Source organism: Papio anubis, chromosome 5 (assembly GCF_008728515.1).
Source record: "Papio anubis isolate 15944 chromosome 5, Panubis1.0, whole genome shotgun sequence".
NCBI classification, from domain to species: domain Eukaryota; kingdom Metazoa; phylum Chordata; class Mammalia; order Primates; family Cercopithecidae; genus Papio; species Papio anubis.
The window spans coordinates 105,527,811-105,802,153 of NC_044980.1; the positions used below are offsets into that span (position 1 = coordinate 105,527,811).

The 274,343-nt window shown below is 39.4% G+C and overlaps 3 protein-coding genes, 1 long non-coding RNA gene, 1 other non-coding gene and 2 pseudogenes across 27 annotated transcripts; 4 read left to right on the forward strand and 3 right to left on the reverse strand.

Annotated features, from left to right (window-relative positions):
- The first annotated feature begins 8,173 nt into the window (after positions 1–8,173).
- Positions 8,174–156,508, forward strand: APC (APC regulator of WNT signaling pathway). 19 transcript variants are annotated; one of them, XM_017959776.2, is made up of 18 exons: positions 38,454–38,478; positions 38,910–39,017; positions 57,262–57,414; positions 67,931–68,015; positions 68,791–68,992; positions 77,041–77,149; positions 82,308–82,421; positions 93,962–94,045; positions 103,725–103,829; positions 126,095–126,193; positions 129,525–129,903; positions 132,408–132,503; positions 133,816–133,869; positions 137,576–137,715; positions 138,397–138,474; positions 139,342–139,458; positions 145,402–145,616; positions 147,996–154,569. In XM_017959776.2, exons 3-18 carry the CDS (start codon positions 57,280–57,282, stop codon positions 154,567–154,569), a joined length of 8,586 nt encoding a protein of 2,861 aa, XP_017815265.1. In that variant the 5' UTR covers positions 38,454–38,478; positions 38,910–39,017; positions 57,262–57,279. The 19 variants fall into 19 exon arrangements, with proteins under 19 accessions (XP_017815266.1, XP_003900042.2, XP_031522252.1 ...); XM_017959774.2 differs by lacking the exons at positions 38,454–38,478; positions 38,910–39,017 and adding an exon at positions 8,183–8,557; XM_017959769.3 differs by lacking the exon at positions 57,262–57,414 and having other exon boundaries at positions 37,512–38,478; positions 147,996–155,420.
- Positions 79,081–79,910, reverse strand: LOC101014054 (annotated as a pseudogene).
- On the forward strand, positions 79,812–79,918 carry LOC116275068. The gene has a single exon (XR_004184040.1). It is a non-coding gene; the product is annotated as a U6 spliceosomal RNA (small nuclear RNA).
- A 1,215-nt stretch (positions 156,509–157,723) lies between the features above and the next one.
- On the reverse strand, positions 157,724–170,051 carry LOC110743515. Its single transcript, XR_002522688.2, has 2 exons — positions 169,085–170,051; positions 157,724–158,724 (listed from the first exon to the last, which is right to left on the reverse strand). It is a non-coding gene; the product is annotated as an uncharacterized LOC110743515 (long non-coding RNA).
- A 2,619-nt stretch (positions 170,052–172,670) lies between these two features.
- SRP19 (signal recognition particle 19) lies at positions 172,671–201,587 on the forward strand. 3 transcript variants are annotated; one of them, XM_009208897.3, is made up of 5 exons: positions 172,671–172,887; positions 173,993–174,068; positions 175,936–176,007; positions 176,100–176,211; positions 201,180–201,587. In XM_009208897.3, the coding sequence occupies exons 1-5, from the start codon at positions 172,847–172,849 to the stop codon at positions 201,182–201,184; spliced, it is 306 nt and encodes a 101-aa protein (XP_009207161.1). In that variant the 5' UTR covers positions 172,671–172,846; the 3' UTR covers positions 201,185–201,587. The 3 variants fall into 3 exon arrangements, with proteins under 3 accessions (XP_009207161.1, XP_017815269.1, XP_009207160.1); XM_017959780.3 differs by lacking the exon at positions 201,180–201,587 and adding an exon at positions 178,855–179,880; XM_009208896.3 differs by lacking the exon at positions 201,180–201,587 and adding an exon at positions 178,887–179,396.
- REEP5 (receptor accessory protein 5) lies at positions 186,503–231,771 on the reverse strand. 2 transcript variants are annotated; one of them, XM_009208895.2, is made up of 5 exons: positions 231,337–231,771; positions 230,463–230,556; positions 211,749–211,887; positions 196,550–196,718; positions 186,503–188,874 (listed from the first exon to the last, which is right to left on the reverse strand). In XM_009208895.2, the coding sequence occupies exons 1-5, from the start codon at positions 231,452–231,454 to the stop codon at positions 188,825–188,827; spliced, it is 570 nt and encodes a 189-aa protein (XP_009207159.1). In that variant the 5' UTR covers positions 231,455–231,771; the 3' UTR covers positions 186,503–188,824. The 2 variants fall into 2 exon arrangements, with proteins under 2 accessions (XP_009207159.1, XP_021795291.1); XM_021939599.2 differs by lacking the exons at positions 186,503–188,874; positions 196,550–196,718 and adding an exon at positions 201,669–202,650 and having other exon boundaries at positions 231,337–231,770.
- Positions 188,983–197,476, forward strand: LOC103885329 (annotated as a pseudogene). The gene is made up of 2 exons (XR_004183951.1): positions 188,983–189,032; positions 194,606–197,476. The product of XR_004183951.1 is annotated as an uncharacterized LOC103885329 (transcript).
- Positions 231,772–274,343: the final 42,572 nt, after the last annotated feature.

The window sequence follows — 274,343 nt, forward strand, 5'->3', positions numbered from 1 at the left end:
TTAATAATAGCTGTGTGTAACTGCCAACTCATAAAATCTCTAAACTGACTTTCTCTCGGTTCTTTAAGCTGGCTCCAGTCCACTAAAGATCTTGGTGGAAGTCTCTGGATCCCTCCCCAACCCCAAATGATGGGGGAGCAGTAGCAGCATGAAGGGAGAGCGGATGCAAGCATATGTTGTTTCTCTTGAACCCCACTGCTCTCAACGTGCTGCTGGGGCTGCTTTGGTCTTATAGGATGGTCCCCTGAGCTACTCAGACTGCTTGTTAGGGTTGCTTATCAATGTCATCAGCCAAACCATAAACTGTGTCAAGATATTGATGTGAATTTCAGTGAAATAAATGATTCGGTTTTCTTTGTTAAATTTTATTCATTAAAATATGCTTTTTTAAAAATGAGGATTTATTGTCGAGGGCAATATTGTTATTCTGAAACTCCTTTCATTTTAAAGTAAATCTGAAAAAGAACCACCAAAATGGTGACAATTTTATTGTGAATGGTGAGATTTTTTTTCTTTCTTCTTGTGATTTTCTGAAGTTTCCAAATTTTCTACGATAAATAGCTAACATTTTGGTAGTATGAAAAACAATTGAGACAAATGTTTCATAACTTGATATTCAAGTTACATTGGTGTTGTCCCTTTAAGTACTAGAAGAATACATAGCACTTTCAGTAAAATAATGCCGAGGGAACAGACATTGCTATGCTCAGTTTCATTTAAAAACCAGATGTCCGGGAATTGGATATGGCTAATTATCAATTTCTCCCCAGATGGAAGATTTTCCTTTTTTTTTTTGTCATTAGACAGAAAAGCACAGTGTCTCTGGTTGATCATTGCATTTAGCCACTTTAATTGGAAAGTTTTAAGAAATAGGTGGAGCTTAAAAGAAGGGAAGTTTAGTGTATCAGGAGTGAAATGTTGATACAGGCACAAGAGAAACAAAAAAAGAAGAAACATGTATAATTGATGTCATAATTAAAGATTTTCAAGCTTGCTCTATTACCAATTCAATTAGTGTTGGAAATGGAATTCACACCTTCTCATATCTGCCTTCCAAATTATGCCAAGATTTAGCAGCTTATAACAAGAAGTATTTTTTTTTTCAAAGTTTCTGTTGGTCAGGGATTTTAGCATGGTTTACCTAGGTGCCCCTGCTTCAAGGTCTCTCATAAAGCTTTCAGCCAAGGCTGCCTTGACTGAGAGAGTCACTTCCAAGCTCTCTCACATGATTGATGGCAGGGAGTTCCCCATGTACTGTTGGACTAAGAACCTCAGTTCCTCACTAGCTTTTGGGCAGAGGCCTCCCTCAATTCCACGTCACGTGGGCCTCTCCATAAGGCAGTTTATGTCCTGGATTGGAGCGTGTCCTCCACCTTGGTTCATCCATCATTTCCTGTCTTCCAGACACTTGCCAAATCGCTCATCAACTGATGGAACATTCTTAATTCCCAATAGTCACAAATTTATTCCCACAAATTTATTTTTGTCTAGATGCTCTTTAATTGGTGATTTTGTTTAATTATAATTCAATAGATTGAATAGAAATATAATTCAGTCTTTCTTCTAACATGGTTAATCAAAATTTTTTTATTATTGATAGTTTAGGTTTTTTTCAGCTTGACAACTTGTTATTAGTAATGGCTTGTGATTTCTTAAGATTGTCGTCTCATTTGGGAAAAATTCTATCATGTCTTTTCTTTTTCTGTGATATCTACACATTTCTTTTCCATATGTGCTATAAAGTTGGGAAGAATTTTCTATAGACTAACTTCTGGCTCTATACATACTTTGGGTTCAGGTGCCACAGAACGTGTTCATATTGCAACACAAACTCTGGTCCTCCCCACATTGTGTTAGAATGCAGACAGAGTCAGGCACTGGACTATAGGTACTCCTGGAAGCTATTCCTCCACTAGGATAGCTATCAATAAGATACTAGACACAGACATAACTATGAATCACATAAATATCCTCTGACCAAATTTTTTTAAATGTATCTTAAACTCAACTTCCCCTTAGCTGGAACCCAAAGTTATTAGAGCTACTCTAATACCACCTGACAAAACAGAACTGTGACAGACAGTAAGTCAAAGTGGAAAGAGATAATGCCCTTAACCAATTGTGATTAAGAGATACTACTTTTGCAGATTTTACAAAAACTTATGAACGTATTGCTAAGGCATTTTCCAGGACCCATGCAAGCGCCCATGCAAGTGAAGAGCCTTGAAGCTTAACATTCATTAGTTTCACCAAAAATTAAGTCCTGCTACTGACATTTTAGTGGAATATCCAGAGGAGAAGGAAGTAAACACTGGTTCTTAGCCTCCCCTCCACCATCTAGCAGCAGAAGTTTCTTAGATGTCTTTTTAAAAGTACTTTTCATTATGAAAAATTCCAAGCATACACAAAAGTAGTAAGAATAATATAATGAATACTCATGGTACTCATCAGCTTCTGTTTGTTTGGACACTTTCAATTCAAGAAATTGTAGGAGATAAATACAAATATGAATAAGATATGGCCTATGCCTTCATGTATGTATCTATTATAGTAAAGAAGACAAGACATGAGGCCAACACACAGCCATGTAATACTACCTAAAGGAGAACAATAAGCCATGGAAGGAGAGATGACCTCTGGCCAGGGATGACCAGTAAGGGCTTCAAGGAAGACATGGCCTAGGCAAAAAACAAGTACACATTTTAACTTGTCCACGCTGAGACAGAATCAAGATATCTAAAATACATATTTTCTGGGTTTTTACCCTAGAGTTCCTCTTGACTTTTAGGAAATAATCCAACCTCCTTACTATTTATCTAGACCTCTAACCAGATACTCAGATTCATTCAGATTTAAGTATCATTTATTGAGTGCTTGCCAGGTGTGATGGCTAATTTTATGTGTCAACTTGACTGGGCTAAGGGATGCCCAAATAAGAGATAAAATATTATGTATGGGTGTGTCTGTGAGGGTGTCTCAGAAGGAGATTAGCATTTGAATTCATAGACTGAATAAAGAAGATCTCCCTCACCAATGTGGGTGAGCATCTTCTCCTGTCTTGGACATTAACTCTCCTGGTTTTTTGAGCTTTCAGACTCAGACCGGCATTCATACTGTCAGCACCCTGATTATCAGGCCTTCAGACTCAGACTGAATTACACCACTGGCTTTCCTGGTTCTCCAGCTTACAGATGGCAGATTGTGGGATTTCTTGGCTTCTATAACCACAGGAGCCAATTTTTATAATAAATCTCATATATATATATTTTACATATATATTCTAGTTGTTCTGTTTCTTTGGAGAACCCTAAATAATGCACCAGGTGCTGGTCATTTTCATATGCACCATTTCATTTAATCCTCACAACACAACAAGCCTTAGACAGATATTATAAGCACCACATCTGAAGATGAGCAGAAAATTCCAGAGAGGCTACTTGTACAAAGTTGCACAGATAAAAAACATAACTAAGCCCAGAAATTCTAACTTCAAGGGCTTTTTAAATTTATCATCTACCCCTGCTTGGTACTTTTATTAAATTTTCAAAATACTTCCCCATTTCACAAACCTTCAGTGGCCCTCAGTCACTACATGATGAAATTAAATGTCCTTAGTTTACCATTTTCCATTCTCTAAAATCCAGTCTTGGTTTTCCTTCAACTTTATTTTCTATTTGTAAGACTATGTCTGAATTATCTTTCTGTTTAGGATATTGCCCTCCTCATGAAGCAGAAGTCCCCTCTCACTACGGAAATTAAAAGTTCATATGCTCATTTTCCTGGCATTCCTATCGATTAGCGCTGTGCTATCAACTATGGTAGCCTCTGGCCACATGTGGCTACTGAGCATTTGACATACGGTTAGTGCAACATGTTGAAAAATTTTGGATATATTGGGTTAAACAAAATATATTACTAAAATTGGTTTCACCTAGTTTTTGTTTGGCTTTAGAGTCAAGGTCTCCCCGTGTCACCCAGGTTGGAATGCAGTGTCACAATCATAGCTCACTGCAGCCCGGAACTCCTGGGCTCAAGTGACCCTCCTGCCTCGCCTTCCAGAGTAACTAGGACTACAGGCATGTACCACCATTCCCAACTAATATTTTTTTGTAGAGACAGTGTCTTACTGTGTTACCCAGGCCGGTCTCAAATTCCTGGTCTGAAGCAATCTTCCCATCTCCTCGGCCTTCCAAAGTGCTGGGATTAGAGGCTGTGTGTGTTTTTTTTTTTGTTTTTTTTTTTTTTTTTTTAAACCTTTCTTATGTGGCTACTAGAAAACTTAAAATTATGTATGTGGCTTGTATTATATTTCTTTTGGACAGCATGTAGCTAGAGTGTTAATGTGTGACTAGGTTATACCCATGATTTGTCCCCATTCTAGGCTTGAGGTTGAAAGCTAATGTTGTGAATATGAAGTGACTCTCCATTCTGTTGAGAGTAGTGGCAGTGATAGTAACTGTATCTATTTTCCAGAGGCAGCAGAGGTATCATCCACTCTGGGTCAAGTGGTATTGGTAGTCTCAGTTTTGGTATTTGCATCCAGCAGTGGCTACAGTGATGGCTTCTTGGGACCAGTTCCGGGCATAATGTCGCATGCTGTTCCTGAAGATCCTGTAGGTGTCAAATATCCTTCTAATAAATTCCTTTTCTGCTAAGGCCCTTCATGGCGTCTCCTTCTCCACCCCAGTCCACAGGATCCTTCCCTTTTTCAGCATCAATAGTGAATAACATCTAAACCACGCACTTGGCACTTGGCCCATACTAGTTATCTTATCACAGGAAAGTGTCTAGTTTTCTCAGCCAGACTGTAAAATTCCCTGTGGCAGGAACCCTGTCTTTACATAATTGTTTCTTAGTATCTGTCAGACCTTGGTCACAGCATCACTGGAGGAATACTTGTTAGTTACTACTGCAGATCTTTGAAGTAGGCAGGGTGGCTATCATTATTCCTGTTTGTACAGATGAGGAAACTGTTGTTCAGTGACTGGCTTGAGGTTGTGCAGCTGGCTTGCTGCCAAACTGGGGCAGTAGCTCAAGCCTTCTCACTGCCTGCCCACATCACTTTCCTCTATTTCAGGCCCTGCCAGATAAAATGGTGTATTAATTTCATAGAGCTGTTATAACAAAGTACCACAGATTGGGTGGCTTAAAACAACAGATATTTAATGACTTAGAGTTCTGAAAGTTATAAATCCAAAGTCAAGGTGTCCACAGGGCCATGTTCCCTTGAAAACCTGTAGGAAAGTCCATGCATGCCTCTTCCTAGCTTCTGATGGTTTGCTGGCAGTCTTTGGCATTCCTTGGCTTGTAGCTGCATAACTCCGATTTGTCTTTGTCCTCATCTGGCATCCTCATGTTCTGTCTCTGTCTTCACATGGTCACCTTCTTAAAGGGACAGTAGTCATGGTCGGTTATCCTACTCTATTGCAGTATGACCTCATTTTATCTTAATTATATCTGCAATAACTTTATTTCAAAATAAGGGTACATTCTTTGGTACTGAAAGTTAGAACTTCAACATACCTTTTTTTGGAGTAGCACAATTCAGTCTCTAACAGATGGTAACCATAAGAGAAGCAAATACCATAGAAACTGAAGACTTTGTCTTGTTTCTAGGATTTATTCCAAGGATTACATTGTAGTGAGGTAGAAGGTGGGGAAGTGTTTTCAAGTACATATTCCTACCTACTACTTGATTTGCACATGGACTGATAGGGTTTGGTTGATGAGCATATGTTACGAGTTCAGTGAATCTCTTCTCTCGTGTAAGGACTAAATGGCCCCCACAAATAAGATGCCAGCCCCATCCTTTCTGGCAGGTCTCCCCAGCCATCCCGAGGCAGCTATCCCATTTAGAGGGGAAATGATGGTGTGTAATTCTGATAAGTCAATGGAAGAAGAGGTTGTTGCAGTGAGCCTATAACTCTTTTCCAGAGGGGTCTTTGGGGGTCTAAGGTATCACCTGGGTCCTAGATGGGAGAGCTAGTCCCATCTAGGCACAGTGAGAAGCCTAACCAATGGATGCAGCTAGCATTTAGACTATGTATCCATTTAGATGGTATTTCTTCTTTTCCTTTAATGAAAATGTATGTACGTTATTAATAAAAATAAATACAGAATTAAAAAAAAAACATTAAAAGGAAAATGCTAAAATGAGCTCTGCTCTAGTTCAAAAGAAAAGAATGACAATAGTTTCCGGTCAGGCCCTTTGAGGTCCTATACAGGGATAGTAATATGACTGGGACTCTTAACTGGGGGTAACTGAAATCTCTAATGAAAGCCTGCTAATGACACAGAATCAAATCACCAAATAAGCCTGTCTCCAGATCCAATTTCTTTAGATGGGAAGGGCATAGACTTTATGGTCAGCACTATCCCTTAATGTGAGACCTTGGGCAAGGGAATTAATCTCTCTGAATTTGCCCATGTATAATAGTGAGGATAATTATCTAGCAGGTTGTGGTGAGGATTTCATATCTAACATAGTTCACAGCACATACAATACGGATTCCATTAACTTGAAGCCTTCCTTCTCCCTATACTACAAACATACGTAATATAAACCCTGCCCACTGCCCCACCATCACCCACCCTTCTCCATCCCATTTGCTCTCTCCAAGGTTCCTATTTATAAATTAGTTGAGGATACATATAAATAAGAAGTGACTTGCATTTAATTTTAAAAACCAAGTGAAACCAATATAGTACACCACCAACTAGTTAGACTCTGACAAACTTCCACACTTATCAAATCAAAAGACACTGAGCGACAGACCACCCATGCCAGGCATGGTGCTTGGCACTGTGTGTTCATTGGTGAACAAAATGTCTTCCCTTTCTTATGGAGTCCGCTGTTTAGTGTGGAGGCAGTGAAGAAACAATAAATAGACCATTTAAAAACATATTGAGTACCATGGAAAAGATGATAAGGTGCAATGATTGAGAATAATAAGGAAGGCAGGGGAAAATTTATTATTCTAGGAAGGATGGCCTTTCTGAGGTGACATTTAAACTAAAACTTGAAAGATAACAAGTTAGACATTTAAAGAACAAGAGGAAGGGTCTTCCAGGTAGTCAAGGGGGCATATACAAAGCAGCAAGGCAGTCAGGAGCTAGAAGTGTTTGAAGAGGAGTAGTGGGGGCTAGGGGAGGCAGCGTCAACAACATTCAAGGGCCATTTTGAATAAAATCCAACTTCTTACCAAGACCCGGAGGCCCTACCTGATTTGGCCTCTTACTCCCCCGACCACTTCCCCTTCCCACTGTCCATCCCACCTATTCTTTCTGTCCCTCTTTCATATCAGACTTGCTACCACCTCAGGCTCTGTTCTGTGGTTCCCTCTGCTGAAAGCTTTTGCCTCAGGTCTTCCGATGGCTCCTGGGCCCCTGTGGTAAGTTAGGGTTCAGATTAAACGTCACCTCTGGAGAAAGATCAGTAATCACCGCCTCTCTGTCCATCATCTTTCTGTGTGGTTTGCTCTCTTTCTATTCCTTATCACCGTCAAACATTCTTTTGTTTACTGTCTTTTATTGTCTATTCTTTCACACTAGAATGTAAGTTCCATGAGTTTATTGTATTTCTTATTGCTGTAAATCTAGAGCCTGAAACAGTATCTAGTATATATCGGAAACCGAAATGATCCTGTTTAATTAATATTGAATGAAATGAAACTGAAGAGGTAATGTAAGGTAAATAACTTACCACACTGTGTGAGACAAACAAGGACTTCCCGGAAGAGGTGTTTTAAAATTAAAACTACAGGGTGGTAGTGAGAGGTGGTAGGGAAGCAGAGGTCGCAGCTACAAAATAATAACTTGTTCATCTCCGTTTCTCCGCTATCTTATGAGCCCCTGTGGGGCTGGGACGGAGTTTTATTCATCTTTCCATCATCAGCGTCTAGTACGGGGAGTAGCAAATAGTGAGCATTCGACAGATGTTTGCAGAATAATAACGGACTAGTGTGTGCAGAAGGATCTATTAACTGGGCTGCAGCACAATTCAGAGAAGGACAGTAGGTACGGCAACTGAGACTCGGCTGCCTAGGCAGCAATGGCTCACGGGACAGAATCGCCAAGCAGTGCCCCGCAAGCGGAGCGCAGCACCCATTGCGCCTGCGCATAACAGGCTCTAGTCCCTCGGCTGTGGGAAGCCAGCACCACCTCTCACGCATGCGCAGTGCATTCTTCCCACCTCCCACAAGATGGCGGAGGGCAAGTAGCAAGGGGGCGGGGTGTGGCCGCCGGAAGCCTGGCCGCTGCTGGGGGGGACCTGCGGGCTAAGGTCCGGGAGCAGCGGACCGAGGTTGGCTCGATGCTGTTCCCGGGAAACGTTGTTGGCTATTGGTGAGGAAGGTGAAGCACGCAGTTGCCTTCTCGGGCCCCAGCGCCCCCTATGTACGCCTCCCTGGGCTCGGGTCCGGTCGCTGCTTTGCCCGTTTCTGTACCACCCTCAACTCTCCGGTCCTGGAGCACCGGCGGCAGCAGGAGCTGCGTCCGGCAGGAGACGAAAAGCCCAGGCGGCGCTCGTACTTCTGGCCACTGGGCGAGCGTCTGGCAGGTGAGTGAGGCTGCAAGCATTGACGTCTCCTCCCCCGGCAAAGCTTCCTCGGCTTTGCCCCGCCGCTGCTCGGGACCCTACGGTGCTCGGCCCGACTCCGTGGCTCTCTTCTCTCCACGTCCCACCCTCTCCCCTCCCCGCACTCCCCATTCAGGCCTCCAGTTGGCCCCTGGCTTTGCAGGTCCTCCATTCTCACGCAGTGGAAGGGGGTCGCGACGCCCGCAGTCCTCCACCTTTCCTGGCTGTTGCTGGAGCTTCGCCTCTGCAAGCGGTGCCCCGTTCGCGTTAGGTGGGTGGGTCGTCCGCCCCTCCCATTTTAGTCGCTTCCCCGTCTTCCTCGTTTCGACCCTCTTGCTTCCTCTGAAAGTTTTAAACTCTCTGCCTGGGAAAATACCCAATAGCCCGGCATGTGGAGTTACAAAGAAAGGGCTGTTATCCAAAGGCCAGTGAATTTTGTTCACTTTAATGAGAGAATCAAGTCTCCAGGAGCCTTGGATGGTTTAGGTCGGAGTCCGACTCCTTGACCCTCGGAGTAGAGGAATGGTGCCTGTGTTGGCAAATGATTGTTCATCTAAATCATTCATTTTTTTCGGCTGTAGGAAATCTTTGGCCTCTGAACCTTTGAGGTGGGGGCGTGAGCTTTCTAGATCTAGTGAAAGAATTGGGAAGTGTTATATTCGTTTTAAAAAAGAAGACCTTATGCAGTACATGTAAGACATCACTTAATGGTACAAGCAAGGATAAGTGATTTATTCTTTTATTCAGTGTTAGCTTAAATTGCCCACTGACGTTTTAGAATTCCATGTTGTACAAGCCCTTTGTTTCTGTTTAGACAGGACTAAAATGGAGAAAAGCTTTTTAAGTTCAAAACTTCTTAAATTGCTTGTATTCTCGATTGTTGTTACTGCTTAACACTCCTTAGGAGTACTTGATATTTTCCATATAATTTAGACTTGTCAGTCTCAGCTCCCTCCTTTATTTGTGGAGCAAGGGTAGTCAGAATTACTAGTGTAAAAAACTGTCCTAAATAACGTGGTACCTTGCCAGAGTTGGAAGTGCAAAATGTGGGATCAAAGCGGTAGCGGAGGAAGTTGCCATGGCTAGTTTTTCCATCTTTCCTTGGATGCAAGGGTTGGATAATGTGTCAAGAGCCCCAAAATTGTAGAAGTGAGATTAAAAATATAAATGATAGCTTGCTCTTTGAGATTGCTAATGGGTGGACCTTTTTATTAACATTAAATTGAGCAACATCGTTTTCTGGAAGTTATGCTAGTTGTTCTCCAAAGTTATAAGCACAAACTATGCCTGCTGTAATAGAATTGTATGCTAAAAGTTTTTAACGTGTGGGTTATAAATAGCCTGACAGATTTGTTTACTTTTCATTCTGTCTCATAACACATAATCTGTTTTTCCCTTTGCTGTGGACTTTTGACCTATTAATGCATTTTTAAATTTTAGAGATAGAATTGTTCAGCTTAAAAGGAGGAGGAATATTTTTATGTTTTATTCTTGTGTGAGCTAGTTGATTCGTTGCTAGCCTTCACTTTTCTAGAACCAGAACCTCTGTGTTTTTAGAGCTGGTTGTCTCTGAATTCTCTACATACAGTTTGAAGGGACCGTAGCAAAGTCGGGGTTTCTGAGCCCCAGTCAGTGGCTTACTGCTTTTGGCAAAATGATTTGAAGCTCTGTATCAAAAAACATCTGACCTCAAACTCTAAAACCTCTGACTTTGGCAGGGTGTGGTGGCTCATGCCTATAATTCCAGCACTTTGGGAGAGGCCAAAGCGGATGCATCGCATGAGTCCAGGAGTTTGAGACCAGCCTAGGCAACATGGTGAAACCTCGTCTGTACAAAAAAAAAAAAAAAATACAAAAATAAGTCATGCGTGGTGGTGCATGCCTGTGATTCCAGCTACTTGGGAGGCTGAGGCAGGAGGATTGTTCGAGCCCGAGATGTGGAGATTGCAGTGAGCCAAGATCATGCCATTGCACTCCAGTCTGGGTGACAGCGAGACCCTGTCTCCAAACAAACAAACCAGCCCTCTCACTCTTCCATTCTTAATGGAATTTGGTATTTTTTCCTTTCTCTCTCACTTTCTCTTTATGAACCTTCTTTGTCTCCTTGTTCATCCAATCCATTACCCTAGTGCTGATTTCATTTGCCTCCCTGTGTAACCAGGATCCCATGATCATCAGCTTTTACTAAGCTGCTATTGGCGGCCTAGAATGCTTCACTTTCTGTAGACGTACCTTTCCAGTGCCCAATCCTAAATAAGCCTCACTAGCTTTATCAGTTTGACCCCTGAAATTCTGAGGGACATCAGAGACAGCTACATGAGGATATTGGTAAGTTTTTATGCCAGTTGGTGCTCTCTGCTGGGTCTCTAGTGTTGTGTTCCTTTTCTTCTCATTTCCTAAGGTTTTTATAGCAAATAACTTGATCTCTTCCTTTACTGAGAAAAATCTCAACCATCTGAGGTATACTTCCACTTCACTTTTTTCATCTCAATGTCATCTCTTTATTTACATATATCTCAGAGGAAGAAATGACCTTCCTTCTTTTCAAAAGCAACCCCCTCCCTCCAAATGTGTCCATGATTACCCTTTCCCATCTTTCTTTCTCTAGAAACTGTCCATTTTCATTTCCTATCCACCTTCTTCAGCCTCTCCCTCTCTAGTCTACATAGATGCTTGTATCTTCTGCCATATAAGCGTGTATGCTGTTCAACTCTAGGAGGACATTCTAAAGCTTGAGTCTGCTATGCCACTCTATTTCTGTTCTTTTTTTTTTAAAGACTCATTCTTTCATCCCAGGAAGCTGTTATAGTAGGAAGAACATTGACTTTTGAGCAAGATAGAACTTTTGATCTTGGTTTTTGAAGTCTTTTAAAACCACTTTAGTAGCTGTGTGACTGTGGGTATGTTACTATTCAGATTTCATTCTGTATCTATTAAATATGTTATACTTATCTCACAGGGTGGTAGTTGAAGAAATTAACACATGTTAAATGTCCATCCAAGTGTTTGGTACATTGTAGAGTTCTTACTAAATGTTTCTATCCTTTGCACTCGGACTGCCTTTACCATTTCACCACTGAAACTACTGTTTTATAAGTTGTCTGTGACCTCTCAATCACCAAATCCAATGATATTTCCTCTGTTGTCCTTGGTTTCCTTAGACCCAGGAGTTCCCAACCCCCAGGCTGCGGACAGGTATGGGTCCTTGGCTTGTTTGGTGTTAGGAACTGGGCAGCATAGCAGGAGGTGAGCAGCAGGAAAGCAAGCATTACCGCCTGAGGTCCACCTCCTGGCAGATCAGTGGCGGCATTAGTTTCTTATAGGAGCGCCAGCCTTGTTGTGAACTGCACATGCAAGGGGTTTGGTTGCATGTTCTTTATGAGAATCTAATGCCTGATGATCTGAGGTGGAACAGTTTCATCCTGAAACCATCTCCCACCAACTCCTGTCCCATGGAAAAATTGTCTTACACAAAACCAGTCCCTGGTGCCAAAAAGGTTGAGGACTGCTGCCTTAGATCAGTTGTGAAATATACTGATATACTGTCTTCTATCACACCACTGCATTCCAGCCTATGTGACAGAATGAGACTCCATCTCAAAAAAAAAATATATATATATATATGTGTGTGTGTGTGTGTGTGTATATATGTGTGTGTATGTATGTGTGTGTGTGTGTATACACACACACACACTGGCTTCTGTAATCATAAAATGATCTAAATTTCTTGGCTTTTCTGCATTATACTTCCTGATTCTCTATTTCTCAGGAAGTTTCTTCACATTTTCCTTATATCAGTTAGCCTGCAAATGGGATTTAAAAATGAAAGATCTCACACCTGTAATCCCAGCAGTTCTGGGAGGTGGACATGGGAGGATTGCATGAGGGGCGGAGTTCAAGGCTGCAGTGAGCTATGATTGGGCCACTGCACTTCAGTCTGGGTGACAGAGTGAGACCCCATCTCAAAAAAAGAAAAAAACCCGAAGAGATGTTTTGGCTTGTATAATTGGCAAGTACATAGATAGAAGTGGCTTGAAGAGTGCTTTGTCATGTCATCAGGGCTAAGGTCTCATTTATCTGCTGTTCTCTCAACATTGTCCTCCTGTTTGGGCTTTAGGCTTCCCTTCCAATTAAAAAAAAAAAAAAGGCCACTAGTGATGTTCATATTATAGCCCCTTCATTTATTTCCAAAGGAAGAGAGAAGGCCACTTCTCCTAGCCTTTTCCCAACAATCCTAAGCTCTAGTTTCATTAAACAAACATAGATCATGCTGCCAAACCTGTAACAATATCTTTGTCCAGAGGGATGTAATTATCCTAAGTGGCCTAGTCAGTGGAGTGAATCTTATCTGAAAATGAAGACTGCAACACAATATGGGGAAGGAAGAATGGATCCTGGGGAAGTAACCAGTGTCCTGAAGATTCCGTATGCTTTTCACTGTGTTCTCTTGGTGATCATATCCTTTATGATATAAACCATCACTTCTGTGGGGCTGTTTCTCGGTTCTGTAACTCCCCACTTCCACTTCCTCCTATATATGTCTATCTTATGTATACTACCATGAGTGTAGCTCATACTAAACTGAGTCAGTTTGATCTCTTCACCAAACCTCACCTAGTGTGTTTATATATGCACATATATGTTTTGTTGTTTGTGAGACTGACGGGGTTTCACTCTTGTCACCCAGACTGGCATGTAGTGGCGTAATCACGGCTCACTGTAGCCTAGACCTCTCAGACTCAAGCAGTTCTCCCATCTCAGCCCTTAGCCTCCTGAGTAACTAGGACTACAGGTGTGCACCACCACACCCAGCCTTTTTTTTTTTTTTTTTTTTTTTTTCAAAGAGACCGGGGCTTGCTGTGTTCTCCAGGCTGATGTCAGACTCTTGGGCTCAAGTGATCCACCAGGGATTCTCAAAGTGCTGGGATTACAGGCATGAGCCACTGCGCCCAGCAGCATGTGTGTGTTTGTATTCCTCTTCCCCCAATTTCTCTTTTCTAACTACCTTTCTCTCAACCACCCAGTCTTGAAATCTTTGAGAAAACTTGGTTCTTCTCCCACTGTCAATCACGTGTCAGATCTTGAATACATCTTGTTTTGTTAGGCCCCCAAGTTGTATAATACCCAGTTAACATTGATTTAAACAGTATCTCGGGCCAGGCGCTGTGGCTCACGCCTGTAATCCCAGCAATTCGGGAGGCTGAGTCGGGTGGATCACTTGAGGTCAGGAGTTTGAGACCAGCGTGGTTAACATAGTGAAACCCCGTCTCTACTAAAAATACAAAAATTAGCAGAGTGTGGTGGCAGGTGCCTGTAATCCCTGCTACTCAAGAGGCTGAGGCAGGAGAATCACTTGAACTCGGGAGGTGAAGGTTGCAGTGAGCCTGGATTGCGCCACTGCACTCCAGCCTGGGTGACAGAGTGAGACTCCATCTCAAAAAAAAAAAAAAAAAAAAAATACAGTATCTCACATAAAATGTGCAGAAATGGAGTAGTCCATGATTAGTCAATTTAGCTGCACTATGATTTCATCAAGGATTCAGGTGTTTTACATCTTTATGCTGGCTATCCTTAGTGTGCTTAACTTTGGACTCGGACTTTGCCATCATGGTTGCAGATGGCTCTGCTCCAGGCATCACATTCTCACACAGTTACCAAAGACAGGTGGAAGTTTGTCCTCTCATCTCTTAATTAGGCAACTAAACCTTTCACAGAAGCCCTCTTTCCGATGTCCATCCAGGCGTGCCCCTGCCTTAGTTACGAGGAGGGTGGGAAAATAAATATGTGGCTTTTCAGTCTAGGAAGAGGGTAAGCAAATGACTGATTAGAAGGTAACAGATGGTGTCAATTACAGTATTGTATGGAGAAATTTAAATAAATAAGAATTTTCAGATAATAGTGGCAAATTTAAAACACTGTTTACACTAAGAGTTAATATAAGCTGTGCATAGGATTTTGGTGTGGGTTTGTTCTCTGAGACGGAGTCTCATTGGGTCACTCAGGCTGGAGTGCAGTGGCTCGATCTCAGCTCAATGCAACCTTTGCCTCCTGGCTTCAGCGATTCTCCTGCCTCAGCCTCCCAAGTAGCTGGGATTACAGGCGCATGCCACCACACCCAGCTAATTTTTGTATTTTTAGTAGAGACAAGGTTTCATCATGTTGGCCAGGCTGGTCTTGAACTCCTGACCTCAAGTGATCCGCCTGCCTCGGCCTCCCAGAGTGCTGGGATTATGGGCGTTAGCCACTGTGCCGAACCTATACATAGGATTTTGGCTGAACATTTAGATAGTCCTAGGTGACTGGTTAAAAATGAATTTTTATGTAAAATTAGAATATTTCAGTGGTATATCCCAGTTTATTTAAGACTGTGTTAAGTACATTTAAGCGTATCTGTTGGAGCTACTGTGAGAAAAGGTATACTGTATGTAACAACTATTGAAATAGAGTTGTGGTTCCCCTTGGGGATGGGAGATGTTTGGAAATACTATATGAGGACATTTTTGGTTGTCACAGTGACTGTGAGGTACTACTCATAATTACTGAGTAGAGGCCAGATACACTAAGTGTCCTGTGATGTTTGGAAATGGTCCTACAAAACAGAATTGTGCCTTCAAAAATACCAGTAGTGCCCCTCCACATGTATACACTGAAATTAGCAAATGCTTTGCCTTTTGAAAGAATTCAGAGATTCATCTATATTCTTACATTGCAAGTGACAGAAAACATAAAACTGGCTTAAACAAAATAAGGGACTGAGTAGATCTTCTAGTAAACTTCAGCTAAGGTTTCATCCAGTGGCTCACATGAAAACATCAAGGACTTGATTTCTCTTATTCATTCTCCATTATTCCCCATGATTTGGTTTCATTCTTGGGCTAGCTTATCTTATGGTGGTAAATTACTGCAGTACTTTCAGACTTCATATCCTCATTTCACATATAGTAAAATGAAAAATATTTTGTATTTGATTTTACAAGTATTTATTTAGTATCACCACTTCTGAAACCTTCCCTAAACATCTACCCCTAAAAAGTTTATTAGCTCCTCTGTCATGCTTCAGCTCTACAATCTATATGCCTCTATTATATATCACACTCTATGGGTCTTATTTTTCTGTCCCATGCATTACTCTACCTTATCTTAATTATTGTATTCTTAATGTCTAAATGTCTGGGATACTGCCTGGCATAGTAGTGTACAATAACTGTTTATGGAGTTAGTGAATGATTTTGTGCCTAATACAGAAAAGAAGAAACAAGTATATATAAAATAACTATTGAAATAGAGTTGTGGTTCCCCTTGGGGATGGGAGATGTTTGGAAATTTAAGAACGCCTCATTCCTTCATCAGTTATTTTTGAATCCTGAATTATGTACCTTGTACTGCTACCACTAAAGCATGTATGTGATGCTCTTGCAATTATTATAGTACAGTATGAATTCATTTGAAAGTGTTACTGAATTTTACTTGTGTTTTTGTCATTTTCTCAACAAAACCAAAACCAATTATTAGTTGAACAAATATTTTTGGGTTTTTTTGTCTGCTGTAGGCAGACAGTGTGGCAACATTGGGTGGGAACAAAACAGAGCCTGTGTTATCTGAGCTTAAATTTTAGTGGGGGACGTAGTCAGTAAATATTATATATGTACACATACACAAACACAAATAACATCAGGTAGTATATAGGCCTTGAAATAGAATAAAATAGGTTCAGGGGACAGGGGATACTACTTTAGTTTGGTAAGGGAAGGGCTTTTTGAGAAGCTCTTTGTGCTAAGAGACCTGAGTGTTCATGAATGAGGTGGCCTGTACCATTCTTGTCAAGATGTGAAATAAAATAAAATGAGGTGCCCATCATTTTTGGTTCTGGAAGAGTTTGTGTATAGTTGGAATGAATTCTTCCTTAAATATTTGTTATAACATGTCAGAGAAACCATCTGGGCTGGGAGTTTTCTTTGTGGAAAGGTTTTTTAAAATTTGATATTTATTTGTACATATTTATGGGGTACATGTGATTTTTTGATACACGCATAAAATATGTAATGATCATGTTGGGGTATTTAGAGTACCTGTCACTTTGAGCATTTATCATTTCTTTCTGTTGGGAAGAAAGGTTTTTAATTATTAATTCAGTGTATTGTTTTTAAGCCTATTCAAGTATTCTATCTTGTGATTATTTTTGTAATTCTTCCCCTAATAATTCTTGTATCTAAAATTTTAAATTTACTGGCATGAAATTGTTTGTAATAAATATTCTGTGGTCCTTTTAATGGCTGCAGGAAAAGATTCTCTTCTCATATCTGACGTAGGTTATTTGTACCTTTTCTTTTTCCTTTATTAGTTTCACCAGAGATCAGTAGTCTTTCCAAAGAACCATCAGTAGTCTTTCGAAAGAACTATTTTGAATTTTGCTAGTCTGTTGTATGTTTATTTTCTATTGCGTTAATTTCTGCTCCTTATTTCCTTCCTTCCTACTTTTTGAGATTCTTTTGTGAAGTTCTTTAATTTTCAGCATTTCTTCTTTTTAAATATATTCATAAAGTTAAACATTTCCCTCTAAGCACCATTTTAGCTAGTTCTATTACTAGTTTTGATACGTAGTATTTTTTGGTACATAGTATTTTTATAATTCACTTAAAATGTTTTCAGATTTCTATTACGATTTGTACCTTGACTTTTGGATTATTTGGAATTATTATATTTTTATTTCTAAACATATGTAGATTTTCTAGTTATTTTATTTGTTTTTAATTTGTAAAATTACTGTGTAATCCAACAACATACTCTGTTTCAAAGGCCTGTTATTTCAGACTTAAAATTTGAGATCCATATATGGCTCAGTATATTGTCTTTTTTTTTTTTCCTCTCCATTTATTGAGTGCAGTTCTCTGTATTTTTTTATTAGGTCGTATTTGTTAATCCTGCATTTCAGATCTTAAGTATCGTGAGAGATCTTTTGTTTGTTCATCAGTTACTAAAAGCGTATGTTAGGATACTCCATTATGATTGTGAATTTGAGTGTTTCCTTTGTAGTTCTCTAATCTTTTATAAATTTCAGGCTATGCTATTAGATGCATTGAAATGTGTAATAGCTATATCTTCTCAGTGACTCAACATTATCACGTTTTCCTCTTTTATTCTGGTAGTACTTTCACATTAAAGTCTAGTTTGGGATGAATGTAACAGCACTAGCTTTCTCTTTATTATTGTTTGATCTTCTTTTACTAGTTATTTTAGAAATTGCTGTCTTATAAAATCTAATGTTATTCAATACCTTTATCCTTTTCTCAGATAATGCACTTTAATTCTACTTGCAGCCCTCCTCATATAGTTATTTTTGTTTGTTTGTTTCTGTTGTTGTTTTGAGACAGTCTCACTGTGTTGCTCAGGCTGGAGTGCAGTAGTGTGATCTTGGCTCACTGCAACCTCTGCCTCCCAAGTTAAAGCAATTCTCATGCCTCAGCCTCCCGAGTAGCTGGGATTACAGGCATGTGCCACCATGCCTGGCTAGTTTTTTTGTACTTTGAGTAGATATGGGGTTTCACCATCTTGGCTAGGCTGGTCTCGAAGTCCCAGCCTCCCAGAATGCTAGGATTACAGGTGTAAGCCACCATGCCCAGCCACTACTCATATAGTTTTGTTGTGCATTTTAATTCATTCTTACTTTTTCTTCCTCATTATTGTTGTTGTTACTGTTTGATACTGCCAGTATTTTATTTAAGTTAATGCAGGTCTTTATCATCTTTTTACTTTTCCTATGGTCTTGCATTTAAGATTGCTTTCTTTGATTTTGAAGGATCTGAAACATACCCTTTAGAATTTCCTTTAGTTGGCTTGAAAATGTCTTTAATTTATCTCATTCTTAAAGGATATTTTTGCTAGGTACAGAATTCTAGGTTAGCAGTTACTCTATTTTAGCACATTTTGTAACATTGGTGGTTACTTTATTTCAGCACATTTCATTGTTGTTGAGACCTCAGCTCTTTGTGACTTACCTTTTAAGATAATATGATTTTGTTTGGCTGCTTTTAAGATTTTTATATTTGGCTTTGGCTTTCTGTTTTACTATGCTGTGATTAGGCATTCTTTGGGCTGTGTGAATATGTGGATTAGTGTCTTATCAGTCCTGGAAATTTCTTAGCCATTATTTTTTCAAATATTGTCTTTGCTTCATATTCTCTCTCCTGTAATTTTGGGACTAGTTTAGTATGTTAGACTTTCTTATCCTGTCTCTTACCTTTTTTCTTTTCCTTTTTTTTTTTTTTTGCTTCTTTTTGACCAAAGGCGTTGTTGTGGATGTTGTTCACCTGTGCCTACTCCGTTATCAACTCATCCAGTAAATACCTAATTTAGGTTATTTTTTTAGTAGTACATTTTTATTTGGTTCTTTTCAAATCTATATCACTTTTTATAGTTTTCAATTTTAAGCAAAAATATTTAAGTGTGGCCTTTATCCCCTTGAATGTAGTAAGTGTAGTTATTTATCAGTTTGTGTCCGATAATTCCAATGTTGGGAAGTCTCTATGAAGCTGATTCAGTTGTGTTGTAGAAATAAATTGATGTATATAATATAAGATGAAGTTAATATTTCTCTAAAGAAGATTTTCGTTTGCTATCACCAAGTGCCTGGGGGTGTGAGAACATCTTAATCAAATTTCAAATCTTTAATTTTCCTGGGCCACCTAGATGACTTGAAACTGACTTCAGTCCATGGTTTCCTTCTGGTTCCTTTTTTCCTTCTAGGGTGCAGCCATTTAGAGTCTCAGCCCAAAGCCAATGCTGTTTTCACTGCAGTCCTTACCCTTGGTGGGTCTCAGACTCTGACTTTGGTCTCCTGTGCCTGCAGTGCAGGCAACAGACAACAAAGCTCAGCCTCTTTGATGCTTCTTTGTTGGCAAACTCACAAAAAGCAAAAGCTGAGGTCACCTTTCTGGGTTCCGGACTTCTAGTGGATTTGAGCTCGTTTTTCATTCCTCGTTATTTTGGTGGTTATTTGGTGCTTTTAAGATCGTTTTACTATCTTATCTAGCTTTTTAAATTGTCTTTGTAAGGATACTTGGTCTGAATAACCTGGTCTGCTGTTTCTACAAGTGTAAGTCCAAATATTTCTTTGACTAACTTGTTCAGGAAGACTTGAAATTTCTAAATTAGCCATTCCTTTGTGTTAGGGCTCCTTTGATGGTGCAAATGAGATAATTGGAAAAGGTAGACTTTAAGCTATGGTTGCCTTTTAATTCTTTAAAAGTTAGTTAGGTTAGTTCCTAGTACTTTGCAAAGCCCTAAGGGAAGGAGACAGGTTATTTTGTATGACCGGAAAAGCAAAAAAAATACTTGTATGTAAGTAGTGCCTTAGGGTAGGAATTATGTAAGCAAATAGAACGTAATGTGAACATTTTTGAAGTGATGCTGTATGGAGAATGTACTAAGCTGAGGAGGGACTGCAGACAAATTTTTCTTTTAGTATTTTTGTTAGAAATGGGTTCATTTTCTTTATTTCCTTCTTTCCTTCTTCTTTCTTTTGACAGAGTCTCACTCTGTCGACCAGGCTGGAGTGCAGTGGCATGATCTTGGCTCACTATGATCTCTGCTTCCTAGGTTCAAGCAATTCTCCTGCCTCAGCCCTCCGAGTAGCTGGGATTACAGGTGTGCACCACCGCGCCCGGCTAATTTTCTTTTTTTTGAATTTTTAGTAGAGGTGGGGTTTTACCATGTTGGCCAGGCTTGTCTCGAACTCCTGACCTCAAATGATCCACCCACCTTGGCCTCCCAGAGTGCTGGGTTTACAGGTGAGAGCCACTGCACCCGGCCTCATTTTCAATAATAATAATAATAATAAATATATATATATATATATTTTTTTTGAGACAGAGTCTCACTCTGTTGCCCAGGTTGGAGTGGCGTGATCTCCACTCACTGCAAGCTCCGTCTCCCTAGGAGACGGAGGTTCAAGCGATTCTCCTGCCTTAGCCTCCTGAGTAGCTGGGACTACAGGTACGTGCCATCAAACCTGGCTAATTTTTGTATTTTTAGTAGAGATGGAGTTTCAATATGTTGGCTGGGCTGGTCTTGAACTCCTGAATTCCTGACCTCAGGTGATCCTCCCACCTCGGCCTCCCAAAGTTCTGGGATTACAGGTGTGAGCCACTGTACCTGGCCAATTTTCAATAATAATTCTGACAAATCTATGCCATGTAGGTGTCATGATTTTTATTTTTAATTTAAACTTTTTTTTACATCTCAAGGACAAAATACGAGTTTAAAAATCTTACCCACATCTATTTAAAATGTAGGTACAATTTGCATTTGAATTCTGAGATTAAATCTATTAAATATGGGAGCCAAACACATATGTTAGAAATTCTACTAGGCAAACTAAGTTATGGTAGTCTACATAAATTGGCATTCTTCTGTGATGGAGGAATGTTAAAAATTTAGTATAACATACCAATACTTGATTGGTATATTAGTCACATATTTGATATTAGTCACAGCCGTTAATATGAAATGCCATCCATTTCTTTGTGATTAAATTGATGTGTCTGTAAAGAACAAAACCAGCTCTCTTGTATGAAAACCTAGAATTCTTATTTGTTTACTGTTTACTTGATTATTTTTTCTCTTTGCTAGAAGAAAATACTAAGTTGAAGATTCCTATTATAGTTCCTTTTATTCCCTGCTATGTTAGATTTAAATAGCTTTTTGTTTTAGATTTGCTTGCTTGCCCTTAAAAACCTGAAAGATAAAAGGAGATGAACAGAGAATTTTAGAACTGGAAGAGACCCTAAATAACATTAAGTCTCTCATGTGGCCTCCTATCCTAACCATCTCCTATTTTAAACATGCAAAAACAGGCTCAAGGAAGATGGCTGACTTAACTTGCCTAAAAATGTGAGGGAATTTCTCTCCATAGCTTTTATATTCTCCATGAAGTAGGTCGTCAGCAAAGAGTGGCATAGGTAGAAAAATAGGTCTGTTACAAATTTGAGGAGACAAAAAAGACACTTAGAGTGTGGGAAGGCAAACTTTCCAGGAAACATAGTAGTCCTGCTAGGCAGTGTTGGATATCCTTTGATGTTTATAGTTGTGAATTTAAAGTGAAACCAGCTAGCCTTGTTAGCTGATTTTCCCCCTTTCCTCTATAATAAGCTGCTCTGGTACAGGCATGTGAAAGTGGAATGGATCAGTTCAGCTAGAGTTGGGATTTTACCAGGTAATAGAGGGCGAGAAGAGTAAGGGGTTTGAGAGTTTGAAAGAGAGTGGTTATTGTTGCATCTAAAGAGAATAGTAAAGATAAAAGTAATGGATGGTGAAAAATGAGAGCATTTTTTATTGGATTGGAGAACACAGTAAGGTAAGAGAATGTTGAATTTGGAGATGGTACAGTGAACTAGAAGGGCAGGATACATTTTAAAGACCGGAAATCTGGGGCTGGGTGCAGTGGCTCATGCCTGTAATCCCAGCACTTTGGGAGGCCAAGGCAGGTGGATCACTTGAGGTCAGGAGTTCAAGAGCAGCCTGACCAACATGATGAACCTCTATCTCTACTAAAAATACAAAAATTAGTCAGGCATGGTGGCGTGTGCCTGTAATCCCAGCTACTTGAGAGGCTGAGGCAAGAGAATCGCTTGAACCCGGAAGATGGAGATTACGCCACTATACTCCAGCCTTGGCGACAGTGAGACTCCACCTCAAAAAATAAAAATAAAATAAAAAAATAAAGACTGGAAGTTTGATTTTTGAGATTTTTGGTTAAGAATTTAGAGATGATGCAGTTGTTGATGTTGACAAGGTCCTCAGTGGATCATGGAAGTGGGTATTTGGAGGTGAAGAAGTTAAGGAACTAATAAGCCAAGTTAGGTGGGTAATCCACATAGACTTTGAAGTCACTGAGAGTGATGGTAGGGGTAAGAGTGGAGACGAGTGTTGGAGGCAACAGAGGGTACACAGTTGGGTATCATGTCAGAAGATCTCGGGCGTTTAAGAAAGGAGGAGAAATGGTTTGGAAGTGGTAATTGGATGCAAGGAGCATATTTTTTGCCTCCCGCTAGACCAGGCTTGTCTAATCTTTTGACTTCCCTGGGCCTCACTGGCAAAATAATAGTCTTGGGCCACACATAAAATTACACTAACAACAGCTGATGAGCTTGAAAAAAAATCGCAGAAAAAAAAAATCTCATAATGTTTTAAGAAAGTTTACGAATTTGTGTTGGGCTGCATTCAAAGCCAGCCTGGGCCATGCAGCCCGGGGGACAAATTTGCTCTAGATCCTTCAGTATCCTATTCCTATCTCCTGGCCTAAAGTACATAGGATGTGAGAGAAAAAAAGACCCACTGTTGAGAAAGCTGCACAGAAAGTGGTGTCATCTGATTTCAACTAAGATAAATAGGTGAAGATGACATTTATTGAAGAGTTTGAAGTTACAGGGGAGTTAGTTGATTAGTTTATTGTACATTCATCTACTGTATTTTAGTACAGTAGTACTAAAGTAATACATGGTTTGGTTTTGTGAGTTACATAAATTTCCATACTATTATGGTAAATATTTTAAACACTGTGTGTTTCAGAAAAACTCTAAACCCTTGTTTTTCCTCTGCTCCTGCACCAACCAGAACAATCATTAACATAGTAAAAGACATCTGTGTCTCATCTTGAGAAATTTACCAATTAAATGAATTAAAAAAAAAAAAAAAAAAGACACCCGTGACCAAAGACGTGGGGATTTTTCCCCACACACCAACAGAGGATGCCAGTTGGGTATCCTCCAATTCAGTTCCCACACTGTCTATCCAGAAATATCATCAGATCCCACAGGTTGAGGGCTCAGTCCCCAAGACCACCCCCTCCTTCCCCCCGGTCCCAAGTCCTAGCTTCTGGAGCTTCTGACTGGCTTCAAGTTGGGGTTCCCACTACCCCCTCTTTGGAGTTGATTAGTTTGCTAGAGCATCTCACAGAACTCAGGGAAACACTTGCTTATATTTACTGGTTTATTATAAAGGATATTACTGGGGATGCAGATGAAGAGATGCGCAGAGTGAGGTACAGGGGCAGGGGCGCGGAGCTTCCATGCCTTCTCTGGGTGTACCAGCCTCCAGGAACTTCCACATGTTCAGCTATATGGAAGCTGTCTGAACCCTGTCCTCTTGGCTTTTTATGGAGGCCTCATTGCGTAGGTATGATTGACAACCATGTAGAAATGTGACTGGATAAAAAATGCATGATCTACGCCCAGGAAGGCCTGTCTGTTCTGACTTTTCTTGGCCTCTCTGTGTAGCATTTTTTCTTTGATATGGGGACAGAACCCTCTTTGGAATTAGGGGTTTTTGACCCAAAACCAGATTAGAGTCATGCCTTGGGCTGGTGAAAGGAGGTCAGGAAAAGGTTAGAGAGAGAGATTCTAGAATGTTCCTGAGGACTGAAGTGCCCCAACATTATTTAAAAAAAAAAAAAAAAACACTGTAATAAGCACTATGGGAATGAAGAGCTGGGAACTGGCCAGGTGCGGTGGCTAACGCCTGTAATCCCAGCACTTTGGGAGGCTGAGGTGGACTGATCACTTGAGCTCAGAGTTTGAGACCAGCCTGGGCAGCATGGAGAGACCCTGCCTCTACAAAAAATAAAAAAATTAGTTGGGCATGTTGGCACAGCCTTGTGGTCCCAGCTACTCAGAAGGCTGAGATGGGAGAATTGCTTGAGCCTGTGATGCGGAGGTTGCAGTGAGCCAAGACTATGCCACTACACTCTAGCGTGGGGTGACAGAGTCAGACTCCAGACTCCTTCTCAAAATACATTTGAGAATACAATTACGACATACAAGAGTCTTGTCCTCAAATAGCTTTTAGTAAGAAAGACCAATATGTAGGTGATCCCAAGTATGTGGTAAATGAGATAGCTGGTAAGCACAGGGATCTATGGAAACACTGGGGTGGGGGTAGGGGCAGATCTAACTCTGGCAGGACTTAGGGAAGGCTTTTGGGAGAGGTCATCTAAATTGGGTCCTGTAAAATGAGCCCACATTAGCTAGGTGAAAAAGCAGAGGTAAGAACCTTCCAGTAAATGAAATGGTATAGTGATTTTGTGGTGAGCACACAGAATTCCAAATGGTTGCAGTGTAGCTAGAGTAGGTGAGTGGCAGTGGGTAAGGATGGAGGAGTGTGAAGGGTCAAGACTATAAAGGACCTAACATATAGTGCTAATGAGCTTAGACTTTTTATCACCATTTGGGTGCTTTGGAAGGTAGAAAATACTAATCTTGAAGGGTCTTTCTAGCCACTGGCAATTACAGATTTTTATTTTATTTTATTTGAGGTGGAGTCGTGCTCTGTCACCCCAGGCTGAAGTGCAGTGGCTCGGTCTTGGCTCACTGCAACCTCTGCCTCCCGGATTCAAGCCTTTCTCATGCCCCAGCCTCCCGAGTTACAGACATGCGCCACCACACCCAGCTAATTTGTATTTTTAGTAGAGACAGAGTTTTACCATGTTGGCCAGGGTGTTCTCACACTCCTGACCTCAGGTGATCCACCTGCCTTGGTCCCCCAAAGTGCTGGGATTATGGGCGTGAGCCACTGCACCCAGCCAGATTATTTTCGGTAAGTATAACTTACAGCAATTTTTTTTTAAAAGTAGTCCAGGCAATTGCTCAAGATTTAAGCAGTAAGAGAGTGCCACTCAGTTCTGTTCCCCAGAGGAAGTCACTGTTGTTTCTTGATTATTCAAGCAGCATATTCTTAATACCAGAATAGTGTTAGACAAAAACAGTTTCAAAAGGAGAAGGAGGGGCCAGGCATCGGTGGCTCATGCCTGTAATTCCACCATTTTGGGAGGCTGAGGTGGGTGTATCCCTTGAGTCCAGGAGTTTGAAACCAGCCTGGGCAACATGGTGAAACCCTGTCTCTACAAAAACTTAAAAAAAAAAAAAAAATAGCTGGGCTTGGTGGTGCAGGCCTGTAGTCCCAGCTACTTGGGAGGCTAAGTTGGGAGGATCACCTGAGCCCAGGAGGTTGAGTCTGCAGCAAGGCTGGGCGACGGTGAGACCCTATCTCAAAAATCCCCAAAGCACCACACATCAAAAAAATTCCTTTACTATGGAATTCCCAAGTATTTTGTTGAGAAAATCTAGGTGTTGGAATTAAATAGCAGACTGTCTTCAGAAAAAGATTAGGAAAAAGCCCTTACCATAGTATATGAGGTAGACACTGGTTCAGGATCAAGATCTACTAATAGCCTGTGTCTGTTTGAAATGGGAGAGTTCCCTGACCTGCCTCGCAGGATGTGCAACAGGGGAGTGACTCATCTGTTTGGGCCACCATCCGTGCTCAAACCCCTTATGGGAGGGGGAGCACACAGATGGGCAGGTGCAGAAGCCGGGGCAAATGCTCCTGAGATCCAGCCCCATGGCAGCATGCAGGGGTGGGAGCCTGCAGCTCCCGAAGCCCAAGTGGGAGTGTGTTACAGTGAGCCCCTTTAGCCTTGCAGATGGCTTAAGTGTTAACCAGCTCAGTACCCTCCTGGTACCCAGGTCCTTGTCTGGCATCCGGGAAGATTTAGGTTGTACACGGACTTGAAGAATGAATGCATGGGTTTTATTGAGTCGTGGACGTGGCTCTCAGTGGGATGGATGGGGAGCTGGAAGGGGGGTGGAGTGGGAAGATAATCTTCCCCTGGAGTTGGGCTGTCCAGCAGCCAATTTCCTTTCTGACCATCCCCAGCCAAACTCCTCTCAGTGTTCAAACATTCCTTCTCTTCTCTCTGCTGCACCGTTTTTGCCATTCTGCTCCTGCATTCATCTCCTTGTGGAGCAGGGGATTTGGGGTTTTTATGGGCACCGGATAAGGGGGCATGGCAGACCAAAAGGCATCTTTTGGGTGCGAAAAAAGGAATGCCTGTTCCTATTTAGGGCTGCAGGTTTCCAAGCTTGGAGTGGGGCCTTTGCTGGAGAACTGCCCTCTTCTACCCAGTATTTCCCTGTCTCCTGTCTGTATCATATTGAGAGGGCATTTGAATGTGAAATGAAATTTTTTCTAATTCTTAAACCTTTCTGATTGTATAAAAGGTGTATGACACTTAAGATAATTCACCTGACCTTGGAGTACTTGGCAGAGAAAGTTTAAAAAGACTTACAAAGTAAATATGAAGTTGTAGTTATAAAACATTGATCTATTTTGAAAAAGGGAATTATGTTTATTAGATTGTCTTGATTTTCTTTTCTCTCTTCTCTCTGAAAACATAATATTAAATATGCATTATGAATGCCTTTATTAGGTGACTCATTCTTCTAATGCTTAAAATGAGTCTATGATATATATTAGATACTATTAAGTTGGTGCGAAAATAATTGCGGTTTTTGCCATTGAAAGTAATGGTAAAAACGCAATTACTGTTGCACCAGCCTACTCTTAGGGGTAGTCAGGTGATCAAGAGGTTTCCAGTTTGATTGAGATAGTTCAGTAATGCTAGATAGATTTTTTTTTTTTCATTTTACTTAATGGTAAGTTGGGACCCTTGCAAACACTTATCTTCGGACATTCAGAGGGAAATAATTTTGTAGTCTATACTTTTAAAAAATTCAGCATGTAGCAAGAGGAACGAAAGACATTCAAAAAGGAAGAAAATGGTATAGCATTGGGCAATGCCATGTGCAGTTATTCAATATAATATTTTAAAAGTTTATATTTTCTCATTCAAGGTAAGACTTTGGGAATATTGGTATAAGAACAAAAGTCTTTTGACCCAAGGCTTTGGTTTAAAGTTCTAAATGCCGTTACTGTGCCCTGTATTTATGAAAATAAGCACCCAATTTTGTTTTTAACATCAGTATTGAGATTTTTCTTATCAATTATGATGTATTTTAAGGGCTGATTTGTGTGTTATAAACTGATTTATCAGGTAATCTGGGCATTTTAGGACATTTTAAATATTAAATGAATGATCATCTTAATCTTGTTTTCTTGGGAAAAAGGCTTTAAAAAAAACCATCCTATGTGCTACTCTTTCTTGAATCCACAGTGCATAAACATTTGGTGCTGTTTTGGTGACCTTGAGTCACTAAGCTCCTCAGTGTTAAAATGGTATCTTTATGAATACAGTTTGTATTGTAAAATTGTACTTTTGGGGGCAGTCTTGTAGCTGTTTTAGGTTTTAAGTAGAGATCAAAGTAAAAAAAAAAAAAATTGAACAAGACATACTTAAAAAAAATATGCAGGCAAGCATAAAATCTTGTTTTAAACATTTAACTTAAAAAAATAAATCAGAATTTTCCCCCCCATAGAAAAGGATAGTTTAAAATGAGCGTGTCCAACCCACAGCTTTGAATGCGGCCTAACACAAATTCATAAACTTTCTTAAAACATTATGAGGCTTCTTTGCAATTTTTTTTAAGCTCATTAGCTGTTGATAGTGTTATTGTGGTTTTTTTGCTGCTGTTGTTGTTTTGAGACAGTCTCTGTTGCTCAGGCTGGAGTGCAGTGTTGCGATCTCAGCTCACTGCAGCCTCCACCTCCTGGGTTGAAGTGATTCTCCTGCCTCAGCCTCCTGAGTAGCTGGGATTACAGGCGCCCACCACCATGCCCACCTACTGGTTTTTTGTATTTTAGTAGAGATGGGGTTTCACCACGTTGGCTAGGCTGGTCTTGAACTCCTGACCTCAGGTGATCCGCCCGCCTCAGCCTCCCAAAGTGCTGAGAATACAGGCGTGAGCCACCGCGCCCAGCCAGTGTTAGTGTATTTTATGTGTGGCCCAAGACAATTCTTCCAGTGTTGCTCAGGGAAGCCATGATATTGGACATCCCTGGAAAACACTGCATGTCCTGAAATTGGAGTTTTAGCAGATTAGGACATGTTAAGAATTTAGAAAAATAAAGGTCTTACGCACAGTTTTTCTAAATCTTTTGTTAATTGGGTAAAATGGTTGCCAGAGGTGATTGTGTTTTTTTGTTTTATCAATATCATAGAATTTATAAACTTTTTTATGGAGTATATGACTTAAAGGAGTTTTTCTTTTTTTCCTGCAATCATATTTTCCAGTTGAAAAAGCTTTTGGCCATTAAATTTAGCTATAAATTAGTAATAGTGTGCATATGATTTCTGATTATTTTTCCTCTTGAGTCAGAACTAGAAACTGGTCCTGTAATATTTGTGGATCTTTTTCTAATTATATATCCCTTTTTATTGGAAATACTTAGTATTTTCATTGCCTCTATGGTGAATTCTGAGTTTTTTAACACACAATATTGAGATCTCTGCCCTGAAAAATTCCTAAACATCCTTGAAGTCTAGTTCTGTTACTACTTTCTCTCTGAAATCTTTTTTGATTACCTAGCTGGAAACTATCTAATCTTCCATTCTTTAACAATACATTCCCTTGTATTAAAACTTATGCTGTAAATGTCTTAGTCCCCTTGTAGATTATAAATTGTCTTATTATTGTATCATCCACATTCATACATTGAACAAGAAGTACCAAGCACTGTTATAGATGTGAGGGAAACAGCAGTGTAGGAGAATCTTGGTTCTGGTCTTCATGGGATTTATATTCCACTTTGGAAAACAATGATGAAGAGAGACAGAAAATTAAATAAATCATAGATAGAGCTTTTCTGATCTCAAATGCTTAGAATATGAAACTCCATGATGTGGTAGAAAGTTTGAGGATAGCACCAGTGTGTTGATAAGGTGATCATGGAAGGTGTGATCTTTGAAAATTCAACTGTTTTTTTTTGTTTTTTTGTTTTTTTTTTGAGACAGAGTCTTGCTCTGATGCCCTGGCTGGAGTTCGGTGGCACATCTCGGCTCAGTGCAAGCTCCGCCTTCCAGGTTCACGCCATTCTCCTGCCTCAGTCTCCTGAGTAGCTGGGACCACAGGCGCCCGCCACCACGCCTTGTTAATTTTTTGTATTTTTTGTTTTTTTAGTAGAGACAGGGTTTCACCATGTTAGCCAAGATGGTCTTGATCTCCTGACCTCATGATTCGCCCACCTTTGCCTCCCAAAGTGCTGGGATTACAGGCGCGAGCCACCGCGCCAGGCCAAAAATTTGCTATTTATGCCAAAACCTGAATGACACAAAGAACTAGTCGTTTGAAGATCTGGAAGCAGAATGTTTGAGGCTGAAGGAAAGTTAATTCTAAGACATAAGAAAGAGGTGGGTGGAAAAGGATGGGAAAAGTGATAAGAATGGGATCTAGATTATGTAGAGTTGTAAACCAAGGTAAGGAATTTAAAATTTATTCTAATTTCACTGGGAAGCCAATGAACAGTTTGAAGTTTTTAAGGGCTCATGTCATTACATTGGGTCCACCCAGGATAATCTCCCGATTTTAAGGCCAGCTAACTAATAAACTTAATTTTACCTGCCGTGTTCCTTTTACCATATAATGTAGTATATTCACTAGAGTAACACCAGAGGGCAAGTCTTGAGGGCCTAAATGCTGCCAAATTTTGTATGCATAGGTTTTATTTAACCTAATAACTATTTAATATCTTACAAGGGCAGTGAAGCAGAACTAACTTAGGGTAGCTGAGTTGTTGAGTCATCACAGTTTTTCTGATTTCTTTTGCCTTTACTGATATGCCCGATATGCCCACTCCTTGGCATTACCTCTTATTTGCCAGTGCCCATACGATAACCGCAAACTGTTTCTGTTTAGTTATTTAACTAAATTAACATAAAGATATCTCCTGCATTTAAAGAAATTTTGTTCTAGATATTTTCCAGAGAGATCTGTATTTTCTCATGGATAAAAATTTATGAGTGGATTCATTGTAGATTCTAAAAGGACATTTTCAAACCTGTTTGAGTGTTCTTATTTTTACCTATTCTGATTATAATTCATTCATTCAATAAATATCAAGTACCTACTGCTGCAGAGCCAACTACTATATAGTAAGCATCAGAATGATAACAGTTGAACAAGTAACTTCTTATGAAGGATGAGGCTTGAGAAAGTACAAGGTGCTCTGAGAGGTACCTTAGTGAAGGAAACTGCTGCTGAGACATGGAGGATGAGGCAATATAGTCAGCATTGGCTTTGAAGTCAGACTCCCATTTCACTGTTGGTTGAATTTGGATACTTTTAAAAATTTCTTTGAGCCTAAATTTTCCATGCGTGTGAATAGTGATACCTTTATCTCTCTAGAAGTTTTGTTAGGATTAGATTAGATTGAATATATGAAAATGCCTAACATAATGTTTGCCACTGGTTTAGAAGCATATTTATCATGAAACTAATAAAGTTTAGTGAACCTAATTGCATGGCCCTTTCTAAGGCCCTTGCAGGAGCAGCCCTAGCAATCTTGAATTAATTTATGTTTTTCTTAAAGACCCTCCCACCCACCTGCCCCTTTATTATAGTATTATAGGCTCCTGGTCACCACAAAATCTGAATCTGCTTTTGGCCACAGGTTAAGTGAGAAACAAATGTTAATTTCTCTCTCCTCTAATGTTGTAACTTCAGTTTGTGTCCAACCTAGAAGTACTTAACTTTAAAAAAATGGAAAGAAATTATATATATTAGGTTGTAGGAATTTTATAAAATGCAGAAAAACTAAAATTCCTGTAATTCCTAGGGAGGAAATGTGATATTTTATCTCTCCCTGCTTTTCCCTGTGTACATATGCAATTTATTTTTTAAAAGCTAGTTTATATCATATTAAACACAATATTCTGCATTTTCACATAATATATGGATTACATAATTATATATCATATAATTATATTTTACAACATAATTTTGTCTTGTAAATGTGCCAAAAGTATAATTAACCAAGCTGTTGTTAGTAATCATTGAGGTTTTTTCTAACATTTCAGTAGTATAAGTAATGCCGAATTACAAATCTTTGTAGAGGTATCTGTATATAGGATAATTTCTTTTAATTGGCTTGCTTGAGTATAAGAATTGTCCTTGTCCATTTTCTGCTACTATAACAAAATACCTGAGACTTGGTAATTTATAATGAACAGAAATTTATTGGTTCACAGTTACAGGAGCTAAGACGTCCAAGAGCATGGCACCAGCATCTGTTGAGGGCCTTCTTACTGTGTCATCCCAAGGTGGAAGGAGGAAGGAGAGGAGTGGCCCAGAGCAAGCAAGGGATCAAATTTGTAGCCTCAGGCTTTTTAATAAAAGACATTAATCCATTACTGAGGGTAGAACATTAATACCTCCCATTAGGCTCCAGCTCCCAACACTGTTGCATTGGGGATTAAATTTCCAAAACAGGCTTTTGGGGTACATACTCAAATCATAGTAAACATTTTAAACATTTTAAAGACTTATGTGACCTCACTGACCCTACAATATTATTTTAAAATATCATTGCCTATTTTTATAGTACTCTTGTGTTTATTTCTATTTCTTTGATCATTTGAAATAGTAAAACATTCTTCCATGGTTTTTTGTTTTATTTTGTTTTGTTTTGTTTTTATAGACAGAGTCTTGCTCTGTTGCCTAAGCTGCAGTGCAGTGGCGCGATCTTAGTTCACTGTAGCCTCCGCCTCCCAAGCTCAGGTGATTCTTGTGCCTCGGCATCCCGAGTATCTGGGACTACAGGCATGTGCCACCTTGCCTGGCTAAGTTTTGTATTTTTAGGAGACACGGGGTTTCACCATGTTGGCCAGGCTAGTCTCAAACTCCTGGCCTCAAGTGATCTGCCCACCTTGGCCTCCCAAAGTGCTGGGATTACAGGCATAAGCCACTGCACATGACCAGAACATTCTTCTATGTATTTATTAGTCCTTCATATTTTTTCTCATGTTAATTGCCAGTGCTTATGCAAGATACCTGGAAAGCTTTTGACAGGAAGAAGTAAGTTTCTTTCTCCTCTAAGCAAGTCCTGAGGCTGTGTAACACTCCAAATTAAAAGGCTATTTCAAAATGGTTTCCCTACTGTAGTGCAGTGGGAACTTTGATAGCAGAATCTAAAGCAGCGCTTGGTGTTTCTCACCCCTGGCAGCACATACTAAAGCTTGGGCACTACCCACAGATTGTTTCTTGGTGTTTTAAAAGCTCCTCAGAGTACTGAAGGTATTCTGCAGTGTAATAACTAAGCTCAGAAACTCAGTCCCATGGCTGCATCACCACATTCGTTTTTCCACATACAGAGTTTTAACTTAAAATATTCCATTTCCTCAGTAGAAGGTTATATTTTACAATAATATTATTTAACAATTGCTATACTATTATTCCATGAGGGCATTTTAATTGAATGCCTTTTGCGGGTTAATTTAAAATCACTTCTTAAAATAATATTTAATGAACACCTATGTAGAAAACATTGTGATATACACCATGAGATATGAGAGAAAATCAGGTGTGGGCTTTTCCCTTGGGATTTTTATAGTCGGGAATGGGATAGGAGGTGTATATACACAAGAACAAAATGTATTTGTGCTATAAAAGATGGAGGAACAATGAAAGGAAGAGGAGATGAATTGATTCTAGGTGGATTGCTGGATTACTTCGTGGGAATTTATGTTTAAGCCAAACCATGATTTGGGCCAGTAGAGCAATTAATCATCCTTTACTTTAAAAAATTCAGTTTTTAAAGCTTGTTCATAATACATAATGATCCTTATTACAGCTCTGCAAGATAAGTCAGTTATTCCCATTTTATAGATGAAGGAGTAGTCAAGTCTTAGAAAAATTAAATGACTTTTCCAGTGTTATCAAGCTACAAAGTGAAAGATTCAGAACTTGACCCTAAGTCTTCAATCTCCATATGCTGGAGCCTTCTAAAGTATCTCAGTAGAGTAGCAAAGAGCTATACGAGCAAGAAGCTATAAGTTTTAGAAAGGGCTGATTAGTTAATTTTATTATTAGGATGCAAATTCTGAAATAGTTGGAGATAAAGCTATCGTATGGTCAGCAGAATAATGGCTCCCTACAAATGTCTGCTTCCTAGTCCCCAGAATCCATGAATATGTTAGGTTATGTGACAAAAGGGAATTAAGATGGCTAATGAGGTAACTTGAAAATAGGAAGATCATCCTGGATTATTGAGGTGGGCCAAATGTAAGGGTCTTTAAAGTGTAGCGTAGCTTAAGAGTGGAAGAGGGAGGCTGAAAAATGAGAGTCAGAGAAGGAAAGTTGAGAAGGAGCAAGGTCAGTCCTACAGAATGAGAAAGACTCAATTCAACATTGCTTGCTCTGAAGATGAAGGCAAAGTGCTATGAACCATAAAATGCAGTGGATCTGTAGAAGCCAGAAAGGATAAGGAAACAGATTCCCCCTTGGAGCCTCTAGAAAGAAGTGCAGCCTTGCAGACACCTTGATTTTAGCTTAGTGAGACCCATTTTAGACTTCTAACCTACAAAACTGTAAGTTATCAAATTTGTGTTTTAAGACACTAAATTTGTGGTAATTTATTTTGGCAGCCATAGGAAATTTAATACGCTTAGGATGTATTTTAGTGTAGGAAGACTAATTAACATGACCTCAGGGCACTCCATGACTAAACTCCAAACTGTCTCAGTTCCACTGTCAGCAGTGGAAAGGCATGGAATGTTCTTGATCAAAAGTGTGAAGAAGGCCGGGCGCGGTGGCTCAAGCCTGTAATCCCAGCACTTTGGGAGGCCAAGATGGGCGGATCACGAGGTCAGGAGATCGAGACCATCCTGGCTAACATGGTGAAACCCCGTCTCTACTAAAAAAATACAAAAAAAATTAGCCAGGCGAGGTGGCGGGTGCCTGTAGTCCCAGCTACTCGGGAGGCTGAGGCAGGAGAATGGCGTAAACCCGGGAGGCGGAGCTTGCAGTGAGCTGAGATCCGGCCACTGTACTCCAGCCTGGGTGACAGAGCGAGACTCCGTCTCAAAAAAAAAAAAAACAAAGTGTGAAGAACTATTTTGATGTTTGCTGATTAGAGAGGATATTGGCGAGAGGAAAATTAATTAAGATTCTGTTAGATGCTAGGAACACTTCTTTTGAGACTCACTCCTTGAGGTAACATAGAACATACAGGTAAGTCTTGCCCGTAGAAGACTATGAATATATCTCCCGGTCCTGAGTGCTACTCACGTCTGTAATCACAGCACCTTGGGAGGCCAAGGCAGGAGGATCACCTGAGGTCAGGAGTTCGAGGTTACAGGGAGCTATGTTCACGCCACTACACTCCAGCCTCTGGGTGACAGAGCAAGACCTTGTCCCTAAAAAAAAAAGGGAGATAGTTAGATGGATGGATAGATAGATATAGATAAAGATAGACACATAGGTCAAGATCTCCCACTTAGTTTATACATCACTGAAAATCTCATTGCCATTGTAACATTTCACCTCGTTCTCGTATCCCATGAAAAATACAGAACCAATTTAGCACACATCTAACTTATCTCTTCTTAGACTTTTCCATCGTACCATAACTAACTATAAATCCAAACACAAAGGTTTCTAAATCTGAGCTTTATTTGATGCCTTAGTACCTGTAGAAGTTAAATTTACACTAGTAACTTTTTTTTCAATGCATAATTATTATTTTGAAAGAAAAAAACTTGTTGATATCTGTAGGCATGACTCTATTCTATGTCTAAGGCCTTCAGTAAAGAGAAATAGTTTATCAATAAAGTACCAGAGTCAATTAAGGCGACTGAAAGGAGCACTAATTTTAACTCATTTTACACTAGTTAATATTGTCTGTATTCTACTTGTCAGTTTTTTAAACCACAAGTCTTAAATTAGGCCAAAAGTGCCTAGGTAAAAATGGAATGGAAAGGATTTTGTGTGTGTGTGTGTGTGTGTGTTTTTAGATAGAGCCTTGCTTTGTTACTGAGGCTGGAGTGCAATGGTGTGATCTCGGCTCACTGCAGCCCCCGCCTTCCAGGTCCAAGAGATTCTCGTGCCTCAGCCTCCCAAGTAGCTGGGGAATGGCATATTTAAGACATTAAGAATCCTATTAATTCTATTTAGTCATTTTTTTTGTAGCTGCAGAAGGTTCAGAAGGGTTTTTTAAGTTGAATTATATGTTCATATTTACAGCATTTACATATGAAACCATTTACTAAAAGCAGTGAAGCTGGTTATAACAAACACTGATACTGAAAATAAGAGATATGTTTGTCAGTGTGGTCTTTAAACAGTATTACACAATTTATTTCTGTTTCATTTTGATCAGAAAAAAATTGCATATATATAGAGAGAGATGTGGTCTCTGTTGCGCAGGCTGGAGTACAGTGGTGAGATCTCAGCTCACTGCAACCTCCACCTCCTGGTTCAAGTGATTCGCCCACCTCAGCCTCTTGAGTAACTGGGACCACATGTGCGTGCCACCACAGCTGGCTAATTTTTTTGTATTCTTGGTAGAAATGAGGTTTTACCATGTTGCTCATGCTGGTCTTGAACTCCTGAGCTCAAGCGATCTGGCCAAGCTCAAGAGATCTGGCCACCTCAGCCTCCCAAATTCCTGGGATTATAGGCATGAGGCACTGCACCCCGCCCAGAAAATATTTTTAATGCATATATATATATATGTAGTATAAATAACATCTTCAATTAAATAGAGATGGCAGAAGCTTTATTCTGAGGTATGTACAAACTTGGTAACACAAGGTAATGCTTCAGTAATTTTCCATGTTGAAATTTGGCGCAATATACTTTGATTATATATCTGTGTTTAATTATGGTTTTTAAAATAGCTATGCAGTTTTAAAAATTCAAATTAAACTTTTGTGGGAACTCTACTGGTTTGAAAAATATTACTGAATAATTGGCAACATTGTAAAATATAAAATTTTTGACTTGGCTTTCTTTTAGATTTGAAGCATAGTGACTAATAAATATATAATTGTCATAGTTTTCTTTACAACTCTGTCATTTAAGTCACTGATGAGTATCTGTGATACATGCAGTAAAAATTTAGACAAACATTTTGGCTACAAATTGGTTTACTAAAAGCTTGAATCATAGTCTGAGTCAAGAGTAATAGGCTTACAATTGTGTCTTAGGGTACTAAGAAGTTCTTTTGAGGAGCTTTTAAATTGTATTCTTTGTTTTGAAAAAACTTTTCCTTCTGGAAGTTCTAGGCCTTATGAGAAATTACCTATTCTGAATTTGTCACAAATAATGACGTAAATAAGTCCTGTGCAGTGAATCATGTGCTTTCAGTAAGAGGATTTTGAAAGCCTTTTGTAAAACGAAGTCATTCTCATAATAGAGTTATTTAGGATAGAATCAAATTGATTTACATGCTTTATTTATTTCAAATATGAAGGGAAATTGTTTCTAAATATATTTAAACTTTTAATAGAACAGTAGTATGCCATCAGTGTGGAAATAACTCACTTGTTAATTAAATAAATATTTAGGGTATATTTGCTATATATCAGGCATTATAACACAAGGACTAATGAAGGAGGAAAAAAAACAAAAGCACGAAAGAAGAGCAGAAATAGCTCCATAATCTCACTTTCCGGGGATAACCTCTACAGACATTTTGTTGAGTGTCTATTACTTTTCTGATATATACATTTTTTAATAAAATGGAATTGCCTCAAATATGCTGTTTAATAGCTTGCTTCTTTTCATACTATTTGAAAATTGAGAAAAGATATAATGTATCTTTATAATATGCTTCATTTAAAAACTTTAAGTTTAAGCCGGGTACAGTGGTTCACGTCTGTGTCTGTAATCCCAGCACTTTGAGAGGCCGAGGTGGGCGGATCACGAAGTCAGGAGATTGAGACCATCCTGGCCAACATGGTGAAACCCCGTCTGTACTAAAAATACAAAAATTAGCTGGGCATGGTGGCAGGTGCCTGTAATCCCAGCTACTCAGGAGGCTGAGGCAGGAGAATCGCTTGAACCCGGGAGGTGGAGGTTGCAATGAGCCGAGACTGCACCACTGCACTCCAGCCTGGCAACAGAACAAGACTCCATCAAAAAAAAAAAAAAAAAAAAAAAGTGAAATATAGTATCCTTTTAAATTTTAAATAGATAATAGAAACTGGTTTCCCCCCATTTAAACCAGAATTTAAGTTTAACTTTATAAATTCTTGACAATTTGGATTTTGTCATTCAACCTCATAAAATTAGTTATTTAAGCTTCACCTGGTTAGGTTTAAATGCAATGCAATTTGCGTTAAAATACTACATTAAAGCCTCAGATTTGTAGTTGCTAACAGCACTTCTATGTATGTGTTAGGGACTGCTCTAAATACTGCTTCATATATATTAACTCCTCTATTCTGTACTTCTATTCCCATTTTATAGAGGAGGAAATTGAAACACTGAGAGGTTAAGTAACTAAAGTTGCAGAGCTAGAGTGACAGTAGTAAAGCTTCAACCCAGGCAACCCATACTTCAGAGTTCTCATCTCAACTGCTAAGCTGCTAGCATAGCTTTTCTGGTAACTATTTTTAATTCAAATATAGTTCCAGTGAGCTATCTAACAAGTCATCACTCTAACAACTCGGTGACTTGTAATGTAAAATTATTCGTTGTAATACATTTAATATAATTGTTTCTTTGTGCTGTGCTGCAAAAATCATAGCAAATGAGATGTAATTTATTACTCTCCCTCCCACCTCTATTACTCTCCCTCCCACCTCCAGCATCTTGTGCTAATCCCTCTGCCCTGCGGACCTCCCCCCACTCTATTATGCGTGTCAACTCCCATCAACTTCCTTGCTTGCTGGGGACTGGGGCCGTGAGGGCATACCCCCCGAGGGGTGCGGGGCTAGGGCTAGGCCGGCTGTGCGGTTGGGCGGGGCCCTGTGCCCCTCTGCGGAGTGCGGGTCGGGAAGCGGAGAGAGAAGCAGCTGTGTAATCCGCTGGATGCGGACCAGGGCGCTCCCCATTCCCGTCGGGAGCCCGCCGATTGGCTGGGTGTGGGCGCACGTGACCGACATGTGGCTGTATTGGTGCAGCCCGCCAGGGTGTCACTGGAGACAGAATGGAGGTGCTGTCGGACTCGGAAATGGGGTAGGTGCTGGAGCCACCATGGCCAGGCTTGCTGCAGGGGGAGGGGGAAGGTGGTTTTCCCTCGCACTGTCTTAAACCGATGGTCTTTCCTTGGCACGGGGTCCACTGCCGCATGCCAAACGAGGAGGCAGGGGCGTAGCCCCCCCCCCCCGCCCCCCACTGCAGCACTGGAGATGGATTTCCTGTACTTCAGATCCAGGGTTTTTGACAGAAGAGGAAGAAGGGGGAGGGGTAGAAGGGTTAAGGGGAGTCTGCTAAGAAAAAGCTGTTTTTGAAACTAGAAGGGGTTTTTGTTTTTATAATGCCATTTGACAGAGTGGAATAACAGTATCTAAGGAAACGGGTAGAGGACAACAAAGAATGGGTATATTCATGACGAGGAGCAAAAGCTCTAGCCCATTGAAAGGCTTCTTTTCCTCCCTGGCGACAAGGACACATGCAGTGGTGGCCAAAAGAGAGAGGAGACAAAACCGCTGCAGATGGCTGATGTGAATCTAGTGGAAAGAGCTACTGGGAATGAGAGAAAGAGGAGGAGGCAGGTACTGCAGAGCGTGAGTGGTGGTGTTGGTTGATGAAATATTGGTCACCAGTAGTGTGCCTGCTTTTGTAAAACATCTAAGTAAACTCCCTGTGAATAGGGTGGCAAAAAGATACCAGTGTCTTTGTTAGTTACAAAATGCAGTGGTAGTGGCTTTTTGCGGATGACTGCAGTAGTGCTTTTTCTCCCTCTGTTAGGCTGAAAAGACAACTGCAGAGGAATAAGAAATCGTGCAGCAAATGCTGGGGGTAGAAGCCCATTTACAAGAAGCCATAGTTTATAAATGCAGCCTGAACAGGAGAAAAAAAATCACTGTTTTTTAAAGTAGGAAAAATGTCAGGCTATAAATGTTTTGTCAGTGGAATGTATTGGACACTTTGATTCTACATCACGAAAGAGATGCTCAAATTCTTTGATTTAACATAAATCCTATAGGAAATCTTAATAAATTATGTATGAAACAGTGGATCTTTTCCTTTGTTAGTGAAGCTTTTATGCCATTAATTAGGTCATTCAAGAGCAAACCACTTTATAATGTAAATTACTTTATGAAAAATTATGGTGAACAAATTTTTGTAGGCCTAATATTTAAGACCTATATTTAAGTAATTTTATATTTCTCTTTGGTTGCTTTTAGATAACACTGAATAAAGTCTACAGGCAAATATTTTAAAGCAACATGACTTTTCTTCTAGATGTATTTCTGTCTAGTGAATTCTCATATACTCTTGATATAAAGTGTATTTTGTTGAGCTTATTTTTTTTCCTTTACCTAAATGTAAAAGCCTATCTTTATGCATATTTATAGTAGCCAACCTGCCACTCCTCCCCACTCCCTGAACAAGGATGGCAGTGGCTTTGTAAAGCCCTCCAGGGTCAGTGACAGTGCCTCTTTAATAATGTTTATGTAATAGAAAGTCCTAAGATGACCTATTATATTGTTTTAGTAATATTTTCAAGATAATACAGAATTGGGCTGGCTTAGATAAATAAGATACATAAATTTTTCACTGATAAATTTAAACAGTTCTTTAAAAAATTATATCTGTTTTAAGAATTACTTGATCATGGATATCAGGATTGGTAGAACTTAGGAGCCGGGCGTGGTGGCCCATGCCTGTAATACCAGCTAAACAGGAGGCTGAGGGAAGCTGAGGCAGGAGGATCACTTGAGCCTCAGAGTTCAAGACCAGCCTGGGCAACCAAGCAAGACCTTATCTCAAAAAAAAGTACTTAGAGTCTCTTTTTTTAAACCTAATGGAAACTATAGCTAGAACTAAAGATGTCACATTAAAATTCCAAATGAAGTTTAACAGCTAATATTACTTGGTTCTTTGAATTTCATTAGCATAGTGTTTGAGAGTCTATAAAATTATTATTTTTACATAAATTACCTTCTTTTACCATTTTAACAGCTCAGTGTAGCATTATTTTTATTTTAAATGTTAGAGACTCCTAATCAAGTATGTTATGACTTTATCCAAGGTCAAATATTGTATAACAATGTGAAGAACCTAAGTCTTCTATTTTATTCTCATTCTATAAAACTATAATGCCTCTTATTACATACATACAAAATAATATATAACAGAGGTAATTTGAAAAGCAATGTAAGTCACTGACAAATTATTAAAAAAATGAAAAGGCAATCCTACTTGGTTGTGAATTTTTATCTACAATATAAGAATGCTTTATAAAATACCTGGTGACTAAGCAAATGGAGAAGCAGCAGTTTTCATGATGACATTCATAAACAACTTTTTAAAGATCGTGTTATTATCATATGAACACATCTAAATAGAATAGTGTTAGATTGAGAGGTTTTTCTGAATTAAATAAGAAATAAAGAACTAAAGTTTATTTCATTCCTCTTGTAGTATATCTAATCTATGACTGAACTGTTGGCTTTAGTGGTCTTTGAAATTATTCACTGATATGGCGTGAATTGTGCTATTAAGGAATTTAAAATTAAATATTTATAAATGTTTTATGAACTGAATTTAAGCTATTGAAGTTTTTGTTTTTTGTTTTTTCTTTTTTTTTTTTTTTTTTTTTTGGGGTTGGGGGGGGCAGGGTCTCACTTTGTCGACCCAGGCTGGCGTGCAGTCGCAAACATGGCTCACTGTAGCTTCAACCTCCCAGGCTCAAGTGATGCTCCCGCTTCAGCCCCCCAGGTAGCTGGGACTACAGGCGCACACCACCATGCATAGCTAATTTTTGTGTTTTTTGTAGAGATGGGGTTTCGCCAGGTTGCCCAGGCTGGTCTCAAACTTCTGAGCTCAAATGATCCTCCCACCTCAGCCTCCCAAAGTGCTGGGATTACAGGTGTAAGCCACCATGAAGTTTCTCATTTGCATTAATTGCTCTGTAGATTTTACCATTTTTGTCTGTTTTATAAACTATTACTCATTTTATGACATTTAACCAATCTTTTATACTTGTGTATGTTTAAATGTTCTCTTCAATTTTGATCTCCTTTCTCCCCCTTTTCTTGTATTAGAATCTGAAACCTACTTATGTGGCACATAAAATGGGATAGAGTATTATGGTTCAGAAAAGATGGGTAATAGTTTAGGAAATACATTCACTACATATTTATTAGGATACCTTCTAAATATCATCTATGAAAGATGCTGGAGTCAAATAAGACATGTAAACTAATCTCTAAGAAACTCATGGTAGAATTATGTGAAATTTCATTGCAAGTTAAACACTGCTTTGGCTACTCCTAGGATATTTAAAGATTTATATAATCTAAGATATCCTCTAATTTAGAAGAATATGGTGGATTGCTCTTTGAAACACCGCTTTTTCATAAGATCTGCTTAGAGTCACAGAGATTTTTTGAAAACTAAATTACTTTTGAAGTACTAAGTATCTTGAATGTACAATGAAAACTTCCGTTAAGTGAATAGATAATGTTCTCAAAAGCTGATTTTGTAAATCAAATCATACATCAGTTGGTACAAGATAAGCCTTCTCCCCTTTATTCTCACACCCTGCTCCCACTCCTCGTGTTTTTAAATATGCATACATTCTTGAGAAGTAGTTATCATCATTTTGTGAATCTATTTTTTTACAGTTAATGAGATTTTTTAAAAAAAATTTATTGCGATAAATATACATAAAATTTACCATCTTAAGCACTTTTAAGTGTACGGTTCTGTGGCATTAAGTACATTCACATTGTTGTGCAACCATCACGACACCCATCTCTAGAAATTTTTAATCTTCGCTAATTAAAACTCTGTGCACATTAAACACTAACACGCCATTTTCCCCTCCCCCAACCCTTGGTAACCACCACTCCACTTTTTGTCTCAATGAATTTGACTATTCTAGGAACCTCAAATAAGAAAAACCATTTAATATTCATTCTTTTGCAACTGGCTTATTTCACTTAGCATAATGTCTCGAAAGTTTATCCATATTGTAGCATGTGTCAGAATTTCCTTCCTTGTTAAGTCTAAATGATGTTCCATTGCATGTATATGGCACATTTTGTTCATTCTTCTGTCAGTGGACACTTCAGGTTGTTTCCACCTTTTGTCTATTGTGAATAATGCTGCTACAAACATGGGTGTGCAAGTGTCTGCTTGGGTTTTACTTTTTTGTGTGTACTTAAACCTGTGTTTTTAATTTACATAATTTTTGAACATTATTAACTCAATACTGTTTTTACGATCTATCCATTTTACTTTATGTCTATCTAGTTTGTGATGCTAACTCTGCTGTATAGTATTCTATAGTACCTATCACTGTTCCTCCAGTGAAGGCCATAAGTTTTCTCCAAATCCCATTAACCACAAACACCTTTATGGTATACATTCTTGTACATGTTGCCTTAGGGACTATGTTATTTACGTATTTCTGTATAACAAATTGTACCAAAACTTAGTGGTTTAAACAGTTCCTGTGGGGCAGGAATTCAGGAATGTCTTAGTTGGATGGTCTGACTCAGGCAGGATCTCTTATAAAGTTGTAGTCACGATGTCAGTCACAGATAAAGTCATCTGAAGGGCTTGACTAGACTGACGGATCTTCTTCCAAGATGGCTAACTCGCATAGTCTGTTTTTCATTGGCTACTGGCAAGAGACCTCAGTTCCTTGTCATGTGGGCCTCTCCATGGGGCTGCTTGAGTGTCTATAACATAGCAGCTGACTTCCCTCAATGATTCTAACAGAAAGGCCATTTATGACCTAGACTCAGAAGCCACACACCATCGCTTCTGCTGTATTTTCTTTATTAGAAGTGCATCACTAAGTCTAGCCTACCCAAGGGAGGAATTAGGATCCACCTCTTAAAGGAGTAGGGTGAAAGAATTTGTGATGTATTTTAAGATCATTACATTGACCAGTGAATCAGTTTCATTGGATTTATCTCTGGTAGAGGGATCTCTGGATTATAGGGCATTGTTTCCTATTTCAGATGTAACAAATTAACACAAATTTAGTGGTTTAAGACAACACAGATGGATTATCTTGCAGTCCTGGAGATCAGACACGGTTTTCACTGGACCGAAATCATGATATCAGTGGCTTTGCATTTCCTCCAGAGATTCTATGGAAGAATCAGTTTTCTTGCTTTTCTTCAGGTTCTTGGCATTCCTTGTCTCATGGCCTGTTTCTCCATCTTCAGTGCCAGCAGCGTTCTAAATCTCTCTCTGAATCTGACCCTCTGCTGCTCTTGTCACATATTCTTCTCTGACCCTTTTGCCTCCTTCTTAAAAGAACCTTTGTGATTACATTGGGTCCACCCAGATAATCCAGGAAATCCTGCTTCAAGATCCTTAACTTAATCACATCTGCAAAGTTCCTTTAGCCACATAAGGTAACACATTCATAAGTTTTGGGAACTAGGATTTGGTCATCTTTGTGGGGCCATACACAGGCATACTCATCTGTTCTCCATTTTTTTAAGCTGAAGGATTTTTTTAGTTATTTTTACTTTTGCGAATGAGTGTTACTTCCTTTTGGTAAATTCAGATTTTCATTTACCAAGTTTGTTTAAAGTATAGTGTAATATATAATGATCACCAAGATGGTAAGCAGATACTCATTGTTCAATTAGATGCTTGATTTTATCATCACTTAATGTATATCAGTGTATCAGCTACTTCTGACATAGTCTGTAATAGAAACGTTAAAGCAACACGGCCTTATTAAATTTCTCTTTGTACCTTGTAGACTTGTTATAACACCATTTCCGTGGGCGCTCTGTTGAAGCTTCAGCTTCCTTACACTGTGAAGTCACTAAAGCTTGATGTTGTTCCATTCCATATTTATACATCGTACCTCCTTCTGTTGTTCCCTGATTCCTTTGCACTGTATTTCAGCTAAATTAGATGACTATCTCTTTCCCCAAATATATATATCATTTTTCCAACCTCTGACCTTTTATCGTTCTTTTCCTTCTCCTGGAATACTGTCCTCATACTTATGTTTGTTATAATCATGCCATCTCTTAAGTTCCCTTCTAAAATGGCTTTTACATTTTGAACCCTTTCCTCAGTTTTCTCAGCAAGGTATGACTTTTGTAGCATTCTCTGTCAGTGCTTTTCAGCCCAAATTTGGCCTTGAATTCTAGGTGATTTCATCTTAGCCTGGGTCCCTTGTCAGAGTCCTGAGGCCAGGCCTTTTGTGAAATACTTTGGGAAGTCATCTAGGGGATATAGAAGTATAGACCTGAAAAGAGTGAGACAGAGAAAGAAGGACAGCTAGTAGAAACATGTTCTCAAGTTGGTCATCACTTTGGACAGTTGTGGTTTGACCTGCCAGGACTTTCTGAGGGACCATATAGAATGTAACTCTGAATTGTCCACCCAAGGGTAAGATTTGTATACTAGCTCTTGTTCCCCTTTGGTCAATAATTGCCCCATTAAGTGTTTAGTCTTTTATTGGTTGTACATGCATTAATGTTGGGAACACAGTGAGGTGTCAGAGATTCCCTAGGACAGAAAACAAAGGATACCTCGTGCCCCTGATGTGCCTTTAGTTTCCATCTGCAGTAAGCCGATTGCTGCAGCCAAGACAGTGTGAAGTTGGACACAAAAATCTATTTGTATACTGATCCTATTTACCCATTCTCTTGAATATTCCCCCCTTTGCTAGATAATAAGCTACCTGAGAACAAGGAACTTGTCAACTTACTTTTCTCCCTATATTATTTTCCCAGAGCCACTGTAATAAAGTACCGCTGACTGATAACTTAAAAGAATAGAAATGTATTTTCTTACACTTCTGTAAGCTGGAAGTCTGAAATAATGGGTTGGGAAGGTTAGTTCCTTCTGATGAGGGAGAATCAGTTCTGTGTCTCTTTCCTAACTTTTAATGGTTGCCTGAAATCCTTGGTATTCCTTGGCTTGAAGCTTCCTCACTCCAATCTCTGCCTCTATTATCACATGGCATTCTCCCTGTGTGTCTCTGTGTCCCTGTTTCTTCACATGGTCTTCTTACAAGGTTGCTGAATTATCTCGTAAGCAGATATTCATTGTTCAATTAGGTTCTTGGTTTTATCATCACTTAATTTATATCGATGTATCAGCTACTTCTGACATAGTCTGTAATAGAAACTGAGAAACATTAAAGCAACATGGCCTTATTAAATTTCTCTTTGTGTCTTTTAGACTTGTTGTAACACCATTTCTTTTTTTTTTTGAGACGGAGTCTCGCTCTGTCGCCCAGGCTGGAGTGCAGTGGCCAGATCTCAGCTCACTGCAAGCTCCGCCTCCCCGGTTTAAGCCATTCTCCTGCCTCAGCCTGCCGAGTAGCTGGGACTACAGGCGCCCGCCACCTCGCCCAGCTAGTTTTTTTTTTTTTTTTTTTTTTGTACTTTTTAGTAGAGACGGGGTTTCACCGGGTTAGCTAGGATGGTCTCCATCTCCTGACCTCGTGATCCGCCCGTCTCGGCCTCCCAAAGTGCTGGGATTACAGGCTTGAGCCACCGCGCCCGGCCTAGACTTGTTGTAACACCATTTCTATGGGCACTCTATTGAAACTTGATCTGTCATTGTCTTACCAGTCATTGAATTTAGGGCCCACTCTAATCCAGTATGATCTCATCTCAAACTTGATCCATTTATGAAGACTCTGTCCCCAAATAAGGTCATATTTGATGTAACATTGTTTGGTGTTTTTTTTTTTTTTTTTTTCCTCTGTTGCCAGCCTAAAGTAGCTTCTGGGCTCAAGCAGTCCTCCCAACTCAGCCTCCAAAGTAGCTAGGATTACAAACATGTGCTTCCACAGCTGGCTAATTTTTAATTTTTTTTCTTAAGGACAGGGTCTCACTATATTGCACAGGCTGGTCTCGACCTCCTGTCTACCAGTGATCCTCCCACCTCAGCTTCCCAGAGTGCCAGGATTACAGGTGTGAGCCACTGTGCTCACACCTATAACATACCTTTTTATGAAACACAGTTCAACCCGTAACACTCCCTTAATACTTGGTACCTTGTGAATAATAAGATACCTAAATATGGTACATTGTGAATAACAAGGCGTATTGTTTTACTCTTTTAATGGAAAAGTCATCTTAGACATTCTCTGAATTTGTGCCCTCTCTTTCTGTTGTCTGCCCTCTGTGGCTGATAATGCACCCTTTCTGTTCCTTCTTACATGTATATTTGTCTTTTATGTGGCTATCGCTGAGTAAAGCATTTTGGGAATTACAAAAGCTAAGTATTAGATATAGACCTTGTCTTCAAGATGTTTATGCTCCAGCTAGGAAGACAAAACACCCCAAGGTAAAATGGAATAATTAGAGAACAGTTAGGCCGAATTGTATAGTATTTACTGTTCAGTTAGCAGGAAGATTCATTATTGGCCAGAGATGTCAGGAAGGTTTTGTGTAAGCAACTGAGCTGGGCCTTAAAGGATGAGAATATCTTATAAGAGCAGAGGAAAAAAGGATGTGGTATTCAGAAAGGGGAAGAGTTATAAACAAAAATGCAAAGGTAAGAAAGAGTTTGTAGAGAAAAGTGAGGAGAGACTTACTTGAGGAAGGTTATCTTGGAACTTAATAGGCATTAAGTTTGGAAGGTAGACTATTATCAGATATAATAGATTGTGAACACTGGACCGAAGTTATACCGTCTTTAAGAGCATGAGCATTAAAAACAAATACAGATTTGAATTCTGGCATAGCCTCTTGATCTGTGTTCTTAGGAAAGTTATCTACTGTTTTGAAGTTCCATTTTTCTTAACTCAGAAATGCGTAACACTACCTCATAGGTGGTTGTGAGGATTAAATGAGTTAATATATAGAAAGCATTTATAGTACATCGGATATTGTAATTACTAAATAAATATCAGACTTTCTGAATTTCACATATCAAATACACGAAAAATTACAAAGGATTTGTAATTTTTATATATATAGGATTTAAATAATATGCTATAGTCAGTAAAGAGTTATAGAACTTCATATACTTTTCCTTTTAAAAACTTTTTAGTACAATATCTATGAAAATTAGTCATGTTCTTGACTACAAGACAAACCTTTAAAACTTTTCAAATGGTAACAATTTTATAAGCAATAGTCTTCCATTAATCTAATAAACAATATATCAATGACAATAAAAAGATGACTCAAAAAGCCTTATATACCTAGCAATCGAGATGAATCTTTGAAGTATGCCCTAGATCAAAGAGGAAATCAAGATGGAAGTTATGAGTTATCTAGAAATAAAGAGAAGAACTCTTCATACTAAAACCTGTGGAATGTAGATAAGGCTGTACTAAGAGAAAAACTGATGTCCTTAAAATTTATATTATTAAGGAAGAAACGAATAAGTGAATGTTTAAGTGAGGAAATAAACGAATTAATATTCACTTTATTATTATTATTTTTTTTTTGAGATGAAGTCTCACTCTGTCGCCCAGACTGGAGTGCAGTAGCACAATCTTGGCTCACGGCAACCTCCACCTCAAGCGATTCTCCTGTCTCAGTGACACCCCCACCACCCCATAGCTGGGACTACAGGCATATGCCACCACACCCAGCTTATTTTTGTATTGTTAGTAGAGACAGGATTTCACCATGTTGGACAAGCTGGTCTCAAACTCCTGACCTGCCTCCCAAAGTGTTGGGATTACAGGCATGAGCCACCACGCCAGCCTTTCACTTTAAATAACTAAGTAAGCCAATGGAAAATAAGAGGATATAATTAGTAAAGATAAAGAAATTGATAAAATAGAAAATAAAGTAGTGGAAAGGATATGTTGATGTTTTTGTTTGTTTTGGTAAACACCAATAAAATAAATGAAACCCTAGAAAGTTTAAAGGAATAAAAGACAAACAGAACACCAATGAGAAAAGATACCTTCAGATAAAGAATTTTTAAATGAGAGAATATATACAACTCCGACAATACATTTGTAAAACTAGAGGAAATAGTTTACTAGTGAACTATTAATGAATAAAATTAATACAAGGTGGAGAAAGCATGAAAAGACTAAACCTCAGAAGAAACTTTAAAATACTTTAAAAAAATCTTAGCTCTAAAATGGCACCTCTTTTGAGTATCCATCACTTTGATAAGAAAAAAGGCACCTTCTGATTTGAATTCTAGCTGACTTTCAAAGGATAGATACTATTCAAACTATTCCAGACCATATAAAAAGATGAGACATCTATCAGTTCATTTTGCAAACTAGTGTAAGCTTAATTCAAAACCTTATTTCAAAATACTATAAAAATGTAAAACTATATGTTTTCTCTTTAAAAATTCTAAGTGAAATATGAAGAAATCAACAGGCTCATAAAAGAATAAAACATGAACAAGTGGGGTTTATTTCAGGAATGGAGGATAGGTCAACATTAAAAAATCTTATAACTGCATCAAGAAATTAAAAGAAAAACGATTTGATTATACAAAAAAGTGCTATTTATGTTCAGCAGCTAATACTAATAAAAACTTTAAACTCAAGGGAAAATGCCTAAACATGTTAAAAAATTTACTGAAATCTAAGAGTAAGAATATCAAATAGTGAAATAATATGCCATTCTTATTAAAATTGAGAATAAAATAGTTTAGGTGAGATTTTAAAGTTTCAAGCTAACAATAAAACGTGAAAAAGAGGTGAGGTATAAATGCAGGAAAGAAGAGTCACAAGTATCACTTACAGATTATATGATTGCATACCCAGAAAATCCACTGGAAATCCTATTAGAATTCATAGAATCATCTGATAAGGTGGCCACACAAGCATTATGGGTTAAATAGAATTAGTAGCTTTTATATGTAGTAACAATATTTGTTTTTCTTTATTTCTTTTATTAAGAGATGGTGTCACACTATGTTACCCAAGCTGGTCTCACTCAAGTGATCCTCTGGCCCCAGCCTTCCAAAGTGCTGGGATTACAGGCATGAGCTACCACGCCTGACCATTAGCAGTATTTGGTGTGGGGTGGTATTCACAGCAACTCAAATAGCCAAAAGTCCAGGGATATATTTGATATGAAATGTATAGAGGCATAGGACCTTTTTCTTGAGGGGGAAAAACCCTGGGAAATTTGATTGCAGAGCCTGAATTATTCATGAGATGTAGTAAGACTTAGTATGGAAATGTGAGCCTGTCTGAAATTAATATGAATATAATACAGTTACAGTTCTAAGTATGTATGAGAATTGAGCATATAAGAGATACATTTCCATTCAGTGGAAAAGAAATGGTTTGTTTAATAGTGCTGATGTAGTTGCACTATTTATTACTACTTTCAGTTATCCATACGAAACACAATAAAGTTAGACCACTACACTCATGCCATACACAACAATAAAAATGCCTTATGGATTAAAGATCTAAATATAAAGTAAAATTTCTTATTCAAGCTAGTGAATTAATCTCCCAAATTTATCACCTCTTTCGCATAAGACCCCATTAAAGTGATAGTAAAAACGAAATAAAGATGTGAGCTTACAATGCCATAAAGAGTAAGAGACATTCAAATTGACATTGTAACAAATTTCTGGAAGATGAAGAAATTGTGGGAATTAAAATTGATTGCTGAAAAAAAAATCAGGGATTCTAAGACTTCCTTAGTTCTCTGTTCTTTCCAACATGGCAGGTTGGAAATTTAGTATTTAAAAGTAAAATACTAATTTTAGTATTAGGAATTTCTTAATGGCCTTTGAAATTATTTGGGTTACCTTGGGGTGTTTGAAAACCCAAATTGGGAAATTATGCTTTAACCACCAGTTTTTGTAAATTAAGTTTTATTAGAGCACGGGCATGCCCATCTAATTATGTGTTTGGGGCTGCTTTTGTGCTACAGCTACAAAGTCAAGTAGTTGCAACAGAAAACATATGACCCACAAAGACTTATAATATTTATTATCTGGCCCTTACAGTAAATGCTTGCCAACCCCTGCTCCTGGTAATTGGGATGGGCGTCTTGAGACCTGCCCACACTTGGTATGGGCATGGATAGGTCTAGCCAGTGTTATGTAGCTATTTACAGAATGTAAGCAAAGGAAAGAGTGGGGAAAGAATGCAACAGACAGAAGACTGAATATCACCACCTAATGGGGCCTTAGTAGGGAAGAGAAAGAGAAATAGAAAATGGTTGTTAAAGAGAAAAGAATTAAAATGGATGAGGTGAATTCTGCTTGGAATTTAAAACTTTTTTGTGTATTACTGATTTTGTATCTGGCAAGCATAAAATTTTTATATTTCTAAGATTTTTCTATTTTGTTTCTTTCCAATCATTACACTTTCTCTTTTTTAAATTTTACTGTGTGAATTAGGACTTCCAGGATTACGTTGACTGAAAGTGTGGATAGTAGACATCTTATTCCTGATTTTAAAGAGAATGTCTGTAACATTTCACTATTAAGAATGAAGTTTATGGCTGGGTGTGGAGCGCCTGTAATCCCAGCAGTTTGGGAGGTGGAGGCAGGCGGATCACTTGAGGTCAGGAGTTTGAGAACAGCCTGGCCAACAAGGTAAAACCCCATCTCTGTAATCCCAGCTACTCGAGAGGCTGAGGCGTGAGAATTGCTTGAACCTGGGAGGTTGCAGTGAGCCCAGATCGTGCCACTGCACTCCAGCCTGGGCAACAGAGCAAGACTCCATCTATTAAAACAAACATACTAAAAAAGAATGAAGTTTACAAAATTAGCTGGGCATGTTGGCTTGTGTCCATAGTCCCAGTTACTCTAGAGGCTGAAGCAGGAGGGTTACTTGAGCTAGGGAGGTCAAGGCTGCAGTAAGCCTAGGTGACAGAGCAAAACCCTGTCTCAGAAAAAAAGAATGAAGTTTACTTTAGCTTTGACAGTTTCCCTCCTATTTCCAGGTTTTTATAGAAAGTTTTTTCTTTGAGATGGTTTTTCTTTAGTATTTTCATGTAGCAAGTGACACATATAAATGATCTTATATTGCACTCTACTCGCAATTCTGGAATAAACTCAGCTTCATTCTGCTGTAGTTTCTTTACTGTGTGCTATTGTATTCTGCTTCCTGATAATTTCGTTTAGATTTTTTGAATCAATATTGGTAAATATTAGCCTATAATTATTCTTTTTCACACAATCTTTGACCTTTATGTCATGGTTAGATTGGCTTCATGGAATGCATTGGAAAATATTTCCTATTCTTCCATCCTTGGAAGCATTGTGTAAGATCGGAATGATTTGTTCCTTAAAAGTTTGGTAGAAGGTGTTTGCAAAACCAATCAGATATGGTGTTTTGAAGGATTTGGAGGAGGAGGGCAAAGATACTAATACTTACTGCTCCAATTTTTTTTTTTTTTTTTTTTTTTGAGATGGAGTCTTACTCTGTCACCCAGGCTGGAGTGCAGTGGCGCGATCTTGGCTCACTGCAACAACCTCCACCTCACGGGTTCACGGCATTCTCCTGCCTCAGCCTTCTGAGTAGCTGGGACTACAGGCTCACGCCACCACGCCTAGCTAATTTTTGTATTTTTAGTAGAGACAGGATTTCACCATGTTGGCCAGGATGGTCTCTATCTTCTGACCTTGTGATCCACCCTCCTTGGCCTCCTAAATTGCTGGGATTACAGGCGTGAGCCACCGGGCCTCGTCCAATTTTTTAATAGTTGTAGAACTATTAAGGTTTTTCTGCTGCTTCTTGAATCAATTTCCCCTCCCTAGAATCTTTGTTTTAGTATGTTTGGAGGTTGTTTTCTTTTTTCTCTCTCTAATCATATTTAGTTTTTTTGTTTTTTTTTTTTTAAATCCAAGTTTTTCTTTTCTTTTTTATTTTGGTTCATTTTGGAGGATTTTCTTGGTTTTTTTTGGTTTGTTTTTTTTTGTTTGTTTGTTTGTTTGTTTTTTTGTTTTTTTTGAGATGGAGTCTTGCTCTGTCTCCCTGACTGGAGTGCAGTGGCACAGTCTCGGCTCACTGCATCCTCCACCTCCTGGGTTCAAGCTAGTCTCCCACCTCAGCCTCCCAGGTAGCTGGGATTACAGGCATATGCCACCACACCTGGCTAATTTTTTGTATTTTTAGTAGAGACAAAATGGGGTGAAACCAACATGGGGTTTCACCATGTTGGACAGACTGGTCTTGAACTCCTGACCTCAAGTGATCCACCCACCTCAGCCTCCCAAAGTGCTGGGATTACAAGCGTGAGCCACCACCACCTGGCCAATGCTTTGCTTTTCAAACTTTTCAAAGGGTATGTAATAAAAAGGAAGACTTACCACCAGACACTATACCTTGATTCTATAAGCAGTGACTGTATTTTTGAATGTTCTTTAAGTGATATTTTTTATCCTTTTGCACTCCTTTATTTTTACTGGAGCAGTAGGGACCACATGAGACATTAGTGATCAGCATTCTTTTTTTTTTTTTTTTGGGTTGCGGGGGGAGATGGGCTTTTGCTTGTTTTTTATGTTTGTTTTGTTTTTCATCAACTTCATTTTTACATCAGCCTCATTCTTCTTAATACCGGTGTAGTATTTCACTGTAGAGATGTGCACTATTTTAACGCAGTTGTGCTTTTATAGCAAATAGAAATTTTCCCATTTGTTTGAAGGTACCCTAAGAATCTCCTTTATTACTCCTAGTCTAGTAACGGACATCATTACTTTAGAGAACTCTACTTGGCCCTCTGTGTGTCTTACACCCATTAAATTAAAATTAAAATGTTCCATACCATCCTTTGAAGAGGGTATATGCCATTTAAATATCTTTACTTAAAAAAATAAAAGTCTGCTCTCATAAGCAATGAAATGTTTTTCAAACATTTAAATCTCTGTTCCTTTTTGCAGGTTATCCTAGTGTATTTTATGAGTAATATATGCAGTTTTTACTTTTTCTTCATGGCTGTCCCATTTCCCAGCACCACTTTAAATTCCATCTTTTTACGAATATTGAGATACTGCTTTTATATACTGAATTTATATATATTTACTTCTGGATTTTAAACATTGTGTTCTCGTGGTTGGTCTATTCATGTACCGGTATTGTAGCTTTTTAAAAAACTTTTAATTTTAAATAACTTTGGACTTACAGAAAAGTTGGAAAAATAGTGCAGAGTGTTTCTATATACCTTTTACAGATTCCCCAGATGATTAACATCTTATATATCCCTACTACAATTATCAAAACAAAAAAACTGATCTATTGGTACAATATAGTTAACTACATATATATATATGGTTTTAATTATAAAGGCTTTGTACATTATTTTAATATGTAGTTTACTGCCTGATCTTTAATATTTTCTATTTTTTTTAATATCTAGCTGCAGGAAATAAAAACTTTATATAGGGTTTTTGTTGGGACTGTAAAATTTATACATTAGCTTAGGGAGAAATGGCATCTTTATGTTGCTGAATCTTGGTATACCAGAATAAGATATGCCTTTCCATTTGTTGAAATCTACTTTTCTATCTTTCTCGTATATGTTTTGGACTCTTTTTGTGCAGTTTATGCCCAGATATTTTCATTTTTTATTGTAAATGGGATCTTTTCTTTCATTTATCTTCTGTCTGGTTTCTCTCCCCTATAAAGGAATGATTTCTGTATATTTGGTACTATACTATATTACCAAATTACATTATTATTATAATATTTTATTGATGCTTTTGTATATTCCAGGTATATAATTATGTGGTCTGTGAATAATGTTCCCTTTCTAATTTTTTTCTAATTTTATTCATTAATTTGTGTTGACTATTGTGACTAATAGAATGGTACCTTGACTGTAAGAGTATATCCAGTGTTTCCACATTAAGTATACTGTTAGCCTTGGGGCTGATAGATCATGTTAAAGAAATGTTCTTTTTTATTCAGTATTTTCAACAAGAATGGGTATTGAATTTGTAAAATGTCTTTTCATCATCTTTGGCATGAACATACGATTTTTTCCCATGTAGATCTATTATGTTAAATGATATAATTGATTTTCTAATAGTGACTTTTTCATGATAAATTATAATAGATTTTTCATCTCTTTTGGGATCAGTTTTGATAGATTATATCTTCTAGTAAATTATCTATTTCGGGTGTTCAGATTTGTTTGCATAGGGTTGAGCAGAGTCGTCTTTTATGATTCTTTTGCTTTCCTGCCTTCTTACTCATATTTTCCTCTTATTTCATTTCATCTAAAATGCTGGAAAATATATCTTTGTTTTTCCATGAAAACAAAATAATAAAAGCAGCTCCATTGATGTAAAAAAGAAGTGATCTCGAACTTCTGAAAATAATAATCCTCCACATTTAATTCTGATTATCTTTCGCCAGCCCGAAATTTTTTGCTTCCTTGCTTTTATTTCTCACAATACTTGTAAATTTGTTTTCTAATGAACATTTGAATAAAAGTCTAGATAATAGTCCTTGTGCTTTCTTCTCCCCTACCTGACACTTACAAGGTGGAGCAGTGTCTTTAGTGGTCATCTTAACTGCAGAAAAACAAATTGAGAGGTTTGCATGCTCTCAATAAAGTGAAAGATTGGGAGGTTTTCCCCATTTCATGGTGTGTGGCAGCTGTAATGTGATCACACAAGTTTCAAATTTTAAAAAAAAGTTTTAAAGATGTATTTGGTATGCAATTCTTGTAATTGAAAACAAAAGACATTCCAAAGTAAATTTACAACTTCACAAATTTTGTATGACTTCACAAGTTTTGGATTAGGGAGGGATGGCTGCAGCATCCTAAAACAATATAAGTTTGGGTATTCTTCCATGAAACATCGTATTTTTTCCATAAAATTAGATTATTTCTAGAGCAGAAAAAACTTTAATGATTGGGATTCTGGAGTTGGGGGAAAAAAAAAGATGATTAAAGGTTTAGTTCTTCATCTGAAGAGTCGATTTTTTTATTTCTGTAATAAAGAGGACTTTTGGCAGTCTCTGCTCATCTTGCGCATCTGGCTCTTTTTGTGATTGTGTAAGGTTATAACTTCTGTGTCTCAATAAACTTGTGTGTGTCCATTTTTTTCTCTGTTACTACCTTTTCTCTTATTTTGTTTTATTATTTTGATGTAAAATTACCTGTTAATTTTATTTGAAATGAGAAATTTTAAGGCTCACATTATTCAAATTCTGTCAGATCCCTACCTCTGTCATATGGTTTATAATGTGCTGGGTATTTTCAGACCTGCTTATTAATAAGATGTAAAACAAAATAATGATCACTCCTGTGGATTTTTCCTTTATTTTTGAGATGTCTCCTATGGCTGCATTACTTCTTTACCCCTTGTCCATTGGTCAGAGGAGGTGTCTTAACTATAGGTGAACACTATATCTTACTGAAGAGGTTATGTTACATGTATATTTTCATAATATAACTTACATTTACATAGTACTTTTATTTTTTAGCCTACCTTTTGTTATTAATCCTAATAATATCGCTGTAAGTTATGTTAAAGCAGATTGTGAATGTTCATTTACAAATTGTGAAATGAATTAAAATGAAGGGGCAAAGATTAAATCATGACCAGGCCTGAAATTAACACACAAGACTCAATTTTTTTCAACCATAAAGACTTTGTAGGTGATCCCCGCCCGCAGGACTCCCCTTCCTCCTCACATGTCATCGGATTGTACCAGGTTTACTGTTGATTCTAGCCATTGTAGAACTAACTAGATCTAAGATAAGTCCCTTGATTTCCTTTGGTAGAGTCTTCTAATTGCTGAACTCCAATACTGTCATGACTAGCCAGTGTTACAGCCTGTCTGCCTTATTCTATGTAGTGGATTTCATATTATAGAGGCATGTTTTTAATGTCAAGATCTTTATTGCTTAAGTGCAAACTACTTAATACTTTTTAGCTATTAAATAATTAAGATAGGCAGGATTTTATTTATTCCAAAATGATTTGACCTAAACTAAAGAGAGAATGTGGATCTCCTGAATCTTACTTGGTTAATCTTAATATAACTCCTAGCATTCTATAATTCTTCCTAAGGTCCTCTTATTACCTGGCTATCTTTTGTATCTTCTTTGTCTCCCCTCTTCTTTCCTAGTCATAATGACTGCCAGACTCTGCTTCATTTCTCTTTGACAGTCTGTACTTCTCAGGTCATCCATTCTGTTTAGGTGTCTTTTGGCCTCAGTTTGAGCACAGCAGATCCCAAGACCACATATGCCATAGCATGGGCTATTATAGTCAACCTTTTGAATAAATGTGATTGAACTTTATGTTAGTAATTCTTATTTACCATCTTCCTATCAAAAAGGCTTAAAGTCTTCATTTAATGCTCTCCTTCATGTCCATTTTGTTAAATGATTGCCTTTTAATGAGATCTTAGAACTTCAGAACTGTTTCACTATGGAGGATGTGTAAGATTAGCCTTTTACCAAATGAAAAGTGTGAAATGGAATATGTAATCTCAGTCCATTCTGGCTCTAAAATTCTGTGACTATCAGATAAAATTCAGAAATAAAATAGTATTACTAATATACATAAATTTTTATCATAATTATATTTCCTAAGTTTTGCCTGTAAGAATGGGTAAAATATCTTTAAAACCTTGAAGAAAGTATTACTTGATAGAAAGTTTAATCCATCTGTGAGAAGACACATGTATTCAGGCACAACTAAAGTTCTCTCTTCTATTTTAATTTCATTTGTCTTAAACTGAGACTCCACTGTTTCATCCTCTTAGAAAGATGCTGCTACTTGAACAATATTGTTTGGAGACCAAAAACTAGCATATTAACACAATTCTTCTTAAACGTCTTAAAGAGTTTTGTTTCCTTTACCCCTTTCTTAAAAACGAGCAGCCACTAAATTTTTTAGTAGTGAATTTCAAAATCCTTTTTAACCTTATAGGTCCAAGGGTAGCCAAGGATGGCTGCAGCTTCATATGATCAGTTGTTAAAGCAAGTTGAGGCACTGAAGATGGAGAACTCAAATCTTCGACAAGAGCTAGAAGATAATTCCAATCATCTTACAAAACTGGAAACTGAGGCATCCAATATGAAGGTATCAAGACTGTGACTTTTAATTGTAGTTTATCCATTTTTATTCAGTATTCCCTCTTGTAAACTTGGGTAAGACACTTAAAAGTGTATTTTAAGCAATAATATGTAAACTCTTTCTTGCAAAAGTTAGCATTTATATTTTTAAATAAGATACATTGAATTCATTCAGTGAATCATATAAAGAAAATAAGTGTATAACTCCAATGGCTAGTTAGTTCTTAGCTCTTTTTAAGATTAAAGAGAAGAGACCAAATATAGCATCACTATACTGAGGCAGGTTTTCTGCATAGTTCATAGAAACTAGCCTCATGATTTTAGAATATATCTTGAATATTAAGTATAGACTTCCTCCCCAACTCCCTCAGATCTTGTCACCCCGTAAGTGCTGCAATGATAGGTGATCAAGAAAATCAGGATGCCCTACTGGGAAGAGCCATGAACTAAAAGTCAGTACGTGGTTCTATACCTGGCTTTGCCACAAACTGAGGTATATATGACCTCTGTATATTCTTTAGGACTTAAGTTGTCTTATTTGGTAAGTATAGGCGTCACACTAGTCTAGATGATGTCCATGGCATCTTCAAGCCCTAAAATTGGCTTGCCAAATAGTACTGAAAAGTTCTGATAACCTCCAAGAAAAGTTAGAAAATAGTGTGTAGTGGGGAAAATGTTCTGTTTTCAAAATAAATGAGGTTAAACTTTAGCCGTTTTAATTCCCAGTTGCTTAGGCAGATTCTCTTCTGACTGAATTTAATAACTTCATAGAATTGGACATCATCAACAAAAATGTTACTTCCACCGTGTGTGGTGGCTCAGGCCTGTAATCCCAGCTCTTAGTGAGGCTGAGGTAGCAGGATAGCTTGAGCCAAGAAGCTCGAGACCTGCCTGGGCGATATAACAAGACCCCATTCTCAAAAAATAAAAAAAGTTACTTCCTTTGTTAAAAAAAAAAACAAAAAAAAAAACTTCCTGCTTTTTGTTGTTTCTGCCTCTTGGCTATTTTAACATTTGAGTTCCTGGCCCAGTTCTTCCTGTCTGCTCACTACTCTTATTCCTTACTAATTTCCTATTCTATCCTAGTTTCTTTCCTGTGCATTTCAAGGTTTGCCTTATTCTCCAGACTTGTGTGTGTCACTGAGGTAACTGTTTCTGCTTCTCTTTTACCCTTTATATTCAGTATCATCCCAGCTCAACCTTTGCTCATGTGTCCTATTCTGTCTTTCCATCCCTCTATCAATCTTTTCTACTCTAATTACCCTCTTGTGTGGTAAAAACTGTCCCCAGCAATGACAGACATCCAAGATACCTACTTCCAAATCCCTTGGGAAATAAGTAGACTATAAACAAACATTTTGTTCTTTCCACAAACTATGGGTGACCTAAAAAGACTTGCATTAGTTGCCTAACAGGTTAAAAAAGAGTAGTTTGGTATTTTAACAGTGATCAACACATTACATTTCAAATCGTTATACTTGGCATGTATTTTTAAAAGTTTTGAAATACAGAATTAAAATATTCTTTCATCTACTTTAGTATGGTATATTTTGCAGAGAACTCCTCCTGGCACGCCTATTTAGATAGTACATGTCTGGTTTGTAGTATAGAACTCTGAGATCTCTTTTTTAAAGTTTCTGTTTAATTCCTTGAGCAAATTCAAAACTCATATTTGAAAGACAGTGTAACTTACCCTTAGATCCATCGCCACACTGAAGTGGAATGTTTCTCAGAGTGACAGTAGAAGTCACACCCTCAAATTTCTATAGTGGAATATCTAGTTGATCATTTATATGTGTAGTATAACACAAGTTGAGTATCTCTTACTCAAAATTGCTTCAGACCAGAAGTGTTTTGAATTTTGTATTTTTTCAGATTTTGAAATATTTGTATTACACTTTGTGAGCATCCCTGATTCAAAAATCCAAAATCTGAAATGCTCCATTGAGCATTTCCTTTGAGTGTCATGTTGGTGCTCAGAAAGCTCAAGACTTTGGAGCATTTCAGACTTCAAATTTTCGGATTTAGGATGCTCAACCTTACATACATCAGGAATAGTGGCACTTCAGATATACCTGAAACCAACCATAAATTTATTTTACTCAGCATGTACTTCAACAGACATCTTGTGAATCCATTCACGTATTTCCTTAGAATTGGACATGTGGTACCATAACAATTGCAGCCCTATAATGAAATTATATCTCTTTTTAAGGTTTTATGCTGTGAAACAGCATAAACCATGACCTGTTTATTTTGTCTTAGAATATTGTTTTGTGTAGACGCTTTTGAAACCATTGGCACTTCCTACGGTGGATTAAGATTAATCCAACACAGTGGTTATTTCCCCCAAAGTCACTTGCTAGACTTTGTAATACCTTATATAAACTCGAATCACGTTTCCTGGTCATTAATCTCTTTACCTCCAAAGTAAGCAAAAGGAGGCTGGGCATCGTGGCTCACACCTGTAATCCTAGTACTTTTGGAGGCCAAGCAGGAGGATTGTTTGAGCTCAGGAATTTGAGGCCAGCCTGGGCAACATGGCAAGACTCTGTTTCTACAAAAAAATACAAAAATTAGCCAGGTGTGGAGCACATCTGCGGTCCCAGCTACTTGGAAGGCTGAGGTGTGAGGATTGTACTCCAGCCTGGGCAAAAGAGCCAGACCCTGTCTGAGAAAAAGAAAACAACAGAACAAAACAAAACAAAAAAAACAGCAAAAAGTGTGTCTCCTCCAACCGGATTACTTAAAGTCTAAAATTTATGCAATAGTACCATCTAGTGGCAAAAGAGGACACTGCTTTGCTATTTGATTACATGTGTCTTTGTAGCAGCCAGGGAAATAACTGTTTAAGGGTTAGGGAAATGTGAACACTGTGTATTAAGGAAATATTTATTTTTAAGTATAATGATATTATTGTGTTTGTGTTTAGAAAGAATCCTTGTTTAAATATACATATTGAAATATTTACAAAGAAGTTGTATGATGTCTGAGCTTGATTTTCAAAATAAGTCTAGTGCAGAGGGGTAGAAATAGAGAAAGTGGATATGGGTGTAGATGAGACACAACTGACCATGAATTGATCATTGTTGATGTGGGGTATGAAGGTACATGGGGGTTTGTTACAATTTTCTGCACATATAGGTATATGTTTGAAATTTTTTGTAATGAAAATAAAATAGAGATTACATGGAATTTAGATGATATGAAATCGGATAAATGCAGAATTGCAGCCAATCTTAAAAAAAGTTGTGTGGTTTAGTTTTTACTCCAGGGCTAGAGCCCTCCCCCCAACTTTTTTTAGATGGAGTTTCGTTCTTGTCACCCAGGCTGGAGTGCAGTGGCACAATTTCAGCTCACTGCAGCCTCCACCTCCTGGGCTCAAGCGATTCTCCTGCCTCAGCCCCGGGAGTAGCTGGGATTACAGGTGCCTGCCACCATGCCCGGCTAATTTGTGTATTTTAGTAGAGGCAGAGTTTCACCATGTTGGCCTGGCTGGTCTCAAACTCCTGACCTCAGGTGATCCACCCGCCTCGGCCTCTCAAAGTACTGGAATTACAGGCATGAGCCACCATGCCCAGCATACCTAGAGCTGTTTAGTTGACTTTAAAATGCTGAGCATAGTAACAAGGTAAAGATAGCATTATAGAGATAAAAAGCTGAAAGGTGGCATGGTGTAGGAAGAATTATCTATAGGCAAATTATTAATCAAGCATTTACCTCTTTGTTGTAGTGTGACAAAATTTAATATTTATAAATTGGTCTATAAACTGTAAAACAATATACATGTAAAGTACATATTTTCAGAAAGTAAGAAAAAATAAAAATCGAGATCAGCATTTCAGACTGTATTTTGAAGATGTAATTATCAAGTGTACTTGTATCTGGTAATGAAAAGCATCTTTAACTATGATATACTGAAATAAATATAAGTGGGTCAAGTAGCAGCCTCTCTGAAATGACAGTGTTGCTCATAGATAAATATCACTGGTATAACCACAGCACATTTCATCTCTAATGAAAAATTTTCTTTCTTTTTTCTTTTTTTTTTTTTTTTTTGAGACCGAGTCATGCTCTGTCACCAGGCTGGAGTGCAGTGGCACGATCTTGGCGTTCTGCAACCTCTGCCTCCCGGATTCAAGCTAATCTCCTGCCTCAGCCTCCCTAGTAGCTGGGACTACAGGTGCACACCACCACGCCCAGCTAACTTTTGTATTTTTAGTAGAGATGGGGTTTCACCATGTTAGCCAGGATAGTCTCAATTTCTTGACCTCGTGATCCACCTGCCTCAGCCTCCCAAAGTGTTGGGATTACAGACGTAAGCCACTGTGCCCAGCCTAATGAATAAGTTTCTAATGTTTCTAAAATGTTAAAATTCTTTTAAGACAATATTATATGTGATTATATAATGTAATTAATCTTTTCAAACTGAGCTTCCAGAATTTTAAAATACAAATGAATATTCTCTCCTTCAAAATTACATATGTATTTAAAAGCTGCCATTTCTCAGATAACTTTTTGAAACTTTTTTTTTTTTGGAACTGCTTTGCAATTGTGTTCCATTTTCTTTTAAAAACTCTTCAAAATTAAGGGCCTCTTCTAGGTTGTATGCAGTATGCAGCCCCCAAGCAATATGTCCCACTCAAAAACTGGAAAACACTGGATAAAATACAAAAATCATAATTTTAAGGACATTGGAGGACTGTGGAATCATCAAGCCCTGTATTAACTATAATTCCTAAGAGGAAAGAACCCTTTCTAGATAAGCAGAGATTACTGGTAATTTTCTTCCCGGGGGATATTGATTCTGGGTACAGATTGAGATTCATCATTGGCACAAGCAGAAGGACTTCACTGGGAGAAAGAAACTCTTGAGGCCTTTCTGCAGGTATGAAAGAAAAAGAAAATGAAATTGTTGGCAGCCTCGACAAACATGAGGGCAGATGTAGAGATATTAGCATTTAGAAGAGCTCTAAATACATGGCTCATTTTTACCATGTGATATTGGCCAAGTCTTGTAGTACAGGAGACTTAGGATAGACTAGAAAGGCAGAATGTTAGCAGGCGAAGTCCTTCTAGAGGGAGAGACATGTTACTTTCGCACCACAGGTCTCCTCAAGTCATTTGCCAGATTTTGAATTTTGTAGAGCAGGAGATTAAAGACCTGAGTTTACAACCTCCAAGAGATAGAACATTTAAGGCTAGAGAGATAAGTGCTACCAGAGAATGAGGCTGAACTGGAAAGGCAAAGTGAAATATCCCATATTCCTGCAATGCTTAGGAAAGACCTATTAGAGGAAGACCTACCTAGTATATCTGGTTTTCCATTCAAGATAAAAGATTTTGATACTGTATAGGGTAAGAAGTTAACTGCTGAGGAGATGGAGACCTTTCATATTTCCTATCTGAATATAGAGGGACACACTCAAGGAACTGGGAAACCCAAACCAGTTGTGAACTTAAAATTGCAACTAGGTCCCAATCCATTTTTTTCCTTTTTTTTTTTTTTTTTTCCAAGATGGAGTCTCACTCTGTCGCCCAGTCTGGAGTGCAGTGGCGCAATCTTGGCTTACTGCAAACTCCGCCTTCTGGGTTCACGCCATTCTTCTGCCTCAGCCTCCCAAGTAGCTGGGACATCAGGCGCCTGCCACCACGCCTGGGTAATTTTTTGTATTTTTAGTAGAGACGGGGTTTCACTGTGTTAGCCAGGATGGTCTTGATCTCCTGACCTCGTGATCCACCCGCCTCAGCCTCCCAAAGTGCTGGGATTACAGGCGTGAGCCACTGCACCCAGAGGGTCCCAATCCATTTTTAGTTGCTAATTGGATTGAGGAGATCAGACCCCAACAATGGAAAAGGCAAACTCTCTAGGGGAAAATACTGTAAATCATCTAAAGTCTCTTTTTTTCTTGTATACACAGTTGGCATATAGTCAAACGTTATATGAAATGCAGAGAAACTGGAAGATTACTGATAATCAAGAGAACAAATAGGTAATAGGAGCAAATTCAAATGATCCAGATGTTGCAGTTAGTAGTCAAGGATTTTAACATAAGTATTATAAATGTCTTGAAAAAAAAAATGAGTGAACAGATAGAAAATTTTGACAAGAGAATTGGAGTCTATAATTAAAAGGAAGCAAATGGATAGTCTAGAACTGAAAAATGTATTTGAAATTAACATTGGATGGGCTTAACAGCAGGCTGAACAGTGAATTAGTGAACTAGTGAGAAGACAGAATTAGTGAACTTGAAAAAAATTAGTAGAAAATATTCCAACTGAAGCACAGAGAAAAAAATGGTAAAAACAAACAAAGAAAAAAGACAAAACAGTGGCTTCTAGAAGAAAACATAGGTAATAGCTTCCTATCCTGGGAGTAGGCAAAGATTTCTTAAACAGAATGCCAAAGCACCATAAATAGAAATAAATTTGATAGACTACATTAAAACTAAGAACTTTTGTTCATCAAAAGACTTCAGTGTGCTTCTAGAAGAAAACATAGGATAATCTTATATATGTGGCCTTGGGTGGGCAGAATTTCTTAGGACACACAAAAGACTAAACATAAAAATGTATAAGATAAACTTCATCAAAATTAAAAACCTATGCTTTTCAGAAGACTTCATTAAGAAAATGAAAAAGTAAGCGATAGAGGAGAAAATATTTGCAACACATATATCTGACCAAAAGCTCAGTTTAGAATATATAAATAATTCCTTCAGAATATATAAATAATTCCCACAAACCAGTAACAAAAAGACAATCCAGTTTTTAAAATGTGACCCAGGGACTTGAAAAGACAATTCAGAAAGAAAGATAAATGGCAGATAAGTCCATGAAAAGGGATTCAGCATCATTTGTCATCAGGGAAATGCAAAGACTATTTCACTCCTACTCAAATGACTGATGTTTAAATTAATAGCCTCCAGACTGGTAACAGCCCAAATGCCCCATTAAAGAGGAGAAAGGGTAGATACATTGGGCTGTATTTATACAGTGGACTACTACATACTATACAACATTTAAAAATAATGAACTGATAAGGCAACAGTATGGACAGATTTCACAGATACTATGTTGAACAAAAAACATGAGACACAGAGTCTTATATACTGTATGATTCCATTTATATGAAGGTCAAGAAGATGCCAAACTCTTCTGATAAAAAAGCCAGAATAGTGGTTACCTCTAGGAAATGAAAATTGGTAAAAGGAACTTGAGGGAACCCTCTGGGGTGCTAGAAATGTTCTGTATCTTCACCTAGATAGTGATTACATGGGTGTGAAAATCTAAGATTAGTGTATTTTACATATGTATGTTGTGCCTCAATAAAACAGGAAAAAAATTACTTGAGGTCAATTTTTATTGTGGAATAGCCATAAACTATTCATGGCAAACTAGTAAGTAATGTAGGTCATATTGGATGATATCGTCTTAAGGCAAAGTAACTGGATGTGACTGTAAATATATACAGATTTTGTTGATGAAGTTCATAACTCAAAGCACTTACAGATACAATGTAAGTAACACATCATTGGAGTAAATTAGTAGCTTTCCAAGGTGACTGCTTTGAGAATCTTTTTAAAAATTGTTTAACCTTAAATCTTATTTACCTGTATGATTATAGCTATCAATAGATTTCTAGCAATGTGTACATAAATTTTTAAAAATAGAATTTTATTACAAGTTGAGTGTATTCACTATTTTATTAAATTAGGAAATGTGGACAAAAAGAAATAATCAAAATCACCTATTTTTTAAAAAAAATTTAAATCCCATCACCAGAGGTAAAAGTAACCTTTGATAGTATATATATATTCTTTTCTCTATACATTTATGCAAACTTGCATTTGATGACATCATATTTTGCAGCATAATTTTTTTCTGTGTAATTTATTGTCATCTTACATCAGATTATGTATTTTACAGTTGCATAGTGTTCCATTGTATGTACAGCTAAAAAATGCTATGGCCTATTTAATACTTATTGTTGGACATCTGAATTTATATAGCTTTTTCATTTTTTTAATATTTTATTTTTTCTTTATTATTTCTTTTTTAAAAGACCATTAATGTAGCATTAGTTTTGAAAAAATTAGATGTATGTCCTATGATGTACCAAGGATTTTTTATTATGATTTTTAAACTTTTAAATCTTTGTAACTTTTCTAAAAACAAGTAGGATTTTTTGTTATACATATTGTTTAAAAAGTATGACACAACAAGTAAAAGAGAAATTGCTTATAATTTCAGTCTCCATAAAATAACGCTGTTAACATCTTAATGATTCTGTTTTCAGCATCAACATCCCCTGAAAACTTGTTCAAAATGCAGATTTTCAACCTCTACCCCAGGCTTACTGAATCAACAATCTATGTTTTAACAAGGTCTTCAGGTGATTCTGATCCATGGTGACGCTTGAGAACCACTACTATAGGCTTTGGAGAAGAATCTTAGAGACTTGATCAAAGCTGTGCTTTAAGAAGATTGCTCTGACAGCTCTGTGCGAGATTGAGCCACTTAGGAAATTATTTTCGTAGTTTAGGGAGGGTTAATAACAAGATAGTGACAGTAAGAATATGAAAGAGGTAGCTCTAAGAGAGATATTAGAGGTAGAATCACCGGAATTCCATAACTGGGAATGTGAAGGAGGAGGTGCTAAGGATTTACGCTGGAGGAGAAAGAGAAGGCTAATGCCATTTAACTGAGAGAATACAAGGCAAAGAACAAGCTTTATTGGGACAAAACGCCAGTTCAGTTCTGGACATTTAGATGTGTGGTGCCTATCATACAGATGTAAAGCGTCCATCAGTTGGTTGGAAAAGTGAATCTGAAGTTTGCAAGTAAGGTTAGGATTTGAGACATGTCATTGGAAATTAACTGCTCAAGGGTAGTTGTTGAATTGTGAGACTGGAAGCCTGAGAAATAGGGATAAGATTAAAAGGATTATTGAAGGACTAAAACAGTAGCAGTGGATAGAAAGAAAATTGAAATCCTGGAAAAATCACAGTAGTCTCCAGTGAGAGTTCTTAAGTGGAAGAGATGGTGCCCTGAAGTTTATAGTCGACATTTTGGTGGGCGTACTCACATTCAGTAAAGGAAGTTATCCCTGTGCAAATTTGTTTTCTAGTCCACAAATGTAAAACACTCTGGAATATTTTGAAAATAATACAGTCACCTTCATGCCCCCACATCTACTTACCCAAGCCTTTCAGACTCCAACGTGGCCTATTATTTGAAGGTCAGATACTAAGGCTATTTATTAACATAGGAAATTCTAGGGTTTGGGGGTGATTTCTTTTTGTTTTTTAGCTGGGGTCTTACTCTGTCACCCAGGATGGAGTGCAGTGGTGAGACTGTGGCTCACTACAGCCTCAAACTTCTGGGCTCAAGTGATCCTCCTGGCTCAGCTTCCCAAGTAGTTGGGACTACAGGCTTATGCCACCACTTACAGGTTTTTTTGTTTGTTTGTTTTTTGTTTTTAATTTTTTAGGGACAGTCTTGCTCTGTTGTCCAGGCTGGTCTCAAACTCCTGGACTCAAGTGACCCTCCTGCCTTAGCCTCCCAGAGCGTTGGGGTTACAGGCATGAGCCACCATGAATGCTTACAATGTCACTGTCAAGATAAATCAGTGAAACTGTCTTTGCTTCATTCACTAACTTTTTGATAGGTTTTCCTTTTAATGTGTTTACAGATTACTTTTCTTATAGGGGAACACTCCATTTAGATACAGAGTTGCAAGTGTTCAAATACTTTGTCTTGCATTTGGGAAACCTGATTGACCAAAGAACTATGCTAGGAGCTAGAATGGAATGCCTCAGTAAATGGAAAATAATATAAATTATTATTAAGTAGCATGCAATAAGAGCCAAAGTTCACAAATGTAATGGCAGAAAAACTGGTAGAAAAATGAAAGTTTCTAACATTCTTGGAGAAAAAATTATCAAGAAAGGGTTTACATGGGAAAGAAGAAAAGCATCAAAAGTCAAGAAGGAGTGAACATACAGTTATTTGAATATATGCTAATTGTAAATTAGTGTACTAGCAGAATATACTTAAACGTGGTATATTAAAAGCTTGAATGTTGAAGTTGTTAAATAGATTGTGTTAATTTGGTGTTTTTTATGGTCGTGTTGGTGCACACTTAAGAGACATGGATTCTAAACACATAAGTAGCTTTTGTAACTTGAGCAAGTCTCTGGGTCTCACTTGTTTTATCTTAAAAATGAGAATAATTCGCATCGTTGGTTTTTCTTTTAAGTTAGAAATAATGAATGTATCTTACGTGTGTTTGTAATACTGTGCATGGAGACTCCCCATACTCACCATTATCACAAAATATCACTATTATTATTTGGCCATGATTTATTTATTAATAATGAATAATAGGTTATATATATAAGGTGCATGTTTTCCGAGTGCTCTGAATTTTTTTCTCAGCGTACTTAAATGTCAAGAAATACAGAATTATGTCTTGAAGTTATTTAGAATTTCATGTTAATATATTGTGTTCTTTTTAACAGGAAGTACTTAAACAACTACAAGGAAGTATTGAAGATGAAGCTATGGCTTCTTCTGGACAGATTGATTTATTAGAGCGTCTTAAAGGTAGATTTTAAAAAGATGTTTTAAAATAATTTTTTAAGCTCAAATTGTCATCTTTAGATGTGTAGATCCAAGTATAGCTTCTCTCGATTTGGGTGTTGGTATCAGTTTTCTTGGTGTATTAGCTTTACCGTCAGGATGTAATTGTTAAAAGTACAAATAAATAAAAAATGTGTTTGTGTGTCATTTCTTCAGTTAAACATTTAACTGGCTTTGAATTAACTATTTTAAATCTCTTCCTTAAATAATTTTCAGCTCTTTTTAAAGCTTGTTGCTATTCTGCCAGTCACTAAATAGAACTTTAGTATTCTATATGCCATAGACTTGAGCCCACTGTCTCATTGGAAGAAGTATTGTCTTCTTCATTCAGTATAGAAATACTTTAACCTTTTCACATATGTAAGTTGATAAGTCGTTTTGAGCAGTTTTAAAAGGATATTTTTCTCATTTTGTTGCTTGAAAATTCTAATGTCAGAACAGAGAAAGTGCTTGATAATAATTGAAGCCAGACAGGGAAATTACTTTTGAATTCCAAAATATTATTTAGAGGAAGTCTAAGGAAGTACATTTAATCTAATTTTCCTTTAACATAGTCCTTATTTTTACTCTGACCCAAGTGGACTTTGCAGGGAAAGTCCTAAATAATTTTTTCAGTCATGTATATTTGTGGCTAAAATGTACACCTAATATTTCACTTTAAAATAATATAATAACATTAAGAATATTTTAGACCACTTAAAGCAATTGTTGTATAAAAACTTGTCTCTATTTTTTTTAGAGCTTAACTTAGATAGCAGTAATTTCCCTGGAGTAAAACTACGGTCAAAAATGTCCCTCCGTTCTTATGGAAGCCGGGAAGGATCTGTATCAAGCCGTTCTGGAGAGTGCAGTCCTGTTCCTATGGGTTCATTTCCAAGAAGAGGGTTTGTAAATGGAAGCAGAGAAAGTACTGGATATTTAGAAGAACTTGAGAAAGAGAGGTAACTTTTCTTCATATAGTAAACATTGCCTTGTACACTCCAGTTTATTGTTATTTTGTAATATAATATGTAAATTGTGAATTTATGGTAGGTGATAGCCAACACTTAGAGCGTTTTGCATTTTTAAACTCAAAGATAGAATGTTATTGATTGCACTTATATTAAATCTAAAAATGTAAACAAGGCCGTTTCCTGGGATTCCGAAGACCTATTTTGTCACTTAAATACTTTGTTTTTTTGTTCGTTTATTGGGGTTTATTTTGAGACAGGGTGTCACTGTGTCTCCCAGGCTGGAGTATAGTGGCATGATCTCAGCTCACTGCAACCTACACCTTCTGGGTTCGAGCGGTTCTTGTGCCTCAACCACCCAAGTAGCTGGAACTATAGACGCCTACCACCAGGCCTGGCTAATTTTTGTATTTTTGGTAGAGATGGAGTTTCTTCATGTTGACCAGGATGGTTGTCACTTAAATACTTTGACTACTCTGTACATTGAGTAATACACATAATTGTAATATTTATATGTAGTTAAAATAACTTGCCAGATACTTTGGCCCACACCTGTAATCCCAGCTACTCTGGAGGCTGAGGCGGTAGGATTGCTTGAGGCCAGGAGTTCAGGACCAGCCTGGGTGACATAGTAGGACGCTCTCGTTTTTTGTTTTGTTTTTTTTTTTTGAGATGCAGTTTCACTTGTTGCCCAGGCTGGAGTGCAATGACGCAATCTCGGCTCAGTGCAACCTCTGCCTCCCAGGTTCAAACGATTTTTCTGCCTCAGCCTCCCAAGTAGCTGGGATTGCAGGCATGTGCCACCACGCCTGGCTAATTTTGTATTTTGAGTAGAGACAGTGTTTCACCATCTTGGTCAGGCTAGTCTCAAAATCATGACCTCAGGTGATTCCCCCACCCCCAGCCTCGGCCTTCCAAAGTGCTTGGATTACAGACGTGAGCCGCTACGCTTGGCCAAGACTCTGTCTCTACTTTAAAAAAAAAAAAAAAGGTAGTAACTGGTTTTTATTGAATTTCTGATTATCTATTGAAGTATATTCAGTAACTACTAGATTCAGTAAAAGATGACTCTTTTCATTATGGAAGGCCCACTACAAGTGGCTACAAATGAAATATGTCTTTATTTTTTTAAATTTATAAATAATAATTGTACATTTCATGGGGTACATAGTGATGTTTCTGCACATACAATTTATTGCAATCAGATTAGCATATCTGTCATCTCAGACATTTATCATTTCTTTGTGTTGAGAACATTCACTATCTACCATCTAGCTATTTGCAGCTATGTAATATTGTTAACTATGCTCATTCTACAGTAGTATAGAACACTGGAACTTATTCCTTCTATCTAGCTGCAATTTTATATTCTTTAACAAATCTCTCTTTTTCTCTTCTTTCCCTCTGTGTTTCCTAGCCTCTGGTATTTACTTTTTACTTCTGTGGGATCAACAAAACATTTCTTTTCTCTTTTTTTTTTTTGAGACAGTCCTGCTCTGTCGCCCAAGCTAGAGTGCAGTGGCGCAATCTCGGCTCACTGCAACCTCCACCTCCTGGGTTCAAGCAATTCTCGTGCCTCAGCCTCCCGGGTAGCTGGAATTACAGGCACACCCCACCGTATCCGGCTAATTTTTGTATTTTTAGTAGAGACGGGGTTTCACCGTGTTGGCCAGGCTGGTCTCGAACTCCTGACCTCAGGTGATCTGCCTGCCTTGGCCTCCCAAAGTTTTGGGATTACAGGCATGAGCCACTGTGCCTGGCCAACAAAACATTTCTTAATGTATAAGTTTTAATACCTGAAAAAAAATTGCTTGATGTATGGAATGAGTTCTGATTTTTCACAGCTAGTGTATTAATTCTTCTCTTTCTAAAGTTAACATTATCTCGCTGCAGATACCAGACTATAGATCTTTATCAGGAACTTCGTCAAATGTTTTATGTCCCCTAAAAGATTCCTTAATGTACATATTAGGAAATATCTTTATTATCTTTGTATTTCTAAAAGTTCTATTAGACATTCAGAAAATGGTAAAATATATAAAACCTTCATATTGTCTCTGTGACCTTGGTCAAGTCATTAAATTTTTGTGCCATTTTCTTCTGTAAGATAAAGATATGGTTCTACTTTGTGGCATTGTCGTGATAATTGAATATTAGTATATAGGAAATACCCAGCATATCTCATTGAGAGGCAGAAGACCTTTTATTACTTTCTGTCTAGTTTCATATGTGCCCATTTATGAAAATAGGGATAATTATCTGGACCAGAAATGATGTTACACTGTCTTTTATTTCTTAAGTTTACGTAAGTCTCTGTTTCATACATTGATCCTAGACTATTGAAACACCATCCTGAAAAATAAGGAGTGAACTAGGGTCCATGATCTTCCATCTCTTTTTCCCCTTTGAGCTCTGTTAAGAGGCAAAGGGCATGCATACCAACCTTTCCTTACTTGCTTTCTTTTCCTTACTTTGCTTTATGTAGGCACAGTCCTGATTTTATTAGCAGAGAGAGGGAGTTTCAGAGAAAAATATTAATTTTTGAAATAGGTTTTACTGCAAATACTAGTAAACCTAACAAATGCAGCTGTAAGTGGTAAGGAATACTTGTAATAAAAATGTTCTTATTTTCTGTCTTGACATTATTTCTTGCCAGTCTTCTGGAGTTCTTTGCATCTAAATTTAGGAAAAGCTTATTTCTCTGTTCAAAGACTTGAATGCAGTGATCTCCATGTTTTATTTGTTATTTAATACCACTGTAAATAACTTTAAGCTAGTGTTCTGACTTAACTCCAAGTGGATAATACATTTCTTTTTAAAAATATTTAAAGGTGCTTTAGCCTTTTCTGTTGTTACTATAGAAAAGACGTCTTGTTTTTGTTTTCGTTTTTCTCCCAAAATATGGCCCTACTTCTAATTCAGGCTTTATTACACACTACAAAAAGTTGCTGTATCTGGAGAGAAAGAGGTATCAGCATAGTGTTGTTAGAAGGTTCTCAACTCTGACTGATCATTAGTATCACTAGCTTAGCTTTATAAAGCATCATAAGTGAAAAGTATCAGTATTCCTTTCCTATATTCAGTCTCATTTCCCATGAGATAGTTACTTCTATAACTCTAAATAATATGCTTATATACTAGTATTGGACATGACTTACTGACTCACCACTCTGAAAGATGAAGATTTGTTAAATTTACTTAATTATCCATCCAGTTTTTAATTCTGTACGAATTCTTTGGTTGAATTTGTATACATAAACACATAAGCAAATACACATACATATATGCAAGTTCTATTTCTTGTTCTTTCCTGTGACTGACTGTGTCTGTTGAAGCCCCACTGTATAAGATTTGGCAACTCTGTGTTTACTTTTATTTTGTTAAGACTGTTAACAGTTACATCCTGCTATATATATTTGAGTCTTCATTTTTTTCCTGTAAATTAAGCATAATGTTGATGTGAAATAAGTGGGTTTTTTTAGGACTCTGTAGTTGTTGGACACTGTGAGTCAATAGTATGGCAGAATTAATTTTTCCTCCCCGTTGATAGAATATCATACCCTTTGTGCTTCTTAAAGGAAGATGATGCTATTTGAACTGTGTCTTTCTTATATAGCTCTTGGTTTTTGTCTCAAGTTTCTAATTTTTCTTTCTTTTATGTTTTTGGGAGTGGAAACTTGTGTCTTTATGGTAATATGAAGATCTAGTTTCATTGTATTCATAAATAAATTTTTATTGGAGCCAATGAATTTTTCTGATCTAGTTTGGACCATTTGCTTCCTGAGCCTGCTACAATACTGTCATACCATTGTTGTCATTACGCTTCCCATTTAGGTCTAATATATTTGGGTGTTCTTGACTCTTTTTTTTTGTAGGAGAGAGATAAATTGATTTCTTGCTTGTGTGATAGTATACTTATTTTGCTCTCACACTTGATTGATAGTTCAGGTAGGTTTAGGTTCAAACTCATTTTTCTTCATTATCAAGGTACCAATGAGAAATTTGATGCCAATCTGAATGTTATTCCTTTGTAGATGGCAATTTTTCCTCTTTCGAAGCTTTTGAATGTTTTGGTATGCATATTTTCTTCATTCATCATGCTGAATATTTACTGTACCCTTTTCATCTGAAAATTTATTTATTCAGCTTTTTTCTGTTATATTACTTCTTTGATGATTTTCCCCTTTAGTTTTTTCTGTTTTTTCTTTCTAGACCTTCCTAAAGTCATAGTTTATGTCTTCTTCCTTTATCTGTACTCCTCAAGATAAATGCTAGAAGTTGGTCAAGCCAGGACTTAAACCCAGCTTGTAGCTTTATAACCTTTTTGAACCTCAGTTTTCTAGTTAGTGAAGTGATCATGAGAATAACGACCTCAAAAGATAACAAGAGGATTAAATTAGATTTTTTTAAAGTCCTTAGCACTATGCCCAGTACATACAGCATTCAATAATGTTAGGTATTGTTGCTGTCATGTTCACTATTACTTTATTTAACAAATATTTATTGACTGCTAATACAAATGTGCCATGCTCTTCTAGGTGACCCCCAGTAAGGTAGAGGACTAAGAAGACATGAGATTTATGTGAAAAAGCATTTTTAAAGAAGGCCATTGGCAATCACAAAATAGGCCTTTAGTACACTAAACCCTAGTGACCCTACCTGTTCTGAGTCTAGCCTTAGTTTCAGTTCTGAGCCTTATGAACTGCTGTTGTGTGAGTCACAAGGTCTACTACTGTAATTTAATCACTTGCTATCATTTTAGCTGAAGACACTATAACCTTGGCTTCCCCAGAGCATTTTACTACAGGTTAATCTTAAACTTTATAGTAGCAGATTGCCGCTAGTGTCCCTAACCTCGCCCTTACTTCAACACTGCCACTGCCACTGGCCTGTCAATTTAAGCACTTTTAACGCCCAGCTCTTTTTTTTTTTTTTTTTTTTTTTAAAGACAAAGTCTCACTCTGTCACCTAGGCTGGAGTGCAATGGCACGATCTTGGCTCACTGCAACCTCTGCCTCCCTGGTTCAAGAGATTCTCATGCTTCAGCCTCCCGAGTAGCTAGGACTACGAGTGTCTGCCACAATGCCGAGCTATTTTTGTATTTTTAGTAGAGACAGGGTTTCACCATGTTGGCCAGGCTCGTCTCAAACTCCTGACCTCAACTGATCCACCTGCCTCAGCCTCCCAAAGTGCTGGGCTTACAGGCATGACCCACCATGCCTGGCCCCAACTCTTATTTCATAAGTTCATTTATTAGGAAATAATGGACGAAATATTAGCATCACCATTTTTTTTACTCTTTTTCCCACCTTGGACCTGGTAGGTCCTACAGGTCCTCACTAGGGAAAACTGAAAAATAGAATTAAATCTCATCTTTATGGGAGTTGTGATACCCAGCTGTGAATGAAGTTCAGGCTTTCTGCAGTGCTTTCTCCTGTCTCTGTTGTCAGAAATCGGAGGGAGAGAGCAGCTTGTCTTTAGTCTGCTTTCCCTGAGGGATGCAACATCGTAAACAGGGGCTTCCCTCTTTCCCAATCAGTCCGTCACTATTAAAGTTGCCACATAAGAACAAAAGCTTATTTCTTATTTTTTAAGTTGCTTCTCAGTAAAGGAAAATACATTTTAGCAAGAACAGAGCCTTCTACATACTCACATTTGTACTCACTACTAAGATTCATTCCATATTTCCTAAGGAACAATAATCAAGCAGAACTTTTAAAGTAATAGTATCAGAGTGGGGAACATCTCTCTGTATGACCAAACTCCAGAATCTATAATAGAAAATATCTACAAATCGGACTGCATGGAAATCAAAATTTTCTACATGGCAAAACGTTACAGTTGACCCTTGAACAATTCAGGAGTTGGCCTACCCACCCACTCCGTGCAGTCAAAAATATATATATAACTTTTGACTCCCCAAAAACTTTACTGATTGCCTGCTATTGACTGGAAGCCTTACTGATAACATAAACAGTCAAGTAACAAATATTTTATATGTTATATGTAGTATATACTATGTTAAGTTAGAGAAAAAAATGTTATTAAGAAAATCATAATGAAGTGGAAGGAAATTCATGTATACGTGGACCCATGCAGTTCACACCCATGTTCAAGCGTCAACTGAGTAAACAATGTTAAAAAGACAAGTGTTGAGAAAATATATATGCAACCCAACAACTGACAAAGCACTGTCATTTTTAATACAGAAAAGGTCCTACAAATAAGAAAAAATCACAGAAAAGAAAATACAAATGGTTTATAAACTTAAACAAAATGTTTAGTCTCACTCATAGTAAGAGAAATCAAATTAAAACCAGTGATACACCATTTTAAAAAAAAACTAGATATGAAAAAGTAAAAAGTTGAATTAAACACTTAAATTGGTGATGATGGTAGCATACATTGGTATAACATCTCACAAGGGCAGTAAGTTAAAAATTTATATATTCTAGGAATTTCTTTTATATAAATGCGTGTACATGTATGAAATGAGGTATATCTATAAGACTATTCAATGCGGCATTGTTTATAATAATAAAAGATTAGAAACGCCCTAAGTACCTGCCAACTAAGAGTTGGTTATAGTGTATCCCTACATAGATTTATGAATACTAGGGAATTCTTGGAATATTATGCAGCTAACAAAAAAAATACCTAGTATAGATTGAGCATCCCAAATCTGGAAATAGAAAATTCTCCAAAATCCCAAAGTTTTTGAGTGACATGATGCTCAAAGGAAATACTAATTAGAGCATTTTTGGATTTGAGATGCCCAACTGTTAAGTATAATAGAAATATTCCAAAATCCAAAAACACTTCTAGTCACAATCATTTTGAATAAGGGATACTCAACCTGTGCCTTATTTGTGTTCTGCAAGATCTACTTTTTTTTTTTTTTTTTTGAAAGAAGTCTGTTGCCCAGGCTGGAATGCAGTGGTATGATCTCAGCTCACTGCAGCCTCAGCCTCCTGGGCTCAAGTGATTCTCCCAGCTCAGCCTCCTGAGTAGCTGGGACTACAGGTGTGCACCACCACACCTGGCTAGTTTTTGTATTTTTTTGTAGAGATGGGATTTTGGGGTTTGGGTTTTTATCATGTTGCCCAGGCTGGTATTGAACTCCTGAGCTAAAGTGATCCACCTGCCTCGGCTTCCCTAAGTTTTGGCATTACAGGCATGTACCCCACACCTGGCCCCCAGGATAAATTTTTAAGTGAAAAAAAGTTGCAGGACAACATGTACTATAATAATACGCTACTATTTATATTTAAAATGAACCTATAAGTATGCACATATATCCTTGCATTTTTATAGAATAGCTCTAGAAATACACATAAGAAAACTGTAACAGTGGTAGCTCTGGCAAAGAGCCACGTGAAAAGAGATAGATTATATACTTTTTTACCTCTTGAGTTTTATCCCTGTAACACTCTTACTGTGCATTTATGTTCACAATGCTTAGGTATACAGTATCTTAATACAGATTGCTATGGAGAACACCACCATTTGGTGTTAAAATTCCAAACTAAGAAGTTTCTCTCCCTCATGACTTCCTCTTATTTCAAAATGACAGTATATTTCTTATTATTGTGACTGCCGTGAAGCTGAAAGCCACATCAGTGTCCAAGGTCGTAGCTTCCTATATTCTAGGTTAGTCTTCTGGCATCATTGTTGCTTTTCTTAATTCCTTTACTATGCTCTTTATTCTTATACTAATTTTGAGTTTTGTTATATCTGTACCTTTTACCTATCATTATTTTCTTAGACTATAAATATGAAGAAAGCCTTTAGTGAAGTGTAAGTATTGTTTTAAGGATGATTACCCGTTTATTTAGAAAAGAATGTTCTTTTTAATACTCTAATTATAATGACTGTAATATTCTAAGTCCTACCTTTAAAAATTGAAATCAGTGTAAATTTTTTGAGTAATTCATTATTAGCACTTTAGGTAGAGAAGTTTGCAATGAAAACTGGTGTAAGTATTGCTCTTGTGCAGTCTGTATTAGCATTGTTTAAACATACCTTTTTTAAAAAAATAGGTCATTACTTCTTGCTGATCTTGACAAAGAAGAAAAGGAAAAAGACTGGTATTATGCTCAACTTCAGAATCTCACTAAAAGAATAGATAGTCTTCCTTTAACTGAAAATGTAAGTAACTTGGCAGTACAACTTATTTGAAACTTTAATAACTTGATATATTAAAGTACCTAGGTAATCCATTAAAATTCAGGATAACTGAATTTATAGTTATTTGTAAACTGTAATATATTTTACCCAACTTTAGGCCTGAATATATAATAGTTAATGAATTTTTGTTTGTAAAGATGATAAAACTATTGTGCTCAAACAAATGTTTTATTTAAAGCTCTTATTTAGAAAATCTATAAAGTTTGAATTCTAGAGGACCTCATGGTTCAACTAGGCAACTAGTTTTTTATTTCTGTGTATTGAATTGTCAAACATATTCTATAGAAATATTTGTTACCATCTGCCTATTTTTTGTACTGTTACAGGAATTATGCCATATAGTTTTTGCAATAAAAATATCTCTGAAAATATTCCAGATATAAATGCCAATAGCTATAGTACAGATATTAGCATTTTTGCAAACACTAAAGTTGGTTTGTTTTGCAAATATAACTATGTTTTAAAATTTTTTTAAGGAATATGGAACTATTGACCACTGTCCACCAGTATTCACAATAAACTAACAGTGTGCAGTTGAGTAACATTCTGATTTACTACAAGGGGTTGTTTTTCTTGTCCTCCACTGAACCAGTAAAACATATACTGAAAAGATCGAACCTACATGTAATGAATGTGTTGGAGTAAAGAAAATATATGCAAGTCAATAGTTTAGATTACAGAAGTTTGTTCACCCATTTATGACAGCAGGTCCTAACCATCTGATTAGGTTTCCATTAGCCAAGTCTTAGACATGAATCGTGACCTTTTAGTCAATGTAACACAGGGACTTCAACTTTTTGTTAAGAAATGACTCATCATGGCAGAGGCTCACGCCTGTAACCCCAGCATTTTGGGAGGCTGAGGAAGGTGGATCACTTAAGGCCAGGAGTTCGAGACCAGCCTGGTCAGCATGGTAAAACTCTGTCTCTACTAATGTAAATACAAAAATTAGCCAGACGTGGTGGTCCATGCCTGTAGTCTCAGCTACTTGGGAGGCTGAGGCAGGAAAATCACTTGAACCTGGGAGGCAGAGGTTGCAGTGATCCAAGATCACACCACTGCACTCCAGCCTGGGCGACAGCGCGAGACTCCATCTCAAAACAAAAAAAAAAAACAAAAAGAAATGACTCACCAGAGGAATCTTTTAAGTGTCCATTTAACTGTCTTGGTTAGCTAATTAAAATACACTAGGATTTGTCTAGTTTCCTCATCTGGATGTTGTTGGCAATGGTAAAATTTTTCGTTTTAGAAATTGTGTAAACCATTGCATTTACAGATACAAATTCTGATATGGCTGCTTTTAAATTATTCAATTTAAATTGTCCAATTACTTAAAATCATTCATTTAACTTGAAATGTATGACTTCAGGAGATTTTTCAATTTAACTTTAAGTGATTTATTTTTCTTAGATTGCTCAGACTGATGACATTTCAGAAACATTGGATTACCTGTGATTTTTGTTTTCGTAAATGTTTAAAAACAATAAAAAAGAAAACATTTACGTGTGCATTTTCTTTATACACACACACACACAAAATAAGAAACCCAGAATGGTCCTTAGGCATATGAAAACAGAAGTTCTGATTGAGTAATGGCTATGGAAATTGCCCCTAATATATTTAGAAAAGCTGTTCTCTCATGCAGTGGATATAATATACCATGGTATCTAATGTTTTTTTTTTTTTTTTTTTCTGATGAAGGAAGCAACTACAGAAAGCTTTTATTTGTTTGTTCAAAGTAACCAGTGCTATCAATGCAAAAGAAAATCCACAACAACTCTCCCAATACTACTTTCAAAACGAACATACCAAACTTGATTTTCATTAAAATGTAGTTATTTCTTCACACTAGTAAATCATAAACCAAGACCCATATAAAACAGTGTGAACAATTACTGTGCTTCATCTTCTGGACAAGAATGCCAAGTTAATTTCTCTTTATAAAAAGCAATTACAATTTGAGGACCCTTACATTTTCCTCTTCTGCCAGCAGCAACTCTGCCTAATCTGAATCCTTCCATTTCATGAGAAACAGCAATTCTCCACTGCTGTCTGTGGCACCAATTACTCTTTCAGGATCAAGACATCTGGCAAAGCTTTTTGGTTTGTCAGCAGCATCCCTTTTCTTCTTTGATTTACTGTCATCAGATTCACTGTCAGATAAAGATTATCTGTTTGTGCCATCTTTTTCTTGACTAGTTTTTTGAAAATTAAGAAATGCTTCAATTAACCCTGAACAATCTAAATTTTCTTTAGGTTCCCAAGTGTTGTCAGCATCTGTAAATCCCTTTCACTTCAGGAAGTATTCCACTTTCCCATTCACTACACGTCAGTCTAGTACATTTTCCACCACAGATTCTTCCAGCTCTACCTCTTCCTCTTTTTTACTCTTTCCATTCTGTTTGTTTCCTATTTTTTGCAATGTAGTTTTATCGGAGGCCATTTTTTGTTGCAGACTTGAGGAGCTGATATTCACCACCTCCAAGCCGCTCCGGGTTATAGGTCTGCAGTGTTCTATTAAAAAAAAAAAAAAAATTCTAATCCCGTCAGCCTCTCCCTCTCCGTGTCAACGATTTTATTCATGGGATGGCACATATAAGAATATTTCTCAAATACATTTGTAGTGGCCGTGTCAGCAGCACATATCCTAAAACTGGAATGATGCAGAGGAGATTAGCATGGCCCTTGCTCAAGGATGACATGGAAATTCATGAAGTATTCTATATTTTAAAAAAAAGAAAAGAAAAAAATACATAATCTCAAACAAGACTACCTATTTTAACTATTATCCATAAATATTTCATGTAACTTTTTGTTTTTGTTTTTGTTTTGTTTTTGTTTTTGTTTTTTTGAGATGGAGTCTCGCTCTGTTGCCCAGGCTGGAATGCAATGGCGCAATCTCGGCTCACTGCAACCTCCGACTCCCGGGTTCAAGCGATTCTCCTGCCTCAGCCTCCCAAGTATCTGGGACTATAGGCGCATGCCACCATTTCCAGCTAATTTTTTGTACTTTTAGTAGAGATGGGGTTTTACCGTGTTAGCCGGGATGGTCTGTATCTCCTGACCTCGTGAGCCACCCGCCTTGGCCTCCCAAAGTGTTGGGATTACAGGTGTGAGCCACCATGCCTGGCCACATGTCATTTTTTAAAAGAAAATAGGCTAATTAAAATAAAACTTATTCTCCTAGCTTAGATTTTTCATTTTCTACTACTACTATGAGAGACCAAAATAGACAAAAAGGTAAAAGTTGAAAGAGAGAAAACCTTTTTGAAAACATGTAACTAACCAGGTTTCCTGAGTGGACATTGGCTGACAGGAGGTGGAACTGGAAGCTTACGTGCTCACTCTCCTACAATAATCATTCAGGGTTTTGAGAGAGAGAGAATCCCTTTTTCTGACAGGGCCCTTAACATGTTAACACTTAACAGTGCTCCTGGGAATTAAGGAGCACAGGTAGTGAGAGAACATTTATTGGAGAATTGTTAGCATGTGAGGATTAGGAATTTGGGGGGATTTGTTGAGACTATAACTTTTATAAAGAAAAATACCAAAGTGTAGTTTTGCTTACCATTAACTTTGGTCATTAGAGAATACACAAAATCCAGAATCCAACTGTCTACATAAGGTCAGTTTCAGGAAAGAGCTTAAATGTACATGACGATTCACGAGTATTTGGTTACTATCTGAAACAAAGATCAGTTGTCAAGTTGATTATTCTCTGCTAATTTATTAAGTGATCACATTTATTTAATATGATATATAAGACATTATCGGGGACCATTGGCAACATTAGCAAATTTAAACTCTGCTTGTATTTTATAACTTTTTTAATTTCACAAATTTTGCATTTATGTTGGGAAGCCAAGTTAATGAACACTTTATGTGGAAATACCTACTTATCAAAATACTAAACATTACTGAAAACATCAGATCTAAACCACATTATTGCAACATAGTATGTCATGTTCAATTTTTTTTTTTTGCAGAGAGGGTTTGGGAAATGGAGGACTAATAAGTGGAGTTACAACTGGCTCAGTAGGAATAAGAAATAACATGCAGACTATTTCATCTCTGTTGCAACCCATAATTTGGGTATGCCTAAGGGAATACATTCTGCATATGAATGTCATCTGTATGTTGCAAAGGGAAAAGGGTGAGAACTAATCTAACTACAACTGACAACACAATTTGGAGTTCTTAGACCAGAATGCTATTCTGAGTCAGATATATGTCATACACAGTTTTCTTTGGGCACACAGAAAATCTATAGCATTTTCTCATTCCCTTCATGGCCCATTATAAGTCTGTTACCTATCATTTTATTTAATCAGATTTTTTAGCCTTTTGGGCATGGGTTTATAATGAAACTTGTGAATGAAACACAGGTTTCGTTACCTTGTCCTTTTAAAATCCTGTTGCATGCTTGGCAGTTATCACAGTCCTTGGAATTTTAATTAGAGGGTTAATAAATTTTTGAATGAGTTATCACCCATTCTAAAGAAGTACCTCTTTTTATTTGTTTCAACTTTGCTTTACTTTTGAATTTTTACCAAAGTCTGTGTTGACTTTGTCCACTCTATTTATGATTATTTTTATTACATGTAGGCTTTTTCTTATCCCATATTCTTCGTTTGATTAATGGAAAAGTTCTCTCTATTTAGTCTGTATGTATATAGTAATCCTTACCTTAAGTTGAAGTATAAGCTTAAGAATAATGGACTTGTTTCTTGAAATTTCTATGTTGTCCACATTAATATGCTAGTATTTAATAATTAAAAGTAGTGCCTCTTCAGTAGAGAAGAGTCATAAGGGAACTGAAGTTAGCCTCGCTCTAACTGGACCAATTATATATTTTAAGTGAAATAGGCCAATCTAATTAAAGCCACTTGTGACTTTGGCAAATAAGTGTTTGAATTCCACATCACATCAGGGATCCGGATTGAGTCTGACACCTATAATCAAATTTAAACACTCCTTGGAGTAAAAAATAATTTTCTCATTCACCATGACTGACAGATTTGCTTATTCATTTTCTTTATTGGTATTTATATGCTTTTTTGCTTTTATTGATTAGCATAAATACAAGATATTGATACTTTTGTATTGTTTGTGGTTTTAGTTTTCCTTACAAACAGATATGACCAGAAGACAATTGGAATATGAAGCGAGGCAAATCAGAGTTGCAATGGAAGAACAACTAGGTACCTGCCAGGATATGGAAAAACGAGCACAGGTAAGTTACTTGTTTCTAAGTGATAAAACCGCGAAGAGCTATTAGGAATAAAATGAATTACAGCTCTGTTAATATTGATTAAATTTTATTATTAAAGACATTTATAAGGCTGTCTTTATTTTGGCTTTATTTCACAATAAGATTTATGGCTGCTGAGCTACATAATCAACATTCACATAATTGTTTCTTTACCATATTCATTTCCCCTGATACTGTTCTGTTCTGCCTTGGAATTGTAAGGGAGAGATAGAGTTAGATGGTGGTCTTCTGGTAGCTAATAACTAGCTTCAGTTCTCCTTTGAGATTTTTACTTCTTACAATGTAAGACTGTATAAAGGCATTCAGAACATGTCACTGCTCTTCAAATTGTGCACTTAAAAAAAAAAAAGCCCTCATTCAAGGATAATAGGAAGGAAACAAAAGAGAATTTTAGGAGAGACGGAGTAAGTTATATGGAGAACATTCCTCTATTTCTACCCTCAATGTCAAGAAAGAGTATTAGCTAACTTTGCTATTAAATATTTTTATATATTATTGAATATAGCCTTTTTATATTCAAACAAGTTTATGAATGACTAATGTTTTTAAGCCCTGAAGAGGCCTTGCCAATTGCCTTATCTGTTTCAAAACTAGCGTGGGTTGTTGTTTGCTTTTTTAACTTTTGGGACAAATTGGGAGAAAAACATTTAAAGATTTTCTTTAAGTAAATATTAATAGCAAATAAAAGGAGAGACCAACATTTACATGGTAGTGATACATGTACATTTTTTATTCTATAAAACAGATAGTTTTAAAATGGCTACTGTAGGATGTTTTACATTCCTTGAAGTATAGTCTTCATTTTTTATGTAACGCTTCCTAAACATAATGAATATTCTTCTTTTTTTTTTTCTTGAGAAGGAGTCTCACCCTGTTGCCCAGGCTGAAGTGCAATGGCATGATCTCGCCTGCAACTTCCACTTCCTGAGCTCAAGCAAGCCTCCTGCCTCAGCCACCTGAGTAGTGGGGATTACAGGCTTACGCCACCATGCCCAGCTAATTTTTGTATTTTCAGTGGAGATGGGGTTTCACCATGTTTGCCAGACTGGTCTTGAACACCTGACCTCAAGTGATCCACCCGCCTCGGCCTCCCAAAGTGCTGGGATTTAGAGTCATCATGCCCAGTGTATTAGTTCATTTTCAGGTTGCTGATAAATACATACCCGAGACTGGGCAGTTTATAAAAGAAAGAGGTTTAAGGGACTTAACAGTTCCACGTGGCTGGGGAATCCTCTCAATCATGGTGGGAGGCAAAGAAGAACAAGTCGTGTCTTACATGGATGGTGGCAGGTAAAGAGAGAGAGACTGACAGGGAAACTCCCATTTTTAAAACCATCAGATCTCGTGAGAATTACACTATCACCAGAACAGCACAGGAAAGACCCACCCCCATAATTTAATTATCTCCCACTGGGTCCCTCCCACGACACATGGGCTACAAGATGAGATTTGGGTGGATACACAGAGGCAAACCGTATCACCCAGCCTAAACATAATGTATATTCTATCGGTTTTGGAGTATGGTGGTAGGCTAAGGTGCTACTAAAACACCGGTACCATGCTACATTTCATAGTCTATACATGTTAGTTTCCTAATGAGGTTGGAGGCTTAACTAGTGTGTGTGTGCATGTATGTGTACATGTTAGTTATAATACATGTATATAATATATTGCTTTTTTTACCTTCCCTCTTGCCCCATCCCAGTCAGAAAGATTCGTGACTTAAATGTCAAAAATAAAACTTTAAACCTTTCAGTAGAAAATATACATAAGTATGTTTCTGATATTAGAGTAGGAAAGTATTTCTTAAGAAAGACTTAAAACACTAATGATAAAAGACCAATAATTTTACTGTATTAAAATTAATAATTTATCTTCAAGTACCTTAAAGAAAGTGAAAAGATAAGGTACAAATTGGGAGAAGATATTTATTACCATATAACTGGCAAAGAACTAAAACCAAGAATATATAAATAATTTCTAAAAATATATTCCATTTTATATTTAGATTTAAATTTGAGATTTTCATGGAATTATTTTAAAATGTTAGGTTTGTTTGTTTCAAAAAACAGAAATGTTACTTAGGTTTATATGAATTTGCATTTTTAGAACATGAATATATGGGATACTGTAGACATAAGTTAGTTTTTCTGTATCTGTTAATGTGAGCTTTTTTTTTTTAGAGAGAGAGAAAGAGATCCTTAAAGAACAAGACGAGGTGGTTGTAAAAATTCTTGTGCTATTTAAATATAAGCAGGTGTATTCCAGACAGTTTATATCCCTGAAGAGAGGTTAACTTGAGTTCTTTCTTGGCCATTTTGTTCACATAAGGGCTAAAATAGTCATTCTTTTTTTATTCTGGAATGCAGTATTCTTCATTTTGGTAGTTAATATTCTAAAGAAATTTTATTCTGTATTTTGAGAAACATACGCATTCATTTATTCTGGAAATAGTTATATGAAGGTTAAGGTTAAAGAAATTGTAAACAAGATAAAAAGGCAAATAATGGAAATGTTGGTAGAATATATGAGATTTAATATCCCTACTCTACGAGGATCACCTACAAATCAATTAAAAATTATCAACTGTGCCAGGCATGGTGGCTCACACCTGTTATTCTAGCACTTTGAGAGGCTGAGGCAGAAGGATCACCTGAACCCAGGAGTTCGAGACCAGCGTGAGCAACATAACAAGACCCTGCCTCTCCAAAAAAAAAAAAATAATAAGCTGAGTATGATGGTGCACATCCATGGACCTAGTTACTTGGGAGGCTGAGGGAGGAGGATCCCTTGAGCCCAGGAGTTCAAGGCTGCAGTTAGCTACAGTCTCACCACTGCACTCAAAAAAAAAAAAAAAGGAAAGAAAAGAAAGAAAACAGATAACCAAATAGCAAAATAGTCAAAGGATGTGAATAGTTCTATCACAAAAATAAGTTCAAGTGTCTAATAAACGATTGTGAAAAGGTGCTTAAACATCATTAGACATCAGGGAAATGTAACATAAAATAAGGTACTATATTTTTTTTGCCTATCAGGCTGTCCGAAACGTTATAATTTGATGACATGCAGTATTAGCAAGGGTGTGAAAGTAAAAAACATCATCTACCTTGTTTTAAATCTTTGGTTTTTTGGTTTTTGTTGTTGTTGTTGTTGTTGTTTGAGACACAGTCTTGCTCTGTCATACAAGCTGGAGTGCAGTGGTGTGATTTCACCTTACTGCAACCTCCACCTCCTGGCTTCAAGCGATTCTGGTGCCTCAGCCTCCTGAGTAGCTGGGACTATAGTTGTGGTGCCACCATGCCCAGCTAGTTTTTGTATTTTTAGTATAAACAGGATTTCACCATATGGGTCAGGCTGGTCTTGAACTCTTGGCCTCAAGAGTTCTTGCCTGCCTTGACCTCCCAAAGTGCTGGGATTACAGGCTGGGATTACATTGTCTACCCTGTTGTTTTAAGAATAAATTGATACATTTTTGGAGGACAGTTTGGCATTATTTGCCAAAATTAAAATGCCTATGCTCTATGACCCTGTGTTTCTATAGGACTTCTAGAAATATGTTGTGTACAGAAATATTTACTTTAGGGCAGAATATAAATACGTATTTTAAATTATTAAATGATTAAAGTATGCAAGCTATTATAAAATAAGATACTGAGAATAGTGGGAATATGGTAGCCAAAGCATTCCTTTCCCTCCTAACTCCCTGCTTGCGTGATTCAACAAGTGAAACAAGAACGGCCCTGGAAGAGGAGATCTCAGGAGGGTCTAAAGCTATGAGAAAAAATATGGGGTCTCATTTGCAAGGGGAAGGAGTAAATAAGAATTCCAAATAAAATAATAGAATAAAAGTTTTTAAACATATAAGTATTACCAAAAACCAGAAGCAAACCTTATATTAAGAAAATAGTGGCAGGGTGAAATAGCTCAGGCCTGTAATCCCAGTACTCTGGGAGGCCAAGGCAAGGGATCGCAAGTTAGCAGTTGTGTTGGCACACAACCATAATCCCAGCTGCCTTAAGGAATGCTGAGGTGGTAGGATTGCTTGAGCTTAGGAATTAGAGGTTGCAGTAAGCTATGATCACACCACTGCACTCCAACCTGGGTGACAGAGCAAGACCCTGTCTTGAAAAATAAAACAGAGAAATAATGAGGTAATCATCGTTGCTATCATTAATATGTTTGAGGAGCTTGCTGTCGTTACTATTATTTAACTTTGTTTGACAGGCTTGACTGATGCAAGTAGAAAAAACAAAATAAGTGTTACGAATCCTACACTATTTTTGAACTAGAAAGGAAGAGATTAAATAATTATTTGTAAGTGATGTGGTGGTTTGCCTAGAAAAGCTATATAAAATGAACTAAAAAGTATTTAAACTAGTAAGAGAATTTAGTAAGGTATCTGGAGTTAAGATACATACAAAAATCAGCAATAACTACCAGTTAAAAGTGGAAATGGGGTTAGGAGGACCTGTTCATAATAACAGGAAACTTTAAAGTAACTAGAAAAAGCCTGCATAAAGAAAAACATAAAATTGTTGAAGGACACTAAATTTTTTGGAACCTAGAAAAATGAGTCTAAAGTTTATAGTGCAAGAATTTCCAAAAACGTTTATGAAAGAATGCGTAATTGAAGATTTACCTTAGCATTTGTTAAAATTTACTGTGAAGTTGGAATAATCACAGTATGGTAATAGCACAGGAATAAATTTAGGCAAATAATAGAGACTAGAAAGAGGTACAAGAATATTTAGAACCTTTATATGACAGAAGTTACATTATAAATTTTGGAGAAAATGGTAAATTACTCAATAAATTATATAGGTACAACTAGTGACCTACTCAAAAGATGAGAAATTAAACCCTTATATCTTAAGAAAAGTTACGGGTTGATTAACTATTCAAATGTGAAAAATAAATCTAAAATTAATAGAATAAAATACAGACAAGAGATCTTAAATATGAATGGAAACTCAAATGCAATAAAGAGGAAAGTTGGGATTTATCTTGTAACATTTTAAATCATTCATTGCACGAAAGATAAGAGAAAAATATTTATAACACATAAAGGGGAGAATGTTAATATCCCTAAAATATAAGAATGCCTACAAATTGGTAAGAAAAAGACAACCCGGTGTTTTTGTTTTGTTCAGAAAGGGGGTCTTGCTAGTTGCCCAGGCTGGAGTGCAGTGACCATTCACAGGAGCAATCATAATACACTACAGCCTCAAACGGCTCTAGCAACCCTCCTTCCTCAGCCTCCCACATAGTTGGGACTTTAGGTGTGTACATTGCACCTGCCTAACCTATGTTTTTTAATGGACAGAGGACGTAATAAGGTAATTAATTTAAAAGATGGCATATGACCATTAAAACACATACAAATGACTAGTAAATAATTTAGGAAAACTCAAAATCCACTTTTGCCTACCTATGTGAGATTGTTAGTCTCCAGGTACCCCTTAACTGCGTGGTTATTTATTTACTCTTACTTATTCAGTGCATATTTGGTCACCTAGTATGGTGGTACTTACTCTTCCACAGGCATGTAAGCAAAGGTTGGAAAAGTGCACATCAGTTTGTTAATAGAACTTACTACTGGGATGTGGGAATTGGTGGGGTGAAGGTGTAGTAAGTACACCTCTATGTTGTCATAATTGATGATACTGTTTAATATAGTGTATCTCCTCCCTAGTTGAGGGACACATAAGTTGATCTAATTTTTCAGTTAAAAACAGCTCTGATAAACATACTTTTTCTTGTCTTGTAAACAAACATGGAAGAGTTTCTCTAGGTGAGGAGTCAGCAATCTTTTTCTTAGAAGGCCACATAGTAAATATTTAGGTTTTGTGGACCATATGGTCTCTTTTGCAACGACTCAACCCTGCCTTTTTTTTTTTTTTTTTTTTTTTTTGAGACAGTCTCGCTCTGTCGCCTAGGCTGGAGTACAGTTGTGCAATTTTGTCTCACTGCAACCTCCGCCTCTAAGGTTCAAACGGTTCTTGTGCCTCAGGCTCCCAGTAGCTGGAATTTCAGGTGTGCGCCCCCATGCCTGGCTAATTTTTGTATTTTTAGTAGAGACGGGGTTTCACCATGTTGCCCAGTCTGGCCTCAAACTCCTGACCTCAGGTGATCCACCTGCCTCAGCCTCCCAAAATGTTGAGATTACAGGCATGAGCCACCACTCCCAGCCTCAACCCTGCCTTTTAACAAGAAAGCAGCCATAGATAATTTATGAACAAATGGGCATGGCTGTGTGCCAGTAAAAATTTACAAAAACAGATGGCTAGCAGGCCCTGGTTTGCTAACCATTGCCCTAGGATATATATCTAAAAGCATAATTGCTGGTCATAAGGTGTGAGTGTTTTGAATTAGTGTTTACCAAATTGCTCTTAAAGTGATCTTTTTAGTTTACATTTCTACTAGTAGTATGTGAGAATTCTTGTTTCTGTATGTCTTCTCCATCACTTGTGAGTCAGAATTTATAATTAACAATCAGTGGGCAATGAAACATTTTGTCATCTTAACCTTCATATTTTCCTGAGCTACTGAAGTTGAATCTCGAATATATTTATTAGATTTTGGGGTTTTCTTTCTAAGTTACTTCTTCGTATCCGTTGATCATTCCCTATTGTTAAATGTCTTGTTTTCATGTGTTTGAGAGATGTTTTAATATCCCCTTGATACCAATCCTTTGTAGATAATATATATCTCAATTCCTCCCCACCAATTCTGTTATCTATATTGGCCTCATGATAACAAAAATAAGCTTTTATAATAAAGCTCAATTAATTATATTGCCAGATTTTGCTTTCTGTGACCTATTTATACATCTTTTCCTATACTGAAGTCATAAAGGTAATCTTGTATTTGCTCCTTAATTCATCTTGAGTTTGCTATTATGTATGTTGTGGAGGCAGGAGTCTAACTTATATGTATATTATATATGTGTGTATGTGTATTATATATTAATACATATTTATTTACATACACTTGATTTATACATGTGTGTATCTATAGTTATGTATAGTCATACACACACATGTATACATATATTTATGTTGTTAGCTGAATTTCTCATTATCATGTATTGGATACCGCACTAGTTCCTCATCGATGAGTGATGTCATCTCTCATCATATATCAAGTTTATATATGCTGGATATTTCTGGACTCTCTTCTGTTAGTCCACTTTAGCTTCTCCGTGCCTGCACTGATACCACATTTTTTATTTGCTGCAGTTTTATAAATCTTGATACCCAGTTGGGTGAATCCTTCTTTGTTTTTAAAAATGTAGTATTCTGCCTTATTACTCTGCCATTTTAACTTTAATGTCAGCTTCTAATTCAAATAAAAGCTTCATGGGCTTTTGATTAGAATTACATTAAATTTATAGATTAAGGAGAAGTCAGACCTTCATACTATTTAGTCTTGGTTGAAAGGATGGACTCTGGAACCAAACATTCTATATTCAAATCCCAAACCTGTCACTTAGCAAGACTGTGATCCTAGGTAAATTCTCTGTCTGAGTTTTCTTGTCAGTACAATACACATATTGATAAACTGTAAAATGTGAGGATTAAATGAGTTGATATATGTAAAAGCACTGAGAACCTGGCACATAGTAAACAAATTATTAGGTATTGTTATTAATTTTATATCTCTTTATTCATTTAGGCTTTATTTTGTGTCCTTCAATAACGTTTTATCAAATTCTCCACAGGGTTCTTACATATCATTTAAAAAAATTATTCGTAGATATGTTACAGTTTTTGTTGGTGTTGTAAGTGGGAATTTCTTTAATTATATTACTAAATTACATTTAAGTAAAAAGTATCCAGTAGTCTTCCTGAAATATTTTATTATATCATCGCCGGTTTAAGGTTCTATACATTGCCATATTGTTCGCAAATGATGACATTGTTTATCCTTTCCAGTCCTTACAGTGTTTTTACAGTGTTTTTACTTTTGTTGTATTAAGAACTCTAATATATCTTTGAATGGAAACAATGATAGTGGTCTTCTTTTTCTTGTCTTGACTTTAAAGGGAATTCTTTTAAAATTTCACAGTTAAGTGTGTTGTTTACTCAGGGTTTTTGATACGTGCCCTTTATCAAGTTAAGGGATTTACCTTCTATTCTAATTTGTGGAGAGGCATCCTGAATCTGTGTTACTATTGAAGTTTTTAAAGAACCGCTTTTTTCTAAAGTCATATCAAGTCCATACTCCTGAACAGTTTGTTGTTAAACATAATTTCATAAATATTATTGTCATATAGAAAAAGGAAAGAAATACTTAGTGGTTAAGCATCCCTAATCCAAAAATCCAAATCGTGAAGTGCTGCAGTGAGCATTTCCTTTGAGCGCCATGTGGGTGCTCCAAAAGTTTCCTATTTTGGAGCATTTTGGGTTTTGGATTTTTGTATTAGGGATAGGGATTAGGAATACTCAAGGTGTAGTGGCTTCTTCTATTTTCATATTAGAGACAGAAGCACAAGGAATGTCATGTCAGAAACCATCCACCTCACTGGACATCAAGACATAGACATGACCTCAGTATTTAGTGAGATACTGGCAATATGGAAATGTAGTGTAAAATGGAGAGGAGTAGGAGATATAATTTCCTGTTTTCATTCTCTAAATATTAAAATTTTTTATTTAGGACTGTATTGATGGAAGGGAGCTAATTATATAGAAACTGATTATATAGAAAGGGAGGAGACAATCCAATTTAGAAATTCAGTAATTGTATGTAGCTTGGCTCTTTCTCTGAAGCTAGGAAGTATTTGCCACCTGGTTATAGAAATGATCATTCATCTTTGCAATATCTTTAGAAAACTACCAAAAGTACAGGTATTTCTTCTTCAGACGGTTTTCATACTATGAATTGGACATGGGAAGATTTGTTAATTAAAGAATATTCTTTTTTTTTTTTTTTTTTTTTTCTATTTTTTTGAGTCTGGCTCTGTCTCCCAGACTGGAGGGCAGTGGCGCGATATCAGCTCACTGCAACCTCCGCCTCCCAGGCTCAAGCCATCCTCCCTCCTCAGCTTCCCAAGTCGCTGGGACTACAGGCGCATGCCCTCATGGCTGGCGAATTTTTGTATTTTTTGTAGAGACAAGGTTTCACCATATTCCCTAGGCTGGTCTCAAACTCCTGAGCTTAAGCAATCTGCCCACCTTGGCCTCCCAGTGTGCCGGGATTACAGGCCAAAGCTATGGTGCCTGGCTTGAGAATGTTTTTTACCTTAAGTTTACTACTTTCAGAATCATGATAGAGAATCGGCATAGTTATATTGTTAAAAAGAAAGAAAAGAGGGAGAAAATTAAGATAGATTAATTTGGGACAGTGAGCACAGCTTCTTGTTTTATTTTTTATTTTGGGGGGTTTGTTTTTGTTTTGAGACAGAGTCTCACTCTCGCCCAGGCTGGAGTGCAGTGGCACGATCTTGGCTCACTGCAGCCTCCGCCTGCTGGGTTCAAGCGATTCTCCTGCCTCAGCCTCCTGAGTAGCTGGGATTACAGGCACGCACCACCATACCCGGCTAATTTTTTTTTTTTTTTAAGTAGAGACGGGGTTTCACTGTTGTTGGCCAAGGTGGTCTCGATCTTCTGACCAGTGATTCATCCGCCTCGGCCTCGGCTTCCTGAAGTGCTGGGATTGCAGGCGTGAGCCACCGCGCCCGGCCAGTGAGCACAACTTAAAATTTGAGTTTTTCTGTTCTTTGTTTTTCATAAGGCTGGATAATAGCAATAAACATTTTTACTATGGTAGTAAGAAAAGCATGAAGGCATTATATTTAAGTAAAACTAGATGTGATCAAAGAGTAAGTTTCATATGAACATTTTATAACTATATATTTAAAGCTAATTGCTATAGTACTTTTAATATTTATCTGTTGGGGGTGATGTTTGTTCCGAAATCTTTTATTGATGGAGAACATAACTGAAAAATGTTTGGAAACTATTCCATCTAGCTTCTGACACACACTCCTCCTTATTGAAACAGTTTACTTTTATAATATAATTTTTGATTTCTCAATATTAGGATGTCAATAACTATAGAATTATTACAGAAAATGGTACATTGTCATTACTTGTTTTTAAAACCTATGTGTTTGATTTGTCATAAACTAGCTTTATGAGAGATTTGCAAAGTCTTTATTCATAAGTGACTTGTTTTTTCCACTTTCACTAGTATTCATAAAAGTTAAAATGAAGTTTAGCTTTATAAAAAAACACACAACATATTCCCCACATTGTTTCCATTCCATGTGGTTCAGCCTGTAGTTACTGCTTTGTGGCCACTTGATGGTTTCCATATAGTGGAAAAGCAAAAGCTCTGTCCTCTTTTTGATCCTAGTGTTGGAGATAAAAATAATGTTTAGCCACAGTTAGGTACTTGGAAAGGCTGAAAAATACTACTAACTTATGACAGAAGTAACTTTGGGGAAGAGTTGGGCCTACTGTTTAAACCAGGGGTCCCCAACCCCCAGGCCACGAGCAAGCATTACCACCTGAGCCCTGCCTCCTGTCACCATCAGTGGCTGCATTAGGAGCATGAACTCGCTTGTGAACGGCACGTGTGAGGAATCTAGGTTGCGGGCTTCTCATGAGAATCTATGTAACGCCTGAGAACCTGAGGTGGAGCAATTTTATCCTGAGACCTCCTCCGCCCCAGTCAGTAGAAAAATTTCTTCCATGAAACCAGTCCCTGGTGCCAAAAAGGTTGGGTATCCTGATGTTTATTAAAACAAATCAGATATTGTTTCCCTTTACTGGTATACTATGTTTATATAAATTTATTATATTGTATTAATGTCTGGATTAATATAAAAGATTAAATGCAGGTGTAATTTTTTCTTTGCTGAAATATTTTTGAGAATAAATTTTCACAATGTGTATTGTGTCAATTTTCATAATTCATGCAACATACAATTTGATATATGACTTGTATTTCCACAGTTTTACTAAGCAGATCTAGAGATCTGTTGAATAAAGTCAGATGTATTTTTAAAAATTGAACTGACCCCAGGGCCAGGCACAGTGGCTCACGCCTGTAAGCACTTTGGGAGGCTGAGGCAGGCGGATCACAAGGGCAGGAGTTCGAGACCAGCCTGGCCAATATGGTGAAACCCCATCTCTACTAAAAATACAAAAATTAGCTGGGCATGGTGGCGTGTGCCTGTAGTCCCAGCTACGTGGGAGGTTGAGGCAGAAGAATTGCTGAACCCAGAAAGCAGAGGTTGCAGTGAACTGAGATCGTGCCACTGCACTCCAGCCTGGGCAACAGAGTGAGACTCTGTCTCGAGAAAAAAAGGAAAAAGAAAAGAAAAATTGAACTGAACCCAATTTGTTATTAAAGGGTGAATATATTTATATGTCTGGCTTTTTAAATAAGAATGGTTTGGCATAACCCTGAGCTGTTAAGTGGTAGCCATAGTATGATTATTTATATTAATATTAATAAAAACATAACTAATTAGGTTTCTTGTTTTATTTTAGCGAAGAATAGCCAGAATTCAGCAAATCGAAAAGGACATACTTCGTATACGACAGCTTTTACAGTCCCAAGCAACAGAAGCAGAGGTTAGTAAATTACCTTTCTTGTTTGTGGGTATAAAAATAGGTAGTTAGTCTAAGAAAAGAAAATGTGTGGCCGGGTACGGTGGCTCAAGCTTGTAATCCCAGCACTTTGGGAGGCCAAGACGGGCGGATCACGAGGTCGGGAGATCGAGACCACCCTGGCGAACACAGTGAAACCCCGTCTCTACTAAAAAATACAAAAAACTAGCCGGGTGAGGTGGCAGGCGCCTGTGGTCCCAGCTACTCGGGAGGCTGAGGCAGGAGAATGGCGTAAGCCCGGGAGGCAGAGCTTGCAGTGAGCCGAGATCGCGCCACTGCACTCCAGCCTGGGCGACACAGCGAGACTCCGTCTCAAAAAAAAAAAAAAAAAAAAAAAAAGAAAATGTGTATAATTTAATGTGGCACCACTGGAATATAGATGTTCTTTCAGAGAATTTAAATACCATAACTTTTTTTCGTGAAGTTAAATTATCAAAATTTTTGACTATTTTTATTTTATCTTTTAGGCAGTTAAAATTTATAGAACTGTAAATATAGATAGCTTACCTTAGCTTTCAATTTACATGTAATCAGATAGTTAATTTGGCTATTACCCAGTAAGTAAACTTTTTTATGGGTAATCCATAGTAAGACTTGATAATACACATTTACCTGTGCTTACTCCACAAACCCCATTAAAATAATAGTGAAAGGATACAATGTAAGAGGCATTAAGACCAGGGAAGGTGACCACAGTAAAATCTGCGGCTCTGGAAAGCAGGTAAACAAGTGACAGCATTCTAGCATATCAGAGAGGGTTGACCCATAAGGCAGCAATAGAAATGAAAAGTCATGAAGCAACTAGACACCTCTGGATGTAAAAATTAAAAAGGGTTAAAAGCAGGAAGATACTTGAAACTCTGTTAAGAAGCAGATGGAGTTCCAGAACTTCACTACAATCCTGCGTAGCTAGGTGACTGCTCCTTTCCAATCCCAGCAAAAGATGAGAGCTTTTTCCTCTGGAGAGGTGGAGAGGGTAAACAAAGGGTCTTTTTTTTTTTTTTCTTTTTTTTGAGTCTCGCTCTGTCGCCCAGGCTGGAGTGCAGTGGCCAGATCTCAGCTCACTGCAAGCTCCGCCTCCCGGGTTTACGTCATTCTCCTACCTCAGCCTCCCGAGTAGCTGGGACTACAGGCGCCTGCCAACTCGCCCGGCTAGTTTTTTTGCATTTTTTAGTAGAGACAGGTTTCCCTGTCTCAACAAAGGGTCTTTTGTTAGGGGTCAGCCTTGTTTAATTGAAGGTGAGGGTATCATACAAAAAACTGAGTTACATGAAAATTTACCTACTGAATGCTGAAACCCCCGCTAGCATCCAGGCTTATAATCTCCAGGCAAGTTTCTGGAAGGAACTTCTATAAGAAATGTGACTCGCCCTGGTTCTGCTGAGACAACATTAAAAAGGGAGAAAAAAAAATGAGAAGAAACGTGACTAACCCAAGAAAAGAAACTTAAAGAGACTTACATGGAAAAATTCACCAACAAAACAACCCACCTAGATCACCCTACAGGGTAACTATAGTTGACAAAATCCATTCTTCAGATATAGAGCTTCATTTAACTTTTTCATAGGTAGCCCGCTCTTAAATATGAGTGGACACTAACTACCAGACAGTATAGATCCTTCTAGGAAGGTTCAATATCCAAATAAAAGGAGTTCTAAAAAGAAAATGGAGAAACTGGAGACAGGAAATTAGAGAAATAAATCAAGATTTCACAGAAATTTTAACAAGGTGCTTAGCTTTCCAAAAAATTGGTCTCTCCTGTATCTAACATCATGTATGAGAATAATCCTATACTAAGGCACATCATGAGGAAATTTCAGATCACTAGGGATAAAGAGAATATTCTAAAAACCTTCTAGGGAAGGAAGAGAAAACAAATTTTACATAAAGGAACAGGAATACAAATGCCTTTACATTTGTAAATAATAACACTGGAAACTGGGAAGTAGGGTAGCAATTTCTTAAAACCTTGTTTTTTTTTTTTGAAGAGACATGGAACTAAGTCTCTTAAGTTGGGTTCAGTTTTGATCCTAACTACCCAGAGTTAGAGTCAACTCCACAAGTAAAAGACAAAGTCAATCACAAGACTGTCTACTTCAAGCACCAGCCACAAGTTTTGGGTGTCCCCAAGTCACCAGGACTGCTGCCAAGCTGTCTATAAATTCCACCCCTGTGTGAGTGAGCTGTGATACCATTCCATTCTGAGACTAACTACCCAGAGTTAGCACAACCCCAACAGGTTAAGAGCCGATTCCTTCACAAGACTGCTCCCACCTCAGATGCCAACCACAAATGTTGGGTATCTCCAAACCACTCACACTTCTGCCCAGTGGGTTACAAATTCTAGGCTTCCCACAACCCCTTCACATTCACTAATTCATTAGAATGGCTCAAAACTCACTGAAAGCTCTATACTTAGGATTAACTGTTTTATTATAAGGATACAGATCAAGAATGGCCAAATGAAGAGACACATGGGGCAAGGTCTAGGGAAGCGGGTAGGGATGAGGATGGGGGTGCAGAGATTCCATGCTTTCTCCTAGTGGAATCTAGGCATGTCACTCTTCCAGCACTTCATTGTTTTGTTTTTGTTTGAGACAGAGTCTCGCTCTATAGCCCAGGCTGGGGTGCAATGGCGTGATCTTGGCTCACTGCAACCTCCGCCTCCTGGTTCAAGCAATTCTCCTGCCTCATCCTCCCTAGTAGCTGGGATTATAGGCATCCGCCACCACGCCTGGCTAATATTTTGTATTTTTAGTAGAGATGGGGTTTCACCATATTGGCCAGGCTGGTCTCGAACTCCTGACCTTGTGATCTGCCCACCTCAGCCTCCCAAAGTGTTAGGATTACAGGCGTAAGCCAGTGTGCCCCGCCTTTTCCAGTACTTCAGTGTATTCACCAACCAGAAAGCTACACTGAGTTTTGGTATCCATAATTTTTATTGGAATTTTATTCTGTAGGCATGATTAAATAATTGGCCACAGGAGGATTAAACTCAATTTCCAGCCCCCTTCTCTCCCTGGAGGTCAGTCTGGCCCAAAGTTCTAACTCTTATCACATGGTGACAGCCACCCATCCTCTTGCTCTCTGGTGGCCTACCCTGAGTTACCTTATTAGCATAACATACACCCCTATCGCTTGAGAAATTCCAAGGGTATTTGAAGCTCTCTGCCAGGTACAAGTGAACAAAGACCAGATATATTTTTTATAATACCATTCTAGCCTTAAGTGTTAAATCTGAGAGTGGAATAAGGACACTTTTAGATAGGCAAAGTCTCAAAAATACGTTTTTCTCATGCACCCTTTTCTGGAACCTATTAAAGCATATACTCAAGTGAAATTGAAATGTAAAGCAAGAAAAATGAATTTTTGGGACTCAAGACCCAGGTGATATAATACAAGAGAAAGAGATGAGCGAAACTGCAGAGTAAAGATGAAGGGACATCCTGAGAAAGCAACCAGTCCATATTGGAACTATTGAGAGGATTCCAGGAGAGATTAATTCCAAGAAGATGAAATCAGCAGAATACTTGCTGTTTCTGAATGTATTGAAGGGAAAGGAAATTTACACAGTAGGAGAGAAACTGAGGATACGTCATATGTACCCAGAAAACCAAATGAACAAAACAGTAAAGATAACCTTTAACTCCATGGACAACAAGAAGTTGTAAAGGAAGGTGATCATAGTATACCACCTGCCAGCTATGATTAGAATTTAATAGTCAAAGTAATGTAAGTAGTGAAAAATTTGTGTAACAATAAAGTGGAACTGAAATAAAGCATTCAACTGAAAAATGCAGAACTAGCCATTAAAGCAGGTTATTTGGAGATCAGGGGGTGAGTATCCCCCCTTCCCCAAAAACTCAGCTGAAAGAGATTACAAAGAAAGAGTTCTTTCAAAAAACGTTTTCATCCATGTCTGGCTTTTTTAATATCTGAGGAACTTTGGATTTAGTACATCTGAATCTGAAATATGTAGAAACATGTATTTGCTAAGTAGACAGTTTAAGTAAAATGTGATAGTCATAATCCTAAAAGCAGTTTAACATGATTGTCTTAAGCCAGTATAAGTCAAATATTTGCGATTTAAAGAATGTGTTCATTTTTGCAACGGACTCTTTTTTTCTGGCCCTTTGAAAAAGGGCTTTCTCCTGTAGTTTTGGCTTTCTCCTTTTGGCTTTCTCCTGTAGTTTTTACTTGTGTTTTGTCCTTAAGCAAATTCTTTATGGTCTGTTTTTTAAATTATTTTTAAACAGGCAGTGTTTTGTTTTTAATTGAATAGCTTTAGTTACAGTTAGTTCTTTTCCCCCCATCTTTCTTGTATTCTGATTATTACTCTTTTGCTGCATTTGACAGGTTTTGATATTCTAAATCAATAGTCACATTTTTTCTAGTTGATTATTTTATTTGTATTATAATATACATTAGCCCTCTATTTTATTTAATGCCGTTCACCTTGAATTTCATTGTACTACCATTTATTAATAGTAATCCTCATTTTCCATTACTGTTACAAGTTTCTTTCAGGTTGGAAACTTGTTTGTGCTTCTTGTATCTGTACAAAACTTTTTATTCATATTATTGGATTTAGGGCAGACTGTCTGCTACTATGATCCAATCTCTTATTGCTTCCTTTTGTTATGATAATAGTTATATCAGTTGCATTATTCTGATAGTTTATAAATGTAAACCAAAGGAAGGTGCCATTTCACATTTAAGAAAGAACAAAACCACTTTTTACAATTTTGCTGTTTGTGATTTGTTTATTGCATTCTTGTCATTCTAATGTAAGTTAGAGGGAGAATCTAGAAGATAGAGAAAATTGGGGATTGGACACTTGCAAATTAGTTCATAGAGCAGTAGATATGAGAAAGGGAAAAGCTTCTGCCAAATAATTTCTCTATCATGAAGCATATTTCTTATAGCATTTTCTTTGGACTACCTGCATTGTAACTCTGGTTTAAGATCTACATACTGGACATGATTTAAGTCTAGTAATTATTACATATGATTCAAAACTCAGAAGTTACATAAAGGTATGTGAGGCAACCAGTGCTATGACTTTCTTGTGTGTTCTTCTAGACATAGTTTATTTATTGACAAGCAAATACATTGGGAGGAATGGGAGCTGTGAGGACAATGCAGTGTGGCTTAAAAGATAATAGCAAATAAAGAATACTTACTAAAGTCACAGTATTCTTACAACTCATTAATAAAGATAAATACAACTTAGCTTTTCAGTGGGCAAAATATTTAAATAGGCATTTCACCAGAGAAGGTATATGTAGGAATGGCAAATAAGTACATGAAAATATACTCAATCATTAAGGAAATGCAAATCAAAGCTCAAGTGAGACACTGCTTCACACCCATTATTATGATGGCTTTAATCATAAAGGCAATGATAAGCATTGATGAAGATGTGGAGAAGCAGGGTCCCTCATTGCTGGTGGGAATTTAAATAGTACAGCCACCATTTTAAAATAGTTGAGTGATTCCTCAAAATATTAAACATAGAGTTATGTGATTCAGCAGTCTTACTCCTAGGTATCTAGCCAAGAGAAATGAAAATATATGTGTACACAAAGACTTTGACTTGTATGTTTGTTCACTAGCAGCATTTTTTCATAACAGCTTCAAAGTAGAAACAGTGCAAATGTGTATCAACCAGTGAATGAATAAACCAAATGTGTTATATCTCTTCAGTGGAATATTATTCAGCAATTAAAAGTAAGTTACTGATGCAGAATTTATAACATGAATGAACCTCCAGAGCATGCTAAGTAAAATAAGCCAGAGACGTAAGTCCATTTGTATCAAATGTCCAGAAAAGGCAAAGTTTCTAAAGAGAAAAAGTACATTAGTGGTTGTCTGACTATAAGTGGGAATGAGGATTAACTGTAAATGGACAGCAGGAATTTTATTGGAATGATGAAAATGTTCTAAACCTGGATTACAGCTGTGCTTGATAAATCTAAAAGTCATTTAATCGAACACTTAAAATGGATGGATTTTGTGATATTTAAATACCTCACCAAAAATTTTTTCCAGTTCTATTACCTAGAGTAGAAAACCTTGAAGAAGTTGTAAAGCAACTATGGAAATGAGGAAACTAGTTAGAATTAATCTTTCATAATAGTGAGCAACCACACTTCTTTTGTCTTCAGTGTATCAAAGAGTACAGGCAGGCCTGTAACCTAGGATCAGTGAAAGAATAAAGAGAAGTGATTAGGAAAGAGGAAGGAGGAAAGAAAATGAAGATAGTAAATGTTAAATAGTAGTCTGGCTTGGAATTGCCTGAGTTGCAATTTCAGCTCTGACTCTGCCATTTACTAGATATGTGACTGAAAGCAAGTTACTTAACGTTCTCTGCACCTCCATCTCTTTATCTGTAAAATGGGGATAATGGCTGGGCACGGTGACTCATGCCTATAATCCCAGCAGTTTGGGAAACTGAGGTGGACAGATCACTTGAGGTCAGGAGTTCAAGACCAACCTGGCCAACATGGTGAAACCCTGTCTCTACTAAAAATACAAAAAATAGCCAGGCATGGTGGTGGGCACCTGTAATCCCAGCTACTCGGGAGGCTGAGGCACAAGAATTGCTTGAACCCGAGAGGTGGAGGTTGCAGTGGGCTGAGATTGTGCCACTGCACTCCAGCCTGGGCAACAGAGCAAGACTCCATCTCAAAAAATAAATAAATAAAATGGGGATAATAATATTTCATAGGGTTAGTTTGAAGATTAAATAAATCAATAAGTGCTAAGTGATTAGTACATAGTAAACATTAGTGTTTTTTTTTAATGTTACCATATGCGTCATCCATCACCATCATCAGTCACATTTCTGGTTTCTTCCACTTGTCTGGTTTTGTTTGTTTGTTTGTTTGTTTGTTTTGAGACAGGGTCTCAGTCTCGCCCAGGCTGGAATGCAGTGGCGCCGTCATAGCTCACTGTAACCTCAAACTCCTAGGCTCAAGGTCTTCCTGCCTCAGCCTCCCTAAGTGCTAGGATTACAGGCGTGAGCCACTGTGCCCAGCCTCTGGCCTTTATAGACTCATGTTCCTGAACATTAATTAAGGGTATTTCCTAAGGCCTATTTTTCTTTTCTCTCTATATCTTCTCTTCCTAAGCAGTATCATTTATGCTTAGGGTTTCACTGACCATCTATATGCTGATGGCTGTCAAATATATTTTTCTAGCCCTGAGCTCTATGCTAAATCTCTATGTCAGCTCTACATCCTCACTGAGTCACGTCAGAGGCACTTTAAGACCGGGTACGGTGGCTCATGCCTGTAATCCCAGCACTTTGGGAGGCCGATGGGGATGGATCAGGAGGTCAGGAGTTCGATACCAGCCTAGCCAAAACAGTGAAACCCCATCTCTACTAAAAATACAAAAATTAGCTGGGCATGGTGTCGAGCAACTGTAATCACAGCTACTTGGGAGGCTGAAGCAGGAGAATCGTTTGAACCAGGGAAGTGCAGGTTGCAGTGATCTGAGATCGCGCCATTGTACTCCAGCCTGGGTGACAGGGCAAGACTCCATCTCAAAAAAAAAAAGGCACTTGGATATTACTCAACACATTCAACACATAATTAATAATATGCTCCTCCTAAGCACTCTTTACTACCCCACCTTCCAACAAAAATCTCTCATCCTTCCTCAGTATTACCTATCTCTGTGAGTAGCACCATCATTATTGAATTGTGTGAGCTAAGGAACATAGGAGTAATACTCGACACCAGACCTCTTCCTCCACTCCCCATATCCTATCTGTCAGTGAATCCAATCAGATTTACTTCTGTGTCTCCACTTCTTTCATCTCTGTCACTGCTTTCCTAGTGCACAGTGCCACTGTCTCACAACTTACGTTAATACAGTAGCCTCCTAACTGGTCTTTCCTATGTTTCCTCCCTACTTAGACCATTTAAAATTTGACTTGAAAAATAAATTTACATGCAACTTTTTCCATGAATATATTAGTATTAATTATATGGGGGCGATCATGCAGTGGCCTCACTATAACTTATAAGTAGAAAAGGCAAGAATACCATCTAAGAATCACAGAAAAAGGCATTAAAATCAGATTTTTTTTTTTTTTTTTTTTTTTACTGTATTCTTTTTGTTCTACTTTCCTCCTTATTTTTGGTGCTTTATCCACACCATGATTCTTTGACATGCTAAAACAAGCCACGCTCCCTCCTACCCTGGGTCCTCTGCATATGATCTGTTTTACCCAGAACACTCATCCTCTACTCTTCCCCTTTGCCTAGTTAACTCCTATTTATTCTTCAAGTCTTTACTCAAACAGCACTTCCCAAGAGAGCTCTTCCAAACCTCCAGACTATTTCATTTCTCTCCGTTATATATACTTACAGCACCTTGTACCCTTCTTTCATAGCATTTGTCAATTTTACCTTTATTATTTCTGTCATTATTTGACAGTGTCCCTGACTAAACTGTAAGGTCCAAGATAGCATAGAACAAAGTCTAGTTTTGCTAGCACTGTATTCCCCAGCATCTAATGCAAGTAACTAACGTAGTAGATGGTCAGTAATTTTCTTCAAATATATTGACATCTTCACTTATGTTAATGTCAAATCTTTGTGGTCTTAGATTCATTTTGTCACTAGGTTGACTTTATATATGTATATCTATTTTTGTGGATTTCATTGAATTCTATAGCATGATTTTCAGATGGTACTAATTATTCTGGATTACTGAGTGCTACCTCACTTTTGCCAGCATATAACTAATACTAGTTTATTGATGGAAATGTTGCATATAAATCAATTTTTTAAGTCACAATTTTAAAATGTTCTAGGAAAGCTTGATGTTTAAAGAAATTCCATTAGGAATCACTGTTATTTAATTATCCACTGTTAGGTCAGATTTTTAATGCATAATTTTTATTTTAGATATTGTTTTCCTAGAACGAGCATATAGGTGCTTCTATAAAAGACAGTGAGAAATTCTTTTATTTCTTTAATTTTGTGCTGGTATTTTAATACAGTGATTGCTTTGTACTAGAGATAATCTATCTTGAAATGACTGCTTTTACTGGATATAATCTGTCATTTTAATTTCCTGTTAACAGATGGTGGTTGCATTAGAAAAGGCTTTGGGTTTTATTCATATCAGAATCTAAGAGCCTATCATTTTATTTCACCTAACTTTTATTAGAAGATATACATATATATGTGTATATATTCTGTGTATAAATATACCTAAGTAGAAGATATTTGTAAGCTTAGGTAATAGTTTAACTGTTGTTACTTACAGCTCCATTAATTGTCAGAATCATGTAACCTTACAGAAAAGATAGTTATTTGTTCTACTTGGGTTATGTTCCTGATAGTAATGTGAGCGCAGCTGGTAGAGGATGGCATTCCAGTGAGTCTCAGGAAATCCTTTGTCTTGTGCAGCTCTAATGCTCAAGGGACACACTTCACTTTCCTCTTACCGAGATAGTCGACCGCCAATCATACTAGAGGTTATGAAGTGTAACACGCAGTTCCATGCCTTTATCAGTCTGTATAATTGACGTATTCAGAGCTTTAAAACAAAAAAGAAAAAAAGCTGTGAACTAAGAAAGCCTACACCATTTTTGCTTGTAATGATGTTAACTCAATGTTAACAGAGGTCATCTCAGAACAAGCATGAAACCGGCTCACATGATGCTGAGCGGCAGAATGAAGGTCAAGGAGTGGCAGAAATCAACATGGCAACTTCTGGTAATGGTCAGGTAAATAAATTATTTATCGTATTTTTGAAATTATTTAAATATCAGAAAAGTATGAAGCAAGATGGTTCTCAGAATGATCTATAAATCTTACCTATTTTCTTAGTCCTGAATGCATATTTCCAGAAGCATTCAGTACCAGCGTGCTGTCATTTCTCTTTATTATGTCAACAATAATGCTGTAAAGATCTTCTAGATCTATTTCTGTGGCTGTAGTTTGTGTTTTAGTCTAAAATGATTGTGAGTAGTTTTTTTTTAATAACTCTAAGCTGCGTTTTCGTTATATGTATGATTTGACCTAGTTATTTTTGCTTGCCTTGAATAGATTTGCTCTTTCACTAAGACATTCAATGTAAAGACATTTTTATGGGTTTTTTTAAGTTATAAAGGCTTTGTTATTTCCTGTTGTATTTAAAGATTATTTAAATCTAGAAATCCAACTCTTACTGAAAAAGATAATTGTAATGCACACAAAAAAGTAAAGAGACATGGCCTAATTGTGCTTAACTATTACCACATCATTTTCAGCAAAATTATGAAAGTAAGCTTTTTGTTTTACACACAGAACTATTATCTTGTTATGCTACTATCAGTTGTCTATTAGAGTTTTATTGAAATACAGCCCAATATGATAGAATTTTTCTTTAGGGTGTTCTGTATCCTCCATATTTTCTTCAGTGAATACGTTTATAGTGTAAATGAATGACTTTTTAAAAACAGAATTTCACTAAATTGTTCTTAAAGGTAATTTTTCTACTGTTGATACAGAAAATTTTCTTAGTCTCTCTAGGTTACTTTTGGTAGTATTGTTTTTAAGAATATGCTTCTATTAGTTCATTAAAATGTAAAGCTTAAAATGTCTTATTCTTAAGTATTTAAATTCGTTTTACTGAGTTAAAACAAACATACTTCATTCAGTGTTACTAGTTAGCATTATACTAGAAAACAAGTGGTAAATTAGGACAAAGGCAATTACATTTAAACAGCACATTTGAGTTGTTTATCTGTCTTTTGCCTAGGGAATTAGTTGGAACATTATATATTCCTACACATATGTAGGAGGAAGAAAAATTCAATCTTATATGACAGAAAAAAATATTTCCATAGGAATAGACCAACTCTTAGTGCTTTGGGTCATCTTCCAATTATTATGTACTTTGGAAACCTTACCTATCCAGTAAGCTGGCTATGATAAATTGGATCCATATTACACTTACTACATCAAAATAAATTCTAAGTAGATTAGATTTAATGTCAAAATGAAAACCATTAAAAATATAAAAAAATTAGAAGAAAATGTGGGTAGCATTTTTATAATCATGATGTAGGTAGGAGACCCATAGAGAAAGGATTAATAGATTTCACATTACAGCACGAGACTTAGTATGCCAGGAAATCATAGCGAGACTCCAAAACAGATGACCAAGATCACATTATTTGCAAACATTTATGACATGTAAAAAGTTAAAATTCAAGATGCAAAAAACAGTATTTATATAACAACTATTTATTTAAATAGTATCTTAAAATGGTCTCACGCCATCGTAGAAGTAAAAAAATAGTAATTTTAAAAATAAAATGAGCAAAGGACATGAACAGGAAATAAAAGAAGAAATTAAAATGACTTGTAAACATGGAAAGATGATCAACTTTACTAATCATGATATATAAATACAAATTAAAACTAAAATGAGATTTTGTGGGGGGGCCATTGGGTTGGCAAAGATCAAAAACACTCAGTATTAGTAATGGTGAGCAAACAGGCATTCTCTTATATGACTTTTAATTGTGTGACATGAAACAGCCTTTTGGGAGAGCAATTTTGTCAAATGCATCTAACATCATATATGATGTGCCTGTTGTGAAGCTCATCATTGCAACATCTAAGATTTTATGCTAATGAGATAATCAGTCAAGAGTAATCAGACATGTTTGAAGAGATTCATCATAATATTAACAATAGCAAAAAGTTAGAAATAACCTAAATGGACATTGATCATAAATTGGTTAAATTATTAGTTAGTCAGCTGTAGGTTAGTTAAGTGGCTCTGGAGTCACCAAACGTAGGAAATCACACTCCCTCACTAACTAGCTTAGTAACAAAAAGTCTCTGAGCTTTAATGTTTCCTCTTTAGTAAAATAAAATGATGATAAAACCTCTACCTCATAGAACAGTTGGGAGAGTGAAATGCAAGATACACTTAACACAGTCCCTGGCATATAGTCAGTGCTTAGTAAAAGGTAACAGATGCTGTTGTTAACAATTGTTAATAATTATCTTTAAATTAACAAATATGTATTATATGCCAAATACTGTATTGGACTCTAGAATTGATAATTGAAGAGTACAGACAGTCCTTGGCCTCATGGAACCTATATGGTGCATCCATGCAAATATTAAAAATGATAAATTACATCTCTGTTTAAAGATCTAATTTTTAGCCTTCAGCATTGCCTTTTCTAGTATATCCTCTATATTATAGTCAGTTATTCTTCTAAAACACAAATCTGATTATATCGCTTATTTGTTTAAACCTTTCAGTGGCTACTTACTTCCCATATATTAGAATCCAGATTCTTCATGTTGCTTGCTCTTCCAAGAGTATCTCATAATATTTGCCCCCATTTCTCACCACTCCCTCAACTTCAACTTCTTCAGTTCCTTGAGTATGTCCAGGCCTTCCACAGGACATTCCTTTTGCCTAGAACTCTCTTCTGCTTCAGTTCATATTATATGTTTTACTCATCCTTCCCCACAATTTAAATGTCACTTCTTCCTGGACATTTTCCTTGTCTCCACCTACCTGGAATAAATAAATTACTCTTTGATACTCTGTATTCCTGCTCTCAAGAGTGCTTAGCACAATTTATCATTGGTTTAATTGTCTTCCTTCCTTTTTAAAGTCCTTTAAGCCACACCTGCTCCCCACTGTATGCCAGACAACTAATATATACCTGGCAGAGAGCATTTATGTTGAATATTAATAAATATTATCGACTTAGGTAATTATAACTTTTTTTCTGAGACGGAGTCTTGCTCCGTCGCCAGGCTAGAATGCAATGGTGCGATCTCAGCGCACTGCAACCTCTGCCTCCCAGGTTCAAGCAATTCTCCTGCCTCAGCCTCCCGAGTAGCTGGGACTACAGGTGCCCACCACCATACCCAGCTAATTTTTGTATTTTTAGTAGATACAGGGTTTCACCGTGTTGACCAGGATAGTCTCAATCTGTCCACCTCGTGATCCGCCTGCGTCGGCCTCCCAAATTGCTGGCATTGCAAGCATCAGCCCCTGCGCCCGGCCAATTACGACTTTTTTAGTTTAAAAAAAGCAAGTGTGCTGGGCATGGTGGCTCACACCTATAATCTCAACACTTAGAGAGGCCAAGCGGGAAGGATTGCTTGAGGGTAGAAGTTCGAGTTCAGCCTGGGCAACATAGGGAGACTTCGTCTCTACAAAAAAAAAATAAAATAAAAATTAGCCATGTGTGGTAGTCCCAGCTACTTGGGAGGCCGTGTGGGAGGATCACTTGAGCCTGGGAGGTCAAGGCTGCAGTGGGCTATGATCACGCCACTGCATTCCAGCCTGGGTAACAGGGCAAAAAATATTTTTTTTTTTTTATTTTTTGTCTAAAAAATAAAAATTTAAAAGCAAGTGTGTATGATCTCATTATACATATGTGTGATGTGTGTATATGCATAGAGAAATGTGCGGGAGAATGTTCTTTAAAATGTTATCAATAGTTACCTCTGAGTGCTGGGGTTTTTGTGGGTTTTACTTTCTTATTCTTTTGTGTATTTTTTATTTTTTGTAATGAACGTGTATTATTATAATTTATAACAACTAAAAACCATTTTCATTTTAGGAAAATAGAAGAAAGCACTGTCTTGATTTCCATTGTGTGGTAGTTTAGGTTGTCTTACTTCAGAGTCCTACCATGACATACATCATGTCTTTGATGTCAGTATAGGGATGGCAGAGGAGAAGATCTATTGAAAATAGTAAATCAGGGCCCGGTATTCATTCCTCCTTTAAGTGATGAACTCTGATAGTGCTATGGATTCAGAGGTAAACATAAGCATGTTTGTTTAGCAGTAGCAATCGTAGACTTGCCCACCAAATTGGTGTTTGTATGACACTAATGCTGCTAATACTATCTGGTTACTTTCAGTCACTGTTTTGTTTTTTTTTCTTTTTCTTTTTTATTATAATTTAAGTTCCAGGGTACATGTGCACACCGTGCAGGTTTGTTACATATATATACATGTGCCATGTTGGTGTGCTGCACCCATAAACTCGTCATTTCCATTAGGTATATCTCCTAATGCTATCCCTCCCCCCTCCCCCAACCCCACAACAGGCCCCGGTGTGTGATGTTCCCCTTCCTATGTCCAAGTGTTCTCATTGTTCAGTTCCCACCTATGAGTGAGAACATGTGGTGTTTGGTTTTCTGTTTTTGCGATACTTTGCTGAGAATGATGGTTTCCAGCTGCATCCATGTCCCTACAAAGGACACAAACTCATCCTTTTTATGACTACATAGTATTCCATGGTGTATATGTGCCACATTTTCTTAATCAATCTGTCACTGATGGACATTTCCAAAGGTTTGATTCAAGTCTTTACTATTGTGAATAGTGCATAAACATCTGCGATGTGCATGTGTCTTTTGTATAATTTATAATCCTTTAGGTATATACCCAGTAATGGGATGACTGGGTCATATGGTACATCTGGATTCTAGATCCTTGAGGGAATGTACATACTGTTTCATAATGGTTGAACTAGTTTACACAATCCACCAACGGTGAAGTGTTCCTATTTCTCCACATCCTCTCAGCACTTACTGTTTGTTTCCTGACTTTTGAATGATCGCCATTCTAACTGGTGTGAGATGGTGTCTCATTGTATGTTTTGATTTGCATTTTCTCTGATGGCTAGTGATGATAGGCATTTTTCATGTGTCTGTTGGCTGCCGTGTCTTCTTTTTGAGGAAATTATTACGTTAAGTAATCCTTTGCCCACTTTTGATGGGGTTGTTTGTTTTTCTTGTAAATTTGTTTAGCGGAGTTCTTTGCTTGAGTTCTGGATATTGGCCTTTGTCAGATGAGTAGTTATAAAATTTTTTCTCCCATTCTGTAGGTTGCCACCGTTCAGTGGTAGTTTCTTTTTGCTGTGGGCGGCTCTTTAGTTTTAATTAGATCCCATTTGTCAGTTTGGCTTTTGTTGCCATTGCTTTGGAGTGTTTTAGACATAGAGTCCTTGCCCATGCCTATGTCCTGAATGAGTGTGCCTAGGTTTTTCTTCTAGGGTTTTATGGTTTTGGAGTCTAACTTGGCCATGAAGTCTCTAATCCATCTTAAGATTAATTTTTTTCTGTAAGGTGTAGGGAAGGGATCCAGTTTCCAACACCTACTAATGGCTAGCATGGATTTCTAGCACCATTTTGTTAAATAGAAGTCGCTTACATTTTCTTGTTTTTGTCAGGTTTGTCAAAGATCAGATGGTTGTAGATGTGTGGTATTATTTCTGAGGGCTCTGCTCTGTTCCATTGGTCTATATCTCTGTTTTGGTAATAGTACCATGCTGTTTTGGTTACTGTAGCCTTGTAATATAGTTTGAAGTCAGGTAGTGTGATGCCTCCAGCTTTGTTCTTTTGGCTTAGAACTGTCTTGGCAATGTGGGCTCTTTTTTGGTTCCATATGAACTTTAAAGTAGTTTTTTCCAATTCTGTGAAGAAAGTCATTGGTAGCCTAATGGGGATGGCATTGCATCTATAAATTACCTTGGGCAGTATGGCCATTTTCACAATACTGATTCTTCCTAATCGTGAGCATGGAATGTTCTTACATTTGTTTGTGTCCTCTTTAATTTCATTGAGCAGTGGTTTGTAGTTCTCCTTGAAAAGGTCCTTCATATCCCTTGTAAGTTGGATTCCTAGGTATTTTATTCTCTTTGAAGCAATCGTGAATGGGAGTTCACTCATGATTTGGCTGTTTGTCTGTTATTGTTGTATATGAATGCTAGTGACTTTTGCACATTGATTTTGTATCCTGAGACTTTGCTGAAGTTGCTTATCAGCTTAAGGAGATTTTGGGCTGAGACGATGGGGTTTTCTAAATATACAATCATGTCTTCAGTCACTGTTTTAAAACAATATTGCAGCTATTCCGAGATCCTGATGTAAATGTGCGACCTGTATCTGTGGGACCGTGATTTGTTGTTCCAATAGTCCTTTCATCTAAATAGGATCTATACATATGACCGCCTCTTGGGATTGATTAGTTTGTTTTGTTTTATTATTTGCTCAAAAGACAGCCACCAACACTAATTGAAAATGAAAATCAGTCTCTTTGACTTTCTCAGGATCACAGTAGTGTGCTCTGCCAAAGTTTTGTCCTAGAGTAATTCTCTTCACCACCGCGTGGGAATGTATTCTACCCCTTCTCTCACCTGGTTTCCTACCCACAATCATTCTCTTTGAAAAATCCTTCATTGGCTTCCCTTGATTGTTAGAAAAATGATAACCATTTATTGTGACTCAGGCAACCTGGCCCCTACCTATCTTGTCAGCTTTATGTCGCATCTTGCTCTCACATCTCCATACTGGCCTTCTCTCAGTACCTCATATTTACTGGGCCTTCTCCTACCACAGCCTGTACGCATCTATAACTGTTTCATGTAGTGCTTGGTTCATCCCATTTTGCTCAGTTAGCACCAGTTCATGTGTGTCGGAGCTTAAGCACCAGTTTCTCAGAGAGGCTCGGCTAGATCAAATCTCTATCATAGGCTGTCACAGCATGTTCCTCTCCTTTGAAGATTACTACATTTGCAGTTTTACATTAATTTGTGTGATGACTTGATTAGTATTTTTGTTTCCCCCACTAGACTGTAAGCTCCAGAATGGCACGGATTCTATCTAGTTTTGTTATTTTCATACCCCCACAGTCCCTGATAAATAGTAGATAACAATAAATATTTGGTGTGTGGAAGGCCAACTAATATCCCTGCTAAATAAAGGGTTTCTTGATCTGTTTTTACTCTCTCATGGAAGTTAAATGGAAGGAAAAGCTTAGGAGTAAATTATACAGGCCAGATCCCTGTTTGCTTAGCATATAACTATGTGTATAATTTATTTATTAGTTGGTTCTCAACTTTTATTTATTTATTTATTTATTTATTTTTTGAGACAGGGTCTCACTCTGTCACTGTACTCTCACTGGAGTACAGTGGTGCAGTCTCAGCTCATTGAAATCTCTGTCTCCCAGGCTGAAGCCATTCCTCCACCTCAGCCTCTTAGATAGCTGGGACCACAGGTGCATACCACTGCGCCTGGCTGATTTTTTAATTTTTTATAGAGACAGGATCTCACTGTGTTGTCCAGGCTGGTTTTCAATTCCCAAGCTCAAGTAATCCTCCAACATTGGCCTCCCAAAGTGCTGGGATTGGCTGGGCACGATGCTCACACATGTAATCCCAGCACTTTCGGAGGCTGAGATGGGTGGATCACTTGAGGTCGGGAAGTTGAACCAACCTGGCCAGCTATATTCAAAACACCTTGTTTTCTACTAAAAATACAAAAATTAGCCGAGGGCCCCAGTGGCATGCACCTGTAATCCAACTACTTGGGAGGCGAGGCAGGAAAATACAGCTTGAACCCAGGAGGTGGAGGTTCTTGATTGAGTTGAGGTGTGCCACTGCACTCTAGCCTGAGTGGCACAGAGCAGGACTCTGTCTCAAGGAAAAAAAATAAAACAAAGTGCTGGGACTGCAGTGCACCACCATGCCCAGCCCTTGGAAGAGATTTTAACTAAATATCTTCTTTTTAATTGTTATTATTATTATGCACTGCTGTAAGGGTACATGTGCATAGCGTGCAGGTTTATTACATATGTATACTTGTGCCTTGTTGAAAGTTATTAACTGCACCCATCAGCTCGTCATTTACATCGGGTATAACTCCCAATGCAATCCCTCCCCTCCCCTCCCCATGATAGGCTGATTGTGTGATGTTCCCCTTCCTGGAGTCCAAGTGATCTCTATTTCCAGTTCCACCTATGAGTGAGGAACATGCGATTAGTGTTGGTTTTCTGTTCTTGTGATAGTTTGCTAAGAATGATGGATTCAGGTGCATCCATGTCCCTACAAAGGACACAAACTCATCCTTTTTATGGCTGCATAGTATTCCATGGTGTATATATTGCCATTTCACTAATCCAATCTGTCACTGATGGACATTTGGGTTGATTCAAGTCTTTGCTATTGTGAATAGTGCCTTAATAAACATGTCGTGTGCATGTGTCTTTATAGCAGCATAATTTATAATCCTTTGGGTATATGCAGTAATGGGATGACTGGGTCATATGGTACATCTAGTTCCTAGATCCTTGAGGAATCGCCATACTGTTTTCCATAATGGTTGAACTAGTTTACAATCCACAACAGTGTGAAAGTGTTCCTATTTCTCCCTCATCCTCTCAGCACCTGTTGTTTCCTGACTTTTGAATGATCGCCATTCTAACTGGTGTGAGATGGTGTCTCATTATTAGTTTTGATTTGCATTTCTCCTGATGGCCAGTGATGATGACATTTTTTCATGTGTTTGTTGGCTGTATAGATGTCTTCTTTTTGAAATGTCTGTTCCTTATCCTTTGCCCACTTTTTGATGGGGTTGTTTGTTTTTTTCTTGTAAATTTGTTTGAGTTCTTTGTAGGTTCTGGATAGTAGCCCTTTGTCGGATAAGTGGATTGCCAAAAAGTGCCTGCTCCCATTCTGTAGGTTGCCTGTTCACTCTGATGGTAGTTTCTTTTGCTGTGCAGAAGCTCTTTAGTTTAATGAGATCCCATTTTGTCACTTTTGGCTTTTGCTGCCGTTTAGCGCACTGAGGGTGTTTAGACATGGAGAGTCTTTGCTTAATGCCTATGTCCTGAATGGTACTACCTAGGGGTTTCCTCTAGGGTTTTATGGTATTAGGTCTAACATTTAAGTCTCTAATCCATCTTGAATTAATTTTAAACATAAGGAGTAAGGAAAAGGATCCAGTTTCAGCTTTCTACTTATGGCTATCAATTTTCCCAGCACCAATTTTATTAAATAAGGATCCTTTCCCATTTCTTGTTTTTGTCAGGTTTGTCAAAGATCAGATGGCTGTAGATGTGTGGTATTATTTCTGAGGGACTCTGTTCTGTTCCATTAGGTCTACATCTCTGTTTTGGTACCAGTACCATATTGTTTTTGGTTACTGTAGCCTTGTGAGTATAGTTTGAAGTCAGGTAGTGTGATGCCTCCAGCTTTGTTCTTTTGACTTAGGATTGTCTTGGAGATCGCGGGCTCTTTTTGGTTCCATATGAACTTTAAAGCAGTTTTAATTCTGTGAAGAAACTCATTGAAGGTAGCTTCATGGGGTAGCTGAATCTACAAATTACCTTGGGCAGTACCGGCCATTTCACAATATTGATTCTTCCTATCCATGAGCATGGTATGTTCTTCCCATTTGTTTGTGTCCTCTTTTTATTTCACTGAGCAGTGGTTTTGTAGTTCTCCTTGAAGAGGTCCTTTACATCCCTTGTAAGTTGGATTCCTAAGGTATTTTATTCTCTTTGAAGCAATGTCATTGAATGAGTTCATTCCCTGATTTGGCTCTGTTTGTCTGTTACTGGTGTATAAGAATGCTTGTGATTTTTGCACATTAATTTTGTAATCCTGAGACTTTGCTGAAAGTTGGTTATCAGCTTAAGAGATTTTTAGGCTGAGACAATGGGGTTTCTAAATATACAATCATGTCATCTGCAAACAGGGACAATTTGACTTCTTCTTTTTCTAACATGAGCCATGGTTTCTTCTGCCTGATTGCCCTAGCCAGAACTTCCAACACTATATTGGGCCGAGGTGGTGAGAAGGGGCATCACACAATCTTGTGCCAGTTTTCAAGGGAATTTTCCAGTTTTGCCCATTCAGTATGATGTGGCTGTGGGTTTGTAAGTAAATAGCTCTTATTATTTTGAGGAATGCGTTCCATCAATACCCGAATTTATTGGCGTTTTAGCATCGAAGGGCTGTTGAGATTTTGTCCAAAAGCCTTTTCTGCATCTAATGAGATATTTATGTGGTTCTTGTCTTTGGTTCTGTTTATATGCTGGATTATGTTTATTGATTTCGCGAATCATTAGAACCAATAGCATCCGAGATGGCCCATGATCATATAGGTGGATGGCTTTTGATGTGTTGCTGAATCGGTTTGCCAGTATTTTATTGGGGATTTTGCATCGATGTTCATCAGGGATATTGGTCTAAAATTCTCTTTTGTTGTATCTCTGCCAGGCTTTGGTATCCAGGATGATGTTGGCCTCGCCAAGCTGAGTTAGGAGGATTCCCTGCTTCTGTGTTTGGAATAACAGGTGGGTACCAGCTCCTCCTTGTACTTGCCTCTGGTAGAATTCAGCTGTGAATCCACCATCTGGTCCTGGACTTTTTTTTTTTTGAGGTTTGGTAGGCTATTAATTGTTGCCCTCAATTTCCAGAGCCACTGCTATTGAATCCTATTCGGGGGTTGCTGGCTGTTGGTGGAAGAGTGTAAGTGTCCAGGAAATTATCCGTTTCTTCTAGATTTTCTGAGTTTATTTGCGTAGAGGTGTTTATAGTATTGTTATTCTCTGATGGTAGTTTGTATTTCTGTGGGGTCGGTGGTGATATCCCCTTTATCATTTTTAGTGCGTGGATTTGATTCTTCTCTCTTTTCTTCTTTGTAGGTCTTGCTAGTGGTCTGTAAATTTTTGTTGATCTTTTCAAAAACCAACTCCTGGATTCATTGATTTTTTGGAGGGTTTTTTGTGTCTCTATCTCTCCTTCCAGTTCTGCTCTGATCTTAGTTATTTCTTGCCTTCTGCTTCAAGCTTTGGAATGTGTTTGCTCTTGCTTCTCTAGTTCTTTTTAATAATTCTGCGATGTTAGAGTGTCAATTTTAGATCTTTCCCTCACTTTCTCTTGGGCATTTAGTGCTATAAATTTCCCCTCTACACACTGCTTTAAATGTGTCCCAGAGATTCTGGTATGTTGTATCTTTGATTCTCATTGGTTTCAAGAACATCTTTATTTCTGCCTTCCTTACGTTATGTACCCAGTAGTCATTCCAGGAGCAGGGTTGTTCAGTTTCCATGTAGTTGGCGGTTTGATTAGCAGGTTTCTTAGTCCTGAGTTCTAGTTTGATTGCACTGTGGTCTGAGACAGTTTGTTATAATTTCTGTTCTTATTACACATTTTGCTGAGGAGTGCTTTACTTCCAATTCGTGGTCAATTTTGGAATGTAGAATGCGATGTGGTGCTGAAGAATGTATGTTCTGTTGATTTGGGGTGGAGAGTTCTATAGATTAATACTCATTGGGTCTGCTTGCTGCTGCAGAGATGAGTTCAATTCCTGGATATCCTTGTTAACTTTCTGTCGTTGATCTGTCTAATGTTGGCCAGTGGAGGTGTTTGAGAATACATTATTATTGTATGGGAGTCCCTGAGGTCTCTTTGTAAGTCTCTAAGGACTTGCTTTGTGAATCTGGGTGCTCCTATATTGGGTGCATATATATTAGGATAGTTAGCTCTTCCTGTTGAATTGATCCTAACTACCATTATGTAATGGCCTTCTTTGTCTCTTTTGATCTTTTGATGGTTTTAAAGTCTGTTTTTATCAGAGACTAGTATTGCACCCCGCTTTTTTTGTTCTCCATTTTGCTTGGTAAATCTTCCTCCATCCCTTTATTTTGAGCCTATGCTTATGTCTCTGCGTGTGAGATGGAGTCTCCTGAATACAGCAGACTGATGGAGTCTTGACTCTTTATCAGTTGCCAGTCTGTGTCTTTAATTGGAGTGTATTTAGTCCATTTTACATTTAAAGGTTAAGATTGTTAGCATGTGTGAACTTGATCCTGCCATTATGATATTAACTGGTTATTTTTGCTTTCGTTAGTTGATGCAGTTTCTTCCTAGCAGCCTCGATGGTCTTTACATTTTTGGCATGTTTTGAGATGGCTGTTACCGGTTGTTCCTTTCCATGTTTAGTGCTTCCTTCAGAAGGGTCTCTTGTAAAGGCAGGCCTAGTGGTGACCTCTAAGCGTTTGCTTTATCTGTAAAAGGATTTTATTTCTCCTTCCTTATGAAACTTAGTTTGGCTGGATGAAATTCTGGGTTGAAAATTCTTTTCTTTAAGAATGTTGAATATTATTTGCTCTCTTCTGGCCCGGAGAGTTTCTGCGAGAGATCTGCTGTGGTCCTGATGGGCTTCCCTTTGTGGGTAACCCACGACCTTTCTCTCTAACCTTATAAGACTTTTCCTTCATTTCAACTTTGGTGAATCTGGCAATTATATGTGTCTTGGAGTTGCTCTTCTCGAGGGTATCTTTGTGGCGTTCTCTGTATTTCCTGGATTTGAATGTTGGCCTGCCTACTAGGTTGGGAAGTTCTCCTGGATGATATCCTGAAGAGTGTTTTTCCAACTTGGTTCCATTTTCCCCCTCACTTTCAGGCACCCAATCAGACGGAGATTTGGTCTTTTTACATAATCCCATACTTCTTGCAGGCTTTGTTCATTTCTTTTCTTCTTTTTCTTTTGGTTTCTCTTCGCTACATTTTCATTCATTTTGATCCTCAATGGCTGATACTCTTTTCTTCCAGTTAGTGAATGTCCGGTTACTGAAGCTTGTGCATTTGTCCGCGTATTTCATTAATATTGCGGTTTTCATCTCTTTCATTTAAGTTTTATGACCTTCTTTTGCATTAATTACTCCTAGCCATCAGATTCTTCCACTTTTTTCAAGATTTTTAGTTTCTTTCGCTGGGTAAAGCCATTCCTCCTTTAGCTCTGAGAAATTTGATGGACTGAAGCCTTCTTCTCTCATCTCGTCAAAGTCATTCTCCGTCCAGCACGATCCGTTGCTGGCGATGAGCTCTGCGCTCCCTTTGCGGGGAGATGGTGGTGACACTTTGGTGCCGGCACTTGGCAGCACATGTTTGGTTTGCATCTACCTCTGGTCTTTGATGATGGTGATGTACTGATGGGGTTTGGTGTAGAGTGTCCTTCCTGTTTGAGTTTTTCCTTCCTAACAGTCAGGACCCTCAGCTGTAAGTCTGTTGGAGATTGCTTGAGGTCCACTCCAGACCCTGTTGCCTGAATTGTCAGCAGCAGGAGGCTGCAGAGATAGGAATATTTCTGAACTTGGCGAGTGTAGCTGTCTGATTCTAACTGCTTTGGGAAGCTTCCTCTCAGGGGTGTACTCCACCCCTGTGAGGTGTGCTGGTGGGGGATGTCTCCCAGTTAGGCTACTCCGGGGTCAGGGACCGCTTGAGCAGGGAGTCTGTCCCTTCTCAGATCTCAACCTCCGTGTTGGGAGTCCACTGCCTCTTTGAAAGCTGTCAGACAGAGTCGTTTCGTCTGCAAGAGGTGTCTGCTGCTTTGTTGTGTTCTGTGCCCTGCCCAGAGTGGAGTCACAGAGACCCAAGGCAGGTTTCCTTGAGCTGCTGTGGGAGAGGCTCCGCAGTTGGAGCTTCCCAGCAGCTTTGTTTACCTACTTAAGCCTCAGCGGTGGGGCCCCTCCCCAGCCTGGCTGCTGCCTTGCGGTAGATCACAGACTGCTGTGATAGCAATGAGCTCCGTGGGTGTGGGACCCTCCCGACCAGGTGTGGGATATAGTGATCTCTGGTGTGCCTGTTTGCTCCAAAGCAGTATTGGGGTCAAGTCCACCCGATTCTCAGGTGTTGTGTGTCTCAGTTCCCTGGCTAGGAAAAGGGATTCCCTTCCCCTTAGCTTCCCAGGTGAGAGGCAATGCCTGCGGCCCTGCTTCAGCTCTCGCTGGTCGGGCTGCAGCAGCTGACCAGTACCGATCGTCCGGCACTCCCCAGTGAGATGAACCCAGTACCTCAGTTGAAAATGCCGAAATCACCGGTCTTCTGTGTCGCTGGCGCTGGGAGTTGGAGACTGGAGCTGCTCCTATTCGGCCATCTTGCTCCGCCCAACTAAATATCTTCTATACGTCAGAGTGTTTCTATGACAATTATAATTTGACAGTTTACTATGGTAATTGTATGTTAGAGAGTTCTAGGTTTTTGTAATTTGTTATTTGGGGAATTTAAGAAATTAGTTTTTCCAGTACTTTTTATTCTTCTTATAAGTTACATTGTTACTTTTGAATCAACCTTATACAATTTTTTACATAAACATTATTTTTTATACTATACTACAACTTACTTCTGTCATTTAATAATACTTCTGAGATATCTTTTCCTATCTTTATATGGTTTATAGATATAGAAGTTTTTAATCCATTTTTTCTTTCACTATTTTTTCTTTTTTTCAAGCAACCCCAGCTTTTCTATTTGAAATTTAGAACCAGGTCTCTGGTAATAGCCAGTATATAATAATAAAGTTCAATTAAAAGTAAGAAAAAGATGGAATGATAGAAAAACCCACTCTGCTGCCACTGGTTTTTAAAACTTTTTCTTATGGAAAATTTTAAACATATACAAAGACAATAATATAGTGGTTCATATCCACATGTAACCCATTCACCTTAACCTCCCAATTTACTTTTTAACAAGATTCCAGTCATCATCATCACTTCTTCCCTATTTCACTGTGTATTTACAAAAGATAAAAGTACTTATTAGAAATATATAACTGGCCAGGTGCGGTGGCTCACACCTGTAATCTCAGCATTTCCGGAGGCTGGGGCGAGCGGATAACTTGAGGTCAGGAGTTCGAGACCAGCCTGGCCAACATGGTGAAACCCTGTCTCTACTGAAAATACAAAAATTAGCCGGGAGTGGTGGTGTGCACCTGTAGTCCCAGGTACTCGGGAAACTGAGGCAGGAGAGTCACTTGAATCCGGGAGGCAGAGATTGCAGTGAACCAAGATAGTGCCACTGCACTCTGGCCTGGGCAAGAAAGTGAGACTGTCTCAAAAAAATTAAAAAATTAAAAAAATAAATAACTGCAGTGCCATTATTACATCTCCAAAGACTCTGACAGTAATTGTTTTAATAGCATCATCTATCCAGTCAGTATTCAAACTTGTAGTTGTTTCATGTCTTTTTCACAGTTTATTTGCCTCAGGGTCCAGATAAGGTCCGTGAATAGGAATTAGTGTATCTCTGATGTCATTCTAATCTGTATGTTCCTTCTTTTTGTTTTATGGACACTTAGTTATTGAAGAACTAAAGTTGTTTTTCTTTTTTCTTTATGGTTTCCTGGGGTTTTATTTTTGGTTTTGTTTTTTTAGTCAGGATCTCACTCTGTCACCCAGGCTAGAGTGCGGTGGCACAATGACAGCTCACTGAAGCCTTGAACACCTGGGCTCAAGCAATCCTCTCGAGTAGCTGGCACTATAGGTGCTCACCACCATGCCCTAGGCCTCCCTCTGTTCCCCCGGCTGGTCTTGAACTCAAACTGATCTCAAGCAGCCCTTCTGCCTCAGCCTCCTTAGTTGCTGGGATTACAGGTGTGAGCCATCATGCCTGGCTTCCAAAGGTTTTTTTTATAGTGTCTCATACTCTCGGTTTTGCTGATAACTCCCCATGATATACTTCAACATGTTTCTTTATAATCTGTATGTCCTATAAATTGGTAGATTTCAGTATCTGAGAATATTCAAGAAGTAGAACCAGTCAAGCTTAGGGATTGGATATGAGTGTTTAGGGGGAAGGAGAAGTCAAGAATTACTCCTAGGTTTCTGTTAGGCAGCTAGAAGGGTAGGCAATTTAGTAATAACGCTAGATAAGGAGGAGGTTTGTGAGAGAAAATAAGAGTCTAGTTTTGAAAAAAATGTTAAGTTTAACTTTAAAGATGTTAGGTCTGAGACGTCAAAGCAGAAATGCAGCTGGGTGCAGTAGCTCACGCCTGTAATCCCAGCACTTTCGAAAGCAAAGGCAGGTGAATCACTTGAACCCAAGAGTTTGAGACCAGTCTCGGCAACATAGGGAGACCCTGTCTCTACAAAAAATACAAAAAAAAATTACTCACGCGTGGTGGCATGTGCCTGCAGTCCCAGCTACTTGGGAGGCCGAGGTGGATTATCTGACCCTGGAAGGTCAAGACTGCAGTGAGCTGAGATAATGCCACTGCACTCCAGCCTAGGCAACAGAGTGAAACCCTGTCTCAAAAAAATAAACACACAAAGTAGAAATATGAGGTAGGCTATTAGATTTGGAATTGAGAGGAAGGGTAAAGAATTGGTAATTAAAGGTATTAAAGATTTTTACATCCCCAGTGAGTATACAGTGAGAAGATGAATACCTAGGCTAAAATTCCAAAGCAGTAGAATAATATTGTTCCAAAAAAGAGGGAAAAGTTAACAATTTCCACAATTGCCACGAGGACTAAAAAATCACCTTGGGTTTCACCAAAAAAAAAAAAAAAAAAAAAAAAGTTCATTGCTGATCTTGTCAAATGCAATTTCCTTGGGCCTTCTTTCCTACTATATTATATTGGAGTGAGCCGAAGTTAAATGGAAGGTTAAAAAGTAGAAGAGAAGCAGCCAGGCATGATGGCTCACACCTATAATCCAGCACTTTGGGAGGCCGAGATGGGCAGATCATGAGGTCAGGAGATCAAGACCGTCCTGGCCAACATGGTGAAACCCGTCTCTACTAAAAATACAAAAATTAGCTGGGCATGGCGGCGTGTGCCTGTAATCCCAGCTACTCGGGAAGCTGAGGCAGGAGAATCGCTTGAACCCGGGAGGCAGAAGTTGCAGTGAGCCGAGATCCTGCCACTGCACTTCAGCCTGGCGACAGAGCAAGACTCCATCTGAAAACAAAAAGTAGAAGAAAGCAATTTTAGCTAACTGTAAAGATGTCTAGATGTGAACTGCCCAAGAGAGAAAAGATCATTAACTGATACAGACTATAAGTTTGAGAGAAAATTTATTTCTGTTTTTTAAGATAGAAAAGATGAGGATGTTTGAATGCTGATGGAAAGGAGCCAGTAGAGAAGAGCTGAAGATCACTAAGATCAAAGAGAAATGAGAGAAAGGATCCAGAGCACATCTAAAGGGATGGACCTTAGATAGGAGGAGGGGAACTCTGATTTCACAGCAGAAGCTGGAGATGGATATATATGCAGGTAATTTTAAGGTTCTGGTTAGCAAGAAGTTGAGGAAATTTTGTCTGTTGGCTTCTATTTTTCTATAAAGTAGAAGTTATATGCAGTAAGAGAAGAAGAGCCACAGTTTTGTATAATACAAAATGAAGGATATCAGAAATAGCCAAAGAAAGGAGAGCTGACAAGGGAAACAAAAAGATGGCAGTTATGGCATGGAGGGTCTAGGTATATTGGTGACCATAAATGTATATCGACAGCATCCTACCGAGTTACGTAAGTTTCTCACATGCTCACATTTCTTGAATGCTGCCCGGCACTTCATGTCAGGGTATAGAGAAAACAGACAGTTGGATTCATCTGTAGTTGCAATGTTTCCAGACAAGTGGGATAGAATAACTGCAGTGCAAAGCTGTTAAAAGCTAGGAAGAGAATTATGAAAGTGATAACCAAAAGAAATCCAACCTGAAATATATAGAAATATGTTGGATTTACTAGTCATTTCAAAGAAGCAATGTCTTACTTGTGGTCAGGAGTTTGAGACCAGCTTGGTCAACATGGTGAAACCCTGTCTCTACGAAAAATACAAAAATTAGCCAGGAGTGGTGGCACATGCCTATAATCCCAGCTACTCTGGAGGCTGAGGCAGGAGAGTCACTTGTACCTGGGAGCCAGAGCTGGTAGTGAGCTGAGATCATACCACTGCACTCTAGCCTGGGCAACAGAGCAAGACTCCATCTCAAAAAAAAAAAAAAAAAGCAACGTCTTAGAGAAAGTTGAAGACCAGGAAATAAAAGGAGCATGAAGTAAAAAGTTGAGGATGTATGGGTATTTATAAAGCATTTAACGTGGATTCTACAGGAAGGTTGGATAGGAAAAAGGACAGTGGGAAATAGGGTCTCACACAGTTTGACACTGAGAGTCAGGAATGATACAGCAAGTGCTTCTATCTTTGGACAGTGAGCAAGGCTGATTCAAGGGATGTGCAATCATGACTGACTTAGCAGGTCTTGAGGTTGTGAGAAAGTCCATCACACTCAAGTTTCTGAAGAATTTAGTTATGAGTTGGGTGGGAAACAATTCTTAGGAAGTTATTAACCATTTCTTGTGGATAGGGAGACTCTGGTCCCTCTGAAAGTCACTCTGAAAGAAGTTGGCTCAGGTCTAGCCTTAATAAAACACCCAAGAAAGATAGATTCTCATGGACCAAGTTCTAGGCTCATAGAGAGTACGGGTATGTGTACCCCTTGGTATCTCCTAATAATAAATACATCTGAATTTCTCCTGAGACAGATGGGGAATGAGGAGTGTCTCAAAATCCAGGAGCTACATAGGAAGATAACTAAGACTGAAGCTTAGAAAATATTTGGTGTCTACACTGAAATGAATGTCAGAAACATGTTTTATTGTGGAAACAAGTTTTCCCTTGTTTCGTAATTAAACCTCCTGCTTTCTTTTGTTTCAAGTAGTACATTAGTTAGCTATTGCTGCATAACAAATTGCCCCCAAAACTTAACAGCATTACTAGACACTTATTTTTGCTTCTATGGATCACAAATCCTGGTGCAGCTGAGCTGCCTGTCTCTGGTTCAGGGTTTCCCACAAGACTTCAGGGTATTGGCTGGGGCTGCAGTCATCTCAGGGCATAACCGGAGGATCTGCTTCTAAGCTCACTTATGGCTATTGAAGGCCTCAGATCCTCATTGGGTGTCAGCCAGAGAGACATCAGTTCTTTGTTACATGGGCCTCACCACAGGGCAGTTCACAGCATAGTAACTGGCTTCCCTCAGAGGGAACAAGAGAGGTGCCCAAGATGGAAGCCACGTCTTTGTAACCTTACCTTGAGAGTGCTTCTCATCACTTCTGTAGCATTTTATTCACTAGAAGCAAGTCACTAAATCTAGCCAAGACTAAAGGGGAAGGAATTACAAAAGGGCATGAATACCAGGAGGCAAAGATCTGTCTCGGAGGCTACCTACAAACAGTAAAGATATTTAGACATCTTCAAAGATTGTGTGTTTGCTTCAGGACAAAGACTCATTTCCCTTCTATAGACCAAGAAAAAGGTTCCTTGTCTGAATTTACTAAAAAAGCCCCAACTATCCTCCTTAGCCTGAGTCTCGGTCCCTCAGATCTACCTCTATTAATTACAACCAGAGTGAGCTCCTTATGTTCAGATTTATTTGTAGTTCTCCCTCCCCTTCCTCTCCACACACACACACAAACACAAATATACCATGTTCTTTCTGACCCTTGCTTATGCCTCTGCCTCTGCCTGGGCTGCCTTGTGGCTAATCTCCCTCATTCTTATTATTAACTAAATTACTCCTCATGGTTCAAGTCCAAATTCAGATGCCATTTTTTCAGGAACCAAGACTGAATTGTGCGTCTTCCTGTGTGTTCATACAGTTTCTGTCAAAGCACTTACCCACATGTATTTTCATGTTCAGCTTCTCATCTAGATACTGTGTGTAGTGTGGTTGAGAATGTCTTAGTTATATCCCTGGTGACTAGCATACTACCTGGAAAGTAGCAGGGGCTCGGGCAATATTTGTTGCTTGGTTGCATGTGGATTTAAAGACCATTCCAGAAGCAGTCAATAGCTGGTGGCAGTGGAAAGAGATGTAAGATGAGTCTTTCCTTGATGCCTCTTTTCCCTTCCCTAAGGAGGATTAGTAATTAGTTTTGTCCTAGAAGTGTCCCTGAAGCGTAAAGAGTCCAGACCCACAAAGGAAGTAGAGACTGGAAAGGGGAGCCACTCTGGTCTCTGGGCTAGTATTCTCAGTCCAACCCCAGACTTCCCTATGTGAATATGAATAAAATGAAGAATGGATTTTCTTGCTTTTATATGGGGACATATTTTTTAAAACCTCTCAAGTTAGGATTTTTTAAAGATCACTTTTATTGAAGAAAGATTAGTGTGTGATAAAATGTATCCATTTTAAGTGTACAGTTGAATGAGTTTTGACAAATGTAGTTTTCTCTTAAAAATGCTGATCTAAAATAGCTAATTATTGTGAATGATGGTCTAAAATAGTTTTGTGTACTAGTCAGGAAAACCTCACCTTAGCTTATAACATGACTTATACAGAAGTTCTAAGCAGCCCTCATAAAAAATAACTTTGGAGTATCACCTATTTAAGGACTTTATAACAAATTTATAACAAATTTGAACAAGGAATTTATGAAGAATTCAGAAATCTCTGTATGAGCACTTAATTATTACTTGGTAAAAATCCTGACAAATCACTTAGGAATGCATTGTTAGCAGTTTCCTATGTTGTCTACCAAAGTGGAAATTAACTGGCAAACAGTTTAGGTTGCTAGCTAACAGAGAAGAAAAGTTTCTAATACGTCACCATAGCTAGGCTCATAGGCTCATTCCTATAGTCCCAGCTACTCTGGAGGCTGAGGTGAGTGGATCACTTGAGCCCAAGAGTTCAAGGCCAGCCTGGGAAACATAGTGAAACCTCATCTCTAAAAAAAAAAGAAAGACAGAAAAAGAAAAAATCACCAAAAGTGAAGTTTATGCACAAAAGGAAATTATAAGGTGTGTTGGTTCCAAAATTCTACCCCTTGTACCCTCTAGAGTAGGAGGTGCCATCTCACGGTCCTCAGAACCTTTTACTCCCATTGTGGTTTTCTCTTCCCTTCTCCAATTAGCCAGAGCATATATATCTCAAAGACAACTCGAAGATGTCCTGCGTCTTGACATTCTTATGGATTTTACTAATAGCTCCTCATTTATTTATAATTCAACAAATATTTTGTGGATAACTACTAATCCTAAGATCACCCTTGGTACTAAGAATGCAGCAGTGAACAGAATAAAGTTTCTGTCCTCAAATAACTTACATTTTAGCTTTTCGTTTTGCAAGGTTGAGAACTGCAAAAGAGTGCCTGCAAATATTGCTGACACTATTCTTAGAGTCATTTCCTTAATTATTAATGAATGGATTTAGCTGTGGGGTCCCAGATATTTATCTGCAACTCCAGCTCCTGTCCCGAGTTGCATCCTATGTTTTCAGATGCCCATTGGGCATTCTTACTGGATGTCAGATTCAAAGGTGAGCTCAGTTCCCAAATGAAAGCCATCGTTTATTTCTGAGTTTCCAATATCCATTAATAGCATCATTACTTACCATTTATCCAAGCTTGGCACCTCCAAGTTGTCCTTGACTCCCAGCCTCTTTACTCACATCCAGTCAAGTTATTCAAGCCAATTAATTTGACCCCCTGAATATCCTTCAAGAGCATCCCCACTTCTCTATTATCACTGTCTTAGTTTGTGCCCTCAGAACCACTCAACTACTGAAAATACCCTCTCCCTCATTTCCTACCTGTGATCTCTCCATGCTGTTTTTAAGACATAATTCTGATTGTACCATTCTCCTACCTGAAGTCCAGTGACTCCACAGCTTGACAGCAACGTCTTTGAAATGACACAAGATACTTATTGATTTAACCCAATCTTTATCTCTGACCATACACCTTGTGTTCTATTCACGTTACATTGGAACACTCCACGCTCTCCATATTTGTACCTTTGCACAGTCTCTTCCATCAGTCAGTCTCCTGTCGCAAAATGCCTACCTTAACTGTTACTGATTTTATACAGCGTCTAATAGTCCCTAAGCAGTAATTTCTTTCTTCCTGTTTTCCCTCAGTATTTTGTTCATTCCTCTACTGTGGTGTTTATATTATATTGCACTGCAGTCATTTATTTTTTTCATGTCTTTCTCCAGTAAAAGTTTCAAACAGCCCTTTCTAAACTGTGAGATCTTAGAGAACTTGGACTATAGCAAATTCATACTTAGTTTTCTGGCAATTTGGAGCATTTCAGAATTTGAACATTCCTTCATTGCTTTTCATCAGTGAACTTATCTGAATGTGGTTTTATTTATTTTGATCTATGAAAAATTACTACCCTAGAATTTCTTCAGTCTTTGGTTAAGTCCATACTGCAGTTTAATGCTCATATGCAAGAAATCCTCTTTTCTTTAGTTTTTCTCTAAAATATACTTAGTAAGCTTATAAGTAAAAAATAGTTTGAACAGTTATAATGGTCATACTTTTTATGATGTATTTATTTCTTTATCATAAAAACACTTCATTTGGAGTACCTTAACATGAAGTTATCTGTATTTACCTATAGTCTAAATTATACTATCTATAATTTGCTTAATTTTTAGGGTTCAACTACACGAATGGACCACGAAACAGCCAGTGTTTTGAGTTCTAGTAGCACACACTCTGCACCTCGAAGGCTGACAAGTCATCTGGGAACCAAGGTAACAGAAGATTAGAAACCCTGGTCACTAATGCCATGAATACTTTGCTAAGACATTCTTGGCCAGGTGCAGTGGCTCACACCTGTAATCCCACCAAGGCAGGTGGATCACTTGAGGCCAGGAGTTCAAGACCAGCCTGGGCGACATATCAAAACCCCATCTCTACTAAAAATACAAAAATTAGCCGGTGTGGTGGCACACACCTGTGGTCCCAGCTACTTAGGAGGCTGAGGCATGAGAATAGTTTGAACCCAGGAGGCAGAGGTTGCAGTGAGCTGAGATTACACCACTTTCTAGTGGAGAATTCTGATTCACAGTCTCTTAAAGAAATGACATCTTTTTATACAAAGAAGCATAAAAAAAGGAAAAATCAGGATTATAAAGAGTGCCAGATTACCTAATTTTTAATTCTTTTTCAGTCTTTCCATCCAGTTATCTGCAAGAATACTGAGTTCCAGCCAAACTGGCTCACTTCCTTCTTCCTGAACACTCCCTGTGACTTTACACCTCCCTTCCTTGCCTGCACTGGTGGGGACCACCATAAATGTCTGTCAGAATCCTAGCCAGCCTTCAAAACTCTTCTTGGGCTTTGCTTTTTTACAAAACATTTTCTGATTCCCAAAGTCCTCTTACCTCCCCATGTGATCCATCTACCTCATTTGAATCACTAACAATTTGCATGAACCTGCCTTTTGGAAATAAAGAAATGTTTTTTTACTTGTCTTTTGCTGTGTCTAAGATGGTGCCTGCACGTGAGTAAATATGTATTGAGGTGAATGGAAAAGTTGTTGAAGTTGAGTGTTATTTCATGCTGATAAGTGAGTTTCATTAGAGTATCTTTCTTAGATGCTAGCAAATATTTTAGGATTTGGGAATAGTGTTTGAAAAGAAAATACTTACTTTAGACCAGATGTGGTAGTTCACGCCTGTAATCCCAGAAATTTGGAAGGCCGAAGTGGGTGCATCACGTGAGGCCAGGAGTTCAAAACCAGCCTGACCAACATGGTGAAACTCCATCTCTACTAAAAATACACAGTTAGCTGGGCGTGGTGGCACATGGCTGTAATCCCAGTTACTCGAGAGGCTGAGGCAGGAGAATTGCTTGAACCTGGGAGGCAGAGGTTGCAATGAGCCAAGATTGCACCATTGCACTCCAGCCTGGGGAATAAGAGCAAAACTCCATTTCAAAAAAAAAAGAGGAAAATATAGTTACTTTATTATTTTAAAGTCAGAGATTTTATTTTATTATTTTTTATTTTTTGAAACAGAGTCTTGCTCTGTTGCCCAGGCTGGAGTACAGTGGCACGATCTTGGCTCACTGCAACCTCCACCTCCTGGGTTCAAGTGATTCTCCTGCCTCCGCCTCCTGAGTAGCTGGGATTACAGGTGCATGCCACCATGCCTGGCTAATTTTTTTTGTATTTTTAGTAGAGATGGGGTTTCGCCATGTTGGCCAGGCTGGTCTCAAACACTTGACCTCAGTTGATGCACCCATCTCTGCCTCCCAAAGTGCTGGGATTACAGGCGTGAGCGACTGCACCCGGCCCGTCAGAGATTTTTAAATTAACTAAGATGAAATGAAATTCTACTATTACTAAACAATATAGTTTTGGTTAACTCGAATTCCATTAATTGTTTTCACAGCATACTCTGTATACTCTTTCTTTACTGTAAATAATATAATAGCTCTTGGGAAATGTATTACTGAAATAACTAATGTTGATTTAAGTAATGATTTTAGAATAATCAATGATATTCTCACTATGAGGCTTAATCCTGTTTATACTTCTTGAAACCTCTTATATGCCAGTAACTGTGCCAGGAGTTGTGTGTACATTATCTCTGGTCCCCTCCAAAATTCTGTGAAGTATTCATATTTCTCTAAATGAGAAAACAAGCAAAAAAAGTTTTAGGCATGGAAATTTAATTCCAGATCTGTCTAACCTCAACATGTAGTTTTTACTGTAAAAAAAATCTTGAATATTCAAGAGCACTATTGTATGAAAACTGGCAATTAGAATACTGTTTCTTTTTGAAGTCATTTATGCATGATAATATTAAGACCCTAGTATGTATTTTGAATGCCAGCTACTGTCCTATACATGTATTATTTTATTTCAGGTTAATGGAGAAAACATTGTTAGGTAGGTAAATTTCTCCATTTTGCAGCTCAGAAAGCTGAGGCTCAGAGAAATCAAATAGCTTGACAATAATAGCACCACAGCTTGCTCCTAAGAGGTGGAGCCAAAATTTGAGCCTAGCTCCAATGAAAACCCATTTATCCACAGTCCTATACTGCCTTCCTAAAATTTTCATATCTAAAGGTATGTGTGTATTTACACATTTAAAGCAGCATTTCTAAACCTCAGCACTATTGGCTAGATAATTCTTTGTTGCGTTGTAGAATGTATAGTAACATCCCTGGTGCTTACCCACTAGATTGCCCTAAAATACCTGTCCTGCAATTGTGACAACCAAAAATGTCTCCAAGATGTTGTCAAATGTGTCCTGATGGGGGCAAAATTGCCCCGAATTGAGAACCACTGAGTTATGGAGATGATGCATTCTTTATATAATAGCCACTTCTTTTATGTAATACCCTGTAGCTTTAAAATGAGTGGACCATGGTCCAGGATAACTGGGTGCCATTTTCCTGTTTCTAATCGGCTTCTAAGTAAATACTTAGAATTTATTGTCAGAGAGTAATTAGTACTTACTGGTTGCTTTTTAAAAAACTGACTACAAATCCCGGCTCTCACTCTGTATGATCATGGCATTTTCCTTTTTATGACAAAACATTTTAAAATTTATAATCATATAATTTTAACAGTATTATCATCTGACGAGAATTAATGATTGCTAAGAATTAGTACTTACAATTGTTGCAGAAATGTTTTCTATTTATTGCTTATGGGTATAGATTAAAAGAAATAAGATAAAATTTTAAATTCTGTAGAGAATTTAGCTAAACTGCGTTCTCTATGTGTGTGAAATCAGTTGTTTTTCCCTGATTATAGTCAGTGGATTAGCACCAACTGATCTAGGCAAACAGCACTAACAGTTAGTGAGTATGCAAAAACCTACTTTTTTCTTTTAATACTGTATTTTACCACTCATATTATTTACTCACATAAACAAACTGATGATGATACATAGATTTTGAAATAACACTGATTACTTCATCCTGGAAAGGTTTTCGGGTTTTTTTTTTGGGGGGGGGGTTGTTTTGTGTTTTTAAAGTTACAGTAAATATCCCATTCATCACTTAATTGGTTTTTGGCTTTTGGATATTAAAGTCATAATTTTGTTTCTAAACTCATTTGGCCCACAGGTGGAAATGGTGTATTCATTGTTGTCAATGCTTGGTACTCATGATAAGGATGATATGTCGCGAACTTTGCTAGCTATGTCTAGCTCCCAAGACAGCTGTATATCCATGCGACAGTCTGGATGTCTTCCTCTCCTCATCCAGCTTTTACATGGCAATGACAAAGACTCTGTATTGTTGGGAAATTCCCGGGGCAGTAAAGAGGCTCGGGCCAGGGCCAGTGCAGCACTCCACAACATCATTCACTCACAGCCTGATGACAAGAGAGGCAGGCGTGAAATCCGAGTCCTTCATCTTTTGGAACAGATACGTGCTTACTGTGAAACCTGTTGGGAGTGGCAGGAAGCTCATGAACAAGGCATGGACCAGGACAAAAATCCAAGTATGTTCTCTTTGGTGTACATCATAGTGCATGTTTCAAAGCAAATGTGAGATTTTTAAATAGAAAACATTTTTAGTTAATATGCTGTCTTTATGACTAAGAGGAGGAAATTCACATCAGCCATTTGTGCTACTATCATGTTTAAAAGATTAAGTCTGTATTTCCCTAGAAAAATTTAGCAAAGGAAATGTTATGTGCACTACTGTAAGAACAGTAAGTCAAGAGAAATTTATACAGTCATAGCATGGTAGGGCCTTAGTAGAGCTAGAAAGAACTTGAGCAATTATGTTGCCCATCTTTCACTTCATAGCTGAAGCTCATTTCATAGATGAAAGTGACTTTACGTAAGTTCCTTCAGCCATTAGTGTACAAACCATAATATTTTACATTTGCATATCATTATATTCAGGGGACACAGAGCATCGTTACATCTGTTATATTATTTGCCCCTCACAACAACCTAGTGAAGTAGGAAGGGAAGGTATTATCTCCATTTTACAGATGAAAAAACTGAGGCTCAAAAGAACTAAAGGACTTAACCATGGCCCTCACACCTAGTAAGTGGTAGACCCAGGAACAGAGCCCAGATCTCCTGACTCTCAGCTCAGTGCTTTTCCTGCTGTACCATCCAGCTGTAGACAGTGGGCCCCAGTTGCTGGGAGTGATAATCCACCCAGCTCTTCACTCAGGAGGGGACCCTTAGACACCAGCCCCGCTCCCTCAGGAGCAGCATGGGAGTTAGGACCTGTGGGGATATAACTTACTTCATTCCTGTAGCCAACAACCAAAAGCAGTAAGTATGTAAGGTAAGACCTTCCTTTCACCTGACAAGAACTGACACACACACACACACACACACACACGTGCACTACAAGTAGATGATCCTACTGTATCAGCCTATTGATGTGAAGAGGAGATGATGCAAACATGACTTATGAAGCTGTAGCAGATTTTTTAAAGCTTGGGTATGAAGATGAATTTATTTGAAATCTAAAAATGTTGAAGAATAAGAAAGTCCAGGTGTGGTGGTTCATGCCTGTAATCCTAGCACTTTGGGAGACTGAGACAGGAGGATTGCTTGAGCCCAGGAGTTTAAGACCAGCTGGGCAGCATAGTGAGACACTGTCTCATTTTTTAAAAATTTTAAAAGAATAAGAAAAAAGGGATTGCCTTTCATACCTATTTGTCCTAGGGTGAGAGAACTAGTAAGATTTTTACTGGGAGAACATTGCCTTCCTGGATTGTTTTCTTTGGCTATCCACAATTATGTAATGACCCACATTTTGTACTCTTGATATTTGTTCTCAAAAAATTAAATAGAATAAAATAATACTTCTTTTGAGATTTTTTTTAAAAATTATGTCAAATGAGTTTTGAAACCTTGTGCATAGTATTGAATGTGGAGGTACATTTTTTTGGACACCCTTTTTAGAAATTTCTGTTTACTCTGTAGTATATCTGTCTAACTTTTTGTATTAGAGATCACATTTGTACACAGCCATATGCTTTTTTTTCTGTTTGTATTGAGATATGGTCTCACACAAGCGCCCAGACTATAATGCAGTGGTGCAATCACAGTTCACTGCAGCCTCAACCTCCCAGACTCAAGCACTCGTCCCACCTCAGCCTCCTGAGAGTATCTGGGACTACAAGCATGCGCCACCACAACTGACTAATTTTTTTTTTTTTAAAGAGATGGAGTTTTGCCATGTTTCCCAGGCTGTTCTTGAACTCCTTGACCTCAAGGATCTGCCCACTTCAGTGTTCCAAAGTGCTGGGTTTCCTGGTGTGAGCCACCGCACCGAGCACCATGTGCTTTTAACCCACACTCATGATAGTAGTTTAAATAGAAATTATAAACAGTGGCTCGTACCTGTAATTCCAGCACTTCGGGAGGCCCGGGCAGGAGCGGCACTTAAGGCCAGGAGTTTGAGACTACCCTAGGCAACATAGCAAGACCCTATCTCTACAAAAATTTTTTAAAATTAGCTAGGGGCTGTGGGGTATGCCTGTCGTCCTAGCTGCTCCGGAGGCTGAGGCAGGAAGGTCACCTGAGCCCAGGAATACAAGGCTGCAGTGAAAGCTGTGATCATTCCACTCGAGCCTGGGCAACAGAGCAAGACCCTCTTTTGTTTTTTGGTTTTTTTTTTAAAGAAAGAAAGAAATTATAAACAAAATTAAATCATTTTATACCAAAATGTTTTTATTATTTTGTATACTCAACATAATTTTAAATTATTAGCTATGTGAGTAATAGCATAAACCTCCAAGACTTATTCTAAGAGACTTAGTCAAGGGCAGATGAGTGGTAAACATTTTTATGGAAACAAAGCCTTTTGTTCTACATTTGTAGTATTTATTCGTCCTTTCAGCAAATATTTGATCCACTAAAATTCCATGAATTAGGGGTATACTAGTGATCCCTGCATATTTTTAAAGTACGATAAACATCATTGCTCTTTAAATAACAAAGCATTATGGTTTATGTTGATTTTATTTTTCAGTGCCAGCACCTGTTGAACATCAGATCTGTCCTGCTGTGTGTGTTCTAATGAAACTTTCATTTGATGAAGAGCATAGACATGCAATGAATGAACTAGGTAAGACAAAAATGTTTTTTAATGCCATAGACAATTACTGGTGGATTTTTAAATCATGGTAGAAATTCAGTGTAGTAAATAAAGATTTTTAGTCATTGATGAATTATGATATAAGGCCACCAACTTCTGCTATCAGCTGCTTCCTCTGTGTAGCAAAAAAACGTACTCCTGCTTTCTAGCAGAGAAAGGATCCTGAATCACAGAAACTGCTACCCTGTCATATACTAACTTTTTCAAAATCGAAGCCAGAGATTGAAAGAAAATGACAAAATGGGTCACTCTTTGTCCCTTTTGCCAAAGTAGACTTTGTGTGTGCCAGCTGATGAGGATGATAATTTGAATTATTTTGAAATGTGGAGCTAGTGTATTGTGATTGAACTCAGTCACTTTTGATGAGCATCAGAGGGAATTATTATTAAGATTTTCATTTATCTTCATGGTTATCGGTACTTTACAGGATTTTCATCATAAGCAGCCTGGTATCTTTGAAACTGGTTAATATAGAAAAGTATTATGCTTTAAGTCAGAAACATTTCATTAACTTTGGAATGATTACTCCTTTAGGTATGTATTTTCACGCACTAAACCTTATATAACCAGCAGTGCACTCCATTTTTTATATAACGGGTTTTCTTTGATTTGTAGGTACATTTTGTACATGTGGTATTTATAAATTGCATCATGCTGAACCATCTCATGTGAACTGGATCTCTCTAGTCATGCCACAAGCAGGAACCATACACTTAATTCCCATTTTAGTGTAATTGTGCCCTTGCATTTTGTGCCGTTTATGTTACATTATGTTCCAACTCCCACTTTATATTCCTACCCCCTCATCGTTTCATTTGTCATTTATCTTAAAAGTGATGAAGTCATGAGACTCTTACACAGAGAACCTGAACAGCCAAAAGTATTGTCCTTCAGAGTCATCACTTTGGGAGGCTCTGCACCTTAAGATTTCAGGCCTGCCCTCTGGCCATGCTTTCCTTCCTAGTGGCCTAGCAATTGGCCTCCCTGATTCTCTTTCCTCCCCCTGGTCTCCTGTGGAATCTCAGTTAATCTTATGAATTCTCCCCTCCTTAGTACAATCTCAGCATTTGTGAACATTTTAAATTTTTTAAAATGCTAATCATAACAGGAAGGGGATAAAAAATCATGAATAAACAGGAAAACATTTAATTTTAAGATACCTCAAAAGTTATTCTATAAATATTCCTGTGTTCCAGTGGACTGTAGACTAGGACTGAGACATTAATTATCTGGATTTCAAAATAAAACCTAGACTCAGTATTTGTTCCTCTTCCTTCTTCAGGTAGGAAGGCTACCCGGGGCATTTCATCACAGGAGCTAGGGCAGGGGCTTTCAGGTGAGGAGCAGGATGGGGCCTCTGGGGGTGTGACTGCTGGGGACATAGCCACAGGGGATTACCTTCTTCTCACTCCTTACCTCCAGATTTGCACTGGGGCAGAAGGAGGATTAGGGTTTGTGGATTGCAGGGAGATAATAGTATAAGACAGCACAAGGTTTTGGCATTAAGGGATAAGGAAAAAAGAAATCCCAAATAGGTGAAGGGGAATTCCTTAGTTCAGTCAGCTGGGATGGTCGTTTGTACATATATGAAGATTCTACAACTATCAGTCATTTACGTTTGCACTTATTAGTATTAGAAGTTTTAGACTATAATTTCCATGATGTATGTTTATTGATTCTCAAATCTACCCCAGAAACTGTGCTAGGCACTAGATTTTTATAATGATTAGGACCTGGTCCTGGCTTTCAAGGAACTCACGGTTTATTTGCATTAATATTTCACAAAATATCTTAATCATAATGATCACCCAGAGGCACTCACCAAACTGCAGATTTTCTGGCCTTGTAGCAAATAGAATCTCCAGGGGAAGGGCCTAGGAATCAATGTGATAAGTGGCCTGGCTGATTCTTATGTTCAGGAAATTTTGTGAAACACCAATAGAATATTCTTGTTGAGCCTGTGATATTTATTTTAGAACAAGGCATTTCATGCCAATGGTGACTATCTAAACCACATAAAACAAAAGTAATATACTTTTTAAAATTATCAGTCTTTCTTTTGTTCATAAGAGTCTAAATTAAGGATTCTGTTGAATGTCACCTGAGTCTGTTGGTGCTCTACTATCGGTAGTTTTACCCTATTGGGCAATACTTTGGTCTGTTTAGACCACTGTTTGCTAACAGGCACCAAGAAAATTGTGGAAGGACATGTTCATCATCTTTGCGTTACCATGAAACATCCTGATTTTTCTTAGAGCAACCACTTTTTAATTGTATCAATCCAGTCATGAATTTGCATATTTTAGCAAATCCATTTATAGTTTTAACCTATGAATTCTATTCTATGCCTCAGAATTCTCTGAAATCTTTTCATTTGTGTGAAATCAAAAAGCACTTCCTCTTTTATCTGATAGTCTAAATTTTTTTGAATATTCTTTTTTTATTAGCCATGTTCTTCCTGAATCTCTTGATATCTGCCACATTCTTATTTAGTCCTAAGATTTTTAGTTTTTCCATACAAGAGTACTCAACTCTTTGATCATGTCGTGCCTTCTTGGCATCTTCTTTAGGTGCATTTTATCTTTCTTAAGAAAGTATCGCAGTTATTGTCACACCAGGCAAGATTTTATACAGACAAAAGGCATAGTTTGTTTTGTTGTGGTATTGATCCTCTGCTTTAAAATACCCGACATCTTGGCGATCTCATTAGTATACCAGGCCACAGTCTTAAGGTCTTCTATGTCAATTTCATGGGTCAAAATTCTCAGTTCTTTTACAGGCTCCTTTTCTTTCACCCAAGTGTAAAATGGTGGAATTCCTTGAAGCTCTGCCCTAGGCTCTCTTCCTTTCTCTCTATGCTTCTGTTACAGTTTTTGTTTTCATTTTCAAATTTACAGCTCAATCTGAGTTCTCTCCCTGAGTTTTAGACACATTATTGAACTGATTATGTGACATCTTCCCTTAGGTGGTATTTTAGACACTTCTAACTCAACTGTCACAAAGTGAATTCGTAATCTTTCGCATCCCTGAATCTCATCTTTTCCCAGTTTCCTTTTCTCAGAAATTCCAACCCAGTTGCTCAAACCAAAATCTTGGAAGGCATTCACGATGCCATCCTTATCCCCTGCAAATAGCAACTGACTGCTTTAATTCTGCTACTTAAAAATATCTTAAGTCATCGCTCTTCTCTTCATCCCCAGTCCAAGCCGCCATCATCTCTCCTGTTCTGCAATACTTTGTCTTACTTCTCTTCCCATTTCCACTGACAGTCCATTTTGTTCACTGAAACCATAGTAATCTGTTTAGAATGTGCATCTAATTATTCCTTTTTCTGCGTAAAATCTTTAATATGGCACATAAAGTCTTAAGTGATATGGCATCTTCCCATGTTTATAGCCTCATTTTGTGGCCCTCTCCTTGCTGTTAAATATTTCAGGCCCAGGGGCCCTTTTGCATGCTGTTTCCTTTGCCTAGAATGTGTCTTTCTTCTTCCTTCCCCACCCTTGTTACATATGCATTCATCTGGCTGGACCTGGTAGCTCATGCCTGTAATCCCAGCACTTTGGGAGACCAAGGCAGGAGAATCACTTGAACCTAGGAGTTCGTGACCAGCTTGGGCAACATAGTGGTATCCTGTCTCTACCAAAATAAAAAAAATTTTAAAAAGATATACATTCATCCTTTATGTTTCAACTTAAACATTAAAACATTATTTCCTCAGCCTTTTTCTTAGGGAACCTAATCCCAGGTCTAGGTTAAGTCCACCTATTATATCACCCTGTGCTTCTACATAGTTCATCTATCTTTGCTCCAATCTGTACGCTCTTCATAAAGACAATGACTGATTTTTGTTCACTGTCTATGTATTTTGCCACTGTTGCAGGTGAATGGAGGAAAATTTTCCTAAATAGGATTTGGATTTTCTTTAACCAAATTAATTTTCACTTACCTACATTCAAACATGTCTGTCATTCCTGCTAGTCATAAAGTTTTACATAAATATTCCTACATTTAAATCCCTTGGCTTGGAATTCTTGAGCCAAGACAGAACTTTGTTTTACAAACTTGCAAGATTCTTCTGCATATTGAACTTTCCAGACCACTTATAAAAATATTAATGTACTGGCTCTTTTTCAGATTAATGACCTATTTAGACTTCTAGTGTCCAAGAATTGCCTGTTCATATTCATCTTTTTCTTTCTGAGTCCCATGATGATTATTTGATGAATTATATTTTGTATAGCCTCCACATGCATTTTTCTCTTTTGTTCACTTCCTTACCATTTTGCTTCACTTTTTTTTTTTACTGCTTCCTTTGTGTCTTTCCCATTCCTTTCCCTTTGTTTTCTCCTTGACTTCCTAGTATTGGCCATTGTGGGCATTGTTGAGCATTTTCAGTGGAAAGAATCAGGAAAAAAAGTGCTAAATCTTAGTATAGTTAATATTTGATACCATCAAAGAGAAGTAAGAAATGTGTTTAAAAACACAAATTAGTAGTTTTATATAACTTAATAATAAATTGAACAGATAATTTTTGTAATAAAAAAAATTTTAGTTTTTCTTCATGCACAGTTTCATTTAAAGGCATCAGTATTCCTAAGGGTAATTATTTGCCAAAAAAAAAAAATTAGTTAGGCCACAGTGTGTGACAATAAAGAGTGTTTATAAAGCCCTCATAATAAGAAGAAGTTACCTTTTTCTGCTTATGTTCAGGAAGAACTAGTGTTAGAAAACAGCCTTCTTCACTGTTGGCAAGGTGGAGTGTATATGCAGTAAATAGAAAATAATTATTATTTCACTCAGTAAGATAAGGGGCTGGAGGGTGGAGAAACTGGCATAAGATGGAATAGTTGTCAGTTGTACTTTATAAATATACAAAAGTTCTTTATAACAGTTTTTGTGGCTTATAATTCTAAAGGTGAATTTAAACCATATATTCTCATTCATTGAGATTCTTTTCCCTAATACTTAAGTTACCAACTTGGTACCAGTTTGTTTTATTTTAGATGATTGTCTTTTTCCTCTTGCCCTTTTTAAATTAGGGGGACTACAGGCCATTGCAGAATTATTGCAAGTGGACTGTGAAATGTATGGGCTTACTAATGACCACTACAGTATTACACTAAGACGATATGCTGGAATGGCTTTGACAAACTTGACTTTCGGAGATGTAGCCAACAAGGTATGTTTTTATAACATATATTTCTTAAGATAGCTCAGGTATGAGTTAATTTACTTTCATAAAAACACATTTTACTGATTTTCTTGTCACTCTCCTCATTAAACGATGACTGATAAAAACCTGTGCTTCACTTTCGCTTGTCTTTACTCATTTGGTTGTCTTAAGCCTAAACAAAGGCAAAGGTACATCTAAAGATGGAACACAGTAGTGAATTTATGTAATTGCATTAAAAACACTGTTCATACGAATATACTTGTAGGGATCATTTCTGTGATCCATTACTAGAGAATTTTGTCTGACTGTGTAGAATTAAAAAATAAAAGATAAAACACTTCCTAGGAATGGGATTTAAAATCTGAAAATTCTTACGACCAAGGCAAGTGTTACACACACATTGATTCCATTCAAATAAGAGGCTTTACTCTAAAACCTGTTGCTTATCATTTCTCACCACTTATTCACTTTATTTCTCTAGTTTGGCAAAGGAAGAACAGATAGCAAAGAATTAAGATAATATTTGTCTTTTATTTAGGTAATCTTATTCTAGATTTTTTATGAGCAAAATATCAGTTATGATTAAAACAAAATAATGAAAACTGAATTAGACATTTAATAGCCAGAAATAAAGCTTGGCTTCAAGTTGTCTTGTTGATGATCCTCTGTTCTGTATCTAATTTACAGGCTACGCTATGCTCTATGAAAGGCTGCATGAGAGCACTTGTGGCCCAACTAAAATCTGAAAGTGAAGACTTACAGCAGGTACTATTTAGAATTTCAACTGTTTTTCTCTCTTTTTCTTTGAGGCAGGGTCTCACTCTGTCACCCAGGCTAGAGGGCAGTGGTGCAATCTCAGCTCACTGCAACCTCTGCCTCCAGGGTTCAAGCAATCCTCCCACTTCAGCCTCTCAAGGCTGGGCTGACAGGTGCACGCCACCATGCCAAACGAATTTTTGTATTTTTTGTAGAGACAGGGTTTCACCACTCCTAGGCTCAAGCAATCTGCCCACCTTAACATCTCAAAGTGCTGGGATTTACAGGCGTGTGCCACCACTCCCAACTAATATCCTGATTTAGATTGTTGCTCAGTATTTAGTATCTCATGTATAAAAGATAGTTCCATTAACACTAGAAAAAGAAAAATAATTATGTTGTAGTTATACTGTAGGAAATCTTTTTGGCACTGTAGTAGCATTTAGGAGGAATTTAAAAAAGAAAAAAAAAAAGTAAAGAAAAAAAAAAACAGGATCTCCCTCTCTTGCCCAGGCTGGAGTGCAGTGGTGCAATTATGGCTCATAGTAACCTTAAGCTCCTGGGATCCTCCTGCCTCAGCCTCCCAAGTAGGTAGGACTACTGCAGGTGCATGCCACCATGCCCAGCTAATTTTTAAAAAGTTTTTGTAGAGACAGTGTCTCACTGTGTTACCCAGGAAGGTCCTGAGCTCCTGGTCTCAGGAGATCCTCCTGCCTCAGCCTCCCAAAGTGATAGGATTACAGGCATGAGTCACCACGGCTTGCCAGAATTTCTTTCTTAATAGATTTCTGTTCTTACCTCTAGCATTAAAAACGAAAAAGCAACTAGTGTGAATGATTTTATGTAAAAATTAATCTAAAATTGATTAATTTGCAGGTTATTGCAAGTGTTTTGCGGAATTTGTCTTGGCGAGCAGATGTAAATAGTAAAAAGACGTTGCGGGAAGTCGGAAGTGTGAAAGCATTGATGGAATGTGCTTTAGAAGTTAAAAAGGTACCTTTGAAAACATTTAGTACTATAATATGAATTTCATGTTTGGCTTTTTTTTTTTGGTGCCTTCTTTTAGCCATGAGATTCCCTAGTTTCTTACCTGTGTATTATTTAGTACTATAATATGGATTTCATGTTTGGCTTTTTTTGCTGCCTACTTTTAGCCATGAGATTCCCTAATTTCTTTTTTTTTTTTTTTTTTGGAGACGGGATCTCATTCTGTTGCCCAGGGTGGAGTGCGGTGGCCTGATCTTGGCTCACTGCAACTTCTGCCTCCCACGTTCAAGTGATTCTCCTGCCTCAGCCTCCTGAGTAGCTGGGATTACAGGCGCACGCCACCACTCCCAGCTAATTGTATTTTTAGTAGAGATGGGGTTTCACCATATTGGTAAGGCTGGTCTCAAACTACTCCTGACCTTGTGGTCCGCCCACCTCAGCCTCCCAAAGTGCTGGGATTACTGGCACAAGCCACCATGCCTGGCCTAGATTTCCTAATTTCTTACCTGTTTATCTCACCAGTCCATAGTTTTAGAGTACCACAAACTCCTAAAGTACTAAGATAGAAAAGATTATACAAGGGAATTTAATGTATATCAGGGTTTCTCAGCCTCAGCACTATAGACATTTTTGACCAGATAATTCTTCGTTTTGCTGGGGCTGACTTGTGCATTGTAGATTGTTTAGCAGCATCCCTGGCCTTTGGCAACTGGCTACCAATATACCCTCCCCCTAGTTAGGCTAATCAAAATTGCCTCCAGATATTGTCAGATGTCCCTGGGAGGGAGGAAGGACAATGTCACCACTAGTTAAGAATCACTGGTATAAGTGTTACCTTTGTGCTCTCCAAATCTCAATCCCCTCAAATTTTGATGGTCAACTTATCAAGAGGTGATCAGAGCCAAGGGTGAGGAATCGTCAAATAATAATTTGTTTACAGAAGGAAATATCTCCAGGCAGTCCATCTGCTTCAGAAACTAGGCTAAATTTAAAAAGAAAAAAAAAAAGTAAACTTGAAATCTGAGAGGGACCAAGCAAGTTGTCTTAGCTACTCTAGGTTTCCTTTCACCCAGCTAGTCCTCCTACACCCACAGCCTACATGTTCTTCAAAACTTTCCTTTTCAGAGAAGGCAAAAGGTTTGTTTTTTGTTGGTTTAGTTATGCATTTTTGGTAAAGTATTTTATTCTTGGAAAACCCTTGAAAATTTATTGGATAGAAAAGCATTCAGCTAAATTATTAGTTATAAAGATGATATTCAAATATGCTAAGCATCTGCATAAAAATACCTGTAACACTGTTGAATGGATAGAAGACATTTCAGAAAAGAACATGGCCAATAAACCCTTGAAAAGATACTTAATATCATTAATCATCAGGGAATGCAAATTAAAACTACAACGAGATACCATTATGCATATCATATTGGTTAAAATTTAAGAGATTGACCATGCATTTTCAAGGATGTTGAGCAGCTGGAAATCATGTATTCTGCTAGTGGGAGTGTAAAATGGTATAATCACTTTGGAGAACATTTGGCAGTGTTTTTAAATTAAACACACCTACCATATGACCCAGCCATTCCACTTCTAAGTATTTACCCAAGAGGAACAAAAACTTATGCTGTCATGAAGACTTACACACAAATATCCACAATAATTTATTTATGATAGCCAAAAACTAGAAATAACTATGTCAGCAGGTGAATGGTAAGCATATTGTGGAATATTTGTACAAAGTAATATGACTCGACTGTGAAAAAGAATAACTATTGATACATGCAGTAATCTGTAGTGACAGAAAACAGATTAGTGGTGGCCTGGGGTTGGGAGTGGAAGGGAAGGGGAAGATTACGAGAGGTTACTAGGAAACTTTTGGGGATGATATAAATGTTTGTTATCTTGATTGGACTGGCGGTTTTATGGGTGTATACATGCATGAAAAATTATCAAATTGTAAACTTGAAATGTGTGCAGTTTATTCATCAATTATATTTCAATAAAGTTCAAAAAAATTAGTGCTTGCACACTTAAGTACTCCTAATCTAATAACCCTGTGCAGTTTCAGAAAGATTTAATGTGTGTGTGTATTATGAGAATTTGCACTGCTGCTAACTGGTTCATGACTTAATTCTCTCTCAAGGACCTAAACTCTTCTATAATTTTTTTTTTGAGATGGAGTCTTGCTCTGCCACCAGGCTAGAGTGCAGTGGCAGGATCTTGGCTAACTGCAACCTCTGACTCCCTGGTTCAAGTGATTCTCCTGCCTCAGCCTCCCAAGTAGCTGGAATTATAGGCATGCACCACCACGCCCAGCTAGTTTTTGTATTTTTAGTAGAGACGGGGTTTCACCATGTTGGCCAGGATGATCTCCATCTCTTGACCTCGTGATCTGCCTGCCCTGGCCTCCCAAAGTGCTGGGATTACAGGGGGGATATAATGCATGGTCAGTCTTCGAAAAACTAGCCATCAGAAATGTATAATACCCAGTTCTGATTTGGGCCCAATTCTGATTAGCAGTGTTAGAATTTATTTATTTTTCCCTCTTTTTCTACATTTAGTGCAGCAGTCATGAACATTCTTTTTCTGTTTTTCATTCAACATCACTTCCATCTCAACTTCAGCTACTAATGAGCAAGAGAATCAGAACTACCTTCTAGCTCTCCTGCGTGTTCTGCATCACTTTAACTCACTCAGAGCTCTTACTCTAGAGCCTTTCCTTGACCAGCACTCTGTGCTCCGTTCACTTAAAGCTGTTGGTCCCTTACTCTTGTCTTCTACATCTTCTCTACTGGATCCTTCTTTTTTGTTTCAGCTCTCTAGAAGAAGCCCAATATTTTGAAAACAAAAATTTTCTGTGACTTCCTCTGTTACAGTGTTTCTCTTTTCCAGTAACAACCAAAACCCTGAACAAGTCACTTGCTTCATTTCTAAACTGGCTGTACTATCTTGAATTCCTCCTAATTTTGCTTCTGATACAACCCTTCTCCTTGATCATAGAGTCTAGATTTGTAGATTTAAGTTTTTCTATTCTACCTTCACCTGTATTTTATACTTTTTGGTCACTCACTTTTACTGTTACTACTTATATTAATAACCTCTAATTTATTTTGTGTCTTCTAATTCGAACTATAAAAACATTTTTGAAACAAAACCCCTGGCCCTTGACATGTAGCCCCACAGAGAGGAACTTTTGTATTTTTCTACCTTCAACTCTCAACTCTGGGCCAGTTGCAGCTTAATTCAGTCCTTTAAATTCTTGCTTTTTTTTGTTCTCGGGGTACTTGGAGTGTCCCACCTTTATCTCAGTCACATGTAATTAAAATTGGGCTCATCTTGATTGATGTGAGAAGGATAAAAGCACTTCTTGCATAAAAGCACCTTCTATCTGCCTCCTATCACTTATCTGACAAATTATGTCTAAACCTGCTTCTAGATTGTTTTGTTCACTTAATTTCTTGATGAAGAGAATAAAGTAGCTCACTATCTATTGGGTTAGACCCAAAATGTTTGCTGTGACATTCAAGGCCTGGCTTTTGTCTCTCTGAACTTATTTTTCACTGTTCCCCATCATGGACTGTGATCTCCTTTGCGTCTTCTTTCTGGGTCTTCAGTGCTCCGGCACTGATTCTCACTTCCCTGCCTTTCCTCATTCTACTTCCCCTGCCAGCAGCAACTGGCTTCTCGTCTCTCTGAATGTACAGGTCTTATCCTCCTAAACAGCTGTTCTCCTCCATGAAATATTTGATTGGTTTGATTAAATTCAGGCTGTAATAATTTTTCCTTTGGAGCATTTGTTTCATGTATGTTTTTGTATCTTTTTTTCCCCCAAAGCAAATTGCTAGCACCTTCAATCACAGGTATCAGTTTGCTATGTTTGTATCCTCTGGAGTGCCTCTCATTTGCAGTAGGCACAGAGTTGATTTCTAATTAATGTTTGTTTCCTGATGGATATATAGTAAGAAGACAGATTGACATCACCATCATGGCAAGTTGTGGGTTTGGGGTTTTTTGGGGGATTTTTTTGTTTTTTTTGGTTGTGGTTTTGCTTTTGCTTTTTTGAGACAAGGCCACACAGCCTTGACTCCCTGGGCTCAAGCTATCCTCCCACCTCAGACTCTCAAGTAGCTGGATCTGTAGGTGTGCACCACCATGCCTGGCAGATTTTTTTTTTTTTTTTTTGAGACCGAGTCTTACTCTGTCACCCAGGCTGGAGTACAGTTGCACAATCTCGGCTCACTGCAACCTCTGCCTCCCTGATTCAAGCGATTCCCCTGCCTCACCCTCCCAGGTAGCTAGGATTACAGGCACCCACCACCACACCTGGCTAATTTTTTGTATTTTAGCAGAGATGGGGTTTCACCATGTTGGTCAGGATGGTCTCGATCGCCTGACCTCGTGATCCGCCCACCTTGGCCTCCCAAAGTACTGGGATTACAGGCATGAGCCATTGCGCCTGGCCGCCTGGCTACTTTTTATGTTTTTTGTAGAGATTGGGTATTGCCATGTTGTCCAGGCTGGTTTTTAACTCCTAGGCTTAAGCGATCCTCCCACCTCAGCCTCCCAAAGTTCTGGGCCTGAAGGCATAGAGCCATCGCACCCAGCACATGGCAAGTTTTGACCAAATACCTTTAATTGTGTATCAAAGTGTTTCTGTGGCAATTACAATTTGACAGTTGACTTTGATAATCGTATGTTAGGGAGTTCCAGGTTTTCGTAATTTGTTATGTGGGGAATTTTAAGAAATTATAGCTTTTCTAGTACCCTTTATTGTTTTTATAAATTACATTGTTAATTTTGAAGCAACCACATATATATAATGCTTTTTATATAAACAGAATATTGTATATACGACACTGCAACTCGCTCTTGTCATTTAATAATACTTCTAAGATATCTTTCCATATCTATGCATGGTTTACAGAATTTTTTAAATCGGCTTTCTTTTTTTTTTTTTGAGACAGGGTCTCACTCTGTCAACCAGGCTTGAGTGCAGTGGCGCAATCATGGCTTACTGCAGCCTTGACCTCCCAGGCTCAAGTGATCCTCCCAAGTAGCTGTGACTACAGGCACGTGTCACCATACCCAGCTAATTTTTTTTGTATTTTTTGTACAGACGGGATTTCACCATGTTGCCCAGGCTGGTCTCAAACTCCTAAACTCCGAATCACACCACTCAGCCTTCCAAAGTGCTGGGGTTACAGGCAATGAGCCACCACGCCCGGCCTTTTTTGGTTTTTTTGTTTTTGTTTTTTTGAGACAGAGTTTCACTCTGTCACCCAGGCTGGAGTGCAATGGTGTAATCTTGGCTCACTGCAATCTTTGCCTCCCAGGTTCAAGCAATTCTCCCACCTCAGCCTCCCAAGTAGCTGGGATTACAGGCACCCACCATCATGCCCAGCTATTTTTTTTTTTTTTTGTATTTTTGTAGAGACGGGGTTTTACCACTTTGGCAAGGCTGGTTTTGAACTCCTGACCTCAGATGATCCACCCGTCAGCCTCCCAAAGTGCTGGGATTACAGGCATGAGCCACTGTGCCCGGCCACATGCTGGGCCTTAATCCACTTCCTATTCACATTTTTTGTCTTTATTTCAAGCAACCCCAGCCTGGGAATAACCCACATTCTATTCTGAAAATGTTTTCTTTTCATAATGCACATCAGTTGTGCTTCATATTCTAAGATGTGTGTACTATCTAAACACTTAGAATAAAGTTTATAAAAGTCATTAGTTAAATATTGTGTTCTGCTTGTTTTATAGAGCTATCACTGATATAAATACTATTTGATATTTTATGAACATTTTTCTAAATGGAAAGTTATTAATTTACCAGTGAGGGGCGGGCAATAGGATAGATTAAAAAATAGCTTTTATTCAATATCAGTAACATAGAAGTTAATGAGAGACAAATTCCAACTCTAATTAGATGACCCATATTCTGTTTCTTACTAGGAATCAACCCTCAAAAGCGTATTGAGTGCCTTATGGAATTTGTCAGCACATTGCACTGAGAATAAAGCTGATATATGTGCTGTAGATGGTGCACTTGCATTTTTGGTTGGCACTCTTACTTACCGGAGCCAGACAAACACTTTAGCCATTATTGAAAGTGGAGGTGGGATATTACGGAATGTGTCCAGCTTGATAGCTACAAATGAGGACCACAGGTATATATAGAGTTTTATATTACTTTTAAAGTACAGAGTTCATACTCTCAAAAAGACCTAATTGTAAGCAATGTTTTACATAATCATGAAAGTTTTAAGCCAAAATATATTTATTATTGTGAAAAGATAACTACTCTTAGTTTAACTCATTAGTGTACTTAATGTAATAACAGTTTATAGTATTATAAAGGAGACTAAATTAAGCAAATGATAGTTGAGAGGTGTAGCCCATATGTGGAGGAAAAAATAGTCACAAATATTGGAACAAAATAATCCATTTCTATCAGTATAGTATAAAAGAATGTGAAAACAAAATTTAAAACAAGACAAAAACTATGAGCATGATCCAGAGAATATAAAGGTTCACATTTTTCTAATGATGTCTTAGTATCAATAATAATAATTTTTTTTTTTTTTTTTTTTTTTTTTTGAGACGGGGTCTCACTCTATCGCCCAGGCTGGAGGGCAGTGTTGCAATCTTGGCTCGCTGCAACCTCCACCTCCTGGGTTCAAGTGATTCTCCCACCTCAGCTTCCCAACTAGCTGGGACTACAGATGCACACCACTACACCCGGCTAGTTTTTCTATTTTTTGGTAGAGATGAGGTTTCACCACGTTGTCCTGCTGCTCTTGAACTCCTGGCCTCCAGTGACCCACCCATCTCAGGCTCCCTAAGTGCTGGGATTACAGGCGTGAGCCACTGCGCCCGGCCAGTAAATAATATTATTTAACTAACAGCCATTCATCCAATCTGCTAGAGTTGCAAAACCTAAAAGAGTGCCTCAGATGCAGGGCACACATTTTCAGAACTCGGATTCTGTATTATGTCAACAAAAATACAACTGTCTTTTTTTTTCTTTCTTTCTTTCTTTTTTTTTGAGATGAAGTCTCACTCTGTTGCCCAGGGTAGAGTGCAGTGGCACAATCTCTGCTCACTGCAACCTCTGCCTTTGGAGTTCAAGTGATTCTCCTGCCTCGGCCTCCCAAGTAGCTGGGATTACAGGTAGCCCCCACCATGCCTGGCAAATTTTTAGTAGAGATGAGGCTTCACCATGTTGGCCAGGCTGGCCTTGAACTCCTGACCTTAGGTGATCCGCCCGCCTCGGCCTCCAAAAGTGCTGGGATTGTAGGCATGGGCTACTGCGCCTGGCCAAAAATATGTTTTTTTAATAGCTTATTCATTTTTTAAATCTGTGATGCAGAAACTACAAGCCTAGTCTCCCTTTCTGCTCTGCAGAGAAGATTTCTTAAGTCCTGTAACTACTGGACTGCTAAGAGAAGACCACCATGTTAAAGCTTATTGTGTACCCTTGCCAGTCCATTTTAAAGCCCACTAAAGCTGAATATGCTGTCATTAATCTTCAGTTTGCCTGCATTAAACAAGCTGTTGCTCTTTCATGTCCAGAGTTCATTATGCTGATCCTCACGCCTTGTTTTTATATGCCTTAAATGTTTTGAAAGCTTTAATTTACTTTATTTTTAAAAAATAATAAGCACACAGTCTGCCAAAGAGCACTTTTTCTTTTCTTTTTTTCTTTTTTTTTTTTTTTTTGAGATGGAGTCTCACTCTGTTGTCCAGGCTGGAGTGCAGTGGTGTGATCTCGGCTCACTGCAACCTCCACCTCCCAAGTGATTCTCCTGGCTCAGCCTCCTGAGTAGCTGGGACTATAGGCATGCACCACCACACCCAGCTAATTTTTGTATTTTTAGTAGAGACAGGGTTTCACCATGTTGGCCAGGCTGGCCTCGATCTCCTAACCTCAGGTGATCCACCCTCCTCAGCCTCCCAAAGTGCTGGGAGGCATGAGCCACCGTGTCCGGCCAAGAGCACTTGTAAGAGGGATGGCAGTATCACACAATCAAGCCAAAAAATACAGAGATTACTCTGAAAAGTAAGTGTGCTAATCTAAGAGCTTATAATGTGCACTGACTGAAGAAAGATCTTTAATCAATTCTATCTACCTCTTCCAAGATACATCAGTATCAGAGTGGCACCCAACCATAGATTAAATTACCACAAAATTCCTATTCAACATAGGATTTCATGATATATTGATAGTTTTTAAATTGGGAAACTGTTATATGAATAGAGTAAATGTATGTGCCCCACCCCCTGCAAATGTTTTAAGCTATTGGGTCAGAATAGGAAATGTAGAATTGACAAAAATAACACCTTTACTTTTTTTAGTGTGACAGATTAGTATTTTAAAACAGTAAACATTACATGAAATAAGAAAGAACAGAAGGAGATGTGGAATACTTGGAATTTATAGGATAATTGGTACAATCATATTATGCCTATTGTTTTCTATCCTTTTATTTGTTGTTACTGGATACACATTTTGACCTTAATTTTATGATCTCTTGATTTTATTTCAGGCAAATTCTAAGAGAGAACAACTGTCTACAGACTTTATTACAACACTTAAAATCTCATAGTTTGACAATAGTCAGTAATGCTTGTGGAACTTTGTGGAATCTCTCAGCAAGAAATCCTAAAGACCAGGAAGCATTATGGGACATGGGGGCAGTTAGCATGCTCAAGAACCTCATTCATTCAAAGCACAAAATGATTGCTATGGGAAGTGCTGCAGCTTTAAGGAATCTCATGGCAAATAGGCCTGCGAAGTACAAGGATGCCAATATTATGTCTCCTGGCTCAAGCTTGCCATCTCTTCATGTTAGGAAACAAAAAGCCCTAGAAGCAGAATTAGATGCTCAGCATTTGTCAGAAACTTTTGACAATATAGACAATTTAAGTCCCAAGGCATCTCATCGTAGTAAGCAAAGACACAAGCAAAGTCTCTATGGTGATTATGTTTTTGACACCAATCGACATGATGATAATAGGTCAGACAATTTTAATGCTGGCAACATGACTGTCCTTTCACCATATTTGAATACTACAGTGTTACCCAGCTCCTCTTCATCAAGAGGAAGCTTAGATAGTTCTCGTTCTGAAAAAGATAGAAGTTTGGAGAGAGAACGAGGAATTGGTCTAGGCAACTACCATCCAGCAACAGAAAATCCAGGAACCTCTTCAAAGCGAGGTTTGCAGATCTCCACCACTGCAGCCCAGATTGCCAAAGTCATGGAAGAAGTGTCAGCCATTCATACCTCTCAGGAAGACAGGAGTTCTGGGTCTACCACTGAATTACATTGTGTGACAGATGAGAGAAATGCACTTAGGAGAAGCTCTGCTGCCCATACACATTCAAACACTTACAATTTCACTAAGTCAGAAAATTCAAATAGGACATGTTCTATGCCTTATGCCAAATTAGAATACAAGAGATCTTCAAATGATAGTTTAAATAGTGTCAGTAGTAGTGATGGTTATGGTAAAAGAGGTCAAATGAAACCGTCAATTGAATCCTATTCTGAAGATGATGAAAGTAAGTTTTGCAGTTATGGTCAATACCCAGCCGACCTAGCCCATAAAATACATAGTGCAAATCATATGGATGATAATGATGGAGAACTAGATACACCAATAAATTATAGTCTTAAATATTCAGATGAGCAGTTGAACTCTGGAAGGCAAAGTCCTTCACAGAATGAAAGATGGGCAAGACCCAAACACATAATAGAAGATGAAATAAAACAAAGTGAGCAAAGACAATCAAGGAGTCAAAGTACAACTTATGCTGTTTATACTGAGAGCACTGATGATAAACACCTCAAGTTCCAACCACATTTTGGACAGCAGGAATGTGTTTCTCCATACAGGTCACGGGGAGCCAACGGTTCAGAAACAAATCGAGTGGGTTCTAATCATGGAATTAATCAAAATGTAAGCCAGTCTTTGTGTCAAGAAGATGACTATGAAGATGATAAGCCTACCAACTATAGTGAACGTTACTCTGAAGAAGAACAGCATGAAGAAGAAGAGAGACCAACAAATTATAGCATAAAATACAATGAAGAGAAACATCATGTGGATCAGCCTATTGATTATAGTTTAAAATATGCCACAGATATTCCTTCGTCACAGAAACAGTCATTTTCATTCTCAAAGAGTTCATCTGGACAAAGCACTAAAACTGAACATATCTCTTCAAGCAGTGAGAATACGTCCACACCTTCATCTAATGCCAAGAGGCCGAATCAGCTCCATCCAAGTTCGGCACAGAGTAGAAGTGGTCAGACTCAAAAGGCTGCCACTTGCAAAGTTTCTTCTATTAACCAAGAAACAATACAGACTTATTGTGTAGAAGATACTCCAATATGTTTTTCAAGATGTAGTTCATTATCATCTTTGTCATCAGCTGAAGATGAAATAGGATGTGATCAGACGACACAGGAAGCAGATTCTGCTAATACCCTGCAAATAGCAGAAATAAAAGACAAGATTGGAACTAGGTCAACTGAAGACCCTGTAAGCGAAGTTCCAGCAGTGTCGCAGCACACTAGAACCAAACCCAGCAGACTGCAGGGTTCTAGTTTATCTTCAGAATCAACCAGGCACAAAGCTGTTGAATTTTCTTCAGGAGCAAAATCTCCCTCCAAAAGTGGTGCTCAGACACCCAAAAGTCCACCTGAACACTATGTTCAGGAGACTCCACTTATGTTTAGCAGATGTACTTCCGTCAGTTCACTTGATAGTTTTGAGAGTCGTTCGATTGCCAGCTCCGTTCAGAGTGAACCATGCAGTGGAATGGTAAGTGGCATTATAAGCCCCAGTGATCTTCCAGATAGCCCTGGACAAACCATGCCACCAAGCAGAAGTAAAACCCCTCCACCACCTCCTCAAACAGCCCAAACCAAGCGAGAAGTACCTAAAAATAAAACACCTACTGCCGAAAAGAGAGAGAGTGGACCTAAGCAAGCTGCAGTAAATGCTGCAGTTCAGAGGGTCCAGGTTCTTCCAGATGCTGATACTTTATTACACTTTGCCACGGAAAGTACTCCAGATGGATTTTCTTGTTCATCTAGCCTGAGTGCTCTGAGCCTTGATGAGCCATTTATACAGAAAGATGTGGAATTAAGAATAATGCCTCCAGTTCAGGAAAATGACAATGGGAATGAAACAGAATCAGAGCAACCTAAAGAATCAAATGAAAACCAAGAGAAAGAGGCAGAAAAAACTATTGATTCTGAAAAGGACCTATTAGATGATTCAGATGATGATGATATTGAAATACTAGAAGAATGTATTATTTCTGCCATGCCAACAAAGTCATCACGTAAAGCAAAAAAGCCAGCCCAGACTGCTTCAAAATTACCTCCACCTGTGGCAAGGAAACCAAGTCAGCTGCCTGTGTACAAACTTCTACCATCACAAAACAGGTTGCAACCCCAAAAGCATGTTAGTTTTACACCGGGAGATGATATGCCACGAGTATATTGTGTAGAAGGGACACCTATAAACTTTTCCACAGCTACATCTCTAAGTGATCTAACAATAGAATCCCCTCCAAATGAGTTAGCTGCTGGAGAAGGAGTTAGAGCAGGGGCACAGTCAGGTGAATTTGAAAAACGAGATACCATTCCTACAGAAGGCAGAAGTACAGATGAGGCTCAAGGAGGAAAAACCTCATCTGTAACCATACCTGAATTGGATGATAATAAAGCAGAGGAAGGTGATATTCTTGCAGAATGCATTAATTCTGCTATGCCCAAAGGGAAAAGTCACAAGCCTTTCCGTGTGAAAAAGATAATGGACCAGGTCCAGCAAGCATCTGCGTCCTCTTCTGCAACCAACAAAAATCAGTTAGATGGTAAGAAAAAGAAACCAACTTCACCAGTAAAACCTATACCACAAAATACTGAATATCGGACACGTATAAGAAAAAATGCAGACTCAAAAAATAATTTAAATGCTGAGAGACTTTTCTCAGACAACAAAGATTCAAAGAAACAGAATTTGAAAAATAATTCCAAGGACTTCAATGATAAGCTCCCAAATAATGAAGATAGAGTCAGAGGAAGTTTTGCTTTTGATTCACCTCATCATTACACACCTATTGAAGGAACTCCTTACTGTTTTTCACGAAATGATTCTTTGAGTTCTCTAGATTTTGATGATGATGATGTTGACCTTTCCAGGGAAAAGGCTGAATTAAGAAAGGCGAAAGAAAATAAGGAATCAGAAGCTAAAGTTACCAGCCACACAGATCTAACCTCCAACCAACAATCAGCTAGTAAGACACAAGCTATTGCAAAGCATCCAATAAATCGAGGTCAGCTTAAACCCATACTGCAGAAGCAATCCACTTTTCCCCAGTCATCCAAAGACATACCAGACAGAGGGGCAGCAACTGATGAAAAATTACAGAATTTTGCTATTGAAAATACTCCAGTTTGCTTTTCTCATAATTCCTCTCTGAGTTCTCTCAGTGACATTGACCAAGAAAACAACAACAATAAAGAAAATGAACCTATCAAAGAGACTGAGCCCCCTGATTCACAGGGAGAACCAAGTAAACCTCAAGCATCAGGCTATGCTCCAAAATCGTTTCATGTTGAAGATACCCCAGTTTGTTTCTCAAGAAACAGTTCTCTCAGTTCTCTTAGTATTGACTCTGAAGATGACCTGTTGCAGGAATGTATAAGCTCCGCAATGCCAAAAAAGAAAAAGCCTTCAAGACTTAAGGGTGATAATGAAAAACATAGTCCCAGAAATATGGGTGGCATGTTAGCTGAAGATCTGACACTTGATTTAAAAGATATACAGAGACCAGATTCAGAACATGGTTTATCCCCTGATTCAGAAAATTTTGATTGGAAAGCTATTCAGGAAGGTGCAAATTCCATAGTAAGTAGTTTACATCAAGCTGCTGCTGCTGCATGTTTATCTAGACAAGCTTCATCTGATTCAGATTCCATCCTTTCCCTGAAATCAGGAATCTCTCTGGGATCACCGTTTCATCTTACACCTGATCAAGAAGAAAAACCCTTTACGAGTAATAAAGGCCCACGAATTCTAAAACCGGGGGAGAAAAGTACATTGGAAACTAAAAAGATAGAATCTGAAAGTAAAGGAATCAAAGGAGGAAAAAAAGTTTATAAAAGTTTGATTACTGGAAAAGTTCGATCTAATTCAGAAATTTCAGGCCAAATGAAACAGCCCCTTCAAGCAAACATGCCTTCAATCTCTCGAGGCAGGACAATGATTCATATTCCAGGAGTTCGAAATAGCTCCTCAAGTACAAGTCCTGTTTCTAAAAAAGGCCCACCCCTTAAGACTCCAGCCTCCAAAAGCCCTAGTGAAGGTCAAACAGCCACCACTTCTCCTAGAGGAGCCAAGCCATCTGTGAAATCAGAATTAAGCCCTGTTGCCAGGCAGACATCTCAAATAGGTGGGTCAAGTAAAGCACCTTCTAGATCAGGATCTAGAGATTCGACCCCTTCAAGACCTGCCCAGCAACCATTAAGTAGACCTATACAGTCTCCTGGCCGAAACTCAATTTCCCCTGGTAGAAATGGAATAAGTCCTCCTAACAAATTATCTCAGCTTCCAAGGACATCATCTCCTAGTACTGCTTCAACTAAGTCCTCAGGTTCTGGAAAAATGTCGTATACATCTCCAGGCAGACAGATGAGCCAACAGAACCTTACCAAACAAACAGGTTTATCCAAGAACGCCAGTAGTATTCCAAGAAGTGAGTCTGCCTCCAAAGGACTAAATCAGGTGAATAATGGTAATGGAGCCAATAAAAAGGTAGAACTTTCTAGAATGTCTTCAACTAAATCAAGTGGAAGTGAATCTGATAGATCAGAAAGACCTGTATTAGTACGCCAGTCAACTTTCATCAAAGAAGCTCCAAGCCCAACCTTAAGAAGAAAATTGGAGGAATCTGCTTCATTTGAATCCCTTTCTCCATCGTCTAGACCGGCTTCTCCCACTAGGTCCCAGGCACAAACTCCAGTTTTAAGTCCTTCCCTTCCTGATATGTCTTTATCCACACATTCATCTGTTCAGGCTGGTGGATGGCGAAAACTACCCCCTAATCTCAGTCCCACTATAGAGTATAATGATGGAAGACCAGCAAAGCGCCATGATATTGCACGGTCTCATTCTGAAAGTCCTTCTAGACTTCCGATCAATAGGTCAGGAACCTGGAAACGTGAGCACAGCAAACATTCATCATCCCTTCCTCGAGTAAGCACTTGGAGAAGAACTGGAAGTTCATCTTCAATTCTTTCTGCTTCATCAGAATCCAGTGAAAAAGCAAAAAGTGAGGATGAAAAACATGTGAACTCTATTTCAGGAACCAAACAAAGTAAAGAAAACCAAGTATCCGCAAAAGGAACATGGAGAAAAATAAAAGAAAATGAAATTTCTCCCACAAATAGTACTTCTCAGACCGTTTCCTCAGGTGCTACAAATGGTGCTGAATCAAAGACTCTAATTTATCAAATGGCACCTGCTGTTTCTAAAACAGAGGATGTTTGGGTAAGAATTGAGGACTGTCCCATTAACAATCCTAGATCTGGAAGATCTCCCACAGGTAATACTCCCCCGGTGATTGACAGTGTTTCAGAAAAGGGAAATCCAAACAAAGATTCAAAAGATAATCAGGCAAAACAAAATGTGGGTAATGGCAGTGTTCCCATGCGTACCGTGGGTTTGGAAAATCGCCTGAACTCCTTTATTCAGGTAGATGCCCCTGACCAGAAAGGAACTGAGACAAAACCAGGACAAAATAATCCTGTCCCTGTATCAGAGACTAATGAAAGTTCTATAGTGGAACGTACCCCATTCAGTTCTAGCAGCTCAAGCAAACACAGTTCACCTAGTGGGACTGTTGCTGCCAGAGTGACTCCTTTTAATTACAACCCAAGCCCTAGGAAAAGCAGCGCAGATAGCACTTCAGCTCGGCCGTCTCAGATCCCAACTCCAGTGAATAACAACACAAAGAAGCGAGATTCAAAAACTGACAGCACAGAATCCAGTGGAACCCAAAGTCCTAAGCGTCATTCTGGGTCTTACCTTGTGACATCCGTTTAAAAGAGCAGAAGAATGAAACTAAGAAAATTATATGTTAATTACAACTACTATATAGACATTTTGTTTCAAATGAAACTTTAAAAGACTGAAAAATTTTGTAAATAGGTTTGATTCTTGTTAGAGGGTTTTTGTTCTGGAAGCCATATTTGATAGTATACTTTGTCTTCACTGGTCTTATTTTGGGAGGCACACTTGATGGTTAGGAAAAAAATAGTAAAGCCAAGTATGTTTGTACAGTACGTTTTACATGTATTTAAGTAGCATCCCATCCCAACTTCCTTTAATTATTGCTTGTCTAAAAATAACACTACAGATAGAAAATATGATATATTGCTGTTATCAATCATTTCTAGATTATAAACTGACTAAACTTACATCAGGGAAAAATTGGTATTTATGCAAAAAAAGAAAATGTTTTTGTCCTTGTGAGTCCATCTAACATCATAATTAATCATGTGGCTGTGAAATTCACAGTAATATGGTTCCCGATGAACAAGTTTACCCAGCCTGCTTTGCTTTACTGCATGAATGAAACTGACGGTTCAATTTCAGAAGTAATGATTAACAGTTATGTGGTCACATGATGTGCATAGAGATAGCTACAGTGTAATAATTTACACTATTTTGTGCTCAAAACAAAACAAAAATCTGTGTAACTGTAAAACATTGAATGAAACTATTTTACCTGAACTAGATTTTATCTGAAAGTAGGTAGAATTTTTGCTATGCTGTAATTTGTTGTATATTCTGGTATTTGAGGTGAGATGGCTGCTCTTTTATTAATGAGACATGAATTGTGTCTCAACAGAAACTAAATGAACATTTCAGAATAAATTATTGCTGTATGTAAACTATTACTGAAATTGGTATTTGTTTGAAGGGTCTTGTTTCACACTTGTATTAATAATTGTTTAAAAGGCCTCTTTTAAAAGCTTATATAAATTTTTTTCTTCAGATTCTATGCATTAAGAGTAAAATTCCTCTTACTGTAATAAAAACAATTGAAGAAGACTGTTGCCACTTAACCATTCCATGTGTTGGCACTTAGCCATTCCTGAAATTTCTTTTATGTGATTAGCTCATCTTGATTTTTAATATTTTTCCGCTTAAACTTTTTTTTCTTACTCCACTGGAGCTCAGTAAAAATAAATTCATATAATAGCAATGTAAACAGCCTAGCATAGACTAAGCATTAAACATAATAGGCCCACATAATTTCCTTTTTCTTAATGTTATAGAATTCTGTAGTTGAAATTGATTATTCTTAGACATTGTAGTCTTTTCGAAGCTTTACAATGTTACTGTCTTGCCCCTTCATCTTGTTGCAACGGGGTCTGACATGAACACTTTTTATCACCCTGTATGTTAGAGCAAAATTTCAGCAGTGAAGTATAATCAGCTGTTTGCCATGTTCAGGAAATTCAAATCACATGGAACTTCAAAGGTAGGTTTAATACCATTAGGATATTCAGAAGTATGTTTTAAAATCCCTGCCTGTTAAGGAAACTTTGTTTTTGGTGGGTACAGTTCTGGGGTACGTGTTAAGTGCCCCCTTGTACAATGGAGGGAAGTCCTCCTTCCTGAAGGAAAATAAACTGACACTTATTAACTAAGATAATTTACTTAATATATCTTCCTTGGTTTGTTCTAAAAGATCAAAGGATGACTGTGATGATACATGCACACATATTTGTTGAATAAATGAAAATTTATTTTTAGTGACAGGATTCATACACTATTTGGGGAGGGAAAACCTTTTTAAGCATTGTGGGGCACTCAGAAGAGGAGATAAAAGAGGAGTAAACACACCTAACCTGGTGCCTTGAAAATCACATTAAGTAGTTAATTATCTACCCCTTACCTGTGTTTATAACTTCCAGGTAATGAGAATGATTTTTTTTAAAGCTAAAATGCCAGTAAATAAAGTGCTATGACTTGAGCTAAGGTATTTGACTCCAATGCCTGTACTGTGTCTACTGCACCACTTTGTAAACACTTCAATTTACTATCTTTGAAATGACTGACATTTACATTTTTGCCAAATGTTATCTGAAATTGTCTATGAATACAATCTATTTCTGTTGTTCTCCAAAGCTTCCATAAACAATGGAGATACATGCATATAGGTCATATTGGTTTCCTTTCATTTTCTGACTTTCTATTTCTAACTTTCTGAATTATTTCTTGCCAGTTTTTGCAAACCACTTCAAGTACTTCTATGGAAAGAGATGGGATGTTAGTCAATTAGATAAAATTGCCTTTTAATTCAAATAAGAAAATATAAATGTTGAAAATGAAGAGTTCATTCCACATGCCAGAAAAGTGGAATTTTTGTAGGCAACACTGACTGGGAGAAGGGCCAGTCTACACTACCCATTGAAGTAAAGATTGCTGGATGAGGCCCTCTATTAGAGATAGTGGTTCTGAATTAGTAAAGGGGCAAGTCTCAATTCTAATTATAGATGTTCACAGGGTGCTGCTATAATCGATAGCAGGCCAAATATTCCCAATTTATGCTTGTCTACAAATGGTATACTAAGTCCAGTGTTGGGAATTAGTCAAGAGTTATGATGCCTGTTTGGAGAGGAGTGGGGGAGGGAGAGTTACCTATCGTAAGGCACTTCAAAGGAGTGCGTTGGGATCACCAGGAGTGCTTACCAAGACATAGCTGGGCCATACCCCCAGTTTGATTCAGGAGGTTTGGAATGGGGCCCAAGAACGTGCATATCTAACAAGTTGGAAGGTGAGGCTAATGCTGCTGGTCTGGAGACCACACTTTGAGAATTACTGCCCTAAGTTATCACAGTGAGGCTCCTTGAGTGATTTGCCTTCAGCTCTAGGGATTCCTCCCAACAACTGGACCTTTAATCTGACAAAGTATGCCAACAGATAAACTCTTCTTCCCCTAGGCACAAAATTCAGTATTGAGCCATCCAATCTGATAATGCTTATCTCAACTCCTGACAGCAGACAAACTTAATCAGACATGAATGAACAAGTAATTTTAAAGACAATGATTATATCTGAAGGCTCAGTTAATGTTCCCTTTGAGACTTATTATAAAAAGCAATAACTTCAGCAAAGATCTAATTTGAATTTTCAGTAAGATTAAAAGAGACTATGAAATGGGAACTTTAAAATGAGAAAAGGTTGATTTCAGATGAAAATGTATCCAGTTTTTTAATATACAGTGGAAGTGATCAATAAGCAATTAACAGATTGATATTTAAGGACAACTTTACAAATTACCAGGGTAATGAAAAGGACATAATCAAAGATAAGCCCCATAAGAATCAAATAGCACTGTAAGTACAGTAAAATGTTTCTTAATTAAAATATGGATCATGTTGCCACAAGGTTAATTACATGAAAGGATGAATCTTGCGGAGGATGGGAGCCAGGTGCACAATATCTGAATATATGTTATCACAGGGTTTCTTGGAATCTAAGGAAAAAAGCAGAGCACCAGAAATGTAAAAAGTAAATTGCCCATAGCTAAAGAAACATCTGAATAGTCAGATCATTAAAATTTATGAAATAATTATTTTTCAAAAGTCAACGTGGCTGAAATAGAGTATTTTTTTTTCCTTTCTAATAAGCATATTTTCCTCGTATTACGCAGACTTAAAATTTAAAAATTACTTTGTAATGTTGAAACCTATAGATTATGGCTCCTGTAAACCCCAGGTCATTTTTCTGCCATTCTTATAACTCTGTCTATGATCTATAAAAGTATATTCTGCTTTTTGTTAGGCCATTGATGCTTTTTTCAACCTGTACGTTCTATGTATATAGTATTGTTTTTGGTGCTAAATACACTTTCTTTTCTCTGATATTCAGGATAATTCTTTCTCTACATTGTGACTATCCACTTATTTTCTTTAAGTAATACGGTTTTTTAATTAAAAATATTCAACATAATGTATGCAATTGAATATAAAGCAACATTAGTGAGAAATAATTATTGAAAGAAATGCCAAACATTAACCGCCCTACCTACACCACCTTTTGGAATCCAAACCCTTAGCCTCATTGATTGGTCATTGAACTACGTAAGCAGTCTTTCTCCCTGACCTTGGCTATTTGTACCAGAGTTATATCTGACCTGGAGGAGACTCATCATCAGCTGGTCAGTGACCAAAGACTTGTATAGCCCTGCTTGGAAAGAAAAAAATGATTAGACCAATCAATTTGAAATAAGAGTCACAAAGGAAATTTCTGGCTGGTTCGTTTTTTTTTTTTTTTTTTGGATTTTAAAAAAAATTTTATTTTGTGGTAACATTTAAGATTACATCTACCCTCCTAACAATTTTATTTTATTTTATTTTTTTCTTTTTATTTATTTATTTTTTTATTATTATACTTTAAGTTCTAGGGTACATGTGCATAACGTGCAGGTTTGTTACATATGTATACTTGTGCCATGTTGGTGTGCTGCACCCATCAACTCGTCAGCACCCATCAACTTGTCATTTACATCAGGTATAACTCCCAATGCAACTTCTCTCCTCCCTCCCCATGATAGGGCCTGTGTGTGATGTTCCCTTCCCAAGTCCAAGTGATCTCTCATTGTTCAGTTCCCACCTATGGTGCGAGAAATACGCGGTGTTTGGTTTCTGTTCTTGTGATAGTTTGCTAAGAAGGATGGTTTCTGCCGTATCCATGTCCCGCCAGTGCTACAACCGTCCTTTTTCATGCTGCATAGTATTCCATGGTGTATATAAAGCATTTCTTAATCCATTCCTTGTCACTGATGGACATTTGGGTTGATTCAAGTCTCCAAGTCTTGTTATTAGAATAGTGCCTAATAAACATACATGTGCATGTGTCTATAGCAGCATGATTTATAAATCCTTGGGTATATACCCAGTAATGGGATGGCTGGGTCATATGGTACATTCTAGATCCTGAGGAATCGCTTTACACTGTTTTCCATAATGGCTGAACCAGTTTACAATCCCACCAACAGTGTAAAAGTGTTCTATTTCTCCATCCTCTCCAGCACCTGTTGTTTCCTGACTTTTTAATGATCGCCATTCTAACTGGTGTGAGATGGTATCTCATTGTGGTTTTGATTTGCATTTCTGATGGCCAGTGATGATGATAATTTTTTCATGTGTCTGTTGGCTGTATGAATGCCTCCTCTTTCGAAATGTCTGTTCATATCCTTTGCCCACTTTTTGATGGGGTTGTTTCGCTTTTTTCCTTTGTAAATTTGTTTGAGTTCTTTGTAGGTTCTGGATATTAGCCTTTTGTCAGATGAGTAGATTGCAAAATTTTCTCCCATTCTGTAGGTTGCCTGTTCACTCTGATGGTAGTTTCTTTTGCTGTGCAGAAGCTCTTTAGTTTAATGAGATCCCATTTGTCAATTTTGGCTTTTGCGTCTGGCTGGTTCTTGAGTGCTGGAACGAAAGAGCATACACAGTTAAGGCTCAAATTACCATGATTGGCATCGTGAAGCTTAAACTAAGAGGAAGCCACCTAGTGGAGAAAGAGGTAAAGGGAACAGATACTGGGAGGACAAAGTGAGAGACAAGAATCACAAGCTCAAGACCAGCCTGGGCAACAAAGCAAAACCCTGTCTCTACAAAAACAAACAAACAAACAAACAAATAAATAAATAAAAATAGGGCCTGATGGTGCATACCTGTAGTACCAGCTACACAGAGACTGAGGCAGAAGGATAGCTTGAGGCCATCAGTTGAAGACCACAGTGAGCTGTAAGCACTCCAGCCTGGGTGACAAAGCAAGACACTGTCTCTAAGAAAAACAAAAAAAACCGGGTCTGGGTGCAGTGGCTCACTCCTACAGTCCCAGCACTTTAGGATTGCTTGAGCCGGGGAGTTTAAGACCAACCTAGGGGTACCATAGTGAGACCTCGTCTCTACAAAAAATTAAAAATTAGCTGGGCATGGTGCTCCACGCCTGTAGTCCCCGCTACTCAGGAGGCTGACACTGCACTCCAGCCTTGGTGACAAAATGAGACCCTGTCTCAAAAAAAGAGCCCCCAGCTCCTGGAGTCACTCAGTTCCTGACATTTTTGAGACCTTGTTCTACTTTTCCCGGTTCGGGAAGCAATTGTGAACCTCTCACCCCTCTTTGTTCCTGAAGTAACAAAACTAACAGAAAACCATATTTAGACATACAGTAAGTTTTAAAATTTCCAAGATAAGACTTTATAAAAACATCAGAGGGGCCGGGCGCGGTGGCTCACACCTGTAATCCCAACAGTTTGGGAGGCCGAGGCAGGTGGATCACGAGATCAAGAGATCGAGACCATCCTGGCTAGCGTGGCGAAAGCCTGTCTCTACTAAAAATACAAAAATTAGACAGGTGTGGTGGCGCGCGTCTGTAGTCCCACCTACTCAGAAGGCTGAGGCAGAAGAATCACTTGAACCCGGGAGGCAGAGGTTGCAGTGAGCTAAGATCTCACCACTGCACGGCAGCCTGGGTGACAGAGGGAGGGGGAAAAAATCAGTGGGAAGAGAAGAATAGGTTGCCATCAAAAAAAAAAAAAAAATGGCATCAAGTATCTCTGCAGTACTAAATGTCAAAGAACAAAACACCACAAAACAATGAAACACAATACATGCAGCATTTGGAAGAGAACAGAAATATTACCTAAGAATTCTGAAACCAACCATACTAACATTTCGTTTATCAACCTTTGGGATTCTTGTTAGTTAAAAACAAGACCTCTAAATGACAAGATGTTTATTTAAAGAATATGAGGTAGCTCACAGGATCTGTATGACATGGACTAGAAAAGCAGTCTTAGAAACTACACAGTGGAAACAATATCCAAACCATACTTTGAGGCTACAGTAAAGACCTCGATGCTACCCCTAACTGCTGGAATCCTCTGACACCATGGCCACAAAATAAGATTACATGTGGCACTCATTTCACGCTGCTTGCTTCTGAATTGAAGTCTTGCTTGGGTGGGTGTGGTTGGCAGAGGATGTGTTACATGCCTGTAGCACCTGGGAAAGTTCACTTTTTTGTTTCTCCATTGAGAAGACTGGATTCACAAAAATGAATTTCTCAAATCTATGAGAGACACTGCAAAAGTGCTTGGGAGCCAGAAACCACAACATATTTCTACTACAGTATTCCAGCTGCCCCAGTAATTAAGATAAATGGAAAGGTACTAAGGAAACAGTTTGAGCAACGGAATATTTAAACTTGAATAAATGTATAAATAATTGTCATTAACCTGATAATCTCAACGTGAATGTTTAAATAACTCAAAAGAGAAACAATGAAATGCTTAGTAATTTAAATCATCTTAAATTCAAGATTATCAACCCAAACTGGAAAATAAGGGTTAGAAGGAAAGGAAGAGGTTAAAACACACTGTTTTGAATTTCATGTAGGCAATGTCAATAGATACTATTTTATTTTTAACTTGGAAAAAATACAAATTCAATTTTTAAATTTAGTGGTAATGTCAATGTTAAAAAAAGCAACTACTTTTCCCGGTTTGGGGAACACTTGTGAACTTCTAACCCCTTTTTGTTCCTAAAGTAACTTGAAGCTAACAGAAAATCATATTTAAGTAAAATTTTCCCTCCAAATCACTAGCTGAAAGATAACAGCTAAATTAGCCACAGTGAAGCATAAAATGATGGAATAAGAGTAAATAAATGTATTACATACATAAAATAGCCACTATCAGATTGGATAAAATAAAATCTCCCAACTATATGCCGCTAACAAAACAGTCTAAATGATTCAGAATGGATACAATAAAAAGTACAACCACCTTGCACAGGCAAATGCAAAGAAAACAGTAAAGGCAAATTTATGTCAGTATAGTTCTGGATAAAAGGCCTCAAACATGAAACATGATGACAACATTTGGTACTATAAATTATTTTTCCTTTTGTACAGACTAATTCATCTGTAAAACACTGGCAGCCTCACTGTCACCATGGTTTTTGTTAATTTATCTTTGCATTTGTAATTTTTTGTTGTTGTTTTGAGACAGCCTCACTCTGTTGCCCAGGCTGAAGTGCAGTGGTAGGATCTCAGCTCACTGCAGCCTCCATCTCCCAGGTTCAAGTGATTCTCCTGCCTCAGCCTAGCCTGTAGCTAGGATTACAGGCATCCACCACCATGCCCAGCTAATTTTTTGTATTTTTAGTAGAGATGGGGTTTCACCATGTTGGTCAGGCTCATCTTGAACCCCTGACCTTAGGTGATCCACCCACCTCGGCCTCCCAAAGTGCTGGGATTACAGGCGTGAGTCACTGCGCCTGGCCTGTAATTTTGTTTCATACATTTGGTACCGAAGAGCAGTTATTTAAAACTACAACTTCTGAACTGGGCATGGTGGCTCTTGCCTGTAATCCTAGCATTTAGGGAGGCCAAGGCAAGAGGATCATTTGAGCCCAGGAGTTCGAGACCAGCCTGGGCAACATAGTGAGACCCCTGTCTCTATTTTAAAAATAACAGGCAGGCACGATGGCTCACAGCTGTAATCCCAGCACTTTGGGAGGCCGAGAGGGGCAGATCACCCGAGTTCGGGAGTTTGAGGCCAGCCTGACCAACATGGAGAAACCCCGTCTCTTCTAAAAATACAAAATTAGCTGGGTGTGATGGCCCATGCCTGTAATCCCAGCTAGTTGGGAGGCTGAGGCAGGAGAATCACTTGAATCCAGGAGGTGGTGGTTGCGGTGAGCCGAGATCACGTCGTTGCACTCCAGCCTGGGCAACAAGAGTGAAACTCTGTCTCAAAAAAAAAATAAAATGAAATAAAAATAATAAAACCACAATTTCGTTTTAAAAAGGTGGATTCTGTGAAAGGAAGGTTCTCAGAGGATCCTTGTCTTTAGCTGAGGACCTTTATGAGTTTGAAATCTGTAAAGCCAAGCCTGGAGTGAGTTGGGAGGAGAGTTAGAGAAAATTTAATAAGTTTGCTTAAGAGAGGCGAGAATCTGGAATTCGTGGGGTAGTCCAGGAATGAGAGGCTGAGGAGGAGAAATGAGAAACAACAAAGGGAAAGAGGAGAAAGCAAAATATGGAGAGGTGAAGGTCCTAGGTGAAGTAATATGGCCGTGATGCAGTGGCTAAAATGACACAAGAAAGAGATGTACACTATTTCAGTTGGAACGCTAGGTTCTTTGCAAAATCTCTACTCCAGTGTTAAGGTATTCACTCGTTTTTAATTTTCAGGGTCTTTTCTTTACAATTGTAATTAGCTTCACCATCATAGTAATTATAATTATTTAAATCTAAGTATAAATTAGATTTCAGTATTCAGCACTGTTCTATATTACATGACTTTTATTTTCTTCAATTCTGCATGTTAATTTGGCTTAGCTGGAGTATTTCCTCAAATGATTATTATGTTTTCAGAAAAGCTAAATTAGGGTACTTTCTAAATCCATACTTGTTTTCAAGTTGTTTTATTTTGACCTCGCACAAAGGATAATCTGGGTCACAATTCTGGTCACAATTCTTTTTCCTCAGAACTTTTAGCTTTCAGCATTTACTACTGCTAAGAAGTTCCAGTATCATTCTGGGTTTCTTCCAATATAGATAACTTTTATTTCATACTTGAGTGTTTATAGGGTTTTATTTTAAGCCTTTTAATAAAGAAATTTTACTAGCGTAAGTCCAGCTGTTTGTCTTTTTTCCCATAACTCTTTTAATCCTGAATCTTTTCAATCTTGAGCCTTCAAGCAAATGTTCACGTGTTCTCTCTTTTACTGTTACTTCCCCTCCATCACTTCTTTTCTCTCACTTTGCTGCATCAGAAATCAAGCCATAACATAAGGAATTTGGACTGGGCGTGGTGGCTCACGCCTGTAATCCCAGCACTTTGGGAGGCCAAGGCAGGTGGAACACGAGGTCAGGAGATCAAGACCATCATGGCCAACATGGTGAAACCCTGTCTCTACTAAAAATACAAAAATTAGCTGGGTGTGGTGGCACATGCCTGTAGTCCCAGCTACTTGGGAGGCTGAGGCAGGAGAATCACTTGAACCCAGGAGGCAGAGGCTGCAGTGAGCTGAGATCACGCCACTGCCCTCCAGCCTGGATGACAGAGTGAGACTCTGTCTCAAAAAAAAGAGTTTGTAGTGGATACTGGGTCCAAATCAACTGTATCTACCAAAATGGCCCTTGTCATCAGAAACTGGGTAGTGCCTAAGTGGGGACTCTACTATCAGGAGTTCTTGATGTCCAGAAGTTGCACTGCATTCCCCTAGACGTGGAAAGAACACCTGTCCTCCACTTTGGTATTAACATTTTCCCATAAGATTACCAAACCAGTACTGTTGGTGTTCAAATGCCTTAAGGTATTTTTAATGAAACAGTTTCATTAAAACAGATTTTACTGATAGCCTATTCTCCTAACTAAAAATATAGATATGAATCCTCCAGGGTCTAGATATGGAACATATACAAATCTTAGTGACAAACACCATGTTGTGCTCTGACAGTTTTCCCCCAGGCGGTGAAAGTTTTGTCACTGGGTCAAGCTGGTGTACATAACTCTTAGTTGTTCTAGGGTAAATTCTCAGTGTTCTGTGGAACTGACTTCTGACAGAATGGTAGAACATATTTCCAAAAATGGCACACTACCTCCCATTCCATGTGCTTTTTTGCAGTACAAATCTATTGCCCCTCCTTTGAATCTGATTTGGTCCTGTGACTAATTTGACCAATAGGATGTGGAGAAAATGATCTTCTGGGACTTCCAAGACCAGGCATTAAAAAAGTCTAGCAGCTTCTACTTTGCCATCTGCAGGAAACTTGCTGAAATTGTAATGAAGACTTTTTTCAGGACTTTGGCAATAGGGGTATTGCAATAGGGGAAAGGGATTAGCAGCTAGAGATTTATAGCCAAAGGGGTAAGTGGATGGAAAATTGCTAAGGGAAGACCTCAAGGATAGGGAGATCCTTGCTAAACTGACTTAACAGGGTTCTTGCTGTAAGCAGGCCAAAGGCTTTTACATCAAAGGTGGGGGATGAGGAATCTGATTAGATTTCAAGGGTAGGGAAGTTCTCACTAAACTTAGCAGGATTCTTGCTAAAACTACATTGGGCTAGACAGGTCAAAGAGAAGACTGGGGCCAAGGTCAAGACCTAGTTGAGAAGAGGATTCAGAGGAGCCTGTTTAAAGTTTGGTCAAGGAGAGAGTCTTTGTCAAAGCCCAACCTAACCATATGGAGATGCCACGCCACATGGAGATAGAGATGTCCAACCAGACTTCAGCTGTTCCAGCCATCCCAACTGAGGCAGACATAAGCATAAAGTCATTGTGGACTTTCTAGCCCCAGCAGATGCCACATAAAACAGAGACAAGCTGGTCCTGTTTATCTACCCTACCCAAACTGCACTTTCATGAGCAAATAAATTATTGTTGTTGTTTTAAAACAGAAAGTTTTAGAGTGCTTTGTTACACAGCAACAGACAAGTGAGACAGGCAGCCATCCCCATTAGCTAACCAAATATGCCCAAGCATGCCCTGAATTTCCCGATGGATTCAACTCAAGCTCAGGCCGGGGTGATCCTGCTATGGCTGAATGCATAGGAGTCTCATCCTTAGACTTGAGAGCAACTTGAACTAGATTCTTCATGTTAGGCTTTTGAAAGCTTAATTATAATGTGTCTTAATGTGGGTTTTTTTGAGTTAATCTTACCTGGAGTTCATTGAGCTTCCTGGATGTTTATATTAATGTCTTTCATCAAATTCGAGAATTTTTCAGCCATTATTTCTTCAAATATTCTTTCTGTCCTTTCTGTCTCTGTTCTCCTTTTAAAACTCCCACGATGTGTATATTGGTCCACTTGATGGTGTTCCAACAGGTCCCGTAGAATTTGTTTGCTTTTACTATTTTTTTTTTTCTTTTGGTTCCTCAGACTTAGTAATTTCTATTATCTTCAAGTTTGCTCATTCTTCTGTCTGTTCAAAACTGCCTCTGAATCCTCCTAGTGATTTTTTCATTTCAGTTACTGTATTTTTTCTCTTTCAGAATTTCTTTTTGTCTTCTTTTTGATTTTCTGTCTCTTTATTGTTATTTCCATTTTGTAAATACATGGTTTCCTCAACTTTCTCCACATTCTCCTTTACTTCTTTGAGCATCCTTAAGGTAGTTGTTTTAAACTCTTTGTCTAGTAGATCTACCATCAGATATTTTTTCAGAAATAGTTCCTGTTGATATCTTTTATTTACTTTTTCTCTTTCCCCCCACTCTGAGATTTACCAATATTTTTTCCCTTTGAATGAGCCTAATTTTCCTGTTTCTTTGTATGCCTTGTGATTTTTTGTTGAAAACTGGACGTCTGAATCCAATGGCACTTGTTTTCAAATGTTATTTTTTATAAAACCATCTTCCTTTTCTTCATATACATGTGCCACTAAATCCAACATATTAACCTTGGTTGAGGCTGCTGGCTGGAGATGGGGTTCACAAAGATAGAGATCAAGGTAAGCAGGAGATGTGGTAACTCTGGAAATCAAACCCCTTCCCTAGGTTTTTTGTTTGTTTAATTGTAGGCTCTCTCTGTGCCAAGGTTCAACATGAAGTGTACACTTGAGGTCTTCTCAGGTTTTTCTGATCCTAGTCTTTTCCTTGGCATGCATAGTTACTTTCTAATTTTCCTTATATATGCCATTGTTTTTGGATGTTCTAGTCTTTAATGCCTGCCTCCCAAAAGAAAAAAAAAAGAGAGAGACAGAAAAGTTAAGGAGGAGAGACACCAGTCCTTTAAATCCCCTGGAAGTCACTTCAGCTGGAGGGAAGGGGCTTAAACCAATGAGGCAAGGTGCAAAATCCGTGACACTCTGCCTCTTTGTCTGCACTTCTATGATCAGAAGCAGCAATCAATGACCAGTGTACAGATGCTCAGTACTTGGAAGACAGGGTGCTTTTTGCCCACTCTGGGTCCCATAGGCTGCTCCTGGAATGCGTATACAGCTGACTATCACAGGGCTGGGGATGGGCATGGGTAACTGCTACTGTATTAAGAACTGACACTGACCAAAAATAACTCTAATTTACTTTTAAATTCTTTCCCTGGAAGTTGCAAGCCTCAATAGACTCCATAGTTTCTAAATAATTACATGTCACAGATTCTGCTAATGTAATCATTGTCGTGGTGGGAAGATGGATTCCTGGTTCTTTCTACTCCACAATCTTCTCAGAATACTCTCTCAATTCCTACTCAACTATCTTTGGAAAATTTCTCTTGTTTACCTCGATCTTCTCTTTGTACCTTTGTGAACCCCACCTCCAGCCAGCAGCCTCAATCAAGGTTGATAAGTTGAATTTAGTGGCATGTTTGTATGAAGAAAAGGAAGACAGTTTGATAAAAATAAGATTTGAAAACAAGTGCCATAATTCTATAAAGCCCTTTCATCATCTCCACAATTTTTCCATGTCCATCTTCATCCTCCTTTAATTTAACCTGCTTTCCACAAGCATAAACATTTAAAAACTTTATATTTGGCTCAAAATTTCATTGTCAGTGTGGTAACAATATTGCATTCTTTCTCTCTTCCTCACCCCTCCTCTCTGTACTTGTACAATATCTCAGCAATAGTGTGGAGTTTAATAGGAGTGTGGATTTGGCATTGAATGACACTAAAAATATTAGCTCTGTCATTAATTATCTTAGTATATATGAACAAGGAAATGTTACTAGCAATTATAATATTGACCTTTTTGTCTCCAATTACTTAGATGGCTCTACAAAAACAATTCCATGGTAAGTAGGCTACTTGCATGTATTAAGCCTCAGACTACCTCATTCATTTTTTCACTTTTTAATATGTGTATGCGTATCCTAAAGCAAGAAAACTATGTATTTCAAAATTTGGATTCATTTTATCTCTAAATGTACTCCTCAATTTTAGGTTATTGCATGACACTGTTTTTGCAGGAATCATATACGCTTTAGAAATAAGTAAACGTTACTTACATCAGGAGCAAACTTAATTTTGTGCTAAAAAAAAAAAAAAAAAAAAAAAACTACAAGGAAGATTGAGAGACATAAATAAGAACATGAAGGAAAGTCAGGGGCTTCCAGTCAGACTAGCTGAGCATCTATATGCTCAGCCATTATTAGCATGAACGGGCTAATTATTTAACCTCACTGAGACTCAAACTTTCATGAAGATTTTTGTTGGCTGAGTTTGGTTTTTCAGTTTGTCTGCTATTTTATCTGTAAAAGAGAAAATCTATCTCACTTTGCCTGGCTTTTTGAAGCATGTCTTGTAGGTGTGGAATAAACATCCATTATTAAAATAGGAACGAAGGTGGGTTTAGTTGAATGGAGATGCTGAAATACTATTTTGCAATCAATCTAAGTTACGCAAAAATATATAGGCATACCTCAGAGATGTTACAGGTTTGGTTCCAGACCACCACAATAAAGCAAATATCATAATAAATCAAGTCATACAATTTTTTGATTTCTCAGTGCATATAAAAGTTATGTTTACATTATACTGTAGTCTGTTAAGTGTGAAATAGCATTATATCTAGAAAAATAATGTACATACCTTATTTAAAATACTTTATTGCTGCAAATGCTAACAACCATCTGGGCCTTTGGAAAATCATAATCTTTTTGCTGGTGGAAGGTCTTGCCTTGGTGTTGATGTCTGCTGACTGATCAGGATGATGGTTGCTGAAGGTTGGAGTGGTTGTGTCAATTTCTTAAAATGAGACAACAGTGAATTTTGCCACATCAACTGACTCTTCCCTTCACGATAGATTTCTCTGTAGCATGTGATGCTGTTTGGTAGTATTTTACCCATAGTAGAACTTCTTTAAAAATTGGAGTCAGTCCTCTCACACCCTGCCACTGCTGTATCAACTATGTTTATGCTATTCTAAACCTTCTGATGTCATTTCAACAATGATCACAACATATTCACCAGTTGTTTTCATCTCAAGAAACCACTTTCTTTGCCCATTCATAAGAGGCAACTCCTCATCATTCAAGTTTTATCATAATTGTAGCAATTCAGTCCCATCTTCAGTTTCTACTTCTAATTCTAGTTTTCTTGCTATTTCCACCACATCTGCAGTTACTGCCTCCACTAATGTCTTAAAGCCCTCAAAATCATCCCAGAGGGTTGAAATCAACCTCTTCCAAATGCCTGTTCATGTTGATATTTTAACCTCCAATGAATCACAAATGCTCTTAATACCATCTAGAATAGTGAATCATTTTCAGAAGGTTTTCAATTTATCTTGCCCTTATCTATCAGAGGAATCACTATTTGGCAGCTATAGTCTTACAAAATGTATTTCTTAATAAGAGATGAAAATAAAAATTACTATTTGATCTACAAACTGCAGAATGGATGATGTGTTATCAGGCATGAAAACATTAATCTCCTTCTAGATCTCCATCAGAGCCTTAAGATGTCTAGAGGTCTAGGTGCATTGTCAATGAGCAGTAATATTTTGAAAGGACTCTTTTTTTTTTTTTTTTTTCTGAGCAATTGATTTAAACAGTGGCCTTAAAAATATTCAGTAAAGGTTGGGGGCGGTGGTTCATGCCTGTAATCCCAGTACTTTGGGAAGCTGAGGCAAGAGGATTGCTTGACCCCGTGAGTTCAAGACCAGCCCAGGCAACATAGCAAGATCTTGTTTCTACTAAAAATAAAAATAAATCAACCAGGCATGGTGGCGTGAGCCCATAGTCCCAGCTACTCAGGAGGCTTGTGTGGGAGGACTGCTTGAGTGTGGGAGGTCAAGGCTGCAATGAGATGTGATAGGGCCACTGCATGCCAGCCTGGGTAACAGAGCGAGACCTTATCTCAAAAATAATTCAGTAAAGCATGCTGTAAACAGATGTACTGTCATCCAGGCTTTGTTGTTCCATTTAAAGAACACAGGCAGAGTTGATTTAGCATCATTCTTAGGGGCTATAGGATTTTCGGTATAGTAAATATCCATTAGCTTCAACTTAAAGTCACCAACTGCATTACTCCCTAACAAGACAATCAGCCTGTCCTCAGCAGCTCTGAAGCCAGGCACTGACTTCTATTAAAGAGACAAGGATTTTGAGTGCTACTTCCTAGAAGGTATCTTTTCCCAACAGAAGGCTGTTTTGTCTACATTGAAAAATCTGTTGTTTAGTGTAGCCACTAAATAATATTAGGTAATCATTGATCATCATCAATGATATTAGCTACATTTTCTGGATAACTTGCTGCAGCTTCTCTATCAGCACTTGCTGCTTCACCTTGCACTTTCATGTTATATGTTATGGAGATGGATACTTTCTTAAACCTCCTGAACCACCCTCTACTAGCTTCCCACTTCTGAAGCTTACTAACCTTTCTCAGCCTTTATAGAATTGAAGGGAGTTAGGGCCTTGCTCGGATTACACTTCGGGTTAAAGGAATGTTGTGGCTGGTTGGATCTTCTGTCCAAACACCTAAAACTTTCTCCATATCAGCAATAAAGTTTTGCTTTCTGATCATTTGTGTGTTTATTGAAGTAATTTCCTTTTAATTCCTTCAAGAATTTTGTCTTTGTATTTACAACTTGGCTGTTAGGTGCCAAGAGGCCTAGCTTTCAACCCATCTTGGCTTACATATGCCTTCCTCACTAAGCTTAATCGTTTCCATCTTTTGACTGAAAGTGAGACATGTGACTCTTCCTTTCACTTTAACACTTAGAGGCCATTGTAGGGTTATTAATTGGCCTAATTTCAACATTGTTGTGTCTCAGGGAATAGGGACTGCAGGAAAGGGAGAGAGATGGGAAATGGCCAGTTGGTCAAACAGTTAAAACAAAGACAACGTTTATCCATTAAGTTCCCCCATCTTATCTGGGCATGGTTCATGGTGCCCCAAAACTTATTATTATTATTTTTTGAGACAGAGTCCTGCACTGTCGGCAGGCTGGAGTGCAGTGGCGCGATCTTGGCTTACTGCAACCTCCACCTCCAGGGTTCAAGCGATTCCCCTGCCTCCCAAGTAGCTGGGACTACAGGCCTGCGCCACCATGCCCGGCTTATTTTTTGTATATTAGTAGAGATGGGGTTTCACCATGTTAGCCAAGAAGGTGTCTATCTCCCGACCTCATGATCACCTGCCTTAGCCTCCCAAAGTGCTGGGATTACAGGCGTGAGCCACCGCGCCCGGCCTTAAAACTATTATAATAGTAACAGCAAACATCACTGATTACCGATCACCGTAACAGAAATAATGAAAAGGTTTGAAATATTGCAAGAATTACCATATGTGACACAAAGCGTATGCTGCTGGAAAAAACGGCACCAAGAGACTTCCTCTGGCAGATTTGCCAAAAACCTTCCATTTGTAAAAAGGCTGTATCTACTCGTGGCAGCAAAGCGAAGTGCAATAATGAAGTATGCCTGTAGTGATGGCACACAGTATCCTTCAGAAGTTTTAAAAGCTGAATAGTTTTGTTTTGTTTTCCCGAGACGGAGTCTTGCTCTGTTACCCAGGCTGGAGTACAGTGGTGTGATCTCAGCTCACTGCAACCTCCAACTCCCAGGTTCAAGTGATTCTCCCGACTCAGCCTCCCTAGTAGCTGGGATTACAGGTGTGCGACCACACTCCGCTAGTTTTTGCATTTTTAGTAGAGACGGGGTTTCACCACGTTGGCCAGGCTGCTCTCGAACTCCTGACCTTACGATCCGCCTGCCTCAGTCTCCCAAAGTGGTGGGATTACAGGCGTGAGCCACCACACCCGGCCTAACACACAGCTCACTGAAGTTTCTAACACACAGCACACTGAAACACAACGTCTATAACTTTGCTAGTTCTACCACTATAAAAATCCATTTTGCCAAATTGAAAGCAAGCTCTAGGGCCCACGAACGGATAAAAATTAAACATAAGGAGTATTTCCTTGCCTGCTCTAACATCCTGAACCAAACAGATTCCCCTCGTTGCACAGTCTTCGCCCCTTAACAGAGGGTAGCTAGTATCACCCATACTTGCTGAAAAACTGGAAAGGAGGGAAGGTCGAAGTTAAACCCATTTCAGCGGCCGTGCATGCACCCCACCTGGTCTCCCCAGCGAGATTTGGGAAAGCAATGAGAAGCTTTCATGATCCTCTCGCGAGAGGGAAGTCTTCGCGCCACGTCAGAGACTAGAGATCTTGGCGCCGAGCGACAGGTGCCGGAACAAACAGGCGGTGAGAAATCGCGGACGCGGAACCATTTGGTGGGCAGGACTTCCGGCGGAAAAGCGGGCTGTCTCGGAAACGCCGAGCTGAGTTCCTCCCGGGTTTTCAAGTACGGTTCCTGGGCTGTTGTTTAGACTCTTGTGAAGATGGCTTGCGCTGCAGCGCGGTCCCCGGCGGACCAGGACAGGTGGGTTCTGGGTAGGTGGGTCCTCAGAAAGGAAGGGGCTTGCTGTGGTGCTGCGAGTGTTACACCGCCCTTCTCCGCTCCGCGGCCTCTAGAATGGCCTAGCTGATCCAGCTCGCCCTGGACGGGCTCTGCGGGTCTCCTTGGCGGCTGATTTTTGTGAGAATCCTGCAGCAGCCACCAGGCTCTTCGCAGGGCTCCTGAAATTCCTACCGTAGGTAGCCTAGTGTTTACCTGTACGCGAGACAAGGATTTTGGGTGCTACGTGGACATAATATTAAGTAACATAATCTCAGTGTGAGAAATGTGTTCTTTTTAATTATTGTTGCGTTCAGAAAGGCTCATTTGTGAAATTTTCAAGTTTTTAATACCTCGGACACTTTTTATATAAGAGGGCGGACCCAGTCTCAGGAACTTTTAACAGGCTGCTGTGTCTAATGTAACATTTACCCAGGTTGTTTTGTTTCTATTCGTGTGGTTTTTTTCCTTCCAAGGTAGTGGATAAAGTTTATTTTTAATTAAGTTAAGTAAAAGGGAGGTAATTTAAAGAAAAAACATTAAGCAAATAATAGCATAGGTGTACCAGCAATGATGATGACCTCGCCTACCACGGACCGAAAGAATGTATTTTTGAAAATACTTGTTATCCGTTGAGTGTAGTTGTCCAGGTTCTTGACGTTTTGAATAAGAAATTGAACAAAACACACAAAGCAAGGCAGCGAAAGCAGATTTATTTTAAACAAAAGTACACTCCACAGGGTGGAAGCAGGCTCCAGCAAGCCGCCCAAGAGCTGTTGGTTACAGAATTTTCTGGGATTTAAATACTCTGTAGAGGTTTCCTATTGACCAGTGCCAGTCTGATTGGTTGAGGGAGGGGGATCACTCAGAATGAGGAGTAGGCCTGCAGCCAGTCTGATTGGTTGCTGGAGGGGACCTTTCCAAGGTAGTTTGATTTTTCAGCAGCCACGCAGAAAAAGAAGGGTTTGAAAAGGGAGTAGCCATCTGATATCTACTCAGTATGAATTGCCCTTCGGTTTCCTGCCACCCGACCCTCTTCTCCTGCCTCTTACTGCTCTAGTGATACCACTTATGCTATTGTCTATGGCAGGTTTATTTGTATCTATCCTGCTTATTTAAATAATAAGAAGACCATCGCAGAGGGAAGGCGAATCCCCATAAGTAAGGTAAGCAGATGGCTGGCTCCTTGGTCCTCGAGGGAATGGGGGGTGTCATCCTGGTCGGGCCACGTCATCTTGTTAGAGCCACAGGGGGTTCTCTTCACTGCATTTATTTCGGGCTTGAGGAGAACGACAGCCAAGAATTGGGGTGCGTTCCTTAGTGTTGGTGAAACCAGAAAGTCATTAATTCATAGCTGAAGGGATTTTTTTTTAATGGCTCTTAATGAGCCTGTGTTTGTAAAGAAGTGGGAGCAGAGTCTGTAGAGTTTACATGTTTTTTTAAAACGAAGTTATGACATTGTTCCCCTTGATACAGGAAATCACAATTATGACATTGTACGATATATTAACAATGTTCAGAATGTAGTTGAGATTTTTTTAAGTATGTGAAGACTTGCAAAAAGTTCAGCCCTGTTGAGTTTTATTAAAATGTAATTTGTATTTTGTAATATGACAGATTTAAGGCACCTAGGTTTGATGCAGTGAATTCTCACGTGATGAGTACATCTGGGTGGTAACAAGCACTCAAAAAAGAAAACATTATAAGCATCCAGGAAGATTGCGTTATGTTCCCTCCCAGTCACTGTCACCTCCGCATATGCTCAAAAATACCAGGATGACCACTGTCATGACTTTGACACCATAGGTTACTTTTGCTCATTTTTCACTTTTCTGTAAACGGAATTTCACAGTATGTACTTTTGTATCTTTTTTTTCACTGAACTTTACGAGATTTATCTACATATTAGAATGTAGTTGAATTTTCATTGCTCTGTAACAGAGTTTGTCAGTAGCAGCACCATTGCCAGTTTGAGCTAGATAATTGTTGTTGGGGGTTGTTATGTGCATTTTAAGATGTTCAGCAGTATCCCTGGCCTCTACCCACTATCCTTCTCCAACCCCCATTCCCTAATTGTGACTATCAAAAATGTCTCCAAGCGTTGCTAGATGTCTTTTGCGTGTGTGTAGGGGTAGGGAGCCTGAGGACAGAATTTCCCTACTCAAAACTACTGCCGTGTCTCCTCTATAGTATTGCATTGTGTGAATACACCAGAGTCTTTTCTACCTTCTTTTTTGTTTTTTTAAGAGACAGGGTCTGGCTCTGTCACCCAGGCTGAAGTGCGGCGGTATAGTCTCAGCGCACTGCAGGCTCCACCTCCCGGACTCAAGCCATCCTCCAACCTCAGCCTTCCGAGTAGCTGGGACTACAGGCACATGCCACTACGTCCGGCTATTTTTGTATTTTTTTGCAGCAATGAGATTTCTCCATGTTGCCTAGGCTGGTCTCAAACTCCTGAACTGAAGTGATCTGCCTACCTTGGCCTCCCAAAGTGCTGGGATTACAGTTGTGAGCCACCACACCTGGCCCTTTCTTCTCTGGATGGAAAATTGGATTATTTCTATTAATAGTTTGAGGCTATTATAAATAGTTGTCTTTTAGTGAACATATTTTGTAGAACACATCTGGGAATGGAATTGCAGGGCCATAAACAATGCATATATTCAGCTTTAGTAGATACTAGCAGTTTTCTAAAGTGTTTGTATGTGTAATTGTTTAAGCAGTCAGTAATCATTGAGCGCCTACTATGTTCAGAGTACCATGGTAGGTGCTGGGGAATACACTGGTTAACAAAACAAAGCCCGTGCCCTCAGAAGTTTATGTTCTGTTGGAGGGGAGATGGGCACACACGTATGCATTAGTGTTATTCCTAGGAATTTTTAAAATTACAGTGGAAGCATCTGTACTTAATGAAAAAGGAAACCTAGGGTTTTGGTACTTGTTTGATTGTAGTATTTGAAATTATTTACCCAACATTATGGCAGTGTCCACTTAAAGCAAATATATTTAGTGTTTATGTTTTTAACTGTTCAGGCTGTTGAAAATCCTACAGCTACAGAGATTCAAGATGTATGTTCAGCAGTTGGACTTAACGTATTTCTTGAGGTATGACGTGGTTCTTCACTATTTTCCATACTCATCTAATTGATGTAATAAGTTTCTTAAGCCCTGTTTTTCTTTTGTTTCGTTTATGTTAGAAAAATAAAATGTACTCTAGAGAATGGAATCGTGATGTCCAATACAGAGGCAGAGTCCGGGTCCAGCTCAAACAGGAAGATGGCAGCCTCTGCCTTGTGCAGTTCCCATCACGTAAGCTTTTTAAATGAATCAGTGGGGCTCAGGGATAGGTTTCTCCTATGCAGCACAGAAAAGGTTCTAAAACTGAAAGGTGAAAGTCACAGTTTGCATTCTGAAGATTAATTTAAAGACAGGACTACTGCTCATGGAGAGAAGCAGTAGTTCTAATTTCTTTGAGGTGAACGACCTCTTTGAAAATGTAATGAGACCCACTAAACATTTTTCCAAAAAATTGTTGTGTGAGCATTTTAGAAACCTCTGGAAGTCTGTCATTGCTCCCAGGTTAAGAATATAAAATTATTAAGTTGTTGAACATTAATTGCCATTTCAGATCCTAGAGGTCCTTGAGGTCTGTTAATATCTAATTATTCTATCATTAATAAATCTAAAAAGCAATATTGACTGAAAAAAGCAAGAGATATGCATAATATGGTACCACTTAGGTAAATTTAAATACAAAATATTACTATTTATTGATAGATGCATATGTAATGTTGCTTATTGGTATTTTTTTGAAATGCTCTGTAAGGAAACACTCACTCTTAAGACAGTAGTCACCTAATGGTGAGCAGGATAGAGAGTAGAAACACAGGGATTGATGGTCATAGAAGACTGTTGCATCATCTCTAGTGTTTTATTTCATGAAAAACAGTAACCAAACTGACATCAATATAACAGAATGTTAGTTCTGAGTATTAGGAAGATAAGTTTTTGTTTACATGTTGTTTATTTTTCTGAATTTTCATCTCTGAGAATTTTAATTTTTTAAAACAGAGCTATTAATTTTTTCTTTCATTTTAATAATCCCCTCAGTTTAGTTGAACTCTCCCATTAAATTTACTTAAAAACAGTGAAACTGTCAGACAAACTGACAACTTGTTTGATTTTTTTGGTTTTTTTTGTTTGTTTTTGAGACAGAGTCTCGCTCTGGCTGGAGTGCAGTGGTATGATCTTGGCTTACTGCAACCCCCGACTCCCTGGTTCAAGTGATTCTCCTGCCTCAGCCTCCCGAGTAGCTGGGACTACAGGCATGTGCCACCACACCCAGCTAACTTTTGTATTTTGGGTAGAGATGGGGTTTCACCATGTTGGCCAGGATGATCTCGATATCTTGACCTCGTGATCTGCCCACCTTGGCCTCCCGGAGTGCTGGGATTACAGGCATGAGCCACTGCACCCGGCCTGATTTTTTTAAAATAGAGAGACAAGGGTCTCACTATGTTGCCCAGTCTAATTTCAAACTCCTGGCCTCAAGCAATCTTCCCATCTTGAGGAGATCCCAAAATGCTGAGATTACAGGCATTAGCCACCATGCCCAGCCAGCATGTTTGAACTTTTATTTTTAAAGACAAGGGCTCACTCTGTCATCCAGGTTGAGTGCAGTGGCACGATTATGGCACACTGCAGTCTTTTTCTTTTTTTTTTTTGAGACAGAGTTTCGCTCTTGTTGCCCAGGCTACAGTGCAATGGTGTGATCTTGGCTCACCGCAACCGCTGCCTCCCAGGTTCAAGTGATTCTTCGGCCTCAGCCTCCTGAGTAGCTGGGATTATAGGCATGAGCCATCATACCCGGCTAATTTTTTATTTTTAGTAGAGATGGAGTTTCTCTATCTTGGTCAAGCTGGTCTCGAACTCCTGACCTCAGGTGATCTGCCCACCTCGGCCTCCCAAAGTGTTGGCGTGAGCCACCACGCTCAGCTAACACACTGCAGTCTTGACCTCTTGGGCTCAAGCAACCCTCGCACCTCAGCCTCCCAGGTAGCTGAGAATACAGACGCATGATTTTTTATTTTTTCTAGAGATGGGGTTTTGCTATGTTTCCTAAGCCAGTCTCAAACTCGTGGACACAAGTGATCCTCCTGCCTCAGCCTCCCAAAGAGCCGAGATGACAGACATGATACACTGGGCTCAGCCTAAAATAGATTTTTTTTATATACTAAAACTCATCAGGATTGGTAGGTATTGCTAGATGCTTCAGGTTGTGACTAAGGAGTGATAGTATATTCTAATACGTTTTTTCTCCTCCTTAACATTTTCCTATATTATATCTCAAAAAAACAAAAACAAACAAAAACTTGTAATTAACTAGTAGATAAAATAGGGGTAGAAATTATGGTGAGAACATGTCACTTCCTATTTCCAGTAAGACCCAAGTAAAATAGTAAAAAGAAAGCAGAGCTGAGGAGCTTAGTCTGTTTTGGGTGAAGGCAGCTGGTTGTCGGTATGCAGAGCAGGAATGCATGTAAGTGTAGATCATCTGATCTTACCCGTCGGATCTCTTGTGACTTGATGATACTGTTTTTTTGTTGTAAGTCTGAGAAAACCCTGTGTTTCAGTGTCTTAAGAGACAATGATATTCTGACTCTGTTTCCTACCTGAGGTGTATTTGGATACTCCTTAGATCTTCAAGCTAATTGCTAGGACCAAGACCAAAATTTTTTTTTCATACTTATGTTTGCCTTTTGATATGATTCATTTAAATATTTTCAGCATTATTCTCACTCTCAGTACATTTCCCCCAGCTTGAGCTAGTCAGTGTCTTCAGTCATTTGATTTTTCATTTTTTTAAAAAACATATTTTCCATTTTCTTGATGTGATAGTTTCTTACACTTTGTGATATTCAAGTTGATGACTTTTTATGTCTTATTTCTCAGATTATACACTAAGCCTAACTTCTGGTTCCTAGGTAAGTCAGTAATGTTGTATGCAGCAGAAATGATACCTAAACTAAAAACAAGGACACAAAAAGCAGGAGGTGCTGACCAAAGTCTTCAACAAGGAGAGGGAAGTAAAAAAGGGAAAGGAAAGAAAAAGAAGTAACCTAGTATCAGCATCAAGTATGTGGTACTACTGTAAGAGACATGAATGGAGACTTCTGATTTGTATCAGAGGGAAACAGAAGCTTTTTGTTTGCATCATTTAACTGAACTGTGAACGCTTGTGCCTCTCATCTTTATCATCGGAGTTGACAGTGAAACATTTACATCAGAAGTTTGCATCTTGCTTTTATGCCATATAAAAGAATTTTTTTGTCTTTCAATGCAGTTTTTTTGGAAGAAAGAATATTTTTAAATGAACAAAGGACTGTACAATAAGTTACTTGAAATGAGTTACTTGTTTCAGATAAATTTCAATTCGATTTAAAATAAACATTTTGTCCACCTTTTAAGTTAATGAAATAAAATTTGAAACTGACTTTTGCAACTTTTGCTTATGAATGAATGCTAGGAGAGGAGAGGTAATTAAGAATAAAATATGTAGTGAAAGTTTCCATAGTGTGAGTCTAAAACTAGAAGAAAGTGGTAGGTCCTCTTGTGGGTGGGGAACAGGGGAGTCTGTAAAAAGCCAGTCTGTAGATCATATTTTAATCTGTTACTGTAATCGAATCGTTCAATTCTTGTTTTGACATGGAAAGTCCTGGATTTTAAGCTTTAAATTTGCTTATTTTGTAGGTTTAAGAACATGATTTTCATGGGAGTTCTAAAATTAACTGTACTTCAGCACCTTGAGGTACACTTTCCTTCAAGAAACTAAATTGGATTGGTGCTTCTGAATTTATTTCAGAGCAGTTTCTGAAAGTGATTTTGAGCTATCCTGATTGCTGTTCTTTCTGAGGCCTGGTTTGGCTCTTCCTTGAATTCTGCAAGCTACCTCTTATTTTCAGTAAATTCCATTTTCTTTAAGCGTGTGTGTTTTTTTTTTTTTTTTTTTTTTTTTGAGATAGAGTTTCACTCTTGTTGCCCAGGCTGGAGTGCAGTGGCGCAATCTCAGCTCACGACAACCTCCGCATCCCAGGTTCAGGTTCAAGTGATTCCTCTGCCTCAGCCTCCCTAGTAGCTGGGATTACAGGCATGTGCCACCACGCCCAGCTACTTTTGTATTTTTAGTAGAGAAGGGGTTTCTCTGTGTTGGTCAGGCTGGTCTTGAACTCCTGACCTAGTTGATCTGCCTGCCTCGGCCTCCCAAAGTGCTGGGATTACAGGCATGAGCCAGCTGGCCTGTTGACTTTTTTTTTTTTAATTCTTAACAATTTCTGTTTTATAGTGAACATAATAGTATAAGAGTTTACATATTTGACTTACAAATAAATACTGGGGAGAGGGGAGTATGTGTAAAACATAATTCAGAGCAGCCTTCTTTGAGAAAGTGGGTGTGTTTGGCTGTGTAACACAACAAGGGAATGTGTTTGCTGTGTAACAATGAGGGACTTAAGCAGGAGATTTTTGTCTCATGTTAAATCCAAGTGAGGTTGCTGTGGTTGTTGGTTTAGCTCTCAGTGATGCCTTTTTTGTATTTTTCCGCTCTACTGTTCATGACATATTTCTAACACCTTTATGATTGTTGTTCCTGCTTGTAAAAGGGCTAGTATTTACGTGAGTGCGAGGCAGGAAGTAAAGGTAGCTGTGCCAGCCACTTCTGGCAAGTAGTTCTCCCACCTCAGCCCCCCAAGTAGCTGAGACCATAGGCATGAGATTTCTCAGAATTCCTCCCAGCAGGCTTTCACTTAGTTTCGCTGTTGAGAACTGTGACACGTCCATCACTAGCTGCAAAGGAGGCTGAGAAAGTGAACACAGCAGTCCTCCTTATCCTTGGGGGATGCATTCCAAGACTCTGAGTGGATCCCTGAAACAGCAGATAGTACTGAACCATATATATACTGTGTTGTTGCCTATTCATATATACCTGATATGGTTATCTGCGGCCCCACCCAAAATCTCATCTTGAATTATAATCCCTAAATCCCTATGTGTTAAGGGTGGGACTAGGTGGAGATACTTGGATCATGGGGGCAATTTCCCCTGTGCTGTTCTTGAGATAATGAGTCTTATAAGATCTGTTGGTTTTATAAGTGCCTGGCATTTCACCTGCTTGCAGTCACTCCATCTTGCCGCCCTGTGAAGGTGCCTGCTTCTCCTTTGCCTTCTGCCATGTTTGTAAGTTTCCTGAGGCCTCCTCAGCAATGCGGAACCGTGAGTCAATTAAACCTGTTTCCTTTAAAAATTGCCCAGTTTTGGATATTTCTTCATAGCAGTGTGAGAATGGGTTAATACATACCTATGATAAAGTTTATAAATTGGACACAGTAACAGATTAACAATAAAATTAGAACAATTATAACAATATACTGTAATAAAAGGTATGTGGAAATTGTCAGTCTCTCTCAAAATATTGTGCTATACTCACCTGTTTTGAGACCAAGGTAACTGAAACAACAGAAGTGAAACCACAGATGAGGGGTGACTACATAGCTTTTTCAGTCCTGACAGCCAAGGCAGCTAAGGAAGAAAGTAGTTGAGAACGCATACTGGGCCAGGTACAGTGGTTCACACCTGTAATCCCGGCACCTTGGGAGGCTGAGGCAGTAGGATCACTGGAGTCCAGGAATTTGAGACCAACCTGGGCACCATAGTGAGACTCTGTCTTTACAAAAAATAAAAGAATTAGCTGGGCATGGTGGTACTTGCCTATAGTCTTAGCTACTTGGGAGGCTGAGGTGGGAGGATTGTTTGAGCTCTGGAGGTGAGGCTGCAGTGAGCCGTGATCATGCTATTCCACTCACCTCAGCAGAGCTGGACCCTGTCTCAAAAAAAAAAAAAGTATACTCTGGTAGCCAACTTAAAAGATTTGTCACAGAAAGATGGTTGAAATCTGGAAGTGGTTTAGTTTGGGGGCAATAAGGATTGTCAGTGCTATATTTTGAATGTCCCCTCCAAAATGCATGTTGAAATTTAATTGCCATTGTGATGTTATAGAGAGGTGGAACCTTTGGGAGGTGATTGGGCCATGGTGGCTCTGCCCTCAGGAATGGATTAATGTTACTATCTCAGGAGTGGGTTTGTTATAAAATGGAGTTCAGCCAAATTTTTCTTTTGCTCTCCTGAGCACACCCTCTTTGTCCTCTCACCTTCCACCATGGGATCACGCAGCATCAAAGACCCTTGCCATATACTGTGCCATGCTCTTGGATTTCCCAGCTCCTAATCATGAGCCAAATACACATTGCCCAGGCTGGTGTGCAGTGGCGTGATCTCAGCTCACTGCAATCTTTGCCACCCAATTTCAAGCATCACCACCACGCCTGGCTAATTTTGTATTTTTAGTAGAGACAGGGTTTCACCATGTTTGCCAGGCTGGTGTCGAACTCCTGACTGCACATGATCTGCTCGCCTTGGCCTCCCAAATTGCTGAGATTATAGGCATGAGCCACACCACACCTGGCCTCTAAAAAAATTTTTTTTAATTACAAACTTTTATACTCAGGAGGCTGAGGTGGGAGGATCACTTGAGGCTGGGAGGTTGAGGCTGCACTGAGCCGTGATTGTGCCACTGCACTTTAGCCTGGGTGAAAAAAAGAGACCTGATTCAAAAAAAAATTTTTAATCTGTTTTAAAAAGATTACAGTTTTCACTTAACAACTGGCAAAAAAAAAAAAAAAAAAAAAGTTCACTGATTGCACCAATTGCAGTAATGTGAAGAAACGGCAATATATTGTTACAGCAATAATTCTGAAATCTTAGTGTTTTATGTTGCTGTAACAGAACACCACAGACTGGGTAACTTAAAAAATGAATAGAAATTCACCAGGCGTGGTGTATCACGAGGTCAGTAGGTCAAGACCAGCCTGGCCAACATGGTAAAACCCCATTTTTACTAAAAACTACATAAATTAGCCAGGTGCAGTGGCAGGCACCTGTAATCCCAGCTACTCGGGTGGCTGAGGCAGGAGAATCACTTGAACCCTGGGAAATGGAGGTTGCAGTGAGCTGAAATCGTGCCACTGCACGATTTCACCCAGGCTGTTCTCATACTCCTGGGCTGAAGCAAGCCTCTCAAGTGGCTGGGACTAGAGGTGCATGCCACCACACCTAGCTGAAAAAGGGAATCATAATGTAGATGTTGAAGTGCTTTTTGTATTTATGAACTGTGTTCACATCCTGTACTCACTTCTTAAGGAATCTGTTATCAAAATTATATATAATTTTAAAAGCCATCTAGTTTTAATAGTGTGTTTCTGTTTTAGGCATTAACTTCCATCTGTAGAAGAAGAGGATTTAGTTTTCTTTCTCTACCATATGCTTGCATAGTTCCTGTCTTCCTGTCTTCCCAGTTTACCAATATATTTCATAATTTAACCACTATTCAGAGTTTCCATTATATACATTCTGTTCACAGCTCAGTCATGTAGTACACTTGCTACTAAAAGTGTGGTTTAAGGACCAGCAGCACTGGCCTCTGGTGAAAGATTGTGAAAAATGCAGTATCTCTGGCCCCAGCCCAGAATTCAGATGTGTTCAATGAGATCCCCAAATGATTCTTTCTTTCTTTCTTTTTTTTTTTTTTTTTTTTTGAGGTGGAATTTCACACTATCACCCAGGTTGGAGTGCAGTGGCCCAGTCTCAGTTCACCACAACCTCTGCCTCCTGGGTTCAAGCGATTCTCCTGCCTCAGCCTCCCGAGTAGCTGGGATAACAGGTATGCACCACCATGCCTGGCTAATTTTTGTATTTTTAGTAGAGACAGGGTTTCTCCATGTTGGTTAGGCAGGTCTCGAGCTCCCAACCTCAGGTGATCCCCCTGCTTTGGCCTCCCAAAGTGCTGAGATTACAGGTGTGGGCCACCGTGCCCGGCCTTCTTTTTAACTTCTTTAAGCTCTTGTAATTTGCATGTTTCCTTTTTCTAGCATTCTATTCTCAGTTCATGGATGTAATTTATTTCTCAGAAGGTGAGATTTATAGTCTTCTTGTTTCCAAGTTCCTTTTTTTTCCTTCTATTTTTATTTTGATCCCTATCATGTTAAGTAGCTTTGTTTTGGTTGCTGGTGTTTAAGATAGAAGGACCAAAAGGCTGATTATAAGTTGAGATCTGCCCCGGGTGCTGTGGCTCACACCTGTAATCTCAGCACTTTGGGAGACTGAGGCAAGAAGACCACTTGAGCCCAGGACTTCAAGACCAGCCTGGGCAATATAGGAAGGCTCCCTCTCTACAAAAAAAAAAAAAAAAATTAGATGGGCCTGGTGGCACATACCTGTAGTTCTAGCTACTCTGGAAGCTGAGGCGGGAGAATCGCTTGAGCCTAGGAGATTGAGGCTGCAGAGAGTTGTGATCATGCCACTGCACTCCAGCCTGGGTGACAGAGTGAGTCCCTGTCTCAAAAAACAGAAAAACCACAAAAGTTCAGAGTGGCTGGATATGGTGGCTCATGCTTGTAATCCCAGCACTTTGGGAGGCCAAGGCAGGTAGATCTCTTGAGCCCAGGAGTTTGAGACCAGCCTGGCCAACAAAGGAAGAGTCTTGTCCTCATTACTAGTCTCTACCAGTGGTTCTCAACCCTGGCTCCATACTAGGATCACCTACAGAGTTGTTAAAGCATACTGGCACCTGGTTACCATGGTAGACTAATTAAATCAGCACTTTGTTAGAGGAGGCAGAGATCATTTTTGAAAAGGTCCTCAGATGATTCCAGTGTTCAGCCAGGTCTGGAAACCTCTGTGTATTAAGATACAAAGATAGCATTTACCTAACCCAGTGGTTTTATCTCAAAGTGCAGTTCCTGGACCCACGTTGCCTGGGCTGTTTAAAAATGCAAAACTTTCAGCCCCACCCCCGACTTCCTGAATGAGAATCTTAGAGGACAGTAATCTACTTTAACAACACTCCTCTCCATCCCCATCCTCCATCAGTTCTGATGCACACCAATTTTTTTTTTTTTTTTTGAAATGCAGTTTCATTCTTGCTTCCCAGGCTAGAGTGCAAATGGTGTGATCTTGGCTCACTGCAACCTCTGTCTCCCAGGTTCAAGCCATTCTCCTGCCTCAGCCTCCCAAGTAGCTGGGATTACAGGAATGCACCACCACATCCAGCTAATTTTTTGTATTTAGTAGAGACAGGGTTTCACCATGTTGGCCAGGCTGGTCTCGAACTCCTGACTTCAGTTGAGCCACCCACCTTGGCCTCCCAAAGTGCTGGAATTACAGGCGTGAGCTACCGCGCCTGGCCCACACCAAAGTTTTTGGGAAGCATCGATCTAACCAAGGAAACTCCTAAGTGTGTATGTTGTAAGATTTTGAGAGTTAGTGTTCTAGCAGTGAGCCAAGAAAACTTTTAATGTCATTCTCAAATATGTTTACTTTCCAGCCATGCTATATAGAACTGTAATATTTGATGGGTAAAGATCTGAATTGTACATGTGTTATTCTAAACACCATAATTCTAGACATGCAGACATCAAAAAGCAGATGTTGGAGACCCTGTGGACCAACGCACACCTTCAGAAGTAGGTTTTGTTTTTTTGTTTTTTGAGACAGGGTCTGGCCCTGTTGCCCAGGCTGGAGTGCACTGGCACCATCTTGACTCACTGCAGCCTTGACCTCCGGGCTCAAGTCCTCCCACCTCAGCCTCCTGAGTAGCTGGGACTACGGGCATGCTCCACCACCCCCCGCTAATTTTTTCGTATTTTTTGTAGAGATAGGGTTTCACCATGTGGCCCAGGCTAGTCTTGAACTCATGCACTCAAGCAGTCCACCCACCTTGGCCTCCCAAAGTGCTGGGATTGCAGGTCTTACAGGCCAGAAGTGGGTATTTTTATCAAAATTCTCAAGTACTCCTTTTCTTGATCTCTTCTGAAAACAAGTACAGCATAATTTGGAGGCACATGTAAAAAGTTTACTACATCAAGGCCAGGCGCGGTGGCTCACGCCTGTAATCCCAGCACTTTGGGAGGCCGAGGCGGGCGGATCACGAGGTCAGGAGATCAAGACCATCCTGGCTAACACGGTGAAACCCCGTCTCTACTAAAAAATGCAAAAAATTAGCTGGGCGTGGCGGCGGGCACCTGTAGTCCCAGCTGCTCGGGAGGCTGAGGCAGGAGAATGGCGTGAACCTGGGAGGCAAAGCTTGCAGTGAGCTGAGATCGCACCACTGCACTCCAGCCTGGGTGAAAGAGCAAGACTCCGTCTCAAAGTTTACTACATTAAGATGCCTGCAATACACTATCTTAAGTCACAGGAGACTTCTTTGTGTGTAACGCAATACACAGGTGGAAAAAAAAAAAAAAACCGTGGATTCAGTTTCCTTTAAATGTAGTGCTAATTATTGGTAGAAACTTTTTGAGTTGGTATGTTTTCTTTAGGGCAGGTCTTTTCCTCTGGTAGGCAAGAACCACCAGAAGAAAACTACAAGCCATGTGAGGAATGGAGTTAATAAAGAACAGTGTTTATGGCTCATTTATCTGTATTTTAAAACTTTGCTTAAATAATTCTGGGTTAGGAAGAAAGCCCCACAAAATAAAATGAAATATAACAGTTAAATGAGAAGTGAATTTTATTTACATCTATTTCCATTCAGTGTATCACATCTTAAGGGTAGGTGATAACAGTGTGAAGGGTGTGCTCATTTTCTTCACCTGTGGGTAGAAGACTCTTCCCCAGAGTAGCAGTTGTTAATCCAAATGATTGAAGCCTTCAGGTAAGGGAATAACTGCTGCAGGAATTCTTTCTTGAAGAATTTAAGCTGTTTGGTAGGAATTCTGTAACTACGTACCTTTGAAACACTATTCACATTCAAATAAACTCGTTTTCTAGCCAGACACAGGCTCAATTAGTTTTTTCAAACTCTAGCCAAGGCAGTGTTTCATTTGGGAAATCATGTGACAGAACTGCTCAATTCATAACTTCTCCTGCTGTTAACATTTACACTTAGACTGCCAACAACAGTTAAATTGTGGTCTCAAGGGAACAAAAAAATTGCATTCAGAATATAGTATTTTTAAACTAATTTTAGCCTGTAAGTCATTATGAGCAATAGTAACTTTTATACTGCCTCATCTTGTCTGATAATATATTCTATATGCTGTCAATCTGATTATATAGTCTATATGCTAGAACTTGCTAATTTTCATTCTGCCACCAAGAAAATTATACTTTTATTTATGGGAAAAGGATTTAAATACTCCTGGGTATGTAAAAAAATGTGTTTTAATCTAAAAGTGATTTTTCTCGCAAGAACAATTTTGTTTGCTTTCTACAAAGTTTTAAGTTTAATAAAATGCCAGTAATCACCAGTTTGCCTCCCCAAAATAAATGCTCTGATCCATATTAGAGTGATACTGTCCCTTAGTATTGGTATCTTTAATATTTTTTACATCATGAGATATCGTTATGATCTTACCTGTTATCTCAAGGTGAGCTAATCATCTTTATTTGCCTTAAAAAATACTATACTGGCTGGATATTTAATCTTGTTAGTTTAGTTATACACTTGTTTTAGTCTAGTTTAATTCAAAAGGACTCTAACAGTATGGTTTAAAACTCAGATTTTCTAGTCCAGACAAATTGCTCTAACGATTTGGCAGATCAATGGAGACATCCATTTCAACTTTATTGTTCTGTACTTACTATGTAGTCATGTGCAGTTTATCAACACAAAGAATACGGATGAAGGCATTTAAATGGACTACAAGTGACTCTGACTTGTAAACTAGGGAAGCCTCTTGTGTTTGACCTTAAAGGCCAGAGAAAAACTGAAGATAGATTGACTTAACTATTGCCAAGCAGATTATGGGTTATACTTCCTTTCATTCTCCCAGAATTGCTCTAAGAGCTAGGTGTCGTCATTAGCATGTTGTTGCTAATGATATAAACAAGAACATACATGTAATCAGAGGTGGACAAATCTTCAGAAGTTCCTTAAACTTGTTTAAAAAAGAAGATTGGGAAAGAAGACTAAATCAACATGTTTCTCCACTTTGAAGATAAAACCAGAAATGGTTTCCATTGTAGCATCTTGACAATAGACAAATATGTAAAGTTTGTAAGTAGATAAGACAGTATTACTAGTTCTTCAGGGAACTGAGAGTTATAGGTTACTGATGTGTGTGTGTAAATTTCCTGATTTATCACTAGAGTGACTAACTGCTTTACAAAGCTATCCTGGTATTCATATGCCATGTACTAGGGAAACAACCAGGCCAATCTCCATTCGATTTCATTTCTCATTTTGTTCATTTGCATATTAATCACATATTTCCTAAAGTATTATTTAGTAGACCACACCAGCACAATGGTTCCTCCAGCTTTTGGCAGGTGGTCTTACTGTACAGAAGTTATAAATGGCACATACAACCTTCCCCTCCTCCCTCCCCATGAGCATGATGCATGTTGTAGTCAGACAGTAACATTTCCATATGTACATGTGCACAAATACATTAAAAACATTTCAGAATTATATAAAATTTTACATTACATGAAGTAGAACCATAAAGATTATCCTAAGTGTAACTACAGAGAAAATGCATGCAGGGAGAGCCCAGTAAAGTACACAGCCTGTGGGGTATATAATTTTATTTTAAGTTTATATTTCCTGCAGGATAGTAACATAAATCTTTTCCTACCCAGAGGCAAAATACATTTTCCAAAAACTTGGACACTGCCCACTGCATTAAGTTGAAAATGCTCCCTATGTATATAGACAGTAAAAGTAAACAAAGAAACTTACAACACATTCCAATCTTTATCAAAAATGTTTTCAAGGCAACATTATTAAAATAATTATACCACGGTCCCTAATGTAACATCAAGCTCTAGTAAGAAGGTACAGAGAGGGCAGGAAGTTTCCATCCAGTCTGGTTTAGGTGCTCTTCTTTTCTTCACCCAGTAAATTCACGGTGGCTTTCTTGGCTGTTAGGAGGGAAAGAAATATATATCAAAACTCTTTGGAATGCAAGCTTTGTGCCTAACGTAGCTACTAGATAACAAAATTTGGATGACTCATGTTCGGGTGCGATCATGTTGGGGTTTGTGGTCTGGGCTAAGGGGGTTTCCAGGAAATGGAGAGGGTACCTCTTAGAGCACAAATCCTAAATACTTGAGCAAAATACTTGACGGTCATCTAGCCTAGCCCCTTGTCACCTAAACTGTTTGCCCTCTGTTCTCCTTTAAGCATTAAAAGAAGCAGAGATTCCTTAAGGGTAGTATTCAAATTCTAGTTCGTATCTGTGTGCTTGCCTGTAAGATTTCACTTATCAATATATTATCAATCTGATGACAACTAGGTCATCATATTTATCCCATGGTGACAAATCACAGAAGTCCTCATTCCTAGCACAAGAAATATAGTCATCCCTTGATACATGTGTTTGGGAGGGGAGGGACGGGGGGAGAGGACATTAGTTCCAGGAACCCTACAGATACCAAAATCTGTGAGTGCTCAAGCCCTGAAAGGGAATGGCATACATAGTATTTCCATATAACCTATGTGTTTCCGTATACTTTAAATCTCAGCCAGGCATAATGACTCATGCCTGTAATCCCAGCACTTTGGAAGGCTGAAGTGGGAAGATCACTTGAGGCCAGGAATTTGAGACCCACACCCCTCACCTCTATTTAAGAAAAAATTTAAAAGCCCATCTCTAGTTAAAATACCTAATGCAACATGAATGCTATATAAATTGTTGTTATACTAAATTGTTTTTACAATCTGTATTTATACTCTTACTGTGCCACCATTCTCTCCTATGAGAAGAGTTTGCTCTAAGTCTTTGAGTTGGTGACAAGACACTATATTCATCAAGAAAATATTCTGTCCAAATGTGGTGGCTCACATCTATAATCCCAGAACTTTGAGAGGCTGAGGTAGGAGTATTCCTTGAAGCCAGGAGTTTGAGATCACCCTGGCCAAAACACAGTGAGAGCCCGTCTCTAGAGAAAAATAAGAAAAATATATTTTCTTACGTCTGCAGGAGACCAAGCCTTCCACTTTCTAATTACCAAGTGGCTGGAAATGTGCTGTAAGAACCAGTGCAGTGTGTGAGATGGAGGGGAAAGGGGTTGTCTGGAAGCCTCCAGGGCCCCCTGTGAGATTTTACAATCTACAGCTGTTCTTGATGGAGCCCAGAGTCTTAGTGATGAGAGCCAGGGAGTCCCTTCTTGTCCACCAGCTGCCTGACAGCTGCTCTCCCTTTGCTCAATTAAAATTACCGAACCAAGTTCACAGCAAAGGAGAAACTAGTCCTTCCCTTAACTAACCCTTTGTAAAACAATTCCTAGTTAATCCAAAAGCTTTGAGAAAGTCTAAAATGTGTCAGCATGTAAATTCCTCCTAACTTATTTTAATTCTCATGCCCCTATTTAGGAATGTATCATACCAAAGTAAGATTGGATTTTAAGTATTGATATCTTAAGAGAACCAAGAGGCTAGAAATGTGGGTGAAGTGAGCCGAGATCATGCCACTGCACTCCAGCCCGGGCAACTGAGTGAGACTATTCAAAAAAAAAGAAAGCTGGCAATCCTAAAGTGGGAGGTTGTTAAGACTACAAGTTAGAAAATACCTAAAACATATTGAAGTAGACTGGATTTGTATACCCAAAAATAGGAGTCCAGAGAAGAGAGGTATGTGAGGGAGAAATGGGGAACATACCACCTCTGGGGCATCAGTGCTGCTGGAGAACTCTCTTGGGATTTTACTTCCCCGTGGTCATTCTACCTCACAATTCCCATGTCTTAACTACCACAGAGCTCTAAAAAAAAAACAACAAAAACCTTTCTCCAATTTCTAAAACCCTTGAGTCCCTCTGGAGCTCAAGACCCATCATCGGCAAAATCTATATCCTCACTCATTCCTCCAAATGTTTCCTTTACCTTCTTGCTCTTAGAGAAAGCTGGCTGTGCCCTGAGGACATTGCTTTCTCAAGTGGTGGCTGTCTCTTTCCTCCCATGACCCTAGTACAAATGGATCTGGTAGGTATTGTTTTTGTTCTTCATTGCCACTTTCAGAATCTCATCATCAGATTATATTATCAAGTAGCCTTCCTTTTCCCTGTCATCCCTGACTCTTGGGCTACTCTGTCTTATTTCTTGAAGATTTTAGCTCCTAACTTAATGTTCCTTTCTAACACTACTCCTGTTATTTATTTATTTATTTATTTATTTATTTATTTATTTATTTAGAGACAGGGTCTCACTCGGTCACCCAGGCTGGAGTGCAGTGATGCCATCTCAGCTCACTGCAGCCTTGACCTCCCAGGCTCAGGTGATCCTCCCACCTCAGCCTCCTGAGTAGCTGGGACACTGGTACGCATCACCACATCTGGCTAATTTTTGTGTTTTTTTTTTTTTTTTGTAGAGATTGGGTTTCACCATGTTGCTCAGGCTGGTCTCAAACTCCTGAGCTCAAGCAATCCACCCACCTTGGCCTCTCAAAGTGCTGGGATTACAGGTGTGACCACTGCACCTGACCTACTACTCCTATTTTGATTATTGATGATTTTAATATCCATGTAGACATACGTGATCTTCTAATATCCTGACCTCTTAATTTCTCCCCTCCAATAACCCTTATATTCCACCCTACATATGGCACTGACTCCCAGGATACCTGTTAGTGCCAATGCTGCAGTCTCTCCATAATCTTGTATTAAGCATCCCACTCACCCACCATCATCTTTGTAGTGCACTTTTTTCTTTGTAGTGTGCTCCCCACCCCCCTTTTTTTGCTCATTGTAAATGATGATAAGAGTATTCCTGCTATTATCCTGATTCAGGGTTCTTCCACCACCACTTCCCACCTTACTCAGGTTAAATTCCATTGTCAAGCATTAACCACTCCACAGTCCCACTCTCACTTCATAGTTGCTGGAAATCACAACCTTCACACAACTCTCCACCTACTCTGCAGCTGTACCCATGTAGCTGAGTATGGCTGGAGAAAAACATAAACAAGAACTGGTTTCACTATAAATTCATGAACACAAATCTCAAGCATGCCTTTAACACTGCCTGGCAGTCACAGGACATTGTTCCAGTCCATTTACTCTCCGACTGTCCTAGAGGGGCCGGCACACTGCAGCTACGCTCGCTTATGTAGTGTCCATGGCTGCTTTCACACTACAATGGCAGAGGAGAGTAGCTGCAACAGAGAACTGATAGCCATGAAAACATTTGTTATCCGGTGAAACCCCGTCTCTACTAAAAAATACAAAGAACTAGCCGGGTGAGGTGGCCGGCGTCTGTAGTCCCAGCTACTTGGGAGGCTGAGGCAAGAGAATGGTGTAAACCCGGGAGGCGGAGCTTGCAGTGAGCTGAGATCCGGCCACTGCACACCAGCCTGGACGACAGAGCGAGACTCCGTCTCAAAAAAAAAAAAAAAAAATTGTTATCTGGCCCTTTACAGAAAAAGTTGAGCAGTCCCTCTCCTTCCCAACTATTTCATACATTCTCTTTCCACTGTCTCCTTCCCCATCCTCTCTCAATTGGCCTTCTTTCTTCCTACCTTACTGAGATATTTGAAACAATGAGAAAGTCACTTCTGTAGGCTCCCATGGTCCCATGTGCTCACAGCATACCATAAACCCTGATTTCCCTGCTGTTATCATAAACTTCCAGCTCTTCTGACCAGTCCCTCTACTGGATACTGGATCCTTCCCTGGTCAAGGACAGAGCTCCAGCAATTCACCCTCTCACTCCTGTCATCATTTTTTGCTCTGTTGAATTATTCCCATTCATTTTCAAACAGGCTTTGTTTCTCTACCTTAAGAAAAAAACTTTTTAAATTTCAGGACCCTAATTCCTTCTTCCAGTTATAGTCCCATTCTTCTGCTCCCCTTTGCAGGAAACTTCTCAAAAGAAAGATCTATATTCTCTCATCCCTTTTCTCTCATTCTCTCAAATCCATTGCAATCAGGAGTTTGATACCACTCCACAAAATCTGTGTTATCAAAATCACTAGTACCTTCCTCATTGCTAAATCTGCTCATTTCTCAGTCCTTATCTTACTTGACCTGTTGACAGCATGTAACATGATAGATCACTTCTCTTTGAAACACTTTCTGTTCTTGGACCCAAGGATACCACACACTCAACTGGCCACTCCTTATCAGTCTGCTTTGCTGGTTGCTTCTCATCTCTCCAGTCTCTAAACCTTAGACTCCCCAGCGTTAAGTCTTTGGACCTCCTCTTTCCTAACTACACTACCTTCGTGATCTCATCCAGTCTCATGTTTAATATGTATAAGCTTGTGGCCCCCAAATTTATGTCCCCAGTCCAGACCTGTTTCTTGAACTCCTGACACCTGCATCCAACTAGCTGTTTGATCCTTGTAGGTATCTAACAGACACCTCAAACAAATGTCCAGGACTGAATTCCATATCCCCCCGACCCGCCACAACCTCCCACCCCAACAAAACCTATTCTACCCAGTCATCTCCAGCTCAGTGGCAATTTTATCCTTCCATTTGTTAAGGCTAAAAAGCTTGTCCTTGCCCTTAACCCTTCTGACCTATGCCCAATCCATAAGCAAATCCCATTACTTCTACCTTTGAAATATATCAAGAATCTGATACTTCTTACCTCCTACTGCTACACAAAGAACCAAGCCACCATCGTCATCTCCAGTCAGATCACTGCAAAAACCTTTTAACTATTCCCCCAATTTCCTCCCTTACCCCCCTTCAGTCTGTTCCTAATACAGTGGCCACAGGCATCTTTTTAAAACACAGGACAGATCATTTTGCTCCTCTGGTTAAAATTCCCCAATACCTCCACATCTCACACAGAGTAGAAGCCAAAACCTTTACAATGGCCTATCACCTGCAACCTGTCCCACCTCGTCTCCTGCACCTCTCTAGATCACTTCTTCCGTTGCTCCCACCTCAGGACTTCTGCATATGCAGCTCATTCTGGAGTATGATTCCCCATGGTTCTTTCCTTTACCATTTTTTTTTCTCTCTCTCTTTTTATTTTTTTTAGGGGGGACAGGGTTTTGCTTTGTTACCCAGGCTAGAGTGGCACAGCTCACTTGCAGCCTTGATGTGGGCCGAAGTGATCCTCCTACTTCAGCCTCCTGGGTAGCTGGGACTACAGGCTTGCGTCACAATGTCCGGCTAATTTTTTAACTTTTGTAGAAAGCGGGTCTCCATAGGAGACCCCGTCACAAACAAGCTGGTCTCAAACTCCTGGCCTCAAGTGATCCTCCTACCTTGGCCTCCCAAAGTGTTGGGATTACAGGCTGAGTCACTGTTCCTGATTCCTTTACTGCTATCGAGTCTGATTCAGTAGAGCCTTCTGGTATAGATTTCCTAAATGTCTCTATTTAGAATAATAAGCATCCCTCCAGTCCTTGGCCCCCCCCATCTTTCTACTTATTTTTTCCCTATATTATCTGCTAAATATACCATCTAATTTTCAATTTTACTGCCTATCTCTCAACTAGACTGTAAGCTTCATTAATTCAAGGAGTATGGTCTCTGGTTTGCTGGTTCACTGCCAGTATTATGAACATGCTTGGCACATATTAAACACCTCAATAAATAAATATTTATTGAGTGAATTAATCAGAGCTGAGAGTGGACATTCTTTTGTACCCATAACAAAAATTGAACAGCATACTGAACCGATCAACCTGAACTGAATTAGGCTGGCTGTCAGGGCCTCCAAAGTACTACTTCTGTCTGGTCACCCTGCTGCTACAGCCCTGGCCAGCTAGGCCCTGCTGTTCATGGTGCCGGCCCAGAGAGGAGCCAGCCAGGAGATGCTGAGTGCTGTGTGGGGGTAGGGAACCCCAAGGAGAAGGCGCTGAGGAGGACACTGAAAAACAGGGTTAGCAGCTCAAACTGCCAGAGACAGAAGGCAAGCTCAAATGAGTGACCTGAAACAGCAAGTGGTAGATTTAGAACAGAACCAAAAATTTTTGCTAGACAATCAGCTTTTACAAGAGAAAATGCATGGACTCATAGTTGAGAACCGTGAGTGAAGGCAGCACTTGGGGATGGAGGCCCTGGTTACTGAAGAGGAGGCGAAAGCCAAGTTAATTCCATCTATTTGATGCTTGACATCCCTAACTAGGCAGTGAGGGTAGACGTCAGTTGTGGTGGGGTTGGAAGTAAACATCAACTACCTTCCCAGTATGATATCCTGTTGGGCATTCTGGACAGCTTACCCCCAGTAGTGTTCTTCAAATGTCCTTCCCCAGAGTCTGCCAGCCTGGAGCAGCTCCCAGAGGTCTACTCAGAAGGACCCAATTCCTAACCAGCCTCCCTTTCTCTGTCAGTGGGGACATTATCAGCCAAGCTTGAAGCTATTAATGAACTAATTAATTTTGACTACATATATGCCAAGCCCGTAGTCTGAGACAGAGAGTCAAGCTAATGTGGTAGTGAAAATCAAGGAAGCACCTCTCAGCCTCTCAGAGAAAGATCACCCGGAATTCGTGGTCTCAGTGAAGGAAGACTTTGTGGAAGATGACTTCATTCCAGACCAGGGTATCTCCAATCTACTTTCATCCAGCCACTGCCCAAAGCCATCTTCCTGTCTACTGGATGTTTACAGTGACTGTGGGTATGAGGGCTCCCCTTTCCCCTTGAGCAACATGGCCTCTCCACTTGGTGCAAACCATTCTAAGGAGGAGACTGGCCAATGAACTCTTTCCCCAGCTGGTTAGTGTCTAAGGGGTGATCTAATACTGTTGCCCTTTTCCTTGACTATTACACTGCCTGGAGGATAGCAGAGAAGCCTGCCTGTGCTTCATTCCAAAGGCCAAAGAGTCTGCAGTCCTAGAGAATTCCCTTAACGTATTTATCTGTTCAAATGTCATAGAGAACCCCAAGTATTGTCTTTTGGCATGCAGTCCAAGGTATTTGATATGTTACTATAATTCAGAACTACAGCTTTTGAGGTTGTACTTTTTCTAAAGAGTGGTAGTTTGCCCTAAATATTTATTATGTGAGGGTGATTAGAGAAGTGTCAGAGTAGACATGGAATTCATGAATGGCTATTTATCATTTCTCCTCCCCCTTTTTGGCATCCCAGGCTTGCCTCTAGTTTTAGGTCCTTTAGTTTGCTTCTGCAAGTGGAGAGAACACCTACCTGAGAGGGCTCTTTTCCCCTCATGTACAGTTCAAGTAAAGATCAAGAATTTTTTGTAAAATTATAGAAATTGACTGTGTAAATGCTTGATGGAATTGTTTCCTGCTAGTATAGCTTTTGAAAGGTGCTTTCTCCATTTATTTAAAACTACCTATGTAATTAAAAAGTATAATGCAAACAAATAAACAATTAGAAGAGATGTACTTGCATATCAATATAGGTGATTCTCTAAAATCACTGCCTACCATGGAAAGTCATTTTTCCTAATGTTCTGACTCAATGCTACATTAAATGTGGCATGGAGGAAGAGTCTTGGGAAAAGCTGAGAACTGTAAGTGTTCTCAATAGGCAAAGACTTTGTAAAGAAATCCCAGAGTAACGGTGGCACTTGGCTGAGGGGTGCTGGTAAGACAAGAAGGCCAGGAAGCCTGTTATTTAAGCCCAGTGTGTCACATCTCCTCTCACATGTGGAGCCATATTGTTCCTGAGTCTTACCTTCTTTAGTGATGGCATCTGCAGTCTCTTTGGCCTTGTCTTTAAGGTCCTTGACCACGCTGTCCATCTGGGACTCATGCTTCAGGAAGAAAGGACGGATGATGCGCTTGTAGAGCAGTTCAGCCCCATTAGAAGGGCTCGGGGCCATGCACCACAACAGGAAGCCACACTGCAGAATAAGAGCCAGCATGGGTAACAGGAGGGTGGAGGGGCACATTCTGAGAATACACACTGTCTTTTACTATGGGGATGGGAAATGCCTCTGGTATTTTCTCCAAAGGCATTACCAGTGTTTTCTGCAGGTTAAAGGTGGGCTTTCTTTAAAAACATGATGAGTAATGAGCTGGTAAGGAAAAGCTGAGACTAAAAAACAAAGGGTAAAACACACCACGTCCAGGAGCTTAACTATCTTCCTAACTTGGACCACTTTTTAGTATATAGCTGTAAGAAGCTTTTATTAATCATAACTCTTAGAAATCAATTAAGAAAATATAGTACTTATCTGCATGCATAAAGCCCTATCCAGATAAGCCTAATATCTAGGAGGCTTGTGCTTGCTAGGCTTACCTTGGTAAATTTATCACATTTGTTCATCCTATTATAGAAAAAATACCTTGTCCATTCTTGAATTCTTCCTTTGGTGGAACCTCAGTTTTTGGGTAGATCTTTAGCCTTCAAGGAATCTTTACAGCTGTTCTTCATCTTTCATCTTAAATGTAGTTATTCCTAACTCCTTCTTTACAGCTCTACTTTGCCATTGAGATTTTTTTTTAAATTGACAAATTTCTGCCCTAATTACTTAAATAAGGATTTTTACACTATTTATGTCCAAAAATTTTTTACTGTTTATTCAAAAAATACCAACTTGCCACTTCAAGTCATCCATGCAATTTACTCCTTTTTAAGATAAGAAGGAAAAAAAAAAAAGAAGGGAATATTCAGAGTAATCTGCCCAATTCCCTAGAAAGTTTAATAAAAAATATGCTGATTTATTTTAGTTTAAAAGATTTTAACCACATTTTATTCCACACAGCCTAGGTGACTCTACAAAAAAAAACAGAAGTCACTTACAGAGAGATTCCAAATCAGTATTTTTTACATCTTCTCCTTAAAGTAAAAACATCTTAATTTATCATGCTTTAAATTTAAAAGGCTTAGTCCTTATGATTCCAAACCAAGGGATGTACTCTGATAATCAACAAGCTATGATGCCTTTCCAAGACAGTCTTTCAAATGTTTTAGAGATACAAAGCTGATAAAAGGCAAACACTAATGACAGAGTTTTAGTTTAAAATGCACAAATAGCTCACTCCAACAGCACCGTGTTGGCTCTGAGAAATTTATACTACACTGTGAACTTGTACTACACTCTGAACTTGTACTACACTCAAAATAAAAAACAAAACCCAAGTTCTCAACAAATTAATATCGCCAGATTATTATTTTTGAGAGTCTTGCTCTGTCACCCAGGCTGGAGTGCAGTGGCATGAACATGGCTTACTGCAGCCTTGAACTCCTGGGTTCAAACAGTTTTCCCACCCCAGCCTCCCAAGTAGCTGGGACTAACCAGGCATGAACCACCAGGCCTGGCTAAATTTTTATAACTTTTTTTTTGTAGAGACCAAGTCTCACAATGTTGCCCAGGCTCCCCTTATCTCAACTACAGTAAAAAGTAACTCTTGAAATGTAACCTTTGTGAATTAAAATTTGTTACAGATGCACAAGTGTTTTTAAGACAGAGACTTACTGGGCATAGTGGCATGCACCTGTAGTTCCAGTGACTTGGGACACCAAGGTGCAAGGATTGCTTGAGCCTAGGAGTTGGAGACTGACATGGTTTGGTTGTGTCTCCACCCAAATCTCATCTTGTACTGTAGCTCCCATAATTCCCATGTGTTGTGGAAAGGACGAGGTGAGAGATAACTGAATCATGGGGGTGGTTTCCTGCCATGCTGTTCTCGTGGTAGTGAATAAGTCTCACGAGATCTGATAGTTTTACAAGGAGTTTCCCCTTTCACTTGGCTCTCATTCTCTCTTGCCTGCCACTGCCATGTAAGACATCCCTTCGCTTTTCCTTCATTTTCTACCACGATTGTGAGGCCTCCACAGCCATGTGGAACTGTGAGTCAATTAAACCTCTTTCCTTCATAAATTGCCCATTCTCAGGTATGTCTTTATTAGCAGCATGAGAGCAGACTAATGCAGAGACCATCCTGGGCAACACAGCAAGAGCTCATCTCAAAAACAAAACAAAACCCAGAGACTATAGGACTAAATTTTTTATAAAACCCCAAAACTATAGCTGTATGCTTAAGAAACATACCTACCACAAAACCAAATAGGAACACTGAAAATAAAGTTATGGGAAAGATATATCAGACAAACACCAACTCCCAGAATAGCTCATTAGTAATATTAATACATACAAATTGCTTAAGGCAAAATAAGTAAATAGAATAAGGAAAGCAATTCAGCAAGAATATTAAAATTCCTCAACTTGTATATACCTTTGAAATATGTAAATTATATATAGCTTTGTATGTTTGTAATATATTTTTATAATTATATATTTTATATATAGCTATATATAGCTTTCAAATATGGCTTTAAAATATGTAAATGTAAGTCAGAATTACATACACAAATGGGCACAATCTGCAATCATAGATTTTAACATTTCCATCAGAAATTGATATACTAGCCAGGCTCACACCTGTAATCCCAGCACTTTGGGAGGCTGAGGTTGGAGGATCACTTGAGCCCAGGAGTTTTGAGACTAGCCTGTGTAACATAGGGAGACCCCATCTCTATGGGCAAAAAAAAAAAAAAATTTTTTTTTTTTTAGATGGAGTCTTGCTCTCTCACCCAGGCTGGAGTTCCGTGGCACAATCTCAGCTCACTGCAACCTCCGCCTCCTGGATTTAAGCGATTCTCCTGTCTCAGCCTCCCGAGTAGCTGGGACTACAGACGCACACCACCATGCCTGGCTAATTTTTCTATTTCTAGTGGAGATAAGGTTTCACCATGTTGGTCAGGCTGGTCTTGACCTCCTGACCTCAAATGATCCGCCCCCATTGGCCTCCCAAAGTGCTGGGATTACAGGTGTGAGCCACTGCTCCCGGCCACAAAAAAAAAGAAAATAATTTAAAATTAGCCAGGCTTGGTAGCGTATGCCTGTGGTCCTCCTGGGAGGCTGAGGCAGGAGGGTGGCTTGAGCTTGGGAGGTCGAGACTGCTGTGAGCTGTGATACCACTACTTGGTGAGAGAGCAAGACCCTGTCTCAAAAAGACCAAAAGAAAAAAAAAAATTGATATATAAAACAACCTAGAAATTAGTAAGAATACAGAATAAAGAACACAAAATTTAACTCTTTTTTTTTTTTTTTTTTTTTTTTTTTTTTTTAAAGACAGGGTCTCACTTTGTTACCCAGGCAGGAGTGCAGGGGCACAAATACAGAACACTATAGCCTCAACTTCCTGGGCTCAAGTGATTCTCCCGCCTCAGCCCTCCAAGTAGCTGACACCACAGGCATGCAGGCACGCATCATCACGTCTGGCTAATTATTGTACTTTTTGTAGAGACAGGGTTTCACCATGTTGGCCAGGCTGGTCTCAAACTCCTGACCTCAAGTGATCCACCTGCCTCGGCCTCCTAAAGTGCTGGGATTACAGGTGTGAACCACTGCACCCGGCCTAAAATCTCACTCTAAAGATATATACAGATCTCTCAACCCAACAAACGGATTCAGGGATTCAAAGAGTTAGTATAGTATATAGAGAGTAACAGGATGGGCTCAAAGAAACTAATTTCCAATCCCGGTTCTGCCATTTACTAGCTAAGCAAACCTTGTGCAAGTTACTTAATCACTTAAGTCTGTTTTTTCCTCTGTAAAATAGGTATTGGGAATTTAAAAATCTACTCCTATAATTTTGTAAGAAAAGAAAATTACTGAGCATAGCAAGGACTTTCTCTGACCCAAGAATACTGTGTTTTCTAACAGCATCTATGAAACATTACTAACAGGAGAGCATATTAGCTTTCAGTGGGGGAAAGCAAATCCTAGAACCAAAAACATTTCAGCAAATCTTTATTTTTATTTTTTATTTTTGAGACAGAGTCTCACTCTGTCACCCAGGCTGGACTCCAGTGGCGTAATCTTGGCTCACTGCAACCTCCGCCTCCTGGGTTCAAGCAGTTCTCCTGCCTCAGCCTCCCAAGTAGCTGGGATTACAGGCACGTGCCAACATGCCCGGCTAATTTTTTTAATTTTTAGTAGAGATGAGTTTTTGCCATGTTGGTCAGGCTGGTCTCGAACTCCTGGCCTCAGGAGATCCGCCCGCTTTGGCCTCCCAAAGTGCTGGGATTACAGGAGTGAGCTACCGCACCTGGCCATAAGTAAATATTTTAGAAACTCTCCTTTTAGTACATGAAATGAAATTCAAATTTATGATATACTTAATTACAAAAAATATATAGTCTAACTGCAACATAAAGGAAAAACAAAATGAAAGTAATTTATAATATATATAAGTATGCAAACAAAACAATACTAGAAGACATCATAAAGTACTTGTAAGTAGAATCACTGACAGTGGCAGCTATGAACAGAATCTTCCATATATTCCCATAGGTTAAGAATGTCTGAGGGGCCAGGCGGTGCCGGCAAGATGGCTGCACTTGAGAAGATGACGTTTCCAGAGAAACCAAGCCACAAAAAGTACAGGGCCGCCCTGAAGAAGGAGAAACGAAAGAAATGTCGGCAGGAACTTGCTCGACTGAGAGACTCAGGACTCTCACAGAAGGAGGAGGAGGAGGAGGACACTTTTATTGAAGAACAACAACTAGAAGAAGAGAAGCTATTGGAAAGAGAGAGGCAAAGATTACATGAGGAGTGGTTGCTGAGAGAGCAGAAGGCACAAGAAGAATTCAGAATAAAGAAGGAAAAGGAAGAGGCAGCTAAAAAATGGCAAGAACAAGAGAGAAAGTTAAAGGAACAATGGAAAGAACAGCAGAGGAAAGATAGAGAAGAGGAGGACCAGAAACGACAGAAGAAAAAAAAAGAGGAAGCTGTGCAGAAGATGCTGGATCAGGCTGAAAATGAGTTAGAAAATGGTACCATATGGCAAAACCCTGAACCACCTGTGGATTTCAGAGTAATGGAGAAGGATCGAGCTAATTGTCCCTTTTACAGTAAAACAGGAGCTTGCAGATTTGGAGACAGATGTTCACGTAAACATAATTTCCCAACATCCAGTCCTACCCTTCTTATTAAGAGCATGTTTACAACGTTTGGAATGGAGCAGTGCAGGAGGGATGACTATGACCCTGACGCAAGCCTGGAGTATAGCGAGGAAGAAATCTACCAACAGTTCCTAGATTTCTATGAGGATGTGTTGCCCGAGTTCAAGAACGTGGGGAAGGTGATTCAGTTCAAGGTCAGCTGCAATTTAGAACCTCACCTGAGGGGCAATGTATATGTTCAGTACCAGTCGGAAGAAGAATGCCAAGCAGCCCTTTCTCTGTTTAATGGACGATGGTATGCAGGACGACAGCTGCAATGTGAATTCTGCCCAGTGACCCGGTGGAAAATGGCGATTTGTGGTTTATTTGAAATACAACAGTGTCCAAGAGGAAAACACTGCAACTTTCTTCATGTGTTCAGAAATCCCAACAATGAATTCTGGGAAGCTAACAGAGACATCCACTTGTCTCCAGATCAGACTGGCTCCTCCTTTGGCAAGAACTCCGAGAGGAGGGAGAGGATGGGCCACCACGACCACTACTCCAGCAGGCTGCGGGGAAGGAGAAACCCTAGTCCAGACCACTCCTACAAAAGAAATGGGGAATCTGAGAGGAAAAGGAGTAGTCACAGGGGGAAGAAATCTCACAAACACACATCAAAGAGTCGGGAGAAGCACAATTCACCAAGCAGAGGAAGAAACAGGCACCGCAGCCAAGGCCAGGGCCACCGGAGCCAGAGCCGCAGGAGCCACCGCAGCCGGAGCCAGAGTTCCTCTAGGTCCCGAAGTCGTGGCAGGAGGAGGTCGGGTAATAGAGGCAGAACTGTTCAGAGCCCCAAATCCAAATAAACTAGTTTTGTTCTAAAAAAAAAGAAAAGAAAAGAAAAGAAAAAGACTAGGCCAGGCGCGGTGATCCTGTAATCCTGTAATCACCTGTAATCCTGGCACTTTAGGAGGCTGAGGAGGGTGGATCACTTGAGGTCAGGAGTTTGAGACCAGCCTGGCCAATATGGCGAAACCCTGTTTCTACTAAAAATACAAAAATTCGCCAGGTATGGTGGCAGGCGTCTGTAATCCAAGCTACTTGGGAGGCTGAGGCAGGAGAATCACTTGAATCTGGAAGGTAGAGGTTGCAGTGAGTCAACATCATGCCACTTCACTGCAGCCTGGGTGACAGAGTGAGACTCTGTCTCAAAAAACAGAATTTCTGAACTAGAGGAACTACACAGCCTGCTTTCCATATCAGAGCATTCAACCCAGTGTGATTCACTGCCATAATCTCCATGTTATGATTTTAAGCCAGGCCTCTCTTCACCTTTCCTATTCCTTTCATTTAAAGACTCCAAAGCTTGTTTACTGAGCACAGATCTTAGAAAACAGGATCTTCAGACTTGGGAAAGCATGACAGTAGGTGATGGAAGGGTAAAGACTCAGACTAGCATCTAGTAGTCTCACTACACATGGATAGTAATGCTATGTGCATGAATGTGCAATCATGCAAAAACTCAAATCAGCCTCCTTCACACATACAATGGTAGACTAAGACCTTCTGTTAAAAGTCCAAGCACTCCAAGGAAGCCAGTGTCTTGAGGTACCCTCAGTATGTGCAAGTAGTTACATGTTACTCTTAGTTTTCCCAGCAACTCTGCTCTAGCATGCCCTAGGCTTAGCCAGCAGCAAATCTTACTGAATTGTAAGATGTTGCCAGAGGTTCAGAACCTTGGTTTTTTGAGATACGCATTTGCATTGACCCAAAATGGAGAATTAAATAACTGTGTTTTTCACTGGCATTAGCTTTGTTTCCTTGGCCTAGTGCCAGTTAATTACAGCAGACCCTGCAAAACCACCTCTCTAGTTATTTCCCTGTGGAAGCCTTTTGGTTGTTTTGTTTTTTGTTTTGTTATTTTATTTTATTTTTTTTTTTGAGACAGAGTCTTGCTTTGTTGCCAGGCGGGAGTGCAGTGACGCGATCAGCTCACTGCAACCTCCGCCTCCGGGGTTCCAGCAATTCCCCTGCCTCAATCCCTCTACAGGTGCGTGCCACCACGCCTAGCTAATTTTTTGTATTTTAGTAGAGACAGCGTTTCACCATGTTGGCCAGGATGGTCTTGATCTCCTGACCTTGTGATCCACCCACCTTGGCCTCCCAAAATGCTTAGGATTACAGGCGTGAGCCACTGCACCCAGCTGCCTTTTGGTTTTTAATATCCAAAATTCATATAATGTTTTACTGTAGTTGCTTATATAGGAAAAGCTGTACATCCCCAAAATGCAATACAAGATGATGTACAGGAAATGTCTTGAGTAACATTTTTGACAGAATATCAGAATTCCTGGTGGACATTTTGAAGAATATGCAGAGCATCACAGGGGATGTGCTATGTATTCCTGCACACAAAGCAATTGTTTCTTACTATATTAACTATTTGGAGAGCAGCAAGTGTTTTTAGCATCTAACATCCTAACATGATATTTGTTATTTATATATAGGTATTTTGCTGTATTTTATTAATGCTTAGGGAATTCGTTGGGGAGTTTTACATTGACATGTAATACATTAAAAATTTTCCCACTTAACATAGTGGAAAATAAGCTCCTGCATAGAATGTACTCCTGCATAGAATATCTGATTTTCAGAAATGGATTATCAAGAGAGAGACAGATATCCATATTAAAACCAGAAGAATTAAGGTGAAGTGAAAATGACTCATTGTATTAAGACTCAGGAGAAGTGGGGCCGGGTGCAGTGGCTTATGCCTGTAATCCCAGCACTTTGGGAGGCCAAGGTAGGTGGATCACGACGTCAAGAGATCGAGACCATCCTGGCCAACGTGGTGAAACCCTGTCTCTACTAAAATTAGAAAAATAGCCGAGCATGGTGGCGGGCATCTGTAGTCCCAACCACTCGGGAGGCTGAGGCAGGAGAATCACTGGAACCCGGGAGGTGGAGGTTGCAGTGAGCCGAGATTGCACCACTCTGCTCCAACCTGGTGACACAGCCAGACTCTGTCTCAAAAAAGAAAAAAAAAGAAAAAGGAGAGGTGGGGTGTGTTTTATGACTTTAGGCAAATCAACCTAAGAGACAGTTTTCTCTTCTGCAGGGCTTTAGGAAAGTCAAAAATTAATGTACTTGAAGAAAGTATACAATAGAATAGTAGTATTACCAAATCCTAAAGTTCTTATTGTGGAAAATCTCTGAAATATCACCTGCCTACATAGATACTAACTCTTCAGCAATCCAGACAAGCTGATTATCTTTTCTGGATGAATTAAGTCAAGTGTCCACAGTTTTGTACCTCTTCAATGTGATTACTTTGTAGGCTAGACTGCAGACTGTTAATTTACTACTTTCTGGTACTGGCACCCTCTAGCTATTGTCTTGAGACAGTAAAATAATTACTGCTGTCTAGGTACATCTTTAGCATATTCCAGTTCTGAAATGAAATCATTTTCTTATATTAAAAATAAAGTTAATTACTGTTCAACTCCCAAGGTGATATTCAGCTGCCACCTCTTACAACCCTCTCTTCTTAATCTATGTAACTATTCTACAGCCCAGGAATAGCCTGAGTTTATTAAAATCACCCACAGAGATCTGGCTGTCTTTTCGGTCAAGCTGCCCTCAAAGTGCCAGTTGATGAGACTCCCAAGGAGACCCACAAGCCCACTGCTGCCTGCAGTTCAGACAGAGTCCATGCTATTTTAACTGGACTCTTGGCACTATTAGCACTGACACAGTGACTCCTTAAATTACAAATTACAACAGGCCATTCTATTCCGTCTGTGCTTCTAATGCTGTCACCATCTGATTTTCCCCTAGAAAAGATACTTTCCAGGTAGGGGCATGCTTAACATGCAGTTAGGGAATGGAAAGTTAATGTCAGAAGAAAATGTACTTCAACACTGACTTCCTGATAGGCTACAATGACTTGATCAGAAACATAAGTCTAAGAAGCCTTTGCAGTGTAGCCACAGAAGAGTTACGGGCTACGTTTAAAACACTGCTCAGCATGCACAAATAAAAGCTTAAAAAGGACGTGTTAAAGGAAAGATTTCCCTGTCTTTTTGGCCTCCTACAAAGATTAAGAAGAAAAATGTTGCCGGGCATGGTGGCTCACACCTAAAATCCTAGCACTTTGAGAGGCCGAGGTGGGTGGATCACCTGAGGTCAGGAGTTCCAGACCAGCCTGGCCAACATGGTGAAACCCCAACTCTATTAAAAATACAAAAATTAGCTGGGCGTGGTGGTGGGCACCTGTAATCCCAGCTACTTGGGAGGCTGAAGCAGGAGAATGGCTTGAACCCAGGAGGCAGAGGTTGCAGTGAGCTGAGATCACGCCACTTCACTCCAGCCTGGGCAATATAGCAAAACTCCATCTCAAAAAAAAAAAAAATGTTGTATTCTCTGTCAATGGGTGAAATAGCACAGGTGACAATTCAGGTCAGGACCTAATCTTGCCAGAGTTTACTCAACCTTGTTCTAAAAATAAATCTAGTCAGGCCTGGTGGCTCACACCTGTAATCTCAACACTTTAGGAGGCTGAGGCAGGGAGATCACGAGGTCACGAGTTTGAGAGCAGCCTGGCCAATATGGTGAACCCCGTCTCTACTAAAAATACAAAAATTAGCCGGGTGTGGTTGTGCACACCTGTAGTCCTAGCTACTCGGGAGGCAGAGACAGGAGAATTGCCTGAACCTGGGAAACAGAGGTTGCAGTGAGCCGAGATCACGCCACTGCACTCCAGCCTGGTCGACAAAGCAAGACTCCATCTCAAAAAATACATATAAAAAAATAAATCTAGAAAATGATTTAAATGAAGGTAAACATAGGATACAAAGATATTAATTGCAGCGTTATGTATAATCACATGACAAATGTCCTAAATATCTTTCAATTGGGAATGGGTAAATTATCAATAATAGATTAGACAGCTTGTCAAAGAATACTGAGTAACATGAGAAAATACTCATAATACTGTGTTAATTGAAAAAAGCAAGACAATTATATGTGATCTCAACCACACATATGGTTAAGACAGCAATACATATATATACACACACACATATATACACACACAGTTCTGTTTGTATTTATACACATAGACGAATATATTTGCACATTTTAAAAAATGGGAAGACTAAGATGTAGGATTACAAATGTTATTTTCCTCCCTACATAAAACACTTCCTAACACACACACACACACACACACACACACACTCACACAAAAATGTAAACAGTAGGATAACAAGGACTTTGTTTTATTCACCAAAGTATCTCCCAGATGTAGAACAGAATCTGACACATGGAGGTTCTAAATAAATATCTGCTAAATAAAGGAATGAGCATATATAAATTTCATAATCAAGAAAAAACAGCTTTTAAATTTATTTTTAAACCCTCTTGCTCAAGGCCAGATATCAAAGCAAAGCTCAGAACATGCATGATCCAATTTCTACCTAAGTATATCATATATTATCTTCTCAACTAAGCTTTGATGCCTAGCCATTGGCTCCTTTTATTTTCCTCCAATCTTATAAGCTGCTTTAGAAAAATAAAAATAAAGCCAACAATATTAACTCTGCAAAAAATAAAATATTAAACATGTCCTTGGGCCGGGAGCAGTGGCTCATGCCTGTAATCCCAGCATTTTGGGATTACAAAGTCGGGCAGATCACTTGAGGTCAGGAGTTTGAGACAAGCCTGGCAAACATGGTGAAACCCCACCTCTACTAAAAATACAAACATTAGCTGTGTGTGGTGGTACGTGCCTGTAATCCCAGCTACTTCGGAGGCTGTGGCAGGAGTATCACTAGAATTGAAGAGGCAGTGGTTGCAGTGAGCCAAGATGGCGCCACTGTACTCCAGGCTGGGTGACAGAGTGAGACTCCATCTCAGAAAACAAAAAAAAATCCCATGTCCTTACTTCTAAGTCTCTTTTCCACATTTCCAGTCAGCATGTGATTGCAACAGCATAGGTAAGATGGATTCTAGTCCTTAAAATTCAATACTCTCCTGAACCTTCTCCTACAGACTCTGCAGTTCAGAGGCCTCTTCTCAGTCTGTTTACTAAGTCATTCAGAATATGCCACTAATGTAGGAAGAAAGCATTTTGATTGACAGCATCATGAACTTTTAATCCTTTCAAGTATATTATCTATTTGGAATGTATGCAATAAATTCACTTTCATGAACACTATGATGCCATGCAGCTGGAGACTACTAATGGATACACATTCATTTTACCATTAGGGAAGAAAATTTGCTGCAAAGCAGTATTTTAAATGAACTTCAAAACCAAATATAAATGATTCAATTACTACCATTTATTTTGGATCTTCTCTCTACCTCTCTGTGGACTCCATTAGCAGAGGTGATTAGGAGTAGGCTAGAAGTCAAGCTTACTCACATTTTGGAAATATGAAGTCAGGTAATACTGCAAGTAGTTCTGCTGACAAGATATTGTTCACTGCCACAAACAAGTGGGCCCAAAGCAAAAGCCAATTTATTTCCACTAGACTGCACTGTGAGGTCCCTACCATTAGATAGATCTTATTAAAGGCTTTAAAATTATCTGAAGTTTAAATTATGTCATGTCCAAATTAAAGATTACAAGAATATTTTTATGAATGTTAAATGACTTCGAATAATAAAAACAAAAAAAAAATCAAAACAAAAAAATCCAATCTTTGAAATCAACTCTTTCCACAGACCAATTTTTATTATCTTCCATCAGTTTTGAAAGGAAAATTCTTCATTGCCTTACAAGGCATTCTGTGGTGAAGTCATTCAAAAATATAACAGAATCTATACTGAGCACGTTTTTATTTAATTTTTTAAACTTTAAAAGACATGATACTTTATATAGTGTCTTGTCTTCTTTCTTTTTTAAGCATAAATGGTGTGTACTACTGTATTTAACGTTCTATTACTTTTTTTCTTTTTTGAGACAGGGTCTCTGTCACCCAGGCTAGAGTGCAGTGGTGTCATCATAGCTTACTGTAGCCTTGAACTCCTGGGCTCAAACCATCCTCCCACCTCAGCCTCCTGAGTAGATGGGACCACAGGCATGCACCACCATGCCTGGCTTTTTTTTTTTTTTTTTGGTCAACATGCTGTGATCTGGGAGCCTGACTAGTTTTTAAATTTGTGTGTGTGGAGACAGGGTCTCACCATGTTGCCCAGGCTGGTGTCAAACTCCTGGCCTCAAGCAGTCCTTCTGCCTTGGCCTCTGAATATGCTGGGATTACAGGCAAAAGCTAGCACACCTGTCCTCTATAACTTTTCATAATTGCTAAATTATGCAAAAATTTCTGGGTCTATACATATGGATTTGTTTCATTCCATTTAACTATATGGATATACCATTAATTCAATTAACCATTTACCTGCTGATGAATATTTCAGTTTATAATGTTTACATTATGCAGTTCATATTATATACAGTTTACAACAAAAAATGCTGCCATGAATATCTTTGTGCAGCTCTTTAATGCACAGTGACTATTTCCTTAGAATTGTTAAGAATATCATTTTTCAATTCAACAAGAAATTGTTAAAAGGTCCCTTAAAAAGATTATTCCAATTTATACCACTACCCTGTTAAGTATCCCTTATCTGAAATGCTTGGGACTAAAAGTGTTTCGGGTTTCACATTTATTCAGATTTTGGAATATGTATATTATACCAACTGAGCATACCAAATCAGAAACTCTAAAATCTAAATGCTCCAATGAGCGTTTTCTTTATCTGAGCACTCAAAAAGTTTGGGGTTTTAAAGCACTTAGGATTTCAGATTTCAGATGTTCAGCCTGTACTACTACCTGTCTGTTTCCCTATACATTCACCAATACCAGATATCTTCAATCTTTAAAATATCTGCCAGTTTAATGAACAAAATACGGGATTTTACTATTTTAATTCACACTTCCCAGATCACTGCTGAGCTGTTTACTGGCCATTCATATTTTTTCTCTTCCATGAAATACTTTCTTTTCCCATTTTTCTTTTTCTTTTTACTTATAGAAATTGTTATGTATTCTGGATATTCCTTATTTGGTGTAAATGTTGTAAATCTATCTTCCTAGTCTGTCATTATTTTAACTTTGTTTATGCTGCCCACTGTCATAGAAATTTAATTTTTAGAAATTTTATTTAGTTGAATTTATCAAATCTTTTTCTTTGAAACTTTTGTATTTTGTCTTGCTTCTATACCTCAAAGTTAAAAAATATTGTCCTCTACTTTTTTCTAAAACAGATGTTTCAGCATAAAAGTCCTGTCTTTGCAAGTCACTCAGGAAAACAAGTGGACACTAATTAAGGGCAGTTACTTCCCTACCCCTGCTGCTCCAACCCCTAGAGCTGTGAACTATAACCCAGGATCACTTCCTTTTGATGCTGCTTTGCTGGGATGGAGGAGGGCAGTACAGTGAAGCTTTGACCTCAGGAGCTTTTCTGTGGGTGAGGAGTGGTTAACTATGGTTCCTGTGTGCCTGAGGCCCCCTACTCCTAGGACTCATCCACCCCCTACCCAGAACTTACGAGTATTAGCACAGACTGGGGCCCTCTCCATTCCAGTGCCTGATGGGATAGCTGATACTCAGATGAAAAGGAGTTTGTAGGCCAAAATAAAAAGATATTTTAAGAGTATATTTCTTTTTTGTTGTTGTTGTTGTTGTTTTCAGAGATGGAGTCTGGCTCTGTCGCCCAGGCTGGAGTGCAGTAGCGTGATCTCGGCTCACTGCAACCTCTGCGTCGCAGATTCAAGCAGTTCTCCTGCCTCAGCCTCCCAAGTAGCTAGGACAAAGGTGCACTCTACCACACCCAGCTAATTTCGTTCGTATTTTAGTAGAGACAGGGTTTCACTGTGTTGCCCAGGCTGGTCTTGAACTCCTGAGCTCAGGCAATCTGCCCGCCTCAGCCTCCCAAAGTGCTAGGATTGCAGGCATGAGCTGCTACACTCTGCCAAGAGTACGTTTCAAAAGAAAAACAACACAATCAACTACAGGTTTTGGTCAGGAGCAAAAATATTAGAACTGCTGACCAAGAATTTTAAACTGGGGAGCGTTAACCATACTAAAAGAAATGAGAAAATATTAGCAATATGAAACAAGAAGAAAACAGAAAAGAGCCAAGCAAAAACATTAGGTGTGAACAATATAACAGCTGAAATGAAGAACACAATATATGGCAGGAATAACAGAATGGTTATGATATAATCATGGAATACAGTTGAAAATTAGATGGTCAGATTGAATCCAGGCACGATGGCTCACACCTATAATCCCAGCACATTGGGAGGCTGAGGTGCATGGATTGCTTAAGGTCAGGAGTTCGAGAGCACCCTGGGCAACATGGTGAAACTCTGTCTCTACCAAAAAAAATACAAAAATTGGCCAAGCATGGTGGTGGGCACCTGTAATCCCTGCTACTCAGGAGGCTGAGGCAGGAGAATTGCTTGAACCCAGGAGGCAGAGGTTGCAGTAAGCCAAGATCGCGCCACTGCACTCTAGCCTGGGCAACTGAGCAAGACTCCATCCCAAAAAAAGAAAAAAGAAAAAAAAAAAAAAAGGCTAAGACCAAAGAAAAAGAAATATATATCCATAATTACCCAGAACTAAAACTCAAGATATTACCATTTGTGATGGTGGTTGGGGTGATGGAGGTTCCTATACTTAATATCCTATATCTAAATTTCTTTAGATAAAATTGTTTAAAAGAGTAGTCAGGTGCAGTGGCACGTGCCTATAGTCTCAGCTACTAAGGAGGCTGAGACAAGTGGCTTGCTTGAGCATTTTTTTTTTTTTTTTGGAGACAGGGTCTCGCTCTGTCGCCCAGGCCTGGCTTCTTGTTTATAATCTAAGACAGAACCACAGATGTACAACATTCAAGCATTTATTCCTACTTCTTCTATACAGGTCCTGAGATGGAGTTTTAGTGGTAGGGAGAACCAACATACCTTCAGCATGTAGTAGAAGGGGAACCATGACAGGAAGATATCAGAGAAGAATTCAGCAATGCTGAACACACCATACACTACCCAATAGGTCAGCCACTGGGTATCATCTTCTTTGTTGGGACTCTCTATAGCTTTAATTCTGAAAGGCAGTACAAAAGAAAGTATATCATTTGGTAAGATATCAATGAAACATTTTCAAACACACTTTGATAACCTGTCCTCTGATACCACTGAGGAACTTAGGCACATGTAGGCACTGTGTCACTAGATGCAAGAGTACAGCTTAAAGACTGGAAGCAATGTAGATATCAGGACAAGCCATTATAACCACTTGTTTCTAGTCTCCTGGTCACCAGAGAAACCAGCACCAGCTGTCACTGCCCTGGATCTCCACCCTGCTAAAGACTCCCCGCAAATCCTAGAATATACCACTAGTGACTGGGAGCTAGAGCAATTTCCACTCCCAAGCTGGGTCCTGCCACCAGGGATATATCAGGAAGAACTCTCTCATGATAACCAGGTTCTTATGTACTTTTAATAATTGAGATATATCATGGGTGAATAGGAATTTCCCATAAAGCAACATTTGGAGCATAGGTTAGGCACTGCCCAAAATCCACAGCATATTTTATAGTAAATGGGTGAAAACAAACATCATGATGTCTATTTAGTTCAGAATGTCTTTATCTGATCCACAGGCTATGAACTTTCCTCCTCTCCTCAGCTAATAACAGGACTTTCCCAACTCTAACTATTGCTCAAAATTCATTCTGCAAATGGATGGAAATAAATTTAAAATAATTTTCTCTTCTAAATCACAGAAATTTCCTTCAGTCCTAGGAATCTCATTATTCTAAACCTGAAGCTCCACAATTTCTTATCCTAACAGATCTGTATTTATCATAACTGAGCTGGACTGAAACAGTAAAATAAAAGAACTCTGAATCTTGTTTAGCCTATGAAACAGGTTAACTACTGAATACACATTGGCAGGGAGCTAAGCTATGAGGATGCAAAGACATAAGAATGATACAATGGACTTTGGGAACTCACGGGAAAGGGTAGGGGCAGTGAGGGAGAAAAGACTACACATTGAGTACAGTATACCCTGCTCGGTTGATGGGTGCACCGAAATCTTGGAAATTGCCACTAAAAGACTTATCCGTGTAACCAAATGCCACCTGTTACCCAAAAACCTATTGAAATAAAAATTTTTCAGAAAACAAATACATTGGCTACTCCATAAAATCAGCTCCCCAGAGAGACAGTCAGGCTGCTAAATCATGCTCAGCCACTCACTAAGAAAGCCCTTGTACAGTTAATTAGAAGCAGCTATGTGTGTGTTTCAGAAAATAACCAAAAGGGGGAACAAAATAGCTCAATGAGATTATTACTAATGAGGAAGACATAGGCACAAGTAATAAGCTGAATGTTGCTTTGAACTTCAAGACTAGGCAAAATTTTTATTTTTTTGAGACAGGGTCTCTTTGCACAGGCTGGAGTGCAGTTACACAATCATAGCTCACTGCAACCTCAAACTTCTGGGCTCATGTAATTCTCCTCACTTCAGTAATTCTCCTCACTTCAGCCTCCCAAACAGCTTGGACTACAGGTGCACACCACCACACCTGGCTACTTTCTAAATTTTTAATAGAGACAAGGTCTCACTGTGTTGCCCAGGCTGGTCTCGAACTTCTGGACTCAAGTAGTCCTCCTGCCTCAGCTTCCCAAAGTGCAGTTTGGTGGCTCCCACACCCAGCCTCAAATTTTTCAAAGAAATATATAAAATGAATTTAAGAGAGCTGATTATTAAAAAAAATGGCTTGTAATGTATGCACAAAGTCTACATTTTTTTAGCTTCCTTGAGATAGAAGCTGGCTAATGTAATAGAAGGCCAAAGGAAAAGTGTAGGCAAGCATGTCAACCAAAGAACACAGTATATCCTTTATGTGTAAGATTTCTTCCCCTGCTGTGTTTCATTTGGTATAGTATGGCTTATCCAAATTTAATTGGATTTATTTAGTTATTAGTATAATAAAAATTTGTTTCCCGTAACTTCATTCTGGGCAGAGGAGATACATAGTTACATTTCACTTAAGATCTTAGTTTTGTGAACCAAAGCATCTAACAACTAAAATACCTAACTATGTACTTCCAAAAGAAGCAACTCTCGGGACATACATGGGAGTTAAACAGTCTTTTCTAGAATATGACGTGAAAACCTCAAAATGTGATTGGACTGTCGTTATTAATCCAGTGGCTTTTAAATTCTTTTGGCCACAACCCTCGGTAAGCATACATTTTACATCATGATCCAGTAAACACACATCTTCACATAAAAATATAAACTGAAATAGATGTTTCCTGAAACCATTCTGATATTTTAAATTCCATTCTATTTCATTAGTTTTCAAATGTTAGTCAAGTTGCACAAACTGAAAAACAGGAAGCCTAACGGTTCAGCTCTTTTAGGAAAAAATTTTTTTTAAATTCTTATCTACAATATGAATTCTAAAGTCCCCATGTTAATATAGTAGAATACTATATAGTAACATTGAAAAGTAGAAATAAAGAACTCCAAATTGAATACATACATTGATCCCAACTTTGCAGAAAACCAAGGCATATGAAAGAAGCCAGGAAAAGACCACCGAGTCTATTAAGCTAAAGAGATTTTAAAAATAGATCTTCTCATATTATTGAAGCATTTAAATATTGTTTTAATTTAAAATAGCACAATGTTCAATTTTAAAAATGTCTTTATGTGTCGCAACAATCATAAACTACTCAAAACAAGAAAAAAGGGAAGAGATGGTCAAGCTCACTCAAGAACCTGAGGTTCAAAAAAGTGAAGTGCCCCATGTAATCATGGTGAGAGAAGAAAAAAGCTTAAAACTGAGGTTTCTGGCTGGGCACAATGGCTCAAGCCTGTAGTACCAGCACTTTGGGAGGCTGAGGTGGGCGGATCACCTGAGGTCAGGAGTTCAAGACCAGCCTGGCCAACGTGGTGGAACCGCATCTCTACTAAAAATACAAAAATTAGCCAGGCGTGGTGGCACATGCCTGTAATCCCAGCTGCTTGGGAGGCAGAGGCAGGAGACTCACTTGAATCTGGGAGGCGGAGGTTGCAGTAAGCCGAGATTCCACCACTGTACTCCAGCCTAGGCAACAGAGCAAGACTCGGTCTCAAAAACAAAAAAACAAAAAAACAAAAAAACAAAAAACAACTGAGGTTTTCTGAATGCTAGTTATATATCTTCTTCTTTAAAATATTGATTGATTGATTGATACAGGGTCTTGCTCTGTCACCCAGGCTGGAGTGTAGTGGCATGATCACAGCTCACTGCGGCCTCAACCTCCTGGACTCAAGTGATCCTCTTACCTCAGCCTCTCCAATAGCTGGGACTACAGGTGCACACCATCATGCCTGGCTAACTTTTGTACTTTTTTATAGAGACAGGGTTTTGCCTTGTTCCCCAGGCTGGTCTCAAACTCATGGGCTCAAGTGATCCTCCTGCCTCAGCCTCCCAAAGTACTAGGATTACAGGCATGAGCCACCATGCCCAGGCTACTTATATACCTTCTGAATAGACTTCCTTGTCCAAGTTCAGTAGACAAAAGTGATTTTCCAACAAAACTCTCTACTGCCTTGTACAAATATGAATCACATTCCAAATTGGTGTAGCAGAATCAAGAGGTAGCAATTTAGGCAACATAGAGGATTCATGAAACCATAAGATATGGTCCATGCTACTAGATCCCTTGCAGTCTAGCCAAAATGGCCAAGCCATAGAATGGAGGGGTACAAACCTAATAATTATTTAATTTAACCTTCATAATAGCTATGTAGGATAGGTATTGTTCCTGTACTTGAGTGGAAGAAACTGAGGCTTAGTGAAGAGAAATAACATGTGCAGGGAACCCAGCTACAAGTAGCAAGGATTGCTCTTATACCTAAAAGTAACTCCAAAGCCTGTGCTTTGTTCACTATCCTATGCTGTTTTACTAATTAAGAGAACAATTCAGTGGCAAGCTGGATTGCGCTTAGCAAAACGTCTGGTACAAAGTAGGCATTTAGTATTTATTGAATTAATATACATACAATAGGAGTTCATAATCTTACTTTTAGAGGGGACCCCAGAGAAAGGTTAAATTGGTCACAGAGCAGGAAAAAAGGAGGAATGGTCATAGTCTCAATGTCCAGATCCCTGGAGGTCCATTCTACCCTCCACCCTACTCACCTAGGTTTGCGATGAGGAACTATCAGAAGTGAACAGGATAGTGTTCTGAGTTGGTGCCCTAGTCCACTGGTCCCCAAACTTAGATGATCATCCACATCTATCTACAGAACTTATTAAAAATATACATGCCTGGGTCCTTCTTCAGACCTAGTGATTCAGCTGCTCTTACAAGGCTGTGCAGGTGATCGTAATGCAGAACTGTGTTTGGAAACCAGCTCAGAGTTCCAGTCTTCACAGCACCTGCCCTACTTGTTCTAAGAAAGGAAATCCAAATGGCCAGTTTGGGTATAATCAGCTGTAGCTAGAGGGCAGGTTGTCTCTTTCCAGTAATGAGTGAGAGGCCAAAAGAGAAGAAAAGTTGGACATAGAAGGCAAACTGAATAATGTCTCTCCTAAAATTAGAATAAGTCAACTCTAATATGATCTAGAACCCTCATCTGAATATCCTGAAATTTGTAAAAGGATTCAAGATAACAACACTAAAATAAAACTGTTCACTAAGATTTCAAGAACTGCATCTCAAAGCCCTGTATCTGTCTAGCTGGAACTTCAGTCTGCACAGTTCCTTTCACCTCTAGCTAACCCCTAGAGGAGTTCTGGAATGACCCCATGGCAACAGGCAACAATTCCTACCACTCTCTCCACAGGCCTGGTCCACTCTTTTACAGGCTTCTCTCTCTCTAGTACTGCCTCATCCTCTGGCAGTCACACTGATCCTGGGCTCAGAAGTAACTCCCAGAAGACACACCCACATACAGCTTCTGTGGACAGACACCACAGTCTTAGTGCTCTCTGCACACCTTACTGTCATATCCTCACCACTGTTCTAAAGCCTGGCCACCTAGGCCCGGTGTTGTGGCTTCCTTATTCTCTCTCCTGAACCATGTTCTGGGGCAGCATTTTGCTTCCCCAAAGCAGGTATCAAGAGAAGCCAGGGCTGGGTGAGCAGCAGAGGCACGACTACGGTGCAGAGGATGGTTGGCAAAACTGTGGAGCAGCTGGCAGCTCTAAAATTAATTGAGCAGAATTAGGAATCACCATGTGTGGAGCTGGAAGACATCTCAGAGATGAACTAGTTCAGATTCTACATTTTATATAGATAAAATGAAATTTAAAGAGAAAGGAGGTATATTAAAATGAATTTTAACTTATTAAACTAAAAGGTTACAGAGTATGTGTATGTAAAGGGCAACAGACGGTTTACATTTTGGCATATCCATACAATGAAATATACTGAAGCCTTTAGAAAGGGTATTGATAGGGAAAGATGTCCAAGATACAGTGTTGAGTGTAAAAAGTGAATTCTAATTTTTTGTTTAAAAAAAGATATGTTTTTGCATGTTTACAGACCAAGAATGATATCCAGAAAGATACGCAATACATTTCAAATTGTGTAAAGTTAATCCTGATTAACAGATTTTTACTTAAAGTCTTCGCAATGAGTATATACTAATATTGATGAAAAAAAGAAGGGGACGGGGGAGATTTCCTTTTGGAAAAGAATGAGCATCGACTTTTTTTGTTCTGTTGTGTCGTGTTTTGATGGAGTCTCGCTCTTGTGGCCCAGGCTGGAGTACAGTGGCACGATCTCAGCTCACTGCAACCTTTGCCTCCCTGGTTCAAGCAATTGTCCTGCCTCAGCCTCCTGAGTAGCTGGGATTACAGGCACCTGCCACCATGCCCAGTTAATTTTTGTGTATTTTCAGTAGAGACCGGGTTTCACCATATTGGCCAGGTTGGTCTCGAACTCCTGACCTCAGGTGATCCACCACCTTGGCCTCCCAAAGTGCTAAGATTACAAGCGTGAGCCCGCACCCGGCTGAGCATCAGACTTTCTATAATGATTTTCTCCTATGAGACTAGTTCTCTCTGTAAGGCTTTGTTAAAAATAAACACTAAAGTGAACACCAGATATATTCATTTAAGTTATCTTTGAGAAAACAGCTAATATTTTTTTTTTTAGACAGAGTCTCACTCAGTTGCCCAGGCTGGAGTGCAGTGATGCAATCTCGGCTCACTGCAAGCTCTGCCTCCTGGGTTCACGCTATTCTCCTGCCTCAGCCTCCCAAGTAGCTGGGACTACAGGCGCCCGCCACCAGTCCCAGCTAATTTTTTGTATTTTTTAGTAGAGACGGGGTTTCACCGTGTTAGCCAGGACGGTCTCGATTTCCTGACCTCGTGATCCACCCACCTCAGCCTCCCAAAGTGCTGGGATTACAGGGAGATAAGAGATTAAAAAGAAAAGAGAGAGATAAGAAGACTCTAGTTTCTTTGGCTAAGTAGCTGTTAGAGGGTTTATGTTGTTAATAAGGCTAAAAGGAGATTAGAGTTACCCATCAATTTTAATTATACCCTACTGCAAATCCCATATGCTACAGGTAGTAAGAAGTTAGCTGAAATCCCCAAATTCATGTTTGCAGGTAGTGGGAAGAAATTTGAATATGGCTGAAAACATTTTTCAGGCCCACTCTGCAATAGTAGAATGGCAGAAATTCTTTACATTGGCATTGGACTGGTACATATATGAACACAACTCATGGGCCATCCCTCATCCAGTCCACTGGGCCCCAGTAACTGGTACCAGTTCACTCCACCCTTGCTGGCCCATCTACTTGTTCACACCTTGGCTGCTATTTTCTGAAAGCAAAGGCAAGAACCAAGGATGGCCAAAGAATAGCATTAAGAGGTGAAGAAAACAGGATTGAGCAGAGATGATTCTGGGCTGGTTACCAATATTCTCTCCTTCCCAAATTAAGTGTCATCATTCAGAAAACCTAAGATATTCCCTGACCCACGACACAAGTAAACTGTACATCCTCTAAGGACTTTAGTGACAACGATGTGTCAATGGATGTCACCAATTATAAAAACCACCACTCTAACCAGGCATGATGGCTCATGCCTGTAATCCCAACCCAATCCCACTTTGGTAGGCCAAGGTGGGTGGATCACTTGAGGTCAGGAGTTCAAGACCAGACTGGCCAATATGGTAAAACCCCCTCTCTACTAAAAATACAAAAATTAGCCAGGCATAGTGGTGCACGCCTGTAGTCCCAGCTACTCAGGAGGCTGAGGCAGGAGAATTGCTTGAACCCAGGAGGCAGAGCTTGCAGTGAGCCGAGATCGCGCCACTGCACTCCAGCCTAGGCGACACAACAAGATTCCATCTCAAAAAAACAAAGACAAAAACATAGCCCTCTGGCAGAAAATGCTGATGATAGAGGAGGCTGTGTATGTGTAGGCGTAGTGGGTACATGGGAAATCTTGGTATCTTCTGCTCAATTTCAATGTAAACCTAAAATTGTTCTAAAAAATAAAATTCATTTAAAAAGAAAGAGAAAAAAAAAAAACTCCACTTATCACCTAGGCATTCTATAACACCAGATTTTTAAAGCTATTTTATTACCATCATGCCATTTTGGTTGTTTTGATCTGGAGAGGGTATCTGTCCCCATAAATCTAGATACCATATATATGCTAATAATTTCCAAATTTGTATCTGCTGCTCAATCTTTCCATTGTACACTGCCTGGCAGTTAAGTATTCACTGCTGAATGATGGTCACCAGCATCATCAGATTCTCACGGTAACACTGCTGCTTCAAAAATCCTATTATAGCAACCAGTCACTACCATTGCTCAAGGAAATAGCAGACACTGTACCCTGCCTATCAATTAGCCAGTTCTTCCTCTTCCTACTCACCCACAGAGCCCTGATTTTATGTACATGTACCTGGCAGATCTGCCTTGACTTAGGGAAGCTAGGCTCCTCCCCCAGGCCTAGGGGATAAATCAAAGTTAGTACAAACCCACTATGGTAATCCCATTGCTTTTTGCTAGATACTAACTTTCTTAGCCCCCTTGGAGTTAAGGGTATCCATGTGACACAGTTCTGACCAATGAAACAGAAAAAGAAATACAGTAGGCGGCTTTGGGATAAAATTTTCCTCTGCTGATAAAATAAGAGGCTCACAAATAAAAGATCTTCCAGCTTTCTGCTCTTGAAAGCCTTAGCGCTATATGGCAACAATCTTGCTATATACTGAGGAAACAGGCATGGGCAAGGAAGATTATACTCCAAGGTTGCTGGAAAAAAAGCATGGATTTCTGCTGTAGCGCATTGAAATTTCAACCTCCAGACTTCTTACATGAGGTAATTCAAGGTCATTATGTGTAGGCCACTGTAAATGGCTGCGGCTCACTGAACTGACATAAAAGGTATGCAGAATCACCGAAAGCTTTCTAAGCCAAGCTTAAGTTAGTTATCTCGGTATTGGTCAAAATGTGCTCTTCTTCTTTTGCTGAGGTTTCATCTATCAATTAATATTTCAAAATACTTACAGCTAATGCTTACTTGGAGGGAGACAGAAAAGAGACGACTTTCCATCCTGTTTTTCAAATTATTTCAGACACAATGAATCCATCTGGAAAAATATCCACTTTTACATGTTCTTAATTCAGATCTATTTTGTTCTTACTATGCAAAATAGATCAAATGCTTTTTTATATGTGAACTGTACAACTTTTTTATATTTCTGTTTTGAGTTCTTGCTTTTAGGACCAAGTTCATATTTCTTATGCATAAGATTTAATATTAAAAAATTGTTAGTCCAAATTATACTCAATGCTTAGGAACATATATACCATTGCACCAATACAGAAGAAAACCACTAACCATATCAATATTTTTAATTTGGAAGGACAAAACTTTATTGTGTTTTATTCTTTGAATAATGATGCCTTAAGCTGATTTAAGTACAGGAAAAAAAATAATAAGTCAAGGAACAAAAAATGAAAGTAAAAAAATAAATGAAAGAAAATACTCTTTGGAAGGTTTTTCCTTAAATGAATTAAAAGCTTAATGACACAAAGTTAAAGAACTATGGCTTTAAGTCAGTCTTCCTCTTTATATGTTAATAAAACTAACTGCCCTTAATTGAGCACTTACAGAATGCCTGATTTGTCCTAAACATTTGACATATATTATCCCAACTCCCCCCAACCCTATCCCCAGCATTTACATATGAGAAAACTGAATTTTATAAAAGTTAAGCTGTTTGCTCAAGAGGTAATAATCAGCTCCATATATACATGCTTCTGGCTACTCACAACTAAGACACATAGGTACATACTACGTGTACTTGCATGGTTCATAAGTAATTCAGTTGCTACAATTCAAACTACCCAAATGACATAAAATTAAGTAATAGTATGTCTTCACAGCATTGGCTTTATTATTCAAACTATTTACCAGAGACTGACAGTGTGCCAATATCAACTATTTACCAGAGACTGACAGTGTGAAAAAACAGCAGTTCATTAAAATATATTTATATATCCATTTATATCCATATATATTTTAATTTTATCCACATATATGGATAAAGAGCTTTAAGATGTCCTATTGGTAAAGAACAAAAAGGAATCATCTTCTGATCCATCTGTTTTATATTTTATTTCTAATGTGGTAACTTATGTTTAATAGTAAATATTCCAGAGGTTAAGATAGGTTCTTTGAAAACTGAATATGAAGAACATGGACCATAATGTTTACAATCCTTTTTGTTATGGCAGACACATAACTTGACCATCCTCCATGCCCACCATGCATGGGATTGCTTTTGGCTGTATTTATCAGAGAGTATGATGTAGGAATTCCTAATAATTCAAAATGGTTTTCCTATTATCAGTACCTCAAATAAGAAAGAAAAAAGAATCAGACATTTTAAGACATAAACACTAGTTTGTTTCCATGCCAATAAGGAAAATATTTTTCTACTTCATAGAAAAAAAGGTAGGAAACTATGCGTGATCAGAAAGTTACATATCTTTTTCCCTGCAGAGTATATGTGCTTTTATTTATTTATTTATTTTTTATTTTTTATTTTTTTATTTTTATTTATTTTTTTTTTTTTGAGACAGAGTCTCGCTCTGCCGCCCAGGCTGGAGTGCAGTGGCGCGATCTCAGTTCACTGCAAGCTCCGCCTCCTGGGTTTACGCCATTCTCCTGCCTCAGCCTCCCGAGTAGCTGGGACTACAGGCGCCCGCCACCTCGCCCAGCTAGTTTTTTGTATTTTTTAGTAGAGACGGGGTTTCACCGTGTTAGCCAGGATGGTCTCGATCTCCTGACCTCGTGATCCGCCCGTCTCGGCCTCCCAAAGTGCTGGGATTACAGGCTTGAGCCACCGTGCCCGGCCGTATATGTGCTTTTAAAGCAAGAAAGACAACCAACAAACAGAATGAGAAAGACTAATGAAAGACCGACTGGGCGCAGTGGCTCATGCCGGTAATCCCAACACTTTGGGAGGTCAAGGCGGGTGGATCATCTGAGGTCAGGAGTTCAAGACCAGCCTGGCCAACATGGTGAAATCCCATCTCTACTAAAAAATACAAAAAAATTGGTGGCAGAGGCCTGTAATTCCAACTACTTGGGAGGCTGAGGCAGAAGAATCGCTTGAACCCGGGAGGCAGAAGTTGTAGTAAGTCGAGATTGCGCCACTGCACTCCAGCCTGGGCAAGAGGGAAACTCCAAAAAGAAAAAAAAGAAAGAAAGAAAAAAAAAACATTACAGAGGCTGTGGAGTGAGGAAAGCTAGAGCCTGGGAGGTCAAGGCTGCAGTGAGTCATGATTACACCACTGCACTGCAGCCCGGGTGACAGAGTATGACCCTGGCTCAAAAAAACAAAAACAAAAACAAAAAAACATTAAGATAAGTCAATAGAATACCTATAATGAAGTCTAAAGAAAAAAATGTAGTCATTCAGTGGTCAAATCTTTTGGTGTTTAATTACAGTGATTTCATTTACCACTGTCCACCATTTTGTTTTTAAATGCAAAATGGAAGAGTTGGTCACAGTCAAACGTAACAACATGGAATGTTGACAGGACACAGGCCGGGGAGTCAGACATCTGTACGCTTAAGACTGAATTGGTCCCAACACACCTGTGACTTATATCAATTAACTTCAGTTTGTGGCCTTGATTTCCACATCTGTTAAAGGTGGGCATCACCCTAGCAGCTTAGTCTCTAAGACCCCTTTTAGCTAACATTTTATAACTCAAAACTGAATGCATACAACTCTTTGATTTTTTTAAAAAACCGTGTGTGTGTGTGTGTGTGTGTGCGCGCGCGCGCACACCCAGGAGTTTGAGAGCAGCCTGGGCAACATGGCAAAACCCCATCTCTACAAAAAATACAAAAAACTAGTACACGTCTGTAGTGCCAGCTACTTGAGAAGCTGAAGTGGGAAAACCACCTGAGCTTGAGAAAGTCAAGGCTGCAGTGAGCTGTGTTCATGCCACTGCACTCTGCCTGGGTGACAGACTGAGACCTGTCTCAAAAAAATACACTCAAAAAAAACCAGGCTGGAGTGCAGTGTCACAATCTTAGCTCACTGCAACCTCTACCTCCCGGGTTCAAGCGATTCTCCTGCCTCAGCCTCCCAAGTGTGTGTGTGTGTGTGTGTGTTTCTGAGACAGGTCTCACTCTGTCACCCAGGCTGAGTGCAGTGGCATGAACACAGCTCACTGCAGCCTTGACTTTCTCAAGTTCAGGTGATTCCCCCACTTCAGCTTCTCAAGTAGCTGGGACTACAGGCGTGTACTAATGTTTTCGTATTTTTTGTAGAGATGGGGTTTTGCCATGTTGCCCAGGCTGGTCTCAAACTCAAGCAATCCACCCATCTCAGCCTCCTCGCCTGCCCGCGCCCCCCCCCCCCCCCCCCCCCACAAAATACTGTTTGAATGATTGATGGTAAAAAAGATTAATGCCAGGAGCAATGAAAGAGCAGATGCAAATCCTACTGGGACAACCCTCTGTCAATAAAACTAGTGGTTCTTGAAGTATCTGCGTCAGATCAGTATCATAAAGTTTAACTTAATCTCAAGTACCCTCACAACGTAGATGGGGAACAACCTAAGCTGCCTTTTCCTAGGTAAAGGAGGGCCACCTTAGATGTGGACAGCAGTCTAGGCATGTAAGTGATCCCTTAACTAAACCACCTGGTCTATGAGAGGCTGCAGGATATATATAGCAGCCACATGACTCAGAGTGACTGATAAGCTCTACTCCCTGGAATCAGGGAAGTGTGCAAGTGACAGAATGAAGTCACGGTACGTTTCTACAGCCCCCACTTATATTTCAGCTGCTACAAAAAGTAATTTCATTCACAATTTTGAAATTGTTTTAAAGCTTCTGCCATATTAATTCATATTTCCCCAAATTAATTTTTAATGTTATGAATCACCACTAAATACCTTAATATGTTACATTTGTATTTATACTTGTTTTAAATGCCATGTGAAAAAATTAAGCTGAAAACTGAGTCCTCATTCAAAGTCAGTCCTGAAAAAGAGAAGTCCAGGTCAGAAGGAGATGAGGCAGGCTATGACAGAAAGAAGGACAAATAGACTAAATCTCCAGGGCCTTCATAAAGAGGAAAAAAAAGTTCATAAGGAACGTTCCAGAACAGAGTATTAGAAGTGAGAGCCTCCTCCACAACTGCTTTAGAGCCCAGAAACTCTGATCATGCATAAATAATTTAAATCATTCATCTTATTTGCTTTTCAAAACTTTATTTTCTTTATGACACAGGCAAGGGGGGGAACCTTAACTGAAACGCTGGCTGTCATTATTCTACAAAACAGTCACAAGTTGTTATAAGGATATTTTTATTACTTTTTCATTTCTCCGCAACACTTTCATCTTAAAAGAGTTCAGCACACTTAGCAGTAACGTTAAGTGAAACAAGGACAGTAAAAAAGTTGATGAAGGTTAAATGTTTAAATGCTTAAGATTCCAGATTTAAATTAAGTAAATCAAAGATTTAAATGTTTAAGTAAATTGTTTAAGGCACAATTTGCAGAATGCCAGTTATATTTTTTATCTAAGTGCACATGGGCCAGAAGGCCACATTAGCTTGGGCTTCATACTATCCCAGAAGGCAAAGCGCAGGCATGCACTGCTCTGCTCTTCAACACTTTAATTAAGCATATATAGATCCAGAGAGAAAAGCTAGTGTAATGGTAACACAGGAAGCTTAATAGAAAATACACCTGCTCTGAAGTTCTCATGAGTAAAGAAGAACAAATCATAATTACAAATTTTCAAAAAAAAAAAAAAAAAAACCCACAAGACAACAAATACACCCCCTACTAATGAGTCTAGGAAGAGAACTACAAATACACATCCTCCAGTACTGTTAAGGAAACAGTTCTGCTTCCAATGACTGGCTGCAAAACAGTGTCTATTCACAACTGTAATTCACACCTCGGTAACTTTCTCAAAGTCTCCTCTGGGTAATAAACCTCTTTAGGAGTCTGTCACTGCATACCTCAAGCAAGTAGACTGCAACTCTTTTTAACCTGTGTTCCCCAAAATGTGTCCTCTCTTTGTGTGCTGAGCATCATTTAGCTAAGAGGATGCTGTTGCTTTTAGTTGTGGTTAACTGTGTTATAACTCTTGTAGATATTTTCATTGTTTTTTTTTTTTTTTCCTTCAAATTTACTTTCTCGCCATCCTTTTCTGATCTGACCTCGATAGGGGTCATCCCCAAACATCTCCCCTTGAGATACATTGTCTCTTGAAACAGAACTAAAGGCAACACTGCATTCCAGTGGGGATGGGATGGGAAATCCAGTTCAGTGTGCCATTTTCAGGTGGCCTTGCGCTAGTAAAACAGAGGAAGCCTCTGCTGTCATAAGTCAAAGCTACGTAACAGATAATAAGAAAAAGAAATTGTTAGTAACATATTCTAACTAATGTCTACAAAACACAGTCAATGCCTATGTGTGCAGATAGATGATTTGGGATTGCAGTACCTTATTTGAGAGAGGAAAAATACACTGCACAAAGGTAATGTACTGACTGGGTCAACTGATTTTTTTTAAAAAAGCCTACATTTTTCAATTTTCATCTCTACACAAGGTTATGTTGTGTTTGTGGGACATTCAAAGAGCCACAAGGGAGGTAGTATAACATAATCATTAAAAGCGTGAACTTTGGAGCCAGATTCTTTGGATTTAAATACCAGTTTCATCACCTGCTAGTTGTGAGACCTTGATCAAGTTATTCAAATTCTCTTTCTGTGTTTCCTCATCTGTAAAAATGGGAATAATCATAGCACTTACATAACAGGGTGGTTCTGAGGATTAAATGAGCTATATTTACAAAGCACTTAGACAGAGATATGTACATATCTGTTAAATAAAATACTACACAGACTTCAGGAGCCATGCAAAGAGCTAAATGCAATATAACTCTTTACACCAGCAGCAAGTTTAAAATGGGCTGGTGAGGACACACAGAAACTAAAATGACACATCGCTGAATTGGGTATGAGATTTCGAAAGTGTTGTTAAAGATTAAATATATAGTGCTAGACTCTCGTCTTGAACTCCTGGCCTCAAGCAATCCCTCTGCCTCAGTACCCCAAAGAGCTGAGATTACAGATGTGGGCCATCATGCCCAGCCCCCTAAACATATTTAATCTTTCTAACATTGGCACTAAAATGTGCCTGAATGTGCTTTACATTCCTGTGTAGTAACAGGATTCCAGAACAAGCCTGGCCTCTGTGTGACCTTGGGAAACACACTCCCCCTTTCTCTGTCCCTGAATTGTCATTTTAAAACTAAAGGAACTGGACTACCTGTTTGATCTTTAAGGCCCAACTCTGATAGTCCCAGGAAGGTGGCAGCCTGAATCTTAAGGAAAATATGAAATAAAAAGAGGAAAAGTAATAGACATTTTATAGAATTTTAAACAATTTATAGTCCTTTCCGTGGGTAGGACGGAAAGCAAACCTTCCCCTTTCCTTAAATAGAAGTCATTAGAGTTTGCCCCACAATTCCATTTGTACAAAGGAGCAAGTACAGGACTAGGGCCCTGGCTCACTAGCGCCCACAGTGGAGGGACTATACCAGGAGGACTTACTCACATATGAGGGTGCAGCACAGCATACACTCTCCAGAGGGCTCTTATTTGTGCAATCCCATTAAAAGCAGGGCTGCACCAGACATTAAAGGTCATAGATTGTATGATTCCATCTACATGAAATGCTCAGAATAGGCAAACTCATAGAAACAGAATGCAGAGTAGTGGTTTCCAGGAGCTGGGTAGGAGGAATAGGGAGTGATTGGTAATGGTTTCCCTTTGGGGTGATAAAAATGTTTTGGAATTAGACAGTGGTGATGGTTACACAACTCTGTGAACATACTAGCCACTGAACTGCATACTTTAAAAGTGTTTATACAATTTATAAGTATCTAAATTATATCTTAGCAATGGAGGGAGGTCTATATAATACAGATTTCCAGTAGTCGGCCTCCTGTTATCAGTAAAAGAGGGAAGTAAGGAGATTAAGGTAATTATGTCAACAGTTCTTGATGAAAGGAAGGCTGGAATTAGATTCTGAATTGCCTATATAGGATGGCCAAAAATTCTGGAAACTAGAAGTCAGAGATGAAAGGCCCTGTTCTCAAAGAGCTCAAAGGGAAATTATGCACATGGAAAGAACAACCAGTAGGAAGAGGTGTATACAATAAGATACTGGTTGCTCCCCAGTGAGCACTGGCCAAGTCTTCAACCATCTACATGCTCCAACGTGCAGCAGACCTTGACCAGGAGCCAGGTGCACCTGAGCTTCACTCACAGACTTCCAAAGGGAGTGAGCCATAAGAAAAGCTAGGAACCCAAGTGAGCTTCTCCCAATTTCATCTTTGTATCCTGCAGTCTCTTGACCCAATACTGACACTACTCCCCTTCCTGTGATGGCCCAAGGAGAGGAAACAGCAAGAGAAAAGCTGAAAGGTGAGAAAGGAAGGAAATAAATTTCTGGCAATAGTTTGGCAAGATCGTGAACTCCTTACAGAGATCACAGCGACCAAAGTGACCTTAAAACATAAATCGTATTGTGTCACCCCCTATTTAAAGCCCATCCAAGGCAATCAAAAAATGCAAACTCCCTACAACCATCTGGAATGAAATGCACATTTCCACCACTGACCCTGCCTGCTGGCACCTGCACCTCTCTGGTGCCTCCCCCACCACTCTGCTCACACAGAGCTAAGCTGTGTGCTGCCTCAGCCTGACACACTCTTCTCCCTCTGCCTGGCTCTGCTCTTAGCTGGCCCCTTCTCATTCCTCAGGTCTTAACTCAGATAGTATCTCAGATAAATAGCTAAAGAGGGTCTTTCCTGTTATTCTCTACCAGAGCTGTTTATTTACTTTAGAGGGCTTACCACACAGTCACTAATTTGCCTATTTCTTGCCTGGGTAGACTGCTCATTCAACAAGGACAGAGAACATGACTACCTTATTTCTTGCCATATCTAAAGTGCTACCACAGTGCCACACATGTGATTGGCATTTGATTTTTGTTAAACCTGTATTTTAAAAAATAACTCTGGCTAGGGAGCATAGGAGTTACAAGAGGTATGGAGAACAGTTAAAACGAAAGTGACTGCTATGGTCTGAATGTTGTGTTCCCCCAACATCCATGTGGTGGGACCTAATACCCAATGTATTAGTATTAAATAGTGGGGCCTTTAGGAGGCAATTAAGACATGAGGGCTTTGCCGGGTGCGGTGGCTCATGCCTGTAATCCCAGTACTTTGGGAGGCTGAGCTGGGCGGATCACTTGAGGTCAGGAGTTCAAGATCAGCCTGGCCAACACGGCAAAACCTCATCTCTACTAAAAATACAAAAATTACCTGGGCATGGTAGTACAGCCCTGTAATCCCAGCTACTAGGGAAGCTGAGATAGGAGAATTGCTTGAACTCGGAGCAGGGAGGGGCAGTGGTGGGGGCTGTGGGGGATGGGGGTTGCAGTGAACTGAGATTGCGACACTGCACTCCAGCCTGGGCAACATAGAGCAAGACTCTGTCTCAAAAGAAAAAAAAAAATAGGAAAAAGACATGAGAGTTCTGCCCTCATGAATGGGATTAGTGACCTTATAAAAGAGGCTTGAAGGAGCCAGTTGGCCCCTTCCACCATGTGAGGAAGCAGTAAGAAGATGCCATCTTTGAAGCAGGGAGCAAGTCCTCACCCGACATCAAATCTGCTGGTAACTTTGTCTTGGATTTCCCAGCCTCCAGAACTGGGAGCAATAAATTTCTGTTGTTTATAAATGACCCAGTCTAAGGCATTTTGTTATAGCAGCCCAAGCAGACTAAGACAATAATCATAAGTCACACTATAAGCAACATGGATTTTGATGCTACTAAAGACCACAATTTTCAAAGACTTTTTTTCTTTCTTTTGGACAATTATACAATCATATTGGTTAAGCAATGAACAGACTTGATTAGACTAATGTAACACTGACCACCTGAATATTTGCTAACGGGGGTCTGTATGCTTCATTCTGTGCACACAATCCCGTTTTTCCTTGAGTCTCCTCCATAAAGCAGAGCCTGGGTAGGCCTCAAGGCTATATGTAGCTAGACTTTCTGGAGTATGACTAAGTGTCTGAATCAGACTAACACAGTAACAACTACTAAGTAACTGCAATTTAATTGTTCAAATTAGACCTAACTTCTAAAACATGTTTCTTACCTTATAGCCATAGACTAAATTCTAGCATAACTAGTGACAGACACAAGCTGTAATAATGTGTTATCTGTGTCTTAGCCTCCTAGTTGAAAATTTTTTCTTCCTTTATTTTTATTCCTTGGTTGAAGAAAGTAGAGACCAATTTAATGAAGGTAAAAACCACTGGCTTTCTCGGGAAGAACTGTAGAGCAAAACAAAATTCATTTCTGGAGAGGAATAATTCCTACCTGAACGAATGGAAAAAATAAAATTGTAGAATTTAAAAACACACACACACACCGTAGAATAAAAACAACTTTGGTAATAAATTCAGATTCTAATCATAAAAATTCATTTTTAATTAGCTCAATTATATAAATGAATCACTTATATAACCAAGGAGATATATTATGGAGCATTTTTAAAGGTTTTTGTTTGTATACGAGGGTATTTCCCAAGTTTGCCTGTAATAAGTGGCTTTTCAAAATAAAAAAATGACAAAATTCTCCCCACTGTCTGAATTAACATAATTATGAATTAAGGAAGACCTAATTGTTGGAGTTTTACTCTCTAGGTGCATAAATATATGGTGAAATATCCATTAAAATAATTACTAGACAGAAAGCCCTGTACTTTCTGAGACCCTCCCAAAGTAAAGGCAGAACGACATAGTGGTAGCGCTTTCCTGTTAGTGTGCCAAAGAGAGGAGACACTGGTCACCAGCATAATCTAATGAAAATACATTTACGCTAATCGTCAAGAGATAGGGATTAAGTTAAGGTTCCAAAATGGTGAATACTATCCCCAACCTTATGTCCAACCCCATCCCTCCCCGCCGAGCTTTCACTTTTCTCCGGGGAAATGCGGATGTGCAGTCCACTGCAGCAGCCCTGGGGGGGGAAAGGGAGGAAGGGAAGGGGACGGCTGCAGGGTGTGTCACTTACGAGATGTAGGCTGGGTAGCCAAATCCTATCAGGTTGCAGAGGAGAGAGGCTCCATAACCGAACACCAGGTACAAGGCCACCAGTCCGATGACACCTGGGGACCACAAGGAGAGAAGTGAGTCGGGCAGCATGAGAAGCGTTCACGCGGGACAGCCGCCGCCCACACCTCGAGGCTGGGCCTGTTCTAGGCGTTTTCCTCCCGACTCGATTAAAGGAGAGAGAAAAACAAACCACACGAAAGCTGGGCCTACGCGTCCGCGGGGCCCTGCCTTGAAGTCTGGGGATATCAGGCAGCCCCCACCGTTGTGCCTCTCCTACCTCTCGCAGGGGGCCCCAAAGCAACCCCCGGCGGCCGGGACGGTCCGGAGCACCCACCTCCGCTCTCTTGCAGGGCTCGCCGGGCAGGGCTCTACCCAGGGAAGCTGCGCTCCGCCGGGAGCGTCCCGAGAGGCCCGGACTCCCGCACCCACAGCAGCAGCAGCCCCCGACCACCCGAGGGGGCGCCCCTCCCCGGGCGGAGCTCCACGGAGGGTCGGGTAGGACCGGGTACCTCCGTCACCGCGCCTGCCCGCAGGGACCCAGCCGTCCGCGCCCACCGCGTAGGACCGCAAGAATAGGGTGCCGGGCCGCGGGGCGGACACGTCAGCGCTGGCCCTTCCAGCTGCCAGCGCCCGGCGCCGCCGCTGCCCTCCAGCCCCGCGACCCTCAGCCCGGGCAGCCCCAGCGGGGTCCTCCGATGTCCGCGCTTTCCGGGAGGCCAGCCTGATCCCCGAGGATGCTGCTTGTCCCGTCTGTCTCCAACTCCACCTTTCCCGAGTCCTCTCCCTGCTTCCTTCCCCAGCAGCAGGGGCAGCGGCGACCCCCGGCCACCCACCAAGCGCAATGAAGCTCCGGTTCACGCCGGTCTTGGCCTCGAGCTTGGCCAGAAGGTCAGTCATGCAGTTCTTCTCGTGCAGGAACCGGTCGAACCTCTCCCTCATGGCCGCAGACATGGCGGGGACCGTCGCGCTGCCCGGGGCTGTTCCTAGTGCCGGGTAGACTGGAGCAGGGACTGCGGCGGGGCAGTGGCAGGCGGGGACCGCGGCGCGTCTACGCGTCCACCACTCGCCTCCGCTCGCCCCGCCCGGCCGCCGCGCGCCCCTCCTCCCCTGCCCCGCTCCCGGGGAACAGCGCCACACCCTGGCGGGGGCGGGCCTCCACCTCCGCGGGCGCTGCGAGGTGGCCTGGCTGTTGACAACCCATTGCGGGGTAAAAAGGATGTGGCGTGGAGGCGTGCCTTTTGTGTCTCTTGTGGGTCCCCTTCTCAAATCGGACTGCTGCAAAAAACAGGGTGGAAAGGAGGCAGGCGTCCTTGTTGCTCCCGCCTGCAATTTAGTGAGACGAGTTTGGCACCTACATTGCTGTGCTAAACCTGCTAAGGCATTTTTGACCTAAAAAATGGAAATGTTTGAGCATTCTGAAAGAACTCTTTGGATGCAGGCCTGCTTTCACCTTCTTTGCCTTAACTTGTCAGTTTTTCTCACCTACAGACAATCGTTGCCTTGTAAAGACCCTTGAAGAAATCCAACACATCCTCCCTGGGGTACACCTTTTCCAAGAAAGCACTGCATTAAATCTTTTCATGGTGGGCTCACGTTGGCTTGTTATCTATTACCGTGGCAAGTGTCCAGATTCTCTCTGTGGAGCCAATATAGTCCGCACTTCCTACACTCAAAATACTCTGAAGAAGACGGAGATTCTAAGGTTCAAGCCTTAGGGCAGGACCTCATTTTTGCTTCCTTCAGAATGAGTTGCCCATGCTCTTCCTCCACCTAAACCTGAGCTCCTGTTATCTCACCCATATGACTTCCAGATACTCCTAAAATTACTCTTGCTTACTCCTATTCTGCACACTGCTGCAAAATTTTTGTCAGAAGCTCCATATTATTATACTAACAGACTAGAGCTCCCATTCCTTAGCAGAGCATTCAATGCCCTGCCCACAACTGGCCCCCAACATTCTGTCTTGGTCCTACACAACCCCTCTGTGCTTTCAAATCTACTTAATTACCCTACTGCCTTCCACTTCTGCAAAAAGTTACCTTGCCCACTCCTAGCTTTTTCCTTTAATGCTAATTCTGCTTCCTCTTTTCTTCCTCAGCGCTTCTTAGCTCAGCTTTCTCAGCGGCTCCTACCACCACCCAGCCAAATCAGTGAACAAATGAAACAACCTGCCTGTCTATTTCTGTCTTTTCACCTACAGTTAATTCTCAATGTGGCAGCCAGTATAATCTGTTTTAAAATGTGTGTCAAGTTGTGCTTTTTCTTCTCAACCCTCCAGCAGCTTCCTATCTGCCTGAAGAATGGCATCAAGGTCACAGGTGACATGGTTCATCCCTCCCCTTTCTGATGTCTTCCCTTACTGATTGCCTCCTTGCTGTGCCTCAGACAAGGTAAGCCCATTCCTGCCTCTGGGCATTAGTTCACTTTTCTTCTGTTTCAGTGGTTCTCAAGCAGGAGCACTTCCTCTCCCCTTCCTCCTCCTGGGAGAAGGAGTAGCAATGTCTAGAGATACTTTGGTTGTGAAACAGATTGTCACACAAGGAGGGCAGGAGGTGGCAAGTGCAACTAGCATCTAGTGGGTAGAGACTAGGGGTGCTGCTAAACATACTGCAACGCACAGGACAGCCCCCACAACAAAGAATTATCCAGCTCCAAATGTCAATAATGTGACAGTCCAGAAACCCTCCTCTATCTGAAAGTATCTTTCCCCAGTTAGCCATTTAACTGTCCCCTTCCATTATTCAGGTATTTGCTCAAATGGTACCCCTAATCTCAAATTGCGACCCCCAGTGGTCTCTAGCCCCTGTCTTGCTTGATTTTTCTCCGTAGAATGTATTACTGTCTGACATTATGTTCTACATTTTTTTTTTTTTTTAAGACTGTCTCACTCTGTCACCCAGGCTGGAGTGCAGAGGCGTCGTCACAGCTCACCACAGCCTCGACCTCCTGCTGTGCTCAAACCATCCTCCCACCTCAGCCTCCCAAGTAGCTGGGACCATAGCCGTGTGCCACCATGTCCGGCTAATTTTTTGTACTTTTAGTATAGATGGGGTTTCACCATGTTACCCAGGCCAGTCTTGAACTTCTGACCTCAAGTGATCTGCCCACCTTAGCCTCCCAAAGTGCTGGGATTACAGGCATGAACTACTGTGCTCAGCCTCACAATTTGATTGTTTTATTTATTTATTATTTATTTATTTTAGCAAAGGAGAAAAATCCTTTTAAATTAGGTATCCAAATCAACCTAGGTTTTTGTCACTACATTTCATGCAGTGGCAACATTTGTACTACATTAACTATGCATGGAGTATCTAGAAATATACTATTCATTTGGATTTCTTCCTTTCTGTATTTTGTTTGTTTTTTGAGACAAGGTCTTATTCTGTTGTCCAAGCTGGAGTGCGGTGGCACCATCATGGCTCACTGGAGCCCTGACCTCTTGGGCTCGAGCAGTGCTCCCACCTTGACCCCGCCAAGTGCTAGGTTTACAGATGTGAGCCACTGTGCCCAGCCCTTGGCTTTCTTTCTGTAAATATTGCTCTCTTTTCAGTTTTCTGTTGACATAGATTCCACATTTCTTCTTTCCTCAAGCATTCAACCAATGGTGAGGCAAAGCAGTATAGTAAGACATAGTACGTGGAGTTCTATCTCTGGATTCAGTCTGTATGAGCTAAATCCCAGCTCTACCATTTAGCTGTGTGACTTTGGGCAAGTTACATAAGCTCTCTGTGCTTCTGATCTCTCATCTGTAAAACAGGGATAAAAATAGTACCTATTTCACAGAGTTCTCATCATGATTAGGTGAGTTACTATTTGTAATGTTTTTAGAAGAGTACTTGATGCAAAATAATTGTCTAAGTAATTTAAGAAAGAAAAAAACACACAGCTAGGTGTAATTTTTTTTTTTTTTTTTTTTTTTTTTTTTTTTTTTTTGAGATGAGGTCTGGCTCTGTCACCTAAACTGGAGTGCAGTAGTGCAATCTCAGCTCACTGCAACCTTTGCCTCCTAGGCTCAAGCTGTCCTCTCACCTCAGCCCCCCACGTACCTGGGACTACACACACACGCCTCCAAGCCTGGCTGATTTTTGTATTTTTTGTAGAGATGGCGTTTCACCTTGTTGCCCAGGCTGATCTTGAACTCCTGAGCTCAAGCAATCCTCTCCCCTCAGCCTCCCAAGGTGCTGGGATTACAGACGTGAGCCACCATGCCCAGCCTCTAAAATCGAGATAGAGAAATATTACATTATTCTTGCCTTTAGTAAATTACAATCAGATTCGGGGAGTATGGGATCCTAATTTATCCCATCAACACTATAAACCTTAGATTCTTTCATAGAAGAGGAAAGAGATGAAGAAGATAATAACCCAGAACCCTGCCTAAGGTCTCAGACGATTCACTTACTCATATTTACTAAATATATCCTGTGTGCCAGATGCTGTTAGATCTGGGAACCAGATAGATGAGATCTGTTTTGGAGGCTGTGAAGAAGGTTGGCCTGGAACCGGTTGACTTTGGCAATTTCTTTTCCTTTTTTTTTTTTTTAATCCCCCAGGCTGGAGTGCAGTGGTGTGATCTTGGCTCACTGAAAGCTCCGCCTCCCAGGTTCACACGATTCTCCTGCCTCAGCCTCCAGGTACCCGCCACCACGCCCGGCTAATTTTCTTTTTTTTTGTATTTTTAGTAGAGACGGGGTTTTGCCGTGTTAGCCAGGATGGTCTCTATCTCCTGACCTCGTGACCCACGCGCCTCGGTCTCCCAAAGTGCTGGGATTACAGGCGTGAGCCACCACGCCCAGCCAACGTTGGCAGTTTCTAAGGAGGAAATTGAACTGACTTGGGATGAGGCAAATACTATTGTTATACCCTCTGTGAACTAGAGAAGAAAATTCTGCTGGATAACTCAGATCAGGCCACTTTTGTTCTACACAAACTGTTTCTTCAGGGTAAGAAAACAAGTTGATGTCATCAAACACGTTCATTCTCATTCATTTATGTTAGAAAGAAGAGGTACAGCATAATTTGCCAGGTAATCTCTTCTTTCCTTTCCCCCACCCCTGCATTTGTAGGGTACCCTGGCATGGCACCAATGAGACAGGCAGGAGACCCTCAGCCCCTGCAGACACAGCCCTGTTGGCACATACACCCTCCCTCTGCTGTAGGAGGCTTATGATGACATGTCATCAGAATAAAAAGGGAAAAACACAGAGTAAACAAAACCTGAGACATGGACTTGCCAGACGATGGGAGGAAAATGTAGAGGCTGAATGTAATTTAAGAAAGAGCACTGAAGGAAATAAAATGTGAAAATCACCATGTTTCATTGAATATATTTGAATTACATTTTGTTTACCTCATTTGTCCTATTCTTAAACATTTTCTACTGAAAATATGGACAAAGCATTTTATTCTATTTCTCCCCTTATCAAACAGGAAGTTGATTTTTAGAAAATTAGTGCTCACAGTTGAGAATAAACCAATGTGGAAATATCCTTTAGTTTAGCAAAGTATTTTTAATAGAGAAATTAACTACTAATATGTCATTGCTCTTGCACACAAATCTAGAGATTTTTCATCAGGTTTAAAAGTGTCCTTTATTTCCCCTTGACGTTTCTCTAATGGTACCTGCACAGTGGACTAATAGGAGAAAACAAGTCACTAACAGGTTGTTTCTCTATGTTCAAGACCAGTTAGTCCAGTTCCAGATAAAGCCTGGGGTTTGGATTGCATACCAGGATGGTACGGTGTTCACTCACCCTGGGGTATGTGTCCAACCACAGAGAACAATCCACATTTGCCTCATAGCCTACAGGGTGGCATGAAGTTTTGCTTTTCTTTTCATGTAAGAGAAGGACCAGAAGGAGTCAGACAATTTTGCCCTCTTCCTTTCGTGATGAAACAACAGGTAAATATAATTAACATGAATAAAGAAACTGACCAGGCCAGGTGCTGTGGCTCATGCCTATAATCCCAGTACTTTGGGAAGCCAAGGCAGGAGGACCTCTTAAGCCCAGAAGTTTGTGATCTCGTCTCTATAAGAAAAATTTTAAACATTAGCCAGGCATGATGGCATGCTCCTGTAGTTTCAGCTACTGAGGAGACTAAGGCAGGAGAATGGCTTGAGCCAGCGAGGTCCAGAGTGCAGTGAGCTATGATCACACCAGAGTGACACCCTGTTTCAAAAATAAATAAATAAAAATAAGAAAAGAAAAAGAAACTAAGCAGTTGTATTAAGTTTACATTGCTACTGTAACAAATTATCCCAAACTTGATGGCTTAAAACAACACAAATTTTTTATGTTACAGTGCTCTGTGTCAATCTTACTGGGTTAAAATCAAGGTACTGTCAGCAGCGCTTTGTTCCTTTTTGGAGGCTTATAGAAAGATTCATGTTTTTTTTTTTTGCTCATTGGGTTGTTGCAGAATTCAGTTTGTGGTCGTAGGACTCAAGTCCCCATTTCCTTCCTCATCTTCAAAGCCACTGCCAGCAGCAGTCAAATCCCTCTCATACTTCAAATCTCTCTTCCTTTTCTTTCATCTCATCTCTCTCACCCATCTGCCTTCTACTTCCACTTTTAAGAACTCATGTGATCTGTAATCCCAGCACTTTGGGAGGCCGAGGCGGGCGGATCACGAGGTCAGGAGATCGAGACCATCCTGGCTCACACGGTGAAACCCCGTCTCTACTAAAAAATACAAAAAACTAGTCGGGCGACGTGGCGGGCGCCTGTAGTCCTAGCTACTCAGGAGGCTGAAGTAGGAGAATGGCGTGAATCCAGGAAGTGGAGCTTGCAGTGAGCAGAGATCGCGCCACTACACTCCATCCTGGGTGACAGAGTGAGACTCTGTCTCAAAAAAAAAAAAAAAGAACTCGTGTGATTAGATTGGGCCCACCCAGGTAATCCAGGATAATCTCCCAGATCTTTTTTTTTTTTTTTTTTTGAGACAGAGTCTCACTCTGTTGCCCAGGCTGGAGTGGAGTGGCGCAATCTCGGCTTACTGCAACCTCTACCTCTCGGGTTCAAGCGATTCTCCTGCCTCAGCCTCCTGAGTATCTGGGATTACAGGCATGCGCCACCCCGCCCTGCTACATTTTTTTTTTGTATTTTTAGTAGAGACAGGGTTTCACCATGTTGGTCAGGCTGGTCTAGAACTCCTGACCTCGTGATCTGCCCACCTCAGCCTCCCAAAGTGCTGAGATTTCAGGTGTGAGTCATCACGCCCGGCCAATCTCCCTGATCTTAAAGTCTACATAATCTTAATCCCATCTGCAAAGTCCCTTTTGCCATGCATAGTAACATCTTTTCAGGCATGGATATCAGGGCATGGACATCTTTGGGTGGGGGCGAAAGTCATTATTCTGCTTACTACACTAGCCTTACATGGGGGACACATAACCAGCATCAAGTTCCCCGGAAAGAAGGAACATGTTGAGATCAGACAGCTGGTGTAAGTCCTTTCGCTCACATCAAGCGCTATCCCAGGACAGGGCACAGGGTCAAAGCACAGGCCCTGGAGCGGATACCTCGGCTCCATTACTTACTAGCTGTGCACTCTTGGGAAAGTTCTCAACCTCCAAAAGCCCCACTGTTCTCAGCCTATAAAACAAAGATAATGCCAGTATCTACCTCATATGATTTTTGGAATAAATGAGATACTCCACGTAAAGCACTTCACAGAGTGCCTATCTGAAGGACATATACATCAATGAAGTAGACATTAACAAGAGTTTATACCCAACATTATACTATCTTATCTTGTTCCTTTGATTCAAGGATTTGGTATCTGTGAAAATCAAAATACTCTGGCAAAAATAAGAGCACATTTTCATCAATAATTTGACTATGGGAAAGAAGGAGGAAAAGAAAATATATACTGAGCACCTATTTTGTGTTAGACGATTTGTGTGTATGAAGATGCTGACAGCATATTTTGATGGAGTCAGGGTTCACTAAGTACCTGAGGATTAAAGGAGTAGTCTTTTCCAAGGTACAAAGTAGCGAAACAAAATTGCTTATTTTTCAGTTTTGTCTAGGATCCTTGGACTAACCCTTGGCCAAGTGAAAGGGACCCTCAGGCCTACACAGATGTGGGCAAGGAATTGACCTACAAACACACGTCAGGTCAAAGTCAAGCTGTTCTCTGACAGGCGGCAAGCTGATTTATGCAGCTCTTTATCACTTTGCAGTCTCTTCATGCTTCCTGTCTCTCCTCAGTCTCTGACTTTCAGCCTTTTTCGGATGAGTTTTGGCTCACGTTCCTCTAGCTCTTGGACATCAATCATGCTGTGACCACACTGGTTGACTCAAGGACGTGTGTCTTCCTTTCACGACATAAATAACTTTTGCTTTATGATGAGTTCTGCCATGCAGTTAGGAGAGAATTACTTGACCGCATAGCCTTTTGCATTTTACCCAGGATAGTCTCCCTAAAGTCCATGCTGAGGGAGATTTATAACTAGTTAGTGTTGGGGGATTTGGAATAAGGTTTTGGGAGGACAGGCTTGTTTTTGTTTTTTTCACACCATTGTTCCTAACACATCTTTATCTGTTCACAGCCATAACAAAAACACCCTACTAAAAGTGAGAATTCATTAGTCTAAAAAAATTACAATGTATACTCTCTCCAAACAGCACCACCTATTATATGCATCATCTTAACCACCTTTATAGAATTTACTGAAAGTCATTGCTTCTCCACCTTTTGGCTAAGATCAAGGGTAGAATTTACTGAAAGTCACAAGTAAGACTCTAATTTTATACTTTTTTTTTTTTTTTTTTTACATAGAGTCTTACTCTGTCGCCCAGGCTGGAGTGCAATGGCACAATCGCAGTTCACTGCAACCTCCAATCTCCCGGGTTCAAGCAGTTCTTCTACCTCAGCCTCCTGAGTAGCTGGGATTACAGGCACATGCCACCACGCCCAGCTAAATTTTGTGATTTTAGTAGAGATGGAGTTTCACCTTGTTAGCTAGACTGGTCTCAAACTCCTGACCTCATGTGATCCACTTGCCTCGGCCTCCCAAAGTGCTGGGATTACAGACGTGAGCCACTGCCCCTGGCCTGATAGTCATTCTTATGCAAATAGTTTGGAATTGGCGACATCAATAGTGATAACTGTAACTTCTAATTTTGTACAGTAGTAACTGAGTTAGTATTTAATGCAGTATATCCAGTCTATATCACATGCGTATTTGCTATGTTTATAACCCAACACACTGGCATATGAAATGGTTTAAAGGGAAAGTCTCCATTTCTGGATTCTTTGGAAATGTGATTACTTACAACCTGTCTTTAACATGTAGGAAAACCATTTTACTTTGATTATTTCATATCAAATTCACAACTTGCAAAATTAAGTGGAGGATAGGCAGTTATCTTAATAAACTAATACAGAAAACAACATTGGCTTAATTTCAGAGTAATCTTTTTAAATAAATTATTTTTGTTGTTAACTGAAACCACTTTTCCAATTTGTATTTATTCAGAGGAAAAATTTTTAAAAGTCACCTCGTAATGAAGACCCAGCATCAGTTTATATGGTGTGAGTTCTTTTCATTTGTCTTAGATTGCATCTACACTGACAGAAGAAAGTAGAAAGGTAAGCAATTATCTTAGGATTGTACTAGTAAAAATTACATCTATTATATCTACTTGGTATAGACAGCCCAGGCTGTCTTTCAGCATAGGAAAATTGATCGTGGGTAGATTTTTCAGGGTGACTTAGTTTGAGACCAAGAAATAGTCGTTACTGTTTTTGTCAAGTATAAAATAGATTCCAGAATGCATGCCTTTGTCCTTGAAGGCCCTTCTCTTAGTATTGGACCTAATTATTTAGATATAATTTGTTAAAGGTTTTACACTTATTTAAAGAAGGCTAATGAGTCACCAGCATTTAATATTCATTCATTCATTTACTTAACAACTATTCACTGAGCACCTACTCTCTGCTACGCGCTGAAGATGCACCAGGAACCAATATAGATTAGGTCCAAGTTTTATGGATCTCACAGATCATAACCACAGCAACAGTTGCTATCTGTCATTAAGAGTTTGAAATTTTAATATCTTAACCTAATGTTTATATTTTTCTTATCACTAAAGAAAAAACTATTATCAATATATTTGACAACTGATAAACTCAGTGTGACTATGTTTTACCATATATCCTTTGTTCTCTCTTTACCAGTGACTTTGCTAGCGGTAAATTCTTTTTAACTTCATTAGGCTTTCTTTTCCCTTTCCCATAGATCCAGTAGTTGAGGGAGCACTGGCTTCATGGTTGAGTCATCATTTTGCTAAATTATATAATAAATTCATAAATACTAACAGTGGAAAAACTAAGCAATGGAGGAAAAATCCACTGTTTATCTTCATCTCCCAGTCTCCCAGTATTTTCCCAGTGGTGTCAATTGTGAAATGTTGGACTCGTAGGAAATGGGAGACAGAGCTAGTCAATGACCTGACCAAGCATCTGATGATAATAATGTTTTTATTCTATAAGGAGACACTTAAAACTGTATAAATAGACATTTTATTGTTTTCCTCTAAATGTGTTTAACTCTAAAAATGTTTTAGTGCAAAATGTGTTAGAAGTTAGCAATTGTTTGTTATACTAGTGATCCAACATCTGTTAACAATAAGGTTCTGGCATACCATCTGTATTAGTCCATTCTCATGCTGCTATAAAGAACTGCCCAAGACTGGGTAATTTATAAAGAAAGGAGGTTTAATTGACTCACAGTTCTGTGGGGCTGGGGACACCCCAGAAAACTTACAAGTATGGCGGAAGGGGAAGCAAACACATCCTTCTTCACATGGTGGCAGGAGAGAGAATGAGAACCAGGTGAAGTGGGGAGCCCCTTATGAAACCATCAGATCTTGTGAAAACTTACTCATTATCATGAGAATAGCATGAGGGTAACCACCCCCATGATTCAATTATCTCCCACTGGGTCCCACCCATGACACGTGGGGATTATGGAAACTACAATTCAAGATGAGATTTGGGTGGGGACACAGCCAAACCATATCACCATCCCATATGAGTAATTCTGAAGAAAAGGAAGCCAGAGTAGCAGGGTAGCAGTCACCCCAAAATAACCCTGGGACTACAGCTTTGGGCAGAGCAACCCCTAGGCGAAAGCTATGAAGTGAACAGAGCTGTTTATCCTTGAACTCATCTGTTCTATACCCATCTATACTGACTATGATGTTCCAACATTATGCACAAGGATGAACAAGATTTACTTCCTGCCCAAAAACATTTACACATTTTAGCTTCCTTCCTAAAGTCAGCTTCCTGAATTTTCTACACTTACATACCCATAAGGCCAGTATCCTACTGTTCTTTGGCCTCTTGATTTCCTCCTGTTATCAAAAACAGAGGCTTTTTTTTTTTGAGACACAGTCTCACTCTGTCGTCCAGGCTGGAGTGCAGTGGTGTGATCTTGGCTCACTGCAACCTCCACCTCTTGGGTTCAAGTGATTCTCCTGCCTCAGCCTCCCAAGTAGCTAGGATTACAGGTGCATGCCACCACACCTGGCTAATTTTTGTATTTTTAGTAGAGGCGGGGTTTCACCATGTTGGTCAGGCTGGTTTCGAACTCCTGACCTCGTGGTCTGCCCACCTTGGCCTCCCAAAGTTCTGGTATTACAGGTGTGAGCCACTGCACTCGGCCAATAGCAGAGACATTTTCCCCCTGAGTGTATATAATTTCCCAAGATCCACCATTCATGGATAAGGCCAGGCTTGATTTTGAGTCTCGAATGCTCAGTTGACTTTTAGATATGAACCCTAGATAGGAAACCAAGCTGACTACCTTTTTTTTTTTTTTTTTTTTGGTCTTAGCATAATTAGACCAAAATCTTTTAGGCATAAGGGCACATTTCCTTTTTAGTCTCCAACTAAAGAAAAGTTTTCATGACTTTTTAAATTTTATTATCCACGTATTTGTCCAACAAATGCTTGTTGAGTGCCTATAAAATGCCAGTCACACTGTTAAGCAAAAATAAACTTTCTTTTTTTTCCATTCACTCTGTTGCCTAGGCTGGAGTACAGTGGCTCAATCTTAGCTCACTACAACTTCTGCCTCCTGGGTTCATGCGATTCTTGTGTCTCAGCCTCCTGAGTAGCTGGGAATACAGGTGTGAGCCACCATGCCTGGCTAATTTTTGTGCTTTTAGTAAAGTCTGGTTTTCACCACATTGGCCAGGCTGGTCTTGACCTCAAGTGATCTGCCTGCCTTGGCCTTCCAGAGTGCTGGGATTACAGACATGAGTCACCACACCCAGCCAAAAAACTAAACATTTCTAATTGGCATTAGTAACACAAAACATAAAATGGATAAGTATAAATTTGACACGAATATGTGATATACTTATTTATTTATTTATTTTGAGACAGAGTCTCACTCTGTCTGTCACCTAGGCTGCAGTGCAGTGGCATGATCTTGGCTCACTGCAACCTCTGCCTCCTGGGTTCAAGTTATTCTCCTGCCTCAGCCTCCCAAGTAGCTGGGATTATAGCCACGTGCCACCACACTGGGCTAATTTTTTGTATTTTTAGTAGAGATAGGGTTTCACTATGTTAGCCAGGCTGGTCTTAAACTCCTGGCCTCAAGTGATCCTCCTGTCTCAGCCTCCCAAAGTGCTGGGATTATAGGCATCAGCCACCACACCCGGCCTGTGATGTACATATTTAAAGAAAACTATATAACCTGACTGGGGAACATAATAGTCTAAGGACATATTCATATTATAAGTAATTTTCCTCAAATGTATATGTAAGTTTAACATAATCTCAGCGTTTGAGATTTGACAGAATGATTCTAATTACCAGTAAGAATTAAACAAACATGTGAAAGGAACTAGTAACATTTCAAAATAGAAAAGTCTGAGCAAAGAGTGCCTTACCACATATGTAGCTACAGTAATTAAAACTATGGGTCCTGGTGCAGGGATGGACAAACCACAGAAATAAAATATCATATGGACAGTCCAATATATACATGAAATTAGCATGTGATATGGTTTGAATTGTCCCCTCCACAATTCAGGTGTTGCCAATGTGACAGTATTAAAAGGTGGGGTCGGCTGGGCATGGTGGCTCACGCCTGTAGTCCCAACACTTTTGGAAGGCCGAGGCAGGCGAATCACCTGAGGTCGCGAGTTTGAGACCAGCCCGACCAACATGGAGAAACCCCGTCTGTACTAAAAATACAAAATTAGCCGGGCGTGGTGGCACATGCCTGTAATTCCAGCTGCTCAGGAGGCTGAGGCAGGAGAATTGCTTGAACGCGGCGGGGCAGAGGTTGTGGTGAACCAAGATCATACCACTGCACTCTAGCCTGGGCAACAAGAGTGAAACTCCATCTCCAAAAAAAAAAGTGGGGCCTTTAAGAGGTGATTAGGCCATGATGAAGGCTCTTCCCTTGTGAATAGGATTAAGTACCCTTATAAAGCGGCTTGATGAGGGAGTCAGACCTGTTTTTTGCCCTCCCACCTTCTGCCATGTGGGGACACAGCATTCCTCCCCTCTGGAGCATGCAGTTTTCAAGAGATCATCTTGGAAGCAGAGACTGGACCCTTAGGAGAAAACAAACCTGCCAGCATGTTGATCTTGAACTTCCCAGCCATCAGGACTGTGAGAAAATAAATTTCTGTGTTTTATAAATTACCCAGTATCCAGTATTTTGTTATAGCAGCACAAATAGACTAGGACAGCATGTGAAAAAAGTGGAGGAGAATGGCAAAAAAAAAAAAAAAAAGCAAAAGAAACATGAATCGAAAAATTGAAAAGCAAACCTGAAAAAGTACTTTATATATGTGTACTGCAGATGGGATTAATAACTATATATAAACAGTTATCTAAGAAAAACATAAAAATTCCAAGAACAGTGGACAAAATATATGAATAGGAAAATCCACAAAATAAACAAAAATAAGAAAAAATAAATAGATAACATGCATGGGAAATATGTTCAATCTCACTTGTCATCCAAAACTGGATTAAAATAAGAACTTATTTTTGGCTGATGAGTGAAAACATAGTAAAATCGGTAATACTCAGGGCTGATGAGAGAGTACAGAAAATATATGCAAAGCTATCCTATCAACATTGTTTATAATACCAAAAGATTGGAAACATCCTTAAAGCCATTAAGCAGACAATTCATTAAACACTATACTATAGCCAAACAAGATAGTAGAGAACCATTCAAAATGATAACAAATAATGTTAATATAAAGAGCTGTTTTTTATGTGTACTATGATTACTTTCTGAAATAGTATGTGTAGTTTTTTAAAATAGATAACACAGATATATATAAAGTAAAAATTTGAAGTGTCCTCTACTTACCTGCCCTTCCCTTCCATCTCATTCCCTGTTGTTAAAAATCTGAGCCTGGGCAACATGGCAAAACTCTGTCTCTACAAAAAAATACAAACATTAGCCAGGCATGGTAGCATGCACCTGTAGTCCCACCTACTCAGGAGGCTGAGGTGGCCAGGTCACTTGAGCCTGGGAGGTGTAGGCTGCAGTGAGCGGTGTTTGCACCACTGCACTCCAGCCTGGAAGGCAGACCGAGACCCTGTCTCAAAAAAAAAAAAAATTGGTTTGTATCCTGTCAGATAATTTTTTTTTTGGATGGAGTTTCACTCGTTGCCCAGACTGGAGTGCAATGGCACAATCTCGGATTACCGCAACCTCTGCCTCCCAGATTCAAGTGATTCTCCTGCTCAGCCTCCCGACTAGCTGGGATTAGAGGCATGTTCCACCACGCCTGGCTAATTTTGTATTTTTAGTAGAGACGGGGTTTCTCCATGTTGGTCAGGCTGGTCTTGAACTCCTGACCTCAGGGGATCCACCCACCTCAGCCTCCCAAAGTGCCGGGATTACAGGTGTGAGCCACTGTGCCCAGCCCCTGTTAGATAATTTTCTGTACAAATAAAATCATATATCCATGTGTCTACATAGGGATTTATATTTGTATCTACATATCAACATACAGGATTTTGTTGTTGCTGTTGTTGAGACAGAGTCTTGCTCTGTCGCCCAGGCTGGAGTGCAGTGGCGCGATTTCAGCTCACTGCAACCTCTGTCCTCTGGGTTCAAGCAGTTCTCTGCCTCAGCCTCCCAAGTAGCTGGAATTACAGACACCCACAACCATGCCCAGCTAATTTTTGTAATTTTAGTTAGCCTCCCAAAGTGCTGGGATTACAGGCATGAGCCACTATGCCCGGCCAACATACAGGAATTTTAAATGAAATACGGGTCATACTCTGTGTGTGTGTGTGTGTGTGTGTGTGTGTGTGTGTGTGTGTATAATTAAATAACTTGCTTTTTATCTACAATATATCAAGAATATCTGTGATATATTAAATTAAAAAAATAAGTGAGGCTGAGGCAGGTGGATCACGAGGTCAGGAGATCAAGACCATCCTAGCTAACACAGGGAAACCCTGTCTCTACTAAAAATACAAAAACTTAGCCAGTCGTAGTGGTGGGCACCTGTATTCCCAGCAACTCAGGAGGCTGAGGCAGCAGAATGGCATGAACCTGGGAGGCAGAGCTTGCAGTGAGCTGAGATCGTGCCACTGCACTCCAGCCTGGGCAACAGAGCAAGACTCCAACTCAAAAAACAAACAAACAAACAAAAAAACACACATAAGCAGGGGAAGAGGGAGGGGTGTGTGTGTGTATATATGTAAGTGTGTGTATGTGTGTGTGTGTGCACGCACCTGCTGACAAAAAAGTCTGGGCAAATAGATTCCTTAGTGGAGAGAGTACTGATGGGTTTTTTTTTTTGTTTTTTTGGTTTTTTGGTTTTTTTTTTTGAGTCAGAGTCTCACTCTGTCGCCCAGGCTGGAGTGCAGTGACATGATTGAGGCTCACTGCAGCCTCAACCTCCCAGGCTCAGGTGATTTTCCTACTTCAGCCTCCCCAGTAGCTGGGACTACAGGCTCATAATACCACGCCTGGCTAATTTTTGTATTTTTTGTAGAGATGGGGTTTCACCCTGTTGCCTAGGCTGGTCTTGAACTCCTGAGCTCAAGTGATCTTCCTGCCTCAGCCTCCCAAAGTGTTGGGATTACAGGCATGAACCACCACACCTGGCCAACTTTTATTTTTTTGATATATATTAATATATTCCTGTTGTTTAACTTTTGAAAATAATGAATATATATTACTTTTTAATATTACTTTTACAACCAGAATGAAATCTGTTTTCATTACAAAGGGAAAACAACCCCACAGTTCTACTGGGAAACTTGTAAGCCAGCATTTGGTTGAGGTCTCACTGATAAATGGTGAGTTATTACCCTTATGACCTCCTGCCTCTTCATAGTCTGCAAGTTAATATTAATATTCCATATTGTAAATAAAAATGTGAACTACATAAACTATATATATTTAAAGTGAATTGTGACTACATTTAGGATTTCTAGATGATATGGAGCTTGCATTTTTCTGGTTTATCGACTTGGATAGTTATTTCTATAATTACTATAATCCAGCAATAACAGGACAAATGAAAGCTACCACAGCAGGAAGGAATTAAAAACCGCAATCATTTTGTTGCCATTTTTGTTATTGCCATAGGTGGTAAGATTGATTTCCTTTTTGAATCCAAGGAACTGAGCTATAAATGACCCTTCCAGGGTGAACAGAGGGAGAACGCCTTCTATGCACAGTCAGCATTCTCTACCGTCCATTCTGTTAGACTGCAGGTCTGCAAGGAAAAGGGCCTACCTGGTGTGTAGATTGAGTCGTGGCTAAACTGGAGCATCTACTTGGGCACCTCTACAGCCCCTTCAGTGTCCTTTTTCCTCTGAGGATGAATACTCTTCTATTCCCACCCTCATTTTCTTTATATCTGCTTTCAGAAAAAGTCTGAAATGTGCTTATAATGTGCCACCACCTAAATAGGGAACAAACCTAGGGCAGTGTTGGGGCTGGAATGATCAAGACTGGCACAGTCTCTAGACCTTGACTAAATATCTGAAGATGAGAGCTCCAAGACAACCTGCCCCTAGCCCCTATATCTATGTAGAGTCATGAATTTGTAGCTATAATAAAATATCTTACCTATAAAGTTCTGGCCCTATGGATGTGGGTGTTTTTATGCCTTTGTGAGTGTCTTCTCTTCCATGTTTGGCCTTGCTTTTTATGCCCCTATTTCTTTTTCTCTCTTCATTTCTTTTCTTTTCTCTTTACTTTTTCCTCTTAACTGGCCATAATATATTGCAAAAGCTGATTTCTTATTGACCTTATCAAGTAATTATATTTTCTATATACTTTAATAATGAAATTTGGCTGGCACTTATTTGGAGGCTAGGGGTCAACTATGTTTTATATTCCATTATCACGAATTGATATTGCATTATTCATTTATAGGGTTATTTCTCCCAATAGGGTGTAAATACCCTGAGAGCTGGGCCTTGGTCTCATTCTCTGCTGTATTCCAATGGGGTCCACTCTGCAGCAACAGCAGAGGTCCTTCATTTACCCTTTCCCAGTCCCAATCCTTTCCTTTTCCCCTGAAAGTAACTACATCTTGAGTTTTATGTTCATTGCTTTCTTGCTTTCTTTATAGTTCTGTTACCCATGATGCACCTCTAAACTCTGATGCTTAATTTACCTTCTAACTATATACATCTTTTAGGTCTCTTCTACTCTACCCCTTCAATCCCCTTTGCTCCACCTTTTTCTGCTTATTTCTGAAAGAAACTGGGTTGTTTTATTTGACTTGTAGAGTTTCCCACATCTGTATTTTGCTGATTGCATTCCTATGTAATTTACACTTGTCTGTCTTCTGTATTTTCTATAAATTGGTAGTGAGATTATGGGCTTAGTCAGATTCAGGTACAATTTTCAGGCTAGACTTCTTTGTAGGTGACTTGTAGAAAATATGTAATAACTGTCTCTCTCTGTGTGATGTTGGCAACCATTGATCCATTAATTCATCAGGAATTGAAAACTTCTCTACTTCTACTTGCTTACTTTGTAGAGAAAAGACAATAAATGCTTAATGAAAGTGCATCTTTAGGTATACAAAATATATAAAACAAATATTTACAAATAAGAGCACTTACTAATCATAGACCTACAGTGAAAGATCTACTAAAAGACACACTTCAGTTAGAAGAACAGTAAACCCAGGGAGAAAAAATTAAATGTAAGCAAAAATGAAGAGCATAGAAATCGATAAATTAAGTTGGTAAGTACAATTAACTATCAATATAAAAAATAATTTGAGGGTTAAAAATAATGTGGGGGCCAGGCGCGGTGGCTCACGCCTGTAATTGCAGCACTTAGGGAGGCTAAGGTGGGTAGATCACCTGAGGCCAGGAATTTGAGACTAGCCTGGCCAACATGACAAAAACCCATCTCTACTAAAAATACAAAAATTAGCTGGGCATGATGACATATACCTGTAATTCCAGATACTCGGGAGGCTGAGGCAGGAGAATTGCTTGAACCGGGAGGTGGAGGTTGCAGTGAGCTGAGATTGCACCATTGCACTCCAGCCTGGGTGACAAGAGTAAAACTCCATCTAAATAAATAAATAAATAAATAATGTAAGAGTACTTACTAGGTAATTAAAGCTTATTTAGCTTTGTGTCTTGTTCAAGAGAATCAAAAAATACTGTGTATGTAACTGGAGACTTTATAGGAAAAATGTAGAGATAAATATTCATGTTAAAAAAAATAAAAATGCTACACATAGCTTTAAAACCAACAAAGAAGGAAAGAAGAATATAGAAAACTTGATCAGTCCCAAAGAAGTAAGAGGAATAAAAAGAGAAAAAGAGAAAAAGAAAAAGGATAGTATAGCAAAGACCTAAATAAGATGGTAAAAATAAATTTAAATATACCAGGATGACTAACTATATAAGTTAATTAAGTAGAATTCATTTACTAATAGATAAAAATCATCTCATTTGATTAACAAGCAAGCAAACAATAGTGTAAGTAGTTCAAGGAGCCCATTTAAAACCATCCAGAAATTTCAAAATAAAAGTAAAGAAAAAATAACAATCAAATACAAATTTAAAAAAAAGAGAATGCAGAAATGCTAATAACATATAGTGGAATTAACAGCAAACACATAGAATTATTTTCCTTTTTTTTTTTTCTTTTTTTTTTTTTGAGACAGAGTCTCGCTCTGTCACCTAGGCTGGGGTGCAGTGCCACTATCTCGGCTCACTGCAACGTCCGCCTCCCAGGCTCAAGTGATTCTCATGCCTCCGTCTCCCAAGTAGCTAGGATTACAGGCACCCGCCACCACGCCTGGCTAATTTTTGTATTTTTAGTAGAGATGGGTTTTTGCCATGTTGGCCAGGATGGTCTCAAACTCATGACCTCAAGTGATCCCCCCCAATTCAGCCTCCCAAAGCGCTGGGATTACAGGCATGAGTCACAAATAAAATTTAAGATGAAAAGCATCATTTGGGGTAAAAATGAAAACTTTTTAAATGATAGGATAATTTAAGTCAGGCGTGGTGGTTCATGCCTGTAATCCCAGCACTTTGGGAGGCTGAGGTGTTCGGATTGCTAGAGTTCAGCAGTTCGAGACCAGCCTGGGCAACGTGACAAAACTCCATCTCTACAAAAAGTACAAAAATTAGCCAAGCATGGTGGCGGGTGCCTTTAATCCCAGCTACTTTAGAGGCTGAGGTGGGAGGATTGTTTGAGCCCAGGATGCAGAGGTTGCAGTGAGCTGTGATCAAGCCACTTCACTCCAGCCTGGAGGACAAAGTGAGACTTTGTCTCAAAAAAAAAAAAAAAGAAAGAAAGAAAGGAAAGGAAAGGCGAAAGGAAAGGCAGGGCAGGTCAGGGCAGGGCAGGGAAGGGAAGGGAAACTTAGTATGAACCAGCACATCCCCAGCTGTGGTGGCTACAGGAAGAAACTCCTGTTTGAGAAAAGCAGAGGGAAAAATAAAGGGGACTTTGTCTTGCACCTTACGTACCATCTTGGCCACAGTGGGTGTATAGTAAATAAGAAGGCTCTTAGAGTCCCTGAGTCCAGGCCTAGGCTCTTGGACAGCATTTCTGGACCCACCCTGGGCCAGAGGGGAGCCTACTGCCCTGAAGGCTGTTTTTGTTTGTCTGTTTGTTTTGTTTGCTTGTTTGTTTGTTTGTTTTGAGATGGAGTCTCACTCTGTCGCCCAGGCTAGAGTGCAGTGGCGCAATCCCTGTTCACCGCAACCTCCACCTCCTGAGTTTAAGCCATTCCCCTGCCTCAGCCTCCTGCGTAGCTTGGATTACAGGTGCCCAACACCACAGCCAGCTAATTTTTGTGTTTTTAGCAGAGATGGGGTTTAACCATGTTGGCCAGGCTGGTCTCAAACTCCTGACCTCAAGTGATCCGCCCACCTCAGCCTCCCAAAGTGCTGGGATTACAGGCGTGAGCTACTGCACCCAGTCAAATTATGGTATAGTCATTCAATACATTTCTAGTGGTCACCAATATTTCTTTTCTTTTTCTTTCTTCTTTCTTTTCTTTGTATTTTGAGACAGGGTCTTGCTGTTTCACCCAGACTGGAGTACAGTGGTGCGTTCACGGCTCATTGCAACCTCTGCCTCCCAGTCTCAAATGATCCTCCCACCTCAGCCTTCTGAGTAGCTGGGACTACAGGCATGAGCCACCACACCCGACTAATTTTTTTTGTATTTTTTGTAGAGATGAGGTTTTGCCATGTCGCCCAGGAGGGTCTTGAACTTCTGGATTGAAGCAATCCGCCTGTCTCGGCCTCCCAAGGTGCTGGGATTATAGGCGACAGCCACCGCACCAGGGCACTGGTCACCAATATTTCTCTATTACTTCTTCTGAGTACATGGAATATACATGTCTTCCCCTTTGAGGTTTAGCTTACCAATGTGATTTGCTTTGGCCCCTGAAATTTGAGGAACATTTTAGCAGCCCATTGAGATTCTCCATGCTTTCTTCTGCTGCAGCAATTGTAGAAACACATATTGGGTTGGAGGCCCATGAAATGCTAAGCATTCCAGACCACTGATAGAGGACAACAGATTTCACATGCACAAGAGGTAAACTTGTGTTCTGTTAAGCCACTGAGGTTTTGGTGGTGTTTATCACAGCATAACCTACATCATTTTGATTGATACTGTATACTGTGCAGTCAGTAAAATAAGTGTATGACATATATATATATGTAATGAAATGGAAAATGTCTAAGGTATATTAATAATAAACAAGGGACATAGCTATATAGAAATATTCTATTTGTAATTTTTTTTCAAAAAAGTAATCTATAGAAAAATAAAGACTGAGGAACTCTTCCAAATTAAAGGGACCTAAAGAGGCTGACAAATAAATGTAGTATAAATCTTGGATTGGATCTCGGACTAAAAAAAGTTTTTTCTCTTTTGCTGTAAAATATGCAAGTAGAGGCTAGGTGAGGTAGCTCACGCCTGTAATCCCAGCACTTTGGGAGGCCGAGGTGGGTGGATCACGAGGTCAAGAGATGGAGACCATCTTGGCCAACATGGTGAAACCCCATCTCTAATAAAAATACAAAAATTAGCTGGGTGTAGTGGCATGCACCTGTAATCCCAGCTACTTGGAAGGCTGAGACAGGAGAATCACTTGAACCCAGAAGGTGGAGTTTGCAGTGAGCTGAGATTGCACCACTGCACTCCAGTCTGGTGACAGAGTGAGACTCCATCTCAAAAAAATAAATAAATAAAATAAATTTAAAAATGCTAGTAGAGTAGTGAAATTTTAATAAGGTCTGTAGATTAGGTAATATTACATTGATGTTAATTTCTTGATTTTTATACTTGTGCTTTGGTTATATAGGAAAATGTCTTTGTTTTTAGGAAACACACTGATGTATTTAGTGGTAAAGTGGCATCATATTTGCAAGTCAATCTCAAATTGTTCAGAAAAAAATATATAGAGAGAAAGGATAATAAAACTAAAATAGTAAAATGCTAATATTTGAGGAGTCTGGGTGAAGGGTATGTTTTTTGTGCTATTTTTGTCATTTTTCTGTAAGTCTGAAATTATTTCAAAACAAAACCCAAAAAATCTTTCTACATACATATATGTGCTTATGTATGCTTAGACTTTTTTTTAAACTATAGGATATGGTTATCTTTGGGTAGGTAAATGGGTAGATGAAACTGAAGTCATGGGGCTGAAAGCAGACTTTTACTTTTCTTTGGGTACTCTTGTATTCCACTTGAATTCCCTAGAGATAATAAACATTTGTTGTGTTCAGGCACAAAGTTTTGAGGTGATTTGTTTTGTAGTAGTAGATAATAGATATAGTAGTAGATATAGATAATATACCAGATGACTCCCCGCAAAATATAAACTGTTGTCGGAGAAAGACAACAACCTAAACCACAGCCAAAAGAGTAAGAGAATTTATCAAGATTCAATTTATAGCAAGAAACAGAATTTCTGGAAACATTAAGCATAGGTTTCTAATTTTATAATTTAGTAGATAAATTTTAAATAAAGGGTGGTAACGGTGAAAACTGAATTGGTGGTCTAGAAAATTAAGTGGAAGTAAGATTTCAAAACACAGGGAAAAAGAGTAGAAGAAAGATTTAAAAATACAGAGAGGAAATAAGCAATAGAAGTGGTGAAAAAATACAAAAGACTTGGAAGATAGATAGTGAAGATGCAACATGTAAATATGGTTATCAGAGGCAGAAAAGAAACAAATGGAGGAGAGCAATAATTATACAAAAAAAAAGGAAATGTATCTGAGTTAAAGAACAATTTGAATTAAAAGATTAAAGGTTTAACTGAGTTTCAGTTAGTTGTTTTTGTTTGTTTGTTTGTTTGGAGACAAGCTCTCACTCTATCATCCAGGCTGGAGTGCAGTGGCTCGAATATGGATCACTGCAGCCTCAACCTTCTGGTCTCAAGGGATCCTCCTGCCTCAGACTCCCCTACAGCTGGGACCATAGGTGCGTGCTACCGCACCTGACTAATCTTTTTTATTTTCTGCAGAGATGGAATCTCATTATGTTTCCCAGGCTGGTCTCAAACCCCTGGGCTCAAGTGATCCTCCCACCTCAGCCTCACAAAGTGCTGGGATTACAGGCATGAGCCACCGTGCCCAGCTTTCAGTCAGAGTGATAAAAAATAATGGCAACAATGACAACAATGTATACCTCCATAAAGGCATATTCTGGTAACAATCTAGAACTCCAAGAATCAAAAGTAATAATCTTATAATCTGTTGGATATAGAGATAACATTAGTCTAAAAGGAAAAATATCAGCCCGGCTTCACTTTTCTCATCAAAAACCTGAAGCTAGAGAAAGTGAAGTAAAATTCACGGACTACAGAAAGAACAAACAACGCTACCCAAGTATCTTTACCCAGTTGATCTATTGTTTGTCTATCAAGGTAAAAGAAAGGTCTATTTGGGAGGCCGAGGCAGGTGGATCATGAGGTCAGGAGATCGAGACTATCCTGGCTACCATGTGAAACCCCATCTCTACTAAACATACGAAAAAAAAAAAAAAATTAGCTGGGTGTGGTGGCGGGTGCCTGTAGTCCCAGCTACTCGGGAGGCTGAGGCAGGAGAATGGTGTGAACCGAGGAGGCGGAGCTTGCAGTGAGCCAAGATCGTGCCACTGCACTCCAGCCTGGGTGACAGAGCGAGACTCTGCCTCAAAAAAAAAAAAAAAAAAAGAAAGAAAGAAAGAAAGAAAGAAAAGAAAGGTCTATAAGGATCTACAAAGATTCAGAGATCACAGAAGTGCCCCCTTGATGATACAGACAACTGAATCAGAACTGCAGTAAGGAGGGACAGTACACTTATTTACTGTCAGGTAAAAATGAATCTGACTCTGATCCAGAACCCCTTGTGTGTGCATTCAAGATAAAATTAATAAAGATGAATACATAAAAATGAATTAATAAAGATTAATACCATGAATAGAAATAAAACCCAACAATCACTTCTACCAAGATGCAATAATTGAAAAGAATAGTAACTCCTATGACCAGGGGCAATAGAGGTGGCTACAAGAATGGACATGCTCATCTGTTAAGTTTGGATCTAGAAGTTCAATACAGTCCATTGGGAACACAATCTGGCAGTACCTATTAAAATGTATTTATTTGTTTCTATTTTCTTTTATTTTTGAGGTAGGGTCTTGCTTTGTCACCCAGGCTGGAGTACAGTGGCATGATCTCAGCTCACTGAAACCTTCACCTCCCAGGTTCAAGAAATTCTCATGCTTCAGCCTCCCACGTAGCTGGGGTTACAGGTATGCACCACCATGCCCAACTAATTTTTGTATTTTTATTAGAGTTGGGGTTTTGCCATGTTGACCAGGCTGGTCTTGAACTCCTGGCCAGAAGTGATCCACCCACCTCAGCCTCCCAAAGTGCTGAGATTACAGGCCTGAGCCATGACATCCAGCCTAAAATTTTAAATCTGCATTCCTTTGCTCCTCTAATCTCACTGCTGCTAGTTCTTAGAAATAAAGGCACCAGTACATAAGAACTTGCATACAAGGATTTTTACTGCAGCACTTTTGGTAGAGACCAAAAACTAAAAGTATATACCCTTCAAGAAGAAACTATTGACTAAGTTGTGGTATATCCACCTCATTGACTATTAAGCAACACAGAATATTAGCTACTTAAAAGAATGAATGAACTCTCTATCAATTGACTTGGAGAGATGTCCACTATGTGTTTTTACTAAGAAAGGGAAATGCAGATAAATTTATAGTATTTTATTGTGTAAAACAGGGAGGAGAAAATCCCCAAGTATATACGTTTGTTTAGAGAGTAGGGAGAAGGTATGTGAAGATACACACTGGGTTGTTAACATTTCTAGGAGTAAGGGAATGGGGTTAGAAGGAAGAGGAGAGGAGAGGTAAGTAAGATTGGGGACATAAGCAGGGCAGGGGAAATGAGCAATAATCCAGTATTCATCATAAGCATAGCACCTGTTAGAGGGGGCTGATGCTTTGCAAATAAAACTTTAAATTTGTGAAAACTAGCATTTTTTTTAATAGCTTTTATGGTTGTTTTCTAATTATAGAGCTCTGGCAGAATGGATGTTTTACCTAAATTAGGGATGCATGCTGTATTATTCAAGTTTAGCAATGCAAATTTTCTTCTGTAGGAAATTTAATGAACAGAAAATTTTAATGTACTACTGAAACAATGCCAAACCAGCAGTTCTTTTGAAACCTGGCAGTCTGCCTGTTGGTCGTTATATGCCATTCTTTCGCAAACAAATATCTCCGAAGAAATGGCATTCCAAAGCCAGAGGTAGAAAATCTTTAAGATTTATATACTTTTGGTTCACATAAGCTCACTGTCATGAAAATATTGGTATATATGGGTAAATGCGTGGAAATTGACAGTCCACTTTTACATATTAATAATATAATGGCTTGAACTTTTTAAGCATAAAAATTGCCTACATTTCAGAGCTTGCAGTGAGTTGAGATTGTGCCACTGCACTCCAGCCTGGGAGACAAAGAGAGACTCCACCTCAAAAAAAAAAAAATATATATATATATATATATGTGTGTGTGTGTGTGTGTGTGTGTGTTTGTGTGTATATATTCTTCATTCCCAGAGTGAGTCCTTTCATTGATTTGTATTAATTTTTCATATTCAAATTAGGAAAAATAACTTTCAGAAAGTGATTTACTACTAAAAATAATGAAACTCTTTTAAGTAGTAAAATAGAGTATACTGATTTTTGCTTAAAAAAGAAATTTCTTGACTGGGTGCAGTGGCTTACGCCTATAATCACAGCACTTTGGGAGGCTGAGGTGGGCAGATCACGAGGTCAAGAGATCGAGACCATCCTAGCCAACATGGTGAAACTCTGTCTTTACTAAAAATACAAAAATTAGCCAGGCATGGTGGTGCGCATCTGTAGTCTCAGCTACCCGGGAGGCTGAGGCAGGAGAATCGTTTGAACTCGGGAGGTGGAGGTTGCAGTGAGCCAAGATTTCACCACTGCACTCTAGCCTATCGATAGAGTGAGGCTCCATCTCAAAAAATTTAAAAAAAAGAAATTTTGTGATAAGAATGTCTGTGTGATGAAGGTCAATGTATTAACCTCCTTCATGGACATTTGCATTTATAAAGGGAAAAAAGTTTTAGGACAAAGGGATAAAATGCTATTTTCAACATTAATGAAAACAAGGATATGGCCCCTAAAAGTCAGGGAGCCGTGTACCATGCAAATAACTAGAAGCAAGAGAAGTGGGCCCTGTTGCTTGCCACCCGGCTCCCTGTCCTTAAACCAAATCCATCCCTCAGAGGCCACTAGCCAGCAAAGGCCAGATGCAGACTCTCCCAGTTTAATCAGAGCAGTTACCAAATCTTGTTCATTTCCAACCTGATCTTTTATTACTCTGTCTCTGACTTGGACAGTGTAGTCTCCTTACCCAACACTTCCATTCCAATTCCGCATCCCTTCCCAAAATTCTAATTCTGCTTAAGACCATCTACATGTGTTATTTGTACTTGGCTTCCAGGGTGCAGTTTGACTTTCCAGTCTCTCAGATGGTTTTGATCTGCACTGCCTCCATCTCTTTTGCAGGGCCCTTAGTCGTGCTGACAGAAAGTCACATGGGACGTGAAAATGTAATCTCAGGGTTGCTTGAAGAGTGTTGAATTGAAATGAAGCCTAAGTTGAGTGATTTTCAAGGTTAAAGGTCCTATTAGAGCCATTATATGGAAGTACTGCCCAGCAGATGGTTAAATTCATTACTCAGTGTTTCTTTAGTCTGTGGGACTTGAGGGGCAGTGCCAAACCCTGCAGCTCAGATCTCTTTCAGGCTTTCCCCTCTGTACCCTGTTGACTCATTGTGTTTTTAAAGATGCAAATAATGTTAGCGAACTAATTCAGCTCTCCCACTTGGACCCATGAGACAGTTTTCTGCAGATTGCATATTTCACTCATGATGTATCGATTTTATTATGTAAATCAGTTTTCTCAACTTCTCCAAGTGTTAGTGGTCATTCTTGTTTGTGCCAAATTAGCAGGGTCTAAGCTTCTGTCTTTATTTCCAAGGTTACCCTCTTGCTTTGGACAGCTGATCCACTCCTGCCAATCATCTTTTGCTCTCTTATCACACTTTTTTTAAATGCTTCTTTGCTTTCCTAATAACCATGTATTCCAAATGTAGGTACAGACCTCTCCCTTGATTCCCCAAAGCATAGTGAGAGCAGACATAGTGTGTTAGTCGGGACTCTTGGTTGCAAGAGACAAAAATTCTATTCAAACTGGTTTTAAAGAACAATAACAATGATGAAAAAGAGAATGTGTTGGCTAAGGTATGAAAGATCCAGGGAATATATGTAGTTTGAGGCTCAGTTGGATTCTAGGGCTCAAACAGTAAGATAAGAAATTGGTTACTCAGAGTAATGGAGTTTGAGAAAGAAAATAGAAAAGAAATAGGAAGTGGATTCTCTTCATCTCTTTCTCCTGCTTTCTTCTGTTTTGGCTTCATTCTCATGCAGGCTTTCCTGAGTGGTAGCAGAGAAAGCACTAGAATCCCCAGGCTTATGTTCCTAGCACTTTAGCAAGCCCAGCAGAAAGAAGAAGCATTTCTTTTCCAATAAGTTCAGAAAACATCCCCATATTGGGTCTTTGGCAGCTTGGCTTGGGTTCCTAGCTTTTTTTTTTTTTTTTTTTGAGATGGAGTCTCACTCTGTCACCCAGGCTAGAGTGCAGTGGTACGATCTCTATAGAATGAATAAGACTTAGTAATTGTTTTTTGTTTTTATTTTGTTCTGTTTTGTTTTTTTGAGACAGAGTCTTGCTCTAGTTGCCCAGGCTGGAGTGCAATGGCACGATCTCAGCTTACTGCAACCTCCGCCTCCTGGGTTCAAGTGATTCTCCAGCCTCAGCCTCCTGAATAGCTGGGATTACAGGCATGTGCCACCACACCCAGCTAATTTTTGTATTTTTTTAATAGAGACGGGGTTTCTCCACGTTGACCAGGTTGGTCTCAAACTCCTGACCTCAGGTGGTTCACCTGCCTTGGCCTCCCAAAGTGCTGGGATTACAGGTGTGAGCCACCGCACCCGGCCTCCTGGCTTATTTCTTAAATAGCCATGGTGACAAGTGTTCTTGGAGGTTGGAGTGAGGGTGGAGGGGTTGGAGATGAGGAATCAAACCCACTCAGAATACATGAATGAGAGTAGGGGAGGAGTTGCTCCTGAAGGAAAATCAACTTTATGTTTCCAGAGAGAAAATGAATGCTGAGAAGTTTGTTTGTTTGTTTGTTTGTTTCTTAAAAAGGCAGATGCTCACTACACTTGGACATTAGCAAAGAAAATTACCTTGCAGAAAAGGACAAAGAATCCCCCTTAAAATGAAAGCATATTGATATTCTGGCTCCTAGATCTATCTATGCAGCTGGCTGCTCTTCCAGCTGTCACCCTCCTTAGGCCTCTGGTGCCAGGAGCATCTTTGAAATTGTAGGTGATGGGGATTCTATGACCTGGAGCCCTACCCTGGATGCAGGCCCTCAACTATAGCCTTTTTTTTTTTTTTCCCCTAAAAAGAGGAAATCCTTCCTACCTGCTTCTTCTCTCTTCTTCCAACCTCATAATCCTCTTTCTGCAGAGCCTCAACTCTGCTCAGAGGAAGATAAAGCTTCGCATCATTCCTCAGAGCTGTTTTTTACCTTCAATTGTCTCAAACTCTTCTGTCTGTAATAGTTTTGGGGCTTTAATTTTGTATGATCAAAGGGCCTATTAAAATGTTTTTGTCCAAAGCAAAAGTGCACTCTCAAGCCTTAACTGAGAACTGCCTTTGCCTCTCCATAAGGAGAGGATTGCTTATGTCAGTTTGGACTACTGTCTACATATAACAGAAGAAAGCCAGTATCATGGCTTAAACAAGGTAGAAATTTCTTTCTGTCTCTCGCTCAGTAAAAGAATTCTAGAAATAGGCACTCTGGAGCCGCTTTAGTGGCTCCCAGGTCATCGGGGACCAGAGAGTCTTCTATTTTGCTACTCTGATCAGGTGACCGATTGCTGGCCACAGGAAGGGACAAAGAGGAAGGGGGAGCAAAGAGGCTTCTGCTTTCTTTTAAAAACTTTCCAAGGGTTCTAGACTACCATTATGCTTGTATCTCCTTGGCCAAATGCAGTTCCACATCTAGCAACATATAGCTGTGAGACACACAAGGACATGTAAGCTTTTAAATGAGGCCTTTAACTGAGAGGAGGGAGGAGAATGGACATTGGAGAGGGCAGCTCCCAGTGATGGTGTCTGTCACATTGTTGACTTCCTGGTCAAGGGCTCTGTAGGCCGGGCGCGGTGGCTCAAGCCTGTAATCCCAGCCCTTTGGGAGGCCGAGACGGGCGGATCACGAGGTCAGGAGATCGAGACCATCCTGGCTAACACGGTGAAACCCCGTCTCTACTAAAGAAAAAAAAAATACAAAAAACTAGCTGGGCGAGGTGGCGGGCGCCTGTAGTCCCAGCTACTCGGGAGGCTGAGGCAGGAGAATGGCGTAAACCCGGGAGGCGGAGCTTGCAGTGAGCTGAGATCCGGCCACTGCACTCCAGCCTGGGCGACAGAGCGAGACTCCATCTCAAAAAAAAAAAAAAAAAAAAAAGGGCTCTGTAATACTGACTGCCCTGGAACCCACTGTGCTGCTTTGATCTCTGGAGGACCAGGATGCCTCTTCACGACCCTCTTTGCTGCTCTTAAGCCCTTATTTCAGCTGATATTTTGGTAGTCTATCTATGGCTCCTAAGATTTAGTCAATATAATTTTAGGATCACATCAGAAAATAGATTCAGGCAGTATGTTTGACGGCTCTGGAAAAATAGGTTTCAGTAATTTTAAGCAGTTGCTCACAGTTCCTATGTAAAGCTAAGAGGAAGACATGTAAAAGTCATGGAAAAGTTTTCATTTGGAATATACTATAAACATTCAACACCCAGACAGAAAATGGTTATAAAAGGGCAACGTGAAGGAACCTTTGGTAATGAAATGTTCTGTGTCTTGACTGCATTGATTTCAATATCCTGGTTGTGATACGGTTTTGCAAGATGTTACCATTGTGGAAAACTGGATAAGATATATACCAAGTTTCCATTTTGAGAAAATTGTAGATTCATATCCAGTTGTAGAAAGATCTCTCTTCTACAATTTTCTCAAAATAGAAAGTTTAATTTTACAAAAAGTCAACAGCATATATTTTTTAAATAGATGAGGTCTTACTGTGTTGCCAGGCTGGAATGCAGTGGCTATTCACAGGCCGGACCATAGTTCACAAAAACCTTGGACTCCTGGGCTTAAGTGATTCCCCTGAGTAGCTGGGACAGCAGTGTGCCACTCCATCAGCTAACAGCATTTTATTGTATTTAAATTATATCTCAATGAAGTTTTTTTTTATTTTAATTTTTTTAAAGATGAAATCTTGGCCAGGTGCGGTAGCTCACATCTGTAATCCCAGCACTTTGGGAGGCCAAGGCGGGTGGATCACTTGAGGTCAGGAGTTTGAGACCAACCTGGCCAACATGGTGAAACCCTGTTTCTACTAAAACTACAAAAATTAGCTGGGCATGGTTGTGGGCGCCTATAAGCCTATAATCCCAGCCACTCAGGAGATGGAGGCATGAGAATTGCTTGAACCCAGGAGGTGGAGGTTTCAGTGAGCTGAGATCATGCCACTGCATTCCAGCCTGCGCAACACGGTGAGACTCTGTCTCAAAAAAAAAAAAAAAAAAAAGATGAAATTTTGCTGTTCCCCAGGCTAAAGTGCAGGGGTACAGTCATAGCGTGAACGCTTGGTCTCGGACTACAGTCGTGTGCCATCACTCCCAGCTCATCAAGTTTTTTAAAAAGTCAATTGCATTTTGAATTGGGGCATTTAATAGTGGCATTTTGGTATGCAGTTTCAACTGTTATCATCAATCGTTTTTCTCTCAACTACTCAAGAAACAAGAAGAGGAAAAGTCCATTGACTTCTCAGTAAGGTCTACATTTAAAAAAAGAAACTTTTTATTATAACCACTTGAAACTTCACCCAACTTCAACAATTACCATCCTTTTGCCTTATTTTATCTATTTGCCCTGTCATTCCCCCTGACTAACAAATCATTTTAAAGCAAATCCCAGATATCCTATTATTTTACCAACAAATAAGGATAATTTTAAAACTGGGTAATCCCATGCAAGAGGAACAAAGGAGATACAATTCCATAAATTCAACTTAATGAAATTAGCAATTACCAAATGATAAAAAATTATGTCAGTGATTCCTGGAGACAGGGAAGTAAGGAGATGGGTGGACATTTAGGGGCTGCTAAACAAGAACACAGAGAGCGTGGCAGGCAGAATAATGTCCTCCAAAGATGTCCATGTCCTAATCCCTGGCATCTCTGAATGTGTTAATAGCAAAGGGGAATTAAGATCGCAGATGGAATTAAAGTTGCTAATCAGCTGATTTTAAGCTAGGGAGAGGATCATGGGAGCATGGATTATTCAGGTGGGCCCAATGTAATCATAGGGGTTCTTAAAAGTGAAAGAAGACCAGAAGGAGTGAGTCAGAGGGAGGTGGAACAATGGAAAAGCTCAGAGATGCAACATAAGAAAGAATCACTTGTCATTGCTGCTTGGAAGGTGGGGAAAGGGAAGCATGAGCTGAGGAAGTAGATGGCCTCTGAAAGCTAGAATAAACAAGGACACTGATTGTTCCTTATGGCCTTCACCAGGGAGCGCAGCCTTGCCAACATCTTGATTTTAGCCCAGTGAGATCGTGTTGGGCTGCTAACCTACAGAACTGTGAGAACTTGTTTGTTTTTTTTTGAGACAGAGTCTTACTCTGTTGCCCAGGGTGGAGTACAGTGGCACAATCTTGGCTCACTGCAACCCCTGCCTCCCAGGTTCAAGTGATTCTCCTACCTCAGCCTCCCAAGTAGCAGGGATTACAGGCATATGCCACCATGCCCGGCTAATTTTTTATATTTTTAGTAGAGATGGGATTTTGCCATGTTGGCCAGGCTGGTCTCGAACTCCTGACCTCAAGTGATCTGCCCACCTCGGCCTCCCAAAGTGCTGGGATTACAGGCATGAGCCACTGCACTTGGACATACATTTGTACTGTTTGAGCCACCACCTGTGGTAACTTGTTATAACAGCAATAGAAAACTAATTACAGAGTGAGATTGTATCACTATTTGGCAGTGCTGTGATGACTAAAAGAAGGGTAACCCTAAGGGGGAGGTTTCATTGTGTAAGAAAGGGTTTTTTTTCAGAGATCTGAGTCATTTAACCAGAAAATACTGCCATTTCCCTAACTCCTAAGAAGTGGAGTCCTATGTATGTCAAAAGCTGCAGTTTTAAAGTCATGTTCTTGTACTAAAAATGTTACTCAGCAGTATGATGCAAAATTTAAAAATGGAAAAAGGAATGAACACCCTCTGCTGGTAGCAGATAAAACAGACTTGGCTTCCTTGTATATTCTGGAAATAGTTAGGTCTACCCAGATGGGGCCTCTGGAGAGTGCCACACGACTGGGGACTTAGGAGGTACATGAAGACTATGCAGCGTACAGTTATGGGGCCAAACTTAGCCAATGAGTTTAGCAGTGAGTGATTGGAGAGGTGCTTCCTTGTATTTTTGGGGGTTGGTTTGTTCATTATCGTTTTTAACAAAACTTCTTATTTTAAAGAATTCAATGTAAGAGGCACTATAAGACAAACCCCTTTTTCCAGTTAAGATGCTTACAAGGTCATTAAGAAAAGAAGCACCAGCCTTGGCCAGCTGTGGTAGCTCATGTCTGTAATCCCAGTACTTTGAGAGGCTGAGGTGGGTGGATCACCCGAGGTCAGGAGTTTGAGGCCAGCCTGACCAATATGGTGAAACCCCGTCTCTACTAAAAATACAAAAATTAGCTGGGCGTGGCTACATGCGCCTGTAGTCCTAGCTATTCAGGAGGCTGAGACAGGAGAATCACTTGAACCCAGGAGGAGGAGGTTGCAGTGAGCCGAGATCGCACCACCACACTCCAGCCTAGGTGACAGTGAGACACTATCTGAAAGAAGGAGAGAGAGAGAGAGAGAAAGAGAGAAATAAAGAAAGGCCAGCCTTTAGGGTACTTAGCAACAAATTTATTCAAAGATTCAGCAAAATAATTAGTGTGTATTAATAACTTAGTTTTTGAAATTTTAGTCAATCAGTGACAGGAAATTAATAAGCAGATTCTTAAGAACTGTTATAGAAATTGTATTTCTGATTTTTAAAGTTAAGATATTATTTTTTTTAAAGTTCAAAAATAATTTTACTTTTTCTGATTTGTTCCTCAAGGCAAAGAAAGTTGTTAATCGCTAGCTTAGAGCCTTTTTTTTTTTTGAGACAGAGTCTTGCTCTGTCACCCAGGCTGGAGTGCAGTGGCGTGATCTCAGCTCACTGCAAACTCCGCCTCCCAGGTTCAGGCTATTCTCCTGCCTCAGCCTCCTGAGTAGCTGGGATTACAGGCACGTGCCACCACACCTGGCCAATTTTTATATTTTTAGTAGAGTTGGGGTTTCACCACGTTGGTAAGGCTGGTCTCAAACTCCTGACCTCATGACCCGCCTACCTCAGCCTCCCAAAGTGCTGGGATTACAGCTGTGAGCCACTACGCCCAGCTGCTTGGAGCTTTTTTACTTGGGTCTGACAATTCCATTGTTCCCTTTCAACTGCCTCCTTCCATTCTGGGCAAATACCTCAGTGCATGGGAGTTAGACATGACAGGGAACAGGAAGGAGAGGGCACAAGAAGGGAAGCATAGTCTAGAGTTCAAGAGTTGTTTTATGTGCAGTGTACAATACATTTATACTTATGTTTATATTTCACATACATTTATATATTATTATACACTTATATTACTTATATTTATATTTGTTATATTATATATCACATATATTTCTTTAATATATACACTCAGAGCAAGTGAGCTCTATATTAGGACTCTGGTGAAAGTAACAAAAACCTAACTGAGCTAGAATGAGTTCATCTTTTCTGACACGTTAGAAAGATGAGATTCACTCTTAGAAAGCAGAGATTCACTCTGATTTCATTTTGTTTTGAGCCAGGGTCTTGCTTTGTTGCCCAGGCTGGAGTACAGTGGCACTATCATGGCCCCCTGCATCCTTGATCTCCCAGGTTCAAGTAATCCTCTCTCCTCAGCCTTTCAAGTAGCTGGGACTACAGGCACCACCACGCCCAGCTAGCCTTTTTGGTCTTTTGTAGAGATGGGGGTCTCCCTATGTTGCTCGTGCTGGTCTTGAACTCATAGGTACAAGCAGTCCTCCTGCCTCGTCCTCCCAAAGAGCAGGCATTACAGGCGTTAGCCACCATGTCTGGCCTCTTTCTGTTTTTTAAAAAGAGATTCTCTCTTACTCATTTTGAGATTTTGCATCTCGTCACCTCCTTCCTAGTAACCTCAGCACGTATTTGGTAATAACTCATTCATTTTCCTATTCTTTGATTAATAAATGTTTATAGAGGTCATAGATATGACTGGGGTATTCTAAGCACTGGGGAATCGGTGGATAAATTAGAAAAGATCCCTGCTTTCTTTTCACATATAGTATAATGGGGGAGAGGCACTGAAAATGTTTCAAATTGAGGAAGCGTAGTATGAAGGAAACAAAGACACATGATAGGTAATGACAGTAGAGACTATTTATTTATTTATTTATTTAGAGACCAAGTCTCATTCTGTCACCCAGGCTGGAGTGCAGTGATGCAATCTCAGCTCACTGCAACCTCTACCTCCTGGGTTTAAGTGATTGTCCTGCCTCAGCCTCCTGAGTATCTGGGACTGTACGCATGTGCCACCACACCCGGCTAATTTTTGGGTTTTTTTTTTGTTGTTGTTTTTTGTTTTGTTTTGTTTTGTTTTTTTAGTAGACACAGAGTGTCACCATGTTGGCCATGAACTCCTGACCTCAGGTGATCCACCTGCCTCAGCCTCCTAAAGTGCTGGGATTACAGGTGAGAGCCACCACACCCAGTCGAGACTATTTAAATAGAGTGGCCAGGGAAGGTTTTTTGAAGCGGTGACATTTAGCCTATACATAAAGATGAAAAGGAGGGAATCACTGAAGGTGGGTGCAGCATTCCAGGCAGAGGGAATGGTATTTGGAAAGAACTTGGGGTATTTGATGAATTTCAAAAAGACTCATATGGCTAGAGTGTAGCAGAGACAGATGAAGATGGGACATAGGATGAAGCTTATAGTGACATTTAGTGCTCCATTGTGTAAGGTCTCTTAGGTAGCAAACTGGAGTTTACTCTGAGGGTCATGAAAATTTTTAAGCAGGAGAGTGATGTGATTAAATTTATGTCATTTTTCCCCTTGTTTTTATAGAGACAGGGTCTATAGAGATGAGGTCTTGCTATGTTGCTGAGGCTGGACTGGGCTCAAGGGACTTCCTGAGTAGCTGGGACTAGAGGCACATGCCACCATGCCTAACATTCAAATTTGGGTTTTAAGATGATCACAGGTCAGCTGCAGTGGCTCATGTCTATAATCCCAGCACTTTGGGAGGCTGAGGCAGGAGGATTGCTTGAGCCCAGGAGTTTGAGACAAGCCTAGGCAACATAGTAAGACTGTCTCTACAAAAAATACAAAAATTAGGATGGGCATGGTGGCTCATGCCTATAATCCCAGCACTTTGGGAGGCCAAGGTGGGCAGATCACCTGAGGTCAGGAGTTCAAGACCAGCCTGGCTAACAAGGTGAAAACCCATTTCTACTAAAATATAAACTATTAATTTTAATGCAGATTAAAATTAGCTGGGCATGGTGATGCATGCCTGTAATCCCAGCTACTGGGGAGGCTGAAACAGGACAATTGCTTGAACCTGGGAGGCGGGGATTGCAGTGAGCGGAGATCAGGCCATTACACTCCAGCTTGGGCAACAAGAATGAAAATCCATCTCAAAACAAAACAAACAAACAAAAACAAAAATTAGCAAGGCATGGTGGCACACGCCTGTAGTCCAAACTACTTGGGAGGCTGAGGCAGGAGGATCACTTGAGCTCAAGGGTGTGAGGCTGCTGTGAGCTATGATCACGCCACTGCACTTTAGCCTGGGCAAGAGAGTGAGACCTTGACTCTAAAAAAGTTAAAATAAATAAATAAAAGATTATTACCCTTTTTTGCTCAGGCTGGAGTGCAGTGGTGCAATCATAGCTCACTGTAACCTTGAACTCCTGGGCTCAAGGGATCCTCCTGCCTCAGCCTCTGGGGTAGCTGGGAGTATGAGTGTACACCACCACACATGGCTTTTTTTTTTTTTTTTAACTTTTGTAGATACGGGATCTTACTATATTGCTCAGGCTGGTCTCTAACTCCTTCCTGGACAGGAGCGATCCCCAACCTCAGCTTCCTTAAATGTGGGGATTACAGGAGTAAGCCACCATGCCCAGCCTGATCACTCTTGGTGCTATGTGGAGGACAGATTAAAATGAAGCATGGGTGCAAGACAGGAAACCAGTTAGAAGCCAATTGAAGTAGTCTAAGTGAGAAGTGCTGTGGCCTGGACTAAGGTGGGGAAAGTTGAGGTGGAGGAAACGTGATGGATCTTAGATATGTTCTGGTGGTAGACTAGATAGGAATTGCTGATGTATTGGGCATAGTGATGTATGAGAAAAACAGGAATCAAGATTCACTCTTAGGTTTTCTGATTTGAGTTACTGGATGGATACAGGAACATATAAATTAAAATGATTTAGGCTCAAATAACAGATAGCTTCAGAAGAAATATTTGGTTCATGTAAGTTCAGAGGTAGGATAGGCTTTGGGTTTCACTTAGTTCTTGAGGAGTCCAGCTCCTGGTTAGAAACCCGTGTGTGATTTTTCAGGTCTGTCAGCTCCTGGTTAAAAACCTACGTGTGGTTTTTCAGGTCTGTCTGACTGCAGGTGATTACAAAGCCTCTACCTGGCAGCCCTCGTGGAGGAAAGCTGCCCTCCCTTCCACAGACTTGGTGCACAGCTAGTGTGCTGCAGGCTCTGATACAGTCACGGGCCACATAACAGCATTTCAGCCAACAACATATTCGAAGGTGTTGGTTCCATAAGATTATTATACCATATTTTGACTGTGCCTTTTTTGTGTTTAGGTATTTTTAGATATATAAAGCCTTACCACTGTGTTATAACTGCCTACAGTATTCAGTATAGTAACATATTGTACAAGTTGGTAGCCTGGGAGCAATAGGCTGTACTATATAGCCTAGGTAGGTTATGCCATCTACGTTTGTGCTGGTATACTCTATAATGTTCACACAATGAACCCAAAATCACCCAACAATGCATTTCTCAGAACTTATCCTGTTCTGAAGCAACTCATGACTGTAAATATTTGCCTTCCTATCCATGGTGCTTCCTTCATTCCTAGGTTTCTTTATGTGAGGCCTTGTGCAGAGGCTTTTTTTTTTTCTCTCTCTCTCTTTTGAGAGAGCGTCTGGCTCTGTCACCCAGGCTGGAATGCAGTGTTACAGTCTCAGCTCACTGCAGCCTTGGCTTCCTGGGCTCAAGCACTCCTCCCACCTCAGCCTCCTGAATAGCTGGGACTAAGGTGGATGCCACCATGCCAGGCTAATTTTTTATAGTTTTTGTAGAGACAGGGTTTTGCCATGTTGCCTAGGCTGCTCTCGAACTCAGTAGCTCAAGCAATCTGCCAGCCTTGGCCTCCCAAAGTGTTGGGATTACAGGCATGAGCCACTGTGCCTGGCTGGGGAGAGGGTTCTTTAGGCTTCTCTGCTGAGGCCTCCTTATGGGAAGGGGAGGGGAAACCTTGACATTCTTTTCCAGGTTGCCTAGGTACTCAGTACTTTTCCACTCCCAGCCGTTCCCCCTTGCCTTCCCCTACTCCACCTCAGAGTCCATAAAACTTCTGGAGCTTTTTCTTCAGGGATCCCTTAACAGCGATATGACTCCATGACCCCCTATATCCGTGCTGACCCATGTGACCCAAGGCTAGTGCGCAGTTCCATGGGGGAAACGGAATAGAAACAGTAGGCACTTTCTCCGGTTTTAGACTCTTGTTTATATCCTTGCCGTAAATGCTACTCTTTCATTTTTGGTTTGTTGGTCTAATTGGCTACTCTGATACCTGTTAGCTCAGCTAGTGCTCTCTGTCTCCCCCAGCCCACTTCCTGACAGTTCTAGGTCCATTTTTCCTACAGATCTTTCAGCTTTGCCCCGTTCCACACGTTTGCTTCAACCTCAAGGTAATAGTGAGTAGTAGTATATCAGTCACTGAGTACTGGGTGTGGAAGTTCCAGACATCATATCCTGACCTGATGACACCCAATGAAAGAAGAGAGACTTTTTCATCTTGAGGTTTTAAGCAGGAGTTCTATGATATACACTGACTAGACTATGGAGGTATGTACCTGTCCAGAGAATGGGTACATTTCCAGGGAATGGAGTGTGGTGTTTGACTTACCAACCAGATCTTGGCCTTTGAGCCAAAAGTGTTTCTGGCTTCCCCAGAGTCACATGTGCTGTGTGAGGGAAGCTAAGGGGATACATGTCTTAATCAGGGTTCTGTTAGGAAAGAGTAAGGGGTGAATTCAGGGTCTGCTATTAATACATAATTTGCAGAGCCTGTTCCCCTCATCAAAGTATGGAGCTCCTTATTCAAAAGGCAGGAAAAAAGTGTCACTAAAGGTACTAGAAAGCCAGGTGAGGTGGCATACACCTATAGTCGCAGTTACACAGGAGGATTGTTGAGCCCAGGAATTTAAGTCTGGCCTGGGCAACAAATCAAGACCCCATCTCTTAACCACAATAACAACAAAAATACTGGAATATAAAGGCATTTCCTTTCTTTCACAGTTTCTCTCTTGACTTATGGTGTTTTTGATATTTAATGTCATTCTAAGTAAAGATTAAAGTTAAAATTAAGTATAAGTAAAATTAAAATCATTGCAAAGACTTTTCACCATCTTTACATTATGCAATGCTGGTTTTTTGTTGTTGTTTAAATGGAGTCTCGCTGTGTCGCCAGGCTAGAGTGCAGTGGCACCATCTCGGCTCACTGCAACTTCCTCTTCCCGGGTTCAAGTGATTCTCCTGCCTCAGCCTCCTGAGTAGCTGGGATTAAAGGTATGCGCCACCACACCCAGCTAATTTTTGTATTTTTAGTAGAAACGGGGTTTCACCACGTTGGCCAGGATGGTCTGGATCTCCTGACCTCATGATCTGCCCGCCTCAGCCTCCCAAAGTGCTGGAATTACAGGCATGAGACACTGTGCCCGGCCGCAATGCTGGTTTTAAATGCAAATATAAGACCATTTAACTTGTATGTGGAATCACTGAAATTACACAATTCTTATTTCATACTTTGTACATGTATGATGTATTTGTTACCAGAACAGTCAAAATGCTGTAAAAAGTCAACTGTTTTTATGTCACTTCTTGATGTACACATACATATTCTACCACACTCTCTACCTTCTTATGGATGAGGAAAAAACTGAAAAGAAAAGGAAAAGATGGGTTGCTCTTTCTTCCCCTTTCCTTCTGTGTCATCATTTTCAGCATAAGGGGTTAGCTAAATCAGGAAAGCAATAGGAAAGGATATGATAGAGTTTCTTGGTGCTTTGTGTTTTTTAGACTGCCATTGTCTTCTTCTTGCATTAGAACAAGTTCTAATACACAGGAAGCTTGACCTCTTAGGGCTGACAGTGACCCCACCTACTCAGTTGTAATGTGCCTATGTTGTTCTTACTCTGAATCTTGCTGAACTTTCATGCATTGTGACTTCGGTGAAATTCTATTTAAATAGGACAATGCAAATGCTATATGCAAATGGCATGGCAAGGAGTGAGTGGACATGCATATTGCATGTCTCAGCTCTGCTCATGCTCTATTGTCCCTCCAATTTCACTTACAAAACACAAGTTCAAAAACAAAATTGAGAATTTCAAGATGGTAACATCAGAGCATTAAACCAAACATGGGGCCTTTCTGAGTGCGGGGTTCTGTGCAACTATATGGTTTATGCATACACGTATGCAGCTGGCCCTGGGTAAATGAGAGCTGGGTATGCAAACAAGAATGACCACTACAACCTGCATTTACTGATTACGGAAAAGAGTTTGTGTGAAAAAAGAAAAAACCCAACAACAAAAAAACAAGATACTTTATGCAGCAAAAGTTTATTTTTTGCTCAAGCAGAATCTGGAGCAAATGCTCCAGGGTAGCTCTCCTCCAAGCAGTACACTCAAGGGTCTGTGCTTTTTCCAGTGAGACTCCACTATCTAAAGAGTTCTTTGCTTTCAGCTGGGAAGAGAAAAGAGAGAACATAAAAATTACGTGAAAATTACATAGAGCATTTCAGGAGCTGTGCTTTGAAGTTGGGTATATCACATTTATCTTCATTCCACTGGCCAGAACTCAATTGCCTTTTTCAATCTAAATGCAAGGAGGCCTGTGAATCCAGGAAAAGGAAACGGGATTGGTGAATGACATGGTTTGTCTGTGTCCCCACCCAAATCTCATCTTGAATTGTAGCTTCCATAATTCCCAGGTGTCATGGGAGGCACCTGGTGGGAAGTAATTGAATCATGGGGATGGGTCTTTCCTGTACTGTTCTTGTGACAGTGAATAAATCTCACAAGATCTGATGGTTTTATATAGGGAAGTTCCCCTGCACATGCTCTTTTTGCCTGCTGCCATGTAAAATGTGACTTTGCTCCTCCTTTGCCTTCTGCCATGATTGTGAGGCCTCCCCAGCCATGTGGAACTGTGAGTCAATTAAACCTCTTTACTTTATAGGCCGGGTGTGGTGGCTCACGCCTGTAATCCCAGCACTTTGGGTGTGGTGGCTCATGCCTGTAATTCTAGCACTTTGGGAGGCTGAAGCAGGCAGATCACAAGGTCAGGAGATCGAGACCATCCTGGCGAACACAGTGAAACCCCGTCTCTACTAAAAATACAAAAAAATTAGCCGGGCATGGTGGTGGGCGCCTGTAGTCCCAGCTACTCGGGAGACTGAGGCAGGAGAATGGCATGAACCCCAGGGGGTGGAGCTTGCAGTGAGCGGAGATCATGCCACTGCACTCCAGCCTGGGTGACAGAGCTAGACTCCATCTCAAAAAAACAAAAACAAAAAAACAAAAAAAACCCTCTTTCCTTTATAAATTACCCAGTCTTGGGTATGTCTTTATTAGGAGTATGAGAACAGACTAATACAGTCAGCATCTAGTAAGACTCTGCCATAGAGATGAAGGCAGGTTTTGTTTCTTGGTAAATGTTACTAAAACATTTTATATGCTGTAGGAGATAGTGTACTAGAAAGAGAGTGGAGCTAACAGAAGGGGCAATTATGTGTTACTCCATAAACGTTGAGTTTAACCATAAGAACTCTGTAGGGATGTGAAGAAGCTTTGATTCTTTAATTTAACCTTACTCTCTTATTTATTTATTTTTTGAGTCAGAGTCTCGCTCTGTCACCCAGGCTGGAGTGCAGTGGCACAATCTCTGCTCACTGCAAGCTCTGCCTCCTGGGTTTACGCCATTCTCCTGCCTCAGCCTCCCAAGTAGCTGGGACCACAGGTACCTGCCGCCACACCTGGCTAATTTTTTCTATTTTTAGTAGAAACAGGGTTTCACCGTGTTAGCCAAGATGGTCTCAATCTCCTGATCTCGTGATCCGCCTGCCTCGGCCTCCCAAAATGCTGGGATTACAGGCTACCTCACTCAATTTAAAAGGCCAATAAGCAAGTTAAATACTTTTATGATTCAATGACAGCTTGTTTTGTTGTGAGATTATATTCGAATTTTATACTATAATATGCTGTACAGACATAAATAATAATTTTTTGTGTCATTCTCCCTAAGGCAGAATTCCTGCTGAGTTTAAAACTGAATTCTAGTCCTGACTCTATTACATACTGTCGCTTAATCATTAAACTTTGAGTCATTTAATCTTTATAAGCCTCATTAATCTTTGTCTATTTCATGTAGTAATAAAGACTAAATGAGGCCAGGCATGGTGGCTCATGCCTGTAATCCCAGAGCTTTGGGAAGCTAAGGCAGGAGGATTGCTTGAGGCCAGGAGTTTAGGACTAGCATAGGCAACCAAGTGAGACCCCTGTCTCTACAAAGTTTTTAAAAAAATAATTGGCCAGGCCTGGTAGTGCACACTTGTATTCCTAGCTACTTGGGAGGGTGAGGTGGGAGACTGAGCCTAGGATAGGAGTTGGTGGTTACAGTGAGCTATGATAGTGCCACTGCACTCCAGCCTGGGCAACAGAGTGGGATCTTGTTCCAAAAAAAAAAAAAAAAGACTAAATGAAATAACATTTTAAAACTATAAAGGTTTTAATCAACCCAATTTAAAAGTCAAATCAGTATTATAATTTAAGAACCCTAGCATCTCCTGTTCCCTTAACTCTAGGCTCCACGTTGTCATTCTCAGCTAGGTCTTGTGAACAATTGGATGGAATTGAGGCCTTGGTGTCCCTATTCACTTTAACAGGGATGGCACTAAGTTTAAGAGGCTGGAGAAGAGACCCAGAGCCAGCAAATGAGGCATATGGCTTATTGAGGGGGAACTTACATACAGAGTGGTCCACTGGAGTTGAGCTGGACACAAGAACACCACCTGCAAAAAGTATGCAGTTTATATAGCATTTTCATTTAGCACCCTCTCCCTAACAGCTTCCACCTGGCAACCTTCATTTGGCGCAAAACAAAGGGCCTAGCCCTCCTGTATGGCCTGCATTCCACAGGGCTCAGATGTTCCTCATAGATAAGGAATGAATCTTGGTTGGCCCCGCTTGGAACTGCAAACTCATTCAGGTTGTCTGCCATACAGGGTCATCCCCCTGGGTATGCTTAAGTTACTGCTGTAGGGTGCCTCTACCATAAACTTGGGTTTTTTGGAAGTCATGGCTTGGGGGGGGCTGCTATAAGGGTTGCACTAGTTCAGCTCCTGGAAATCTGTGTGTGAGGAGGCAGTGGAGGGATGGGGCTTGGGCAAGATAATACCTTGGACCACAGACATCTTAGAAACTCTTAATAAGGCAGATTGGTTTAACGCTGTGTGAGAGTTTGGGGACTTCCTGGCCTCTAAGAGCCCAAAGGGAGTTGTATAGCTGCCTCTAAACTGGGAGACTAGAAAGGTAGTAAGAAGAATTCCTCCAGGTGCTTCAGCAAGTGCCCCGTAACCTGCTTGTTTCTATTAATATACCATTGGCCCATGTGGGTAAGCACCACTTTGCCTTGAACTATTGTTTCACTGCCATCATTTAGAGTACTCTAAAAACTCGACTTCAGCTCTAAGTGAGACAACTTAAGGAAACCATTTCGGTGCCCCCCAGAGAAAAGACATTCAGTCAGAACAGGTAGAATGCACAGTCGGCAAAATAGAACTGAAGGGGCTCACTCTTACCCTTACCAATCCATCCACTACATTGGCTGAAGGTCCAACTGCTAGTATCTGCATTTCTTCGCCCTTCTTCTGGCCACCAGAGTCCATCTTGCTGCCCATGTAGCAGGCTAGAGTGCAGACCCCAGGAGCTACCCTCAACCAATGAAGGAAGTTGGTATATAAATCCCTATCTCCCTCACCCCTTGAGTGGTATAACTCTGAGGTATATGGTTCATACTGGCCTCCAGAGTTCTCCAGTGACAGTAAACTCCAGTTAACCACAGTGCTAATTTCCTTGATAATAAACCCTTTGGCTTTCTTCCCTTCCTTGACTCACTTTCCTGCTCTGCTACCAGTGTTTCCCAGGATCACTTCCCTCACAGGCTTTCTGCACTCAAAACCTTGTCTCAGTGCCTGCTTCTTAGGAAATCTAAAATAAGACTTGGACTGTGCCAGAAGT

Bases quoted from the DNA above. Each gene is read 5' to 3' on its own strand.
- APC (XM_017959769.3), top strand. From the start codon at position 38,332: ATGCGGACCAGGGCGCTCCCCATTCCCGTCGGGAGCCCGCCGATTGGC. The intron at 133,870-137,575 runs GTGAGGAGCAGG...TTTTTAAATTAG, and splicing joins GCTAGGGCAGGGGCTTTCAG to GGGGACTACAGGCCATTGCA. The intron at 145,617-147,995 runs GTATATATAGAG...ATTTTATTTCAG, and splicing joins GCTACAAATGAGGACCACAG to GCAAATTCTAAGAGAGAACA.
- SRP19 (XM_009208896.3), top strand. From the start codon at position 172,847: ATGGCTTGCGCTGCAGCGCGGTCCCCGGCGGACCAGGACAG. The intron at 172,888-173,992 runs GTGGGTTCTGGG...TGTCTATGGCAG, and splicing joins TCCCCGGCGGACCAGGACAG to GTTTATTTGTATCTATCCTG. The intron at 176,212-178,886 runs GTAAGCTTTTTA...TCTGGTTCCTAG, and splicing joins CCTTGTGCAGTTCCCATCAC to GTAAGTCAGTAATGTTGTAT.
- REEP5 (XM_009208895.2), bottom strand. From the start codon at position 231,454: ATGTCTGCGGCCATGAGGGAGAGGTTCGACCGGTTCCTGCACGAGAAG. The intron at 196,719-211,748 runs GTATGTTGGTTC...CTTATTCTGCAG, and splicing joins CCTTCTACTACATGCTGAAG to TGTGGCTTCCTGTTGTGGTG. The intron at 188,875-196,549 runs GTAAGACTCAGG...CCCTCCTAACAG, and splicing joins AGATGCCATCACTAAAGAAG to CCAAGAAAGCCACCGTGAAT.